The 288,358-nt window shown below is 39.9% G+C and overlaps 5 protein-coding genes across 17 annotated transcripts; 2 read left to right on the plus strand and 3 right to left on the minus strand.

Annotated features, from left to right (window-relative positions):
• The first annotated feature begins 1,343 nt into the window (after positions 1 to 1,343).
• Positions 1,344 to 29,232, plus strand: CCNJL (cyclin J like). The gene is made up of 5 exons (XM_075164151.1): positions 1,344 to 1,494; positions 12,538 to 12,748; positions 22,296 to 22,595; positions 23,426 to 23,585; positions 24,658 to 29,232. The coding sequence occupies exons 1-5, from the start codon at positions 1,417 to 1,419 to the stop codon at positions 25,103 to 25,105; spliced, it is 1,197 nt and encodes a 398-aa protein (XP_075020252.1). The 5' UTR covers positions 1,344 to 1,416; the 3' UTR covers positions 25,106 to 29,232.
• Positions 29,233 to 34,335: 5,103 nt separating this feature from the next.
• Positions 34,336 to 81,872, minus strand: FABP6 (fatty acid binding protein 6). 4 transcript variants are annotated; one of them, XM_075164161.1, is made up of 6 exons: positions 80,880 to 81,257; positions 79,367 to 79,454; positions 38,701 to 38,805; positions 37,649 to 37,824; positions 35,618 to 35,707; positions 34,336 to 34,477 (listed from the first exon to the last, which is right to left on the minus strand). In XM_075164161.1, the coding sequence occupies exons 1-6, from the start codon at positions 81,180 to 81,182 to the stop codon at positions 34,424 to 34,426; spliced, it is 816 nt and encodes a 271-aa protein (XP_075020262.1). In that variant the 5' UTR covers positions 81,183 to 81,257; the 3' UTR covers positions 34,336 to 34,423. The 4 variants fall into 4 exon arrangements, with proteins under 4 accessions (XP_075020262.1, XP_075020263.1, XP_075020265.1 ...); XM_075164162.1 differs by lacking the exon at positions 80,880 to 81,257 and adding an exon at positions 81,358 to 81,872 and having other exon boundaries at positions 34,350 to 34,477; XM_075164164.1 differs by having other exon boundaries at positions 34,350 to 34,477; positions 80,989 to 81,257.
• On the plus strand, positions 81,473 to 126,533 carry PWWP2A (PWWP domain containing 2A). Of its 9 annotated transcripts, XR_012675894.1 has the most exons (5): positions 81,473 to 82,158; positions 95,924 to 96,891; positions 121,256 to 121,365; positions 122,757 to 122,891; positions 124,117 to 126,533. XR_012675894.1 is itself a non-coding variant. In XM_075164153.1 (3 exons), the coding sequence occupies exons 1-2, from the start codon at positions 81,473 to 81,475 to the stop codon at positions 97,602 to 97,604; spliced, it is 2,367 nt and encodes a 788-aa protein (XP_075020254.1). In that variant the 3' UTR covers positions 97,605 to 97,618; positions 111,956 to 116,269. The 9 variants fall into 9 exon arrangements, 6 of the variants coding, with proteins under 6 accessions (XP_075020254.1, XP_075020259.1, XP_075020253.1 ...); XR_012675893.1 differs by lacking the exons at positions 121,256 to 121,365; positions 122,757 to 122,891; positions 124,117 to 126,533 and adding exons at positions 108,701 to 108,819; positions 111,956 to 116,272; XR_012675892.1 differs by lacking the exons at positions 121,256 to 121,365; positions 122,757 to 122,891; positions 124,117 to 126,533 and adding exons at positions 108,701 to 108,819; positions 111,956 to 116,271 and having other exon boundaries at positions 95,924 to 97,618.
• On the minus strand, positions 126,214 to 162,003 carry TTC1 (tetratricopeptide repeat domain 1). Of its 2 annotated transcripts, none has more exons than XM_075164160.1 (8): positions 161,981 to 162,003; positions 161,040 to 161,387; positions 149,443 to 149,503; positions 147,459 to 147,571; positions 144,262 to 144,298; positions 142,371 to 142,519; positions 136,208 to 136,262; positions 126,214 to 126,876 (listed from the first exon to the last, which is right to left on the minus strand). In XM_075164160.1, the coding sequence occupies exons 2-8, from the start codon at positions 161,361 to 161,363 to the stop codon at positions 126,743 to 126,745; spliced, it is 873 nt and encodes a 290-aa protein (XP_075020261.1). In that variant the 5' UTR covers positions 161,364 to 161,387; positions 161,981 to 162,003; the 3' UTR covers positions 126,214 to 126,742. The 2 variants fall into 2 exon arrangements, with proteins under 2 accessions (XP_075020261.1, XP_075020260.1); XM_075164159.1 differs by having other exon boundaries at positions 161,938 to 162,003.
• A 16,945-nt stretch (positions 162,004 to 178,948) lies between these two features.
• ADRA1B (adrenoceptor alpha 1B) lies at positions 178,949 to 198,364 on the minus strand. Its single transcript, XM_075164165.1, has 2 exons — positions 197,029 to 198,364; positions 178,949 to 180,069 (listed from the first exon to the last, which is right to left on the minus strand). The coding sequence occupies exons 1-2, from the start codon at positions 197,999 to 198,001 to the stop codon at positions 179,507 to 179,509; spliced, it is 1,536 nt and encodes a 511-aa protein (XP_075020266.1). The 5' UTR covers positions 198,002 to 198,364; the 3' UTR covers positions 178,949 to 179,506.
• Between the last annotated feature and the right edge of the window lie 89,994 nt (positions 198,365 to 288,358).

Raw genomic sequence — 288,358 nt, forward strand, 5'->3', positions numbered from 1 at the left:
AATGAGAAAGCAGTTGCTAGGCCTAGTAAACATTCTCATCCTTAATAGATCAACAGGGTATAAAACAGGTTGTGTGGTGACTTTTTGGCTCCTGGAATTGCTGAAGTGGAGTGCTAAGAAACACTTGTTGAAAGATTTCAGTTCAATCTGCTGAAATACCCACTGGGCTATAAACATGGCCCTCGGAGGCCTGGGAATGAAGCTATGTGGTGCCTGATCGTTTCCTGGGCTCTTTGGGTATAAAAATTGGAAAGGATGAGGGTCCTTGAGCTCCCAGGGCAAAGCAGTGGCTGACACCCAGTCTTGAAGCTTTAGCCAGGCTGAGCTCTGACGGCAACCCACGAATCTCCAAGTTCTGTGGCAGCACGCCAGGGTCCCGCTACAGCTGGTGCTGCGCGCTGCTGTGTGACAAGGATGGGACCTGTCCCAAAGACACAAGGTGTGGGTTATGTCTGAAGTACGGAGAATGGGGGGAAGTGCATCCTCTGGTGAGTCCCAGCTCCCTGGGACTCTGCACAGGACAGAGTTGCTTTCTGGCACTGTGAGAGGGGAAACCTTGACATGTGGCCCGAAAGGGAGCTGTGCTCCTGCCAAACCTCATGCTCAGACATAAGCAAGCACTTCTATCTACAGGCTTCTGGCAGCTTAAGATAAGGCATCTTGTATTGGGAATCATAAACCAAAGAAAAAGTCAATCCCTTCTGTTAATACTGAGGATATTTATTGAGTATTCAGAGCCTTCATTACCGGGAGAAGCTTTATATTTCATTTTCTCTGGCAAATTTGCTTGCGCTACCCTTTCCGGGGCTGCTAGGAAGACAACTAAACGCAGCAGCCCCGTCCTGGCTGTTTTGCCCTAATGCCCGCCTGTTCGGCAGCTGCTGGGAGGGGGCTCCCCCATCCCATCCCATCCCATCCCGCGGGGCTGGGGGCTGCGGGCTGCAGGGAGCGCCCACAGGTGCTACAGCTGATGGCCCGCGGGGAAGGAACTGCCCCTGCCTAGGGCAGCCAGCTGTTAATTAGCGCCAATTAACCTACGAGCCGCACCGGCGGAGAGGGCAGCAGCACCCCGCCGGGGCTCAGCCCGGGCCTCCCGCGGAGGTCTGCGGGCAGCGCTCCCGCCGGCCCCGGGCGCCGAGCCGCGGCTGCGGGGCTGCTCCCGGCGCGGGGGCTGCGGGGCGGGCAGGGGCGACCCGCGGAGGGGCGTTTTGCAGCGCCTCGCAGGTGGTGAATAAATCAGCGCGTTCAATGACGATTAGCGGCAGCAGCGGGGCGCGGGAGCCGGGCGGGGGCTGGGGCGGCCGCCGGTGCGGCGGGGAGGGCCGGCGGAAACAGCCGCGGGGCTTCGGGCGACTTGTGCGGTTTGTTCTCCCTCCCAGCAGAGCGGCCCCGACTCTCTTCCAGACCTGCGTCTGGATGGGAAGAAAAAGGATGGAGGAGCAGTGGTGGAAAGGGGAGCTGGCAGCAGACATCCACCAGACCCTGAGGACGAAGGTTGGGTCCCACTCTCTTCCTTTCCCTTCCTCCTCCTCGCTCCCCCCCCTGCGCCCTTTCCTTCCCTGCACAAGTGCCCGGGCACGGGCCCACGGAGGGAGGGCTGTTAAACTGCCCGGGCTGGGGCTTGGTGCTGGAAAACCCGCCTTCGGCAGGTCTCAAAGGAGCAGGTTTGCACAGAGCTCTTCCCTGTACTCCGCTTTTTGATCGAGACTTGTTCAAAACCAAACCTGTGAAAGCTGCTACCTAAAAATATCTGCCTGCAACTTTTCAGTAGCTTTAACTTAGCCGGAGTGTTGATGACTCCGTGCATTAAATGCTAAGAAGATGCTGATGTTGACCCGCAAAAAAATCAGCGTCTTGTAGGATCTGGAGAAATAGCGTTGCTTCTTTTCCAACAGATAAATGCTAAGATTCGAGTAAAAGATGGGATCCTGTTCCCTGGCAGACTGTTGAGGAGCTGAAAGATGTGCACACGTGGCTTGTAATGGCTTTTCTAGAAGTTAATGTATCGTTTACAAGCGGATTAGAAAACCAGTAAAAGGCCCTGCAATAAGGAAAACAGCCCGGTTGCAGTTTGATGAGCTGGTGTACGGAGAGCGGGTAGAGCTAAGGCTGTTCGTTTACTTTTCATGTTTCCTTAGGTAGCCTCCCAACTTTGGAGAAGCTCTAAGTACAGTTAGTGGGTAACGTGAGAGAGAGCCCTCGGCAAATATTGACTCCCTGCACGTGACACAGCTTTAACGTTACTGAAGTTATGGCTAGCAAAGTTAATGCTTTGGACGTTCTGTTCCCTTTGTTTCTTTACAGGCATTTAGCAACAAATTATGTCAGGTGAGTTAATTGTTATCGGGTCTCTGTGATTGTTCCAGCTGAGGCAGGTCTTCCTGGCCCTACAGCGAGGGGGGGATAATTGAGAGAATCCAACTGACAAGGCATTAAAAGGTGGGGGGAAGCTTTGATTTTTATTTACTGTATCCACTAGTTTTTAATCAACTATTTCATTCTTCAGCCTGCTTTCTGGGTGCATCTGACTACTCCAGATTGCTAAAACCTCTTTGTATATGGAGACTAACCTAGGCCAGCTGAAATTATAAGAATTATTTAAATTTAAAAAACCTGCAAAGAGGGAGAAGGGTCTCTGGGCTGCTCTGCTTCTTCTGCTCTGAGGAAGGTCTACAACTCTTCCTCCTTGAACAATTTCAATCCTAATTCTGCCCACCTTGTAAGGGTGACTTTTCTTTGTGAAGGAGGTACTACATGAGAATCTAGAGTGCAAGTATATCAAGCAAAATAATCACAGCCCCTAAAACTTTTTTGTTCACTGTGATTTTTTTCCTCAAGTAATATTCTGCAGAAATAACTCGTAAGTATTATTACCGAGGTTTGCTTTTTTGATGTCTAAAGTGTCAGAATTTACCAGAGAACATCCTGGAACTCCCCAAAAGGATCCTTCAGCAAAGTTTGGGAAGATAAATTGTTTTGAGGTACTGAAGTCGGTTTTGTGAGCATGGACCAGTTTTAGGGATGCCTATGGCAGTGGCATAGAACAAAATAAGCTTCAATAGTGGCATCCCCACGAGAGTATTAGTGTGTTAGTGCATTATTAGTGTATTAGCATGTTAATACTGGAATACAGAAAATTCAGGCCTTCAAAAATGGTACCCTCAAGCCTAAATGACCTCTCTGGTTTAAGATACTTGCAGAGGAGTCCCAGTCTGGAAGAGTGTGTGTCTCTGGTCTTGGGTGAGAAAAAACAGGTCTTAGTTTTAGCATGTGAACCTGACAGGAAAGTTACTTAAAGATGCTTGTCAAGGAGGTGGAAATGCATGTTGCAGGCTATCCCACTTTATTTTTAAAGAACACACTTAAAGTCTGGGTTTAAGGTGAGAAATAAAATGTCCCTTTTAAATAACAGAACTCTTTTCCTAAAGCAACTGAAAGATCATTAAAAACACTTTTTTTCCAAAATAATTTAGACACACAAATATAGGAGATGTATGCCTATGAAACAACCCAGGTTTTATGTTAACAACTGCAAAAGATGTTATGCCACCCCTCTCATCCCCCCAACTGGATTTGGGAGTTCTTCTTAACCTCATTGGAAGTTGATGTCCTTTGTGACAGAGGTTGTGTGCTGTATCTGATGGATATGTTCTGCATGAGAGCAGATACTGAATGCATGTGGTATACCTGGCTTCTAATTCAGAGGGCTGAGAGATGCTGTGAGGCTTTGTGACTTCCCAAAGGCTCTAGCTCAATGAGGAGGAAATTAATAGCCCCTGAACTGTCTGACTACTAAGATATCTGTGCTGTGATTACTGGGATGTAGTGTTCAGCTTAGCGGGACTGTATTATGTTAGTTATTGAGCGTGCTGACCTAGTGGAGCAAAACACTTGAATTCTGAAAGTGTTACACACATCCTTAGACTTTAAATGAGAGGTTGAAGTATTCCCCTGGATTAGGCCAGAACATTAAACCTGTTGCAAGACTGAGCCAGGAAGGAAAATAGAAATTGGAGCATATACTGTGTTTGTTTGTACTAAGAGAGCCTAACACACCAAGCCAAGAACGGTGCTGCACGTACTGATATTTTCTGGTGCTTCAGCTACTTCTACAATGGCCCTATGCTATTGATAATGGAAAGGTACTGGTTGTGCCAGGCAGCTGACCTTCATGTCAAAAATGGGACACCTCTCTCAATGGAAGTGGAACTACTGCAACATCTGTGCAAAACTTGTGCTCTTGCTTCAGTAGCCCTGAATACTCCACAAGTGTGGAAAGCTGAGTAACAAGTCAGTGTTGGGGTTTTTGTTTGTTTTTTTCAAGTTGTGGAAATACTTCGCTTTAGAAGGCTGAGCGTTCCAGAAATAAGTGATGTCTGTTTGCTATTCTTCCCCCATTCTTGTGTTTATGTTGGGCTGTTTCCTTCCAGGATATGTTCATTTCCTGCAATTAATGAGAATTACTAGATCTGCCTGCATTTCCCTTTTTATTTATCCCTTGCATAGCTTCTCAGAGCAGGGCCAAATTTTACAGGACTTGTTGTTTGTGAATTTAAAAGGTTAATAATTGTGACTTGATCTTTTTAAAGATAGTCCAAATTACTGTCTGCAATTACTTTCAGCCAGGTGAGGAGAGCTGATCCTCTTTCTGCTGAAAGCAAATAGTCCTTTGCTGTTAAAGTGGTAAAAATGTCTAAGTGATTTCCTCTAGGTGAAAGCTCCTCCACACCTGTCTCCCACCTCATCTTCGTTTAAAGATCTTAATGAGGAAATGCTGTTTACCACCATGATGTGTTTCATTCTACTTTGACATGCAACATTTCCCTTGGCTTTGTCCATGGTGTCAGCTTGGACCGCAGTCTCTGAAGCAGGACTGTAATCCACACAGGGCATGTTGTGAAGGGCCCTTTTCTTCACTGGTCTTTGAGTACTGTCATCATAAATGCACTTCTTGCAGTTTTAAATCAGCCTGTTAGAAGTAGTGCAGGTCCTGTTATTAATTTTGTTCAGTAAAAACACAACCTCTTCCTCTTCTCCCTGCACCCAGCACATGTCCCTTTATTTTCTGCAGTTGTGCCAAAGCATCTGGTTTACTTGACCTGTTGGTAGCATGAAGGTCTTGATGTAACAGGTACTGTTTTATCTTTTAGGCTGTTAGTCCACTCTTGTCCTTGTTATTTTAAAAACTGGGCATCTCTTTGCTGCTTAATTAAATGGTACATTTGATATGTTCAGATCTGCCTGGCACAGCCTGAAATTCAGATTGGTGCAGATTAGACAGTCACACACACCCTGAACAGAGGGAAGGTGTTAGGGCATTGCATAGGTGGTGCTTCTGGTTCTTGTTTTTAAAACAAAATCTAGATGAGAACTTCAGGGGTCCCAGATACCTGCGGACATGCAAAAGGTTTTGGGCTCTTTCCCATTTCATTTAATAGGAGGATAAAACATTAACCTTTCATTCTGATGCACCTTTCCAGTTTGAATCAGCTGTGAAAGAAAGTAGGTGTAACAGGCTTTGAGGTGTATTAATATCGGGGTTTTTATCCAAGACTGGAAGCCCAGCAACAAAAGCATAATCTGTTCACTTAACAAAAAAGCACACAAAAAACTCTAGCTTTTGAAAATCGGCAACAATAGCATTACTGGTTGCTAGCTGTAATTTGCTTATGTTAGAGATGGCAGCATGTGCATGGAGCTGAAAGGAACAGATGTCCTAATAAAGTACATGGTTATTCATGATCTCTCTTCTTTTTTCCTTAAAGTTGGAATTTCAATTTTCACACTCCTTTCTCTGATCCTTCTTAGATTAGCTGCTGAACTTCTGAATACTTTGAAGTGTGCAAGAAGGACTTAATGAAATGCTTGATAAAATACCAGAGTGGAATGTGTGAAGTAATGGTTTTTCAAGCACAATACTAGTTCAACTTTCCCGCAAATTTCGAATGCCTGGGACTGTTGTGAGGATGCTGAAGGGCAGAGTGGATTCAAGTAGAAAAAGCTTTTACATACAGTTGAAATACTGTCTTGGTCTGCCACAGGTTTTCTGTGGGACATCTCAGTAGTATGCTTGAACCTTAATTTAAGTGTTTGTACCAAGCTCTGATCTCAAGGAATGGAGTCTGTGCTTATCTGTATATATTTTGGAAAACAGAGGTGAGTGGTAGGGGAAATGCACGAAGAGCACACAATGTGGTCTGAGATGGCCTTTAATCTAGGTAAAGGGGGGGAAACTATTGAAGGTGCTACTGTCCTTTGAAAGAGTAAGTGAAACAACCCAGTGTAAGCTGAAGTCATCGAGTAGGTTGGAACTTGAGGTTCTGCTTTACGCGGCCAGAGTTCTGGTCCTTTGTGGGAGATGCACGTGAATTTGCTGCTCCTTTTGAGTGTGCAGGAACAGTGGTAACGGGAGAAAATCTTAATTTATGGTGTTTCATTCACACGTCAGTGGAATGCATCATAAATCAGTAAGGGTAGCTGCTGGCAGCACTGATCTAGGCAGTGTAACGAACGTGTTTAAGCTGTTGCTTTGTCCACCTGATTCGTCACTGTTGAATGAGGGGAAAAATAAAGGCTATATTGCCCGTGTACCTTTCCTTATTAGAAGGTATCTGGATCTTAAATTTTCACTGGAAATAATGAGAGGAACTGCCTGACATCCTTTTTTAAAACGTTGTTCTGTCAGGTTTGTCTCTTACTCCTACATACTGAATCCAGACGCTGTGCAAGACTGGCACTTCTCCTAGGGCCTGATTAAGACTTGTCTAAAAGAACTGAAGGTTGCTTAAATAATGGGAAACGCTGTAACTTTCAGGACTGAGAGATATGGTTATGGCAGGGCTAAAAAGAGGAGTAATAGATGATGCAGTGAATCCTAGACCGTCTCTTATTGCCGTATCCTCTAACAGTTATAATTACTGGTCTCTCTGTGTTACAGGACAGCATGGCTTGTGCTTGCACAGATGAAGTGAGTGCGACTGTTTCAGATTTTCACCATGTGTTTCTGCTCTGCGAGGACACCCATCCTGCTGCCGTACCCTAAGAGCACTGCCCTGTCACTATCTTTGCCCTTCCCTTTGAGTTTGCATGGCCAGCTTGAAGATTAGTAAAAGCCAAATGCATCAGCTGTACTCTGCTATCAGACTGGTCACAAGCACACTAACTCTAACCTTTCTGACCGATTAACTAAACTGCAGTCAGCTGCCTAAGCATAGAGACACTTACCAGCAAGATTTGTGTCAGTCATCGTGTTACTGGAAGGCATAGTGCTGCAGTCCGCGCAGGGGCAGGAGGATTGTTGCTGGGCGGGAGAGAGAATAGCATGACATTAGTAGCAGAATTAAATTGGCAGCATGCTACTTAGTCTACTGCAAATAAGCATGCAGAGAGCTTTGAATTTTCAAGCTCCTATAAAAAATAGTATAGTCTAAATTTTTCTTTGTATATCATCTTCTTGCCTGCATAAATAGAAGTTAGCTTTTAGTGGTTTCTCATGTGTGGTGCAATAATTAGATCTAGGAGATCAATTTGGCACTTTCCTTCCACAGCTGGAAGACCGGTTAGAACAGAAAACAGGAAGGAGTTTGTCTCTTTCAAAGAATAACTGTTAATAGCCTGCTAGATAAGCTTTCCCGTTATTTTTCATCTACAGGCATTTCTTGTTCTAACGGCAACAAGTTTGCAGTATCAGTTATTCTTAAAACAAGAATTCTTAAGAATCTGGTGGAGGTCATGTACATGTTATTTTTCCAGAACATACAGAGAGCTAAATGATTGCCAAAGTTACCATGGTTTTGACTAGTTTTCTAACTTAAATACTTAATAGTCTTTTTCTTTTTATCTTTTTTTTTTTAATTTTAAATTTGAATGCCTTATATAGACATCACATAAGTAGTGGTTTGGGTTTTGGGTTTATATACTGGATTAAGAAGAATCATGGAGATCTTGTTGAAACTTTAGTTATATACATTCACTGGGTAATTTTATTCATCAGCTGGAACCTTTTTTTCAAATTTTGGGTTAGGATCAGCAGTCAAGACCTGTCAGTTGTGGTAGCAGGGGCCATGCTCTCGATTCTGTTTACATATCCAGAAACAGAAGTAGATAGTAAGATTAAAGAAGGATAATAATGAGAGAAGTATGAAGTTCATAGTAGTAAATGGAACCTGTGTCTGTGTAGGCAGGTATTGTAACAGCTGTTTCTAGATGAATGGGCTTTACTGTCACTGAGTAGCTCTGGTTTCGGTGCTTCATTCTGCTCCAGAAATGAGAGGTAATTTACCTGGCTCTCCAGGTATCTCTCTCCCACCATCTCCCTCACAGAGGGTGCAGCTCTCCGGAGAGGCCTGTGGGCAGCAGCTGGGATGGCTGGTGCTGAGGGAGGGAGGAGGGCAGGAAGAAACACGGGAGCTGTTGCAGGGAGTCGGGAGATGTTGCATGTTTGACCTGTGGGACAGAACAGATCCCGACTGAAGTCCAAGTGCTCTGACATGGTAGAAAACCAGCTTCGGTTAACATCTCCCTGAATTTCAGAACCTGAGGCATATTTGCTACAGCATTTCATTTTCCTTGTCAAAAAGCATGTGAGTTGCTCTAAAATACCGTGATGAATTCCACTTTTGTTCTGAGAAGTGATCATTATTAATATGACTTATTAGCATAATGTCACATCACTTGCTAACTTTTCTACTGCTAACTTCTTTTCTCCTGACTGCTTGTCAGTTCATTACTGGCTTTATATCGGTGGGAGCACGGTTTTGCTGAAAAGAAATTGGGCAGAAAGAATGTGTGTGTGGAATTTCTTGCCACGTTGAACACCAAACCATCTGATGTGGTACTCTGGTGAAGGCAGATGCTGGGCAGACTGGCCTGCGCCAGCTGCTGCTTCACGGGAGCTGGAAGTTTTCTTCCTCTCCACTTCAGTCGCCGTTTGGTTTAGTTCAAATGGGCAGTGAAAGCCTAACCTTCACGTGGTTGCTCAAAAGCTTTAGTTTAAGTCTTGTTTGCCTGGTATCTCCTTTAGGGATGGATTCCGAAGTGCATGTGCTCAGCCCAGTTACAAAACTATCGGAAGCACAGACGAAATCCTGTCTCCTGAGCTCAGGCAAGGAATGGTGCCGGCTGAAGTGGTCAGGTTACTGGTGACGAGCTGTCTCTCCAGTGAATGAATGGCTCATGTCTGGAGCCTGGCTGCCTTTCAGATGTGATTGCTGAGGAAGATTTGTCTTCTTTAACACCACTTAAAAATGTTTACGTTGATTCCCTTCTTTTAGAAGGTCAGGTCTTGAAGCTGGTAGGAGGTGGCGGCTTAAAAGTTGTCTTCGCCCTTAAGACTCTCGGCTCAAGCCTTACTTTTCAGATTTTGAGATTAAGTGGGGATCCCTTTAAATGCTGTGCTCTGCCTTTCTGGAGGCTTTCTGTGGAGAGAGACGCTGATCAATATGTTGAGCAAATCTTGTTAAGTAATTTCCGAGGCACCTGTGAGCCTCTTATGTGCTGCCGCTTTTAGCATTTCAATGTGGCAATTGCTTAGTAGCCCAAAGCAAAGTTGTTGAAGTAGATACAAATGAACAGGTCAAAGATAAGCAGAAGCAGCATATGAAAGGGCAATTCCAGCAGACAGCAGGACTCCCAGTTTCTTCTCTGTTGTTTTACTGGAGATAGAGGAAACAATTAAGCAATGGAAACTATTTATTTTATTCTTGCTCCCCAAAAGTTCAGTTTTTTCCATAGAGTTGTATTTGCTGATTCTGTATCAGTATTCCCAAAGCAGCAAAGGCATTTTTTTAATTCAAAGGAGTAATTTTTTTTTTTTTCTTGATGAACTTATGCTAAAGAACCCTGTGGGGGGTTGATGGAAAGGGATGCATACCCACAGCCGTGTTGATAACTGTAAGCCTGCTCTTCAGCTCTTGCATTGTTAAACTATGTACTGCTCGCTTTCCTTTAAAAGAAAATCTCATCATTTAGGACTGATCTGTCAGTGTAAAAGCAGTCCTACTGAACTACTTATTAGCTGCTTCATGCTATGTGGTGCAGGGCAAGGCTGTTGCCTATACACAGATAATCACCCTGGATCAGTTAATACCTCGAACTTCATCTTGTAAGAAACCACAGCACGTGGCTCTGTTCCTCCTAACATTAATCCTGAAATTGAACCTTGTCTGGGCTGTTAAGTCTCGTTAGCTGGAAGCCCACATAGGTTTTTTGGTGCACAAAATGAGAATGCCTTTCACTTACACCCTTTACTAGTAACCGATTTTCAAAAAACAATAAAAAATAATAATAATTAAAAAAAAGCAGATGTCTTACGGGGGTAAATGCCTGTGTTAAACTAGTAGCAGAATAATCCTATTGGCTTAAATTCAGTGCTTTGACTGGTCTTTGAATTTTCTAGTGCAGTGGGCTGAGTAGGGGTTGTTCTGGCCTGAGCATCTGAGGTTCAGACACAAGTCTCTGGATCTCTGCTTTCGTTCTGAGCCTCTAATGCTCACCCACTGAACTGTAACATTTAGACATGTCAGATTTTTTTACTAGATGTGTAACTGGAGTTGCTGCTTATTTCTTGCATTTGTTATGGATTAAAAAGCAAATTTCCCATTAAATATATATGCTGACCTCAGAGTATATAGAGAGTATAATTTTGCTGGGAGGCTTAGCTGTTGAAACAGGAAGGACATTGCGAAAAATAAAACTTGAAGTTCCTATCAGTCACCTAGAAGAAAAAAATATTTCAGAGGTAGAATTGCCACCTGATCTTATGATAGCTTGGGCTTTGTATAGACATATTTTTAAAAAATGCAGTTATTTTAACTGATGTAAGCACGGAGCTTGAAACCATTTCTGCCAGAACGTTTATGTTATGGGTATGGTAGGAACTCCTGCTCTGAACCTGTGTATGTCAGTTGTACTGACGGATTGAAATCTCTGTACATAAGGCAATGGAAAAATCAAATTTATGGGGGTTTTCTGGGTATAAAACAATGGGGGGGGAACATGTCCCATTGTCTTCCTGCTTTATAAATTGTTACTGGTGGGCAATTTCTTTATAATCCCTCAGTGAAGGCTGTCCCAGGTTTCAAAGGGCTGTTTGCCTGTCCACAGCGTGTGTCTGTTCAGTGCAGAATGTGTTTTTTCAGTGACTTTCTTTAAAAAGGCCTGGGAAGCAATCATCCGTAACAGCGCTCGGCTTGCTGTCTTTGTGAGCTGCTTCTTGTTCTGGAGCCTCCCTGGTTTCCAGTTATGTGGGCCCCTCTGCGCCTGATTGTGTAGCTATTTTTTCCTGATAAGTTGAACCTCCTCGTGGAATGTCTCCTTCCAGGGGATGAAAGGAGCGTGGGCAGCCACCGCGCCGGCTGTGCAAGGTGGTGCTTCTTGCTTCTGTAAACGGGGTAGCCAGTGCAGATACTTCCTCTGAGCGCTTTTTTTAAGTCCTGATTTATTTAGTAGAATTAACTGTTCTATGTACTGCTTTGAAGTCAGCTATAAAACACATCTATCTTGCAGCACTGTACTACTAATTTATTTTCAAATATATGTAACACAAAAATGACACATAAGCAGAATCTGAATTACTGAAATACACCTTGCTGAAATGTTTTGGTTTGTGTTGTTTTTAAATCCGTGCCTACCAAATGTATTCAGCCCATTTTGTTTTAAGTCTGGCCATGTCAACGGCATTAGTATACGTCCATATCTAAAATGATCAAGTGTCAACTTTTAAGTGGCAGAAAGTTGGTCCCAAGGAACTTCACTCTTTCCCTTAACATACTTCTTGCATAGTGACTACAAACTTGTGTGTAAAATCCTTGCAGGTGAAGATCTGGCATGCCTTTTAAATGAAAATTTGTATATTACGTGTGAAATACAGTCTGTCAGTTCAATAATTAGCTTTTATAATGCTGAAGTAGGTTAGTACAGAAAATGCTGAAATTTACTATAATTAGAAAAGTTTAATCATTCTCCAATGTTGTTTTTCTTGTTAATGTCTACTTTTGTTTCTTGCTGTAGCCATGCACCATGTGAATTGTTTTTTAAATGTTAGATAGATGTTCTTTATTCTAAAGACCTACTTTTTTTTTTGGCACAGGATGTAGTAAGTTGGGCAACTGAGGAAGGGGAAAGAAGGGCAAGATACATTTCTCTGATATTGCCTATGAAACCCTGTTAAAACCTTACTGAACAGTCCAACTTGGGTGAACAAAATTAAAAAGGAGTCCTTCAGGAACAATTTTCATGGCCAAGAAGTTTGGTGTTCTGTAGAAAGCAACAGCAAGTTGTTCCGGGGTTAAACTGTAATTTACAGTGTTTGACCATGTGTTTAATGCTTGTGAGAAAGTGCATGGATGACCAAAGTATTAGAAGTTAACTGACTCTCAAAACATGCAGTAATCCAGCCCCGATTTCTGTGTCAATCATAATGCTGTAGCTGCTAAGCATTTGCCATAGCAGGTGGGGGGTGTTGCTTTGGGATTCCAGACACTGAAATGGTGTTTGTTTCAGTACCTCTTTTTCCTCCCTTTTGTTTTTTCCCCTTAGGAACTTAAGTTGCCTATGTATAAGGCTCATTCGCCGCAGATTGGGATGCGCCGATACTTCATTGACCTCTTGACTGTCCTCAGCAACCATTTCAATCTCTGCCCTACGGCGCGGCATCTCGCTATCTATTTATTGGACCTCTTTATGGATCGCTATGATATCACTATCAAGCAACTGCACATCATTTCGTTTGCCTGTCTTCTCCTAGCAAGTAAGTTGGCTGCTGTCTATTAGGCTTTTTTTTTTCCTGAGCAAATGGTTGTTTTCTTTACATATCATGTGCTGTTTTCTCTGCATTAACAGCTTCCACCTGCTTAAGGTAAGGCCTAATGAAGTCCAAGTCAAGGCCCAAAGCAGTCTGTTAATAAACTCTGCTCAACTGCACAGCTTGCACGACACATCTGTATGCTGGTGTAACGTGCAGAGGAAGTTTTGGCAGCTGAAGCTGGGTCAGTGGAAGGGGACAAGGAAGATTGGGGGTGATGGGGTGGGAAAAAAGCGGCAAGACTGGCAGAGGTTAGTTCCAAGGACGAGTTGGTAGTAGGGAATGACATCTGTGTAACTCGCAGCCTCTCCTGGAGATCCGTCCTTGGACAATCTGTGCCTCTGTTGTGATCACTGGGCATAAGCAGTTCCTTGCAAATCGGAGGTTTCTTATACAGGGGGCCAAAGGAAAATTTGCTTCTCGAGGCACTTAGTGGATGTGTGTGTTGGTGATGCTGGAATGCATATTGCTTGTTCTGGGCTCCTATCAAATAGCTAGGCATTGCTGTGTAATACTAAAGTTTCAGTATTGGCATCCATTTAGCAAATGACCTTGAACATTTGTCATTAGTGCTTTCTTGAAATCTTCTCTGCAGCCAGGGCTGTGCAAGCGGAGGAAAGCGAGACTGGTGCCTCGAGGAATTGCAGTCTACCCTTGCAGACTTGTGAGCTCTGTTTCCAGGTTACAGAGAAATTATCCTGCCATATGGCAGCCATGTAGAGCAATGCACTATTGTGGACAACAGAAGCTCTGCAAACTCTAGCATTAATGGCTGAAAAGCGCAAGTAGTCATATTGGTTAAGGTAAAAAACACTGTAGAAAGGCAGGAGCTATTGAGGAAGGAAGGCGAATACTGTATGTTTACCCCTCAGGACATGGGATTGCTACGGCTTTTCCTTGCTGGTTGTGTTCTGAAGAGCTTAATCTGCAGAGATAATGGTAAAACAATAAAAACCCCTATGTGCTTAGTGTATTTAAGCATTGCTGTCTATCGGACTCCAGAGAAGATGGTGAATTATGTGGAGCAGTTACTGGTTCATGTTGCAAAAAAGGCCAATATTAAAATCGGAACAAAGAAGGATGTAAATGGTTGCTGTAGGTGCAGTCTTAAGGCAGCCTACGTGACTCTCAGATATCACAGTTCTGCTGACCTGGGCCTTTGGCGAGCTCCTTCAGACTAGCAGATTGGCAGAAAACCATCCCAGCTGAGGAAGTGTTTTCTTTATTTACCAGAGACGTATTTTTCTGAGGGGTCAGACAAGCTTCAGGCTAGTGCAATGGAGGGGAGAGGGGCTAGGGTTGACTTGTACACTGTTATGAAACTGTACCCTTAATTTCAAACACATCAGACTGAAAGAAATACCAAGTTCAGGTAGCCTGGGGACTGATGCCTGCTCAGGAGTACTCCTTCAGCTTTCAAACCACCTCTCTCTCTTTTTTTGGGTAACCTCATAACTACAAGATGCCTTGCAGCATTGATAGTTTTTTGGGTTTGGTGGTGTTTTGCTTTTTTTTTTTTTTATTTCCCCAAGTGCATGGATGAATGTTACCTTCAGGAAAAGAGCAGAGGATTTTCTTTAGATAAATCTGACACTTTCAAGTATACTCCTCCTCCATTTTTCCCAAGCATAAGATTGATGCTTCAACAGTTCTTCTAATAACATTTCATTTGGATTTAGAGGAATAATTTATAGCTATAGTTTATGTTTCCAGAGCTACACAGATAGGATGAAAACGGTACCCTCAAACTTTGTACGAATTGTCGGAGTTGGTATGCTGGTAAGATCTTGGGCAGAGGTTCACCATATAAGATTGGGAGAGCTGGACTGCTGACTTGTGTAGCTTCTAGGATTTAAAAAAGAAGCAAAAAAGCTTTCAAGATTTTCCTTATGTAAATGACCGAAGTAAAATGCAACTTCAGGCCACCTCTATGCAACTGTGAAGCAAAAGGAAGTTCACAAACTGCCCTGTGATAACACTGGAGGGAAATGTTTTGCAACATTTGCAACATTGCCTATTTAAAAAAAAAAAAGTCAATTTGCTTAAAAGAGCAAGCCTAAGTCTAGTGAGCTAATGAGAATGAGAATCTTTCTAAAATTAAGATTAGAGCAATGCAGTAGCATGTATACATCCTGATCTGGAATTAAATCATCCCTTACAGGAAGGGGAAAAGGTCTGTTACCGTAAAGGCAGCTTTCCTACCAACATGTAGAAACAAAACGTTGAAAGTTGAACCAAAGCAGCTTTGCACAAAGTCAATGCCTAATTAACTTGTATAGATAAGGTTAAAAATACTAGGGCTCAGTTTGGAGACTTTTGGGAGCATAGTGAGCTCTGTTGTTTACTGTCTGGGCCATCTTACCGTGCAATAAGGATATTCTTTTTTGGTACGTGTAGTTCAAAGTGATGCAAGTCAAGTCAGGAAAAGCTACTTTACAGTAAGAGGGAATTCTTTTGTTTAGTTTGTTACTTTCAAAATTATATGAAACGGAAGAAAACTTGTACTATGATTTTTTTTTTTTAATGTTTTGTAGTAAAAGATTCTGATTAAGTCAGAAGTATCGACCTGAAGTCACCTCAAAAGTTCTCATTGTAGCAAAGAATAAAAAACCCTAGTCCCTTGCCTGTTACTGCAAATGCAGTACTTGGAACTTCCCGCAAAGCATTACTGTAGGAAGTTGCATAGTTTTTCAGCAGAGGATTGCAGTAAAAGTGCTCTTCAGGCTGTGTTGCAAGACACTTGTACTTCTAAAAAAATTATATACCTTTACTGTAGCGAGCAAAAAACTAATCTTTTTTAAAAATAGTTGTGGTGTTTACATCATATCAAGATGAATCTTTAATGCAGACTGTCTTTCAATAATTGCTATAAACGCATTTGGAGAAACTCTGGGTTTTCTTCCTGATTGCTTCCTTAGAAAAGAGCAAGAGATTAAGGGTGGTGTACAGACCACAAGCAAGATGAGGTGTAGTTAGAGGCAAGATTACTTATTCCCACTAATTACTGTAAGTGTGGGGTTTTTTGGGGGTGGGAGGGGCACAACAGAGAAGCTTTTAGGCACACAACTTTTGAAATGGAAGCAACAAACTTCTAAGCTAAATGCAAGTTGAGGACAATTTTTAAGCTCAGAGAAATTGTTGTAAACTTGTGTTTAGCTTTGAAGTTTGTTGCTTCTATCTCGGATCTAAAGGATCTCAAAAACTTGGTTTTTTGTCTCCCCCCCCCCCCCTTCACGTACAAACATTGCCATTGCCTATTTTCAATAGCATACAAAAGCAGTGCTCTCATGGTGGAGAACATAGCATTTTGCTAGATGTCCTTTAGTTAGCTGCAGCTAATTTCTCTTGTTGTATTCTAGAAATGCATTTTGACTGGCTCATCAGACAGGGAAACTGGATGATGATAGTGCTTCCCACTTCGGTAATAATTGTGAAAGAGTTGAGGGAGTGAGAAGATAATACTGTTCCAAACAAATTGCACTAGCAGCCAAGTAATGTTCAGCCTGGACTTGCTGCAGTTGAGAGGAATGTGGGTGCGTGTCCCTCGAATCATCCAGTCATTCACTATCCAGAAGATGTATATTTCTTTTGCAGTGTACGCACAGCGTGATAACTGGAGAAGGCCTCTGGAAATTCCTGCCACATAGTTTAGGTCCTCAGCTAAAAACAGCTATAAAAGCTTTGAAGTTTACTAATGTCATCAATGGTTATTATTTCCTCTGAATCAGTTCTGAAGAAGAAAAATTATTCACAGTAATCTAGAGGTGAACTGAAAGCCATTGGGATAGGGAAGGAAAAGTTGCTGGAAACTGATGTCACAGTTACTTTAGGAATGTATCTAGAATAGCCTGTCCCCCTCACTTGCATTAGAAACTTTATGATCTAAATCAGAATCATAAACTAAACATGTTTTTGTAATACAGAAAGACCTGGTCCATGTGGATGTTTTGGGTAGGTACATGGTTAGAAGAAGAGGACCTCCTGTTGAGCTGTGGTAATACAAGAGGTTGTAGGTTCCTGCTGCTGCAAGATCATTAGTGAAGTCCAGTGGTTTTAATTGCTTAAGACAATCCATCTGTCCCTTGCTTGAAGCAGACTGGTGATTGCTCAGGTTGACTGCTGTTAGCTCAGGGAGATGCTGGCTTTTGGTGAGAAGTAATGCTGGGCAGGTGGGCCTGGTGGTCTTCAGACAAGCCAGCTGGATCTAGAGCAGGGTGGTTACCAGTACAGCTGCACAGAAGCCAGGATTGCTGTGTCTGCACCAGGCTATGGATGGATGCTCACTTTGCAAACAGGTAAGTGACTGAAAATGCTACTACTTTCCTTTTCCCCCAAAGCACCCCAGTGCTTTGAGTAAGCTCTGATTTTCTCCAGACAAAATCAGCTGGCTGATGGTTTCAGTAAGTGGATTGACGTAGTCTAACTAACATTTTGCCTGAAGGGAATTGAAGAACTTTCACCCCACCTGGCAGCTGAGAAAGCAGCCCCTTGTAGAGGAGCACTGTTGAGCAGCAGCAGGTTGTAATGTTCTCATCTGCCTCTTCATCGGACAATTTATTATAGAAAATGATTGTGATATTTTAAGGCGCTCTAGCCCTAAGCGCTCTGTTAGAAAAAAGGATTGTGTAAAGATATCCCATCTGCTTTAGTGCTACTTGGCTCAAATTGCCTGCTGAAAGCTGTGCAAACCAGCTGCCCCAAAGAAGATGGCACTGACACCACCCATTCAGACGTCCAGCCGCAGGAGCAGTACGCTCTGGGGAAAGAGCAAGCACCTGGGCAGTAAGTCTTAAACCGCTGCAACTATTTCTTCTGTGAGTTTCTAACTGTGGTATATGGGGGCTGTACTGTTATGGTGTATCAGAATAGTTAAAGCAGTGCAGCTTTTGCCTGTAGCTGTAAAATCCTAGCTGGGTCTTAAAAGCTGCTCCTCTCTTCCCTGGAGAGCGAAGCCTCTTCAGTAGCAGGTGCTTCAGTACCTGATCAAAGCAACATCTCTCTCAGCCATTCAGTGGCATTGAATGTTCCAGCAATTCTAGTTCTTGTGGCCCCTCTTCCTCAAGAGGGTTCTGCTGCTATGGAGACATGATAACAGTGTTTAAATTTGAGTATTGTTTTAAGCAAAGCTAGCTTACTGTTCAGCATGTCCAGTGCTGCATTGTTTCACAGAGTACTTGGGTACTTCTGGCGGTTTTCCTGGCTTTATTTTGCCCAGCTCCTTAATCTGCCAGTGGATTCTCAGCAGCTGAGTTAACTCAGGACAATAAAAGAAATTAGAGCAAGAAAAGATGTCTGTGCTAAATGGGCTGAGGTAGGGCATGGATAATCCTTTATCACCTAATTCCCCATTGAATATGTGGAGCTGTTGTCAGATATCAGGCAGCTTTTCTATTGGACTGTGCTTTGTGATCCATTCTCCATTTATTGTCCCACTTTCATGAGCAGGTAACTGTTCAGACAAAGACAGCCGAGCTACTTATTTTCAATTAAAGATAATAGTGGTGTCAGTCTAGGATATGGATTAGAGTAAAATTTAGTCTGTAGTCTTAATTTTTTTTTTATTTCCCTGTTACTGTAACATGTACAGAATATTTTCTTTAGTGATTAAACTTTATTATAGTAAGGCGTTAAAAACTCAGGTGCCTTGTACAAAGTGGTTTGCATGTGTGCTAGGTATTGTACAGACCGATGAAAAATCCCTGACTGCTCACTTTGCAAGACACTGCAGAAAAAGGAATTAAGCAGGCTATTTCTCAAATAGCCTGTCTTCTTCTCACCTTGCTTAGAGGACAGTTAGAAGCTGTGTTTGTATCTGGGGTGGCATGGGACAGAGTCTTAGAAGTTTGTTGTACCACCTTCTGGAACAATGTAGGAATAAAGAAAAGTAGTCCTTCAGCTGTGTGAGCAGCTGTAGGTCTTTTCTTTATGGTGGGATAGATGGGCTTGACTGGTTTATCTTTCTTTTGGATTGATTTTAATTGTTCATGGGACAAAAAGTAGTCACACTTCAACGACTCTTTAAATTGGCAGTCCTTTTTGTTCCTTGGTCTTCTCAAGGACTCTGAAAATGTAATAAAACAAATTGCCTGCATGTCCTGCTTTTGTTTTGCTACCCATGCAAAAGCCCAGGAAGATCATCTACCCAACCACCAGTAATCAGTCTGAACCGCATGCTGTGTAGCTAGGTGTGCATAGGGACTCTTGCCTCCTGCAGCGGATGAATCGGTTCTTCAGGGTCCATTTGATAGCAGTGATGCTCCTCTGAGACCTTTATTTTTTCCTAGTGAAAAGCTGGCACGGATTGATAGGCTGTTTTGATAATGTGACAAATGTACTAATGAAATGTACTCTTTATAACTTAAGCCTGTTCCCCTTGACAACAGGACTTCTGGCTTTCATTCATCAAAACAAAAATGTGAATGTGTAACATAAAAAGCACTCACTTTTTTTTTCTAGGGGAGCATCTGATTGTAGTATTCAGAGCGGGACAGAAGTAACTTGGAAAATCTTTGCATCATTAATTACAGTAATACTACATACTCTTAAAAATGTGCCATGCTCCCCCCATTTATTTGGATTTTACAAAAAAGTTGGTCACAAATGTAAACCTACGTTACATATTCATCTTATTTTGTTCATCTATTGACCTCAGCAGGCCTCCTTGTATAAAAATTTGCAGCATCCAGATACTTCCTAAATTAAGCATTCCTTTAAAGGCTTCTGATTCTGTTACCTCAAAACAAAGCTATTTTTGAGGGCAATAGTGAGAACTAAATGGTTTTATCAGTAACTGGAGCTCAGAACACAACAGCAAACTTTTAATTTGAAGTGTCTACAGTGGCATTTCAAAAGCATGCAAATGACGCATACACAATTCTCATGAACTTCAAACTGCAGACTCCAGGTGATAATGTAGCTGAAACAGCTTTGTTTTTCTTCCCAAAGCGTGATGTTGATTAAACCAGTCAGTGTTATTTGTTTGGTCAATACTAGACTTGCAACTGTCTTGTCTGAGCCTTTAATATTCTTGCAGCAATTGTGTTGGAGGTCCTAGTTCCCTCAGCATAAATATGTTGTTCATAGAATCTGGTGTAATTGAAGGAACGAAAATAGGAATAGCATATTCCCATATCTTTAAATTAGGGAAATGGAAAAGGACACACTGCATTTTAAGAACATCTTAAACTTGTTCTTTCCCAGCTTGCCTCTGATCTCTGGTCTGATGGAATGAACTAACTTTTGCTGTCTTCTCGAGATTTCTATTTAAAAATAGTGGGAAGTGCTCAGTAAACTTGGAAGCAATGTGTTTAGGTCAAGGTGGAATTGGGAAAGAAAATGTGATCAAGTTGCTTGTATGTTGCTTTAGAAAGTAGCTCATATTCAAATTTTACAGTTTATTTGAAGCAAAACTTCTGAGTGATTTCTCTCCCCCCATTTCCAACTCAGTTTTCGAGCCTTTTTTCAACTTATCTAGCCACATTTATACTCAGTGTCTCCAATCTGCTGCAGTGGCCACTGTTATCTAACATTAAAGCTAGGAACTAGTGTTGGGAAGCAGAACGGGGGAAATAATAAATAACTAGTAATCTAAATCACTAAATTTAGCTTGTTGTCAATTATTTTTAACTTTAAAAGAAAAATGATCTTGATCAATTCGAATAGGTTTGCCCTATGTCCGTGTGACACCCTCCCAACACTACTGTGCTGATAGTCTGACCTTTTGAAATTTCCAAGGTTGAGTGGGAAGAAAGAAGGAACTAGAACTTACGGAAGCCAGAATGAGAGATCTCGTCCTTAGTTTCCTGGGCATGCAGTGGTTCCTCCTACTTCTGCTAGCATACTCCTTAAATTTCCATAACAGGCTGTGATACCACCTTGTGGGGAAAAAACAAAGGGTTAACTTTTCTCTCAGATTTCATTTTTCTTGAACAGTTCTAAATTCAGGTGACAAGGAGATTCATGAACGTGTACACAGACTCCAGAATTTTAAGGCTTTTTCACTGACAGCGTGCCCACAATCCTTTCCTGTTCTACTTTGTGTGATGGCTGAATTTTGTTTTTTATTGTTATGCTCTTTTACGGTGGGGTGGCTGCTGTATTACACTTCTAATGCTTTTCATATCCATGATACCTAAATGGACTCAAAGATGGGAAATCCATTTTTAAATGTGTTAAAAAGACACTTAAGCTGCTAATACTACAGAAAATTGTCAGGTTTTTAATACACTGGAGACATGGGATGAAATTGCTATCCTAAATGGATGGCAAGATCTTACTTCCTTTTAAAATAATTTTCTAGTGCAATACTCGCTTTAATTGTTTTTGAGAATATCTGAAGCTGTATGACACGCTAATATCTTGTCAGTTGGTCTGTGTTGGTAAAGGAGGACTCTTACAGAGGCAATGGAAGGACAACTGAAGCAAGAATCAATTGTGGCATATATGCCCTCAAGAACAAAGAGGAAAAATAACTACAGAGTATTTTTAAGTAGCTGTGGGTTTGGATTTTGCAGCAGGGATGTTCTTTAAGCTGTACTGGAAACTTATTACTGGTGATTGTTTGTTGAACAAGGAGTGGCTGGTAGATAGGTCATTTTTGGCGTGGTGAACCAGCAGTGTGAATTTAAGAATACTTAATTGCTTTCTTAAGTTTGCAGCAAAGTAGCACTGTTGCTTTATTATTGATAGATCTAATCCTGAGAATGAAATCTGATATTGGATGCTTTTTATGAAAGAAGGGTGAATAGAGTGAGATCCTGTTTTTCTGTAGAAAATGACAGCACTTTGTAGCTACGGGTGAAAACTGAGTCATTCTAGAGACTACTGCTGTTTCAGCAGGCTGGTAAATACAATTTAGAAAAAGGTGCAGCTTTGCTCAGCTATCTTGACTCTGAAAATGTATGCTCTCTCCTAACCCCATCGGAATTACTTATGTTAATCACTTGGTTACAGTGTACTTCTCCTAGTCTTTCAGTGACCTTAGCTAATGAGGCCCTCCAAGACAGTAAGGAACAAAGAAATTCTGAAGCAGCAAGGGCAAAGGTGGTGTTGCCCCAGGGTTTTTAATGTCTTCCTTTTTGTAGCATGGGCATTTAGCTTCCATACCCAAAGGAGCTTTTTTCCCTCAATATTAGATCTTCCTTTGCCATATTTGCCCCATACTGCTTGCTTTCTTCACACTTGACTGAATGCCCTTCAGCAAACCGCTTCCAGTTATTGTCAGAAAAACTATCTGTAATCCTAATGAGTTTATAATCTTGGTTTTGGCATCAATACTGCACAAAATGAAAAACAAACAAACAAAACCATAAAAAGGATATAGGAATATGTTGACCAGTCTGTTGGCCTCTTTTCTACTTGTGTCACTGTACTTTCCCGTCCTTTAGAAAGCTCCTTTTATCATTACACTTTCTGGTTTGGGGAGTGTTCTTTGTTGGGTTTTGGACACTCAATCATAACAATAAATCTTATCTGAAAACAACTCTTCTGGCAGGTAAATTTGAAGAAAAAGAAGATAAAGTTCCAAAGCTGGAGCACTTGAATAACCTGGCATACATGTGCAATGTGAATGTGGTATTGAACAAGAAAGATTTGCTTAGAATGGAAATGCTGCTTTTGGAAAACTTCAACTGGAACCTCTGTCTACCAACACCAGCACACTACATTGATTACTACCTCTATGTGTCCGTTGGCGAGAATGACCTTCACAATGGCTGGCCGATCACCTCACTGACCAAAATCAAAGCTTTTCTGGAGAAATATGCGTATTATTTCCTTGATTTCTCAGTGCAAGGTAAGAGGCTTAGTTCTATGCTAGAATGATTTTCCATTTGGCAAAAGGCAAAAATCTGAAAGAGATAAGGCCTTTAAAACTTGTCATAATATGGATTGCACAAAATTATCTGTGCAGAATTGTTTCTCTTTGCAGTTATTTCAGATGGCAAATGGTGCGGTGTCCTTTCCTTGTGCATAAGCCTCTGGTCTCTTTTCAAAAATCTCTAGATGAGATCCACTTTTTTCTTCAGCTTAGAACACTAATTGGAGAGACTGTCAGAAACGGGGTCTAATGTTTGATCTGCCACAGGGTATGAACTACTGTCAGCTGCAGACATGGTATTATGCAGGTCAACGTATACATTTTTTTAAATTGTATTTTTAGAGGGTCCTGTGCTGCAAGACATGACATATTTAGAATGATGGGACTTTTAGTGATGTGGTTCGCAGCATCGCTTCCAATATCTGCCCAAGTGAGAGGCAATGAACTGCAGCATCTTCATAAGCTGGTTTCAACACTAATGTAAATATGTGTGTGATTGTCAATACCTAATTTTGGTTCAGTTGAGACAGTCTGCAAATTTCAGCATAGTCTATTTTGTGGCTTTTTATGAAGTGAAAGAAACTGTCATGAAGCCTTGATAGTGGTTACAAACAAGTAGTATAGAGATCTTCAGGAAAGCTTCATGCAGTTTTTGAGAGACTTTTTCTGGTCGTGAGTTAATACTCTGAGATGCATGGAACAAAGCTGAGAATTTAATTTTGTCCTGTTTTGCCATGTATACGCCTAATAGGCTCACTGCAGTGATTAGCAAGAGTATAATCCTCACTTTTTTTTTTCTTTTGTAGATCACACTTTCCTCCATTTTCGTCCATCTCTGATTGCTGCAGCTTGTGTGTGCACCTCACGTATCTGTATGCAAATTTCTCCTGCCTGGACAACACAGCTTGAATTGCTAACATGTTATTCCTGGGAACATCTTGCTCAATGCATTGAAATGATGCTCATGTAAGATCAGAAAGAATGTAACCTGCTTGTGCTCTTAGGAAGATGTTAATACTCTGTTTTAATTTTTTTTTTTAATTATTATTACTATTTTTAAAGTAACTGTTTAGCTGTAATTAAAAGTACAATATTACATTGGTAACCTCCATCTTCAGTTTGGGGAGAGGAATAAAAGGGAAAAATCAGGTCACTTTACTAAATACTGTATTTTAACAATATTTGCAATGTGGAATGGAGTTCACAATTTAGTGTTCGTTATGTTTTTCTTGTACTGGTTGTCTATGTGATTGGATGGAAGCTTTTACAGATAGTTGATAAAAGGTTTTTTCCCCTTTGTTTTCTCGTTGTACCTGCAATATACTTGCTGCAGAGAGAGACCAGTGTATCTCTAACATCAAGAATACAGTAGGGAGACATTTCAGAACTATTCTTTTCTCCAGTAAAGGACATGACTGTGATGCATCAATACTGGTCTGGTATTTTGAGCACATAGAGTCTTAATAGAAAATAAAAAAAGTTTAATAGAATGATTTAGATTGGGAGTGATGGTGGACCTTGGAGGTAACTTCTGAATTCCTATTTAAAGTAGGGCCAACTGAATTTAAATCAGACTGCTTAGGGTGTTGTCTAGTCAAGTTTGGAGACTTCCGAATCTCTCTGGGCAACTTGTTCCAGTGCTTCATCGTTCCCATGATAATCAAAAGTGTGAAAATGTTTCTTCCTGACATCTAACAGGAATTTCCCTTGTTCCCTCATAGCTATGCACTTTAATACTCTGCAAATACACAGGCTATTGGCTATTTTAAAATGTCTTTGTGTTGTGGACTTAAGGTTCCAAGATAACAAGTCCATCAGTAAAAACATACTTGTGATGCAAAATTATCCATAAACCTGTTGTTAGTGTGTGAAGATCGCAGCAGGATAATTAGAAATTAACTGTGAAAGCAACTGAGGATTACCACATATAGCTAGGGCCAAAAAGCTGATGATGTAGCCTGGCTGGTGAAACCTTTGGGATATATGCAAGCTCTGAGAACTTCTCTCTTTGATAAATCTTACTTATAATTTGTTTCAGATATTATGAGAATGACATCAAAGAAGCCAGTAACATGAAAAAGCAAGTAACAACTCAACATCAAGAACAGGAAGCAGTGGGAAATCTGAGCCATCAAGCCACTACTCAAGTTCTCTTCCAGCAATCCAGTCGTCACCCTTTAGCCCAGCATTCAGCTACGCTCTCCCAGTTCCAGTCGCCAGCGCAAGATTTGTGCTCTGCTTATCGTGACTCCTTACAGGCCCAGAGGCCCAGCGGTCCGCTCGCCGGGAGCGCGGAGGGCTCGCTGCACTCCTGCGCAGCCCTTCGGGCCAGGCTTCGGCCATCTGCCCAGGCTCTGCCCATCCAAACGCCCGTTGCTGTGCAGGTGGCCTTAGGAACAGAGCCCAGACACTGCTTTTCCTCGGCTTATGGCAGTAGTTACTTCAGTGGTCGTCGCTCATATGCGGCTGGGTGTTTTGACGGATAAATATTGATGGGAGAAAAAGGTGATGTGAATAGAAGCTGAAGAAGAGACCCTGTGTGTGATGCAAGACGTGTATCTGAATGGAAACCACGGAGGAACGGAACCCTTATGGCTCGCTCGTTCAGAGGACGTTGATCTGGATCCACTGACCAATGGAACCTGGGTGCCTTTCTGCCAAGGGTTGTACCTTTGGCTCCTAATGAGAGAGAGAAATAGAAATTCACTAATATACCTCACTCGGTGTCATTTTGAGAGGCATCTGCGTAGAAACCCTGCGGAGATTACTTCCTTCTAGTCTTCAGTTAGTGACTCGTCAGAGCTGGATGAAAGCTTGTGTTGAAGAGCTATTTCAGGCTGGAGCGTTTGTTGAATTTCTGGCCAAGTAGCAATGTACCTAGAGGATGTTGTTGGAAAACAAGGAGTGCTCTCCTTCTCTCCCAGTGATGTGTTGCTTGAACAGTGGCAGCTTATACTACTGGACGCTTCTACTAAAATATACTGAAATCGGTATCAGTTAAATGTGAACTTTATTTATGCAGAAATCTACATGTAGAACACTTTCCATTTTCCTTGAGCAGGAGTAAGACTTTAGAATAAAAGGAAAAAAAGAAAAACAGGCCAGAAGACTATCAAATCATTTTTGACTTAAAATTCTCTTGGAATCTAACGTGGTGCTGAACTGAACATCACTCTGCCTTCAAGTATTTTAGAAACAAAAACAAAACCTTAACTCATCTCTTAGGTCTTTAACGTGCTGCTGCTTTTAAGACTGGAGATTATTGTTAGTAAAATTGTTCATGAGCTTTATCAGGGATTTAATGTTACTTGAAAAAATCCTCTTGGAAAAACTCTTGAAAGGTTCACGGCCTTCAGTTATTTCATCTTTTGGGCTCGATGACTTGCAGCAGTAGTTGAGGCTCAGGACAGAAGAACTGGTGTTAATGGGGGCAAAGATAGGGAACTGGTTAACTTCACTGTGAAATCAGAGTTTGATTGCAGTGCTAGACAATGCTGACTTAGTTTTTTTTAATACCATCTTGGCATTCTCTTCAAAAATGAGGCTGGTAAATTGAAGATCCTGTTGCTTCTTTGCAATGAGACACACACCTACTGCCCCGTATCCAAAGGTTTCTTTTTCAACTGAAACCAGAGATGATGGTTCAAAAAACTGTATAGGCTTTTTTTTATGTTAATGTAGATATTTACAAGAAATGGACGTCTGCAAATGTGAAACTTTAGTTTTGATATATGCAACCTCTATGGTAAATTTCTTTGAAGGCAGTACTCTTGGTTTGTCTTTTCTCTGAAGGTTCTCAGGACAGCAATACAAGTAATGTGCAATATGTTTTTACTGACTTGGGGCAATTTTTTCAAGTCACGTGTCACAGTGCTGTTTTAAATTATATTTTTTAGATAATTGTTTTTAAGGGTGTTTTAGGGTGAAAGGGAGAAATTAGCCTGCATGCTAATGCGTGTTTGTGTAACTGTCTTCCAAGAACACAACTTTTGGTATCAAGTTAATAATTTCTTCCATTCAGCAGGCTAGCGGAATCTTCTTGGTTTTTTTTTTTTTTTTTTAAAAATGCAAACTGTAAATGAAGAGGCAATACGCTTCAGAAATTAGTCTAGAAGTTTAGAGAACTTAGTTCATCTTTTATTCTGTTGGCTTTGTATTTATGTTAAGCTTTATTTTCAGAAGACTTTAGTGTATTTTTTATTATGTCATTCAACAGACGTAAAGAACAACATACATGTGGCAGTACTGTTGTGTGGCTTTTCTGTTTTTTATCACCGTTATAATTTGCGTCTTGTGCAGTGTGATACTTTGGACCGCCATCATGCTTAATGGTGAAAATACTTGCGAAGTTCCCAATTAAAGTTTCCAATAAACAAGCACACAGCTGGAGTGCTGTCTTTTTTTTTTTTTTTTTTTCCTAGTAGTTTCTCCTTGGCTCTTTAAGAGCTAAGAAAGAATATATGTCTATACTTCAAAAATGCTTGATCTGAACACTCATAATGTTTTACAGGACAGAAAAGAGGTAGGACAAATGTGATGGAAAGGCCTTGCCAAATAAATTGTGAAGGATTAGGCAGATCAGGAACTTGGTCACTGCACAAGAAATAAGGTCCTATTCCAATGAAGTGCTGGTGTATGTAAGGAAGTACAAACTGGGACGAGGAGATGGCTGAAGAAACAGGCAGAAAATGTGCAGAGACAAGGTAGGGCCATAAAATAATGTAAGAACAGATTGTTCTAGCTCACGTGGCCAGTCTGTCTTGGGGGTGCCATCTTACCTGAGGAGATTGAAAGGCTGAAGAGTAGAACATGGTTGTACGTTCAGTCCTTCTTCTGGTGACCGTATCTTCTAAGTAGGAATTGTCCATTGAGTTCTAGGTTCTGTTTGTGCCGTTGTATCATGGTGGAGTTGGGGCAGATTAAGTCCGACAGCAGACTCTGAAAGGGAAAAGATTTGTGAGAGTTTGAGTTGGCCTAATACTGCTTCGATTGACAGTTCTCTCCAGAATGCTTTAAATGTTGGTGGCAATCCCACACATCTAATTTCCACTTTTTCATGTGACTGGAATTTTTTTTTTTTCCTCTTTTGTGAAAACATACCTCCTCAGGAAGAGCGAATGTAGTCGAGTTCAGCCAACCTAAAGAAACTTTTCTGAAGTCTTTTTGCCACAATTACTTTTGGAGGGAGCTGCAGAGGTGCATGCAAAGCTGAGTTAATTTTTAAACAAATGGATGCAAAACTTCCCACCCTGTGCTTGTGCTGTTTGATGCTGTTGGTTGCAGCATAGTCATAGATCAGAATTTTTGCATGCTGATTAACTTGTACTGTGCTGGCAGACTTCAAAGTAAGAAAGGCTGCTGCAAAAGCAAATGCAGCGAAACATGGCTAGGAGTACAAAATGGGGTATGGCACCAGTTACCCCCTTACATGGGAGGATGTTGCAGATGTAACCAAACAAATGAGAAAGCCAACATTAAAATTAAAAAACTGTATTAGTGAGTCCTGACAAGAGCTGCAGCAGGGATACAGGTGGAAAAAAGTCTGCTGCTGTTGATCAGGCACCAAAGGTTAAAATGAACTTACTTAAAAAAATCTTAACAACTGCAGCTTGCTGCTTTTTTAAACAGGAAAGGGAAACTACTACCATCTCCCTATTTGTGAGAAAACCACAACTTGGTGTTTGCAAAGTTATCAAAGCTGCTGTTTGATCCTTTTGTTTTAGCAAGTTTTACACACTGTAGCAAACAATTTAAAGTTGATATAATACTCTGAGTATAATCAACTCATCAGTAAAGTGTACAGATGTTGCTTAATAAAATTTAGCTTAGTTCTATTTTTTACTGAGAAGTCTAGATACTAGCAAATGTGGGCCACACACTGATGGATTCTTAGTGATAATTTTGCACAAGCTTTTTCTTTTTTTTTTTTTAGGGGTGTTTATTTTGCTCTCTGTACTGCCATTTCAAGACAAGCCTAAAGAATGTCCTCCAGTTGAAAAGGCAGCAATGCTTTTTTTCCCTATGTGAGAACACACCTTACATGCTTTCTAGAAAGCCTAGATAAAAATCCCCACCCTTCCTTTCGAAGTGTTGTTGCCTGTATAATGGGCAGTTACTTGATCACATGTAGCATGTGAAAACAAAATGTGCCAGTTGCACAACACTAAATGTAGTTGCTTCTAGAACTGGAATTAGTGGTGACTGGTTCCATTTTGTTTTCAAAGCAGGGAATCACCAGGTATCAGCAGCATCTTGATACTACACATTTCAACAAAATTCTGCTAAATCAGTAGATCTGTTTGTTGCAAGTACCAAAAGAATGTCTCAAGATTGAACAGGTTTCAGATTTGACTTGTGTTTCTCTAATTAGCATTCAGCATTATGCCCTGCCTTGGAAACAGAGTAAGTAATATACTGAGCAACACCTGGTCATAAGACATCTGCAGCCTGTTTCGGGTAAAGTGATGGAGCCTGGATGAACTCTTGTTGCAGCTGGAAAGCTTAGTAATCTCTATTGAGGAAAAATATAAAAAGTAATTAAAAGCCTTTTTTTAATGCAAGATACCTGAAATGATTGGGATTATCAGCCATGTACGTAGGTCTATTAGAAAATGAACTTTTGCGTACACAAGACACATGCCCTGGCTAGTTACTGATTAGCTTGTGAGGGCAAGCAGCTAGGTGGATTCAGAAGGCAAGACAGCTGGAAAAAGGAGTCTGAAAAGAGAAAAGCTTTGTGGACTGGGTATTGGCCAGAAGTGATTTAGAACAGTGAATCCAAAACCTGTGTTTTATTTAATTCCTACTGTGTTCAAGAAAACAGGTTGTCACATGCACTTTATGTAAATAACAGGATTGCACTGAGAAAACAAGACATTCCAAGTTTTCCTGCAGGAATCTGTCTGTAAAACCTTAAATGTCCTCCAAGAATTTGGGTCGAGGAGACGCTGACAAGAATGAGAAAACCATGACAGCAGTACAAAAGCATATCTCTTCATGAGTGATAAACTGACTTTCTCTTGTTTTCAAGCTCCTAAATTTCCGCCCTCCAACCAGCAATAGGGCAAAAGACTTTCATCAGGTCTTGCATTTTGATGTATGCTTTGGGCAGAGTATTGTCCTATTCTCTAGTCAGAAGCTGAACAGAGCTTCTATTAAGTAGATGGTAGACAACATTTGAATATACCAAGTATGTATCATATCCTGAAATACTTAGACTGGAGCAGCATCATTAAGTGCTTTGTTGCATCTTCTGATATTTTGCGTTCTGATTTTCTGAGTATTTGTCAGATCTTTAGGAATGGGGTAAGCATTAATGTTGAGGATAACAGTTGAAAATAATGATGATAATGTTGAAAAACAATTCTTCATGTTTGTTGTCCTGGTTTCGGCTGGGATAGGGTTAAATTTCTTCCTAGTGCTGTGTTTTGGATTTAGTATGAGAAGAATGTTGATAACACACTGATGTTTTCAGTTGTTGCTAAGTGCCCTCCTAGTCCAAGGACAGCTCCCGTGCCTACTGACTGAGCTAGGTACACAAGATGGGAGGGAACATAATCAGGACAGCCAGCCCAGCTGGCTAATGGGGTATTCCATACCATGTGACGTCATGCTCAGTATATGAAGGGTAGGCGTGATCCAGGAAGTGCCGATCGCTACTTGGTTATCGGTCAGCGCGGGTGGTGAGCAACTGCATTGTGCATCACTCATTTTGTATATTCTATCATTATTTATTATCATTATTCTCCCTTTTCTGTTCTATTAAACTGTCTTTATCTCAACCCACGAGTTTTTTCTCACTCTTACCCTTCCGATTCTCTCCCCGTCCCACTGGGGGGCGGGGGGAGTGAGCGAGCGGCTGCGTGGTATTTGGCTGCCTGCCAGGTTAAACCACGACAGTCCTTTTTGGCGCCCAACGTGGGGCTCGAAGGGTTCGAGATAACGACAGGTTTGATTGGAATGTGCTAGATTGAATTTATAGCTGTTACTGCTGTTTAGCTATTAATTCGCAGGCTCTTGCACTTGCCATGGGGCTTGCTTGCCTTAATGTGTATTAGAGTCTTGTGCTCGTTAGTGGCTGCTTTTTTGCTCTCGCTGCTTGCTGTACTGCTGCACTGCTGATCGTCTTACTGTGCTGTGCCTGGGAACGTTCTGATAACAGCAATGGGGATGCGCCTGGGTTGGCAGAGGGCCAGGGCATCGCTGCTGCTTCTGTGCTGCTGTGCTGGACATGCTAGAACTTCAATACGAACTGGAGTCAAAGGCAGCCAAGTGGTATGCCACCATTGACATTGCTAATGCCTTCTTCTCCATCCCTTTGGCTGCAGAGTGCAGGCCACAGTTTGCTTTCACTTGGAGGGACGTCCAGTACACCTGGAACCGACTGCCCCAGGGGTGGAAACACAGCCCTACCATTTGCCATGGACTGATCCACACCGCACTGGAACAGGGTGAGGCTCCAGAACACTTGCAATACATTGATGACATCATCGTGTGGGGCAACACAGCAGAAGTTTTTGAGAAAGGGGAGAGAATAATTCAAATCCTTCTGAAAGCTGGTTTTGCCATAAAACAAAGTAAGGTCAAGGGACCTGCACAGGAGATCCAGTTTTTAGGAATAAAATGGCAAGATGGACGTCGTCAGATCCCAATGGATGTGATCAACAAAATAACAGCCATGTCCCCACCGACTAGCAAAAGGGAAACACAAGCTTTCTTAGGCGTTGTGGGCTTTTGGAGAATGCATATTCCAAATTACAGTCAGATCGTAAGCCCTCTCTATCACGTGACCAGGAAGAAGAACGACTTCAAATGGGGCCCTGAGCAACAACAAGCCTTTGAACAAATTAAACAGGAGATAGTTCATGCAGTAGCCCTTGGGCCAGTCCGGGCAGGACAAGATGTGAAGAATGTGCTCTACACCGCAGCCGGGGAGAATGGTCCTACCTGGAGCCTCTGGCAGAAAGCACCAGGGGAGACTCGAGGTCGACCCTTAGGGTTCTGGAGTCGGGGATACAGAGGATCGGAGGCCCGCTACACTCCAACTGAGAAGGAGATATTGGCAGCATATGAAGGGGTTCAAGCTGCTTCGGAAGTGGTTGGTACGGAAGCACAGCTCCTCCTGGCACCCCGACTGCCAGTGCTGGGCTGGATGTTCAAAGGGAGCGTCCCCTCTACACATCATGCAACCGATGCTACATGGAGTAAGTGGGTCGCACTGATCACACAACGGGCCCGAATAGGAAACCCCAGTCGCCCAGGAATCTTGGAGGTGATCACGAACTGGCCAGAAGGCAAAGATTTTGGAATATCCCCAGAGGAGGAGGTGATACGTGCTGAAGAAGCCCCACTGTATAATAAACTACCAGAAAATGAGAAGCAATATGCCCTGTTCACTGATGGGTCCTGTCGCCTTGTGGGAAAGCATCGGAGGTGGAAAGCTGCTGTATGGAGTCCTATACGCCAAGTTGCAGAAACTGCTGAAGGAGAAGGTGAATCGAGCCAGTTTGCAGAGGTAAAAGCCATCCAGCTGGCCTTGGACATTGCTGAACGAGAAAAATGGCCAGTACTCTATCTCTATACTGACTCATGGATGGTGGCAAATGCCCTGTGGGGGTGGTTGCAGCAGTGGAAGCAGAACAACTGGCAGCGCAGAGGTAAACCCATCTGGGCTGCCGCATTGTGGCAAGATATTGCTGCCCGAGTAGAGAACCTGGTTGTAAAAGTACGTCACGTAGATGCTCACGTACCCAAGAGTCGGGCCACTGAAGAACATCAAAACAACCAGCAGGTGGACCAGGCTGCTAAGATTGAAGTGGCTCAGGTGGATCTGGACTGGCAACATAAGGGTGAATTATTTATAGCTCGGTGGGCCCATGATGCCTCAGGCCATCAAGGAAGAGATGCAACATATAGATGGGCTCGTGATCGAGGGGTGGACTTAACCATGGACGCTATTGCACAGGTTATCCATGAATGTGAAACGTGCGCTGCAATCAAACAAGCCAAGCGAGTAAAGCCTCTTTGGTATGAGGGACGATGGTTGAAATACAAATATGGGGAGGCCTGGCAGATTGATTATATCACACTCCCACAAACCCGCCACGGCAAACGCTATGTGCTCACCATGGTGGAAGCAACCACCGGCTGGCTAGAAACATACCCTGTGCCTCATGCCACCGCCCGGAACACCATCCTGGGTCTTGAAAAGCAAGTCCTATGGCGACATGGCACCCCAGAAAGAATTGAGTCAGACAACGGGACTCATTTCCGAAACACCCTCATAGACACCTGGGCCAAAGAGCATGGCATTGAGTGGGTCTATCACATCCCCTACCACGCACCAGCCTCCGGGAAAATCGAACGATACAACGGGCTGTTAAAGACAACACTGAGGGCAATGGGTGGTGGGACATTCAAGCATTGGGATACACATTTAGCAAAAGCCACCTGGTTAGTCAACACTAGGGGGTCTGTTAATCGAGCTGGCCCTGCCCAATCAAGACTTTTACGTACTGTAGATGGAGATAAAGTCCCTGTCGTGCACATGAGAAATATGCTGGGGAAGACAGTCTGGGTTACTCCTGCCTCTGGCAAGGGAAAACCCATCCATGGGATTGCTTTTGCTCAAGGACCTGGGTGCACTTGGTGGGTGATGCGAAAGGATGGGCAAGTCCGGTGTGTACCTCAAGGGGATTTGATTTTGGGTGAAAATAGCCAATGAACTGAATTTTATGATGTCAATTGTTATATGATATTGTATATCATTATTTCTATGGTTGCTATCAATGGTATAGCAGTGAAAATCACCCAGATTAATGAAGAATGAACTAACTCCGATGAAACCGAGCAAAGTGCAACGATGATAGAACTGGACGAGTGCAGCAGTATCGAAATGAGAACTGGCTTCAGGATGCAACAGCCCAACACCACACACCATCCTTCTGGCCCTGAAAGACTGTTATGACAGATGGAGCCCAAAGTTGTGGACTAAAAGAACTCAATGGACATTTATATATATTTATGTGTATATATGTATGTATATGTATTATATGTATATATGTATGTATATGTATTATATATGTATATATATAAAAAAAGATAGTGGTGATTAATTGAAAGGTATCGAAAAATGTGAGACCTAAGCATAACGTAAATGGTATGGAATAAGGGGTGGATACTGTCCTGGTTTCGGCTGGGATAGGGTTAAATTTCTTCCTAGTGCTGTGTTTTGGATTTAGTATGAGGAGAATGTTGATAACACACTGATGTTTTCAGTTGTTGCTAAGTGCCCTCCTAGTCCAAGGACAGCTCCCATGCCTACTGACTGAGCTAGGTACACAAGATGGGAGGGAACATAATCAGGACAGCCAGCCCAGCTGGCCAATGGGGTATTCCATACCATGTGACGTCATGCTCAGTATATGAAGGGTAGGCGTGATCCAGGAAGTGCCGATCGCTACTTGGTTATCGGTCAGCGCGGGTGGTGAGCAACTGCATTGTGCATCACTCATTTTGTATATTCTATCATTATTTATTATCATTATTCTCCCTTTTCTGTTCTATTAAACTGTCTTTATCTCAACCCACGAGTTTTTTCTCACTCTTACCCTTCCGATTCTCTCCCCGTCCCACTGGGGGGCGGGGGGAGTGAGCGAGCGGCTGCGTGGTATTTGGCTGCCTGCCAGGTTAAACCACGACATTTGTAATACAAAGAAAGAGAGAGGGAAAGACAATCAGCACTCTATTTTATTTATTTGTATTGTTTGTTTTTCAGTGCACTGGAAGAGACCGACTTTACTGCCTTAAGCAATCCTTTTGCTAGTCCTTTTGTAGACTACACCAGAAGCAGCAGAAATCTGGAATAAAGAAGAAACAAAAAAATTTTGTTCAACAATGTAATTAGAGCTTCAGTGTCACAAATGAAAAGACCTGCTGACTGGCTCACAGAACCTGTCCTTTACTGAAGCAACATTTACCCTTTGATAGAAGACATATCTAGAAAATAAGCTGAATGTCCTTGTCAACTCTGAAATACACAGTGCAAAAATATTCTTACACAGGTAGCACAACTTCTAAACAGGTGTTTAGGGATAACCTAAATGTATCCTGCGTTAGACATGGCTTTATCAACTCCAAGTTATCAGGGTTTTAGACAAGTGAGAGAACTGTTCTCCAAAAGCAATAAATGATTGACACTATTACTTTTGGGGAGGGCAAGTGTCCTTTCTTGATTCACAGAGTAACTTACTTCTGGTTAGTCTCTGTTGAAGATGCACTCAGACATATGTAACTGGCACAGACATAAGTCAATTCAGGAAAATTTTTGAGACTCAGAAATCATGATGTTTGACAATCCTATTTGTTTTACAAGTTTTACTATAAGTATTCTAGTTTCAGTAATCTTCCAAAGGTATGTTGCCATTTTGTTGATAAAATAGGATACTACTTGAAATACCACCTCTTTTGTGTTGTGTTTTGTTTTTTTTTTTCCTTTGGTAAGACTAAAGAAATAGGGTTCTACAGAAATTCTGTGAGGACTTGCAGCTAGACAGTTTTCTAAGAATGAAACAAAGTTAGTAACTTTATAGAAACATATAAGTGGTGGGTAAAAAGTTTTACATGTATTATTTTCTATTCTTGAGGCATAGGCACAGTGAATACAGTCAAAGACAGGGCAAGCTGGGAATATTTCAGTCTGAACATTCCAGTCTTACAGCTACAAAACTGCATCTGTGCCTAAGATACAAGATCTGCATTTCAAATTTATCAAAAATATATGACGAAAAGTTTGTTCATTGAATTTTTGGATTAAACCTGCACAAAATTGTAGATGATTATCTACAATGAAGAAGAAATATTTATTTAATAGTTTTGCTTTATTTTATCTAAAGATTTTTTTCTAAACTCAAAATTTTAAGCCTGCTGCTCTGAAGGTTTGGTTTTGTTTGGTTGGTTGGTTTTTTTTAATAAAATAATCTGGATATTTGAGAACTCACCTCTACTAGCTTTCCTCCACAAATCTCTGCAGTATGACGATAGTTGGGAAAATCAGCTACTATTTTCCCATCTTCCATTTTAACAGTTGCCTGTAATAGAGTAAGGTTTAATGAGTAATAGAGAAAGGTTTAATGTTCCCTGGGGTTATTGGCATTTATATTATCAGATACACTGTAAACATCTGTACACCTGATGCTTAAAGTTTTTACTCTTAAAAAAGTAGTTGTGTATTACACATGCAGCTTTATGAACAAGACTAAAATCCTTGTGCTTTAGTTCTTAAATGTTCACAATTTAAATAGGAAAATGTTCATCTAGCAATACATGCAAATTCCATATCTACACAATAAATCAGACAATATTCCTTCATAGCTCTAAAAATGATCTGACTACAGACTATGCTTCTCATTCAGTCCTCAATGTTTTATGTGGTTCTCTCGTTTAAACAGTGAAGTAAAAGGTGTGACTGTATGAGTTAATTTTGAAGTAGCATTCTCAGATACTAATAACATGCCTGCAAGCAGCATGAAAGCCACTGTGGACAAATGATGTGAATCTTCACCCTAGATCCTGAGTTTCATACCTCTAACTACACTAGAATTCATCTCGCTTTTTTAAGTATAGGTGAACGTGACTGCACAGTCTGCAGTCACACCTTTATACCATAATATGTGCCAATTGATATAGGAGCTGCTTCTGTATGGAAGAAGTATGCCAGGATGCTACTATGAAGATCACAAATACTACAACAGCTCAGCTGACCGCCGAAACTAGATATGTATTTCCATCACAAAATCAGTCTTGTCTGTATAACTAGTCAGTCTTGCCTATGCTTTTAGTAATAAAAACAGATGAGCCAGTCATATTTAGAGGAGAAAAAAGTAATTTGGAAAATGAAGAGATGAGTGAACATTTTTTCCAGATACAAGGAAACCATCTTGCTAGTTTATGTATTGTTTAGTGACGCTATACTAAAAGGCAGCGTTTTCTCTGCTGGGAGTCATTTACTTTGCCTCCATCTTTGGCTACTTAGTAGGCTTTGGACTGCTGAAGTGCCCAGGGCCAAAAAGAAGAGAATGGAGTTCATTGTATTTCAAAATTGTTAAGTTTGCAATAAATTGACGAAGTAGAATTGTGTCTTATTCTATCTGTTAGGTTTCACAAAGATTTCTCAAAGCCAAACACATGTTTTTTTTCCCTCTCGTAATTCGAAAGGTGTGACTAAAAAAGCATTCTGGAAATCATGCAATGCTATTGCTATTCTCTTGCTATTTGTCACAGCTCCCTGATGCAATTGCTGGTTTTCCTGTCTCTTCAATATGTATAAAGCATTTATATAATAATCTATTGTAGGGTTCTGGACAGCTCACAAATGAAGAGTTTAGCTGTCCCAAACTGTCTTATGCCTTTAAATAGATAAGAAATGAATAAGGTAAGTAAAGCAACCATTTTACAGCAGGTTTTGTATCCAGATTTTGTCCATGACAGGAGCAGATCAATATTGTGTAATCTTCCATCTCGCTAGAGGCTGCTTAAGTTGCAAGTTGCTCTGTACTTCCAACAGCAAGGAGAATACGGAAATTTTTTTTTTCCCGTCACTTTACACAGTCTTTTATTTAAGGTACAGGTGACTTCAAAAGGTGAGCACTGCTGACAGGCATAGGCAGAGCTAGGGACCATAGCACTCCCCTCAGAGTGTGTTGCAGTTGCTGTATGGTGCTGGGCAATGACACAGCTGCCAACTAGCTCTTTAGAGTTTTAATGAGCATTATGTTTGCTTGAGCTGTGACACTAGTAGATGCTTGACACTCTACCTTCGTTCTTTATTAGTACATGCAGGTCTGAAGCTCTAGCTCTCTTTGAAATCAGATTTAGGTATTTTGCTAGGGGCATCAAGAAATGGGGGAGAAATTATATGTTTCTAAGCTATGACAGATGAGAAAAACAATTTAAGGAAGATGTTCCTGAGACAGATTTGATTTTTACCCTGAATTAACAACTGAGACAGTGTAGAACTTAAATTAATTTACCTTGAACTTTTTACCACCCATTGTCTCCATGTCTGCTTCCTTGCCAATTGTGAATGTGTTGGTTGTGGTGCGGCCTCCTGGGAAATGCTGTGTCCAGGTGAAGTCATTTCCATTCTGCACCACCTCAGTGACTATTTTGCAATTTCTTCCCATTTCAATCTTGTCACTGGAGAGACCTGTATCAATAGAAATATACAGTTTATCAAATTTAATAGCCTATCAGCTGTATTTGAATTGAAGCATACTAATGGTATGTTTGTTCTCGGACATTGATGTCCAAGCATCTGATTTGTTGGGGTTTTTTTTCTTTTTTTTTTTACAGCAGTATCAAAGCTCTGAGTTTAAATTACCGGTATAAAGGAAGATTATAGGTATATCAATGCATTTGCTAAAATAATAAGCTTTGGTCTTGCAGTCTTTTCCTTGAGAAACGATACACAGAATAAATGTATAGATACAAAGTATATATATGAATATTCCCTTCTACTTAATCTACACGTGCAGATGCATGGAATTTAATGTGTATGAAGTTGTGCCTTTGCTATATAGCTGCACATACCTATTTACTATTTGCTATTGCTTTTTAACTAAATAAACAGAAGCACTGAACTTATGAGCGCAGATCATAGTGTCCCTAAGAACTTTTACAGGGTAATCTCTGAAACAGGTTTGCATGGTCTTCTGAAAGCATTCACAGAAACCTGTTCCTGTGTAAGATTTTGACAAGCATTTTCATACTAAATTTATATTCCCACTGATGAATACTAAGAACAGAAAAAGTGACCCTCACAATCATCATACTGCAAACATCTTGGCTCTTCATTCTGCTGCCACTGAAAAGGAATACTGCTTCTGTAGAACAGGACTATTTCGTGCAGCTGACAGTGCTTCTTACAAGAATGAAAACTGAATCTCCTCGCTGAAGTGCAGAGCACTCCTACCAGTCTTAGCCCCTGTTGATCTCAGCACATTTCAGTAAAAAACCTTCTTTTTAAAAAAGTATTTTTAACTAATTTATAACCTTTAAGACTTACAGCCCAAGACATACTTACCGATCTTCGTCACAAAGTCATCATAGTTCTCATCGCCTTCGAATTCATATTTGCCTGCGAATGCCATGTTGCCGTGGTGATGTGGTTGGTAGAGCAGAATAGCAGCTGGAACAAAGAAGAATGGATAAGTGCAGATGGCTTGAGGCCCTCGTTTTTATAAACCAGCACAAGCTGTTCAGCCCACCTATACCCACACCCCTTGGAAATATACTTTTATGATCTGTGTGAGTCACTAGCATGGATGCCATTGACCTGTATGAAAATCAAGTTTATAATTCAATTATACATCCTTGATAATAATCTGGAGATCAGCAGAAATCAAGGACAAAAGCTCAGTTTTCATTTTAGTGCATATTTAAACAAAGTGATATATTTTTACTTTCAAGATTCTACTGATTTTGCATTCAGGATGGAATAATGGTAAAATATGTTATAATGAAACAGAGAGAAAAAGCAGTGTCCTGAGATCATAGCCTTGCTCTATTTGGAAGCATACCCTATATTAGTTAAAATATGAAAATAAGAAACGAGCTGCACAGATTCCTAAGTAATTCTCATAGGATATGGGCAATGACAAGATTCTGGGTAAATTACTGCACCTGCACGTCTTACCTTATCTCCAAACAGAAAAAAGAATTATGAAATATTTTACACTACTTGGATGTAAAGGACATTTGATTAGTCCGTGGCACGATGTTCCCATACCTTATTTAATATCAAGAGACAAATAGTGCTTTGTATTGCTTAGCAAGTGTTTGCACAAAGTACAAAAAATATACTTGTTTTGGAAAAGCAGAGCTCTGATTTATGTAAGATAACCATATGTTAAAAGTCAGGGAGTCTGCTGGGTAATTTAGAATGCATACAGGAGGTGTCCTATGCCTAATGAATCCATTGCCACACACAGATAGCAGGGTAGGAAATTCCCAGCTGCTGTGTATTGGCATAGCTCCACTGGCTGAGGATACAGACCAACAATTTTTAATCTGAACAAAAACATTCCTAGGATTTATATGAAAATGGTTATTTAATTAAATGAAATATGACACATATGAAATGTTTATTTAATTAAAGTAATAAATTTGGGAAGGAACAGAAAATCTATTTTTCCCCAGTTTTATGAAAGTCTGGAGAAATACATAACAGCATTCAACAAGTTTTGCTGTATGCAAAGTGGGTCTCATTTCTTAAATGTAATTCATTTAATCCCACATGCTAATGCAAGAACATGTCTATTTAAAGTCAAGAAACTGATCAGAAGAACAGGAACAGCGGGGGATTAAAGACATGGAAAATAAAGGTCCACTAAACTTCACCACTGCTCTCCTTGGTATACTTTCAAATTAATGTATTCTATGTAACCATTTCTGTATTTCTAATTCATAGACTTATCCATACTCCACTCTGTCACAGAATGAGACAACTTCAGTAATGGGATGAAACTTCAGTAAAATGTTAAATATCATAAATCATGGTGTGTCATTACTGTAAAGCTATACAAATTAGAAGCATTGCCACATCTAACAGTTTTTTTACCAATAACATTGTCTTTGAGTTCACACAGTCAGTTGTACACTCCCTCAGCCTGTGCTCTAAATCCTGCGCGTTGGAGAGCACAGTGTGGTTTGCAAGCTGTTCTTCTGAGTTGAGACAGAATGGTGCCTCTTAGCGAGTCCTGCCTCCTGCGGGTCCTCTCTCCTATGTCACATACCGGCTGTGTCTTGATGCAGCCTCACAGATTCGGGACTGGATGTAGATTATGTCATACCAGCATTAAATTCAAGAGGAGCTAGAAATAAGACAGCCTGTACCCAACTGTTTTGTCACAGCACACCAGTGTGCACAATAACTTCCTAAATTAGTATCTGTCAGGGGGATTTAAGGTTTTATTACACTTAAATATATTTGCTATATATACATATATATTTAATGGCATGTTACTTGTCAGGGTATGCTGCAGCTCAATGAAAAAAATACTCTCTAATTTGTATTAATTTTTTATTTTACTTACTAAGCTGCTTGCTTTTATTGCAAAGCCTCTGCTGTCCGTAAGTTATACAGCCTTTAAACCAATTACAGAATATGCAGGGTATATAAGGTTTGAATAGGAAAACATCTCCTGTCTTAGGAAAATTTTTGCAGTTTGAAAACTTTTCCTTACAGGGGAAAAATGAGAGGGATTCCAGAATAACACACTGACTGATGAGTGAAAAGTCTGAATCAGGCGAGAAGGGGACTTCTAATGGAAAAGAATTTTCTGACCAGAAAAAGCTTCAGAAAATTCCGAGTCACTTTTGTGAGAGATTATACCTGTGGACTGGAAAAAAGCTTACCTCATGTTTATTAGCTGGGAATTTATATTATTTCTGGGGATTTTTTTACCTACTTCCTCTTCTGAAGTCTGAGAGAATGTAACTTCAAAATCTTACATCTTCTTATGAAAGAAAACATAAATCTTTCAAATGGAAATGTGTTTTTTGAAGTTGACAACAACCCTTTTAAAACTATTTGTTTGTGTGTATGTTCCTGGCAGGAAAGCAGTTTTCCAGAACAGATGTAGAAAGTGAACAAGAGTGAAGCATAACAAAATCATGGTCAATTTGTAAATAAAAAAGGAACAAATGCCCCAGGAATTACTGCCTTCCCACCCCTAACCCTTCACTCTCCCCATATTTACTCAGCTTTAAATTGTACCATGCTGTGCAGTGGCTGACTATATTGTGCTGGAGTTCATGACGCCACAAAAGCTATACCATCTGCTGTCTGCATGCAATTAAAAGGATGTCTCCATATTTGAAATAGAAGAGAGCCATATACCTTCCCTCTGTGAACATTCTCCGTGTCCTGTGATTAGCATTCAAAATACAGGAGTATGGGAGAAAAGTACAAAACTGGGAGTTTCTATATCAATTACAAATACATAAGATTCAGGGAAGGAACAGAGAAACTTGTTTCACTGCCAGTGTTTCCTTTGCACTTTTGATTTTAAAGTGTCTGTACAATGATTCTGACTATCCCACAACCATATTTGACACTTAGTTCTTTAATTAAAACTCCTTTAGCTTAATCCCAAGATTGCTGAACTCAATCACCAATTGTGCAGGAGCAGACAATTGAAAAGGAAACTTTCTTTATCAGCTGGACCCAGATGCTTAGGCCCTATCTACATAAAGAAAAACAGCATTAGAATGGAAAACAATAAAGTGGTTGCACATACATTGAAGCCTCAGTTCTTATTGCTATGGTAAAGCTAAGTAGATACCAGTTAAGCTACAACAGTGTAAACTCTATGCCATTAATAGAGGCAAAACCCCTAGTAATTTCAGTCATACACAGACCATTTAGAGGAAAGTATCATCGAGCTTATTTCATACATGAGAAAGCTGAAACACTGAGACAAAGTGACTTATCAGAGCTTCTCATATAATGAATAGATGATGCAGCCAGTAAGAAATCCTAAGTCCAGGCATTAACACAGTGTCCACAGGATGGCACATTAATTTAAACATTCTTATAATAAACAAGCCCTTAGAAGCAAACAACGAGAGCTCTGAGCGACCATTTACTTACAGTCACCCAGGGAGTTTTACACTTGCTCCACTGATGGGCTGTGAGAATCTTTACAGCTGCTTAGCACAAATGGCTGAGCAAGTCCCTAGATAAGATTCTTGCCATCTCCATGTGGCTCTGTGTATACTGAAAGATAACCAATGTCCAGCCCCAACTGTGCTTTTGGAGAGTGGGTGACTGGTGAGACTGTCCTCAGGTTAGCTGAGCACTGAAGGCCCCTGTCTTGCACTAGGCTCTCAGTGTTCCAGAGACATGCACAACCCTGTGAAGCAGGTAAATGAACTCAAGCCATAAACTCTGCTGTTTACATAAAACTTATTGGGGGACAACGCCACTGGCATAGTAACACCACAGGGACCTTGGAAGATAGATCAAACTGGATAAGAAAAATGCCACAGTTCTGTGAAGCAGGAAAAAGATAATCAGATTGTATGAACAGTACTTCAGCTTTTATGTTCTCTCCCTCTAAAGATCAAATTCTATTGATAGCTTTCTTGTGATGTGATATAAAAATGCTGACATCTACACAACTATATGATACTTAAGAGTTTGCCTGCAGTGGGAAAGTGGTGGGCATAGAGCCAGCGTGTAGTACAGTAAATTAGCAATGAAAAACTATTTGACTGGGTGGGTCACTCTTGCCACACACTAAGTATGAGTTTACTCACGTCCAGGGAGTTGTATGCTACACTGTACGTAAGAGTTCCAGAGCAGGTTACAAACGTTCATCCAAACAATAAAGGTAAAGCTACGCAATGTTAATAAATGTGCTTGCTCTGCCTGGCTGTTCAGGATCAGAATCAGTTTAGAATGTTTTGAGCAAACGTGCCATCATCTGTACCTGTCTGTGCAGAGGAGTTTTTAATGTGCATTGTGAATTTGCACTCATGTTTCTGCTTACTTATTCTGAAATAAATCCTTATTTTCATTCCTGCCTTTTTTGTTATAAAATGTAATGAAATTCGATAGCGTATTGGAGAATGAAGAATTTCATTAAGTAGTCTTCCAAACACTGAGTCAGGACGTTTATTCCAAGAATAAAGGAATGGAGGCCCTCTGACTTCACTGAAGTTACGGTTACTTGCACAGTTGCTAAGGTTAGTCATCCAAGTCCCCATCTCTTCAGTTTCAGCTAAAACCAGTATCCATTTAATGACCTTACACTTTGCATTTACAATATTCCTGATTTTCCTGCCTCTTCAGAGCTGTGAGCAAGTGATGTTGCTTTTGCATACCTCTACTGCACTGCTTCATCGTTAGTGGGCTGGGCATTAAACTAAATGGTGCACAGAACTCCAGAATTATCTAGTAAAAAAAAGAATAAATTAAAACAAAATTATCTATGTCTATGAATACACATATTTAAATACATTATGTGTATTTAGTCTATTCCAACTACTACAATGTAGAGCCTGCACACTGCTGCAGACAACCTTGGTTATGTTATACTTCTGCTTAACAGAACTCAGTTCAAATCCAACTGAATTAACAGCTATAACCGAGACCAGTGGAAAAATAAAAGATATTTCCCTGGCACAAGGTGAGAACCGTAACAGAGAAAGGCAAAAGAATAAAAAGCTTCAGGTGTAGAAGCTGAAAACAGCTTTCAGAAAGTGGCCATTATCTTCAGTGTACTTGGCCCTATCTATAATTTTCAATGGAGAAAGATACAGCTGTTCTTTATGTAGGTCAAAGAAAATATCATTATTCTATAGGAGACTCTGTCTGCCATCTGGTGGCCAACTGTCAGGGCCCGTATGCCAGGCAGCACGTCCCACACTGAGCCTCCCCCACCTATGTGAACCCCTGACTCCAGTTAGAGCATGCCAGGGTTTGCAACCAGCCCCGTGCCACAGATGGATCTCCAAGGTGAACTGCGGATCCCCTCGTTCTCTAACTGTAAAAAAAAAAAAAATTCCCCCCTGAGCTGGTTATAATCAGCTCGGTAAGAGCCATGTTAAATGTATCAGTACTTACACAAGCAATTACCTTCATATGTTTCATTTTGGGACATAGTTCTAAATGAAGATGATTTCCTAAGCATTGGTTTATCAATCACTGAAATATCATACAGTATCAGACTTTACTTAAACACAAATACATTTGTTTTGCTATCTTGGCAATCAACAAGACACAGGACTGCTTCATACAGATTTAATTAAACACTATAGATCAGAGGCCAAATGCTGGCTCCCCTGAATTCAGTGGGAATCATCTACAGTTGAACTAATACTTCAACACAATTTATTGAATCTAACTTTATGTGCAAATGCTATTTGTGGCAGACTGGCATTTGTGAAACCCACTGAGTGGATTCAGCTGTCACAGAGAAACACAAATAAAGGAGCGCATGCTTAGATGGAGCAGCACTGTCTGCAGACAGAATGCAAGGAAATGGCATAACCTTATTCCGTGAGGTCTAAGGTACACAGGCTTTTTACACTGAATTTGTCTCACTGAGTGGGTTGTGCTTACCTAACTTTGAAACCTGAGTCAGTGATCTAACATCAACACATAGTAAATCTCATATTTGCATGTATATTGTCAGGACTATGGGTAGGAATCAAACTACTGGTTACAATGAGAAGTTATGTAGAAAGGCTCAACACTGCATTTGAATTTATCAGGAGGACGTGAGTTGCAACTGTGTAGCTGTTGTAGACAGTTAGCATGAATAAGTTGTCAAAGAAGTAAAGCTCTTGTGGAAGCTTATACCCAAAGGAAAAGTTCATCTAAAGCAAGCAGTTAATTCCCTCTGTCTCCCAAATCAGCTACCTCTCATATGCAAAACAGCCGAGTCTTCAAATGCTAGTAGGAACAGAGGGAATTTTCAGGAACCAAATCAAAGGCCTTGGATATCTTTACTTTCAGAATTTACTTGCCATAAAGTCATAAATATAACGCTTTTGCATTCTTTTTGTCATGTTGGACTCACCCTGTCCTTGAATGTCTCCCAGCATGCTTTAAAGTTTATTAACCTTTCAGATGTGTTGTATAAAGCCAACTGAGTGAGACACACTCGAAGACAAAATGGAGATAAGGAAAGTAATTCCATTAGTGAATGAACTAGTGACTATCTCTGAAGCACTTTTAGAACTGGAATGCAATTGAACAAGAAGTACAGATTCAGAATAAAAGTAGGAACTCTCCAGTGAAAAGAAAGTTACACTTAATGATTCTTTCAGAATGAAACTTAATCAGGAAAGCTTGTAAATTCTTAAAACAGCTGTATCTAGCAATTATTCAGCAACTCTCCATAGTAAATAGCTAATGATTATTAATTCCTTTGGTATTCGGACTAATCATTCATAATGAATTCAGAATGAACTCATTTGGTGTTAATGTAATGTGTAATTCCATGGGAGTCCTATTATAATGTTGCCTTATTAAGTATCCATTTAGTATAGTACTAGGTGTTACTATTCTAAACTCATAAGCAGTAGAAAGGTAATTACCAACAAGATGTGGCTGAATTATTGAAAAGCTAACACTTGTACAGAGTCCAAATATTTAACAGAAATGCACCAGCCAGCTCTACAGGACTTCTACAGGTGACACAGTACAGACTCTGTCCTTGTCCCAGATGTGACATTCTGATGGGTAGGATCTGCCTAACAAAAACAGGAAAGAAAGGATCCTAGCAGAAGCTGGGAGATAGAAACATTTGCAGGGGAGGAAGGCACAGATCTTCCAAAAATCCAGTATTTTTGGGACTCCTTAAAAGGAAATTTGATTATTTCCTGCCAAAACACTCTATCAGGAAAACTTTTAGTCTGTTTGGATCTACAGAAAAGTAGTTTCCAGAGAGCAAGATAATTAAGTGATTCATTCAAGCTGTACCAGCTGGCATAGCTTCTGTAAGAACTGTTTGGTTCTGCTGCCCCTGACTGGTGTTCCTGATCTCTGAGTGCTACCTCAATGGGACTGCTGAGGTCTGGCTTGGGCAACTAAAAAGAAAGAAAACAAGAAAACACACGAAAACACACGAAAACAGAAGTGTTTGGTTTTCAGGTGGGTTCATCACTTTTCAGCTGATTTGGTTCTCTGAACTGTCTCAATTGCATGGTTAGGTCCTGCCAGTAGAACAGGAGGTACAAGAGATAAGAGGGGAAGATGAATGGCACCGTCATCATCAACAACGCGTAACCCTTTCATTGGCCTAGCGGTGACTGCAAACCACAGAGCCATTGCCAGCAGCCTGAGGATATGACAGTGCTGCATAAACTGCTCAAGTGATTCCTAGCTGTTCTTGAGCCACCTCCTGCTTTGTGCTGGCAGTACGTTTATGCAGTAATGTAGCAACCAGAGCAAGGGCCTGATTTGATTTAAAAATACCGAAGATAAAATGAAAAGGTATTTTTCAGCTGGATCAGTGCTCTGAGCCAGTTCTTCACATGATCATACAAACAACTGTACTGCCATAATGCAAGCATTGGCATGGAGAAGGGAATAAGCAGCTGCTGGAATATTGACACAGAGTGGCTATGCCACTGAAAAAAGCTCACTGTAATCATGGTCTGAATTATACTTTATGTCCTATATTAAAAGAAAAAAGAAGTCCAAACTCATAATCATGAACAAAGTCCTGGAAAGGAAAAGCAGAATTATGCTCATGCTAACTGAGCTAGTGATGTGTGCCTAGTTCAGGTTCGCTGAATAAATTTTCTGCAAGCTGAAGGCTCAGTACAAAGCCTCAGAACTCATTATTTCCTATTGTCTCTTCAGAGTCCAACACCCAAGTAAATCAAATCAGCACTCCTGGACTCAGAAGCACCAAAACAAAGAACTGGGAGGGACATCTCTATTATCATTTCAGTCTCTTCTAGAATTGATAGCACTCTATACAATTTCTTGTCTTTGTTACTCTAGCAGGCAGTTTACTTCCTAGTATGTAAAAATCTTCTTTTAATTTCTAGTTTAAATTAATGCATGGTTATTCTAAGTGTGTTTGTACTTGTGCCAGCATTGTCCCTTCTCTTAAGTAGAACTTCTTTCTCTGAGTTTACCCCAAAGTGCTTTAAAGAGCAGTTACGTCCTCTTTTTTGCTAGAGTAAATAAATTGGGCTAAGCCATGCCAAACTCTGTTAGAACTTCTGAAATGAGAGACTTTTTCTTCCTCTTATCATCCAAGTATTCCTCTTCACTTACCCCAATTTCACATAACGTTTTTGGAGCGGAGGTGACTGGGACCTGTAACATTCTCCAGCTCAACAACAAGCTTCATTAGTATACTCCCCACCTTTTAAACCAAGATCATTAACAGACATACTAAAATGTTTTGGTTTTACAGTAAGATTGATACCAGCAACTTCTTGTGAATCTAATTGTTCTTTTCTTTCTTCAGGATTCTTCCCTTTAATTAGTTATCTTATACTAGTATTATCAATTGCATCCAATTCAATGGTAACGGGGACTGATAGCAGAAATAGGAAGCTATCTTGATTTTTAAGTTTTAGTAATGACTACAACAGAAGACTTGAGGATTTTTTGTTATGCCACTTTTGACTCATGTAATCTGAAAATGCACAGTAAAACTAATTTTGGCTACTATCAATCTGGCTTACACAAAACTATTAACATTTCTTTGAAATATCATCTTTAGATTAAGAGCCACTATGGAACATTTTGAAACCTCAATGGTTTTAGTCTAATACAGACAATTTTTTAAAAGTCGCTAAAATGAAAGATATCAACCTTATCTTCAGAGTCTTCTGGTAAATGCAAACTGAGTTAAAGATACTACCTCTATATACTCCTTTGTTCCATACTAGAGGTCCCTAACAGAAAGTAACTATAGTTCTAATAGTAACTGACATCCCTAAAGATAGGGAACTATTCTTTCGGACTTTTCTGACCAGAAACCAATAGTCATCTCCCCTTTATCTACATAAGTCATGTGATGTGTTGTAAAGATTTCATCACTTGATAGTGTCTATATGATTGTACTTGCTGACACATCAGGAAAACATAGCTCCAAATGGGAGCTTATCTTCAAGGTAATCTAGTCTAATTTGGAGACTTCTGTCACATGGCTGTGGTCGTCTACGCAATCCTCAGTCACCACCAAAAGTGGGGAAGAAAAGTATGTACCAATATAAAATGAATGTGCACTGTACCTGCATTTAAAACCAGTGGGAACTGATAGCAGGGAAGGTAACTGAATGCAACAGGCTGTCACCACCACACACCAGCACTACCACCAAGAAAAAAAAATCAAATTCTTTCTTAGCCACGATGTATTTGGAAGGTATCATGCTCTGGAAGCCTCCGCTCTATAGCTACAGTTACCCACAAAATTTGCATGGTAATTTATTCAAGTTAGGCTTAGAAGACAGCAGGATGAACATGGGATAAAACCAGGACTCGGGTGTTTCAGGAACTTACCCTGCTTCTGCAGTATAAACTGGAGTTCTGCATGACACTGTTGGCAGCAGGCCTCTCATGATAGCTGGACAACTTGCTGAAACCAGTCCTAGAGCTTTGCATTTTCATATGCACTGAACTGACTTGCATATTTTGCAGTGTTATCCCTACTTCTCACATACCTCTTCTGCAGCACCCCATGATTGCATTCTAGCAGGCAGCATTCACTCCACCGTAATAATCACAGAATGCTTTGCTCCATCTAAGAAACTAAGCAACTGATGGTTTAGTGTACATGATGTTGATTTAGGCTTTCTTGGAGAAATGCTGCACAGAGCTTGCCTTTAACTAAGTTTCCTGAAGTCAATAAAGAACAATATGTAACACCATGTTTTAACTTACTCTGTCTGTAGAAATTCTGCCAAGAGCTGCTCTGCTTCCTCCCAAACAAATCATGTTATAAAGCAATAAATCAGTTTTGAAGTGCTATCTGCCATACAGAAGAGAGAAGTTTTCAAAATCTACAGAGATATAATATAAGGAACATTGAAAATGGAAAGTTCTTTAAAAAAAGGAGACTATCCACAAATTATTTGCCTTTCTCAATTTTACTCACATTATTGGTTTATTAAGCATAGGCTACTGGTGTGTCGCCTATGGATAATAAGGAAGGAAATGATGGACTTTTAACAGCAAACATTATCTACTTAATAAAAGTCTACTATTTAGTCTTGCAAGATGATGTATTTTGTTGTCTTAATTGAGAATCTAACAGGAATTGGAGGTGTTCAGGATTTTGCAGAACTGTGTGTCATATTTATTTAACACAAAAGATTTCTTCATGTTGGTAATGAGTCGTTTAAAAAAATGACCACATTTTGAAGCACAGGGACGTATGATTTTTCCACTTGTCTCTGTTTCTGCCTTATACTATTTAAAGAAAAACTTGTTAGTTTTAATTACTGTTTCAAGAAGAACAAAGACATTAAAAGCTTCTGTCTTTTCCTTGTTTTTCCTTTATTTTAAGGAAATGTGCTGAAAGAGTGTGACAGCAGACCAGAGAGACATGTAAGGGTCTCAAATAACCCCAGCACTAGTCTTGCTCCCATATCCACGGCCAACATAGTTTTATCAAATGTATAACTAAACCTGCCTCCTTAGAAAATACTTCTAACTTGCAGTGTAGATGCTGAATTACATTATCTCTGTTCAACATGCTATTTTATATACAGTTTACATATAAAAAAGTTGCTTTTTTTTTTGGAATAATTTTTTTACATACCATGCTGCTTCTGGATTTTTTTTTTTTAATCACAGTTAGTACTGGAAAAAAACACAAATATTTATTTTTAATTTGCTATAAAACAAACACATTTTTAAAACATCTGAAATGTTTGTTTTCAAATCCATTAATGCATTATATACAAGTGCCTTTTAATAACTGTACCTTAATAGCAATTCTACTCCCTTCACCTTTTACCTCTAGTATTCAGAGCATTTTCTTTAATATATTGCAGAGTTTACTCCATGATACATATGATGAAAAATGCAGGCTAGCAATGGGTGCTGAGCAAGGGGTTAACTTTCAGCTTCAATAAGACAATTCCCCATTTAGAAATACAGATATGTGTTTTGTATGTCTCAAAAGAACACTTTCTAGGTCATTCCAATAAATTGAAATACATCTTTTGATTTTTGAAACACTGTTTCTACTGAAAATGCCAACCCGATGTTTTCTTATTTCCAACATGGAAGACATTAAAAAAACTTTTTTTTTTCCTTAAGATACTGAAATTTCACAACTTCCTTATTTTCATGCATCTTTACATTTGTAATGTCAACATCTCTGTATCTGTAGCATCAATGGTTACTGAAGCAAATACACAAAGCTGCAGAGCTAAAGAAAGGCCAAATTCCCCACTTGGCCTGCCAGGGGAACTCCTTCTACTGCAAGGGTTACTCAGAGTTCAGTATGCTTGGAATAAACACAGCATACTTTATTATGAATCCGGCTTTCCAGACTGCTGCTCCCCAGCCCTCCATCATTAAAGCAATAGTACTGTATTTTAAACACAGATTATGTAGTTTGCCCCAGGTCATATGAGATGGGATTAATAGCCAGAACTCCTGATTCACTGCTGTCTGTTAAAACAGTAGACACCCCGCCATCTTTTAGATATAATGGTTTCTCCACCACATTGCCTTGTATATCCACCGATTTTCCTGAAGTGTATTAACCTCCATCTATTGCACTTGTAAAGCCTGCCACTATAGTTGCGTACATAAACCCCACGCACAGTTAAATTCTGCTATTCCAAAGGATCCCTTCAGCTGTAGTTCCTGAATCTCTGTTAAGGGGACATCTGTTAAGGCACATCTGTTTTGCAGTTGACTTTTTCTTATATTTTAAAATCATGTTTACTAGTTCCCTCCCATCTCCTTCACTGTCTCAAGCTTTTCCTCTATTCTCTTCTCCTGCAGCTCACCTGAAGGGAGAGTTAGATGGAACAGACAGCTATCTGGTGACGGTGATAAGCTATTTGCTACCCCAGTAAGCCAAGCAAACAAGGATTTGGTCTCAAACAGTCTCAAAGGCAGACATGAGAAACCAGTATTTGAGTGAATTTTTCTTACACTAGTGCAGCATTTATAATGTGCCACACTGAAAATACTGATGCAGGTTAATTGTGCAAGAACAGATAGAGTTTGAAAATGTGCGATGCAGAGAAGGATGCATTTCTTCTCTTGAAATACAAGAAAAGCCAGTTTTCTTTGCAAATAAGTGCTTTTTTGGGCTTCAGCTATGTTTGATGTGTATGATACACAGTCACATCTCATTGCATATTTTACAACAATCTGAAATTGTTTATATTTCCTTAGATGCATTTAACAGGAGAAATAAATACACTTTCGTAGCAGAGAAAATACATATATGTCACATGCCATTTCTTCACCATCTCCAGAACAAGCAGATCTTTGCATCTATCTGCTTGTTCTATTAACTGCTTTTATTACATCTAGCCTGTAGTGTCCCTCTTCAATGGTTTTATTTATTCTTGAGTCAGTCAGCAATAAATTTGCTGTTATTAACCAAACAACACTGATGTAAAACTGGGAAAATGAGACTATGTGGTTAACAGCTGTGGTTTTATCTTAAACTCTGGAATAAGCCATATTTCTCTTAAAGCTTCCTTCTGGAATCAGAAGGAAAATCTGGAAAACACTTCAAAATCTGAACTTCCACTTGGAAGTTTCTTTACTTCATAGTACCAAACAGCAGCTGTTTTCCTCCTAAATGATGAGAAAGCAGTAGGGGGAAAAATACTAAACAGTGACAATTGTTTATTTTTTTAAACTTCACTCTTAACCTAAACTTACATTTTTGAATGGCTCTGTTTGGTAACATATACAGATCACTTATCATTCTCAGGATGCTTAAAAATTTGGATGTTTAGTTCAAGGACTGGGTAGGGTGCCACCTTCCCAATATTCTGGTTCCTCAGACAGAAAATGCTTTGACAAAATTTGCACAAAGTTTAAAAACCAGTTGCATCCACCATTAATGCAGGATTCTAGTGCCCAGGATTATCCTTGTGACTCCACTGGTGAGCACGCTGGGATGGTTCTAAAACCAGTCTGAATTTCTGTGAATGTTTCTCCAGAGTAGGCATGGACTTTCAGAGCAGCCTCTGAAAACCAGGTAGAGACATCTGTGTCATAAGCCCTACTGCCATCTAGTGATAAAGCTTTAGTTCTGCTTTTTCACTGAATAAGCCTTCAAACATGCCACAGATGGGCTTCTGTGCCAAAACCTGTGGCTTATAAGGCTAGTTGCAGCTTGTGTCCTAAAAGAGAGAAGATTTAAAGAAACCAAAATACTTAAGCTCCTCCTGCATGATACTAGTATTTGTCATATTTACAGAATTTGAGATACAGGCAGATTATTAAATATATTGATTGAAAATGCTACATTGCACTTGTTTAACAGCAAGTCTTCCACCCATCTTCAAAGCTCTTTTTTTGCTAGAAGCACCTGATGAGATTCTGTAAACAAGCCACTACCATCTTTGCTTCAGTTTACTCTCTGTTAACACAAAGGGGCTCTGTTTGGCTTCAGGTTGCTAAGGACTGCCTTGCAACACAATGTTGCCTTGGTTCAAGGTGGGCTGCCTTTTGCTTTCATTGTGCTTGGTTTTTTCATTTTGCGTCTTGGTAGAATGCAGAAGAAGCCATGATAATGATTCCTGCATGCAAAGACAGGCTGATGGCAAGATCAGGCTTTATCATAAAAATCCCTCTCAACTTGCTAATGCAGAGAGAAGTGTGATGAGGACATTCTGATATTGATTTGAACTGCAAGGTCTGTCTCCGAGGATTGAAATACAAACTTCTTCAGCCCTTTGTGATTATTAATTACTAATTCTTTACAGTTCTAGTACACTTTTCTCTTGAAGCTGTCAATATCCTTTAAAAATAATGTTACAAAGGCCAGAGGAATTGAGCTAGTACTTTGTCGTGGTTTAACCCCAGTCGGTAACTAAGCACCACACAGAGGCTCACTCACCCTCCACTCCCGGTGAGATGGGGGAGAGAATCAGAAGCGCAAAAGTAAGAAAACTTGTGGGTTGAGATTAGAACAGTTTAATACTTGAAATAAATAATAATAATTAAAAAATTGAAATGAAAAGTAAAACAACAAGAGAAAGAGAGGAACAAAACCCAGGGGAAGAAAAAAATAACACAAGCAGAAAAAAACAAGTGATGCAACTGCTCACCATTTGCCGACCGATGCCCAGTCAGTCCTCGAGCAGCAGTCGCTGCCCCCTGGCCAACTCCCCCCAGCTTATATACTGAGTATGACATCATATAGTATGGAATATCCCTTTGGCCAGTTTGGGTTAGCTGTCCTGACTATGCTCCTTCCCAGCTTCTTGTGCACCTCCTCGCTCGTAGAGTATGGGAAGCTGAAAAGTCCTTGACTTAGTATAAACACGGCTTACCAACAATTAAAACATCAGTGTGTTACCACGTTATTCTCATGCTAACTCCAAAACACAGCCCTATACCAGCTACTAGGAAGAAAATTAACTCTATCCCAGCCGAAACCAGGACATACTTTTCTCAAGGTCAGGGAGTGATGTCTTTGGGTCCACTGCTGCTTAGCACACCTGAAAATTAGCTCTCACCTTCTCTTATGATTGTTGAGTTTCTGTTGCGATCTGTTGTGATTATGGGATAGTCTTCAAGGGTATGCTCGGTAAACCACTATCCTGTTGTATTCTGGAGCTTGTAAAACAGGCAGGCTGAGACAATTGTTTGAAGAGAAATAAATATAATTTATCCTGCTCTATTCATCTCCTTTGAATGTTAGACTCATGCAAGTTTGTGATGCTTTACATACTGATATTAACTATCTCATCACTTTCATTTTGGCAGACGGGATAGGGGAGAAACAAAAATGCTGAAACAGAGAAAAGAAAATGAGAAAGAAGGCTAACATATGGAAAAAACAGAGCTAATACAAAACGGGAGCAGGTCTCCCACTGAGCAATACTGGAATTGGCAATAAACCACTTGATAATTAACAGCTATACTTAAAGGATTAAATCTCTGGTTTGCCTATGTTTTTATGCCTAGCTTTCCTCTTGCCACCTGTGAAAATGCTAATATTTAAGGGTACAATGTATGAGGAGAGGCTGAAAGAACTGGGTCTCTTCAGCTTGGAGAAATGAAGACAAAGGGGAGGCCTTATTGCATTCTACAACTACCTCACTGGAGGAAAGAAAGAAGATTGAGAAGTGTGTGACTCAGAGGCATGGTGATAAGACAAGAAGAACAGACAACTGGGAATATGAGAAATTCTATTAGCTATTATTAATATTCTTTTTTTTTTTTTTTTAAATCATGAGGCTGGTGAAATACTGGAACAGGTGGCCCAGAGAGGTTGTGGAATCTACATCCTAGGCACTGGTCAAGACTCAAGTAGAGATGGCCCCGACCATCTAAACTTTAAAGCATCATGCCTTTAACTAGACATGTTTTGAGAGTGGGGGGATCGGATTAGGTGACCTCTGGAGGTCCCTTCCAACCTAAATTATGAGTCTACGACAATATAATCAACCCTTTCTACTTTGCTGCTGATCCAAACGAAAAATGTCCTTTGTCCGCAAATGAAACTCACAATATAGTAGGAAAATACAAGCATGAAACAGATTCCGCTTCTTTGCCCCATCTCTCAAAAGTTATTCTTGGCACAAACCTGGAAAATAATTTTCAAGTATTTTAAACCACTTATAAAGTTAATTCCTTTTCCAAGGATTCAAAATAGTGTCAAGCACCTTGATTTTTTTTTACTGCTACGCAAATGAACTTTGACAAAGCTAGTTTACCAAAACTCTTAGCTTACTAGAAAATGTAGCAATTAAATAATGGCTTTGTAACCATAATTTGGTAAGATGATAAAATCAACTCAATCTTTTGAAAATATTACAGAAAATTCAAAAAAATATTAGCAATCTTAAAGTATCAAAAAGACCATTCTCATTCAAAATAAAATAATGGTTTTCTGCAGAGGAACATCCTCCTCTGAGAGCATATTTGTTTCAAACGTCCTAATCTTTGTGAAAAGATGATTCACTATAAAAATACACCACCACTGCTGCACAATGCCTTAAAGTTATTGCTATCTCCAGGGATTGGCATAGATAAAAAAATTAAATTTTGCTAATCACACGTGCATGGACTGTGATACAAAACCTGGGGGCATAATATGGATTTTAAAGCCAAGGGGAATCTATTGGTTTCCACTGTTAATTTCGAAAACATCAATCTGCATTTCTATACAGCTTTTCTACAGTGATTTGTACTCTCAGGCCCAGTTTATACCTTGGTTTTGTGGAGTTTTTTTATCTGCACTGTTGCCACACAGCATTACTATTTGTAACCCAAGTGTCACTAAGAGCTCTTTGGCCAGAGGCTTTTAGACCTTCTGTGCCCTGACTCTTCACAGCTGCATCACTGCCTCCAGCTTCCTCTCCTAGAAGAAATGCTTATTAGATTATTGTTACATGCTGCTATTCTTGTGCTTGCACAAAGGCCAACCAGAGGGCTAGACAGAAGATCTGCTTTCCCTCCCCTCTTCAGACTCCTCAAAGCTGAAAAGTAGTTTGCTCAGAAGAGATGTATGGACTATGTAGGTCCCTGCATAAAGGAGTAATTCTTGCAGAGACGCACAGAATCACTAGGGTGGCTATTGGCCACTGAGTGATGTTCACAGGGGTGGAAGCAGCAGGAGAGGTTTTTGTCCAGATCCTGTAATTAGGGACTAAGGGAAAGCAGAAATGTAGACCCGTATGGGGAGCTGCAGCGAGAGGTTTCACGTCTCTTCTTTATTTCTGAGGAAGGATGATCAAGCTAGAATTGATTTATATGGGGTCATCACAGCACAAAAAGTCAGGAAGAGAAATGGCTTGAACCAGCTTCATAGCATCTTGCCACTGTGCAAGATAAGCTTACAAGCAGGAGACAGGCAAGCTGAGAACACAACCACTGCAGGTCCCCCCTCGGCTCAGCCACTGGTAACTGGAATCACAACTAACTGAAATAGCAATGAACAGTGAAATCCCTTCAATACTAATTTTCAGTCTTCTGTTTGAGAAAGAATCCTTCTCCTACAATAATGGTATTTTTTTGAAAGGTTTGTTTTTGTCTAGTCTCTTTTAAGTCATTGTGACCTACATACAGACAGGATCCAAATAAAAAATTAAAGAGAAAGAGCTTTATGGGGCATTGCTTGGCTGAGCTAGCTCTGGAGTTGCTGTGGCCTCTGTATTATTTTTTCACATAGGGTCAGATACGAGTTCATGTAATTTTTGTTTGTTTCTTTGTTTTCTTCACTATCATAATGAATATTTAAATCGCTCTTCAAAAAAAAAAATCTAGAGTTTACCCACTGAAGGTGGCATTGATGGACACAACCTTGCTACTGTTGTTATCCTGATATTAAAAAAAAAAAAAAGCCAAAGCCTAGAGTTATGCCTCTGTCTGAATAAAACACAAGACTGAGGCACACAATGAAGTTACTGTGAGTTAACACGTTACCACTGAGCCACAATAACAGGTTCCCTTAGCTGCTTGCCAACATGCAGTACAACATGTTAGCTTAAATCATTTTCACCAAGACACTTTGATGAGGTTTAGACGGCACAAGAAATTACTCTAGGGATATGGAACCCAACCCCTGCTATAACTTACATTTAAATCAAGATTGGTAGGATCATTACTACCTGATGACTGTTCATTAAGCCTGGGTGAGATAAATTTGGTAGTCAGTTCAACTCCCGGTGGCTGGAGACTTGCTGCAAACTGATTTCGTCGCACAAAGGTCTATTCCATTCGGAATAACTCAGGCTATGAACTGATCTCTGTCTGGATCACTGGCTGGAAGCAGAGATGTACTGCTGTTCCAGAACATGCAATTCACTCCCACAGCTGGCACCATTTTGACAAACAAAAGAATAACAAGAACTGAACTGCCCTGGAGGACCCTATGCTTCGTGATTTGTCCCTCCAGGTCAGGGCTGCATCTCACCAGTATAGCAAGGGACACTGTCAGGGCTCGTGATATACCTGCACTCTGGGTATAAACAAAGAAGTGCAGATCCCACTGCTGTCAGTCTGGCACCTTTCACTAGCCCTGCATTACTCAGCAGTTAGCAGAGAGAAACAACAGGCATTTCAGCATAGTGAAGGAGAAGCAGCTGGCTAGAGGATGAAGGAATAGAAAGAAGCAATTATACTATTATGGCTATCAAACAAGCCCACATCACTCTTACTTGTGCTTGGGGGTGCAAGGCCAGCTTATATCCACCTTTGCTGCTGATTGTTTTTTTGACAGAAATTGCTCCCTAAACAGTCATGTTCAGTGATTATTTGTCTCCTTCCTTCTTCCTCTGATTACAGCCAGACTGGGATATCCCTGATCCGCATAGAAATGAATATTTTAAAAGTCAGTGCTGTCCTCAAAGGGGCTTGTGCACCATTAGGTCTCCAGATTTACTGCACTAGCAAAGAACGGTGTAGTAATGAGGTAACAGCAATGGCTACAAATGAGGAAAAAAGAGCTAAAAGAAAAGGACTGTCTTGGTACATACCTGACTGTAAATTAAAATTATCATAGAGGTCCTGCCTTCATATAAGGAATTTTCACCAAATTTTGTAACCACACTCATAGAGCCGACTCTATATTATAGTAACTCTTCTTGATTCTTGACTCAGTGCATGCACTGTATTTTGCCTATGATCATGAACAGCCAGAAAGCACTACTATCAAAAAATAAAGCATATTTAAAAATGACTTTTGATGGGTTACTGCGTTATATCAAGTTCTCCTGTTTTCTAGGTCTCTGCATGGGAAGTTTTCCCACAGCTAACAGCAGTTTGTGCAAAATAGTAACTATTCCCTGTGGTATATGGCAGTAGCACAGGTTTTCCCAGAACTATGGAGAAAGCACAGTTATTAATTGCAATATGTGTACCCAGGCCAATACAGCTGGCAACAAAAATGCTAATGAATGCAAGGAATTGTATTCTCATTGTGTAAGACGTGTCACAGCCTCATCACCTGCCTTCAGAGTTTTAAGTCCACTGCCTATTTCCATATTGTTAATTATCCTAGTATCCCCTCAAAAGAATGTTCAAGTCCAAGCCACAGCTCAAACCCATTCCCTTCTGGTGTATTGCTTTACATTAATCCAAAAATAATCACACAACATAAGTATCAGTCCATTTTTCCTCCCCATTTATAGCTCTCATACCTCTCTTCTCTGCTAACAGAAGAGCCCTGAAATCCAGTCATATTCAACCTTGACTCACTGGGTGGACCTTCTCTCCCATTGAGCCATATAAAGCTTTGTGGTTGCTTTATGCCTATAATGACTGTCTCTACTTGCTTAGCTCTCTCAGAATTGACTCATTTTTTCCATCATTTGGGAATGATTCAAGAGCTTATTTTGGCTTGACCAGATCTGACTCACCCTGAGTGACTTCAGAAATTAGAATCAAATTGAGATTGGTGTAGAAAAAGTAAAACTATAGTCAGATTGTAACTACGGTCTCTCTACTGATATGACAAAGAATTCCTGGCCTCCAATCTGAACGCAGAAGCAGTATTTATCTGGCCTATCACTGGTCCAAGCTTGCATCAATCAGCCAATTTGACTTTATTCTGAGGGAAAAACATAATGAGTATATGAATCCCTTTTACATTAAACTTATGGCATAGAGGAAAAAACACTTACAATTACAAAAATTTCACTGTACCACAGAGAAAAATTTAAGAAACCCATTCATACATATATACAAATCCATGATGAAAAACCAGATAAACAGTACCAAATTCCCAATTACAATGTATTAAAATAGGCATCGGTGTTTTGAACCATAAAATACTACTTTGTTTTAATAGAGTGGTTTACACAAGCATTTAAAACTTTCGTATTTCATACATGAGACAGTTGCAAAGTCTGTTCTATGCCTGCAAGTACAGGGTAGGCCAGGTTATGAAATATGCATAAAGGGACACAGCCAGGTGAAAAACTTTGGGCAAAATTCTGAGGGCTTTACTCCGTACTTGTTCAGTTCTTTGACAGGCAAACTGCTGCTGAAATCGATGGGAATTTTGCCTGAGCAGAGATCAAGGAATGTAATACTCAAAAACTAGCAAACCAACAAAAAATGTATTACAAAAAAGTTGGATTATTAAAAATACAAAAAATGCTACAATGTCTAATGTACTACTTATGATTATGCAGTTAGGGAGACTTATGCAATCTCGAGGCTTAGGTTGTGAAAATAAGTGTTCGGGTTTTTTCTGGTTAGTTCCATTCTGTTCAACATTTGATAAGATGCTATTATTGTGTGTGAGCTATCAACGTTTCTTTATTAAAAAATCAAAACAAAATTTCTATTGAAAAAGAAGTAATGGATTGGATTTAGGTTTGGAAAAACTTATATGCAAATCCTAAAGGAGCAGCATTTGACCTGTCTACAATTTGATTGCAGCAGCTCATCAGCTAAGGTGTCAATGCCAAATGATTGCTGTCTTTACCCATTTCAAGGGCCTTAAGAACTTCCTAACTTTTTGCATGCGGGCAACCCTTTGGGAAAAAAGAAATTACTCAGAGTAACACTAAAGTTTAGATAGGCAGTTTTTCTTCTGGAGCCATCAGTAGTTTAGACATCTCACCTAAAAAACTATATCCATCTTTTTTCAAGAGAGCCTCAGTGAAAGTAATTTGATAGCACAAGGCAACTGAATAACTATATCAATCATTTTATAACAAAAATGTATCAAATCAGAAGTTGCTCCTAAGTGCATCTTCCTCAAAGGTATGGAGGATGCTTTCTAATGATTGATTATATTCCAATTACTGAATTTTAAACAATACTGATTTTTACATCTTTGATTCTTCACATCAGAGAGGATAAGAGATTTTCTCCTTCCTTCTTCTATTCCTTCCCCTGCACTGCTAAGATATTTCACTGCTGTTGCTTTTATGCAGAATCCTAACTGCAACTTCTCCATTATCATTAAGACACAGCATGATTTAATTCTGTTAATTCTTTTGGGACACAGACCCTTACATTGCATTATATGATTCACCATACCTTATTTACTACAGAAATGTGTCACTTGACAGGATACATCATGAAATTCAAGCTGCATTTCAGAACATTTTTGTCATTCGAATGGATGCCAAAGCAGAACAAACTGACCACCCCCAGACATATACTAGATTGAAGTACAAGAACTGGCGATGGAACATTCAGTAAACATAACATCTAACGAACACAGTAATCAATGACAAGGGGGTGAAAGTAATACCAAATGCCAGTGGTACTCCAACATTAATTATCTAGACTGCAGACCTCAAAAACACAAAGAATGAACCTTGTATGAAGGGTAGATTGCTTGGAAGCAGTGTTGCAGTTTTAAATCATTTCAATCTTTCCCCCATAATAAACAGAATGATATGCTACAGTTCATTTGTTTTTCTAACAGTTTTCCCTCTCTTTTTATTCCATTAGTTAGGTTGAGCCTAAATAGAGGAATCCTATAATCTTGCAAAAAAAGCAGTCATTAATATGTCCTTCCTTTTCAGAATGAAGTATCTCTGTTGCGGTTTAATTTCTGTATTTTCCAAACTAGTATAAACTATGCTGGGAAAAAAATGCATTTTAAAATCAGTTCTCAATGTTTTTGCAGCCTAACTATGCCTACTAGAAGCATGAAGAAAAACAACCACACTTCTAACCAACCATTCCAGTGAATAGAAATAAATTTAGGCTGGCAAAGGTATCTTTTCCTAGTAGGGTATGTACTGTTCAGCATGGTGGTTTTAGCTTTAGTGGGGAAGGAACTCCATCTGTTAAAAAAACCCTGTGCTATACAGCCACATCAGCATATCCTTGGTACTGCAGATTTGGGCCTTATTCCGTGATAAGCCTCCACATGGGGAATTAGATTAGTACAACTATAGAGAAATGCAGCATAGTTACACCAACGTATTTCCTCACAAGGATGGTGAAACAGTTGTTGAAGGCTTGCATTTTTCTTTTTATTATTTGCTGGGGGTGGGAAGGGAGAGCTTTAGCTGGACACCTCTAGAAATAAAAGAATTTGTGTTATGAAAGATACTAATACTGCACCGTCCTTCATATGTAATTCAAGAGCAGACATTACTGCTATTATCCTAGTGAAACAGCATAGTGTGTTTAAACATTCCGCACTATTTTCATGCATTCTACTACCATTTAAGAATCTGCAGTACCTACTGAGCACCACCATTCAAGTTTCCTTCCCTAAGGCAGGCATATTTAATTCACAACTTATTCTCCAGTACTTAAATTAGCCAGCAACAAAACAAACAAAAAAAAAGAAGTATGGTAACATTGAATATTTGCCTAGAAAATACAGTGTTATATGCTTTAATTACAACGTTGAAACTCCTGGCCTACAGATACTGCAAGATACTTTGTAGAAAATACTATACAGCCTCAGTAGATTCCACTAAGTGTTGCTATTAACCAGACAGAAAAAGACAGGACTTCGGTACATGACAAAAATGCAAGCGTTCCTGATAACCTCAACAATATAAAAATTGGGCTTTTGCAGCTTTAGAAGTCACTTGACCAATGGAAGAATTGCAAAAATCTGAACAACCCCATTCCAGCTTTCTGATAGAGGCACATTCACAAAGTCCTGAATTCAGCCTTGCTGTCAGACTCCATGGGCTGCGCACAGCTCTGGAGAACTGCGTGACGTGGGTAAAAACATTCTGTGAGACAACACAGCCTTCCTGCTTAGGTCCTTGAAATGCCCACCCCTATAATGCAACAGTTCAAATTTCACCGAAATGCTCTGAAACCCTGTTCAATGTCCCAAAATTGCCTGTCAAAACCCTTCACGGATTCCTGCTAACAAAACAACCCTCTCTGAATATAAACAAGAATCCAGTTCTGCATATTATGCTTTGGCAAAACTTCCATTGACTTCAACTGTCAAGTAGAACACAGACAATAATCATGACAACAAATGCAGGAGCTCAAAGCAAGATCTAGCCACTTTTATCTTACAGAATGCATTTAAAAGGAACAAACAATGTTTTGCAAATTATCAAGATTAGTTCTAATTACATTCATCTCCTGCCTTTAGAGTTGCCAATAGATAGATATGGAGAAGTCACAGCTAAACACAGTGACAGAGATGTTATTATACCTTGGCATTTGTAATTTTATGGACTTGTCTGTGACAGGACCAAGGAAAAGGATTTCTTAGAGTTTTCCATTTTCCATTTTTGTGTTACTCCAACTACATTCCCAAAACTTTTGGACAAGCAACATTTACCATCTTGCAAATTTTTCCACTGATCACCATGTGTCCTTACCATTGACAGGATAATCAAGTCTCTTATGTTAATCATCTCTGACATGGTTTTGTAGACCAGCTGCCAATCACTTACCCTGACATAGCAAACCACAGTGGTTTATTGGTTACAGTATCAGAACCACAGCCTATTTTGTTTTGGAGATGATGGAATGTTTTTTCTATAGGTATAAGGCTTGAGTTAAAGGGAGTTTCTGAAGGAGGGCAACACAATTTCTCAACCATTGACAATCAAGCACACCCTTGAAAGATAACAGAGCAGGCTCTTAGCTTGAAGGATTCTTTCTCTTGATGTGCAAACCAATTGCAAATAGTGTTTTCTCAGGGTTAGAAGTTACAAGATAACCTGGTAAGAGCAATTAAAAAGTGACCTGACTTTATCAAAGGAAGTGAATTGACAAGGACCATGCTGGGTATTGCTGATGAGCTCTGACAGGAAGACAGGCTGAGCCCAAATACTCCACAAATTGATCCTACCTGGAATTAGATTAGGTAACGGTAAGAAAACGTGTATCAGATATGCATAAAATACAGGTGATACACTTTTCCTTGTTTTGAAATACACTTAGCACAACAGGTTCTACAACTTAAAAGTCCACAAGAAAACAGACCGTGAAACACTGACAAGAATAAATCTGTAAGAGAACACAACGTGATATATTGAAAAGAACAAAACAGTTTAAGATCTAGAAAGAATTAGAGTGGTCAGAAATGCAGATATCTTAGTAATCAGGACCTAACGTTCACGTTGTCATTTCACTATGTTAATGATTGAACTCTGCAGTCTTGTAGCCAGACTCTGTCTTTCAAGTGCTCTTACTTCAAGGAGCACTGAAAGTCAGTGCATGCCAAGCATATTTTGCTGTCAGTGTGCAGGGGAATGTTTATGTCCTGAAAGCAGTACAGCATTTTCTCCCTTGCATACTTAATGCTCATAGGGTTTTAGCAAAAAAAGGTCTCCACAACTTTAGGCTAACCAAGCCTGGTTAGACAGTGGCACAAACACAAAATTGCTGATGGAATTAAGGCATGCGACAACACAGAGTTATAGCATAGCTATCCTTAGGTGAAGGAAGGCATTTCCCACCTGAAACTCCAAGTACCACACATTTCTTGATCCAAATGAAAAACTGTTCAGCACATGGCAGAGAAATGAAGAGATTTTGCAAGATCAGCTTCACTGTTAAAGATGAGGTGGGATGACAGCACTCAGCTCCAGCTGCTGAATGCTATATGCATTATATAATGCATAGTCTTAGGCTACTGACAAGATGGCAACAACCAACGTCCTCAGCTAGTCCTCATTTTGGGGGAGGAGGTGAAAGGGGGAGAAGGACCTTAATTTAAATAGCTAAAAATTTGTACCGTCTTCCAAAGATAGTAAGGACATAAGGACACAACAACTGTCCCCTTCAACGCCCCCCTCCCCAAGAGGTTGGCTGAGAACAATCTCTGTAGTTTATTTCCCTATATTTCCCCCTCAATACCTGTGATATTTTAAAATTAATAATAAACTTGCCATTTTTATTAAACATTAGGGACTATTCATTATTTTTGTCAAGAATGCAAAAGTACACAGAGTAGACAGAGACACATACAGTCTGAGGTACATTTTCAAGATCAGAAGAGCTGAAAATACTTGTCTGTGATGATAGCATTTCTTGACTTGGTAAATGATGCACATCAGATGAGGCCTGAGGAAGTAAGAGGGTGGATAAAAGAGAACTCTGTGGAAAGAAAGAAAGAAAAGAGAAACAGATAGACAAAGAAGGAATGAGAACCAATCCTCCAGCAAAATGTTACAAAGAAAAAATTCCAGGAAAAAAAAAGGCCGGCATTGAAAATTGCTAACTGCAAGTTTTTATTCTAATTTAGTCAGAGAACAGAGCATCTGATAAAGAGATGAAATGTGCACATCAGGCACAGAGACATTAGCATACACAAATGGGCCATGACCTCTCCAACTGTTGTTAGTGGTTTTTTGTGTGTGTGTTTGCAGACACCATGAGGGACAAATTCATCCTCAGTGTAATTGGATTAAAAAGTCAGTGGAATTATATCAGAAATGAGTATTACCCTGAGTATCTTTATATTGATGGGATTACATGGTATGAGAAGATTCCAGCTCAGAGTGGCTTCCCTCCCACCTCACATGAGAACTGCAGACCTCAGTACCAGCTGGGGGTTATTTGTTAGTGTTTTTTTGTTGGTGGTTTTTTTTTTTTTAAACTGAGAGCTTAACTGGATGGCATGGCTAAGCAGTATGCTACAGCTCTCAATACTTTTGTTTAGCCTTTTTAAGCAAGGGGGAAAGGCTTGAAAACCTTGGATATATTGTCATTTATGCCACACCCCTCCCCTTGGAACTGTTTCAAAACTGTACCACAAGAGAGGCAGAAAGAACCAAGTTAGTGTGGAATCCTAGGCTCCGTAGTGTCTCCTTTTTATGACTTTCAAAACATCAGATAGATAGTAGATAGCAAACTCAAAGGAAGATCCAATTACAAAACATACTAGTTAGGAATGGCATGTGGACAATAAGACAAGGACGTGAGACAAAAGTTATTCTTATTCAGGTAAACTCTGAAGTCAAGGTGACTTCAAGAGGCACTACCAGTTATAAGCACGCTTCTGAAATCTACCTAGAAAATCCCAATACAAATTTCTTCTATTTTGTTGACCTCACTGCAGTGCTTAGCTCTGATTTGTAGACAATCCATATATAATTGTTGCATGTAAGGCAATGTCTAGCTGGAAAACACATTTGCCTTCACCAGCCATTTTACTAAAATACATCCAATTGGTCATGTAAACCAATTAGCAAGAAAGCTGAATGTGTCAATAACTCTTAATTTAAGGAGAGAAATTAATTTGTAATTTATGGAATAACTAGATGCATCTGAAAGACTAATTATCTGGTTAATGTGTCTTTGTCAAGGATAACATTCAGCACTTACACGGCACTTTTCATCCTCAAGTTGTTTTTAAACATTCACTATAATTAAACCACATTACACTTCTGTGAATGAAAAGTTATTGTCCATATTTCACAGCCAGCAAAGCTGAGGCTACAAATAACTGACAAAGAGAAGGACACAGTGTCAGAGATGTGTTGGCAGCTGCTTGCTTCAGCTCGGGAAGTATAATGGTTCCAAATGATTAATAGTGAATTCTATTTCCTCTATTGTCCCATCTTCTTAAGCTCTGTCAGCACAAAAACCTAAATGAAAATAGACTATGTAGGATTCCCATTTCTGTAAGCAATTAAGGCTAGTATTTGACCATTCCTGTTATTCCTATTTGACATGAGATTTATCTCCAGGGACTACAGGTGAGGAAAAGCCACACCTCCACTGCTGTAAGTTCTCTTGATCTTGGGGTCAACAGAGCTTGTCTACAGATGTAGAACCTCAGAAACACTACTGTGTTTCCACAACCAAAGAACAAAAGAGTTGCTTTGATATACAAAAGGCAAAAGAGACTTTTGTAATTTGCTCAGAAGACTTGAGAAATTCTAAATTAATTACCATGCTAACTTACCTATACTTGAGTTTAGGCCTCCCAATTTATCCTAGCTCCAATGATAACATCACCAATGCATTACAGGCATGTCAGTAGCACATGTGCTTCAACCCACAACCTATGCCAAACAACTAATTCTTTAACAATATAGCCATTCATTTGAGATGGGTATTTTTGCATGGAGGCAGGCAGGGATCAGGATGCAAACAACACTGCAGTTATAATATTGGCTGGAGGATAAAATGCAACACACTTATATGTGATACAAATAGTCTTTCTGGTACTGCAGGAAAAACTGCATAGTTATTTGTATTACAGTGGCAGGTAAAGGTTACGACCAGGGTTGGGCCCAATTGTTTTGTGCTCCATACAAACATATAAAGAGACCTCCATGTACCTTGCAATCTGCATTTTTGAAAGTACTTTAATTGGAAGGAAAATTTAAAAATAAAACAAACAAAACAAAAGAAACCCTTGGGCAATTTACTGCCCAAATAAATGTTTTCCTCACCGTATCCCTGTTTGGTAGCTTGTGTCAAATCAGAGTGAGATGCATTTGTGGAGCAGCACTTGAGCTCAAGGGATAGGTGCCATACATTACTGGGGAAGAGAGCAATGCTGCTGCCTGCTTGTGTTGTTCACTTCCACGGAAAAGAAGAGCTAATAAAGTTTATGTAATTCATACACAAGTACATAGAAAATACTGCAGAAAAGACAAGACTCAGGAACAATTTTACAGATAAAATAAAGACTGGTGCATAAGTTTCTTCTCATTCAAATAATGGTAATATTAACTAGCTAGCATGCTCCTAGAAATAAAGGGACACGGGAACAAGTCAGAAAAAACAAACAAACAAAAAAAACTGGGAAATACTCAGAAGCCCCAACACGCTCTTTTACTTCAAATGCCAGTCCTGGCATTTTTTTTGTCCTTTCAACTTTTGAAACACTACACACATAAGTTATTTCTTATAAAGATGCTGCAGTAACCAGGAAATTTCTTGACTTGAATCAAGCAATAAAGAATTTCCAAAATAATTTCCAGAACAGGGTTTAGGAGGTCATACTGTTGGGAACAACTTTACAGTACGAAAGCTTGGATATCTATTTATACTGAACTCATTGCCGTGGTAAGTCAACTCATAGTAACAAGTATCTGATCCTAAAGAGCACACATGTATCTATAATTTTATCTTTTCTGCATTTAACATCTGATAAAATACTGTAATTCCACAGTCCTGAAAAGCAAATCATCTGTACATCCACAGAATAAGTTTCTTTACAGCACTAGTATGTTCCATCCCTGCCAGAGGATTTATTGATCTCTGGACCTGTCCATATGTTGAGATGGATGCAGCTGCATGTTTGTCCTGCTTTCCTGAACTGGGCAACGGTTGGGCATAAACCAATGTCAATCCACAACCTTTCAGACATGTTAATATACAATTGCCTTTGCAGGAAAAGAGCTGTCCCCCAGCAAGGCCCTTAATTAACATAGCTTCATAGGCTAAGCTAATGTGACACCATCTGAGCATGTCTATATAGACATGCTCTGCCAACAGTCACCTACTGACTGGTTTTGTGTCCTGAAGAGGAGGCATCTTTTCAGATGCAGACGGTTATCTGAAACGAAATAGATGGTGATCTTCAACTCACTTTCTGTAATCATGCAATGTTCATGATCTTGGTATATGACAAACAATTCTAGGTTGAATTCAGATCCATCATGAGATGCACACTCCCATGTAAAATTTTCCTGCACTGATGTTACTGCAGCACTGATCGTTTGCTTTGATCTTAGCTCTTAACTGAAGGCTAGTGGACAAGTCTGTGGCAGACTGAATCAAATATTAATTTAAGACAATCATCCTACTCTTCCCTCCTTCTTTCTCTCTCTTTTAAAGAGTGTAGATTATGTAAGTCAGTGTTCTGTAAAGCACTTTAAGAGCCACTGATTGTAACAAGCAATTTAAGTGCCAGCTCAACACAATATTTAAAGGAGGAAAGATAATTACTAACAGCACTAAAAATTAAAAAGAATTGTACAAAAGGGACAGTGTGAATAAACAGCTCAAGAATTAAGCAAAAGAACTAAATATACTTGAGAGACCTTGGTCAAATTATTTTCATTTAGAAAAAGATTATCTTGTTCAATGATTTTCCTGTATATTATTCATAGATAGCGAAGAGAAATATTTATGACAAAAGGAACAATACAGAACAAAAGCCTAGATGAAATAAGAGCTATTAATGAGGAAGAGGTACAACTGCAGAAATAAAAGGATTCCATTTAATTGTCAGAAACTAACTGGGTCTTTGATGCTCAGCAGACATGAACCAAAGCCATCAATTTAAGAAGCTACTCTCACTTAGGCCTGCTGAGCAGCTGCCTCCAGCAGTTACAGGAACATGGTGGTGTTTACACCACTGTCAATGATGTCATGTGACTATGGAGGAAAAACAGTTCTAAATTTTCAAAATTACCATTTGCTTTGGACATTCAGGATTTTCACCAACTGATTTAAAGTCTGTTTTCAAAGGCCCTAAATGCCTATAAAGATATTCTAGAAAATGGGCTTAATTCCTACCCTGAAGGAAGGAGATGTTTGTCCGTCACACTTTGGAATATATTTTGTATTTTGATACCAGTGTTTTAACAGAGGGACATCAAAATGTTTCTTATCTGCTGTGTACCCAATGCACTAACATTTATGAAGGGGAAATAATTAGAGAATTTATTCATTTGCTTTTTCGTATAACAAAAAAACCCAACACTCATCTTGAAAGGAAGGTGTATCCTGTTTCACTCGGCAAACAACCACATTGCATATAATTTAAAGGTAAATGTTCATGTATTTTACACTAACTACATAATACTATACACAGCAATGCATGTGTTCAACACCAAAAATAATTTTGGGGAAAGGTTTAGGAATGGCACAGGAAATCCTGTGAAACTTTTCAACAGTACTTTCACTTCAACAGTACTTACTTCACTTGTCCCTTCCAAACAAAAATATTTAAAAACGGTTATGATGAAACACAAACAACTTCCAGCAGCTTAACAGATTGCAACCAGCCAGCTGTACCACTGCATGAGACATTGGATCTCAGTCCTTCTCTGTCATGAAATGAATAATAATAGCTTACATAGCAGTAAAATACACCCCCTTGTGAGGGCCTGTAGAAGGACTTTCTCTTGTAGAAGAGAAACAATGTTTAAAGTAACCATGTTATACCTCACCCTTGGAGTGGATTCACACAGGCTGCTACAGTAACTTGGGTTACACTGGGCAATGTGTTAAAGCAGTGTTACTTAATTATATACCCATATAATTTACAAGTTAGTTTACATTCCCAGATGAATTAAGTAAAAGAAAGAAATAGAAATCAAAAGGGGCAAGTAAAACACTCAATCTTCTTTTCTACTTGCTTATCAAGGTGGGTTTTTTCCCCACCTTAGTTCAGTCATAAGACAAAAGAAAACTTCCTCAATACTCAGTCTTACATCATCAGCCAGGAAAGAAAAACAAAGTGACAGTTATGTCCTTCTGAAAACATTTTCTTTCCACTTCCATATGAGTAATTTCCCTCCCTGACATGTATGCAACTATAAGTAATTGACTGATTGACTATTTTCTTACAAAATCAAACATAATCCAACTTGTAAGTAACGGTTCTGGCTACTCTGTCCAAATAGGACACTTTTTGTCCCTATCTTTCCCCTGTATTATTTCATTGAACAGAAATTTGACTATAGATGTACTCCACTTCAGATTGCAAAGGGACAGTGAACCTCCTAGATATTTCTTTACCTGGAGCAGCATAGACTTCTTCAGCAACAATGAAAAGAATTATTTAACATCTAATTGACATTCTGCAAACAACTAATATTAAACCAAAATACTCAGTGAAGAATCCTAAACAACAGATATTATGTCAGATATTTTAAAACAAGAGTAATATAATAATGTGCAGAATCCACTGTTAAATAATAAGATTTAGCACTTGTAATTGGAAGTCTAATGTTTCAGCTGAATACCAACTATTATTTGATTATTGCTTTTTCCAGGTACCCTGACATTCAATACAATTTCTTCTCCCAAAACACAGGTGACTATCACTAAATAGTAAATATGGTTTTCGGCGGTGCTGTCCAAATACTTCCAGCTCCCATGTTCTGGTGCAAAGAAACACAGTTGCTGTGCTCATCCCATAAGAAAATCAAGCTGGATGTGATCTGATAGACACAACCAAACCTACAAACTGTTAAACTATTGACGAGCTAATAGGAATTTGAAGGATTTGGTTTACTTGGAAATTTCCACAAAATATTTGTATACTATGTTTTCTTGCTGTTCTCTTATTTATATAAGACTTAAAAATACTCATCTTTCACAGTTCTAACATTTTTAATTCATATTAAACATACTCCTGCCACACAGAATCATAGAATGGTTTGGGTTGGAAGGGACCTTAAAGACCATCTAGTTCCAACCCCCCTGCCATGGGCAGGGACACCTTCCACTAGGCCAGGTTGCTCAAAGCCCCATCCAACCTGACCTTGAACACTGCCAGGGAGGGGGCATCCACAGCTTCTCCAGCAACCTGTTCCAGTGCCTCACCACCCTGATAAGAATTTCTTCCTTATATCTAATCTAAGTCTACCCTCTTTCAGCTTAAAGCCTTTACCCGTCATCCTATCACTACATGCCCTTGTAAAAAGTGCCTCTCCAACTTTCTTGTAGGCCCCCTTCAGGTACTGGAAACCTGCTATAAGGTCTCCCTGACATATTTGACTAATACTTATTGCCTTGTTTATTTGTCACAAACATTCCAAGGAGCTTTGCCACAAACAGCATTCTTAAATAACTAAAGGAGACTGAACAGAAATTAGTGGATCAAGATGATGTATTCATAGATAAAATAATTGTATTTGTACCTTAATTTAAAAATAAAAAACCAAGAAAAGATAGTAGTTGCATGGGTAAGAACAGACGAGTCAGGCAATGCCAAAAGTAAGTTTGCACACGCATCTTTTGTCCCTTAATATGTATTTGTTTAGATAGCATTTAAGTACCTGGTTGCATCAGTACCATATCACTCATTTTTTATACCTTTAGCCATACAAATTTCTCCATTTCCAGGGAGATATTCTGAGAAACTGACTTACGTACAAAATATTCATAAGATATATTGCATTACTTGAAATACAATTTGTGATCATTTAATCACACTGCAATTTTATTTTGCCAACTGGAATGATTGAGACTTAGAGCTACAGAGTGTTTGGCTTTTGATAAATTAACCATGCTTTCATTTCAATTTATTCCCTTCATATTTTTCAGACAGAAATCTAGAAATCTCTCGCATGGGTGTCCCAAAGTAATGAGAGAGAACTGGAGCTTGGAATGTAAATTCTTACACAATCTTAGTTATAAATAGCCCCTTTCATCCTAAAGAATACCTAAATGTCCATGCATAACACACAGAATTCATTAAATCAGACATTCTTGACTGGAACTCGGGAGCTAAGGAAGGAGGACATAGATCCCAAGAAGCTGGTTGATATGGCTTGAGGTATAAGCAACATCAAATCTTGCAGAACCTGCCATTTTTACAAATGAATCTCTGGTGATTCAGAAGTATCCTAGTGAGTCTAAAAACCATCATTATTGTGGTTTGATGCAGTACCTGTCACAAGATAAAAGAGGACATGATGGCAGGGAATTAAGGCCAAAAAGAAGCTTCTAAACCTGTCTCAGATGGGAAAGTCGCTAAAACCCAACCCTGTTCCAAAGCAGAACTTAACACATTTCAACTGCAACTTAATACCTAGGGTTACTGCATTCAATTTAACTGGAGAAAAAAAAAAAAAAAGAAAAAAAACCCAACACATAAACCACACCACACCATCAGAGAAAAGAAAATATCCAAGTCATCAAAACTAATATCCTAACTCTTAGGAAAAGTACCAGCAGAGCTTCAGTTGCTTGTTTCAAGTCAAAGACAGTACCTCCAGGAACACTCCAAGGGCTACTTCCCAATCCTTATTCTAGCACATTTTCCTTGAAGGAATTATTTTCTTCATTTTTGCACAATTACTTTAAAAATACAGAGAGACAAAAGTGAATTTAGTCCTAGAGCAGATCTTCAAAGAGAGCCATTCAAAGGATAAAACCTCAAGCTAAGGCTACATAACATACCGGTATTAGCAATGAGTGGCCCTTACAACAAATCCTAGAATTGTTTGTTCTGCTGTGCAAAGTAGAAGAAATAACTCAGTTAGCAATTAGAACTGGCACAACTGCAGGGCTCTCCACACTGACAGCCGTGGCAACAATAAGCATCAAAGGCATTTCTACTGGTGCTAGGGCAGCTTGAAGAGATTATGCCACAGCAGCAAGAGTATCTGCGAACGACAGTCACAGTTAAAAACTGCACTATGAAAATTACAAGTTGCATGGCAAGGCCTCACTTTGGAAAGCCTTATTCGATCAGAACAGAGTATCCATAAAGGGAATTGTTCTGTAATAGTTTCTGTGAGCAAACTCTTCTGCTACATGAGCCATTACTCGGTGTAGGATGCTGATTTAGCACTGATTCAGGGAAAGACTGTTACTGACTCAATTAGTAAGTCACTTGAGTATTCTGTAGGGATCTCCTGCTCAAATTCAGGTAAGGCCCAGTCCTGCTTGCCATGTTAGGACCATATTTCAATGAGTAACTGACACATACTGTGTCGTAAACTTCACTGCAAAACATAAAAATAAGGAATGAAAAAACTTAGAAAGTTTTCTCTTCAATCTACAATTGAAGGGGTAAAGATTTAGAGAATACACAACAGGTATCTACTAACTAATTACTGGTAGAATGTCAAAGGAGGTGGTATCATCACCGATTATTAAGGAGGAAAGGAGCTGGAATCTAACAACCACAGGGGAGATCTTTAGAAGATTGACAGTGTAAATTCTTAAATTAACATGGGAGACAAAACTAAACCACCTCTCTGCTAAATTAAGCTTTCAGCAACCCTATGGATTCTGGAAGCCATTACTGTGTTTTAGAGCAGTAAGTTCTTACTTATCTTACCTGAAGATAAAGGAATCTGAAGAACTACAGCAGAATTTCACAACTAAATGTCTACATAAGACAGAACTAAATGTCTGGCAAGACACAGTTGCTTTTCCATCCCCTATCAAACCTAGGGAGCTTGATTAGAAATATTTAGATACTTTGAGAACATGCATTACTTTCCTATAAATTCATCATCTTGAAACTGAAATATAAGGTTTTACTTGCAAAAATCCACAATTGTGAATGAAAGTGTGATCAAGGTGCAAAAGCAGCAGCCAGATATGGTAGAAAGGAGCATATACAAATATTCATGACAAGTCAGAAAAATTAAAATGTGTACATTACAGTTAAGTCACAAAATTAGAAATAACTGATCATATCCAAATATAGAAAGACTTGCTTTCCCACAGGAAAGACTACTTGAAGCAAATGGTTCCCTTTACATTAAATTTTTTATACAACCTTATATTTATGCTAAAACACCGTGAGACTCTGGCTAAAAGATCACCTAAAACTTGACTAATAATATATTCTATTCTGTTCACTACAAACCATAGGCAGGGAGACCTTTAAACAGGCAAAAAGAAAAAAATTCAACATCTGAAGGAAACCAGTTTTCAGTTTCCCTAGATCTTAAATTCAGTAACACAGTCCCCAAATGTGCTGCTCTTGGCACTAACAGAGTCATCCAAAGAGAATACACTAGCTACAGTTCTGCTTTTTGCAAAACATGGAAAATGCAAAACACATTCTTTTAGAACAGGAAAATTAAACTTTCCGAAAACCATCAAGGAAAATTAATCAAAAATTGTTGAGGAAGAACATTTCTATAAGTAATATTCAAGTCTGTTTAAAGAATGTATGTAAGTAATTTGATTCCTGAATAGTGTCAGAAATTGCATTATGTTCCATGTAAGCCTTGAAAACATAAATATTGTTCTAGCTACAAAATTATTCAGACAGCCTAAGGCCTTTATGCTTTCAAAAAGACTTAGTCTTAGCACTCAAAATTAAGACAAAATAAAGCTAGATGCCTCAACAGATTGGTCACTTACTGCCCAAACAAACACTTGTTAACATTTGTAGAACCTTCCTTACCTCTTGAGAATATGGCAGTACAGGTGACAATCACAATTTCAATGTTTAAACTGTGAAACTAGAGTACCCGTACAGTCAAAAGGACAGAGGGTCTTCTGAAATCGCTTCAGAGCTAGCTTAGCATCCCTTTCTGAACCACTGTCCTGAGAATGATCCCGTTCTTTACTAACAGAGCTCCTAAAATGGCCATTTAATCTAGGCACTTAAATTAGGTCATGTAAATACCTTCCTCTATACCTAAATCACTATTGAAAATTAACTTTCTTAGTCATTTAGGCCCACGTTAACCAATTAGCATCTTCCAGACTGAATCCACCTGGTCTATCAGAGCAGAGGAATGGAAGAAGTACTTCCCTGCCTGCCATGCTTGATGAAGAGGTAGTCAGATGGGCTGCCAGCCCATCATGAGGTTGTAGCTCCAGCAAGAAGGAACTGGAGTATTTCATACCTGACTCAGACACAAGGCAGCTCGTGTGCTGAAGAGTGGTGTCCTAGCCCAACAGCCTTTTGAAGGTACACTGATACATCTCTGGCCCACAGCACTATGAAGGCTGAACTGTCCTGGCAATACTTTTGAAAAGGATACCCTGCAAACTCTGGTCTTTGATGTCTTGGTCACATTTTAGAGTAATTTTGATTTACTGAGTCTCCAAGACTCAATAAAATTGATTGATCTAGCTGGGCACTACGAAATTGTATCATATAAGTGAATGAATTCATTCCACACCCACAAATTTTAATACTGATAAGTAACTCCGGAAGCGGACTAGCGTATATGTGTGGGAAAAGGACTGGCACTTGATCTACTAAGAATTAGTTAGAATCGATAAGTTAATCATTTAATAACAATGATGACTATTTGAGAGACACTATAGATCTAGCTTTTCGTGCATGATGAATTTATTTTTTTTATTTATACTAAAATAATGAAAGACCTTTTATTAAGACAGTTATAATGTCTTTTGCATGCAGTATGCATGCAAAACTAGATATATGGTTTTAGGTGCCAAAATATGAAACAATAATAGTATTAGCAATTTTGCATCTTCAAAGTTGTTTTATTTTATCTGAATAGAAAAAATATGTGGAGATACAATGTGGATACCACCAGTACCTACAGATGCACGAAGTTCAGAAGATAGCAGAAATCAGTCAGATTACAAGATAAATAGAAACAGGAAATAGTTTCAGACTCACATTTCTTTAAAATTGTAAAATAAGTGTGACACCTGTCAGCAGTGAGCTAATGTCAGTGCTTTGCCCCAAGGGCTCACTTATAGCTGCAATTTTTTTTTTAAGCAACCCCAACTATGGTAATTGATTTAAATCAATTCTCCATATGGACCTTAGGTAAAGTCCCAGTCCTTGACTTCATCTTTTGTTCACAAGAAATTCAGCATATAATTAACTTTTCAAATTGCCGGGTAGACTTCTGGGGCATGTGTGCATGCAGTGAGATTTTACAAATCCTTTAATGATCATTCATAAACCGAACAAAATGAGCTCTACATTCATATGGCTACAAAAATCAGTTACCAAACATTACAGTAATGACTGATTATTTTCTCCTCCCATACCAATTTTTTGTAATAAATCAATAATGAAGTTTCAAAACAGCTTAAATGTAATTAACAATTATTTTAAGAGCATTACTTTCCTAAGAAAGTTATAGAAGCAGTAAGTCTGCAGCATACAATCAAGACCCAATCTTTACTTTGTTTGCTTATATACCTCTGCATTGCTTACATACCTTGGCTTTCATTGGTTACACTTTTTCTTTTTAAATAGGAAAGCCTTGAAAATTTCACAACAATAGCAGATCATGCCTTGCAAACACTAAATAATGTTAAAATGGATTTATTAACACAGCATAAAACTGTGGTCCCTGAACCCTGACCTGTGGAGGTTTTTGCGAGACCCTCAGACATCCTCAGGGTCACAGGAAATTGTTGTCACTATAGCAGTCAGAGGAAGCTATTACCACTATGATTCAGACTGACGCAGGGACAAAAGTATGATGTTTCCTGTAGTACACTATTTCTCTACATTTTTGCTGAAGAGCCAGCAAAAACTAGAGCTATTGGATGTATATAAACCACAATCCCTTTAATGCGTGGAGTCACAAAGTCTCAGCAAGGTTTTTAGGACTTCAAATTGTAAGCCTCTAATCTAAAATTCTTACGCCCCAATCTAGATACTAGGAAAAATATCTGCTATCCTACCAAGACACTATAAACACTCCCTATAAATCCACACACTTGTTTAGAGCTTTCATATGCCTACACCAAGACAGATCAGTTGCAGCATGAACAGGCATAGTGAACTTACACATATCCAGCTAGCTTGGATACCAATAACACCACAAATTCCAGCTACTAGGCAATTACCAGGGTGCAGCCCATTCTGGAGACTGCTATCACAGTTCCACTGTTATTGGTAGCTCAATTAGCTTAAAGGAAGCCAAGTATTCATAGATATACTGCAATCAAGCACTTTGGCTTTGCTGCAACCCTGATTATACTCTATTTATGTATATTGTTCCATTACAACCGTGCATTTTGTGTTGGATCTTTCATGGTAGTGCACTTTTACAGAACTTGATGCCCAGAGAATGACGTTGCCACTATACATCATCTTAAACTCTATACACCCTAACCAACGCACTTATTAATTGAAACACACATACATGCTGTGACCATTCACAGACTTCAAGATTTTCTATTCATAGTTAGGTCAGTGCAATAAGACGTTTTGGTCATGACAGAACAAATCAGTATCACTAATACTGAGCAGCACAGGCCTTTAAACAGTCAAGTCTGCCAGACCTGATCCTTACCGCATCCCAGCTTACACACACAGACACAATTCTTTCACCCATGTATACAGATACAATCGTATCTACTTCTTATAGGCATCATGCAACCACATCACATCCATTCACTCACTTAACCCAAACTTACAACAACTTCTTCAGCTACCCAGCCTGCCAATATGCTGTTAACACATCTGCACAGAGCTTTGCATTTTTCCTGCCTTCAAATTCATAATTTTATTCCCTCCAATTGTATCAGTTCCTCTCTCGAATTCATAGTTTCTTCTTTCTACTTGCTGGGCGCACGGAGACTCGTTTTAATCTACACAAAGTGTGTTAGTGCAATTTGTTTCATTAACTTCATTTATTTTATTTTGGCAGTTTCTAAAGTTTCCAGGATAGAAACAAGGCCCCAACTATGCCAATCACTATGCAAAACAGCCACAGAAAGACAAACCCTATCGTGAAGAGATTACAGGCTAGATTTAAAATAAACAGAAATTAAATGGTGATCAAAGGAATTTGGGATGGAAAAAAAATATATAGCGGGTGCTTTTTTGTTAAACTTACAAATTTCATCCTGCATCTACATGCCTACTGTTAGTATACTTTCATTTAAGGGTTACCTATGGTATCATATTTCTGTGGGCCATTATAGTGGTATATAAATGTCCTTTTTTACCTCTTCTTAAAAGCACTTATAGCACCTTTCAACATGCAAATGATACTGCAAAAGAGCTGTTACATTCTATTTTAAGACCCTCTAGTAGTTTAAACTGCTTGGGTCAAGGACATAATCTCCTCTGTTATTGCAATGAAACAATTCAGTGTTAACAAGCCATACCAGATTTGTTTCCTATGCTTAGCATAAGGATTGCTGGGAACTCCAGTAGATGTAAAAGATGACAGTTAGCATTTTAATGGTAACTGTCTGCCATAAGCAACACCTGCTGAAAAGCAAGGTGGATTTCAGTAAGCATTAACCTCGCTGAAGTTTTGCAAGAGGAAATCTTCCATTTTACACCCATCCTCTACATAAGTCTGAGCTTAACATAACAAAAAGCCTGCTGGGCTGATCTATTGGATCTTAATGTCCCATCAGCTCAAGGGCTGAGTAGTCTCTTTGTATTAGTTGGTAATTTCTTGTAGGCTCAGAATTTACTGCTATCCTTCTATGTCACGGCACAACAGCACCAGAGAAATGAACTGTGGCTAACTAAACTGACCGGCTAGCACAATTAAAATCACCACCTGTACAAAGTATCTACACACGCCATGCTGTTTTATAGTGAGGATCATGACGGTTCTGGCCTCCCCTGGCAACTTTGCTTTTGCAAACTTCTGAGTGCAAGTGTTAGTAAGCTTTTGAAATATAGTACTATGTCTCCTGAGTAAAAAATAAAAAATAATTTAAAAAAGAACAGAATAGAATATATGACAATACATATCCCTGTACCCTGCCAGCCGTTCTAGCTAATGTGATGCCTTTTCCTCACAACATTAGTGTTCGGATGAACAAATAGATTACTATTAGTGTAAGACAGTAATAAGGAAAACAGCATTTGAACAGATGATCATACCTCTAACGTGCAGAACAGTCCTGTGCATGCAGAGTATGGTTTGGTCTACTGTTGAAATACAATTGGAGTGCCTCCAAGCACAGTGAAATTCTTTGCGTAGGAGAGCAATGTAAAAACAGTTCTGGTGTTACGTATGAGCTATCTTCACTAATATGTTTCTTTAATCTGTCCTAGGACTCATCTGAATAAGGTAAAAAGTTTCTGGGAAACAAATCTTCATTTTCTATATGACAAATGTTGTCACAATTACACAGAGCAAAAATAATGAGAGGAAAGAACAGCAGAGTCCTCCTTCCACTCCTACGACCATTTCTTTTATACCAGGCTTCTTCAAGATGAGAACAACTCTTTACGAACCATTTGCAACTTCTGTGAACCTTCCAGAGCCACTATTGCATTCTCCCTAGCAGAACATACAGAAAAACCTGAAATCTCAGATCTGAATTAAAACTGAAATCCTTGCACAGGGATAGCTTTGAAATGAAGGTAACTCAGTAGCAACACAAATCTTCCCATTATTCTCCAGAATTCTGGCAAAGAACACATTCAGCCTTAGGGGCGCCTAGGCAGCTGCCATCTTTAAAAGCATTATGGCCTCAGGATATGGAATACAGATCTTTTACAAATATGGTCTAACAAAATTGTTTCAAAATGATTTAGGAAGTAATATTAACGGTAGATAGTTTTGGAAAAGCTTACCAAATCTGATTTCTTTTAAGCCACAGATCATACGCTGAATCCATCTGCTGTTTCTCTGTGGTGCAGACTGACAAAGCTGCAAGCATGGCTGGAACAAAATTAATTTGTAATTCAGTATCTACTACTCCTTCCCCCAATGAACACATCCTATTCTACCCACCCACACTACCAAACCATTGATTTAACAGATATGGTGGTAAAACACACAAAAATTTTTTAAGCAGTTTTATCTTTAGCATGCAGTTTTATCTTTAGCAAATTCTTTTAACTATATTTCTAATGTATTTGTCTCCAGAAATGTGCCTAGCTGTTCTTCCTGATGTTCCCACATGTTCCTTACACACTTTACACCACCAATAATGCAAACATTATGTTCACCATGCAAAGTAAACCACTATCAGAAACAAAAGGAAGAGTCTTTTTGTCTGTTACATAAGTCAAACCACTATGATCAGGACAACAGACTATGTTAATCATGCCTTTATTACTGACTAAAATCCTATAGCTAGCAGCTTGCAAGATCATGTTTTACTTGCATAGTTATACGTAGCTTTTTTGCTGTTACAGAAGACTATTTATTCCATATCCTCATTTATTATTACTAAAAAAAAAAATTCTTTGCATTATCGTAGTCCTTTAACTACATATAGCTCACTTTTCCTACAATGAAGAGAAAAAAGGTGAGTGTAGCACCAGGCCTGAAATCTGACCAAGGATTTTTTTCTCATACTTCTTGCAAAAATTTCATTAGTTCTTCATGCCCCTTATTTATAAGTTTTTTACCTGACAACCCGGGGTGTAGCACTATTTCTATTGTAAGCATCTGGTTAGTAGCAACTTTGAAGTCTGCCAATTAAAGTCATTAACATGAAAGAAAAGGAATACTTTATTTTTAAAGAAAATCTTATGGATTTGACTTGTTACTTTTCAGAAAATTTCATTTGTTGCTGAACAATATATCTCTCATAATAGCACTAGGAAGAATAAAACCATTCACGCTTTAAGATCACTTTTGTCTTTCTGTCTCCAGTTGCTCCTACTTTTCTTTCTCATCCATCTTTCCTTCTAACAAACCCCTCCTTTCTACAAAGGACTCGGCTTCCCAAAATGTAAAATCATACATATAACAGACTAAAACCTTTTCTTTTTCATTAATTTTTGTTTAGGAAATACAAGATTTCCTACCTGGGGGAAAAAAATGCCCACACGGTAGCAACTATTGATCCCACAGGAAGAAAAACCACTGATTCAGAACATCTTAAGGGAAAACGTTAACTCTTTTTCTCCCCTTTTCAACACTGCGCCTTTCACCTTTACCCCATGTACCTAACTCATGCTACTTAATCTTTTAAAGTGTTGATTTACTTCACGAAAGACACCAGGCCCTCTGCCTTCCTCCCATTTTCCCTCTCCCCAACGACCCGCCCGCTCACCACACTTCTTCACTCGCCCCCCTCCCCTCAGTAAGGGCCCCGCTCGCCCCCACAGCACGAGGGCAGTTAGCGCCACAGACCAGTAGCAGCCCCCGCCTGCACCCGCGCGGCGGCGGGCGCGGCGCTGTACAAGCTGGGAGGCAGAGACGGCCTCTCCCCCGCGGGGGTGCCGCTCGAGGCAGAACGAACCCCGCTGAGGGCCGCCCGCCTGCCCTCGCCATCTTCCCTCGCGCCCTCTCCCGGCCGGCCGGCCACCCCCCAGCGCGCATGCCGCGCACCGCGCGGATCCTGCCTCGCGCCCCCCTGACCGACGTATGGCGCCGCCAATTATCAGCCTCCCGCGGGAGCGGCTCCTCCTTCCACCAATGAGATGGCGAAGCCATGCTAGAGGCCCAACCCCTCTAATCTGTAACGGCCTGTAAAGCACTAAGCCACACCCCTTCTTCCTCTTCCCGACTCTTAATTGAATGAAGTCCTCGCTGGCCAACGAGAAGTTCCCGCTGGACTTGACGGACTACTCCACTCTCCACTAGAAGTAGAAAATTGCACGGCGCCCACCAATAGGCTGCCGGATGCGAGCGTAGGGGGCGGGCTCTCCCTCCCAGGCGGGCGGGGAAGGCCGTGGTTATCGATCCCGCTGCTGGAGGGAGGCGGCGGTGAAGCAGCAGAGAAAATGGCGGCCATGGCTGCGGAGGCGGCAGCGACTGCAGCGGTGCCGGGCGATGGGGGGGCTGGCGAAGCTGAGCCCGAGATGGAGCCTATCCCGGGCAGCGAGGCCGGCGCGGACCCTCTCCCTGCCGTCACCGAGGCCGTGGAGTCGGTGGTGCCTGATGGGGAGGAGGCCGATGGGGGGAAGATTGCTCCCGGCGAGGCCGAGGAGCCGCCGCCTGTGCAGCTCGCCCGGAGCCCGGCCGGCACTCGGGATCCGGAAGCTGAGAGGACGGAGAAGCTGCTGCCCTCCACCCCGGAGGTGGGCTCGCCGCAGGCCGAGCGCCGGGGAGCGCCTAGCCCGGAGTCCGAGGAGGAGCCGCAGCCCTGCCCGCCGCCTGCTGGGCACCCTGAACTTCCCGAGGAGGAGCCGCAGCCCTGCCCGCCGGCTACTGGGGGCTCCGCGGAGCCGGAGCCCGGGGAGGAGCCGTCCCGGCCGGAGGAGGAGGAGCCGGATGCTGCTGATGCCGCCGCTGTCGAGCCCAAGTCCCCGGTGCCCGTGGCTCCGGCCGGAGGGGAGACGGAGGCTCCGCTGCTGCCTGGCTCCGAGGTGCGGGTCACCCTGGATCACATCATCGAGGACGCCCTGGTGGTCTCGTTCCGGCTGGGAGAGAAGCTTTTTTCTGGGGTCCTCATGGACCTCTCTAAAAGGTGAGATCTTACGGGGGAGCCGTCCCGAGCCCCCACCCAGCGACGGGGTGGCGAGCTCGCCCAGAGCTGCCTGCCCGCGCCGCCCTGCGCCTCTCCTGCCCTCGGGGGCGGGCTGGCCCCCGCCGAGGCCCTCGTGGCTCGCCCTGCGGCGGGGAGCGGCCTGGACAGGGCCCGGGGGCGCGACGGCAGCAGCCTCCCCTCCCCGCTTTCGCCCTGGGAGGCCGGAGCCGTGGGTCCGCCTGGGGGCGAGGGGCTCCTGCCCCCGCGTCCTCCCCGGGGAACGGAGGCAGCAGCTCACGGGCATCCTCCTTCTCGACCTTTCTAGCAGGGGGTGGAGGGAGCGCGTCGGGGCGGGCAGGGCCCCCCTCCCGCCCGGGGCCGAGCCCCGCGCTCCCCGCCCGCCCCCGGCCTCAACGCGCGGACGGGGGAGCGGGGCCTTCCCGGGGCGCGGGGGGTGAGCGGCGGCCAGCGGCTGTCCGGCCGCCCGTTTTACAGTGCCTTAACAAAAGTAGTGCCGAGTGGGAATGAGAAAATGGGGGAGCCGGGAGGTGGGCGAGCACATGGGCGCATCCTTTTGACTCGGTTGGGATTCACGTCGGGCCTCCAGCATCCCTGTCTGCCGGGGAAAAAGGACCTGAGCTACAGATGGTGGCATTTATTCCAATCTTTGTGTAAACGTACAGACCCAGAGATCTGTTTTTCCCGTTGGTTTGTGTCTTACATTGCCTAGGTAACCTTATTTTTCAGTACATACTATTTTTCAGAATAATGGCTTTCAAGCCAGGCTATTACAGTCCTGAAGTACAGTTATTAGTACTGATTGCTCCTTGTATGCAATGAATGGGGTGAAGTTTAATGGTTCTTAAATAGCCTATTTTTTGCGGGGGGGAACTGCTATGTATCATAAAATAACTTAAAGCCTTATCAGACTGTGAGGTTTGGGGTTTGCTTTTTTCATTGCCTTCCTATAGCAAGGGGCTCTTTGGAGGCCAGAAGTCATAAGTGGTACTGTATATCTTATAAACAATCTAACTACTATTTACAAGTGAAAATACCTCTTCGTCTTAGTGTTTGTTTTCTAGATATATAAGGACTATGCAAGTACATGAGAGAAAAGTTAAATTTGACCAGGGTTATTATTTAAAATAATTGGTATGGAAAAAACGCAGCACTCTTCCCCCCAAATTTAAGCTGCATGTGTGGTCATATGTCTTTTATCACTCCCTTTTACATTACTAGTAGCTGTTTAATAACTTCCTGTAACATCAATATTATCAATGCTTTCTAAAAGGAAAGGTATTGGGGACCAGCACTTTTGTCCTGGGTCTACCTTCTTGGTTGGTTTTTGAAACAGAAGGCCTTTTCTGAAACCCAAGTTCTGGATAATGTCATGGAAGTAAGTTTTAAATTTGTCAGTTGTTGTGGTTTGAAATGCTAAGTTATCAATTTGTCTTTTGAAGCCAAGTACTAAAATGTGATCTGCAAACTGTACTCACTTTTAGTGTGAAATATTAAATGTCTCAAGGCAGGCCAGAAGGTGTTACAACTTAAGTTGTAATGCTAGTTAACATCGATTCTGTCGTAGGTCTAAAGTTATACTAGCAAAATTACATTGTTGCCCTGGTTAGCAGGGTGACAAAGCACGTGCTTCTGTAGTTCTAGGGGTCTGTATGCGTGAAGAAGGAAAATACCAGCTTCTCCCTTACTCCTGAAAAAGATTATACCTTACTAAACACACACTGACCACAAACATCTCCTCATTTGCCTGAGGTGTTCTTGTGCACTGAAGATCCTTCTGTGATGCAGCAGATCTACTGCAGCCCTTTGCTGTAAAGGTCATCTGTAGCAGGCAAACTGCTTCTTTTGCATTGTGGCTTCAGTGGAAGCATGCATCTCAATTTCCCCTGTTTTTAAGCACAGGCCCTGGGGCAAGTCTTGACAGTAAGAACTGTGGCAAAGTGATACATGAAGGCTTGTGCTATTACTCCCAGATTCCCTTACGCACTTATTCCTTTCTCTCCGTTCATATGATCTTGGACTTCCGTCAGAGGTGCTTGTTACATAGGAATCCAGAAGGTGAAATTTAAATTCTAAAAGCCAAGCTCTTCGGAGTGCCTGGACAAGAAGAATTGACTTTCTAGACATAAGGTCTGTAATATTTGGCTGGTGACAAGTAAATATTTATAGATTAATAGGAATCTCTGTTCAAATGTCTCAGAGTAGGAAATGCAGTGGTAAGCAAACTCTAGAAATAGTCCAAGAACTGGCTACCTGTAAGAAATTGAAGCATTATCAGAAAACAGATGTTACATGAATGCCCAAGATTTAAATTTTATTCTAGACTTTGACTTCGGTGGTAAGTGACTGAATGATAGTACTGTTTAGGTATCAGCTTTTCTTTATATCTGTTTATTTTTGTTTTGTGTAGCAGCACGTGGACTTGTAGAACATTAACATTTTTCATGAACTTCCTTCTCTATCTGTGGCAGGCCCTGGAATTCTTATAACAAGTTTTTCCACTGGACCAAAAAAAAAAAGGAAAAAAAAAAAAGAAAAAGGAAGAGTAGGGTTACATCAAAACCACCTAAATTCCAGTGTGCATTTAAATGAAAACACTGGGATTTCTAGTATGGAAGATGAGTGGTTACTGAAAACTATCTCCACTAACTCATTCAAGTGCATGGGAATAATCTTATAAACTTTCCTAATGCAAAGGTGATCAATATCTTAAGACTGCCAGTTCTTATTAAATAAAAGTGAAATTTTGTATTAGAACTTACTCATTCAATAACTTCAAAAAGTGGCTGATGCGTTTCCTGCATGTGCTAATACTGTTTTCATTGTATACTCAGAAGAAAATAATTCCTAGTCATTTTTGGATCTTAATTTCTGCTTCCCCCTCCAGGGCAATGAAGGTGCTACTTCCATACAGTACTAAGAAGAGTAAGTTTTAACAATTGTTTTAAAAACCTGTCCACTTAGCCTTCTCAAGTCATGTTCTGAATTACTTGAACTTCAAGGTGAAAGAAAAGCAAAAATGACCCCATGTATTTCTGGTTTTGAAGGTTTTTTTGGTTGGTGTGGGTTTTTTTTTTCCTTTTTTTGCTAATTCTGTTTCCATTGTTGAAACGATGCACTGACTTTGCATTTTATTCTTGTGGACTTTAATATGAAGTCAGTGGTGTTTGTATTAAAGGTCTGATTTCCTCTTCCTCTCCTACCCCCTGTAAATAGGATGCCCATTTAGGAGTTTATAACACGAGAACACAAGCACCTCAGTGTTCAGTGGACTTTATTCCTACGTTTATTTGAGGTAAGGAAGTATTTTCTCTGCCTGTACTAATGGCAGTCTTGTGTACCTGTCAGCAGCTGCACAGGAAGTTGAAAATCAGCAGAAAATAGGAACCTGCATCTACTGAGTCCCAAATCAATTTCTTATGCAGTAAATCATCATTTAAAGAGAGACATGTCTCCACTTTTGTTACTCTAAAGGCTTATTGCACAAATTAAAAATGTGATCCTACTGTTACACTTTATTACTACTGTTGCCATTACCTTTTAAGTGCCTTATTGCATGCCAGGATAAGGTTCTGATGTGAGTTCCTCAGTGTACACCTGACGGAGTCATGCTGATAGGAGACAGGAAATGCAGCCAACCATCAGGCAGGCAGGAGAAGGCAATCCTGTATTATTTTGTCAGAGTGGATAGTGGAGTGCTTCATGCACGACTGTAGTTAATTTTCCATGCCATTGTACAAATTGAGCCCCTACCCGTTAGGTGTGGGGCTTAAATAGGGCTTGTAAGCTTGCCTGTATCCAGCATTTGACTAACCCTGTGTTTGCTTAGGGTATATGAGATGTTAATGCCACCTGCTGGCTCAGAATTAGTGGAAATCTTGCTCTGCACCTGGAGGAAGTAGACAGTAAGGAAATACCTGATGAGTGTAGCATTTGTAAATCTTAAAATGTAGGATTAAGAAGTCCTGGTTTTAGTTTGCTTTTCTGGAGAGAGGATAATTATTTCTGCAGTTTTTTTTCCCCTTCCCAAAGACTAAGGGGGAGGAGGCAGATTAAATTTATGTTCTGTTGTTTTGCCAACAGTCAGGACTTGGACTTTCTGTTGCTTTATCGTTTGACTAAAATTTTCCTTCTAATCCTACAGATGTGATGGACACATGTGTCTTCCTATTGTCTTTTTCTCTAAGCTATTTCCCTTCTGACACCTGTGTGATCATAATAGTTCTTGAGGGGGAAAGGGAGATTGAGAGCAAAAAATTGTTTTGTGACCTAAAAGCCTTAGATATCCAAAAGATGCCCAGTGTATTGCTAGTAGGCAGGTGTTTGAAATAATATCTTAATTGGGGTTTGGTTGTGGAAGATAAGGAAAGACTATCTGCAGCAAGGTATGCATGAATTATATGATGAAAATAAACTTTTATAGATGGTTTCAAATTCTTATAGTCCTAGTAGCAGTTTTCAGTCACAGCATTCTTTCTTGGCGACTCTTGAATCCTATGCTTTTCCCAATTTATTCATTGAGCTTTCTACTGCAAAAGAATAAGGATAAATAATGAACTGTTGCATCCATTCCCTAGTTTGTGTTGTTTTAATCTACAGAACATCTGTTAGATTTTTAAATCATTTCCATTTAGCACTTCTCGAAATTTGTGGTCTATGTATGCTCGCATTTTGTTGGTATAAACTCCACAGGGTGAATCTAGTGTGTTGTAACCATATAAGCCAAGAAAGGTGGGAGGGGAAAAAAAGTTACTCCCAAATTGAGAAATTCAAGATCTGCTGATGTGAGAAGGAAACAGCAGAAGTCTCACTTGAAAAAATGTGGCATGTTTCTCCCTGCTCTTAAGTTCTCTTTTACTAATAACTTCATTTAATAAAAAGGGACAACATTTGGTTGTCCTTGTCTGAGGAAGGTTTAAGTTCTATAGGAGTACTGATGGTCTATGATAAACATTCTCAGCAGTAAAGAAATGTCTGTTACTCAGTGTTGTGTGTGGGTTGTGTTTTGGCTTTTTTTTTTTTGTAAACTTACAGTCAGTTTGCAAGGTGTTCCTATGATTCATCACCTGTTTTCTTTTGTTGTTTCTCAGATGTGTAAAGGAGCTTGGTGAAATTCTAGCATTTAAGGAACAGCAGCCATAACACTATTTTGATATTTGCTTTTATCCCCAGAACACTGGAAGCATAGGTGTGATGTGAGTGTGTGTGTGGTTAAGAGAGTAAATTGCATATACTTTGCTTGTGACTGACAGAGGTATGGAATGGTATAGTGTCAAATTTAGCCTCACTTAGAGGACAGGGTTGGATCAGAAGACCTTGTGATATTGCTTTCAACCTAAATTTTTCTGTGACTTTGTAATGTTTCAGCTTCTGTAGGAAAATAGTTTCTCTTGTGTCTCTATCTACATCCAAAACTTTATTGAGTATTATTTGTGGTCACTTATCAAATGCTTTTTGAAAGGCTTACTCATTTCCAAGTTTCCACTTGGAAAGTGAAAATGGCTAACAAAACTGGACTAGCTTTTAGGATTTTGTTAGTATAGGTATAAAGCATGTTAAAGTTGCTGCTTATACTGAAAACACTTGCCAATCTGATTATGATTTTGAACCAGTACAAGGAGTGTGACTTTTCCCTTTATCAAACCAGTAAGCCCTAATCTTGCTGGTAAATAGGGCTTCTGTGGATTGTGCCTCAAATTTTCCTTTCCTACAGTAACTCTAGTCTACTACTGTTCTTTGTCGGACTGTGATGCAACAGATGATGGTTAAACTGTCCTTTCTTCTTATGGTACGCTTTTCTGTATTCCAACAGCATGGGTTGCCATTGCTTTCTAAGAGTAGCTTGGCTTGAAGTCTTGAGAGACAGGGTGGAGGTGAAATTTTCAGTATGCTTTAAATAATTTTTTTTTTTTTACACTGCTATGGGACTGATGAATCTTGTCCATCTTAACACCGAATTGGCTTAAAGTTCATTCATTAGTAAATTATATCGTTCTCTTCCATGTGTCTTGGGTCTGACTGGTATGTGGATGATCTTGAAGTGTATATTCAAAGTGTTTTATCTTAATCATAAAGTTTTGCAATTGTGTAACACTTCCAAATACATCAGCAAAGCATCAACTTTAAAATGCAACTGATGCTTCAAACTAATGCCAACAGATGTAAAAATGAAAAGATAATTTCAGTTTAAACAGACCTTCAGCTTTATAAGCTTGCCAGTAAAATTGTGGTAGTTAGCGGGAAGCCTAAAGTTAAAGCATTCTATCTTTTAAAGTTTACTTTTATATCCTTGATAGAACTCCAAGTTACAGAAAACTGAAGGAAATTCTGCGAATTCACTTGTAAATCCTTTCCAATGAAAAGGTGAGGGGTACCTTCCTACTTCTGTGGGGGGAAAGTAGTGATTAGGGGACCATCTGCGTGCTCTTCAGGCTTATCAACTTAGAGATTCTTCTGTCGCTACAGGGGATAATTCTTCAAAGTCTGCATCAGCATCCTGACTACATGGACTTCTGTGATTCAGTTTCCTGGAAGCTGAAGTCTTTCAAAGGGCTTCTGACTTCATGGAGAGATGTACTGTAAGCTCATACAGCCTTTGGTATATTTGCATATTGTTTGGTATCCATTAGTTGGTTTCCACTTGGGTAGTGATTGCAGTAGCAGACCCAGGTGACAGTGGTTAGGAATGATTAAAATCAAGTGCTGCCTTGGATACTTCTAACCAGCTTTCTGGAGATACTCTTTCAAACTCCGTTCTACACATTACCTTGCTCTTGTCTTTCCTCTGCCTTCAAAGTGTGCCAGAAACAAGAGCTTGGATTTCAAGCAAGTGTACCTGCTTGAAAAGCACTCAGTTTAACATTAATTAGTAAAAGTCTTTGAGCGTGTAAGCTTCCTACTAGTTTGCTTAGATGTGGATTGTCACATGTTACTTAATTTGAACTACCATATTTTTAACCAAATTTTTATTGGTGCTGAGAGTTTGTGATGGTGAGGCAACATCTATTCTTGATGATGTGTTATTTCCAAGGAATCACTTACACTGCAGTCCTTTGCCATGATTTTAGAGCTCTAAGTGGAATATGCATTTTCTAGTCTATTTAGCCTAGTGTTACATTGCTTATGAGGTGAGTCAGCCATTGAGTTGACATTTTGGCTTCTGTGTATGCTTTTTTCAGTAAGGTGCTGGCCACTTAAAGCAATGTGTTCCATATCACACTTTATCACACAGTAAATCGTATATTAAAAATAGGTTATTGCATAATCTGTGTTTTGAATACATGTTATTTTGAGGAGTTCTGAAATACTTTGTGTTCAAATAGCTATGATCTAATTGTATATTACATTGAATATTATAATTTGAACGCTCAGTTTAGATACATGCATGAAATATATATACTTAGCTCTACATTATTTCAGCATATTATTATACTCCCAGCATTCAGAGTCTCTGAACTTTTAATCATGCAATAAAAATTGCTTCAGTTGTTGCTTGTCTTGGCTTTTGCAAAACACTAAGGATGATCTTGAGTACAAGAGCAATGCATAAAAAGGTAATTGGAGATTACTGTAGTCTGACTTAGCGGTGAAGATGAGCTTTGATCATAGTCATTCACAACAGACTTGATTTAACGCTTATCACAATGCTGGAAGTTATTGTGCTTTGTTGATGTTAATTCAGTGTGTTTGTGGACAAATGTGAAATACTTCTGAACCAGTTCAGTGGGTTCTGTCCTTTGGCTCTTCTTGGCAGAACAAGGTGCTTTTTCATTTTTGTTTCTTTTAATAGAGAAGTAAAAGTTAGACATTGGGAGGTTAAAGATGAGAGCTTAAGACTTTACATAGTAATGTAAAAACACTTTGCCCCAGGATGTATTGTTTAGATGTTTATATATGTACAGTTATGAATTTAAATGGGATTTGTTCCTTATCTCATGTTTATTTTAAAAAAAATACTCTTTAACTGTGCTGTATTTTGCATACACATTGAATAGTAATATGTATTCATTGTAGTAATTCTGCTATAGAATTCAGATTTGAAAAAAGTGTTTTTACTTTGCTTGAAGTACTTAAGTTTACATATCTGTAATACAAATCTATATGGCTTTAAGTGACAGGCTTCTAGGTTTGATACCCAAACTAGCTTTTACATAATTACAAAAGATGCCATGGCTACCTATTGATTAACTTGCAATTGACAATAAAAATAGTGAAAATAAAACCTGACTGTTTTTATCATATTTCTGTCTCTGCATACCGTAATCAATTGAAAGTTCTTCTCAGTGTAAAGATCACTGGACTGCCAGAATTGATCTCGTCTACCCCATCTGTCTCTTATTTAAATATATTTCCTGATATTCCTGTTGCTATTTATGTCTTTAATGCCTATGTATATTGGAAGTGATATGTATAGCAGAAATATGATTCGATCCTACTGATTGCTCTGGTTACTTGTAAAACTTCTTGGAGAGAAGTTTCTTAGGATGGGTCTCAAACGTCTTCTCTTTTAGAGGTGTTTTTCAAAACAAAAAAGAGCCAGGACACCTTTACAGGAGAGGAAGCTGGCACATGGAAAACTGGTTCTAATTATATAGGTGTGAAGCAGCAGTGCATTGCTTTCCAGAACTGTCTTAAATTAGGTTGAAATACCTATTTCTTACTTTGGTTTTCCTAACACTTCAATTTTAGATCCCCCATCAACGAATCCTTCTATTCCTTCAAGTGATAGTCTGAGGTAGAACTGTATTATGTTATGCATGAGTAGCCTGTACAATGAACAGCTGGAACTTATGCACAAATGGATATTTTTTTTTTTGTAAGCAAACAGTAATTGGAGTATGTCTTTCCAAGAATAGCCTTTTCTGGAGGAAAATAACCTTATAGTAGGGACAGGTGATACTTGCGATCAATATATTTAAAAAAATGTAGTTTGTTGTTTAGAATAAAGACAAGGCAATTCCTTATAGTACTTAAATATGCAACACGTGACAAACAAAATATGTAGGTAGTCTCACTGATGTAGCATAACTGAAATGGTTTCTTTTAAGAGGTGATCTTCTACTGCCCAGTCATTGATGGATGTGTGGATCAGTTAATGTCATGATACACCTGAGTTATGTTGCTTGGATTTTTTTAACCTTTTTTTATATGGTAGCTTTTTAGTCTGTCTTCATCTCTGTAGTAGATGAACCAAATGCTAGCTTTCGCAACTTTTATATCTAACCTACATACACGTGGCACTCCTAACTATTTAAAACATGTAGTTGGGGTAACAAAAAATATTCTTGTGATTGTATGAGAAGCACTTGTCTTCAGGGTCCACAAACTAGACGTATGAAAATAGGGCTTAAAATTCTAGTATATGCAATAAATACTTGTGTTCACTGTTGAACTAATTAAGTGCTGTGTCATACCTTGTCTTGAATAGGTTTGTTAAGATCACATTTTCATTCTGCTTCTTCTCTTAAGAAAAATAGGCCATTCTTTGTTTCGCCTTCACTCTCTTCTTACCTTGTTCTTTGTCTTCATTCTCTTCTGTGTCATTTACTGTTTCATTCCTAAGATTTTCTGACATTGTTCTCTCTTCTTAATTTTGATATCATTCTTCCAAGTTGCATAGCTGGAGAACTTCATTCACTAAGGAGGAAACGCAGATATCTAAAAACTGAATGTTTATGGATGCAACCTGCTATTGGATGAGGCCAAAGAGCAGGCACCATACACTCAGCTGTTGGAAGTAATATTCAGTGTCTGGGCTTACCAAATTTATCTTGTAGTTTAGGTACAGGACTATGTCTTGACTAGTTGTGTCTTTATGTATTGACATTTACAGGAATAGTGTCTTCATTTGTTTTTTCATAACTGGCACTAGATAATATCCGTGAATGTCCTCTAATTCTACAATTCATTAATTTTTAGGTAGACAGGGCGGGAGATTCTAGTTCATTTGTTAAAACAGTACCTTTTGTGAGACAGACTCCGGTTTCAGAGATTCAGTCTGGATTGGTTTTGTGTCTCAGTAAAGCAGGTTTGCATCTTAGATAAAAATTCCACTTCGGCTGTCCTGTTCTTCAGCTGTTCGGCCTGTGTGTTATGCAGGTGCTTGAAGGAAAAGGTAGTCTAAGGTGCAGTATTAATCTTCAATGCCTTCAGGGTATCAGGCATATGCTGAGCTTTCCATTAGGCTTTTTTATGCATTTGGAGTGCTAATCGTGCTGACTTTGCTTGTGAGGCAGTAGAATGAAATCTAGGAAAAGAGAGATGAAGTACTTAAATGGGATTCTTCTGGAGATCCTCTTTGCAACCCTCTTCATCCACTTCTTTCCTGGTCACTGCTAATAATGCTTAATTTCCTAACACAGAGTCAGCATAAATGTTATGCATTTCTCATAGAAAGGATTGCATGTTGAACTATGGAAATGTCTTGTGAGGGGCTAGGAAATGCAGTTCCTGAGACGGTGAAGAGAGTTGTAAGTGATGTTCTTCTGTATGGGTTTTGCCCATTTGATATCACACTCCTGTCTGGTTGTCCTTTTGTGGTGTTTGTCTGGGATTGAAATTTGCACAGTAGAGATCTTGCCCTGTCTTGTTCTCAACTCTTATAGTAAATTCACTTTTTCCCAAATCCTGTTATCTTTATCAGGTGGTGAAAGATGGGATCTGGATCTTATTGCTTTTAAAGAAGCTGAAGTTCTTGATGCAAGTAACACTGAAAATATTGCTAATTTAATTATTATCAGCTGATAGTTTCTTTTGAAGCCCTACTTGGAATTGAATAACTTACTCATAATCCTTACTGGAAGGAAAAGTATTTGTGGAAAAGCAACTTCTTTACACTTGGTGGTCTTCTGGGACTTAGGGAACTTAAAACTTAGTTATGAGTGAGTCTCTTGTGATTTAATGCCAGACTGTAGGCTGGAGAAATGCCTGTATTGGCTGCTAAATGTTTATAATTCACTGTAGCCTTCACTAGTGCAGTAGATGCATTTAGTTATGCTGCTCATTTCTGGAGAGACATGTGGAATTCAACTGGAGTGGGTCCAAACCTCAGAAACAACTTTTGTGGGGTGGTGGGATATTTTCTGTGGTCAAGAGCACTCATCAGCCCATGGATATGGACAGAACTGCTCTAGCTGCCCACCTGAGCTCCTGCCTCTGTCTCCAGAGTTCAAAGGTATGAATGTAACAATACCTTGGTGTAGGGAAACAACAGTTGATGTTGATACTAAACTGTAAATTGTCACGTGTTCAACTTCCCTTCTTTTTTATGATGACAAAATTGTTTGGTTGCCCTTGCTTAGGTTGTCTGCTGTTTCTGTTCTCCTTTTGTAATGAAGTGCAAACTGGATGGATAATTTAATCTTGGGTGGGTTGTTTGCTTCAACTGCAACTTTTAAGTGTAAAAAGAGGCTTAACAGATAAGCAAAAGGACAAACAAGTGATGGCTTTTGTTGGTGACAGTGTAAAGAATCTTTTAACACATACGATGATGTTTTTTCAAAACCGATTTTGAAGAAATAAAGCCAACATGTAGGCACTTGCAGGAGTGTGAATGGAAAATAGGCCGGTATTCAGCATTTGTCTTCAGTTGAGAGGTAACCATAGATTGTAAATAAACTTCAGCTGGGTCAGTTAAGAGGATGTTGCAGTTGAGCAGCTGCAGTGCAACATGAACTAGCGTTAACCTGAGGACAAATCTTGGGTAATTACTTCATTCTCCTGTCAGGCGGGGTGTGCGGTGGGATAAACATAATGGTGTTTGTTTAGTGATTCGAAATGGATGATTTGGCATTTGAATTGCAACCTTGTCTATTGTGTTGTTACTGCATTAAGGTCAAACTATTAAAATACCAACTAATATAAGCCAAACACTAGTGTGTGTCTGGGAGCTGGAGTCAGGCAGAGCTCAAGAGCAGTGAACAGCCCAGTGACAGCTCTGTGTAAGGCTGGTACCTCAGCTAGTAGATTGTGGAGCAGAACAGAAGGAAGGTTAAACAAGTTTTTATAATCCCTCCTGCCCTGTTCTGGGGGTTGAAAGATATATTGTTGTAAAATGAATGTATTTATCATTTGATTTCCTCTCAGGAGAAGGCAAGCATAATGCCTTGCAAACTGATAAAATGTTTCTCTTAGCACAACGCTTTGCAGAAAGTATTGGCTACCTGTTAAGCAACATGCTACTTCTGTTACTGTAGGAAAGTTGAGCTAATGCCCAGGTCATACTGGGATTTTTCATTCTCTTCTCTCAGAGCTGATCAGGGTGGTGAGAAGTCCTGTGTGTGTCAAATGGGGCAGCAGAGATCTAGAGCTGCCTGGAGAAAAACAGGAAAAGGTTTAAAATATTGTTTGCTCACAAAACAGGGAGGAATGGCTAGTACTGTGTTGAAATAAGGGTAGTTTTGCTGGAAGAAACTCAAACTAATAGGCTAGCAAGTTTTGGGCTGTAATGCATCAGGTCATAGAATCATAGAATGGTTTGGGTTGGAAGGGACCTTAAAGACCATCTAGTTCCAACCCCCCTGCCATGGGCAGGGACACCTTCCCCTAGACCAGGTTGCTCAAAGCCCCATCCAGCCCAGCCTTGAACACTGCCAGGGAGGGGGCATCCACAGCTTCTCTGGGCAACCTGTTCCAGTGCCTCACCACCTTCATAGTGAAGAATTTCTTCCTTATATCTAATCTAAATCTACCGTCTTTCAGTTTAAAGCCTTTACCCCGTGTCCAATCACTACATGCCCTTGTAAAAAGTGCCTCTCCAACTTTTCTTGTAGGCCCCCTTCAGGTACTGGAAGCCTGCTATAAGGTCTCCCTGGAGCCTTCTCTTCTCCAGGCTGAACAACCCCAACTCTCTCAGCCTGTCTTCATAGGAGAGGTGCTCCAGCCCTCTGATCATCTTTGCGGCCCTCCTCTGGACTCACTCTAACAGGTCCATGCCCTTCTTACGTTGGGGGCCCCAGAGCTGAACACAGTACTCCAGGTGGGGTCTCAGGAGAGTGGAGCAGAGGGGAAAAATCACCTCCCTCAACCTGCTGGTCACACTTCTTTTGATGCAGCTCAAACTGGCTTTCTGGGCTGCGAGCGCACATTGCTGGGTCATGTTGAGCTTCTCAACCAACACCCCCAAGTCCTTCTCCTCAGGGCTGCTCTCAATCCATTCTCTGTCCAGCCTGTAGTTGTGCTTGATGATCAACTGCTAATCTTTTGTGGATGAAGAATGATGGCACATTCTGTTCAATGCAAGTATTTATACAGTCCATATTTGCCTCGATTAAATCTGAAACATATTCAGCGTTTTGTGCTATCCTAAAAATGGAAAAATTTTCTAAAAGTTCCTGAAAATGCCTTCTTCATATAAGTTGACTTAGTATGGAAATAAATATTGGGTACATTTGGAGTTGGTGGGATGAGTGTGTAGTTTGTATGTTTTATAAGCATTTTCTAAAAGTACAAAGTTAATTCGTTTACTGCTGTCTCTCAGTGATATTTTTTGTTACATTTTCAGGGCATCTCATTGATGCAAGAGAAACTGATAATAAGTGAAGTTGTGTATTTCATGTTCTCTACTGACTTGGTTTTTGTGTCCTGCTTTTTCAAAGCTTACCGTAAGGCTAGATATGAAGCTTTAATTTTCCCAGGACTCCTGTCTTTCAAATGGTGGCTACATAATGCAGACAGGTTTTCAAATGCTTTTTAATAAATGCAGCAAAAGATCCCTCAAAACCTTTAATGTGTTTTTTTTCTCTTTAAGGTTTGGACCCCATGGAATCCCTGTGACCATATTTCCTAAAAGGGAATACAAGGATAAACCGGAAGCCATGCAGCTCCAAAGTAAACCATTCCAAGATGAGGCACAGGTGAAGTGTGAATCTAATGCTGCAGTCCCAGATGACTCTTCTCTCACGCAGCCATCAGAACCTAGCATAGCTAAAAGCCTATGGACTTCTAAACCACCTCCTCTCTTTCATGAGGGAGCGCCATATCCTCCTCCTTTGTTTATCAGGGACACGTATAACCAGTCAATACCTCAGCCTCCGCCCCGGAAAATTAAGCGGCCCAAGCGTAAAATGTACAGGGAGGAACCCACTTCTATCATGAATGCTATCAAACTACGACCCCGGCAGGTCTTATGTGACAAGTGCAAAAACAGTGTTGTTGCAGAGAAAAAGGAAATAAAAAAAGGTGGCAATGCAAGTGACTCTTCAAAATATGAGGATAATAAAAAACGAAGAAATGAGAGTGTGACTACTGTGAATAAAAAACTTAAGACTGACCATAAAGTGGATGGAAAAAGCCAAAATGAAAGCCAGAAAAGGAATGCTGTGGTCAAGGTTTCAAATATTGCCCACAGCAGAAGCAGAGTAGTTAAAGTTTCCGCACAAGCAAATACTTCAAAAGCGCAGTTAAATACAAAAAAAGTTCTCCAGAGCAAAAACATGGATCATGCAAAAGCTCGGGAAGTCTTGAAAATGGCCAAAGAAAAGGCACAAAAGAAGCAGAGTGCAACCTCCTCTTCCAAAAATGCACATTCAAAGGTCCACTTCACGCGGCGTCTTCAGAACACCAGCTCAGGTTCCCTCCCACCCCGATTGCGTTTAAAGCCACAAAGGTATCGGAATGAAGAAAATGACTCTTCTCTCAAGACAGGACTTGAGAAAATACGGAGTGGCAAGATGGCAACTAAGCCCCAGTCTCGCTGCTCCTCCACCCGCTCAGCAGGTGAGGCCCCTTCAGAAAATCAGAGCCCCTCAGAAGGCCCTGAAGAGGCCAGCAGTGAGGTTCAGGACACAAGTGAAGTGCATGTAACTGTTGATCAGGATGAACACCAGACATTGGGCAAGAGAGGCAGCAAAAGCAATATAACGGTTTACATGACCCTTAATCAAAAGAAATCTGACTCTTCCAGTGCATCAGTTTGTAGTAGTGATAGCACAGATGATTTGAAATCTACCAACTCTGAGTGTAGCTCTACTGAAAGCTTTGATTTTCCTCCAGGCAGCATGCATGCACCTTCCTCCTCCTCCTCCTCTTCAAAGGAAGAGAAAAAGCTCAGTAATTCCTTGAAAACGGAAGTCTTTTCCAAAAACGTCTCTAAATGTGTCACACCAGATGGCAGGACCGTATGTGTAGGGGACATTGTTTGGGCCAAGATTTATGGCTTCCCTTGGTGGCCAGCCCGTATTCTTACCATAACTGTGAGCCGGAAAGATAATGGCCTTTTAGTTCGACAGGAGGCTCGTATCTCGTGGTTTGGCTCCACAACAACATCTTTTCTTGCTCTTGCACAACTATCCCCCTTTTTAGAAAGCTTCCAGTTGCGCTTTAATAAGAAGAGAAAGGGTCTTTACCGCAAGGCCGTCACAGAGGCAGCTAAGGCTGCTAAGCAGCTGACTCCCGAAGTTCGGGCCCTGCTGACACAGTTTGAAACGTGAACATGGAAAGTAAGGTAGGCAAGAAATCTGGAGGCTCCACAAAATTCATAGCCTAGTTAGAGCACTACCATGAAGGACTTGTCAAGTCAGAAGTTGCACTCGGTTGACTGCTCTTTTTATACTAAAGTTGTTCCATTTGTAGCGGTTTCTTGACAGTTAAACAAATTGAACATGCAATCAAAATTAGCCTAAAGTGAGAACTTCAGTATTTTTCAAGTGAGAATTTTTTTTAAAGAAAAAAACTCCTCAAACACCCAATGCATAGGAGCCATAGCCTCAGCTGAAAGGCAGCTTATTTGCAGGGAATTTTTTAGTAGTTTCTACCCAGTATATAACTAGTTGCTGTGTGGCAAAGGGTTAACACAAGGGATGAAAGTAGTAGCTGTGACTTTTTTTTTTTTAGGTGGCCCATCAGGGAAGTGTAGAAATGTGAGCCTTGTCTAAATGGTCTTTAAAGATTATTTTAAATAGTCTCTAACGTATTTAGTCTGGCCAGTGCAAATTGGTTCAAAGCATGCTTAAACATCTTAAGGAGGCATGCCCCAATCCACATAGGCCAGTTTAAATGGCGTTAGAAGACTTGCTGAAATTTTTAAGGAAGAAGAATTCATGTAACTTAAAGACCAGATTAAATGGGGTTTTATCGTAGTGACCACTTAAACACTCAGCCTTTCTATGCACATGGGGGCACAAATGTAACACTTCAGGGTCTGAGAAGCTGAGAGGGATGCCTGTAGCTCTAAGACAAAGCTGAGAAGTCACTCAGTATTTGGGATCAAGGGCTGTTAATGCTGCATAGGTGTGAATCATAACTTCTGGTCTTTCTTCCTGAAGAAATCTTTCAGGCCATTTGCCTGGAGGTTTAGATTAAGAGAGGCTTTGTTTTGAATGTGTAAATAATTGATTGCTGAAATTGGTCAGATTTTCTCCTGACTGGTTGTTCCTAAATTCTTAGGATACGTCCTAGTAAATTACACTTTGTGAATTGTCAGATGTGTAATTGTTGCATTTTGGATGTATCTAACTTCATTTTTTTAATATTTCCGTTTAAGGTATCTGTTTGCAGGTCAGAAAATGAGAATATGTAATTGTGTAATGCTCTGAAATGTAAAAAAAACAAACTGTAAATAAAATTGACTAAATCTGAATTATTTGTGTGTGTTTCTCAAAAAGCTTTGAAAAAAATCCAGGATGTTAGAGTACTTCATATGTATGCCGTATTTAGAGGACACCCTTTTAAAAAGTAAATTGTCCTTTTTCACGCATTCTTAAAGATAACTGCTTGATGTAAAGTACTGTTGGTATACTTCAGTCTTAATTTTGAGATTAAGCAATTATCTGTCCCTTTTGTTTCAAAACTAGCTCTGTAGAGGGCTTTCTGTAAAGTTTATTAAATTTCTCCCTTAATTAGATTTTGTTCCATATATTTGAATAAAGACTGTGGATAATGTCACTTAATACAGTGGGGAAATGTTTTCAGTTTTCTCCATCTATCAAAACCTGATCAGACCCATTCTCCACTGCTACTTCAGCTTTTCTTGCATGTCTTTTGCTCAATGTTGGGGCATTTTCATGCAACTGACTTCACATTTTTTTTTTTCCTTCTAGTTTTGGTCCTTATCTGACCATGTGAATTACTGTCTCTTCTCCAACCCACTCCTGTTTCAGCCTTGCAATGCCTTGTGAAGAATCTCTCAGCGTTCATCCCAAAGCAGTTTTCGTCCTGTTTTTTCCATAATTGCCCATGTAGGCAACCATGACAGATGTAAAAATTTAAGCTTAGACTGAAATGAGATTTTAAACAGACATGAAAATGGGGGTAAGGATTTAATCATCAAACCCTTAAAATCTTTTTAACTTAAGATTAAATTTCATGTGTTCATGATACTGCCTGGTCTTTCCAAAGCATTTCGTTTCTTTTTACCTTTTAAAATTATTCTGTTGTGCCCACAGAACTATTGGAAGTATAAAGTGTCAAATACATGGCCGTTCAAATTTTCCTCGAGTTTACGGTCATTTCTGTTAGGTGCTAATTAAGCTTCTAAATATACCAGCTTTACCTTGGCATTCTAACAGTTACCAAAAAAACCCACTGGTCAATGCTTTTTGAATGTGATAAACACACAATAAATTCGTAATGTGGAGAAAAAAAATTGAAAAAAAAAAAAATCCTGTTTCACATCTCTGTATTCTTTCCTGCAAACAGAAACAGTTACTCTATTTAAGTAAATAAGCCGTACTTTGTTATTAAAGCAGACTGCTTTTTGAAGTCAAGAACCCATACAACGTGATTTAGATGTCTACACTAGTTCCTTGAAGTTTAGAAGCTCAAGCGAACTGGTTATAAGTTAGGTGTTCTGAACCAAGTAGTGGTGAAATCAATATTGACATTGTTAATTTTTCTTTAAAAGACCTGGAAGCTTTGTACTCTTATCTCTTAATTTATATAAAGTTAGAATAGCACGAAAGCATACATAGTCGAGGTTTGCTCAGGTGTTCACTGGTAAGATGGGAGAGCAACAAGTATGAGAGGGGTTTCTTTAGATTGTTTTATGTTCAAAAGAACTGTTTATGAAAGGCATTTAAAGAGTCTTAGTTTTGATTTCTGGCTGATCAGTCTTTTAAGAAGTCTTTCCTAAGTTGTATAGTGAATGTGCATTATCGCTTCAGACTTAACATGTTTCAAAACAAATAGATTTTTTTTTTTAATTATTCTAAAAACACCATGTTACATTAGGTTGACAATATTCATGATACTCGTCCATGATTTTCCTTTCACTCTGAAGTAGCTAACACTCTAGATATAACAGAGTTTACAGTGGAGAGAATGTTGGGCTTAATGTAAAGTCAGGTTACAGTAAGTAACCTTGGTTATGGTAGTATGTATGCTGCACGTAGATTGAAGACTTGGGCAAAGCTTAGTGCTGTTTTAGCTATAAACTGCAAAAAAAACCCCACTTTTATGTGCCTATCTGCTCCCAGCAATGCCTACACTTTGAGTGTGGACTCCTGTTCTGGCAGTCGAGTACACATCCGGTATCTCTGAGTTAGCTTGACAGTTTAAATGACTTATCAAATAAGTCATGACAGGAGCACGCCTGTACAGTGCCAGGATAGTGCATCCGCGTAATTAAGCTGTGCAACTGTCGCAAGCTGCCTGTGTCTTGAGAAGACAAACAGCAGCAGGAAGAGTGACTGTTAGTTTTCTATCAGCTTAATATAATAAATTGCAAATGATGACTTTTTGAATTAATGAAATTCCTTGGTGTAGTTGTTGAATATGTATGGTCTTTCAATTTAGGGGGGAAAATGTGACAGGTGGTGATGAGTTTCTAATACAAGCCTACTTTTCCTTTGAAGATCTTTAGCTTCAGTTAAAATGTTTTTGGAGAGAGTAGTTATTCCAAAACTTACAAAGATTTCCTTTAACAGGAGTGAAGGTGAGATCGCTTCATGAGTGAAGCTAGAAGCAAATGTGAAATGCTTGTGTGTCTCTGAAGTAGAGTTCTACAGGAGATTGAACAAATACTTGTTATTTTTCTAATGAGAGTTGTAATTTTATGTCAACACTTAAATGAGATAATCATCTCTGATTATATGGTATTTTCTTTTAGACAGTGCTATCTTTAGTTTGAAACCTACATAACTAACAGCTACCTCACCAGGAGGGGTGTGTTTAGTGGGGGTGATGTAGGTCAACTCTGCAAGGCTGAGAAGACTTTTTTTCAGCATGTTGTAAAATACTTTTTTGTTTTTTTTTAAAGTAGTTTCTGAATGTGATTAGGTTTAAGCACATCAGTGGAAGTGAAGAAGGGGTAAGAGTTGCTTTTTGCATTGCTAGCCTTAGGTTTGTTTCTAGTTAACTCTCTTAAGTCCGGAAACTGATTTCCGTTCATGTCTTCTATAAGCTCTTGCTAAAGTTGTCAGAGTAGAATAGGAGCATGAGTTTTGGAAAATAAACCTTAGTAGCTAGTCCTCAGTAGCATTATCATCTGTCCTCATGCGTGTTCTGCAAAGTACAGTGTAAAAATAGAGCTGCCTTCTTGGCTGAAGAATTCTGGAAAGAAGGAGGCTGACAATCAGTGAAAGGCTATTTCAGTTCATCTCTCTCTTTGTAATTGTATTCTAATAAATGCCTACAGGAATAAGCAAATTCAGTCAACGCAACGGGATCACTACACTAACTTGTAGATAAACACTGTGAACTGGAAGTTGAGTAGAGTGCGCTTATGATTAAAAGGGCAGTAAGATGGCAGTGTTTTGTGTCATAAGCTATTCGGTAAAAGTGTAGGTATACTATTTAAAAACAAACTTCAAAGTGATCTTACAGAACAGAGTTCATAGTGGTTGAAGGCTGAGGTGCTTTCCATTCTTATTTTCAGTTTACTTTTTAAGGGTATAAATAGAAAGCTCATAGGGAACCTGAAGGAAAAGAGAGGAACTTGGTGTATTGAGCTAGATGTGATACTGGAAGGAGAACTGTGAGTTGGCTGTTGGAAAATAATACGTTACTCTGCAAGTTCAGTAGAAGGGAGTAGTGCTCTCCTGTTTTAGAGAGCTTGTAGGAGACTTTTGGTGAAATGTATGTCCTTGTCTCACAGTCAACTGTTTTAATTTCATCTAGGATCTACTTCACCCTTGGGGAAATGGAGTGACTTGCTACAGGATTTTGTCAGTTTAAGCTGTGCTTACATTAAGTGTGTGTGTCGTTTTGGTTTTTTAGGATAGGATATAGTAGCATACCTTTTAGGGATATAGACAGGCTATGCTCGCAATAATATAGTTAAATTATCCCTTTAAATAAAATAAAGTATCAATAACAACAGAGGTTTTGCATAACTAACTTCCTTAAAGCTTCTTCTTACATGACTGTAGTGATCAGAGATCATCCACGTTTAACATCAGGACAGGTAGAGGCCCGTAGCATTAAAAACTTTTGTAGTAGCTGTCAAGCTATTTGAAGATCCATTAGATCCAAGCTTGTGAGATGTGGATGTAAGTATTCAGCTTCAAATTATTTGTAATTGTAATGGGAAGAACATCCGTTTTGATACATGTCCTTAACAATTACGATGGCATGTTCCTGTTCAACATTTAAAATACCTCAACTATTTTGTTCTTTGTGATAACTTCGTATTTTAGTTTAAATAGTTCCCTCCTATGGTGTCATCCTGTTAGTGTATTTATAGACTGTGGCCATTTAACTAGATAAAATAAGATCCCCTTGTAAGATGGCTTTTCTATTCCCTGCTCATCCTGCTGGCATTTTTATGCACCTGTTCTAGTTTGAACTCGTCTTTCTCTGACATCGGTGGCAAGAACTGTTTATGATAATTTAGATAGGGTTTTATAAAACTCTTATAACAGCAGTGATTCTTCCTAAGTCAGAAATATCTCCGATTATTGGTTTTTAATTGTTAAGTCCTAATAGCAGCTTATAGTTTCCTATGATTTACTCATACATTTCAGTCTTTCTTCTGTAATACCTGGGATGTGTATACCAATCCAGACTGTAATTTAGGTTAATTTATACATTTTTTTCTTAAATTAAACTGACACAACTGCCCTTCTGTGAACACAAGGCAAAATAGCAGTTTCCAGGCATGGCTGTGGAGACAGTGATTTGGTGACTGGCTTGCTATCACGCTTTTTCCTACACAGTTTTCCTGTTGCTACCAGATTCAGCAGTTGGGGATAACCCTCCCTGGGGCAGCGCTGGCAAGCTCAGTGCCAGGTACCGATTGTTGAAGGGAACTCATCCATGGCTCCATTTTTTTCCCCAAGAAAAAGCAATCAACGTTCTTGGTGTGAAGTAGGATAAGCAGCAGCATGGAAAATGATTGTCATTGATAAGACCAGGGCTTTTATACCTTAGAAGACCTGAGCCACCTTGCGCATCCAATAAGGAGACAAATGGGAGTAAGAGATGGTCTTGCGTGCCTGCATAACCTTCCCAGATAGCTTCTGTACGCACAGGGCTGAACACTGATCTCCTGTGCTTGTGCCGATGGAGATGTGTAGTCTTTGTTCTTCTCTACCTACCTACCCGTGGTCCGAGGAGATAATGTTAACGACACAGGCCGCAGGTATAAGTTGGCGCAGGGAACAAATCAGGATCCCCCGTTGCGAGTTTAAATTAGGGCTTTGCTTGTTCAGTGTGTGAAGACAAATGGATCTGTGGGATTTATTTGGGCTACATGTTTGAGAAGTTATTTTCAAAACCAGGACCATGCGTATTTTGAACAACTGTAATGCCAATGATTTTATTCCTCAGTCCAGAGAAGGAAGAAAGGACTGTTGGAACTGAGGATATTAGAGGTCTGCAAATACCTGCAGGATCGGTGCAGAGGCAAAGAGGAAACACACTTCTGTGTAGTTGCAACTAGGACAAAAAATAATATTTAAAATTATAAGACAGAGAGGTAAGATTAGGCACTAGAGTATTTATTCCAGTTGTTATAGTGAAACCCTGGGTGTTGTTTGGAGAGTTGCATAGTTTTCGTAATTACAGGTTTTTAAAAACAATAGATTAGGCTAACCTCTGTCAGGAATGGGATAAATTCATCCTGCTTTTGGGCATGGGATAGAATAGATGATCTATCCTGATCCTGTCTCGGCTCTGTTTTCTGTAATTTTGTTATTAACAATTCCGATTTTGGAAAAACAGAATCTTTATGGAAATATCTATATAATAAAGGATTCTGCCTCACGCATCCTGTTCACCGTCATGCAGGAATCACGCTTGGTATAATGGAGGTATGGCCTTCTAACAATAGAGTTTTAGCTTCCATGTCTAGTAAAACTGCACTGCATCTCCTGCCAGGGGCCTCTTCTATGCAAAATCATGTTTGGATGACATCATTTATATAACATGTCAACTTTAAATTAGTTGGGTTTTTGTTTGTTTGTTTGTTTGTTTTAAATAGATCTAGGTCAGTTTTCATGTTTGCTTAGTAATGGTTTTGATGTCAAATATGCAATATGAAAAAAAAATATTCCTATACGTGCCAGCCATGTGCTATAAATCTGTGATTTGGAAGGCAAGCTGTGTTCTCACTAGCTTGTTACCATCACTAAAAGATTCTATAACAGAAATGCAGCATAATTCTGGTGACAGAATTGTCCTTGCCTGTTTTTAACAAGTGCATAAAGGGGACGAGGGTACTTGCTTTGTCAGTAAGCAGATACAATTCCAAGCAAATGTTTACTTAAATGCTAATTTTGCATCATTTTTTATTTAGTAACATTTAGGATTTTTGTTTGGCTTTAGGAAACACGAGTGTTTAATTTTGCTTCTGCAGTGGTTCAGAATTTTAAAGCATATGATGCCAGTTTTGGTAATTAGTAGCTCTGGTGAAAAGGAACTGAATCCATAAAACCTGGATTTTTCACAGAAGTTTAGTTAGGGTTAGAACCTCAAGCTGCTCTGTATGACCTGATTAAATGCTTTAGTTGACACATAGGTATCTGTATGAATGGCATTTCATAAATAATTGTGGACTGTTTCAGGTAATCTGGTTCTTTAGTCATCTAAAACTGAAGTCATCTTGATACTGATTTTAGTAAGGGGCGTATCGTGGCAGCTTTTCTAAGACGTCACCACTAATATCAGCCCTAAAATCAGTTAGTACTTCATACAGGAACACAGAGGAATGTGGTAAGGAACACATCCTTACGTTTGCTAGTACTAGGAATGGTCTAGTTATTTTTGCTCTCCTGTTGGTGACACGTGTGGAACCTCAATTGGAAGGTGACTGATGACAAAGTTGTGTTCTTTTGACCATCTGTAGTGTTTGTTTAGTAGGCAGAGATTTTGATTCTGACACACAAACTTTTTTTGTTTTGGTAAAAATACCAAGAAATGTGTTTGCTAGGGTCTGTAATAACAAGTTGCTGAAGTCTGAGCAATAGGAGAAGGAAATTATTATCAGGTTACTCTTACTGGTTTCATGATGCTCATTTGACTTGGACGTCATGAAAGACATTGGGAATGTCTTTGTGAAAGCTCCCAAATCACTCCTGATTCCTGAGTCCTTCAAGAAAAACAAGAGAGAGAAGGCTTAGTACTAAAAATAGCCCCGCCCCAACCTTTGCTCCCAACAAAAGAAAAAAAGCAAACCTGTTTTCCTACGTTTTTGCTAGGGAAAATAACAAACGAAACTAAACAAAAAAAACCCAAACCAAACCAAAACCAGATTTTTTTTCTCTCTACAAGTTGCTGTTAAAAATTGCAGCTGAAGGTTTTGAGCATTGAACTTTTTTTGGTTGGAATATCACATTAGCAATATTTGATTATTTTCAGGAAAAAAACAATCTTTCATTGTGATTTTTCAAGTGTTGAGGGATTTAGGGACCTAATCTCTTCTGATACATTTATATGAAATAGCTGGTTTTGGCAGGGTTTTAGAAATTCTTGATACTGTGTTATATATTTCAGGGAATTAGGCATGTAAACTGAAGAATGTGTTACTGCTCTTGGTTTTCCTTGTAGTTGAGGCCCTGCTGTTGAAGATTGTCTTGGGCTGTAGCGGAATGCAACAGTTCTGCTTGCTTTTTAGTAATTCATTATCTGGAAGAGAAGCCTATTTTAACTCTTCCTAACTAGTTAAAGTTTGAATCTGTAGCAGCAAAATAACATATGCTGGTTCTTCTGTTACATAGTTTTGCATATAGACAAAGTATTAGTCTCTTAAAGAAGTTGCATATATGTTACTGTAACTATTTTTAAATTTGGGCTCTCTACTTTAAGACCTATGTATCTTCTCCTTCACAGTATGTGATGGGAGATACTGCTGGTTTTACTTTCCTTGTCCTTCTGGGCTGCCTTTTCTTCCTCCTGATGGCTGCCTGTTGTCTTTCTGCTTTTCCTTTGAAGGGAAAAACAAATACTTTCAAAGGCAGTGCTTCTTTTTGGACATAAGTGAATACACAGGATCGTGAAAATTTTCACATTGAAAAAGTCAGAATCCACATTACAGTGATGACTCCTAGGAAAGCGGCTGTGTAAAATGCAGTTGCGTGGGGCAGATGTTCATGACATTAGTGGTCAAAGGCCGTAAGCCATGTCAGTGCTTGTCCTAACACACGTGCTTACATTTATGGCTGGTGGTAATTTTTATGATAACTCCATAGTCTCCAGCAGTTGAATGAGACTGCTTCAAAACAGAGTCCAGACTGCTGTGAGGCTACTGTACATCACTGGAGAGCCGTACCCTCAGAATTAGGCTTTGCTGTCACTGACCTACAAATCGTGAATTACACGATGAAGTGAATGAACTCGCTGAATGATTGATAAAACAGACGACTTGCTGCATTCACAAGGGCTGGGGAGTTTAATGACGCGGATATTGAGCTGACGCAGGTGGCTTGCAAGTGTAGAAGCGCTGTCTGTGAGGACCCAGGGACACTCCATCCTTTGTGGAAACTCCGCTCTTTGTCCCTTTTGTTCTCTGGGTCGCTGGTCCCTGCTCCGCATGGTTCACACCAGGGAAATCCGCAGGGTAAGAAACATTCCTCCACAATACAAGGAGACTAAGATATGTGACTGCACGTGTGTGGCTCTATTTTTCAGTCACTATATCTGAGGAGCCTAATCTTGTATACTCCTGCCTTAAACCTTTTCTATACAAAACACTGCTATTGATCCAAATAAAACAATATGTAAAACAAATTATATTGTAACTGGGCAGATCAGACATCCCCTAATCAGTTTTCATACCTTATAGCAGTCCAGCCCAAGGTTATTCCTCACTGGTCTGGGCTAAATCCGTATGCAACACTCTGAAGTCAACTTCACTGTGACAATACAAAGGTTCCCATAGAAAATATTTCATATTCATTAATTTTGCCAAACACACAGGTAACAAGTGTATGGTTAGTCTGTATTGGAATAGTGACATTCTGGAATAGTTAGAAACACTCTTGAAATAAATAAACCTCTACTTTTTTAATCTACTTTTTACCCTGGATTTTTGCCTCCAAATCATAACATCCATGAGAGCGACTGGTCTGTTTGCTCTTTCACCTTCTCTAGTCTCAGTTTTCGTCCATCTTATAATCACTTCAACAAAGATTATAATGCCACTGGCAAGAAGGCTTTGAATTTCAGTTTAAAGACTGTGTGAGCGACCAAATGGGAACAGTTTTTATACTACTTGTAATGAGAAGAGAAAGAATGAGAAGCAAAATACAAAGAAACTCCAACATACTCTGCAACTGCGAGTCATCTGCTTCTCTTTTAAGCAAATTTAATTACTATAATAAAGAAATTCTTAGTAGTTTGACCATAACAAACGCAGTGTACACACAGTTTTGTGTGAAGATACAAAGCCAGAAGAAGGCACAATCTCATCTTTATGGTTTTTACCTAGAGGGGAAAACTGGTGTCTCATCTGAATCATGCCCTAAAAAGGGGAGGAATAGCTGGTGGTTTTCACATTTTAGAAAGCAAGAAAAAAAATCTAAGATGTGGAAGAAAGTAATGATTAACTGGATTTGGCTACCCGTTGTATTGCTGCAATGGCAAGTCGTCCGCCTTGCTGTCACACTTGTTTGCATTTTTCAGTACACGAAAAAATCTGGTTTATCACAGGCTGCATTGCACGATGACTGTAAAATGCTATCAATATGGAATAGATAGTGCCCTACGTTTGCTTTTTTTACTCTAAAATACAGTAAGGTCATAGTCACCATGAATTATAATCCATTGCTTCAGTTTCCACTTATTCTAGGTAGTTACTTTGTCCAGTAAAATTTCATAGTATCACTCTGGCTTTGAGCACCAAGTTCTTCGGTGGGCAGTAAGTGTTTGCGTAGGTGTTTCTATAGGTAGATACTTTGTTTTGCTGTCTGCTAGTTTGTTTGCTAAATGATGTGTAATTCCCCTTTAACTCTGCTGGTAAAGTCCAGTATAAGCTCAAAAAAGTTAGTACCTGATTTTTCTGTGAGTTTTTAGCATCTTTTCATGGTATGCTGTTTTCTGAAAAGCAGAAGTAGTATACCCGGTAAGAATTCAGGCAGGCAGGGAGGTTAATTGCTTTCTTTTTTAAACCATCGTCAATTCTTCACTCCTGTTAACTGGATTTTTTCTACCATAGGTCTCAACAAATGGCAGCATTTTACATCAGACTGACGAGTCCTGCTGCTCCCTTGCAGTGTCTGACAGACCACTGTGGATTCAGACTGGGGGCACTGAAGTTATCAGTGAAATTGGCAGGTCTGTCTGGTTTAAGCCCTGCCTTAAGTGAAGGGTGCACTATGCTATCAACTAATAATATGCAAAGCAGGTTAGGACAGAGGTAATGAGCTACCTGTTATTTTGTTTCCCTCTTCTATTTGAACACTTCAGATACAGCTCTTCTCCCTGAGCTAACCTGATGTCAGGATTGATACATACTTTATTGAAAAGATCCACACTAAGTTTCTCTTTAGGCTTGCTTCTTGAAGTTTGCTTTACATGATCAGATTAAATAACTTGACAGGTATAATGTAAAGGTAGGAAGAAAAAAAAAAAAGATTTTGTCTCCTAAACCAGCAACCCTCAAACATTTTTGCTATGTGGATCACATCTTAGTAGGGTCTACCTTGTGGGCAGGTCATCTGCAGCTTGTGATTGTAGGCACGGCTTCCTGCCTTTGCTGATGTGTAAAAGTAAAATTAGGAAAGAATTTAGTAACATTTTAGTCTTTTTAAAGAAGTTCAGTACCTATAACAAGGAAAAGAATTGAAAATGCGAGCAGGAAGATCTCAGTGAGAAACTCACAGATGACATATGGACCAGAGTTAGGGAGCCACTCTTCTAGGAAAATGAAATTTGTTTTCTTCGTTCTTTTTTTGTTGTTGTTTTTTGTGTTTTTTTTTCCTTTCCAAAGCCCTGATCTGAGGGAGGAACACTTAACAAGCATGCTTAACTTTCAGTGTGTGCCTAAGTCTGTAAGGAAATTTAAAGTGCATGTTTAAAGCCAAGCAGATACTGAACATTATTGGGAATTCTAGCCCAAATATGTATTTACTACTTAAATCTGTCATGGATGTATGCATCTCTCTTGTATCTCTTTTTGACACGGAGAGGAAATAGGGCAGTGAGGAGAACCTACAGTTGCTGTAAAGGGAGTTTGATTTACATGAAGAAGGCATGATTCTTACTTTATTAACATTTAAAAGTTTGAACCAGTACTATATCGTTGCATTAGGTCTGGAATTAAGTATTCGATATGCATTGGTTTCAGTTTTTATAAACTGAGATTTGCTGCTGATAAAACAGAAGACTGGACTATAGTAGAGGATAAAGACTAGTTATGTTTCTGAAGTCACTAGGGATGGCGTGTAAACGTCAGTGGGAGAAGTGAAGCTCCTGGTGCTCGCTAAGGATATTCTGGAATCTCTCAATGGTAAGAATCGAAGAGTAAAAGAGAGCTGTAGGAACTGACTTGGGCAGGAACACGAGTGCCAGGTTTGTAACGAACAGACTTTGCCAGGTATTGATTCTGAAAATCACTGCAACTGCATGGATTGCTAAGTTGGTAGATGGGGTGTGAAAAGTAAAACTGCCTGCCATCGGAATGAGGGAACACCCGTGCTGAAGTGAACTGGTCGTTTCCTTAGACCTAGTAGTAGTTGTATGCACGCTCACATAACTGAACCAAACTATTGTCCTCTTTTATGCCTAGATCACAGAAGTTTGCTGGCTAGTAATAGTGTCACTGAGGCTTGAATTTGGAAGTGCAGGTGTTTGAACATACTGGCTGAACTGTCATCCAGCTTTTTATGGGCGCTTTGATATTTCTGAGTAGCGTCTTGTTCTCTGACATGCTATAAAAGCTGCTCTTTGCAAGACTTCATGGATACGTGATGCTAATTTAATATTAATCTTATTCTGGAGAATTTCTTATTGGTTGTATGCTTTAATACCCAATATTGGTTGTTTTGCAGCCTGGAATACTGTGGTGTTTAGTTACCTGCACCAACAGTAAGTACTATTGAATACAGTGGAACTTCGTCTAGCATCGTTCTCTTTGTAGAGGCTCTGCAGCTTTATCTCATGCATCTTGGAGTGGACCATAGCTAAAATAGGTTTAATTATATACCAGTTCTGAGTATCATACCCAAATGAGGACCTATTGGGTATTGCTAGTCTACTGTCAGCATATAGCAGCCCAGTGCATCTTTGCCTGGATCTGTTAAATTTCATGGTTAGTCCTCATTGCTTCTGTTCCAACTTTCCCAAAATTTCATTCCTATTTTAGTTCCACTGCATTGTATAGGATATAAAATGAATTATTTTGGGGGGTTTTATGTTGTCCTTTTGCGGCACAGTGAGCAACTGAGCAATTGAGAAACTCCATAGCTATCCCCTTTGTCTTCCCTGCCTCCTCTAACGGTAGGACCGTTTTCACAAATTCCTCTCTCCGACTTCTGATTTTTTTATATTGCTTTTGAATATTATTCAGAAGAGTTGTGTGTCTAGAAAGAACTTTAGCATTTTCCTGCCCATGCTATGAGTCTCTTTTTTAAAATTCAGTTGTGTTATTCACAATGCTGTGGTCAGTACTGGAAAATATATACGTACCTCTCAAATAATCCTAGCAGTCAAAAGCTCAACAGAATGGTAAAAGGAATCAACAAGACTGGCCTGGTCCTGTTGGAACCTTTTTTGTTCTCCTGTGTGTTTTTTGAGCAAGGGGGTTGGAGCAGATGATCTCCAGAGGTCTCCTTAGGTTATTCTAGAGCAATGTTTTCTCCACACTATGCCAGAGGCAGGTCAGCGCAGACTGCGCTGATTCTGCGCTACCCTCAATGGTTACTGACTGGTGGTGGTCTCATGCCGTAGTTATTACTTGGACTGCTTCGATCTGCTTTATCATCACTTTATTCCGGTTCTGTGGAGCAAATGGGAAAACGTAAGCAATAATGGAAAAGAAACACGATTAGCAGGTTTATACTTCAGCGCTCCCGTGCACACTTAGGTCTTGCATTTGGAATGGCATTACAGTGTCAGATTTAGCTTGCATTGTGAACTACACATCATCATATAGACTTTGTATATTAGTCTCCCTCCTTCATTAGCTTTCTTTAAACATCTTTAAAAATTGAAATTCTCTCTGGATGCTGAAACGGGGTGAGATATAACATAGATTGGTATGGTAGCTTCTCTTAAAACTCCAGTCAATTGAGGAGTTTGTTCACTTGTGTATGTCTTGTGATAATGTAAATACTTTTTTTTTGTCTTCTGCACACAATGCACAAAGCAGGTGAACTGGTAACCTTTCTGGCCACCTCAGATTTTGCTTACCTACTTTTGCCATGTATACTGGAAGACGTTTAACCATTTTCCCTTTCTCTCCCCTTTTCAGCTCAGAGACACTAGTCAACTGCTGTTTTTATGGAACCTCACTACACTGCCACGAAGAGCACCAGCTCATCAGGACTGAAAGAAATCTGAGACTGAATTGTCCTATTTTTCCTCTGATATCTTCACCAAGTAGTAAACATTTTTTGAAGGGGAAAGGGGGTAAATATGTTAAAGCTCCCGCTCGCACCCTGTTAGGGCATCTGTACCTAATGTACATTTTCTTTGAAATTTAAAAAGATGTTAGGAAATATTTTATAAAACTTTTTTGCAATAAATGACGCATGAAATTATTAAAGACTATATGACACTTACATGCAAGGAACCACTTGAATTATTAGTATGAAGAATCACTGCAAATAACTGGGTTTTTTTGTAATGTGACAGTCACGTTTGTATGTTTTGATAGGTGCCAGTGATGGAGCCAATTGCCTGGGAAGTTGACTGTAACTTTTGAACTTTTATTTTAATTCTTAACTTTAGCATTGCAATTTTCCATTCTATGAGGCTTAGTTAGTATTTAGTGCAGGTGTTAGCAGAGCTGTGATCTGTGATCAAAAGCATGTCCAAAACCAATTGTATTGTAAAATATGAACAGTCCTGCTATATGAGACCAATATTTCCCATAGAGGTGATGGAAAGGACAGTGACCACAAGTCCATGTATCTCTGTATTATGGGAAAGCTCCTTCTGTGTGAGTATGGTTGCATTTTATTTATGCTATTGTAACACTTAGGGAATTGAGGATTGTGGAATAACGTTAAGAAGGGCTACAACACAGAGCGCAGCATTTTGCTTATAATACTATAACAAGATGGAAATCATGAATGGAGAGTGATTAAATGGAATGGCATTTCTATTTCAAATCATGGGTTAATTTTTCCTTTTGACATAAATATTTTTCAGATAGGTAACTAGTAGAGCAAAGGTTTTATTAGTGTTTCTGATGGTTGCTGACCTGAGTTGCATTGACTTCTTTGAATAGCTGTAAATCAAAAAGAGAAACCCAGTGGGTTTTATCCATTTTATTCCCCTCCCCCAAAGGTGTTTGGTAAGACTTATTTCAGTGGAGCTTGTGAATGCTGGACACGCTGCTGAAATATTGAGTTATTAATTATTAATTTATTTGTCACTTAATTATTTGACATTGTGTGCACACTTTCTCCGCAGTATCATTTCTTACAAAGTTCTTAGCAGGGGATTTATTCTATAACCTGGGAAAATAAATATTTCTTTTTAAGAAATGAAAATGTGCACATGATCTACTAAAAGTCAAATTTTTGTTTCTATAGAAGTGAAAAGACTTGTAGTAAACTCTTTTTCTCTTTACTAGTATCCTGATTCGATTGGAGAAAATAGTGTCTTTGCCTAGATCATTTAAAACCAGAGATACCTTTCTGAGAGGCATCTGTATCAGCACAAAGGCAGTTTCACAGCCTTCGTCTATGGAGCCTGAATTAATCACATAGAATTTGAAGTTGGGACAACTCTATTGTTTGGCTTTGATATTGGCACCAGGTTTGTACTTGTTAAACGATCGGAGAGGGGGGGAAGTGAGAGGCTGGGACAGGCATCCAGGATAGGCATGAGGCAGTTCATGCTTCATGTTGGTTCAGTTTCTATTTTTCAGAGGTAAATTCTAAGTATAAAGCCAGAAATTGAATACTTACTGCCTACTTCTTAAAAAATAGCTGTATAATTCTGTACAGTAGGTTCAAATTCTACCAGTTTTCATAATAAACTACAAATTTTTTTTTTTAATTTGAGATTAATGTTTCTTCTGCAGTGCTTTTCCTTTTCACCAGTCGAAGAGGATCAGCAGTCTGGTCCTGTTGAGGTTTGACTACAAATTAGAAAAATTAAGACATCTGATTTGAGGAAAGGGGAAGCGGTTTGATGTCGTGTATGTGCTAGCCTTTCACCTCCGGAGACCAAACCCCGATTGTATTGACAATGAATGAGGGTCTTGGCCTAATAAATTACATTTTTATCCACACACAAAAAAAGCCCAAACAAAAAAGAAGCCACCAAACAACATGGCACAAAACAGTTTCTGCTCAGGAAAAAGGCCCAGGACTGTAATAGCAGGGTTATTGCACATTGGATTGAAAACTGATTGATGTTGTAAGTAGAAGCCAGTAGTGCCTGCCTGTGCGACATCTGACTCTTAACCAGTGCTCTTATTTCCTCACCTTTGTGAGCACTTGTGCACAGCAGCTGAAATGTAAAAAATACACTTAAGAGAGATGCAGGTCTCTGCATTGGAGAATATGGGTATATAAGCAAATAGCATAAAAATAGACAAGGTAGCTAACTGTATTTTCGTTTGTTTTCACAGAAAGTATTGCAGCCATTTTGTTTGAAACCAGATTTTAATTTTGAAATTAAATTGTCAGGGATATTCTAATGATAGAGAATTACAGTAATGTATTGCTTTTCACTTTTTCGCTTTAGTTGCTTAATATTTAAGCTTTGCTCCGTGCTACCTTCTTGTCTGTATATTGAATGGTCACTATGCCTCTTTCATTTTGTAGACTTGAATGAGGAAAATATGATTCACCCTTTAAGGTTTGCTGAGAAGTAAATGATAAAGAATGTTGTGTAACATTTATTCAAATAAAGCCTTGATTTTTTTCAGTGCTCTTTTAAAGGGAAATAATGTTGAATAATGTTTTGATGTCATAACTTCTTTGTTTTATCAGTCCTTGACCCAAAAGCCTTTGATTTATGTTAACTTTTTTTTTTCTGAATTAAACAAAAGATTAAACTGAGGTTACTAGTCCACCGCTGGAAGTCTGTCACCTGAACAAGCCTCTATCCAACCTTACCTTTCACCACAGTGGCTGAAAGGTACCAAGTCATGCTCAACCAGCCCAATACTTCCCACAATCAACAGGAAAAAAACCTTTTCTTTTTCTTGTGTAATTAGCAAGAAGGGCTTATGTATACGTTGTAGAGACAGACACAAAGAAGCCCTGATGGCTCTGTTCCGTGGCTGCGACCCAGACACACTAAGTCCCGGTTAAAGGAGGAAGGTGGATGTCGTGGGACGAGGTTGCTGCCCCTCGCAGACGCGACTCCAGCGCAGTCGGTGAGTGGGAGCGAGCTCAGGGCTCCCCCAGCTCTGCCGGGCAGAGCGAATCTCACTGCGAGCAGACGAGGTCCGGGCTGTCGCAGCAGCAGCAAGGCACAAAGCAGCTGAAACGCAGGAAAAGTGCTGGGCCTTTGAATACCTGCATGCTGCCTGCTGATCTTTTCTTTGGCTGGTTTTTACTTGCGATACTAACAGTTTCAGACAAGTCTGTCCATTGCAGGTAAGTGTAATTGGGTGTTTCTCCATTTGGGGAAGAAATGCCTTGCACTGAGTTGCGTTATCTTGCCATGGTGCCCTATAGGAGGGGGAACAAGTTGTGCCGTAACAGCTAACTCCTGTACCGGAGCTCTCCGTCCCCGGCACTGCGGTCAAAGGAGGGCCACGGTGGCAAATATTTCTTCAAATGGCAGAATCTGTAGAGTTGCACTCTCCCATTAAATAGAAGGTAGCATTTATATAGATTTTTTTCCACTTGCATTTTTATTACTGTAAAGATGCGATGCCCTAATTTTAGTTGAGCTCCTAGGTTAAACAAAAAATAACTTGGGTAACCTTGATTTCTAGGAAGTTCTTATTTCAAGCAAGAATTAATTTTTTTATGGTACACAATATGCTGGGAACTAGTGGGTGATACAGAGGTAGTAACCCTTTTGTAAGTAAGGTGTTTTGTTGCAGGGCCCTGTTGTCGATAGTTAGAAGCCTTTCCCAAAAGTTGAATTAACTTCTGGAGTGCAGTGGTTGTGTGCATGTACGCTATCTGCAGCCACTGTTGGCTTGGCCCTGGGCCTCTGTGATGCTTTTGAAACCAGTTGGTGCCTCCTGTAACTGTGAGTGAACGTCCACATCTGTCTGTTGCTTGGAGCAAAGCTCCAACATATGTGTTTTTCTTTTCCTTCACGGGTTGTTTCTTATTCTGTCCGGATTACAGGAACTCCCATCCTCTTTCTCTCGTTATTCATTCACCCTTGCAGCAGTTCCTCTTGAATTGGTTATCCTCATTAGGCTGTGGCGGAGAGGGGAAATCCTGCTGAAATGTAATTGCTCGCTAATGGCTTTTCCTTTGTGACATTGTGTTGGTAGCGTCTCGCTGTGGGAGTCTGCTGGATTTGCTGCGTGACTGTGAAGCCCACAAGAGAGGTTAGCCAGACAGATTTCAGAGTTCTGCAATTACTCCATTGATTAATCTTCACTCCAGTAGTTCGGTGACAAAAGTATAAAAGTAGCCCAACCTTCGGCGATGAAGCCAGTCCTACACAATGCCGCTCAGTAATAGTGTTTACTGCTGCCCCGAAGCATCAAAAGGGTGATACTTAATGAGGGCAAAAGTGCACGGAGCAGCTGCTCAGTGCAGCTCCTGGCGCAGGAGGGTTTTGTGATAGCTTGCCAGCTAAAATGTGAGGGATCGGTCCAGAGAAATAAGATTTCTTTTAGGGTGAGACCAATGGGCAGATTTCTTAAGGAAATAAGGTAGATCAGTAACAGAGAGAAGATGCAGTAAATTCAGACACTGTCACAGACTCGTTATTTTTAAGCAGCACGTGGTGGGAGCGCGGTGTGAGGGTGCAAGCAGTCACCTGCCTGAAGCTTCCCCTGCGGTTGAGGAAATCGCGCAAGGGATGCTCTGGCATTACGAGTGTGCTCCCTGGGCCAATCTCCCCGACCGACAGCATCCTCCACGGCTGCTAAGAGTGTGAGGGGCTGCTGGGATTTGCACGGGGAGGTCCTTCTCGTGCTTTTGCACTTTCTGGAAAGTTGGGAATGCCACCAGGTTGGAACAATTCTCCAATGCTGAGGTGGTTGTGCCTTGCGAGGAGCACCCGTAGCAGGGAATCTGAGCCGTTTTGAAAAGCAGCTCATCCCTCTGCTCAATCAGAGGTAAAGCAATGCTCAAATTGCCAAACGCTAACGAGTGCACAAAGAGACGGTGAGCAGCACGACGCAGCCGTACCGCAGGCCTCCGAGCAACCGCTGGGGCAGAAACAAGCCAATGTGCATGTGGCCTTGGTATCAACTGCTGCTCGCTGTTGTTCTTTTTCTCTTGCTCACTTGGCCTTGCTCGGGTCTTCGTAGGTGGGTTTGTCGTTCTCCCTCTTCGTGTAGGGAGGGCGCGTGGAGTCAGGGCTTTCCGAAGGCGGTGCGCGGTCAGCTTCAGCATGTGCTGGGTAGGAAAAGGATCACGTTGTTTGCTGTTTGTACAGTGCTGGCAGCTGGTTTTTATTCACATTCTGTAGCCTGTTTTTATGATTCTGCTCCTGCTTTTCCCTTGAGTGTTTCTGTGGTCTTTGTTTTTGCTCCCTTGCTGGGTTTGGAGCACAAGCCATGGGTGCTCTGCGCTGGGCAGGCTGGACACCCCTGTGGAAGTTTTTGGGGTGTTCTGAATTTGGGGTAAATATTCAAAGCCCAGGAGGGGTAGTTCTAATTTTGAAATCCAGATTTTCAGCTAAGAGCTCCACATCTTAAGAGCTTAGGGACCGGAATTTCCAAATGTGGTTGCCTTGGTCATTAAATATTAAACGGAGGCTGTGCCTGCTGGAGGGCTCATTGAAACACTCTGAGCCATCAGAGGAAGGGGCTGGGGGCTCCAGAATATAAAAGGATGAATGCTGGACTATGCTAAATATAAGATCCCAGAAATACTAATACCGCACAGACAGATACGCGTAATCCTCTCGTGATTCACTCGGTTTGCTCTGTTTGCCTTTAGAAAGACAACATTGTGAATGAACTGTGAGAACAGGGGCTGGGGTAGCCGTACGTCATGCACCTTTTCATTAATACTGCAAAATCATCTCAGAAGCCATCGGTTGCATCTTGGCTTAGTAAGCTTGCTGCTGGCTGCAAGTACCACGGCCTCAGCTGTATTTGAGCTTGGAGCAGGGACACACAAGTACATCGGGGCACAGAGAGAGCTGTCGCTTCAAGGGCAGGTCAGGGGCTGTAGCCGTAGGCAGTAAATCCGTCAGCTTCCAGCCTCCTCCCTTCCCAAAGTTTCCAAATACTGCAATTCTTCCTTCTGCAGGTAGAAAAGTGCCCCATGATGGAGGGCACAGCCAAATGAGCTAATGGAAATGTGCCAGTCTTCACTGAGATAAAGAAAGATGCCCTTGTCAAAAGCTGTGCTCAAATGCAATTAGGCAAGCAGAGCCACAGCCCCGCTGCCTCTCCAGGGGCCCGTTTTACCGCTTGGCACTCGCCGGCACCACTCCAGGAACACATTTAGGAAGCTATTCCAGCAGCCAGGCACAAAGCTACCACCTAGACTAGGTAATACCATTTCCCCCCGTCTTCCCCGATGCGTCAGTCTGCAGGGAGGGTGTTGCTCAGGAGCACCTCCCGCACCGCTGCGCTGGGGGCTGTGCGGGGGACGGGCTGCATTTCACACGCCAGAGTTAGAAACGGAACAGAAAAAACCTGCCCGACAGTGCGCGTTTATCCCAGATGAATGGGCACGACTACTGCCTGGGCACTGGAAGTCTCGTTTACTGTGGCTGGGGGAGGGTCAGGTTCTTGGTCAGCAGCCGCGGGGGACCCACGCTTGTGCTCCCGGAGACCAGCGCCCACCCAGTCACTGCAGGGTGCTGATGGGTGCGGTGCAGGCAGTACCGGGAGCCAGGACCGGAGTGTCAGTCTCAGTCGGGCTAGGAAAGGCAAACCTCTGTCTGCTGTGTCCGCTTAGGGAAATCTGTAAATCACCTTCTGGAGAACCGGCGGATGAGAAACGGGCAGGTATGGGGACTCCAGGCTGGAGTCGTAGCTGCAGGTGGTGAAGTTTCCAACTGGGGGGATTAGCACTGAAGGTGCAGAATCAGAAAAATGTGTTTAATAGTTTTCAGTTGTTTTAGGACCTTTAATCTGTAAAGGTTTGTCAGGGTAGGCTGTAATGACTCTGGCTTGCTGCCACAGCAGCCAAGAACCGGACTATTTGCTGTGCCTCAGCAGACAAACGGGCTGACCAGAGCCTCTGCCGATAAAAGATACTCCCCAGCAATTACATCCTCTCGAGGAGGAGGCTGTACAGGTTTAAAAAAAGTTAAGCTGCTGAACAAGAAAATGCTGGGATTCTTCCAAACAGGGAAAGCTTGTGAATGAGCAATGTATTAATGCTGCACATTAAACGTGCCCCTATACATCTTTACCTACTGTTAAAAAGAGGTGGCACATTGATATAATTGGTTCTTGGCTGCAGCAGCTGGCAACTGAGCTTGGCTGCTGCAATAATCCCTTGGGAATACACAGCTAATTAAAGCCTAGGAACTGGTGACCAGCAGCTCTCCCTTCTCTCCGGCTATGTCTGTGCTAATCAGAGGTAGGTTGATCTCAAGGAAGTTTTGTGCTGAAATGTGTTACTCGGGGAAGGAAGGATTCGGCTTCAAAGCTTGGTGCTTTATTAAATGCTAAATATCCCAACGCGATAAGCTGAGAGAGATTCCAGATCCCTGCTTAATAGCTGGGTGGGAGGGAGCGGCAGCACTGTGCTTAGGGTAAGCCACGGGCACGGCGTGTGTCAGTCCCACGGCCTCTTTGCCGAGTGTTGCCTCCTGCTGCCTCGCTTAGGGCTGGTGTTTTGGGAGACAGTTCTTATGATGTGAATGGAGAGCTTTATTTTTTTTCTTTTAAGAGATGTTAAATCTGCCAAATCTTTGGTGAGGTTGAAGGAACTACAGGTGTTCAGCTCCTCTGAAGGCCAGGTCTTGGGACTCTCGCAGTCAGAATCCAGAATTAGCTGGAAAAACCTGCTTTCGCCCAAGCAGCCTTCCCCAGAAGCACCGCGCTCCCGGGCAAAGCCCGTGCGGGTCATAAAACCGATGTTTTATGCCCCTTGAGGGTGCCCTGCAAGCTGAGCTCATCTTGTAGACCTGGTTTTATTCTTTTCCTAGGGGAAATTGATGGGACTTGGCTTTGCTGGTTACTCCCGATTTGCAATGGGTTGGGCTGTGCTGTGTTTTATAGCGCCTGCCCCAGAGCCGGGCACTCCGGTAATCCCAGTAAAGGGCAGGCAGTGCCGGACGCGGTGCAGCCGAGCTGCCAGTCTGCCGCTGAGGGCAGCGGCCGCCGTCTGACGGTCACAAGTGGGCTAACGTGGTCGTTCCTTGCTTGGTGGAGCCGGGTTAATTTGCTAGCGGAGAACCCGCTTCTCCCCTGGGAGAAGGGGGAGGGGAGGCGAGAGGCGAGCCAGGACCTGCTGCCCGGGGTGCTCGGCGGTGGCAGCGGGGCGGGGGGGCCTGCAGCCGGCCCGGCCCTCGCGGGTTGGCAGCCGCAGGTGCGGGAGCCCACCCGAGTTTGTGGTTTAATGCCGGGGGCCGAGCAGCCGTGGGCAGCAGCACGGCTGCGCCCTGTGTGCAGGGGAAAGGGGCAGATCCGGCGCGTCTCCTCCCGAGGAGCCAAAAGGCAGGAGCAGGTGGGAGGAGCAAGGTGGTGGTGGAAGGAGGGGACGGGGCCTTGCACGCTGCCAAGGGCAGGACGAGCCGAAAGCAAAAGGGCGTCCACTGCACGGTAACGGAAACAACCCTGGTTTCGTTCCTCTGCCGACTCGGTCGTGATGCGGTGTTGGGTTTGCTCACGAGGGTACGTGGCAAAATGTGGCAGGGTGAGTGTTTGGGGGAGAGACCTTCCCGGGGCATCCCACCTCCCGCTGCAGCAAAGTGACATCAAATGCAAACAAACAGCAGTTTGAGAAGGTTTGTGGAGCCCTTCTCCGTGGCTGGGCGGATAGCTGCACTTGCTGGGAGGAGCGTAAGACAAGGCCTTCTCTGGGGATAAGTGAGCGTTTGTTTTCTCAGGAACCCACGTATGCACCTGAGAGCTTTGTGAAATGTCCATTTCGGAAGCCCTGCGGGTTGGCCACACCGAGCACAGCGGTGCAAGGCTGGGTGGGTTACAGAGACCCGGCGAGGGTCTGCTGCCGGGGATAACCACAGCAAGGAGAAGAGATTGAATTACTGAGTATGGGACACAGGGGCCCTGTAAAGGTATTTATAAAACCTCAGTGATTCTTCTGATCCCTTGAATAAATGAAGAGAGACGCTGGAAACGGCTGTACTTCACTGCACATCGTGGGTTTATGGCGCGGAGAGCTCCATCGTGGGGAAGGTCATCTTGACTGGGCTGAGTCCAGTGCCAGCCCTGCTGGGGCAGCTCACCTGCTGGATTCTTAGTAATGTAGGTTTTGTGCTAACTCAAACACCCACTCTGAGCTTTCTCTGTGTCCAGGTCTGACTCAGGAGGTGGAGCTGGCTTGAGTGGCAGCAGAGAAGTGGAGGGTGAAGATGGCTCTCTTGGGTATCCCCGCTCCCATCACATGTGAAGAGAAAGAGGTAGAGGTAACAAAAGTGATATAATCCAAAATTTAGCATTGTAAATAACCGGTACTGGATTATCAGAGAGCACATTATTCCTAATATTCCTGTACAGTAAGAATGTTTGCAGAGTCTCACAATTGGGAAGAAATAATGATACAAGCTTTAGGATATGGTAATGCAATGGAATGACTTAAATGACGGGACTGGCAATTACTGGTTATTACCTATTCAGGAAGGGTAAAGTAAGTGGAGGAAGAAGCAGCAGCGATTTTAAATACTGTAGCCTAAAACGGCTACCGAGCACGTATCGATGAGCGTGATGATAAAGCTCAGGAAACAGGACTAATGGGCTACTTTTCAACCGCCCTTGTAATGAAAAGATGAACTGCTGGAGCCATACTGGGCACTCTGCATTTCCTAAAATTTTTTCTAGAAGGGCTTTCTAATAGAAGATCCTGGATATGCTACTTTGAGCTATATTATTATCTCTAGAGACAAAAATCAGTGTCCTGAAGTTGGTGATTACAGAGGGTCTGGAGTTACCCACAGATCTATGCACATCTACCCACATATAAACGTGCATTTTTTTCCCATTTCTACCCCTGCTTTAAAAATCCTAGAACTAGAAGGAAAAATTGGGTAAACTTGACTAGAAATAAGAAAATGAAAAACAAAATGTAAATTTCCAAGATGCTAGACAAAAGAAATATGATTTTAAAAAAAAAACTACAAAATGAGGTAATCTTTGGCTATACGGCCAGGAGGTTCAACAGTGATATGAAAGCAGCAATTAAAAAATAAAGACAATGCATATGGGAAAACAAAATAGATAGCTGCTATAAACTTGATGTAAAAGAATACAATCTTGATAAGGAAAGCTTAAAAAAGACATGACTAACAAAGATAAGGACGATACAAGAGAAATTTTAATCTACTAGGGACAAAAGCGGCGCTCAAAATGCGACGGGGGCCTGTTCCAGACCATCGAAGTACTGGTGTTGGGTATTTCTCGGTTTAAAGCAAGTGGGATGATGTATTTGCGTTCTGTTAGCGCCCAGGCAGGACGGTGACAGGACTGCAGGTAAGCCCAGAGACGGGCTTAATGTGTGCTGGATACAGGGACAGGTCAGTGGAGCCACAGAGGGCAAAGAGGAAGACTGGTAAATATAGGCTGGTTAATCTGACATCAAGGATGGGGATTGGAAAACAGGGTCAGAAATCCATTAATAAAGAATTAAAGGCAAACATGCAATTAAAATCCATCACAAACAGACCCTGTCATTCAACCAGGCTTAGTAAGTCTAATTATAAAGACCTGGCATGGCGCTCTACGGTATACGCAGTATTTACAGATAACTATTTACAAGATAAAATAAACGATGCGCGTGTGGATTAAGATTGTCTCCCTACAGATCTCAGTTTGCCACCGGCCTTCAGACAGGGATGTTTCCTGTGAGATTCTGCTCAAATCACTGCTAGACCTCGTACTATTTGACACTTTCATCACTGACCGAGAAGCAAAGCTAAAGTCACTCCTGAAAACGCTGGTAAGCAAGAGCGCGGTAGGAAAACAGAGACCACCACACATTGCTCAGTAAGCCTGTGCCGAACAGTGTGACTTAATGTAGCATTCAGCTGCGTTAGCACAAGGGAGACAACATCGTCCACAGCTGCAGGAAAGGGGGGTCTGTATCTCAGCTCTCCCAAAAAAGGCTGAGGGGAGGTCTAAAACTTAGCACGTGTGTTGCCGAAAGGGTTAAGACAGTCTTTGAGGGTAGAAACAAGGAAGAAGTAGGAATGTCGTGCCTCCTGGATACAGCAGGAGGGAGACAAATCTCAGTGTCAGTTCTGATGTCCCTTCTTGATGTCAAAAAAAGGAAGGTCCGAGACACAAACATTATGGTAAATCCTGGAGAAAGTTCTTTGTAGGGAGAGACTTAAAGCAGCTCTGTCTCTTCAGCTTATGGAGAAGACGAACAGGCCCCTTCGTTACTATGCAAACATGTTCAGGGAGAAAAGGCCAGAAAAGGCAGAGCGAGAAGGAACAAAGGCTGGGAGCTGAGGACAGACAACTCAAAGTGGAAAAAAGGCACATGCTTGTTACAATAAGGGCAAGTAACGATTGGAACAAATTAGCAAGGAACTTGTTAGTTTAAGAGCACTTATATTCAAAAGATGTGTTTCATAAAACATTTTTTTCCTATTAGATGATGTAAGTCCAACACGTGTGACTCAAAACACCCTGGCACTGCCGTGGAATTGTGGCCAATTACACCAGGAGGAAGCGCCAATTACCTTGGTGGCAGCTGTGATGAATACTTTAGACATAAAAAAAAATCCCTTAAAAATAAAAAGCAAAATAAATGCAATTATTCAGGATTTGGACAATGCAACAGGACTTCTTTCAGGCAATTAATTGGAATTTTACCTAGAGGAGAATTTGCTGTAATGGCAGGTAACGCATTTCAGAGGTTTCTGTTTTAGCTGGAGAGCGGCACTTTGAGTAGGTATGACCTGTAGATTTGAGTCCTCGGTAATGGCGTGCCCAACTTCCAGAGACACTAACCCTCCTTTCACACAGTGCAATTAAATTACAAACACAAATGTGGAAAGCAAAGCAGCTGCAATCCTTCAGCTTCATTTGTTCTTCTCTTCATTTTAAAACTATAGGTACCGATCAGGCATCCAGCACGGAAGCTGCGCACTTATTTGGTGTTGTGTTTGCACAGCAGGTAGTAAGTTCAAAATTTTTGTTGTGCTTTTATTTTCCAGAATAAGTTAACCAGCCTCCACCCAAGAAGGCATTCTTGCAGCCCTCCAGCCCTTTAAAGATGTGAAGCAGGAACAGAATGGAAGGAAGAAAATTTGTCACTGAACTCATTTGTAAGACGAGTGGCAGGTTGATGAAAGCCACTGCTTGTAACTGCACAACAGCCATACACTGGTAAGTAACAGGTATGCACACACAGTGTGTGTAAAGACAGCAATTAATTGGTAGTAACAAAGATATACAGAAAACTTAAAGTATCCATAGTAGCTTCAAAGTGGTTCCACTTATATATGTTTAAGGGTGTATATATGTTGCAGTTGAGTGAAACCCAGGGCGCAGACTGAAGCTGCTTCACACAGTGATGCAGGACTCGTGCTGATGTTGGTAAGTGAGACAAAAGCCTGGACGAGCTCCTTTCGCACCCGTCAGCCCACGTGGAAAGTTAGCTGCTGTGACTCAAGAGCCAGTGGCCTGCCTGGCTCCAGGTGCTTTTCCCACTCTCGGGCAGCAGGGAGCCTGCAGCAGCACGGACGGACACCTCCACCCGTCCCGTGCTGAACCAGCAGCGCTAGGGAAGCATGGTTCAGACATCCCGGAGTGCCTCAGTCTGGGCACAAGCCAAGCTTACGAGCTTCAGCCCAGCACTGCCTCTGCCCAGGGCTCCTCTGAAGCAGCTTGGACACCTTTGCCCCATAGTGTTCCGGGTTCCAGGAAAGATTATTAACATTTATACTAGTCCCAACACCCTGCCCAACCCAGTAAGCCTTCCCTGCATCTGAAGAGCTCAGCTGAGAAAGCAGAGTGGTTTTACAGCTAATTAGCCTATCTGGACACGCTCAGCCTCTTGGGTGAGAGCACTTCTCTCCCAGCAGATCCCCTCGTACCCACATTGCCCAGTAAGCTCACCCCCGGCTGGATACTGGAGTCTGACACACCCGCGCCAGCCACTGCTGCCCTGCGGCTGCTCTGAGGAGCAAAACCTTTCTTAAACACCTCCCATCCACACACCCAAGCTTTATTAGTAAGGGAAATTCAGACTTGCACATTAGAAACTTTACTCCAGTAAGGCATGGCATAGTTACAGTTTCAGCACATGGAAAGCGTAGAGGCTGGTTATTTACTTAAGTGACATTTTAATTATGCAGAAGATGTTAAAGGCTGCACAGGCCTCACTGGGAATTAGGGCTTTTCTCTTCTTTTGACAATGACATTTTAATTCCTGTAGACTTAATGCACACTCACTGCAGACTTGAGATAGCTTACAATCAAACAGGTAGCCACAAAGTCAAAACTAAAAACGCAGCAGGACAGAGTTAAACAACAATCAAAAAAACCTCCACAGCTGCAGAGAAAAAATGAAAATAAAGCACCAAGAACGCCTTAGCTTTAGAGACTATTCCTTTCAGGCATACCAGTGTAAAGACTGGAGCTCTATAATTTCAGTCCTTAAGTACACACACAGAGACTTCCTGAAATAAATTTAAGATGACAACTAATAGCCAACAGACAGCCACCACTAATTATTTAATTAATCATGTATTGAATCTGCATGGAGACAACTGAAAAATCTGCCTCCAATGCAAACATTTCAGCATCGATATACAAAACAGTAAGTAGTAATTCCAAAGATGTCCCTTCTCCAAAATCTGAATGAACTACTTCAACAGCACCTATGTATATATAGATACTTCAAAGACTTTAAGGTCTTTTGCAATCAACTTTAACATCACTTATTTGTTTGCCATTATGGATATCTGTAATATGAATGAATCTCAGACAAGCAAGTTTAACTGATTTTATGGTACCATTACAAAGTGTGTATATATATATATATATATATATATACACACATATATACACACACACACAGAGGCACAAAATTTCCTTGTTACCTTCAGAAAAATTAATAAAAAGTAAACAAACGGTGGTGTAAGTGCCTGAGGTTAATTTACTGATATTGCTATAAGCAAGACAAAAAAAAATCAAATGCTTTAAATTAATGTCTTGCAAGTATGTTATTTGTGGGTGGCTATATGCACTTTTAAAAACAATACCATCATGGGAAGGACTCAAATAAGGCAAGAACATCACAAACCAAACCGACAGAAATACCAAGCCTTTATTACAAAGAAAAATTATTCCACAGAAGAGGTTGGCTTGTTTCCATGCATGCTGTCAGTCATATCCACCTGCTGAGTGTGGAGAAGTGCTTCTGCTAGATTCATTAATTCCCCAAGACACCATTAGGCTTAGTCATTAGGCTTAGTTCTTGGCTACAGGTGCGTGGGCATTTTGATTCAACTGAATTGCTTGCTAGAATTTTGTTGCCAGCATCGAATGGGCCAAAATAATGAAACTGACTGTTGGACAAGCCAAACACCACAAGGGAAGAAAAATAAAATAAAATAAAAAAAAAAAATCACACACTGGACACTGTTATCACTAAGAGAAGTCAAATGCCTTGCTTTACATCCACATTGTAAATAATTTCACAAGCAGGGAAATGAATATGCTTGAGTCTTATCTTCACTTGGGGAACGTGAAGAATGTTTGCTAAATCCTTTTGTTGGTACGTGCAAGCACACGGTCACAAAGCCTGAAAGCCAGCAGAACTAGATTGAATTAATGTTATCTATTGTTGTTTGGATTTTGAACAAAATTGATGGAGTATGAACCAGTTGATGAATCCTGTTTTATCTGGAAATTTTCTGTTGACAGGCCAAAGGGGCGGAGAACCAAATTCCCAAGATCCTTCAGTTTGCCTACAATGAAAAGGAGAGATAACACATTAAGTATTAAGCAGAGGGAAAACTCCCATTGAATTATGCCCAACTACACTGTCCAGCTCTAATTTATCTACTAATTTAAGGTAAATGCTGTGGAAATCTCTGCAGTTTGTTGAATATTTAGGCATGAATTAAAAAAATCCCAATTGTGATGTAGTTACTGTCAACTTTGGGGTTGAAAACAGATCACCATGCTGGTTCTGAGCGGTTTGTCAGGCAGCCCTGACGGAGAGCTGTGTGGTTATAGCTATCCGGAAGCACCTTATTTCCTCAGTTGTAAGCTCTTGAGGCACGAGAGTTTAACAGCTCACAACAAAGCACTGGTCTCCCCTATACTTACGCTTGGATATAACTCTGATAGCTGCCAACGTTCCATTTTCTAACACAAGGTTTTCAGTTCTGGTCATTTTTGATGCAGCTACAGCTGATAAACAATCACAAACTAGCCAGTTTCCTAGACTACCGAAAGAAACAATGAAAGCCAAAGTTCAAACTGCTCATTTGTAATTATTAAAAATCCCTTTCTAAATATGTATATTGATATAAAGAAAAATAAAACAAATTCATCCTTCCCACTGTGTATGCACCTGCAAACTAAGCAGTTCCATCTGAAGCATACAACTTTACAGCCATTTGGCCTGCAAAAAACCTCAGCGTGATGTCATATGACATGACATCATTAACTCACTTTCAAAACTACAGTTCTCCAGGACTAACTTACCACTGCTAAGAGCTCTAAGCAACTATTATTTAACAAGCAATGTTAAAGATACATAGGGTATGACAGTTAATAAAATCTAAAGGCTTCTATCAATATATGTATGTATCCTACATGCTTTCTGACTCTAGAAAATGAATCTTGCTACCACCTATAAAAGGGGAAGGGGAACAAAAGGACATCCTTTTTAAAAAAATCATATCTATATAGAGATGTGTCCTGGTTTCGGCTGGGATAGGGTTAAATTTCTTCCTAGTGCTGTGTTTTGGATTTAGTATGAGGAGAATGTTGATAACGCACTGATGTTTTCAGTTGTTGCTAAGTGCCCTCCTAGTCCAAGGACAGCTCCCGTGCCTACTGACTGAGCTAGGTACACAAGGTGGGAGGGAACATAATCAGGACAGCCAGCCCAGCTGGCTAATGAGGTATTCCATACCATGTGACGTCAGGCTCAGTATATGAACAGTAGGCGTGATCCAGGAAGTACCGATTGCTACTTGGTTATTGGTCAGCGCGGGTGGTGAGCAATTGCATTGTGCATCACTCATTTTGTGTATTTTATCATTATCATTATTATTTTCCCTTTTTCTGTTCTATTAAACTGTCTTTATCTCAACCCACAAGTTTTTCTCACTCTCACCCTTCCAATTCTCTCCCCGTCCCGCTGGGGGTGGGGGGGAGTGAGTGAGCGGCTGCGTGGTATTTGGCTGCCTGCCAGGTTAAACCATGACAAGATGATAGAATAGCTAAAATGCATAAAATTAAACAAGAAGCAGAGGTAACAACTTCCATGTTGGCTAAACACAAGTTGAGTCCCTGGCATGACAAGACAAAGGAGGAAGATGGTCAGTTTTCCAAGAAAAACATTATTTTCCTCCTGGCTTCAATGCAGAATTGTAGACTGATTTCCCAAAGAACAAACAGGAGAAGTTTTGACAAGTTGAAGCCTACCCTAGGTCTGCATCCAAGGCTACACACCACCTTTCAAAAAGCCTTCTACCTTTACTAGATCTTCAAGGCAATGGATTTTGTTTTGCTGGGAGTTTTGTGTGTGCATATGGTGGGGAAAACGTGACCATCACAACATGACAACAACAACAATAGCTGGCACACAGGAAATCCAGTTAAGCAACTGAAGTAGTTACAATCACGGAACTACAATGTGTAAACGCCACACCTATTCTTACTTGCATGTGTGTGCTTTCCGCAAGCCATCTTAAGTAATAAGAAACATCTCTGTTATTCTAGTCATCTTCACCTTTATTTCTATTTCTAAACTAACATATTACAATCTAACTGCAAAGTCGTATGAATACTTATCATTTAGTTTCTTTGCTTTTCCCAAGTTGTTCTGTTTGTTTGAAAACCCTGTTTCTGCCCAGCAGTGCCATCATCACTACTGCTAGTAAGTAAGTTCCCTCACTACAGTGCACCAGCCAGAATTTAGCTCAGGCTTTGTTGCTAAGCCATACTGAAACAGTAACTTCACAGAAGTGATAAAGAAGTATAGAAACATGAGGAGCAAAGCCATATGTAAGTTCTCTGCAGAAAGAGACAGGCAGTATTTATGATGCACAAACAGAGGACAACCAGAACAAGAGATTTGCCTTGCAAGACGCTGCAGGCCTGTGACTGTGCTTAAAACAGAGATCATATCCCAGTCTGAACTGGCCCCATGGAAGTACGCCCCTTCTCTCTTACAATCTGGCAACAGTTCAAGTCAGGTTGGACACCACCACCATAAACCAAAAGATGCTATTTTTTCAACCACATTTCCAAAATTGAATTGGGGGCAGGGGGGAGCTTTTTTGAACACATTCACAGAAAATACAAAAAGAAACAACAGCTGGGGAAAGATGTAAACATTTCATTGTAAGGAACAACTAAGTCCTGCATAAAGAAAATAACAGCATTACTACGGTACTCCTCAATATGCCAAAGTAATTAAGATCTTGCATCAAAGTGCTGGTTCACAACTGGGTATCTTTCAGAGATTTGTGTAATTATTTTAAAGCAAGACTGGTCTTTGAAAGTCAACATGGAAATTCTGTGGCCTTACACAGGAAAAAAGACAACCTTAGCCTACGAAAGCAGCTAGTTGGTGAGACAGAATTTTTCTTCAATTTGATTTTTTTTTTCCTATGTGGATTAACAGATGAGGTGGTTGAGTGATCTGGCCAAAGTCATTCCAGTGAGTGGCTCAGCTAGGATTAGCTTCCTTGCACTGGTGGTGGTTTTTTTTAAAGCTACACCCCATTTAAGTGAAGTTAACTATTATCAAGTTCATAATTTTATACTGCATCCTAAAAGCATTTTGGTTATAAAACTATAAAGTTGTTCATAGCATCTCTATGACTGGGATGAATAGTTGCTATTGTACTTCTAGACAAACATTTGGCCATTGTTTAGCTTCAGGTTTGGGGTGAGAAGTGTCTTTGTCTACTGGTGAAGAATCCTGGCATAGTCTGGCATTGCTAGAGCCAGTTGTAAACAGTTCACAAGTTATCCAGGCACTGCAGCTGGCGCAGGAGCAGGCAGAGGAGTTTGCCTGTTTCAGGAAGCTGTGAAAGGTCTTTTCTAATTGGAGTTAGCGCTATGGCTCTTTTCCGGTCATAGAGCCAATAAACACAGAACAACTGCCTTGGTATTCTTGCTTGTAGCTAGGCCAGCTCTTTGAGAGAAGCTGAAGACTATATGAGATATTTAATACTTTATTCTTCATCTCACTGGGATTGAATAATTAAAACAATACAGTCATAGGTCACCTTCCTTAAATCCACATACAGCAATGCCTTTTGGTGCACCCACATTTAATGAATTGTTAATGAAGCAGAAGAAAGCCTTGCCTTTTCCGGGAACTCAAGCCTAAAGCACTGCTCCTGCTGTCTTGGCGCACATAAACCCATCATTGTAGGAAAGCACTATTTCCTCCTCCCCCACTCTCCTTTCATCCCTAAATTAAGATCTGTAGTTAAGTCCAACCTCCCCCTCCCCCCAAAGAAAAGCTCTCTTAAAACAGAGACTGTGCGTGAAGGAAGGAAAACGGCATGTGGAGTGTGACTCAGCTGCAAAGAGCTATCAGCAGTCAAACACTCATTTGTCCCTGAGCAGGGTCACATTCTCCTCTCCGAGACCGTATTTTCGTAGATCTTGTTCTTTATCTTTTAGAGAGCCTACGTCTACTTTTCACCTGGAACTCCAGCACGTTAAGTTTCTTCAGCAAAGCAATATTCAGAGGTTAACAAGAAAACTAACTGGTAAAAATCAATCTAGGGCTCAGAAGTCTGTGGTTCATTACTCACCTAAACTGCAATGTAACATGCTGTTGCAAAAGGCAGATGCACAAAAAGATTTCTCACGATTGACATTAAGATGGAACAGCCAAAATTAATTACTATTCAATCTTTCTGGCAATAATTCTACTATAGTTGCTAGTGTTAATGTGGTGTTTGGAAGTGAAAAGCTATATATTGTTTGTGTTAAGAATTTTTTTTGGATAAAAGACAAATTTCCTGATGAGGTCTCATCTTTGTATTACTTTCTGTATTACCAACAACATTTCTTAAGCAATTAAAAGAGCGAGGGCAAATCCTTTTCCCTTCCCTACATGAAGGGAAGTCCTCCCTAAGTGAGGACTCAACTAAAAGTAACTGTGTATTAGATCTGGTTTGAACTATTTAAAGTGACCTCCCTATATACATTTTGGGGGTTTAGCAGCTTAGGTACAAATACAACATACCCTTCAGTATGAAAAAAAAGAAGAAACTAATTCTTTAGTTTCTAAGCCTAATAAATATCTTTGCTGATCTCACGTAGCTGGAAAAATCTCTTATTGGCAGAAAGGCCCAGGTGACACGCTCTGATAGGCCTTCCCATTAATCACATTGATAATCAAGTACATTACACTGTTTTCTAGAATGCGCTCATTAAATAACTTAAGCTGCAAGACACAATAGTTTTTAATTAGATTTGATGAACTCTGTATGACTAAGATGGGTTACACAGATTGGCATATGTTCCATCCCGTTTTTTTTATATCCAATATACGTGGCTCCCCTGTAGCCATGCAGAAAACTGTATTGTTGTCACAGCCCCCAAGCTGCTAAACCTCGCTAAAACTATTCCAAACTTCCCCTCTTTTCACACCCTCTCCCCAAAGGAGCTGGTCCTAGTTATCACAGTAATTATAGTTTCTATAAACAAGACTAGCTTGTTGCACAACAGCTGGAAATACTTGGCTTTAAAGTCAGAAGAGAAATAAAAAATAACACAACAAATGGTCAGTATATGTTCAAGTCGTGGGCAACTACTAAGGCAGAGGACACTCATGTTATGAAAACATAAAGGGAAAGAGCCACATGGATTTAAAAGCTACTTTCAAAGTATGCTATAAGTTAAGCTTTCATTAACGTAAAACTCAGAGGTTATTTCGTCCTGAGCAAACTTCAGTGGCAAGTGGCAGCACTAACCTGCAAAGGTTGAATGCAAAATATGAAAGTAATTTAGGTACAAATGTCAGCTTTGGAAAAGTTAGACCCTTGCAGAACACATAGCAGAAATGGACTTGGTTTGGCAACAAAACATATTTCTTCTAGTGACATCAACTTCATCAATCACATGCACTACCACTTGCACGCAAGAATTCATAGTTAGGTAGTCTGGAAGAAAAATCCAGCCAAGAATGCGTACTCTGATTTATTTACACACAGTCACTTAAGAAGTGGTTTCAGCTTCTGACAAACTATGTGGTAATGAGCTGTAGCACTGGAAAACAGGAAACACACTTGGGGAAGGAGGAAGATGCACTCCTTTTATTTTGATTTGTTTGTACACAACTCCAGTTTCCATGACAGTGTTACTTAGTTGGGTATACCAGGACTTAGTTTTAGTTGAAAGAATAAAAGCCTAGAAAAACAATGTTACTGGCTGATTCATTGACTAAAAATAAGAATTCAATTCAATATCCAAACTTCAAAGGAGCCAAAGCATGAAGTGAGACATTCTTTCTAAAGATTTTGTTGGTGATTAATTTAAGTTTAGTGTCAGTGCTTCTGGACAGGCCTAGCCTGGAACTATTAGGATGCATCCGACTTGCTCTCCTGGAACCAAAAAATCTGGGGTACAACCCAGCACCTGAGTTCACTCCCCTGTGAGAAGGCGGGGGAATGAATCCTTGCACACCTGGCAGTGTTTAATCAGTAGTCAGATAATCTCCTAAGATTACCACAAGCAATTGTCTATTCTGACACAGTACGCAGCTGGTAAAAGCATTAACAACGTTTTTGAAAAAGAAAAGTTGAAACAGCTTAAAACAGATACATTGTACAACAAAAACAATCCAAAGAAAGCTCTTTACCACCACACTGTAACAAGTTTGTCTTCTTTCATTCCTTCCGGAACTCCCATCTAATCCCCCTTCTTCAATTGTAAGGGTTTTTCCTTGACCCCAGACAGAACAGCAGCATTTTGTAAACCTTGGCACGTATTTCCTTCCCCGGCCTTCATCGTTAGATCCATGACATCACTGCTATCTCTCTTACTGACAAGATACAGGAAATTTTATAACACTTACAAAAATTAGTCTGGTTGCTGTCCATATTCCTAACTTAATTTCAAGTGTTCTATTAAAAGAACGTATTATAGAAAAAACCCTCAATTTGTGTTACACTGGTGTGTTACACAAGCAGTGCTAAGAATAAAATACCACCTGCCCAATTGACACCATATAATTTTAACAATAAATGTGACAATTTATAGGAATCCTGTCACACGCAAAGGTTGTGGATGAACATAGGGTTATACGCTGTACTACGCCACTCTTAGTCTGGTTTTCCTGGCTGTTTACCACAGTAAACGTCAGTGTATCTCCTTGCATGTATGTAACGTCATTGAGAAGGGATTCCTTTCTCGAGAATCCCGATATAAACAGCCTGAATTGGTTCCCAACTGAGCTGGAGAAGTTGTTCAGGTCAGTTCAGTTCTGAAATCCTAACTGCCACTGGATTAAAGATCTTTTTTAGAGAGATCACATCTAGTCTGAAATCTAGGCAAAAATTAGCAGCACAGAACTAGGTTTGTAATGGCAGTTTATAAAGCTCGATTTATTGTTTCAGTATAGTCCCTTGTGATTAGTGAGGCCCTTTAGACATTGGTATCAATGGTACAAAGGGAGACTTCAAAAAAGATCAGGAATTGTTTTCATATTACTTTGTGTTGAAATCCATCCCATGTCCTACAAATGGGCACGATCCTTCTGGAGATTTTCTGCATTTGTCATTTATTTATAGCACTATCGCACTTAGCCTTCTTTATTCATGTCTTGTTCTAAGTACAATGGTGGAAACAGAATCTGATGAGGTTCTAGAAAGCCTCACTGCAACTTTACTAGGTCAAAACAGGTACAAAGCAAGAGCTAATTACACTCCCTGCACAGCAAGAAAAAAAAAATTAAAAGTATAAGCTTCAGCATAAGTCCTTGAAACAGTCTCTTCTTCCCAAATATTTTAAGAATTAGTGTTACAGTATGCAAGACAGACTGAGTTTATTTAACCTGATCTCTGCAGAATAGCAAAAACTGTCTTCCCCTTTCCCATCCCAAACCTTCAAAGCCTACTCATCTTAAAACAGCATTTCATCTACTACTTGTGACACCTAGAATGAGTAAACAGATAACTACTGAAAGCTATTTCTGAAACAGGTTAGGTAGGTAGTTTATCTTACACTGTCACTTGTCTTTGCTCTTTCGTGTGGATTTTCTAAACAGTGCAAATGAAAAGATTATATAAAAATAAAAATTCATTTTAAAAAGCACCAGAATGTCAGATTGGCTTATGTAGTGTCTGAACCTCTAAGAATTAAACCCTGTTAACTGGGAGACAGTAGGCAATGTTGACAGCAGTCTTCTTTTGGGCAGAAGGTTCCCCCCAAAGCTGTTAGTTTAACCATAACACTGTGCAAGGAAGTGCTTTATACTTAAGATTACACATGAAAACCACTCTTGCTTGGGCAATCTTATTTAAGTAGTTATCCTTTTGAAATACATCAATCCAATTAAGATATTACCCAAGCAATACCATACAACATGATGATGGGGGCATATACATCACAGAATCATAGAATCGTTTAGGTTGGAAAAGACCTTGAAGGTCATCGAGCCCAACCATTAACCTAGCACTGCCAAGTCCACCATGAAACCATGTCCCTGAAGCACCACATCTACAGGTCTTTTAAATACCTCCAGGGATGGTGACTCCACCACTTCCCTGGGCAGCCTGTTCCAATGCTTGACAACCCTTTCGGTAAAGAAATCTTTCCTAATGTCCAATCTAAACCTCCCCTGGTGCAACTTGAGGCCGTTTCCTCTCATCCTATCACTTGTTACTTGGGAGAAGAGACCAACCCCCACCTCGCTACAACCTCCTTTCAGGTAGTTGTAGAGCACGATGAGGTCTCCCCTCAGCCTCCTCTTCTCCAGGCTAAACAACCCCAGTTCCCTCAGCCGCTCCTCATAAGACTTGTGCTCCAGGCCCTTCACCAGCTTCGTTGCCCTTCTCTGGACACGCTCCAGCACCTCCATGTCCTTCTTGTAGTGAGGGGCCCAGAACTGAACACAGTATTCGAGGTGCGGCCTCACCAGTGCCGAGTACAGGGGCACGATCACCTCCCTACTCCTGCTGGCCACACTATTTCTGATACAGGCCAGGATGCCGTTGGCCTTCTTGGCCACCTGGGCACACTGCCGGCTCATGTTCAGCCGGCTGTCAACCAGCACCCCCAGGTCCTTTTCCTCTGGGCAGCTTTCCAGCCACTCTTCCCCAAGCCTGTAGCGTTGCCTGGGGTTGTTGTGACTCATTCAAACAAGTTATATTAATTAAATTCTCTTTTCTACAAACAAGTAGAGTCAATAAGTACCCTTTGGTATAGAATTGTAAAAAGTCAAAAGACAATGAGCTACGCATTTAGGAAATCTAATTCCACTCCTAGCAAGGCCAGATGCCTGTTTGTAACACTAGGTAGGTCTAACTCAGCCTCCACACAAACAGAACTGAAATACTATATAAGTCAAGGTAAACTTGAAGACTTGGAGGTCTATAGGTTGGAAGTACTACAAAAAGAACCAAATTTATTTCTTCAGACACAAGATCAAACATGCTCAGTTATTACAGCTGGTTGACTTCTTTTACATAAAGGTTTAGTGAAAACCCTGTTTTATCCCTTTCATGGGAATGTTTCCTTTGAAGGTTTAATTGCAGAGAGAAAGGGCAGAGCAGTTGGTCTGTTTCAAACCATTTTTCCCTGCTTTTACATGCATCAATATTAAATTGTTTTAGAAGGTCTTGAGTATTTCTTTCTTTAAATTTAGCTAATAGCCTTTTCTGTATGGGAGAATTATTTGGCTAGAACTTACTGTACGTGAAACCAAGCAATAGAGAACTACAAAGAAATCAGGAGTTTTGTTTAACACAGAACGAGTATTTCCTTTAAGATTTACCTTCTTTAAATTTTGTACAAGAGATTCTACTCATGCATTTTTATTTTTCTAGTAGACTATGAAGATTATTATGCAAGTTATATGTACACGCTACTTACCTAACATTTCTTTCTTTAATTTTTCATTCCGCTCTTCAATTTGTCTAGGTAATCGCTGTGGAGAGAGATAAAAATTGGAATCAGACCCATGCTTTCAATAATACTGTACGTTATGGAATTTGCATACACATACCGAGGATACACTGTTTATGGCTTAAAAGGAATCCTTATGACAAACCACACTTTCATCTTATTTTGGAAACCTGTAATTCATCTTATGACATCAGTTCACATAAACAGTAAGTCCTAACTTGTAAGTGCAGGTTTCATACAGGCATACATTTTTACTGCTGAAAAACAGATCTGATCTGTTTGCTCGGGATTTTAACTGAAAAGCTTATGGAATTTAAGACACTTACAATTAAAGTATATTTTAGCACTATCTCCTCTGCTGCATGCATTAAATTTGGTAAGAGGCTAGAGGAACTAAGCAAGCACATGACTTCAGAACATAAGCACAGGTGTAATGAGGAAAACAGCCATGAAGTCAGCTCTCAGTGGCATCACACTTCAGGGAAATCCGCACCGTGAAAACACTAATGTCTTCTAAATACATATATTTTATCAGAAGATCACTGAATTAACTGTTTATGAACTTCAGGACACAGTTTAACAAGCAGCATCTTATTACGCAATATATGGCATAGTTCTAAGGAGGACAGGGCATTACAAATGAGGTCCTTGATTTGACAATTGATCTTGGGGAGGTAACTCCAACAGTTCATCCTGAGCAAGGTACTAGTCCAAGTAACAGTTCATTAACATGCTTTTTCCCTCCGCAGAAATGGCACCAGTGTTAAAATCTGCACCATCACAAACAAACTCATCACATGTTTATAATGAGCATTATGTAACTGCATGGTCTACACATTCCTAATGATTTGAGATTCCCATTTATGCCTAGAACAGCTGTGATTCATCTTCCATCCAGTACTGGTGTTTTGCTGTATCACTGTAATGATAACTTTTAATTAGAATTTTATATTCACTACAACTAAATTTACCATTGTATCATTTAAATTTTGCATTTTCTGTACATCAGTTAAATAATATTAAAATATATTACAAATGACAGTCACTTTTTATACATCTTTTTCATATTTTTCAGAAGTATTATTTCAAGCTTTTATACTAGTCTTATTACTGTATAATTCTGGCAGTTCTGCATGAAATTATATGCATAACTATGCTGTCTCTTCTTGTGGAGGTCATAGCAAATAAGACAGATCTACTGTAATGGTGCTATCAGTAAACTAATTACAGTTGCAGACTATGGTAACAGGTGTGGGATTCACTCCTGATACACTTTCCTTGTGGTAATTGGCTTCTCATCATAGTTAAAGAATTCATTTCCTAATCTTGTTCTTCCTGTCATTTACAGCGCCAATCGTCATGGATAGATTTGTCATCCTGATATCATTGCTACAGTGAAATAAGACGTTCACCTCAAGAAAAAGCCCATTGACAAGGCTGCCTGACTATTCCTCTCCTCTTCAATGCAGGATACACTGGTGAACACAGGCAAATACAGTTCATTTTCTATAGTGATGGGGAAGAGAGGTGGTATATTCCAGAAAAAGACCCAGAAAAACAAGTACTAAGGAATACAATGCAGATATGTATGGATAGCTAAGATTGAAACCAGCCCAGGCCCAGCATCACCACCAGTGAGCCAGATCTAATTAGCCCAGCCAGACCTCATCTGACTCCTGCTGACCCAGAGGGGCTTATTAAGTTGGGTGGAGATCTGGACCTAAGCTGCCTGCATGATGACACGTGTGGATATCCCCAGGCTCTAAATTCAGTCTGCGTTGTGGCTGTGAGATTTGCTGAATCTTGGATGAGTTCGGCATATATGCCAATACGAGGGGCGTGTGTGTCTCACATTTGGACATCAGGCTTTAGCAGGAAACAAAGACACAAATCCTTGATCTGAAATACATACTCCATGTTTTGTCTGTCTGAATGCTACTATTCCAAAGGCTCAGCATTTCTCACTCCCGAAATGTATTTGCGAGGTTAGTTATCTATAGAAAGGTGTCCGTAAGGACAGCTATTTATCTGGTGTCTATGATACTTATGTCAAAGTACAGCTTCTTTTGGTAAATAAATATATCTGGCCTGCCAATCCCTCAAAAACTGTATTGAAGCTAAAATTTACACAACACTGTTACACACCTGCTAAAAACAAAACCTAAAGATTGATACCATATAATTAAACACTTTCTGGGAAACCATTAATTACAAAAACATTATAATTTCAAACTGTTTAATTTGGCATTGAAGATGTCAAAAGTAACTAAAGTGTGCAACACTAGGATTTAAATCAAAACACTAGCACTTACACCTGAAATACAAACAGTACTGAAATTTTAGAGCAGCTACCAGATCAGGAATCAAAGCAAAGAACTACTGTGTATTTAATATTTTTAAACTGTCATTTAACAAGATCATGACATTCCCTAAAGCAGCATGTGAAATATTTTCTATGTACAGGAAGAAGAATGATTTGCTCTAACAGTGAATGAAACTAATTGGTAGATTCTCTCATTTTCATTACCAGTGAGGGGGAAAAAATGCTGCGACATTTCTGCAAAGAGCAATGCACTTCACCTTACAATAAAGCAAAGCTTCTTGGTCTCCTACACATTAGATGTGTTAACCACATATGTGGAGTCAACATTACTGCTGGAATTGGTTTTTTATTATGAAATTTAGAGATTTATTATGAATATTTTAAAAAGTGTAAAACTAGCTGTCAGTATTTCCTTAACAATTTTTCAAGAGGGGAGTTTTAAGCTTCAGTCTCAAAAGATTGCTTCTACCCTGAAACTTGACAAAGAACAGGATGAACTCAGGGCAGAATGTCCTAAATCCCACTGCTCTATAAATTGAGGGCATTTTGTACAAAGTGTTCTGCACCGCATGTGAGCCTAAAGCCTCTGCCTAGTAAAATGAGGTCAAGGAGCAGAAGGTATACGAAACAGTCAACCTCTGTACTTCCCAGCTACAAAAATTAAGAATAAGTTACTGATAGTTCTAAAACATTCCTGAAAGATGTCCAGGAAGAACATCAGCACTGTTTATGATTCTCTTCTAGCCCAAATCTCCACTGGTTACTGAGCAAGGGCTCTTTTGTGAGACTATTAGAGGCATACTTACTGAAAGAAAATTGTGGTTTTGCAAGAAGTATAAAGGACAGTATCTATACTTTCAGGGGGTACCAATCAGCCAAAATATATGTATTTTAAAACTCCTTACATTTTGTACCAACTACTGACAGTGTTCCCAAATCTTAATCTGTGGAGTCCTGACTGGTGGTTCATAACAATGTGTCTAATCTTCACAGTTGTTCTTTGTATGATGAGCTGCTAAAACACACTCCTTATACACTAATACTATTTTACCAAGTAACTGGCTAGATTACACTAGGCCTCACTCTGGAGCTAGTCTAATGCTAAAAGACTACAAGCTATAGAAACTAAAAACCCCGTTGCCTTTAAAAATGTCAGCAGACTCCTTGGCTGAATTCCTGGGTCAAATAAGCCATAGTCTCAGCTAGGAGACTATAAACAAGGCCAACACAAATACTCTTTTCTAGACTGTGATGGACCCATCACATTCACTACCCGTGCAGTAATGATGTTTGACAAGCTTGTCATTTATTAAGCCATTGCCAAGAGCTAGGTGATAAAGTGCTCTCCTGCTCTCAACCAGATGCATGCAACAAGCATCAGGGGGTTGTTTCACAGTACAGTAAACTGACCTTGTCAGTGGGTGCTGCCAAAAGGGGTGGCCCCAATTCCTGCACTGCCTTGACCACGTCTTCTTTCCTTCTCACTAGCATTTACAGTAGGACTTGTCTGACTGCAAAAAGCCAAGGCAATATAAAAGTATTTACTTTGAGGCTTTTTGGTTGCTGGCTTTTTTTGCTCGCTTGTTGCTGTTTTTCCCTTTAGCAGAGTCCATTGTCTGCCAGGCTCACATATAGAACCAGCCACCCCCTAGGGTCGGACATGAGCTAGTACCAGCCTAGCACAAGGAAAGCAACTGGACAGCTTTGCAAGGAGCAGGCAATTAGTAGATCAGTTTAGCTGTTTTGTGAAACCATACCCTTACAGGAGTTACACAGTTAAGCAGAATATTTTTCTGCCATCAGTGCAACTGATCCAGTCCCAAAGGAAGTGATTTCAGGCAAGGCTTCTTGTCTAATACGCTATAAAAGCAGTTTCTAATCTGTCACTCACAACACCATAGTATGGCGGGGGGGGAGGGGGGCAGAAATCACTACTAATGATTTATTTTCCCAAATGGAGAATTAAAACAGTTAAACCTAAGCCTTTCAAGAATATTTCTGCAGTGACATATTCAAAGTGGTTTTAGAGATAATTTTGTGGGTGAAGCAAATGATTTTTTTTTCTTTATGGGGCAGAATATGTTGCAGGTTCACTGATGTGAAGCTGAACTAAAATAATAATGCCCTTTGAAAATTTAACCAGATAGAAAGTCAAGTATTGGCATATGGATTTGGGTGCCCAACTAAGAATTACATTTTAAAACTGCATCCATTTACCTTAAAATGGAAGTAAAGAATAGTTTGGCTGTTGTTTTCCCTGCAGAAGATGGTCAGCTCTTTCCAGGCTCCCTGGTGCTTGCAAACCATTCACGTACCATGACCTGAAGCTCCCACTTTGATAAAAAGTGACCACCACTGTACTTTTTATAGTGGCTACCTTTCATTAGCACATGTTCCTTCAAAACTACAGGCTGCCTGGCCACATCTCTACCACATTTGTCCTTTCAACACAGCCTTCATAACCTCTTTTCAAAAATAAGAACAGCAAGCAGCCTGTAAGAGGAGCTTTCTGCACAAAATAAATTTCCATTGCTACTACCCTTGTGAAAAGACCTCTGAACTTGTCAAATCCACAGCTATTTTCCACACTGAGCATTACATAGTAAATATCACTAGAAAAATCACTTCCTGCTGGTATTTTACGCAAAGAGTTACTTAAAACCTTAAATCAGCAGGCTGTAGCAGTGACTTTAAATCCCCACTGTGTAGGGATTATTTACATGTTAGACTGGGGTTTCAGGAAGTGCTAAGGGTTTACGTTTTTTCACCCAAGCTGACACATCCTAAAGGCCAAGGAAACTTTTAAAGCATTTCCTTACACTTACGAAGATACGGCGAAGATTCTGCAAGAAAAGTTTAATCCTGAAGTATTTGTAATTTGATTGAAAGTGGACCCTGGAACCCAGTACTAAGCTGCAGATTTTTTTTCTTTTTTTCTTTTTGAGAACAAAGAAAGTAACTGAGTGCTGTTTGCAACCACAAGGTGCCTTTTTCTTCAAATGAAAGGCTAAATTTTTGAAGATTAATAGGAGACTTCAGTCACTATTAGTAAAATAACTCAAAGTGGCCAATACACACACAAGGCATAGCAAAGAACAAGAACAGAAAACAGCTAAATCAAGAAACAAAAACATCAACATTTTAAAGTAGACACAAACGTAGATACAGACTGATAGAATCCTGTCTCTTTGCCATTCTCAAAGTTATATAATCAAGTCATCAAAAAAAGTAATTATTTTATAATTATGCCATAAAGGCATTCGACTGCAAATTTACCAATCAGAAAAATAATTCTACTGAAAGAAAACCAGACTCCCACTAATTAAGCAAGCACTGTATTATAGGATGCTTGTATTCTGATCTCCAAATTGCAGATCCGTATTGAAATGATGGCTACTAAAATGCAGCAGTGATTCAGGCAACCTTTTCTAGCACATGCATAAATACAATTCACAACCTCAATCAGAAAAAACTAGAATGAAGTGTGTGTGTGCGTGCGCGCTATTCAGCAGCTAAACGTGTAATTACGTGCTTACAGCTCAGAACACATGTTTACTTTCACTCATTTTACAAAGGTAAAAAGAGGACTATGCCTTACGGACTTCAGACTTGTCATGGAAGTTGTGGCAGTCCATGTAATCTTCCTTACATAAAACCAGATGAGAAAACCACTACACTTTCAGACTCAAAAAAAAAAGTTATAACCACTGCATATGAAGCTGCATGCATAAACAGCATTAAATATTTAGAATAGGAAAGAAAAGACCTTGGTTTAAAGTTAGGCCAAAGTATACTAAAAAGGCTTACCATGCAAGCTTCTCTGGCTTGATGAACTGATGGGTCTTTTTCTAGGACTGCCTTATAGTCTTCCAGAGCTTCATCTAGTTTTTCTGTTTTTTCATACAATTCTGCTCTCCTCAGCAAAGCTCTAATATAGTTAGGATCTAATTCCACTGCTAGAAAACAAAAACAAAGCACAGTATTTTACTTGAAACATTTCTACACTCCTCAAATGAATTCTTAAGTGTGTATTAAATTCTTAATAGTTATCTTTATAATGTAGCTTAGAATCAAGCTGAGTCACAGTTTAAAAGCTAGGTCATAATTCAGAAAGGCATACATCTGCCTATGAAAATCTAATGCAAATGATCATATTTCATTTAATGACTACACTCTATCGCAGATAGAAGTGATTTATAATGCACAAGCATTTAATTATGCAATACTATATATGCAGAGATTCTAAGTGACGCTTCAGAAATTTTAAGGACCTGTAAGATATTTTTCAGCTTTTGTATATTTAATAAGTGTATATTATTAGATTACAGCTAAAGTTAAATATACCTAAAGATACACATAGCAGGGAAAATAAGCATTTCCCTGCTTATCTCAGTTCAAGTTGAGACAAACTCCAGAACTACTGGTGTTCTTCTGAATTTAATATCAAACAGTCAAAATTGGGTTGGGAATCCACAAGCAGTTATATTAGCTCTGCAAGTTAGCAGAGAGGCATACTGACTGAATTTAAGCTTTTCCTCTCCTTATTCCCTTGGCAGCCACGACCGTGTTTACGGATGCAGTTAAGATTGAATGCTAAACTTAACAGTAACCTGCAAATGGTAATTTCTCAAGAATTTCTTCATCCATTTTTCATCACAGAAAGGAGGAGTATGAAAGACTGCCCATTCTATAATTACTCACCCATTAAAATGGTTCTCAGGGCAATTAAATCTAGGATCATCTAGCTAAATATTCTAGCTTATTTCTTCTGGAAGGACAAAGACAATGCTACAGTCAGCAAGTTGCAGGTTAGTGTGAATTGCTCTGCTGTGCTCTAAGTGAGGCATTGCAGTTTGTAAGCCAGTCCCTGGGGAATGTCAAGCAATGGTAGGTTTAAGTCTCACTGCTGCAAAGCAGACCGATTCCCTTTCAGCCACTACAAAATTAGCAGAAGTGTTTTTCAAAATGCATCACCAAAACAAGGCAAACCCCCACAGTGACAGAGGCCAGCTAGAATTTGTTACCTTCAAGAATACTTTTAGCATGTACAAACTCGTATTTACTGTACAAGCAGTACTGGCACACAGCCATTGGATTAGTTTTCTGATTGGCAATTTGGACTTTTTTCCCCAGCTATCATGGGGAGTTTAACAAATATTCGAGCATGGGTGAGTGGGTGGAAGCAATAAAGCCATGCACAGCTGAAATGATTTCACCAGAAGTTGCAGAGAGAAAACTATGCAGGACAAGAACGGGAGAGCATAAGCTCTTGTGACAAAGCAAAAGCCTTGCATAAAAGGGACTTGATAACGCTTTTAACGCTATAAAGCCTCACAGTTCTTTGGAATCTGGGATTAAACCAAGATTTGGAGGGGGAATGGCAGGTGGAAGTGGGTTTAAAATAGTAGGTGTAAGGAAACAGCACAGACTTTCCTGTTAAAAAAGTACAAACAGCAGCCTTATTGGCACAAGAGAATAGAAAGTGAATTATTACAGACAGGAGAAGTTTGATAGACATTTTACAAAATAAATACTATAAATAATTCTAGATTCAGGTGTCTTCCACCACAGCTTTTCTATAAATTCCTTAAAAGACCCTTATGCCCAAAATTACAGCTCTGCAGTAAGGCGCCAACGGGCATAATTTTTGTATGAAAGATCTGGCACAAGAGCAGCACACAGAAAAAAAAAGTCATACCTTTGCTGCAGTCACCTAGGGCAGCTTCCACCTTGTCCTAGAACACAAAATAGTTTTGTTGTATTTAAGTCATATTTCTTGGGAAACAGACTATTTACAATTGCAAGCAAAAAGATTTGTCCGGCATTCCAAGGAACTGGGATGTTCATGTAATCAAGGCTTTTCATACCGTTGCTTCTGATGTAAAGCTCTTTACCAGTGATTAGCTTCCTCTCTGTGAAGGCTGCCAGTGTTCAAACTGCACGGCTGCCCCACTAATCGGTCTGCGCTGAACAGCCGGCAGCAAGCTACAGTCAAAAGGCTGAGTCACATCTGTAGGCCTTGGCTTAATGGAGCTACAGCTCTTCCACCTTTGTCAAATAATTAGAGTTGGAACAGACAGTTCCCAAGATAAATTCTTGTCTGTACGAGCTAAGACATTTGGAAAGCAGATACTGCCTTTAGCACTAATACAGCTTTCTCTATAAGGGACAATGCATGAGAGTTACAGAAGTGGTAGGGACAAGATTTTAGTGCACCCAGACAACCATAGGTAGAAGATGAGAGCCAGGCAATCTGCTTATAATGAAACAAGAAAAAAAACAGAAAAGCTGAGACAGACATCCTATTTTCACTCAAACTAAAAGGGCTTAAAAAAAAAAAATCAGGCTGTTCTGTGCTTGTATTGTTGATCTAAGTAGCAGTAATCTTTCTACACCCAAGGAACTATTTCTCCTCCATAAAACAGAAGCTGTCTCACAGAAGAATGCCTCACAAGCTTTTGTTGTAGTGCAAAGCAAATGGATGCAGCAGGTATGGAAGAAAAACTTAATGGGGAAGTTATTAATAGTATGAATCTATTTTCAGAGTAACGTATTGGTCTGTCAGGTTCCGCTGATCTATATTAGTGAGATACACTAGTTTGTGCACAGTTCTTCTTTCATCTTGGGCTCCTTTGGGGACTATTGGATTAGTTTCCCAGTGATATGAATAGTTAACATCTGTATTATGAGGAAGTTTTTCAGTTTACAGCTTTCATATTTGGAAGGTTCCAGCATCTGTTATTACAGATTTTATTCAATTTTTTTCCTTGTCTGATCAAACAATTCAGTATTCCAACAGCGAATTAGATCATTCTAGCTGAACAAGAATTTATTTATTTATGCCTAAATATGGCTGCAAGGTACATTTCTAAACAGAGCTGCATCTGTCTCAATACTGGAGGAAAACTGCAAGAAAGTTCCCTTTGCAGGAAGGTAAACTGAAGATAGGAGTTACTGTGCTCTTTTTCTATAATAATTTAATCTTAAAAACAAAGGCAAAAATAGGGAGTAATTTCCCCTGAATTCTTAGTAACTCCTCTTTCTAAAGAAGTGAAAGTTTCTGTTCAGACAGATTGTGTTCTATGCCTCCCATGCTACCTAACTGTATTGCTCATTCTGGTAACATCTGCGCACCTGTCCCTGGTCAAGGAATAGAAAACAAATGAAGAAAGCTGTAGCCATTCTGTCCAGACCATTCCTACTATACAGGTCTGTCCTACTACATATAGCAACTATGGACATGGGAAGAGCTACAGATGTCACCTATCTGGACCTCTGCAAGGCCTTGGACACGGTCCCCCACAACATCCTTCTCTCTAAACTGGAGAGGTATGGATTTGATGAGGAATTGGTTGGATGGTCGCATTCAGAGAGTAGTGGTCAACAGCTCAATGACCAGATGGAGATCGATGATGAGTGGTGTCCCGCAGGGCTCCGTATTGGGACCGGTACTGTTTAATATCTTCATCAGTGACATAGACAGTGGGATCGAGCACACGCTCAGCAAGTTTGCAGATGACTCCAAGCTGAGTGGTGCGGTTGACACGCCTGAGGAACGGGATGCCATCCAGAGGGACCTGGACAAGCTCAAGAAGTGGGCCCGTGTGAACCTCATGGGTTCAACAAGGCCAAGTGCAAGAGTCCTGCACCTGGGTCGGGGCAACCCCTGGTATCAATACAGGTTGGGGGATGAAGGGATTGAGAGCAGCCCTGCCAAGAAGGACTTGGGGATACTGGTGGATGGAAAGCTGGACATGAGCCGGCAATGTGCACTTGCAGCCCAGAAAGCCAACCGTACCCTGGGCTGCATCAAAAGCAGCGTGGCGAGCAGGTCAAGGGAGGTGATTCTGCCCCTCTACTCTGCCCTGGTGAGACCCCCCCTGCAGTACTGCATCCAGCTCTGGAGCCCCCAGCGCAGGAAAGACATGGACCTGTTGGAGTGGGTCAAGAGGAGGGCCACAAAAATGATCGGGGGGTGGAACACCTCTCCTGTGAGGACAGGCTGAGAGAGTTGGGGTTATTCAGCCCGGAGAAGAGAAGGCTCCGGGGAGATCTTATAGCAGCCTTTCAGTATGTAAAGGGGTCTTATAAGAAAGACAAGGACAAACTTTTTAGCAGGGCCTGTTGCGACAGGACAAGGGGTAATGGTTTTAAACTAAAAGAGGATAGATTTAGACTAGATATAAGGAAGAAATTTTTTACAATAAGGGTGGTGAAACACTGGAACAGGTTGCCCAGAGAGGTGGTAGATGCCCCATCCCTGGAAACATTCAAGATCAGGTTGGATGGGGCTCTGAGCAACCTCATCTAGTTGAAGATGTCCCTGCCCACGGCAGGGGGGTTGGACTAGATGACCTTTAAAGGTCCCTTCCAATCCAAACTATTCTATGATTCTATGAACTGTGAAGGAAGCAGACTAACTGAATTAATAAAGCCATAGTTAGGAAGTCCTGCTTATGCCTCAAAGCAGTTGAGCCAATTAAATGAAGACAAGTATATGACAATCCAGGCTTTTAGAAAAAATACGAACTAGCTACAATACTAAACAATCTAATACATGGTCTGCATATACTAAACATGCTTAAAGACATCTGTTCCACATGAACTTTAATTTAATTTAAAATAGAGAGAATGAAAGAAAAATCAGTGTTTTAAACATAATGCAGCAGAGCAACTTTGAACAGCTCTTCCAATTGCAACTTTCAGGTTTGTATTCATCCTCAGTAAAACCAAATGTACCAGCATTTCTACTGGGAGTATGAGAGACTGAGCAAGCAGCAAAACCTGCAAACAGCTTTATTCCTTTGCCCTTCTTTGGGCACCCCTAATGACTTCATTACTGCATTTGTCATATAATCAATACATGGTGTTTCATAAAGTAAAAAGAATATTCACCTGTTTCATTTTTGCAGCAGCTCTGTTTGAAAACAAAACAGCCCTATCTTTCTGGAAGCAGGCTGGACAGATCTGCAGAGCCTTCGTGTAAGAGTCTTCCGCCTCTCCATAGTCTGCAGATGCAATAGGAAAAAAAACAAAACAGACCATTTATTTCAAATGCCAGTACAGTCAGTGAACCACATGGCTAAGATTTCTTTGGAAACATTTCTCAATATACGATGCAGTATTAAATCAGAATCAGTAGCTGCTCTCAGACAAAGTGCATTACTAAGTAGTACATAGATCAATGACACTTAATTATTTTAAAATCAACACCTTTGTAAAAGCAGAAATATAGTCCTGAGCTTAATGTAACAAGTGCAGCATGATGTGCATATAATTCTCATCCCTGAAATTCCTTCACTCTCTTTGAGTACCAGCCTTAGAGGTAGAATCTCTTTAGATTAAGTGTATCCTTGATCTGAAAGGAAGCATGTGCTGAAACACGTCACTGCACTGATACCTGTTCAAAGCAGCTACACAGATATTTTATTTGCCACATCATCTTCAATGAGTGACTTAAAGGTCAGTCACCACAAACCCATTATCACCTGAAGGTCATCCATCATCAAGTCTGGTCTAAAGCAAAGACCGGTGGTAAACCACATGGGATTATCAAGCTATTCATTTTCTAATAAAGGCAGAGTCAAGAGTGAAAAGGTCCTATATTGACTCTGAACAACGCCCTGCCAGCTGACAAGTGCATTGTCCTCAAAATAGAGCAATTCTTTCTGTGCTCATTAGCTGGTGACCATCCAGGTGCTTAAAAGGTTGTGTATTTCTCATTAGTAAGCATTTTGGCAGGCACAGGCACACTGAAAAGATCTGCCAAAGAATCTGTCAAGAAGAAGCTATGGATGAGACTTCACAAAATGATTCAGCCAACATTACTGGTTTGCTGCTTTCATGGTCCGAGCAGTTCCCTTCTGCCTGCTCAGATGCTTGCCTGAATTGGTAAATCATTCCCCAGGAGTCTTGCTCTCTTAGCACACAGTAAGAGACCTCCAACAGGAAGGTCTGGTTATCTGGGTATACTTCTGGGAAGGGGAAGTTACTTGTTTGTGTCTGAGGAAAGTATGAATCTACATTTCCTGGTTTCTTTGTGAATCCTTTAGCCACCAGAACATTAAATGAAAGGTAGGTGTCAACATCACTTCCCCCTTTATGTTTTTTAATTAAAAGCACTGGTACAGTTATTTATTACTGACCTCAATCCTGTTGTTATGTATTAATTATGTTCAGAACATGTCCAGTTCTGGCATAAGCTAGAAATTTACATACCTCTAGATTTTTTTTTAATATTCGTGTGTGTGTGTACGTGTACATCTCTATATATACACACAAATACATGTGTGTCCTCTCTATATACACATACATACATATGTATATATGTATATAGATGTACATCTAAGTATATATAGATGTACATATATGTGTGTGTATATGTATATATAGATGTCTGTATATATATGTACACACACATACATAAATAAAATGTATAACAGAGAGTCAGTGGATAAAAAGAAACATGCAAATGTACAAAGGTACATGAGAGCTACTGAGCCACCGAGTCCTGCATCAATTCTAAGCACACTCACTAGCAAAACTCAGACCCTAGTGGAAGCCTTTTTTGATTAGTAAAAGAAACCCTGGCATTTGGAAGGCAGTCAATTCTGTATCATGTTCTTGGATTTAAACACTTAGCTTTCATGAGAATCCTGCTTTAGTAATCCAAGTCTTAGTGATTTAAACTTAACTCTTAAGGAGGTCTGCTATCTCTTTCTGTTCTCTAGAGCTGGATAAAAAACGATATACATGATAAATTTGAACAACGATAGGTGTGAGAGTCTTCCTATGGGTTTTCTGCAACATCATCATGATGGCTAAGTATTGATTTAAGATTCTCTAACATCCATATGGTGTTAAAAGATTATCAACCCACCTCCTTTCTTGAAGTGCTCATTTCCTTTCTCCTTCAGCATTGTGCTCTCCTTTCTTCTTTTCTACAAAAGAAAAGACAATGTCTCAAAGTATTTAATTGAAATGAACAAGTAGGTCAGTTGCAGTTCCAAATAAAGTATGAACGGAAATCAGAATAAAATATAATCTGAAGAATTTTAACCAGTACCAAGATAGCTTGCTTGTAGTCATTGTGACATAATATAATTTATATATCCATGAAACACTGGAGTATAACAACAAGGCAATTAAAAAGCCCCAGTTCATGGACAACAGTATGCAGAAAGAGCATTCATAGTGAATTACATGGTTTAAACTAATATGTTAGCTTTTTAGCTGGCTGTTTGCTTCTCCTTTCCAACTCAGTTTAATTCAATCAGCGCAGGTCAACTATGTAGAATACATTTCAGATGTCAAGTCTCTAAAGTTTTGCTTGAAATTATTCCACCTCAGAAATTCATAGTTACTTTCAGAGATGTACAAAGCATGTTAAGCTGACTGCATTAGAAACAGGTCCACGGATAACACTGCCCTGAAAGATTTCTTATGCAGAGAGTGACTAAACCATCAGACCCAGAGATAGGAAGATTGTTCTGTTATACAGTGAAAATTGCACATGCTGAGCAGAGTTGTGTTTTCAACCATGAATATCTTAACAGTACTCTTGGCACAAGCGAAGTTGACATGAATGCTCTTAGCCTCTGACACAGAAAACACAGGATGTCATCAAGCCATCTCTTCAACCTATTTACAATGGAAGTCTCTCACATGCAGACATACCACACACAAGTAAAAACAAAGCAGTGTAAGTAACACAGTAACATCAAGAAGCAATGTTCATGTTCATGAATCATTTCTATGGTAGAAAAAATGATCATTTGACCACCGATTTTGCCCCCAATACACATGCATACACAAAGGATTTAAATCAAGGTGTCTATAAATTACAGATCATTGAGCAATTAAAAAGCCAACACTAGGAAAAGGAGCAGTTTCCTTTCCTGCAGATTGTGTAAATCAAGGATTAATGCAATTATCAATATCGCACAGAACATCTCCTTGGAAACAGCTAAATATAGTACTCTTTGTGGAGCGCTGCACCATCTCAAAGCTCTGCCAAGAAGCTGACAAACAATACAAAATCAGAGGTTCTCTCCTCTTGCTTTTATTGGTTTTGGAAAGTAATTCGCCTGACCACAGTCACCATCTTAGTAATAACAGATCACAGTGCTCTGAAAACTAGGTTCAGGGGAATGGCATTCAGTTGTGACACACAAAATTACACAGTAAAATATCATCTGACCCTTTCGATACATGCCTAGATCACTAAATTTTTTCCTATCACCTATTAAATGTTTTCTAATACTCATTGCTCCTCGCATTTAAAAAAAAAACCCAAACGTACGTCAGACAAAACATGCACCACTATTTAGAAATTGGCTTTCCTCCAGGGTGGACTGACAAACTGACACAAGTCCTTCCACAATGCACCAATGTACACAAGCCAGTCGGTGCTTTCTAAATACAAGCATACAAATAAATTTAAGCGCTTAAGGCACAAGCTGCATTAAAAGCACAATTTCTTTGTAATATGCAGGATTCTGCTGTTGAAAGCTGTACGCAAACTTTCGAAGTGCTAGACAGAACAGCTCCAGCAAGGTCACTGCCACACGCACAGTTGTCCCTCCACAGAGAGAAATTTTTAAAACATCTTGAATGCATATAGAGTGAAAGTTAGCACAACAGAAGTAATTTTCATACCAGTGAACAAAGCAGCCAGATTTCAGCACAGAACAGGTTTGGAGATGATGATCCTACTGGAAAACATGAAAGATCTACATTGACAACCCTCATTCAAGAAAAGAAATGCTTGAAACACTAGCCCTACTGACTTCACTGCTCATGACCTATTTAGAACTGGCCTTTAAGTGCCATTAACCGATTCACTGTTGCATAAGGTAGAGTTACAACTCTACAATAATGAAAGATTGAAATGAAAAATAAGAATAATGAAATAATGAAAAATGAGAACTACAGCATGGTCACAGTAAACCTGATGCAGAAACCCTAAAATCCAGGAATACTGGATGAAAAGCTTTACATGTATTACCATTATTTTGTTTCATTTTACTAAAATTATTACAAAATATTACATGTTTACCCCATTTAAGTATTAAATACTAATATAAAAAGTGATTTGCGGCAAGAAGGCTTAAGGAGAATAAGCTTTACATTTAAAGAAAAAAAAAAAGAGTAAAAGGAACAAAAAAATTCTTCAATTGTGGGATTCTTTCTCAGGTAGCCAAGGGGACTGTGACCTAGAGTCTCAACAGCACACAAGAAAGACCAAGGTGGCTGTATGGCCATGTTCGCTGGGGAAACATGGGCATATGGAATCCCTGAGCAACTGAAGAGTTTAAGGACTGTCATACTGGGAAGCTGAGGATTCACACAACTCTCCTCCTCCGAAAGCCTGTTCCTTGGTACGTCCTCTTGCCTGCGAATCAAACTGCACAAAATTGAAGGATAGAGGACTATTAGTCACGTAACTGTTACAGACATACAAATGTCAGTGACAGTCTTGCAGTTACTTCTGACTATTTGACCAGAAAAGGTGTTGTCTAAGCATGTTTCAGAAGCCAGCAGCATTGTTAAGAACACCGTATATGGTTTTGCAACTTAGCCAGCCCCCTGGAAAGCAGCAATGCAAGCAATGCAGTCCTGGTTCAAAACCAGTATTTCTGTAATAGCTTGACCAACATTTTCAAGATATCCCTGTATTACGGGTTTCAGGCTGTCCCTTAAGTTCCAAACTGTACAAGTTTACCTTTTTGAAAAATACTGTGAAAAGTCTATAGTCTATCTCATGCATCATTCTGGATTTGCATTTGAAGTATGACCCATAAGCAATATATAGTAGCAGCCTATCCCTAAAAGCAAATTTCTCTGGCTTTTCCACATAATGTAAAAGCATATGTATTAGCACATCACATCTTAAATGCACTGCCCTCTAAAGCACACTATGTATTTGTGAAATAAATACATCTTTTATTCCTCCATATATACATTTCTTTAATAGAAAATCCTAACACAAAAACAGTGGAAAGTCAACTATTTTGGATGAATTTACATTTAACCTGAAAGGACTGCTCCAATGCATGCTGTTAGAATCTGTCTTCTATTCAAATTCAGGGTGTAAAAAAAACCAAACCAACCAAAAACTAAAGTGCTGTTGGAAGACATAACCTCTTCGCTCAGTATGCTGCATTTCCAGCTTCGATGGACAATTGCAAATTGACTGGTCATCAGTTTACTGTGATCATATCAGCCCAGAGTGAAAAAATTGCAAGTGACTTGTCCTTGGGACAAATTTTGCACAATGTCATTTCAGTGTCCCGACCCACTCATTTTTCAGAAAAAGATTTAAGTAGCTGCAGGGCGGGCTACCCTTTCCTCAGCAAGGGAAGTAGGTCAGACTGAACTCCTAGAATGCTCTGCCTAAGGAAAACATATCTTGACCCACTATGTTCCCTGAGGCTGCTCATATACGACATTGGGGTCAGGCACAACTTCCCCAACTTACACTCCATTATGATTTTCTGCTATTCAAAGTCAGCCAAATCTTAAGGTTTGTTTTTTGCAAATTTTATTAAGACAAAGATGGCAAATTCCAAGTGGCAGGCATTAGTTTTTGATGTACAAAGTCAAAAAATTGTTTTTTAAAGTCCAGAAGAAATAACTACATTTAACTAGTAATATGATTCTTAAAGAATCTGATTAGAAATGTTTACAGGTTTGGATATTGAATTACAATTGTCCATATTCTGAAGAAATTAGGATCTTAACATAAACCTGCCTGGCAAGCAAGAGGTGCTGAAGATTAAGGCCTGATCTGAAGTAATGAGAAAAGACAGCTTGGCCTTCTGACAATTAAGTACAACAATTCAAAAGAAAGGCCATCACATACAGTCCCTGGACCTCAACTACTCTGCCAAAAAACTCAGGGTTAAAAATAAAAGCATCGAAGCATTATTCTACTATTAGAGAAGAAAGCAACCTACACATTTTCACTATTTGTTTCGGAAGTAACCAATATAATAAAAGTGCTGGAAGTGAAATCCTTAAATACAGCTGGTGAGAGCTGAAGGACGAACACCCTCAGTTTGTAATGCTTCCAACTGTGCTTCCTCTGGCTGTTCCTATGCATTTTATTTGATCAATTGATTTAACTTTGCTAGGGAACTGTTCTTGGCTCCAGTTTTGTCAAGAGCAGCAAATCGTAGTCTCTTCTCTGTAAGGCTATTTATACAGTGTGACAATGCACATCTGCATCTCATATACCTTTTGTAAGGTCACCAAGTAGCAGTCAATTCAAAATTACTGGGGTTCAAAGGTGCACATAAGCAAGGAATTTAAACAGATAAGGAATATATTTTTCAGCTTCAAATACCAATTCTATTTCTAAATCATCCATTAGTAGTTATCTGCTTCCCCCTGCAGTTTTGTGAAGCTATTGCTGTATCATACATTCAATATTTGAATTTCAATTTAAGGTTGTAGCCACTCAGAAAATCCTTTTTCAAATCTTGCTAGAGTTGTCACGTGAAAATTGTGCCAAAGCTGCCTTCTACACTCAAGAGGTAGAGTAATAAGCATTGCTAGACTCTGGCCGATCTCCGCTCCTTGTAACTCCATGGTAAAGATGCACTAGTCTTTCTACTGCCAAATCACTACCTTTTCCTGAAATTGTAAGCAGCACTTCCAGAGACATATCCATCCTGGACAACCAGTTTAAGTTCACGTGCCAGACTAACTGTGACTATTCCCGAGTGACAATACACGCCTGTTCCAGACACAACAGCCACAGGCAGAAAAGTGGAGCTGACCACTTAATCCATCACCACCACAAGGTCTCAATTTGACAGTATCAGCACCTTTCAGAGAAATGCAAAAATGAATATAAGACTAAAATCACACAGCAGCACTGAAAGAAAGATGAAAGTATACTTTTTCACTCTTTCTATTAAATTGCCATCCAGCAAAAGACTTTTTTCACTTTAAAAATGTAACTCAAAGAACTATAAATCACATAGGGAGATTATAACTCCAGATTTTATCCAGGTTCTTCTCACCAGCGCTTGGAATTAATTACTCTAGCAGATACAGATATACTTCTCAAATGTACTGCTCCAAGCTTTGGCTAACTCAGAAAATATAAGAGGATGTTTTGTTCTATTTTGCAAGCCATAAGACAGGGCAGCTTTAGTCTAGCAATCCATCTTTTCCTCCAATTTGACCAAAACAATAGCACATTTAGAATTGGTGCTGTACTGTATACAGGATTCAGGTTATTAAAATAGGTAATTTGAATAAGGGGATCACCTTTTATTATATTTCACAAGACATTGTGATGCCTTCAAAACCCAATTGTCTTGCAAGTTTTATTGCTATACAAAATAATTTTAAATGCTGATGAGAATTGTTAACGAAAGATATATTCCTTATTTATTTGTCAGTAATTTATGTAATAAGTTTTACTGCTGTGCAGTCAGTTGGATTGTCTCATGTATTAACAATCTGGGTTTTTTGGTCCAACCACATAATTCTTTCCGGAAAGAGTTCCGAGACCATCTCCATGTGATCAACACCTGAGGACTGCTCCAAAATATGACTCGCTTTGTTGTACCCTATCTTCCAGTTTGTACCTTAGCTTTTATTTTGTAAATACTATAGAAGAAAGCAGCAACTTTGACAGAGTCAAGGTTACTATACTATATTGGACAGATGGAACTAGGAAAACACCAAATGCTGAAATGATTGCCTACACCTGAGAAGCCACCTCAGAAGAAATCCCAAATCAGTTCTTCAACCCCTGGAAAAGCAAATTCTATACAGAAGCTATAGTTTATGGAAGAACGATGGGATCAACCTGAAGCATGGGGAAGAAAGGGTGAGGAGGGGAGCAGCTTAAAGGAAAATTTCTTGATTAAGACAATGTTCTCTAACACATCCTAGAACTTCTGGAGGTAAAAAAAAAAAAAAAAAAAAAAAAAGACGTAAGTTTTACTGTTTAGCTCAGAACTGAAAAAATCTCAGGTATAACTCAAAAAATACTATTTCTCAAAGATCAATTTCACTTAATTCTTACAGAGTTGCTAACAAGATACCAATCAAGAATCTCCTCTACTAGAGCTGTGTTCCTTGTCTTTCTGACACATTTCCTAGTGTTAAAATGGAAGTTGAGCATGATTACAGCCAGCTGTAACTCTAATGCACATGCAGCAGCCCAAAGAACGGAACTGCTTTTGAGGAATATTAGATATTTATTCCAGGGTCTTACAGCAGTTAGAAAGGAGTGTTCTATATCCAAAATAAGAGCTTACTAGGCCAGGTGCTTAAGTCTTTGCCAGACAAGGCCCGAAGAACCAGACAATATCTGTCATGATGGAGGAGCATGAGAGATTCAGAATCTTGCTGCTGGATAAACTCATAATTAATGGGTGTCCCTCCAGAAGAGGACCCAGTCAGACTGAAACAATTACCATGTAACAGCTGTTGGGTGTCTTCTGATTAATTCTGCGGACTAGACCAACGTCAAAGCCATCACTGTCAATGACAACTAACCAGAAAAATCTGTTTGTAATGCATCAAAAGCAATTTACTGCTCAGTGCCTCTGCTGAGGCAGCAAATCAGCATGCTTTTGAAACAACAACAACAAAAATCTTATAAAAGTGAATTTTGTTTCAGGCTGCTTAATTCTTAAACAGCTCAGAGCTGCAAGTCCAAGCAAGTAACCAGGCTCTATGCTACATGTGTTTTTAAGAATACTTCTTGAAGGTCTGTGTCTCAATATCCCTTTAGTTCTTATTTTGCTTCATTGTGCAGAGACGACTTCTTATGGTATCAGTACTGGAAGTAATTCCTGTTGCTTAAAATTAGAAATCTCACTGTATGGGGCTCTTGAAATATAATTGAAAGAAAATACACAACCACTTGCTCCTTCACTTTGATCTCTGCAGCTGCTTCTGCATGGGTGAGAATTTCTGCTCAGACCTGCTACCATGAAAGCTTGCACATAGGATACGCATAAATACACAGAGCAAGGACTGGAATTTGTCTTTGCATCTCCAGAATAAATTAGAGACTTTCTTTTCTACAGCCTAGTTATTGGATAACATCACTCAAAAGAACTGATTTATTAAAGCTGCTAAAACATAACAATGGGCTTAATTTAAAAAACAAAACAAAACAAAAAACAACCAAAACTATTAAGGTGTAAATCTGATTTGAGCAGGGCTAACATCCAGCTCTCCTTATGACTTGAGTACGTAGTTTATCGTTGGTGCTGCAACCACAGTTCATAGGAAGTTTTTCTTATTTAGGCAAGTAGTCTAATTGAAGAAAATCCATCTACCCGTGTAGGCCACCACGAGGCTGCCATTTGATGTCTACTTTTACCAGCACTGCCCTTGATCTAAAAATACAGCATTATTTTTCATCTGAATTGTTCCCCGTAACTGGTTGACTGCACATTCACATAGAGAGGTGTGCTAGCACAATGAAAGAGGCAGCAGGGGGCTGAGAATAACTGATCAAGGACTGCCTGGGCACCGCTGCTGAGTGTCTGATCACAACCTAAACAATCAAATAAACAAGCTCTGAATATTTCTGCCTCATTTTCTCCAGCTGCAAAAAAATCATGTTGCCCTTCTTCTCAAAAACGACCTTTTGAGTAATTGGAAGGAGGTTTAAAATGTTTGAAAAACTCTGAATAAATGGATGTACAGCAGCTGTTTCCAGACTGTAACTGCAGTATTTTTTTCTTAAAAGCTGCATCATCTAACACATTCTTTTCAGAGTCAAAATGTATAGAACGTTTCACTTTTAAAAATAAAAATAAAAAAAAATTTGTAGCCATCAATTCCAGATACTATGAGGAAAGTTGCAGTGGCAATTCAGGAATGACCCATCCCCATAGTTTTACTACACAGAGAATGTAAGATGATACAGGGTAAGATTATGCAAGTGGGCTACTTCAATAGTTATAGCACCTGCTGTAAGCTAATTCATCTCTAGTTTCTGGATTTCTCAAGCTCTGCTTATAAGAGATACCAACAATATTTTGTTAGAGAAAATAACAGCTATATTTTAAAGACTGCCTATATAATCCATTCAGAAAGCTCTCTATGGAACATAAACAAAGTTCACAATATAAGTATTGCCAATCTATTAGATATGGTGATACTAAGAGATGTAATCCCTCCATTTCATTAGGTGTAATCATAAACCAAGCTGAAAGGCACAATTACTCAATACCACTGGAAATAAACCTACAGAAAGATGAGAACTGCAGCTGTCTTCCTACTTTCTCTAAGGAAATCTTTCCAGCTTTAAACAGTTATTATTTTGTACTCCCATAGCACCTTTCAGTGGAGCTCCACAAAGCTGAATACAAGTATTCAACATTCACGATTCTTTTGCTCACTTCACAGAAGGCAAAAATTGATGTGCAAAATTAAATGATTACCTAACAATACCACAGAAACAAGAGTAGCATGAAAACTAAGACACCCAATTTCCAGGCCTGCTGCTCTTTCCAGAGTTTAATTCTACAACATAATTTCCCCCCAGCTTTTAGCATTTTGTCTATGAAACTCTCAAACTGTCTTCTAGTTATAGGCTACTCATTGTGACTCATGATGACAGTGATGTTCCTTGTTGTACAAGCAATAAATACAAGCAGAAAAAAGGGACTGTTTAGCCTAAACTGGAAAAGACATAAGGGCAATGTGATAATGTTTTTTCTGTGTAGTGAGTAGGTCAAGGAAAGTGATTATTGCCCTCTGTTCAGCACCTGAGAGAATGCATTTGGAGAGTGCCCACTTTTGGTGCCCCCTCCATACAGAAAAAGCCAAAACAGACATCGACTTCCCAGAGGGAGTCCAGCGGAGGGTCCCCAAGATGGTCAGGACACTGGAGACAGTGACCTAAGCAGACAGCCTAGGAGAACTGAGTTTGCTCAGCCTTAGCAAAAGGTAGCTCAGGGGAGACCTCATTGCTAGAGAAAATGGAGATGGACTCTTCCTGGAGGCATGCAGAAAAACAAGGGCCAGTGGTCACAAGTTGCAACAAAGGAGATTCTAATTAAATAGGAGGAAAAAAGTTTTCACCATGAGGGTAGTTAAACACTAGAACAGAGGCCCGGAGAGGCTGTGCAATCTCCAGGCTCTGAGATGTTTGCATGGCTCTGGGCAGGCTGACCTATTTTATCTAACTTTGAGCAAGGGGTTGGACTAGATGACCTCTCCACAGGCTCTTTTGGGGCAAAGGATGCACCAGATAACCTCCTGAGATTTCCCCCCACCCCCATTATTCCTCATTAGATCTCAAAGTATTACAACTGGCAAGCATCATTATGCCTATTTTACAGATGTCAAAATTGAGAGACAGAGAGAGAGAGATGAAGCGATTTCCTCAAGGTGAAGCAGCAGACAAGTATTACATTTAGTCTCATTCCTACTTCAAGGAGATTACATTCCATGTTCCACTTCCCCACTAGTCCCGTATTGCTTTTCCACCTCAAGGAACTTCTACGTTAACATGACAATCTGTACTACAGATGAAAAACTACCTTTTGTCTTCACTGATGTATTTTGGTCAGAAATCCCACCCTACCAGCAAGGGAAGTATTTGAGCCACAACATGATTAAATTTTTCTATACTGGTTTGTAACCAGTACAAACCAGTACTGACATCTTAGCTCTGCATATTTCTGTCCCTCATTCTCTATTTACAGTAGCTGGCGTAAGACCATGGCATAGTCAAGTTACTGCCAAGCCCCTCCCTCTTTCCAACTTTTTTGGGCAATGTATAGCCAGCATTTATTTACTTTTACAACACAGACAGCGCTAGACAACAGTTAAGAAAGCGCGGTCCAGCTTTACCAAGTCAGTTGAATTAGAAAAGATCAGCCTGCCTGTACAAAAGAATAATAAGCCCCTATAAATTCACTGAAACATTCATAGTATTTTAAGCACTTTTAAAAAAATTAATTTGATATGACCCTTCATTTCTTCTTTTTCATCAAATGCCTCGGTTTAGTAGTACTTGTCCATTACAGTAGTAATTTCTTCTATGGCTCCTGGTGATTTGGGAGTTTCCATTCTAAAAACTATACAGCTATACAATACACTATCTTCCCCTATGAAGTAATGCTTTCCTAAGATGCTGCCTACCTTTTCTTGTCAGCTGCCTTTCCTTGCTCCACTCTCTCCCTCCCTCACCATAATCAGTTATTCAATGTTACCTATGATCCAAATTATCCAGCTAGATTTTCAGTAAGGATTCTATTTCCTTGATTCAAATAAGATCTAATTCACGCCTACAGGACTATAAAATAAAGTTTACTGACGTCTTCCCTTCACATAAGTTACAATACATCAGAATTCCACCTTTTCCCCAACTGCCAAAGAATATAGTAGTACTTTTCATCACTATTTCAATTTTCAGTACAAGTAACTGCTTGTTTGGATAATTCAATCAGATTTTAAAGGGCTGGATCAGGTCTTTGAAACATGATCTGTTCAAGAGGCCGAGCTATATAACTTGTCAAAAACAGTGTGTTCAAAAAAAAAAAAAAAAAAATCACAAGAGTTGTATGTTGGGACACAGATTTTAGTTTAGTATCTTTACTCCCCCATCATTTGCAAACTAAAGTTGAAAAAAATTAGGGGAAAAAAAAAAATCCATAAATCAGTAGAAAGCCTTCCACCATCTGCTATGAGAACATAATTACCAGCAAAAATCACCACATTACTCAAGTGAACAGAGTCTAATCCTGAAAGTGATTTAAAAAGTTTTCTCAAAGTTTGAAAAAAAAAAAAAGTTCTATCTTTTTTTCTAACTACTGGATGACCATAATATCTTAGAACCCTGAAAACTAAGTGCTATCAAGTGACACCACCGAGGGTCAAAAAAACTGGTTCACACAGACTTACAGGGAGTAAACACCATTACAGAGGCTGCTGGACTTCCACCAAGACCTATTTCATTACTCCCCACAACATTATCCAGTTTGTTACCCAAACATTTTGTCCACTGTAACCACACTGAAAGTAAACAAAACCACAGATCTAATGTGTTTTGTTTGTTTAAAGCTTAAGTAGTCTATTTAATCCCAATTAGTTGTATTACATAAACTAGGCTTTCAGATATGAAAACTATCCTGAAACCTGCTCTGAGTTTTGCAAAAGCACCTTGCAGCTAATCAGGCAAAAACAATGAATGCACACAACTACATAACACAAAACAGGGAAATTTTTGTTTCTTATAATCTCTCTGAGTCACAGTAACCTTGTGTAGTGGTGAAAGTAGACAAAAATCTGCAAGAGAATGTTGATGATTAAGAACAGCAAGGAAAGCTAACAAAAATATTTGTCACCTAAAAGAAGAAATTAAGAACAGCAAAACTAGACACATAAAAGAGTTTTAAAGGTCCATTTTCATGCTGGTCATAGACCATCAGAGACGTGACACTGAAAATATATCTTTTTATAGTCAACATTGGTACTTTGGATTACCTGTTTTTCTTCCTCTGGCATATCTTTTTCTAGTTCTAGTAAGTATTCTTCATCTAATTCTGTCTGCTTCCTTGAGCTATTCTCATCATTTTGTAAATTCCCTTCATCATCCAGCACAGGCTCTTTTGCCTCAAAGGAGTCGTGACAGTCATGGAAACACTCATCTGCTGTTGTGGGATCTTTGGCTGAAGATGGTGTATATCCACTTCCCATGTTTTTGGGACTCTGTGCATCTTTGGGGCCAGTCTCTCTAGACTTCTGATCAGAAAGCTTTAAGTGATCAAGTAATTCTTCAGGTGGACTTGCATCTTTAAACTCTTCCATGTTGGACTCCTTAGTGGGGTTAAGCTTTTATAAATGAGAAAGAAATAACCCTCAATAAGCATAATATAAATGCCTTGTCAGCAAACGAATCTCTGAAGTACTTAAAAGTACTCCTGACATCACCTGAGGGAAACTATCACCCCCCAGGGGAGGGAGCAGCTCATACGTGCTTCTTCTGTGCACTGTACAGCGACAAGGGGCCAGTACACTGCTCCACAAATAACTTAGTTGACAACCTCAGATTGCCAGGACCGGCACGGCACGGCACTCTGCCAAGGTTTTCCCTTGCAGTGGGACTGAACTCGCACACACTTGCCTACCCACAGGCCTCAGCACCCCTCGCTCACCCCGGCCCCCTGCGGACTGCGTGCAGCGCGGCCCCCGCCGCCGCCCCCGGCCCCGCCCGCACCGCGCTCCCCTTCAGCCCCGCCACGACCCCCCAGAGCCGGGCCGCAGGCAGCCGTTCCCGGCTCTGTCATCTCAGCCCTATCCCGCCCCTGAGATAAGGGCCGGGCTGCAGCCAGCGCCCCCCACGACACCTCCGCCTCCCCCCGGGCCGGCCCCGGGCAGAGACCTGCGCCTTCGCTTCCGGCCGCCGCTCGCCGCCCGCTCCTCACCCTTCACCCCGCAGATCGCTTCCTGCCGGCGCCAGCCAATAGGAGGAGGCCGCGCGCAGGCTGCTGGGATTTGCAGTCTTGCCAGGGCGCGTGAGGCGGAGCGCGCGCGGGGATGGGGTGTCTCGCGCCGGTGGGGCGCGGACCCTCCTCAGGCAGAGGGCGGGAGCTGAGGAGAGGAGAGGAGAGGAGAGGAGAGGTGCCTCGCCCTCGGCCTTTCTCTCTCCCCGAGGCCGCACTCGCGTGTGCGTGGGGCGCTGAGCTTGAGTTTTCCTAACGCGGGCCGCTTGCACAGCCCTTTTGCGCTCCTGGAAGGGAGTCTCCTGCGGTTATTTGGGCTCACTGCAAGGTCGGAAGTTACACCTTGAAACTGCCCCTGTGGTAGCGTTGGGGCAGGCCCCTGTTAGGCTGGGTGCAGGGTGGCTCTGAGGACACGGGGAGGCTGGGGGCTGTCGCCCCAGAGGCTGCTCAAGGGATCAGGCGCAGTTAAAGCCACGGGAGGTCCCTGGGACGGCAGAGCCCTGCTCCAGTTCTCCCCATCCACGGTAAGGGCACGGCTCAGGCCCACCAGGAAGCGGTTAAGGGATGGGGGGTGTGCAGTAAATGAAGCACAGGGCACAGTTAGGGATGATGCAGGTGGACAGTGTCGGAGGTCTTGGGCATGTACCACCTGGCTTGAAAGGATTAAATCAGGCTGAAAACATGATCAGCTGAAAAAAAAAGTGAGAAGGTAATAGAGAGGAAAGTCTTAGTAGGTGGACAAAAAGAGGGATCATATCTACATATGGTTCTGTTGCCTGCACTACTTTAGCCAGCGGTTCATTTGTCTAGTGAGTGACTATTTAGCATGCATGTGATAGCTGTATCACTTCTAAGGCACCACGAATTGGTTATTTCTAGTATAGACTTCAGTTTCTGTTTTTCTATTCCAGTGACATGTGAAAACTGAGTTCTACGTAATCAAGCACTGGAATAAAACTCCCTTTCATCTTGTTTTATATGCATTCCTTGTATATCCCGCAAATGTTAATCCCCAAATTTTGAAACAAAACTGAATTTTCACAAGTTTTGAAGTCAGAGGCATGTGAAGCAATGCCTTTTTATTGAAAATCACTATGCCAAGCCATGAGGCAGTTATGGCATATTCTTATGAGGTTTTCCTTGCTCTAAGCAGCTTTTCAGTAAGCAAGTTCTGATGAAAGATAAGGTTCAAAATGTTCCTCTAAATAAGTTCTTAAATGCTCTAATTTAAGAAAAAAACCCCAATATCAAAACCCGGCAACAACCCAAAAGCACCTGCACTATATTAGGCTGTTCCAGATTTGAGTTAGGTAGAATCTGTTCTGATCAGTAGGACGTGGTCAAGGATTATCCTCAGAGAACATGGGTTCTTAAAAACAGAAGGTAATCAATCTTTTATTGAGAGGGTCATTCTCCTTCTTCTTTCCCCTCATACTGTGGGGAAATACACTGTTAAAGCCATATCAGCTCTTTTGGAGTTACCAGCCACCATTGTTAAAATACCAAGAAAGTGTTAAATCTGGCAGAACTCCATTAGTGGACTGAAGTGTATCTATCCCATATGAGGGTGCTGAGGAGGAGGTGTGTCTTTAGAAATATTCTGAGATGTGTCCTGACTTCTGAACTTCTAACTGACATCAACAGGCTTTGATTCAAGCCTGAAGGGCCTGTGGGATGTTTGGCATTTCAAAGTTGGGGTAGAAATTAAGATTCAGATGCCAGATTAATTTTTGGTTTTAATTTGTTTGATCACTGCTTCTAAATGAACGTTTCTGATTACTGAGTCTGTTGGTGCCAGCAATGGATGTGGGTATTAATGAGAGATTGGAACACTTTGCAGTAAGTTGGCAAGAGCATGGCTAGTTACAATGAAAGCAAACAGGAGCTCTAAGGCTGATTTTTCTCCCTCTCTCTCTGGATAAAAAAATAGATTCAGCATTCTGCAACATCCCAGCTGCAATGCTTTGGCCCAGAAAAATGTGCCTTTTTGCTGTTCTGTTAGCACTGTGTAATTTATTCTGACTTACAGAAAATATTTCTGAACCTTGACACTGTCCTGTTAAATATCATGTCATTTGAAAAGGGAGAAGGAAATTACAGCTGTGGTGCAAAATCAATCCATGCAGTTTTGAGTTTGCTGAAATGCTATTTAAATCTCCTCTGGCTGTACAAAGAGCACAGGGGTTTGATCCCCAGAAGGATTTGAACTGGTAAGAATAATACTGGACATCAGGGGTCAGCAACCCCTCCAGGGTGGTATGCTAGCCTTTATTTTAACTTTTCCAAAAGAGAGTTTATTTGCCAGCAAAAACTCTACGGGAATTGGACCTGCTTAGACGTTTTGAGCTGCTGCTGATGAGTGGCAAGATACTACTTTGCTTCCACGTGAGGCAAGGGTTTCTAGCTTCCACACAGCTCTGAACTTAGTGGGAGCTAGGACTAGGGATGTTTGCTTTTCAGGAATGCCGTTGTTCCCAATTCCAGTCCCTGGCCAGCCCTGTTGCGCACCATCCAAAATCTATCTGCCGCCTTTGACTCCTATCCCATGGGGTTACTATTCCAAAATGACTGAAAATTTTTCGTTATCATCACATTTTTAAATTGAGTTCCTCAACTTTGATGAAACATACCATCTTATTGACTTCGTAGAAAGAAGTGTGAGAAAAATTAGCAAATTTTACCATATAAATTTTCTGCCTGCATCTCTGATCTGGAGAGACTTTGGGGCTCCCTGAACTTTATAACTGAAGTCTATTCAGCATTTTGTTTCTCCCAACACAACATAGGGGAAAAGATGCAACTCCCCAGAACCCCAGTTCCCTGCTCTCATTTAGGGGTGATTATTCCTTTATGAATCTTTACCCTAGATCTAGCAAGAAGGGCAAGCTTTCCCATGGTCCTACTTTATTAAAGATGGGGATGCCCCCGGAGGTCTTTTTTAGCAGAGTGACCTTTGAGCCGCATGGCTGCTGTTTAGATTGTTGGTTCCTCCTGAGGTTAGCCCCAGTGAAAGTTTCTGAATCTGTCTCCTGTGGAACTGCTCCTCAGTGTCACTATGAAACAAAATCCCAAAGGCTTCACTGGTATTCAGGGAATAGACACCCTCCAGGAGAACTGGAGGCTCTCTGCCCACCATCAGGGGACCAGTCCTCCAGCCAGCAAATGAAGAGACAGAGACTTTCTAACCCCTCATATCAGCATAGTTAATGTGTATAACTTATGTCTTTAAGGTTCACAAGTGCTGCCTTACTTTCTGTATGTCTCACTTTCTCTTCTTTACACTTTAACTTTGCTTACAGGAGTGTTGTGTTCATAGGTTACTTTATGTTTGGAAAATACAAGAACAAGTTGTCTTGTAGTATTTTCAAACATACACATCTTAGTAAGAAATACTTACCCTGGAGGTTATAGGGCAGTTGCCAGTTTTTACCACTAAATCTTACTTGTTCAAAAGCAGAACATGTTACTGCTTTAATCAGTCTTTTAGAACCTCTAATTCATTGCTGTAAGTGGAAGTGTATGAATAACAAAAAATGGAAACTCGGTATTATTTGTTTAATCTTCTGGGTGCTAAGGGATTTTTCAGAGCATTAATGTTTGAGTGAACACCTGTTGAAAAAATCAAGAACATATAATCCTGAATAACTAGATATGTTTGGATAAGAGTTCAGCGATGGAAGCCTTAGCTTGTATTGTGGAGATTCACTCCCTGTTTCGAATGGGCTTACCTCTCCAAATAGGCACGCAGCAGTATCCAGGGTCACTGAGTACTTCAAGTGGAACACTTTAATACTACAACACTTTTATTGAGCCAGGCATAAGTTGAAGAGATAAAGTCAGAGAAAGAGTCTGTATCTCAGTACTTTCCTCCAGCAGGAACTTCTTTACCCTTCCAAATTTTTTCCTGTTTCTTCCCAAACCCACAGCTTGATGATGGTGGTGTTATCTGGCATGATCAACTGACTGAAGTACAATGTAGTGTGCCAAAAGAAAAGCTGGAGGAAGTGAAGAATGTTGTGTTGACTCTAGCTTTCTCAGAAGTGCTGAAAGAAATAGAGAGGACCAATGTGAAAGAAGATTTATATTCTTTTGTTTCTGACATGAAAGTTTTCTACTAGATTGTATATAAATACTTTTTTCTTAGTGCTTTCGAGGTAAACTTAGATTTTACCTACCTTTTATTATAGAAGACAAGAGGGCAACTGGGAGGAGTAGAGCATTTTATTCAGATTGTTAAAAACACATTTTTAAAATTCGTAATAGTTACTCCCTATTTTGCAGCAATGCCTAATAGGCAGTTGGTGAAATGACTCTGCTCTTTTAATAGTGTTACGGAAATTCATAGCCCAGTATCCTTGATTTCACTAAAACATCTTCTAACAAGACCAAAGACAATGAGAATACAATAGACATACAATAGTTTAAATATTACAGGCCAGCTGATTTTATGCTGAACAAACTCCTGAGAACAGTACCTGGCAACTAAATCTCACACTGGGAGTTTGTAGCTCCAGTATTTATGGCCACATTTTCAAGATGGCTCTGCACACAATTAGGCATCTAATCTGTGTGCATAATTACAGTGATTTCAGGGACACATTGGGTGACACTTTACTGCTGAATTTCATGTGTTTGCTCATTTGCTTGATTTACATGGAAAAGCAAGAAAGCTGAGCATAAGAAAAAAGATGCACCTGCATTTTGAAAAAATCATCCTTAAAACATTCTGGGTCTTGTGATAAATAAAAGCAGCTCTTTGCTTGTTAAAGCTTGCACTCCCTCCTGCAGACTTGTGATACCCACATATTTCATTTGTCTTTGTGGATAACAATTTTCTAATATTTCATTCCAGAAAGTTACATTGTTTTTCTAAATGTTTCCATGAACTGTGAGTTACTCCAATTCTGAGCTCCCCTGATGAACATTTCATGTTTATATGTCCCAGGAATATGTGGGTTTTCCCATGTAATTTTGAGATGATCCTAAACTTGTTTAGTCTCACATACCATTCTGGTTTCATACAATATTAAAGGTGTTAAGGTATTTCAAATCTGAGCCTGAAGGGAGGTTTAAATTTTGCCAGTAGGTGGAACCAACACTCTGGATTCAAACAGCCAGAGACTATGAGGAAATGCATTTGAATTTTGCGGTCGTTAGACATTCTTAAATACTAATATTTACAGCAGAAGATTCACAAGGTAGAGCCAATGTGAAGCCCACAAACTGAGCAATGTATATCCATATTTCTTGTTTTTCACAAAACGTCTAAGCTTTGCAGGAGGAGTACAGCAGGACTAGAGCAAATTGGGGTTATGAATTCTGCATATTAAAAGAATCTTTTCTCTGTAGCCTGTTTCGGGCTTGCTCTGTTGCCCACTTGAGTGCAGCTCCTTTCAATTAAGTGTTGCACTAAGATCCCTAGGCTGAAGTCTCTATTTTTACCCAGTCATGAAAGCAGGAACCTCTGTTGTTGGGTGAAAATGGCTAATTTACACTCAAGCTTATAAAGTATCTGCTGCTGTTAACTCCTGATGTATTTTAAAAGTATGCATTCCTTGAGAAGAAAATCAGGCTTATGCTGCTTAAGACAGGAATAATGTAAATGAACGGGTATACAACAAGAGTTTGTTAATGTGGATGTGAAAGTGCTTCAAGCCACATTGGGTGCAATACTGGTACAATACCGGCACTGCAAAGATGCATACAAATTATTGCACTCACAGCTAGGGTGCAGATAGGCTGACTGGAGTGTACAGCAGCTGAGTACAATTTGTGCTGCTAAAACTCAGCATTCTGGAAAATAGCTTCTCTTTTTTAATTATTATTATTATAGTAAACTCATGTGTGTTGCACAAGAGGTGAATTATTTTAGAAATGAAGACCGAATTAAAGAGTTTCTACTGAAAGAATGCATGTTATATCTGGATGCTTTCAGTCAAAGGAAGCGGTGCTTTTCACAGCTTTCTTTTTTTTTAATAGGTTCTAGTCCCGAGTTGCCTGAACAGCACTCTCCCTTTTTTAAAATAAAACAGAATAAAACTTCAAGATGCATGAATTTCTATGGAAACCAAATGGCCACTTTATGTACTTTAAGGAGAGGATTTTTAAAGGCATCTGCAGAATTTAGTTCGTTGACTTCTTTTTCTGTAAGCTTGCCAATCAGCTTTACTTCATGGATTTTATTGTAAAAATGAAACGTTTCGACAAAACAAACTGAGCTTTGGGAACTCATCACTTCTGGAAGAGACTTAATTGAAATTGAAGATAGGGTATCTAAGTTCTCTTGATGCCTTAAGAAAAAAATCTTCCTGATTTACGGTTAAAGAGGCTGAATTGGTAGTGTGTAAAATCCAGGGAACTCTTAGCTGGATTAAAGTGTTTGTGAATTTCACCCGGAATAGAAATCCAACAGATGGCGATGTTGGATTTTCAAAGCCAGGTCCCCATTCCTTTCCTGGTAAAACTGATCCAGTTCTTGTTGAAATCAGGGCTGAAGCTCCCCTGTCTTACAATAGTGCAGGACTGGACTCTAAGCTAACTAGAAGAAGAGGGATGAACTGTTCCATAATTACCTCAGGCTCCAGAGCATATGCTAAATTTACTTTTTGGGACAGCCTTTTTGATCTTCACAGTGAAGAAACCAAAGCTCAACAAATCAAGCAAAGAAAAAATAATTACCATTTTCCAGAGGTCATATAAAGTTCAGGTTCTTTGCTAGAATTAAACATTTGCACACAAGTCTCAGTGGAATCAAATTATTGTGCTTCCCAAAGAACATTTTAAAGGAAATTGTGAAATAGGCAATTAAAGGCTTTTTAATCACAGCTATAAATTAACATGTTACTACATCCGCTTTTTAGGTTGACTTATTAAAGAAATTGTGAAGGATTCTTATTAATTTTGAACATCCATTCTCTTTTTCTTCATGTCTTGGCTGGAGACCTATAAAGATTATGGGAATTACTAGATAGGGAGCATGATCTTCATTGGTCAAGCTAATATATTTTGACATAAGAAATTTCCAGTAACAACACCAGATTTCCTTTCCCTGTCACCTTCCCCTTATCTGAACGACCCTATCCCAGTATTTTTTCAAGCCTTCCATTGTTTTCATCAGTTTGACTCAAGTTCACAAGGTATAAAATATGGGTCCAACCTGTTAATTAAGACTATTCTTTGCCTTTATCACTGTTTACATGTTTTGTAGAGGTAGGATGCTCATTGTTTAGTCAGTGTAAATGAATTTGTCTCATTTGAGCTCAAAACTATGCCAATTCACATCATTAGAGTATCTAAAGCAGGATTTGCCATAGTGAAGCCACTAATTACCCGATGGGATTGCGTGCCCTACCAGTGACTTTCATTTGGTGCATGCTGCTTCTTACACTGGTTTCAGACTCACACCCTCAATGATGCTAATGGAAAAGTGCAGTGACTGAGACATGTTTGTAATCTCTATGGAGTTCACTGGTTACAGGAATAAATAAAAAATGCAACTTCAATATTAAGGCAGTGCTTGATTAAAATCAGCAATAAGCGTATCATTGTGAATGACTAAAAGCAGAAAAAATAGTTTCAGATTAGTCTTATTAGAACTGTGCACTCAAATTTGAATGTGGTATTCCTAAAATTATGGATATTCTAGGAAAAAGCCAAAGCATAGATTACAACTGAGTATAAATTGAGCCTAATCTTATGCTTTTACAACCAAGGCAAGAGAATAGAAGAATGCAGATGCATCTGTGAATGTTGTAGTGACATAAATTGACATAATAGCCTTGCTTTTCTCTACAGGGAGGCTTTGCTTATCTCCTCATTTTAGTTATAAACCAATCAGATAAACATGGTATATGTCGCCTTCGTGAGGCGTGGCGACCTGGTTCAGGAACGGCACGGCGACCCCCCTCCCCGGGGCGCTCGGGCCATCGACTCGCAGACACCAATGTGGTGGACGGCAAATGGCGTTTATTGGTAGATAACACGGTGTTATATACCTTGGGTTTACGACGTCACTTCCGCCTGCTTACTTCACACCTAAATGCTACTGGCTATTAGGGGAGGGGGTCCTATCTTTCCGTACAGCGCGATATCTTCCGGCCGCCTGATCCTAACTACCCACAGGTATAACAAGTTGTCCCATGATCATTAAGATGAATAAAGGCTGATTTATGGATTTGCAACCTTTATCTCTTAACACTTCTCCCTTTCACTTGGTATTTTCAGGACCCTCATTTGTCTTCCATGTTGTCCTCCCACATGCCCTGTTCCTGCCTTATTTGCCTGTCTTATTGGGCAAATGGGAGCATGTGGCTTAGCTGCTGCTGGGCTATGTATGTGCTGACTAGCTAGTCAGCATATACAAGCTTAGTAGCCAGCAGGCTTTGAAATTGGTCAAAGGGCAGACTTATAAAGGTCTTCTCCTGAGAAGAGGCACTAATTTGGGTGCCTTCCCTCTATTCAGGCACAAATTTTTATAATACAGAATTGATTATCTTTCTTAATTTAACTTCTTGTTCAATTTGGTAGAAATCAATGAAGAGGTTCAAAGACTAATAAGAAGAGGATGGGAAAGGAAGCTCACAGATGGATGGACAGACAGAATGATTGTGTGAGCCTCATTTCTTTAAAATACCAGGGTAAAGATTCATGCAAGTTAATGAGCAATATGTTATTTGCAAACTTTTATATATATTCGTATATTCATCTACAATTAAAGGTGAAAGCAGCTTTGCATAATATATTGGAATAAGGTCTCTGTTCCTGAATCCAGAATTTTCTATGAAAACCACATCTATTTTTATATCTAGATTTCATTTTCTATTTCCCAGAAAATATTACACACTGTCCAATATATATGAACTTTGTTGATGCCTTTCAAATGTCATGCTTGTTCTCAGCTGGCTGGCACAAATATATCTACACAGGCAGGAGAATGGAGTAAAAAATTTCTGTACACTTTACCACAGAAAGCATGGTTAATGATGCTTTGATTACTATGTGTTCAGAGAGAAATTTCTCTTCCATTTCATAGACAAACCAATAATTACACATCCCAAGAGAATAATGAGGGAGTTTAGATCTGTTTGCATGTATAAGTATACAAACCTAAAATAGTAAGTAATGGATAGAGGGAGCTTAAGAAGGTATATCGTTTCTGTCTGCTTGTAATGTCAGCTGAGCAGATGGCTCCAGTGAGCCACTTATATGTAAAATAGCTGTTCCTTTTCTTCTGTGAGCCTTGGAGATTTTCTTTCATACTTAACATATTTGATGAATGCTATACATGGGTCTGCTAGAAAGTATTAAACTCTTGTAAGACAAGTATATGGAAAAATATTTGATAAAAGAAAAAATAAGAAAAAATAACCCTCATAAATAAGGGTTATCTAGGATGATAACAAAAGACAACAAAATATTGTTGTCTGTGGATTGTGTGCAATGCATGGAGAGAGTTAGGTGTTTGACAATGGGATCTAATACAGACTACCTGGGAGAACCTAAGCTGAAAGCCGCCTGCTGGCATGTACTAGGACATTGCTGGGAGGACAGAAGGCATCCTGAAAGCCTGCCTTGTCCAAGGACCTTGCTGTATGCTTCAGGAAGTTATCTCCAAACACTTGGGATCCACAGTCTAGATGTATCTGTTGAGAGTAGGCACTTTCAACTATTCTTTGGAGGGAAGAGTAAAGCTCACTTTTTTAAAAAAAACGGTTAGAGGAGGCCCAACAGTTACAGAATGGCAACTGGCATAGCAGTCATTCTGTAAGAGGGACTCATGGGTTCAATTTTGTCTTTACTCTAGGGACTGCCTTAAACCCTGGAGAAAAAGTTTTGCTGGATGTTTCCTGTAGAAGCCGTGCCACTGTATAGTTGGGACCTCAAGATGCATGGTGCAAAGGGGAGGGAACGACGTACCACAGTGCTGTGCACAGCAGTCTGAAAGGGAGGAGTACTGTTATCTGCTCCTTGCACTGTCTGTGCAGATTATTATACAGCCTGGAGATGAAACGTAAAAACTATCGTTAAGGCAGAGGCTGGAATTTTCCTAGGTTAGTGCCCTGACCACTATGTTACTGCTTCAGGTGTTTTTACTGATCTTGGGAATCATGACTTACCTTTTGCACAAATAACATGCTTCATGAGGAAGGTAACTAGTACCCCTTCCAGTCCTGAAAAAAGTCATAGTGGGTGGAAACATTTTTTGGTTCCATTAAAGTGACTTAAAATACCATGTGTCTTCATATTCTGAAGTATTTCCTTTTGACCACTTCAGGATGAAAGTGGTGTTTCTAGTCTGATGCATCATTCCTGCGATACTATGTTCTGCCCTATGAAGTGTGTGAGCCATAGCATTGCCAGCATGGTTTGGAAAAAAGGTAAGCATATCTGTTATTCAGTCTATCAAAACAGAATCCAGTTTATTCTCGTGGGAATGAGCTGGTTAGTTTGTGGCCACTAACAGGAGTAAGCAGTTGTTAGTATACTAATACTTTCATACCATAGCTGCTGTGGATTATCATCTCTTGTGTTGTGCGCTTTTATGCTCATTTGTATCAGGTGAAAGTCAAGCACAGAAACTGAAAGCAGAGAGCACATCTATTGAATAGAAAGTTGCTATTTTTACATTTTCCAAACTAGAACTGCACTTTATAATATTAATGTCCCCTCTTCTCTCCCTGTCACATTTGGAAAGATAATAGAAAACTGCATTTCCAAAGAGTAAAGAATGTAGAATGCTCTAGAGTTTCAGTCTCATTCAGTTGGATTGATTTTACAATAACTCTTTTCAAAAATAAGAAGCACTTGTGATAGCTGAGTGCGTTGAAGCCTAATGGGTTTAATTTATGTGCAGCTGGGCTGTAACAGTACTCTGTGAGCCATTACAGCTGTGCCTCTCAACTGAACGGCTTTGTACAAGCCCCTAGTTAGTGATTAAGCTCCACACAGTAGCTTAACCTGGAGAAATTCACGGTGTTTTATGAACACCTTCTGTGCTGAATGGCAGCAACTCCTCTTTGGAGGCATATCTATTTGCCCACAAAATGGGTTCATCAGAAGGTCTGTTAATGTGCATTAAAAATATGCATGATGGAGTATAGTTGCATCTGATAGTCCACCACCGTGTACCAATTGCCATTTCACTACATTGTGGATGTTCTGCTTGTCAAATTAATTTTGGTTGCCCTAAAGAAATGGGCTAATATGGGCTTGTCCATGTTTGATGGTGATGCCCTAACCCAAATAGTTTTTCCTTTAAAGGAAAACATCGCTACAAATTAAGGTCTAACAAAGGGAAGAGGGTGATTTGTATGGCCTCATTTGGGCTGTCTTTGCCTGGTGGAGGTCGTAGAAATTCCAGTGGTAAAAATAAAGACATTTAGAATAGATTTGTTCTAGAGAAATCAGGTGGCCTTGCAAGCGTTTCATATTTTAAGGTGGCATATCAGACTTTCTCCTCTGTAATCTTTGTGGTCCCTCCTTCAGATCTGTGTATTTTTTTTTCAATTTTTACAATCAGTTTTATTGCCTGTACCTTCATTGAAGCTCTGGCTGGAGATGAAGTAGGTGGTGTTGGCAGCTTATGGAAAGGTGTGACATGACTCTTTTGAGGTCTTACATAGTTTATCATATTTGCATGGATGGGTCCCCACTGGTACAGTGTTGCTTAGTATAAACAGGCTGTATGGGACCCTACAAAAATGGGAATTCATGAGACGAAAAGTAAAAAGCTTAGAAGAAGAGCAGTCATCTCTCTTTTTGGGAAGTCATGTAATACCATGCACGGCTGTGGAGAGCCTGGCATGGCAAGATAAGTACATGACTTGGAAAAAAGCTTGGAGAAGAGAAATGTATTTTGGAGAAATTTTAGGAATCCTTCCGTCTTATATTTGTTACAGTTACAAGTTGTAGGCTCTCCAGTCTTAAAATGTAATTGGGTAGTGATTAAGAATGAGACACAGTTTGTTAAAATGATATCTGAAGTATATATCAGGTATTGCCTGAACTTGTTCTCACTTCTTTCTATTATCCCTGGTTGCTGTGCTGGAGCCTGCAGTTTGTCATTCCTTCATCTGTCTAGTGCTGAGGATTGTATGAGGTGATCCCTTAGGATATGGCCTAATGAATATGCTAAGAAAAATGGGCCTGATTTAAATGTCTGTCTTAGAAATGGCAGAGTATAGTTGTTTTGATTGCCTGTGATTATTTCCAACTTCTTGTTTTCCAACTTCAACACGATGAATAAACTTTTTTTCCCTTCTTGTTTTCCCTAGTATCATAAATCCCGAACCAGAGCTTCTCTTAGTTTCCTGTTTTCTTGGCGAGGCAGCATAACCTGGTCATGTCCCCAGGGAGGTTGCCCTTAACATACTTGCAGGACTTGGGCTTGAGGAAGGGAAGGATAGGGTAGAGATCCTGTGGCTCTTGAGCCACATTTGTTTTGCATGCAGTTCAAATGTGCCTCCCATGCTAGGTAGGACACGGGAAGAGCAGCAGTGCTGTGGCTGGCTGTGAGAGAAAGCAAGCTAGCAGGGGTGGATGAGTCCGTGTTTCTGTCCCTGCAGAGTCCAGCAGCCTTCCCAGCTCAAACTTACAGAAGAGCACCAGGGGAGGTGCCTCGCTTGACCTGCTGTTTACAAACAGAGAAGGACTGGTGGGAGATGTGGTGGTCGGAGGCCATCTTGGGCTTAGCGACCATGAAATGATAGAATTCTCAATCCTTGGTGAAGTAAGGAGGGGGGGTCAGCAAAACCGCTACCATTGACTTCCGGAGGGCGGACTTTGGCCTATTCAGGACACTGGTTGAGAAAGTCCCTTGGGAGGCAGTCCTGAAGGGCAAAGGCATCCAGGAAGGCTGGACATTCTTCAAGAAGGAAGTCTTAAAGGCGCAGGAGCAGGCTGTCCCCATGTGCCGTAAGAAGAACTGGTGGGGAAGGCAACCGGCTTGGCTGAGCAGGGAGCTTTTGCTGGGACTCAGGAAAAAAAGGAGAGTTTACCACTTGTGGAAGAAGGGGCAGGCAACTCAAGAAGAGTACAGGGATCGCGTTAGGTCATGCAGAGAGAAAATTAGAAAGGCAAAAGCCCAGCTAGAACTCAATCTGGCCACTGTCATAAGAGATAACAAAAAATGTTTTTACAACTATATTAACGACAAAAAGAGACCCAAGGAGAATCTCCATCCTTTATTGGATGTGGGGGGGCAACATTGCCACCAAGGATGAGGAAAAGGCTGAGGTTCTTAATGCCTTCTTTGCCTCAGTCTTTAATAGTCAGACCAGTTATCCTCAGGGTATTCAGCCCCCTGAGCTGGAAGACAGGGACGGAGAGCAGGATAAACTGCCCATAATCCAAGAGGAAGCAGTTAACGACCTGCCACGCCACCTGGACGCTCACAAGTCTCTGGGGCCAGATGGGATCCACCCAAGGGTACTGAGGGAGCTGGCGGAGGAGCTTACCAACCTACTTTCCATCATTTATCAGCAGTCCTGGTTAACTGGGGAGGTCCCAGACGACTGGAGGCTTGCCAATGTGATGCCCATCTACGAGAAGGACCGGAAGGAGGATCCGGGGAACTACAGGCCTGTCAGCCTGACCTCGGTGCCAGGGAAGATTATGGAGTGGTTCATCTTGAGGGCGCTCACAAGACGTGTGCAGGACAACCAGGGGATCAGGCCCAGCCAGCATGGGTTCATAAAAGGCAGGTCCTGCTTGACCAACCTGATCTCCTCTATGACCAGGTGACCCACCTAGTGGATGAGGGAAAGGCTGTGGATGTGGTCTACCTGGACTTCAGTAAAGCCTTTGAGTGCTGTCTCCCACAGCATTCTTCTAGAGAAGCTGGCAGCTCATGGCTTAGACAGGTACACCCTTCGCTGGGTAAAAAAACTGGCTGGACGGCCGAGCCCAGAGAGTTGTGGTGAACGGAGTTAAATCCAGTTGGCGGCCGGTCACGAGCGGTGTCCCCAGGGCTCAGTTTTTGGGCCGGTCTTGTTCAATGTCTTTATCAATGATCTGGATGAGGGGATTGAGTGCTCCCTCAGTAAGTGTGCAGACGAGACCAAGTTGGGCGGGAGTGTTGATCTGCTCGAGGGTAGGAAGGCTCTGCAGAGGGACTGGGACAGGCTGGATCGATGGGCTGAGGCCAACTGTATGAGGTTTAACAAAGCCAAGTGCTGGGTCCTGCACTTGGATCACAACAACCCCATGCAACACTACAGGTTTGGGGAAGAGTGGCTGGAAAGCTGCCCACAGGAAAAGGACCTGGGGGTGCTGGTTGACAGCCGGCTGAACATGAGCCAGCAGTGTGCCCAGGTGGCCAAGAAGGCCAATGGCATCCTGGCCTGTATCAGAAATAGTGTGGCCAGCAGGAGCAGGGAGGTGATCGTGCCCCTGTACTCGGCACTGGTGAGGCCGCACCTCGAATCCTGTGTTCAGTTTTGGGCCCCTCACTACAAGAAAGACATTGAGGTGCTGGAGCGTGTCCAGAGAAGGGCAATGAAGCTGGTGAAGGGCCTGGAGCACAAGTCTTATGAGGAGCGGCTGAGGGAACTGGGACTGTTTAGTCTGGAGAAGAGGAGACTGAGAGGAGACCTCATCGCACTCTACAACTACCTGAAAGGAGGTTGTAGCAAGGTGGGTGTTGGTCTCTTCTCCCAAATAACTAGCGATAGGACGAGAGGAAACAGCTTCAAGTTGCACCAGGGGAGGTTTAGACTGGACATTAGGAGAAATTTCTTTACTGAAAGAGTGGTCAGGCCTTGGAACAGGCTGCCCAGGGAAGGGGTTGAGTCACCATCCCTGGAAGTATTTAAAAGACGTGTGGATGAGGCCCTTAGGGACATGGTTTAGTGGGCATGGTGGTGTTGGGTTGATGGTTGGACTCAATGATCTTAGAGGTCTTTTCCAACCTTAATGATTCTATGATTCTATGATTCTGTAACTCTTGGGGAAGAATATTACTGTCTGCCTGTGGAATGCCTTCTCTTCTCCACTCTTTAAGGCTTATGGGACTTGTGTCTTGGGGTTTTTGGCTCTCTGAGGATTTTGGTTTATGATTCATAAGGTTAGAGGCATTGGATATTCTAAATGGCATGGACTAACATAATGTTAATGCATATCTTCTCCTCCTGATCAATGTGTTTAGAGAAAGCTGTTTTTTCAGTACTAAAATGGCTGAAATTCTCTTCTGATAGATTTTTAAAAAGCAGTAAGGGAACTTTCCTTGCAGTTTTTGTAACATTACATGTAAAAATGTACAAAGATGATAAGTACTTATTGGTCACTTCAGTATGGATTAAAAGCCTATCTGATTTCATAGGTAATTAGAGAATTATGTCGCTGCTTAAAGAGCTTAAATGATAATCAGAGATGACACAGCTTTTGTTAGGACTAACAACTAATTAAAAGAATGATCAGTCTCTGAGAGCTACATAGTTAAAGGCTTTAGAGTAATGGAATACTATTTATTCTGAAAGTTTGCAGTATCACTTAGAAATTCTGAAATATGGATAACATTACTTGGATTTACTTTACACTGTACAAGTCATGTGTGACTCAAAATTTAGATGAAGTGTGCTGTCAGGTGGTTAGATTAAACAAATTTATTTCCCATTAAGTGTCATTTTGAAGAAGCTTTACAATACCCAAAAGTGTTTGACGGACACTTTTTGGTAGGTTCACTCCAAAAATTATAACAATAGCTTAGAGATATAGTTCTCTGCCATTTAGAGGCCCAAAGAGGGCTTCATACTAGTATACTACAGCTAGATAGAATATTCTTTGTGGCAACCTCGATATATGAGCAGCAAGAGTTTGCTTTAAATTTTATAAGCATTGTTCTTTTAAGAGGAAATTACAGCCTTCCCCACAATCAAAATGGAATTACTAAAATAGGAGATTGGCCATAACTTCAATCAGGATAAGTCTCAAAATATACTTATGTGGTTCTTACTATAACATATGACCATGGGAAGACCTTGGAACACGACTTTCCTATCGTTGCTCACTGAGCTGGGGGATATTTCATCTAACCACAAGCCATATCCATTCCTGTCAACTTAATACACATTTAAGAGAGAATACACATTTAAGGAAGCAAAAGGAAATGGCTCTCTCTTGGGACCTAGCATTGTTAAATTGTCTCTAAGTGTTTTTAGTACATCTGTTTATGGTTCATTCTCTGTTTCAAGCTTTAAAAAAAAGTCACTGAAATTCCTAATAAGGAAAGTCTTGGTAGGAGGAAGGAGTAAGTACCGATTTTCACGGTTTGTGCCACTTCATGTAAAAAAATCAGTCTTTAGTTTCATGTTTCACACTTAATTGCAAGAGATGAAAATAACTTCCAAACATGACCTAAAATGTCCTAGAAGATATTCTTAGGAATTCTGTTACAGTACTGTATTACTGAGCTGAAAAATATTAATGGCAGTGAAACTTAGACAACTCCATTGTTTTGACTCTTTCTCTTCTTATCTGAGTGGCAAAGTAAAAGCCTCTAAATGTGCAATACTATTTTCAAAGTGTACTGAAAGAACCAGAAGCTCAGTGTATTTGTTGTGAGGCTGGGTTTTGGGCCTCCAGCAGTGCTCTTTTGTGCTGTGTCCACGACACTGTTTATGAGGTATTTGGAGTGATTTATGAGTGTTGCTTTTAGAAATTAGATCTCTGGTAGCCTGCATGTTTACAGGACACTTTCTAATGTGCTGAAATGTAGATTGTGAGCTCTCATCATTGCCGGTATTTTCAAACTTTCAAAAAAGAACATGGTGAAGGATAGAGATCACATATGTTGGTGATAAGGGAATCATGTAAGGGAAGCAACTGCAGAGAGATTCAAGAGCATCCTAGGAGTTACAATGGCAAACTTAACCGCTATGAGTGTTTTATTTTGAAGTGAAAATCGTGATGAGGGAACTTGGCTGAATTCCAGTCCTATAGTAATAGGTGCAAGTGTTTAAATTGTTGTGAAATTACTTTAATCTTTGACATTATTTTCCACTTCTAAAGTGCTAATGTACAGTGAAGTACAACAACAATAATAAGAATTTACAGGCAAAATCAGCGGCAGCTAGTACCCTGGAGAGGTACAAAAAACACTGCATTGCTCACTTCCACTCTCAGGCATCCATACACGCGGCTAGCACACATGTACACACACACATTCATACACATTTCCCCTGCCCACCCCCATATTTATACATTCATTCTATATACATATGTGTTTGGCTGTTCCACAGCACTTCCACGACAGCTAAATAATTGGATGTGCACTTCCCTGGGTTTATGCGGCACCTTCCCTGCATTCTGTTCTTGCTTCAGTAGCCTCTCTGGCCATTGACTGGGAATACGGTTAGCCCCTACACTTTGCCACTCTTGTGACATAAATTTGCCTGTTCCTCACTGGCTTCCTTCTAGTGCTACACTGAGAAACTGTGCAAAGTTCCATTTCTTCACCTGGGCTAAACATCAAACAGATTAGTGTACAAAGAGAACAGACTGTTTAGAATCTGTTCATTCCAGCGTCATGTTTGCTCCACAGTCAGTTTTGCCATTCAGTGTGTCACAGATGGCCTCATGGTCCCCATTGCTGGAAGCTTGGCTGCCAGCAGGAACGTGTCCATTGCGCTCTGTTAAGAGATTGAAGGTAAAGAACTGGCATGGGTCCTTTTGTCTGCTGCCTTCCTGTAAGGGGCTCAGGAAAGAGCTGGAGTTTTTCCATTCCTGGAATGTGCACATCTCCATATGTGGGTGAGTGATTTTGCTCAGGTAGCCGGGGCTGGGAGATGCTGAAGATAATGTCCTCTGACTGCCACTTAGGACACTCCCGCAGTCTTCCAGAGAGTCCTTCCTAGGGTGTTCAAAGGAACACCGATTCCAGTTTCTGTAGCTGTAGGCCCACCACCCCAACTGTTTTCGACGGTGGCACTGGCATTTTAGGATCTGTATAAAAGCCCTCTTGAACTCTTTGCTCGAGCAAGGGTAGATGATCGGATTCAAGCAGCTGTTAAAGTAGCCAAGCCAAAAAATCACCTTGAAGATCGTTTCAGGGGGCTTCAGAGCCGAAAACAGAGATCCTGTCCAGAAGAAACAAGCAGAGACAATATCTGAGATAATTGGTTTGCCTGCCTTTAGGAAGGGTAAATGTCCCATCAGATCACTGTTAGAATCTGTTTATTAAAAATCCTTAATCATGTTGCTTTCATTTTTGGTCTTTTGGTAATAAAATGTTATTTTTGTTATTTTTAAAGCTAATAAGGAAATGCTTTCCACCATCTGAAAGCTAAAGGAGCACATAATTAATGTAGAATTAAAAATTAAAAAGCAGTGCTTTTTGTGGTTGTGTGTACACATCTGTTGTACTAACATCTATTGATCCCAACGAAAGATCAAACCTCCATCGTCCAAGTTGTTGCACAGTGCACACATGGAATAAGGTTGTGCCTTCTTCAAAGAGCTTTCGAATGTCATTTTTGAAGAAAAAGATCTAACTGTTCCCAGGCTTCCTGGAACATACCTTATAACTTCTAATACATTCTCTGGCACCTCCTAAACATCACCCCATTTATCTAGATTATTATGATAGTACAAACCTCTTGAAACCTGAAGTTAATTGTGGTACTTCCCATATCCCAGGCATTCATAAAAATGGTGTAACCCAAACAAAGAGGTTATTTTATGAATACTTCCTCTTCCGTTCACAATCAAATAATTTCCCTAAAGAGGCTCCCAAATGAAAAACTCATACTGGGAAATCCATTTCATGTACTTTTAGTATTAAAAACATGCAATTGATCAGCTATATTTAGCAAATGGGGCTTTATAAAAGAATGTATGACATTTTTTAAGCAAAACAGGCATTCAACAGTTATCCAGCTGGGAAAACACCTTTGTGTCTGGCTAAAGTAATCAAAGAGCAGGGATTCAGGAGAGAATTCTTATTTCAAGAACTGGAGTAGATTTGAAGAGTTTTTCAAATAGACGGTGACACTCAAGCCTGAACGTCACATCTCTGAGAAGAGCAACTTTTTACACCGGAGTGGTTTCAGATTCCCTGGGCTGTGAAAGCAGCTGAGTCAGTTGTAACTGTCAGGATGCCTTAGAGGGGAGGGATATGATTCTAGGCATATTTCCAATCTTATAGCAATGAAGAGGCCATGGCTTGGGCCTCAAAACTATGCAAAAGCACTTCCTAGCTTCTTGGGTAAATAGCTCATATGTGCCACAGCAGATACTGCTGTCTATCTAGATGACAATGCTGGCCTAGTGCTCACTATAGGCGTCTGAGTCTCCTTAACTCACACGAAAGCCAAGGGGAGGTAAGTATGTATCATTCCTCAGACATCCACTGCCCTCCTCAGTGTGTCAACTAGTCCCTGAGCTGGCTCAGAAGAGAAAATAAGTTGCTGAGATGGCATCAGCTATCTGGAGAGACTCTTCCTCCCCCTCACTTGGGCAATAGGAGTCAGGAAAGAGCCTGTGAATCCAGAGTAATAGATTTTTTCCCTGGCAGTGTTTTGGGATGGTGCCAGCTAGCACTAGCTCTACCTATTGCCTCAGAGCTAAGCAACATGCTAGCCCTTAAGGTTAAAATGGAGGTTTTAAATTACAAGGTTCATAGTATTTCTTTCATGACTCCTGCACTTTACTGATGACTTCTGCATGTGCAAGACTCTTGTAAGTTGAACCCATGTCCCTTGTTGCTTTGTTGCTGCTAATGATTTGCAGGGTTTGACAAATGCCTTTTCTGTCCACCTGATGGAGATCCTACATCTGTCCTGATTGATGCTGTAGAAAGTACAGAGTACAACATGTCTAACGTCAGAGAAACTACGAATTGTATTATTTGATGAATTTCCAACAGATAAATCAAATCAATGCAAGCACTTAAACTGTGTCTTGTGAGTGATACATACTCTTTGATGAAAGACTCGGCAACAATTTATGTGATTCTACGGAATAAGCAGTTAAATGGGTGTCAAATTTTTATAAAGCTTCAGGAAAAGTTGATCTAAGTTTATAACTGCAGCCAAGATGAGGAAGATGCTCCAAACTTTCCACAAGTTGCAAACCTTTTCAGGATTCAATTTGTAAATAATTATTGCTAATATTTTCCCTTCAGTTTAGGGAAAAGAGAAGCTTTGTGACTTTACAAAACAAGTGCAAAGCATGATTATGTACAACAAGGAACTTTTTGGAGCTCATACTGATAAATGTCTTAAATTGTTTTCTGGAACTCTTTTAACAAATAAATTATTTTTAGCTCTTGAAGCCCAGTAAACCTCGTGAAGTGCCTAAAGAGCTCCCATTTTTTCTTATGTGTGAATGTTGAAAGAGCAGTGGTGAGTTTTTCCAGATCAGTTGGTTTGCCTTTCTCTCATATTGTAACAATTGAAAATCTACAGGACATTCCTTTACCAGATTTAAATATTTTTAGGCAGGTTAAATACGGACAGAGTAAATGCTATAGTATAGTTTTCAATAAAATAAAAAAAAAAAATTAAGGAAGTTTACTGACAAATTTTGTGAAATTCCCTAAGGGCAAATAAAATGAGCTAAGCCATAGGGAAGAAAACTGGGAACCAATGCAGATAAATGAGTTGTGCTTCTGTAATCTATATTGCACATGAACTGCATATAACTACATACAGTAAAGACTAAGAGACGAAGCAGGGAAACAGGTAAAAAGCTGAGTGCTGAAAAATGGCTAATCTTTGTAAACTGCTTCAAGAAATATGTGTTCCTTAAGAAAAAAAGGTAAGGAGCTTATGCCTGTCTTTCATGATAATCTATTTTTCAAATGCCATTTGAAAAAAAACGACAGCGGGCCATTTTCAGCAGCTGCAGCAAGCATTTTCAAAGCTCTTTTATATTAAAGGGCAGCAACACAAAAGAGCAGAGAATTTCCTCATAGCAACCCTGACTGATGGAGGCACCTTGTGTTCAGGCCTGATTCTAGAAAAATCACTGAACCCTGATCAATCATTTAAAAGCTATTATGACCCTAGCTGAGTCATTAACAGAAAATCTGGAAAAAGATCAGTTTGGAAAGCTATGTGGTGGTGTGATTTAAACATAAAGATCACCATTTAACTACAATAGTAGAAAAGTTTTGAAACTAAGAAATTCAGGAATAAGTCTCAAGGAGTTAATGAAAACAGTGATCATTAAACAGTACTTCATTCTCTACTTTTTCCTGGTTCTGCAAACACCACAGTGCAAGTGTTGCTTGACTCTTAAATTATACACAAACTAGTAGATTAAGTTTTCACAAGAAGGTGAGGAAGTATGCTTTTCTGAACAAGGAGTATTAATTTGATAAATAAGCCATCGATTTATAGACTGGTGTGTTAATTGGTTTTACCTCAGACTGATGTATTAAAACTGGATGGAATTCTTCTTAACTCCTCTACCCTTCCTAATAGATATATATATGTACATATGCCACTGCTCTGATCGGAGATGGATTTCATCTATGAATTTTGTCTATGTATAATGCGCTATTACTTCCTATTTTTTTCAAAAATCAGGTGGTAGATGATTAGTCCAAGAAGGCCCTAGCAATAAAAAAGGTCACTGCAGTCCCAGTGAGAATACATTCATGTATAGGAGCACGACTCATTTGCTCTCAGATAGCACTTTTCATCTGTCAGTCATCCTGATTTTGTGCCATCCTCCTGATTTTACCAGTGGGCAATCTGAACTGGGGAAAGGTAAAAGCAATCAGCTGAAGATCATGCGCTAAATAATTTTCACCAGTAAAAAAGTTTTTTTTTTACCAGGAAGAGAACCATGAGACCTGACATGATTCTCTTAACCACTAGAATTCACAATGGATAGTCCAGCGCATTCAGGTAGTGTGTTTTGGCAGCCTAGCAGAGTTTTACATTTACAGTACTGGAATCCCACTGACACTGTAGTCTTAGATCGCCTTGGGATATATATATCCATTATTTAGGTTGAGGATTAACTGTTAGAAAAGCGGAATGTCTGAGGCAGATACTTGTCTGGGCACTTATTCTCTTCAGGGCTTTGGAAAGTTTCTGAGTTTTTGTATTCAGTCCCTCCTCACTGGGTGGAATCCCAGCCTGAGTTTTCTACAGAGAGAGAAGAAAAGCTGTTCTTTATGATCCAGATGGTGGTTTAGATGGATGTTGCTATACATGCCATGTACTTCTAAATATGGTTTAATTTGGTGACTATTAGGCAAAGCTCCACTGCCTCCCACCATATAAAGATATGAAAAATATTTTTATTAGCTTGTATATTTTTAGCATTACCCTTTTCCCTACCTTATTCTTGGAATTAACAACAATACCTTTTATTTAGCTGCACACATACTTTACCTCATAACTAACCTGTCAGGAGCAAACAACTGCGAGCTATTTTGGTACCTTGATAAAATGATAAAGTTAAGCCTACTAGACACACTCTTTAAACATCAGACTAATATTTCCTCCCCTAGTCTCCAACTACTTTCCTACTTTCCCATCACAGTCTGATAAACAGATTAAATATTTCCCTGTACTGATTTAGACTGCTCTTCAAAATGGCTGGAAAATTTTGCATATGATTATCTCCTCAGTGATTTATTTGTGATGGGGGTAGCCAGAATGACTTCCCTGCTCAAACTTATCACTCTCCTGATGCTTCATGTTTAACAGCTTCATTCTAAGGAAACGTATATTTTCTATTCTCTTTTATTTTTCTGCACTAAACTGTGTGATTTATTAAACATAGCACCACAATCTTACCTCTGGTTGCACCTTTGACACCAATGAAGTTTTTGCAAAGCCTGTGTCCAGCACAAATGGAGAACAGGAAATATTTCAGAAATCCATCAACTTAATCAGTTTTGATTGCTTTTTTGACCATTAGTTTAGCCAGCTGTGCTCCCCAGACTCGATAGAGCCATTCAGTTTGGAAATACACTGAGCAACAGCAAATATAATAAAAAAGAATTTAGAAGTATTTTATTTAGTAAAAGCTAATTTCATTTAGGGTCTGACTGGTTCTTTATAGTGAATGCTTTATTACACAGAAGTAAGTAAAGCACCCTCAATGAAATTAGAAAACATTGTGGGAAACAATTTGTATTAATTGTCTTCACATATTCTGCAGAATATCTGGCCAGAACATCACTGAGCCATTAAAATTCAGAGTCCACTGGAGTCAGTGGGAGTCTTTGAAAGACTTTGTAAAGGCTCGTAGGACTTCAGTGGACTTTGGAAGAATCCTTAAATTAGCAGGGTGAGCAGCAGGAAAATCTTCTGGACCGGCTTAATCCCAATACTCTTAATTAAGGAAAACTCTTCACTGAAGGAGGTTCTGATGTAGCCCTCTGCAGAGGAGAAACACACACGCACGCACGCATATACACACACACTACTCTCTCATATTCTTTCCTGCTCTGCTATTTTTCTTTCATCTAAATATCCACTCCTTTGATATCTCTCACAACTGACCGCTGTATTCATACAGAAAGGAGGGTGGGAAAGTTAAGGCCTTCAATTTAAGGATCCTTAGTATAATCGTTGGTGAGCTTCTTCACAAAAGTGTAATATACAGGACATGTTTGAGTTTCCACTTCCACTTCATGGAAGAAAGAACTTAGCATCAAAATTAGACCTGCCAATGCAACCAATCAACCAGACAAAACCCCCCAAACTACTTCCAAGAGAAGGGAGAAAACTTGCTACTCCAGTTGTGTGCATATGCAAGGTGATCAGATACTATAGTGATTAGCTAGAGTTTAAATCTGAAAAATAACATGTGAGATAATGTTTATGAGCTAAAACTTTTTAAATTGCCTTTGATATCTCTGTGCCATTCTGCTCTGTGTGCTACTTCCAGCCACACAGAGGAAATAAACAACTATGTATAAGTGACCAACAGTTGTTAGTGATGACAGTCATTTGTGAAATATCACTGGGTTCCATTGTGTGATTGTATTTCCTCCCTTCACCCTTCATGCAAGGAATATATATATATTTATACGTGATGGGACTGAAAGCCAAGAACTTATTAGAATTACAGAATTATTGCAGTGGGAAGGGATGTTACGGGGTCTCTTGTCCAGCCCCCTGCCCAGAGCAGGGTCAACACTGCATTAGGTTCCCTGACGCCTTCCCTTCTCCAGGCTGAAGAAGCCCTGTTCCTTCACTCTCCTCACACAATGTGCTCCAGCCTCGTGATCGTTTTGGTTGCCTCCACTCCAGTTTATCGTTGTCTTCCCCTGCACAGATGCATTACTCCAGACACAGTCTAATGAGTGTTGAGTAAAAGGGCACACTCACTTCGCTCCATCTACTGGCTTCATTCCTGGTATACAGCCCAATATGCCGCAGCTTGCATCCGATAGGAACATTTGAATAGTTTTACATCCTCTGTTAATGTTTGTGTGAGTCATCTTCATGGGAGAGGGTATTCTGTGTGTGTGTATTTTCAAGAATGCCATATATTTATTATTTGTACCCGTAGGGAGGAAAAAGTTAAACTATTAATGATTTTTTAATCTAAAATTAACCACATTCTCATTACTGTCTGCCTTCTCTTTAATATCTCTGCTTTTTCTTTTTCCGTCCAGGCATGTTCACTTTCCAGTTACTTAATTCCTTTCTTCCTCTTAATTTTTAAATATTTATTTATACTCTCCTTATGTCGTATTTAGTTTTTAACTCCAACTGCTAATCTCTTTTCTAATCACTTTATGTTGTGATAATTGACTTTCTATTAATTAAACATCCATTTTTAATAAGTTGTATATCAATTAAATACCTAAATTACTCATAGAATCATCAGTTCTGTTCAGAATCAAGTATTTGATACTTAGATTAGATAATTGTTGGGCAGGAGTACTGTGAAGTTCCTGGATTGAAGGAGAAGAAGTCTCTATGGACGAGTTTTGGGTTGTCAGGTGCTATGTTTTCTGCCTGTTACAAAAAATCACGTTTCAAAATCTTCTAAATCCAGTTTTGCTTAGATGAGAGCCAAGCTAGGGTGAGTGTATGTTCCTGTTTACTGGAACAAATATAAAGTTGTTTTTATTGAAACAAAATGGTCTGGAGTTGTTTAAGTGCTTTGCTGTGTGTCAGTTGATATTCCAGTAATAGCAAACTAGCTACAATAAAATATGTCGTGAAACAATAATGGGGTAGAAGGAGAGCTTCACTGCACAAGTTTTTGCCATTGTCTTAAGATTAAAGAAAAGCCATAATATTTGAAACTACTTGTCTCTATTCAAGTAGAAAATGTAGAAAAAGTAACAAGTAGAAAATGAAGCATTTCAAAACTTGAAACGCTGAGTAGGGGTATTCTGGAGAGAAAACCACCTTCTTGTTTGAATACCATAAAATAGAAATAGTTAGGGAATTGGTAGTAAGTATTTGGAATTTTATAGACTCTGGTCAAATTTAAATAGTTAAGGTAACCTTGGAAGGCAAACATATCCTCCTTCATTCAGAGGAGAGAATTATTCCATTTTGGTGTAGATTGGAGTCATTCTGACTGGAGTTAAATGTGAACTTTTCAACGTTCTCCACAAGAGAAAATTCCAATGTTTTAAAAATCGCTGTAGTGATGAAAAGCATTGCAAAATACAAAATGATAACAAATGAGTTCTGAAACATGAAAAACAGGAAGCTTCAACAATATCAAACCCCATGTCTTAATCTGTTCTCGAGAAGACAACTTCTGCAAAAATGAGTATTGTTTTGCAAGAAATTTGTTTTATGATGGAACTCAGCCTTCCTATGAAAAGAAACTTTATCAATTTTGTAATGTGATCAGTGAGAGACTTTCCCAGTGCTAGGCAGTAGATAGCTGCTGATGGCCTGGCTGGGAACCTCCGCTTCTCCCCTGCAGTTCACACTGTGATTGCTGCTGGAGCTGTAACTGCTGGTAGCTGCTAATGGCTGAGTTACAGCCACTTCTTAATGAACAGGGAAAGCTGAAATGCTATGTGTGTATAGCTAGTAAAATTCTCCTTGTAAAAGTAATAAGCTGCCTCTGACCAGAGTTGTTATGTGTATGAGTTTAGAGAATGCGGAAAGGATGTGTTTGTCTTTATTTAAGCTTTCTGCGGTCCTTTTTACCACATGCTTAGCCAAGTCAGCATGCCAAGGTTTTAAAGCTAATTGGATTTCTAAAGCTCCTGATTTCTTTCCTTCCAGCGTTCAGTGTTTGTTTACATTCCCCCAAACTTATTTAATATAGGAAAAAAACCCACAGTTTACAAACAGTAGAGGATGAAATAGAGACTATGGTTATAAAATTAAGAGTTGATCAAGCTGGGAGGTACTGCAGGCCTTCTAGAGAAGAGGGTTAGGATAACAGTGAAAAAAGATCTTGAGAAATAGGAAGAGTATCCAAAATCAACAGAATAAAATTCAATAAAGAATGGTTAAATCATAGCTACTACAAAGCAGTAATGATTGCTAGCATTTGGTTATGGCTTTCAGGCATCTTGGTGTCTCTGTGGGATGCCTTGGGGTGCATATCCCCGCAGTGCCTGGGCTGCCAGGCTGGGGGACATCATGGGAATCACAGTAACCCACAGTCACCAACATGCTGCAGAGCTGCACTCCCGTGTTTGTGGGTAACTTTTCTGTGTGTATTGGGGGGGAGCACTTCACTGTTGAGGAAGGAGAAATATCTGCTTGAGGGTAGGAAGGCTTTGCAGAGGGACCTCGACAGGCTGGATCGATGGGCTGAGGCCAACTGTATGAGGTTCAACAAGGCCAAGTGCCGGGTCCTGCACTTCGGCCACAACAACCCCAGGCAACGCTACAGGCTTGGGGAAGAGTGGCTGGAAAGCTGCCCAGAGGAAAAGGACCTGGGGGTGCTGATTGACAGCCGGCTGAACATGAGCCGGCAGTGTGCCCAGGTGGCCAAGAAGGCCAACGGCACCCTGGCCTGTATCAGAAATAGTGTGCCCAGCAGGAGCAGGGAGGTGATTGTGCCCCTGTACTTGGCCCTGGTGAGGCCGCACCTCGAATACTGGGTTCAGTTTTGGGCCCCTCACCACAAGAAGGACATGGAGGTGCTGGAGCATGTCCAGAGGAGGGCAACGAAGCTAGTGAAGGGCCTGGAGCACAAGTCTTATGAGGAGCAGCTGAGGGAACTGGGACTGTTTAGCCTGGAGAAGAGTAGGTTGAGGGGAGACCTCATCGCACTCTACAACTACCTGAAAGGAGGTTGTAGCGAGGTGGATGTTGGTCTCTTCTCCCAAATAACTAGCGATAGGACGAGAGGAAACAGCTTCAAGTTGCACCAGGGGAGGTTTAGACTGGACATTAGGAGAAATTTCTTTACTGAAAGAGTGGTCAGGCCTTGGAACAGGCTGCCCAGGGAAGTGGTTGAGTCACCATCCCTGGAAGTATTTAAAAGACGTGTAGATGAGGCGCTTAGGGACGTGGTTTAGTGGGCATGGTGGTGTTGGGTTGACGGTTGGACTCGATGATCTTAGAGGTCTTTTCCAACCTTAATGATTCTATGATTCTATGATTCTATGAATAGGTACATTACGTATATGTGCAAGGAGCTAGGTCAGCTATTAAGAAAAGCGTCCTGGTTGTGAGGAATTTATGTCCCAGAACTGACTGCCTGTAGCAGTTGCAGGATTCTCTTTGCTGGAGCCTTCTGGCCCTACAGTGAGCAAACACTTGTGAGGGGTGATGAAGGTATCATTCAACTGGTCCTCAGCCCTTGAGTCTTTCATTTCCCTGTTTTCCAGTTGAGTCAAGGAATTCACACAGAGAAGTCTCCCCTAACTGTCCTGACAGGATACGAGAGGTTTATACTCATTTCTCCATCCCATTCAAACAGGGAAATAAAAGTCTGCAAACCAATACATTATTGGTATTAACTAAAGTCAGTAACTCCTACCAATCTAAAGCCCGATCCTGTGTAGACAAGTTCTTAAGCAGGCAAATGAAAGTAGCAGACATACACAAATGTAGAATCTGACCATAAAGAGTACTTCCCCCTATGGATATGTTCATGAGTAAGAGCAAAGCCTAAGGATAACATTTTCCTTGCTGTCTTGTAGGCTGAGAAAGGTTATTGTTTTTATTTTCTTATCCTAATTAAAATCCACAATTTCTTATCATCCACACTATCTCTCTCTGATAAAGGGTGCCTCATATTTCAGATGAACAAATCACTTCTATGAGACCTGCATGAACTTCATTCACAATGGCTCAAATTTGAAAGCCTTTTAAAGGCTCCAAAAATAGAGGCTTATCTAGAATGGCCAAAATAAAACCAGGACTTCATCTCCCTTGAAGCTTTGCTGATGGAAGTTGTAGTAGCAGATAGGGATCAGATCTTTTTACTAAAACCCAGAGTTGCTACTCCTTCTTATATTACAAGCAGTTGCAAGGCAGAGTAGCTATATTTGCATTTGTAAAGGGACAGTGCCTATGTATTTAACCACAGAGCTACTAACATTGGCATTCCTGGTGTGGTAAGATTGTCTCCGATAGGCTGAAGTTAAGAGATAACCTATCGGTTCCAGAGATCCTGCTCTGGTCCACAGTCCATGGCCTTCTTACAGCGTCACACAAAAGATGATGTTGATGCTTAAAGCATTGAGAGTTGAAAATTATTTTTAGAAACTTGCAGTACAACAGATCATTTGCAAGTTGGTATTTAGAAAAGCAATAGAAAAGACGAATAGGAGCTTTATTTGCCCTACCCAGAAAGAAAAAGAGAGGAAATCTGTAGTTTAAAAAAGAACAATTAAAAAAAAGCAACAGGATTAAGGTTTTTCATGCCCCATCCATAGTTGTCATATTAGCAAAAACTCCCAAGTATGTTTTGAATAACAAAATATGGAGATACAAGATACGGAAAATACATGAGATATGGAAAAATTCTATCAAGCACTTAAATTTTTGACACAAACCCTATAAATCCTTATATATACTAGTCTACCACCTCTCAGTCCAAAATATCTATGATGACTTACACCATGGAGAGAATTCACTTGTGTTTAAATTGTGTTGCCCTCACATAAGTATGATAAAATCAAGATCAATTTTAGTAAGAATCTTGTTTGGTACTCTAAAACTGAGAGTAGATAGGGACAGAAACATGATATCACTGTTATTATTATTTTGTCCAAAAGAGTTACACACTTTTGCAGCTTGCTAACTAGAAAAAATACAAGCCAAGCTTATTTTGCAAAGGATTAGCTGATTCAAGAAGTCTAGAAAAGCTAATCTAAGTCTGCTGACATTTCATTTATTATACTTAAATATCTTCAATTACTGGGCATGCTTTGGTGTCCTTTTCTCCCCTTCTCACTTCTGACTTACAACTGAGGCAATCTGTCTTGAACATCGTTGGTAAATAATAGGACTCTAGCATGGAATTGAATAACACAGCTACAAAGATATTGTATGAACTTCCATTGTATTTTTTCTCTTTTGTTTCTTAGAGACTTAGATGGTTTCTTAGATGGTTATTGCTTTTCAGTTTCTAGGTGTCTCTTGAAAGCCCATCAAAATAGCTCTAAATCTTGCAATGGGCTATGGAGCATGACTTTAGTGAAGATACTAAAAAGCTCATCACTTTTTGTGCATGTCTGTATTTCACAGGTAGGTACACTAAAGAACATGCAGCTGAGATCCTGAGGTATGGCCTCAATGCTTTAGGACCATATGCACATTTATAACTTTACTCAGTGCTTTCATTATGACTGCCAACCCGAGCAATAGCACACGTGTTTTCAAGTACCTTTGGCATAAGGACCTTGTGTCTACTGCCTTGCTGGATGCTGGATGCTGAAAGCAGTGTTTCCTCTGAAATTACCACTTCTCTTCTGTCTTTGATTTCAAAAGTTTTGAGATTTCCTATCGCTGCCCAGTGGCTTAGTCCGGAATTTTTTTTTTCCTCGGAGCTTTCTGATCACCTGAGATAGGAGTTGCTGCCATCCCTGAGGTTGAATAGTCACCATGAGTCAATTTCTTGTATTCACATTTTTCTGTATTGCTTTGCATATTTGCTTTTGTAAAACTGTACACTTCAAGATTTCCCTTTGTTCCTCTGACCTGCAAATCAAAAGCCTATATAGGAAGTACCCAGTCCTTCAGAATTTGTGCAGTTTCATCTGCTTTGATAACAAACAACTTTGTTCTAAAAATAGAAGTCTGTAAGGAACTGGTAATTGGCATTCTTTGCAAACCAAAGGGTTTAAACTAGAGGTTAAGGGAGGCTATTTTGGTAGTAAAATGAATCATCTTGAAATAATCTAGTCCTCCGCATGTGACAAAACATGCTGTACTGGTCAAGAAATGCCCTGTGATGTTTAGTTTTACAGCAATTGGCTAGAAAATAGGAGGAGCAGTTCCTGCTATAACCTGTGCAATTGAACATTGTACCAAAGATTGACCTGCAAGTGGGCAGAGGGTCAGATTGCCACATATATCATTAATTTGTCCAAATTCTGTATAACTATTAACTTGAGGGCATCAAATCTGGAGAGCTAGGGTAGTTAGAGAGGGGAAGAGGGGGCAAGACCAAAATGAGAAAGACAAACCAGGCCTAAAGCCTTGCAGAAAGCAGAACCCAGTAGCATTGACAGCACTGGACCAATGCCTTGAAGTGTTTCCCATGGGAAACTAAGTGGCCTAATTTGGGATTCTTGGTGCAGAGATGCAGAGGTTGGGCTGATGTAACATAAATCTACATACTGTACTTGAATAACATTTTATTTTAAGAATAATTTCGTATTGGCTGACCTGTAGCGTGCAGAGTATTTATTTTTTTTTTTTTATTTCATAGAGAGGTTTCAAAAGCTTAAGATATAAGGATAGTCAAAACAGTTGTATCTTCATTATAAGGCTCTTGGGACCTTATCCCACTGCTAGTTAAGGTACAAGAATTTTGTTTCTGACTTTAGTGGATAAGATCACAGGTTTTGTGGGAGCAGGAGGAGGTAGGCTCTGAACTGGGAAGCGAATAATGCTCTGTTGATCTCCACTGGAGTTAAGCAATAGGCTGGGAAAGTTAATATGCTTTGGTTAAAGTAGTGGAGGTGGTGAGTTTTCTTTTTGCTCTGAGAGTGTGTGTTGTGTGTGTTGTGTGAGGTCTGAGTCTGGGAGAAGATTGGCAAGCCCAGTCTGATATCTCATTTAACAGGAATGAGACTAAATTTTTACCTAGTAGCCAGGGGGAAACATGATCCTTCATTTTGGATTCTTCTTTTTTAATAAAGATACTGGCATAAAATTGGATATTCCTTTGTTTAAAGGAGGGAGTTTTAATGAGTGTTACCTTATTTTTGCAGGGCTCTAGTCTTTAGATAAAAATAATCTGTTTTACTCAGCATTTTTCAGCAATGCATATTTAATATAGTCCTGATGCCTAAAAAAGGATTTGCATGAGGGGGAAGAAAAGAAACATTTATTTTAAAGAAGCAAGATATTTACTCTTCAAAGCTGAGTCACTGAATTTATGGCATAAGAAGTTGTCTCAAAGACACATATGTCTTCATTTTATTTTTTATGCTGTACCACAAATAATTTTGAGTGGCAAAACAACTGTTTACAAAGCATTTCTGAATGTCTGCAACAAGGATATTCCATAGCTCTGTTGCTATCTGGAAAGAATATCTGGTAGCTACTGGAATAAAAACAAATTTCTCACATGATTCTCTTGGATACCAGTTTTGCTGCATCATTAGGTGCTTAACACTAAAGGCAGCATGGTTCAGTCCTACAAAAAGAGATTGTGGGTCATTCTTCGTGCTGATCATTTCACGGTGCTCAGTACATCATAGTGTCAGTGCTGTGATTCCTCTCTGTAGCTGTATACAGAGCTCTGTCAGTGAGCTTTTCTTGCAAAGCCTTTTGATTCTTGCTTGAAAAACACTCTGTAAGTGTTAATATTATTTCTTTTCCTTTGTCGTGGAATATTGATTCAAGCAATATCCCTGCTTTCAGCACCGCATCAGTTCCCAGTATATATGTTCCACCTGATGCAATAATCCTTTGTCTGGGATATCAAAATGGGTAGCTGCGGAATATATTGAAATTCTAGAGTGGATGAATTATAATTTTGTCTGGGAAACTAGTAGAGGAGCTGAGGACACTTTTAACATGAAGGAAACTCCCCGATGTATAAGCAGATTTGTTAAGACATGGTTTTGGGGTGTTGCAGAAATAATAACATTTACCAACTTGTCAAATGTTTTGTGGTTGGATCTTCAGAAATCCAGAGCTGCTCGGCTAATGCCATGCTGCAGAGTCATGGCATTACTGAGTGAAACAGGGAGAATAAAAAATAGTAAAGATGCAGATATGCAGGTATGATTTGGGTTAATGGTGCAAATATAAGGTGTGAAAAATACAGGGTAAGGAAGAAGCCTATCCTTCCAGTATAGTGAAGGTAAGTATCTAGTCTGGACTCAGTAGCAGAAAAGGTATTGTAGTTTGCAGTCCTGCACTGATGAGCAAGTGGATTGTGATTAAAGCAGCCCAGGGCACCTATGGAGAGTTTTGTAAATCATCAGTAGCTTTTGGATTCTACAGTTTGCCTATCACTGAAATTGATTTCATACCATTGCGTGCTTTTTGTAAGGGTTCTTAATAGCATTTCATTTAATTTTGTGACTTCAAGACACAAAGCAAAAGATTTCTGGTATGAAGAATGCAGCAGACAGCAAACTCCTTAAGAAGTCTTTCTCCACTGCTCTAGCCTCTTCTCCAGTTAAGAATGGCTGCATTATGCATGTCAGGAAGAAGTCTTTTCCCGACTTTTTTGTTTTAGTGAACAATGCATTAGTGATGCCTAACATCATTCATTAATTAACTTTGCACTGATACACAGATATGAAAAGTACAAGGTTCTGGAGTGTGCCGAATAAATTAAAAAAAGAGATCAGGGACAAGGAACAAAACCAGCCCTATTCCTAGTCAGCAAAACAAAGGGAAAGTACCCACTAATTAAATGCATTTAGATACAATATTGGATACTACGTATACCTCTTTTTCCCTTTTCTTAGACTAAAGGCTGTCAGTTAAGAGTTGGGCCCCTGAAAGTATTTTTAGGCAGAGGGCAGGAGAGCCAGCAGTCTATATTGCAATGCCAAGACGCTGATTTTTTCACTCTTCTTACTGGCACAATGGCAACTCTTTCTGAACCTCAGCTCTGTGGGGCACCAAGTGCTCACAGCGCTGAAGTGAGCGTGTTCGGGGTTACAGGCACCCAGTCTGTCTTGGGTCAGAGCTCACAGCAGTGGGTTTAGCCCTTCAGCCCACCCAGCACCTCTGCCAGCACACAGTATGCTGTGGTGGAGGCTCTCTGCCTGTCACCTCACTGATGCCTAGGGCACAATTTATATGAGAGATAAAATCATATTGTGACAAACAATAAATTCTACACTCAAGTGTCTTAAGCAACGACTCATTACACCTCCCAGGAAAGAGGACTGGTCTGCATCTGTGTTCGTTGAACAGCGTCAGTAGCTATACTGGCTTCTGCTAGCTAAGGATATGCTCTACTGCATTCACATTTGCTTTTTTTCTCCAAAGTTCCTTCAATATTCAAAATCAAGGAGGGAATCTACTTTATCAGGGGATCATGACCTACTAGCTACATATCTAGTACTACTACTGGTACCACATGGTGAAAATATATTTCTATCTACAGGTATGTATTTTTGCAATAGTTGGAAACTGGCTCTATGTTATAAACTTTCCTTAAGAGCCAGCACAAGGACTTAAACTTCAGTAGCCAAAGAGAACTTTGCTCACAATTTTCCTTCTGTTTGGAATTTTTCACATACTCAACATTAGCTTTATGCAGATCTTGAATCGTAAAGGTTTTTAAGTTTATGATGCAATAAGCTAGAGATTATAAAGTTGCTCTGCAATAGCTTAAGTAGTTGTCTTGCAGTAAAGATTCTTGTCTAAATAATATTATACATTCACTGAAATTATAATTTTATAACACTTCACCAGGACCAGGTTGCTGAACTCAGTTTAGTTTTCTACAACAGCGTCTAAAAATATTCACTTACTGCTGAATTAGAAATGTTTTGGTAGGGTAACTAAGTAAACAAGAGTACAGAACATTAATAAAGGCTTTTTCTCCCTTTTTTTTCCCCACCTCTTTCCATATTTAGACTGCCAGATTGTCTGTGTCTCAGAGAAATGAATTTTGCACAGATATTTTTGACAGCTTAGTAATTCAGTATCTCGAGATATTCCACTTCAGAGGTAGTGCTAGTATTAAAAACAAAACAAGCAAATTTCACAAGGACTTGGGAACACAGAGCAATGCGTTAAGGCTACATCAAATGCTTTAATAATATTTTAAAGTTGAAAATGAACAAAGTGGCTGCCAAAAGCTCACATGGCAATCTCCTGAAATGCCTGAACTAAGACCTATTGAAACCAATAAGAACCTTGCTGTGGGGATCAGTGGGCTTCGTGTTTTTGCTTTTAGGATTTAATCAGTGACGTTTGAACTGATAACTAGAACTTTTTCAGCTTCCCAAAGCTCAGGGGAGTTTTGCACCTCAACATTAGATCAGGTTCATTTCCATTTAAGACACCTAATGATGCCAGAAGACCTACTGTATTATAGTCCAAACATCTAACAAAACTAAAATAAGAACATTTCAGTACTGAAACTCTTTTTGTGTTCTTATCTAGGATTTTTGTTAAAGCATCCTATAAAAATGTTTCTGAAACCTAATTCAATTCAAACAAAGACCATAAAGGGGGATTTAATATATAAACTCTGAAGATATTGCCCCTCATTTGACATCTGCCACATCACTGAGAAGGACTACCAGATGAGCAGACTTTCTGCAGGCTGCACACTTTACAAAGTTTCAGCATGACTCTTTGAAAAAGCCAATGTCCGAAGTAAATCACTTTCACTTCCCTTCCTTTCATCTGTTCACTGCAGTTCTCAAAATGATATCTACTTATTATTTCATCTGATTTTTTTCTATGATATTTTTGTAGTAAACAACTAACCCTCTTCCTCCCCCTCCCCTTGCAATCCCTTGATTACCAACTTACCTAGTGGCAGAACAATGAAGAAGGGTAGCCAGCACAAGATAAACATGCCAACCACAATTCCCAATGTCTTGGCTGCCTTCTTTTCTCTAGAGAATTTTAAAAGTTTGAAAGCTAAGGAGTTCCTGTGATTGTGACCCTTGGATTTGGTGCTGTTTAACGTGTCCTCATGAATGTTCCTGTAATGAATCCGTAAAGTCAGCTCCTTGGAGTTGGACATTTCTTTCATAACCCCAGCTTCCAGGTTTTTAGTAGTTGTTTTTGCCACTATGTAGACCCGACAGTACATCACAAGGATGACGATTAAAGGAATGTAAAATGACCCCAAGGAAGAAAACAAAGCATAGAATGGTTCTTCAGTGATACGGCACTCTTTATCGTCCTTGGGTGCTGGTTCTTTCCAGCCCAAAAGAGGCCCAATAGAAATCACCATGGAAAGGACCCAGACACCTAAGAGAGCTAAAATTGCCCTTCTTCTTGTTACCAAAGTTGGATACTGGAGAGAATAACGTACCCCTATATATCTATCTATAGAAATTGCGCATAGACTTAAAATAGAAGCTGTACAGCATAGCACATCAACTGCTGCCCATATATCACAAAATATCCTCCCCAAAACCCAGTAGCCAAGGATTTCCAGTGTAGCAGAGAATGGAAGGACAGTAAAACTCAGCAACAAATCTGCTATTGCGAGGTTAATTATGAAATAGTTTGTAGGAATTCTTAAATGTCTATTGCAAGCAACAGAGAGAATTACCAAGATATTACCTATAATAGCGAAGAGTATAAAGGCACCTAGGATAAGCCCCACAATTATCGCCCTACTGATATCCAAGGCAGGTGAATCCAGATTGCTTGCTGTCTCATTGGAGTTGTTTGCAGAAAAACTGCCATTATTTAGTGCAGACACTTTCAAATATCCAGGTATTGATGAATTGGATTTATCGTCAAGGTAGGTATTCATCTTAAAAATCATCCTCCATAGCAAATTATGATTGGATCCCTTGCACGACACGCAGATGGTTTGAGTTCAGTTGAAAGTTATCTTTCTACCCAAGAAGTTGCTGCAAAGCCCCGGCCAGCTTTAGATTGAGAACTCATCTCCCCGGCAAGCTGTCAGCTATAAGCACGTAAAACTTGCACAGCGTGAAGTCCTCTGAAGCCTGTCAGAAATAATAGGCTGTTCAAACTTGCTTAATTTCTCATACGAACTCGTTTAAACAGAAATTAGCAGGCAGAAGTCTTGGCTGGAGCTCGAAAGTAGCTGTTTCGATCATGATGTCCCTGAAATAAAAGACAGGTTTACTGTTTTCCCTTGTGCATTTGTGGTTCTGTTGGAAGGATGCCCCTGTCTAGCTGCTGTGACATGCGTCTCCAAGAAGGGTTTGTCAGCATTTAGGCAGCTCTGCATGAACTGGCTGCCTGTGCTCACACTGCCTGTGCTAGTGACATCACTGCGGCCGGCCCCGTCACAGCGCTAGAGGGCAATGCAGCTCAAGTTAAAACTTCCATATCGAAGTCTGAAAGCTAAACAAATGGAATATATCAATCTTAATTAAAGCATTTGCCACATAAATCTGGATTGGAAGCCTTAAAAAAACCAGTTTCATTATCTGAGAAAAATATACTCAGTGGGATGTGGTGAAAAAAGCAATTTCAGAACAAAATGATCTAGCGCGCTTTGCCTTTCGCTCACCAAGAAAATGTATTTGAGTTTATTTTGTAATCGAAGTGAATCACATACCATTTTAGAGAACTAATAATGTCCCACCTTTTAAGGACAAATAGGTAGATTCCAAAAATCGCTAGTTAATTCGTAGATTCAGTATTTAATGATGGCATAAAAACATACATGGAATAGTTTGTTTCTAATTTTAAACTTCCTGTTAATAAAGAAAAAGTAACAGATGATCAAAATCAAAATCTCTATTAAAATCTTCACGTTTGTTCTATACTCCTGTGTACGAGGCACATCTGTGGCTTCATCTCTTTTCTGCCTAGATAACTTTTCTAAGCAGAGGTGCATTGTGAATCCCAGCCTTGAACAGAGCTGAGCACCCTTACCCACATCCAAAGTGAAGGCAGTGAAAAGTATTTAGTAGTCTTTTCAAAGTACTCTTTATGCTTAAGTATCTTCCTATATCTTTGCTAAGGGCTGTGAGATCCCTGAGACTGTTAATTCACTGTAGCTCTGGGAAGACCTACCAGTATCCTATAAAGGAAAAAATAAGTTACAACTGATTTATTTTTTATTTAATAGCCTTTAATGTTGAAAACAGTCGTTCCTTGGTTTCTTCATTTGTGTAGCTTTGGGTCACCAGGTGGGGAGAAATCTCAGATCTTTATAGCTCGGTGCCATTAAAAACAAAAAGTGAAAGATTAGCTGAACATATAACTGCCAAAATACTGTTCTCAACTTTCTGTCATCAGATTATGTCCTACAGCTGTTGTCTGCAGTACTCTGGGTTACTGTATATTGATTTTCCTGTTACAAAATGTACTGTGTTTAAAATAAAAGGTTCATTTTTAATAAGGCAGCTATGGCTGAAAATTGCAGCTGAGTGCTGGTTTTAAGGACAAACCATGTAAACAAAAGCTCTGGCTGAATTTTATTTGAGGAGTGTATGGCAGATGTTTGTATAGCCCTTCCCAACAGCAGGGACTATAGCAAAGCACTATCGTTCAAAAACTTTTCTTTGAAACATTTACAAGAATGACAACATGTCATAGAGTCACTGAAGGGAAGAGGAACAAACACTCAATTTATGAGCTTAGCCTCAGCTTTTCTGTCTCTGCTCTCTCCAAGGCAGAGCTTTCATTGCTAGTAAAAGCAGTTAGCAGCCTTTGATTTTGGACATATATCCTTCACACTTACCATTCTTGCTGGACTCCACTTACCACTCTCAGTTTTGTTTGTGATTTCTGATTTTGTTTCTCCGCCTTGTCTGTTTAAACTGTGAATTCCTCAGGCTAGAGGCTCTCTCCCGTTGTGAAGGTGCAGACACAGCTGTCGGGAGGTGTGATTACAGCTGTGTGTGGCCAGGGCATCTGACTCGGTACCACTCTCAGTGGAGTTGTGGTAGCGCAGAGGGCAGCAGGCATAGCTGCTTGCCTGGGCATCCTGGTGGGGTTGCATAGCCTACAGTGAAGCTTGCATCTTCCCACTCGTGGTGCTTGAGCTAAATTGATTAAAGTTAGTTCGATTAGATCATTAGGTCCAGACATAATGATGTTTCAGCCTTTGGCATGTAAGAAAATATGATCACTGCAAAATGTGGAGAGGCTGAATAAGAAAAGATCAGTGAGGGAATAAATTGGTCTACTTCAGTTTTTTAGCTGGCAACATGTGGGATGTGCCCAGCCTGCAAAGAATAACAGGGCCTGTAACTCCTCCCTGGCTTCAGCCACACCACATTAGGATTTTGTAGCCCCGAGGAACTAGATCTTTCAATAGCCTTTCAACAGGAGTCAGCTGGACTCTGGTCCAGGTCCAGGACCCCTTGCCAACAGCGGTGGCAAGAAAGGGCAGAAGGGAAGGGAACAAGGATTCTAACTGGCAGTGGTTGGACTAAAACACGTTTCTTTGCTCAGTATCTTTTGCTGGCAGGAGTACTGGGACCAGTATGCTTCCCTTAGTGCTTTCTGTGCCCCTCTAGATGAAACAACAGACAGAAAAGTCCTATTCTAGGGGACAAAGAGGAAGACAAAGCTACTGCTCATCTCTTACAGCCCTGCTGAGAAGTCTGATGTGTTTTCACATCTCTGTTTACCAGTCTGTGTAATAACAGACTGGCTGAATAGTCTTGAGGCTCAGCTGATTAATGTTCACAAATTGCTTTGAGATCTTCAGTGGCAGGTGCTATAATAAAGCAGAATGTATTGAAACCCAGACGTGAACGCTAACTATTTACCTACCTTTGGATGAATGATAGAATAGGTACCATGAAAACTAGGCTACTTTTTCTGCCAAGTTCAAGGTAGCACTTCAAGCTAGTGCAATCGAAAACATCTGATCGTATTTATTGCAGAGTTACTTTCATTCAAATGAATGATAGTTTTCAATGAAAAAGTAAATTTAATAGCCTGGAGATTCTACTCAATATTATTTCAATAATGATGTACAGCAAGACAGGATGCCCTTTAGCTATGCAAAGTACTTCTGCTGAGAGCTTGCTGAAGCAGCAAAAGACTGGATACAGAACATACATTTCAGGAAACATGGAGAACATCTTCATATGTTCTTAGACTAGTTCAAAATTTGAAATATGCTGAACTTTTAAAATTAATTTTGTTGGATTAGATAAATGATGCAAAAGGAGTTCTATTGTCACGGCTCAGTTTTGTAAAGAGCTATGTTCCTTTTATTCTTTTTTTACAAAGTGATGTTAAAAATATGTATTGGCATTTTGATCTGATTTCAGAAACACAGCAGAAGCACTTCCAGAGCACTTTTGCAACACTGGTGAATAACAATACAGCCTACTCCCTAACTGGGCATGGGAGTATGAGCTGACATAGAATTTAAATGAGTGTATCTACATATAGTTTTATGTAATTCCTCTTAATTCTTTGATTTAATTAGAAACCCCGATAACTCAAAGAAATAAACAAACAGATATGACTGAAGAAAAACAAGGCTATAGTGTCAGAAATAGTTTAGCTTATTCACTCTGACTCGAACAGTATCATGAACATGCTATCACATTTGATACAAGTGTTCTTGTCATACCAGCACAAACCAGAAAGCCTTCCTCCCATGAAAGAAGTATGAAAAGCAAGAAGCAATGAGGAGGGCATTGGATGCAGCTGTAGAAATATCTCACTTCTCTGCCACTGTCTCTGATACTAAAACATTCCCAACAAGTGGAGTGAGGAGGTGGGCTTGAGGAAGGCTTTTTATATGGTTGTGGGTGGGTATGTAGACTTATGTGATGCATAAAATGTATCTGCAGCTCAGAGAAAATGTGAAAGACTGAATATTTGACACTAGATTATTTTCTTTATAATGCAGCTTCTTTGTAGATGGTGTCAGTCATTAAAAATATACTGTTAAAAAGATGAAACTCTTGTCTCTTTTCATTAGAAATGTCAGTGTTAGTTACCTAGCTACACTTATTTTACTCTTGTTTTATTAATTACAGATGGTGCAAAATGTTACTACTGTTTTGGTACAAGTGTTCTTTCTGAACTCTTCTTTCTTCTCTAAGGACCACTGGACAACACTTAAAATCCACAGACAGTGTGATCCACAAAATTCTTTCTTTCATTTCCATTACTGCTCATTAGCACATCTTTGTCCTTCATAGAAAACCTCTCTGGCTTAGCCAGAATTGTGAAAAATTTCCGCGGACGTTGGAAATACACAGGATTATTGTTTCCTTACCTTTCATGGTTAAGCAGAATCTAGTTTCCTTTGAATGTGTGCATACACACCCTGAACCTCAGGAAAGGGTCAATTTCCATGATGAGAAGAGAAAAAATGCATTTAAAATGCTAATTTTTGGTTGTCCAGTAATGATATGTAAAAACCTGTGGTTTTATTTTCAGGGTAAAAAGAATTTATCATAGGATTGTATTAAAAGCTAAGGTTATTAGCTTGAACTTGCCAAAAGACGATTGCAAACATTTGCAATTTTGAATAATCTTTTCTTCTGCTGTGATTCAGTGCTTGTCATTTTTATGTAAATAGAATTTAAAGAATATTTTCTAAGTAAAGTGTAGTCAATTAACTAAAATACTATGCTTTTTATATTGTCACTGGCTCTTAAATCCTCTTCCAGATTTAGGTTTTGCAGGCCCATTTCCCACACTAAAACATGTTCTTTCTCACACTCCTTTAGCTGCGTATTTCTGCTAGAGATGTGCTAAAGACCCCCAAAATTACCAACTATTGATATAGGCCCCATCTCAGAGTTCATGAGGATGATGTCATCTGAACTTTTTTGGGCAGAGGGTAATAGATTACGTATTTAGGTCTGGTAAAAAATCAGTATTTGGAAGTCTGGAAAAGTATGTCCCTGCCTTAAAGATAGAGAAAATAACACAGCCTCTCTCTCCAGTAGCGGGAGGAATGAGTGCATGTCTGTGTGTGTAGTTTTCAGCTTTAAAATGCTTGGGAAGCCAATGGACCCACTTAATGCCATCAGTCTTTACAAAAATGTCACTGAGCAATTGAATTAAAAAAAAAAAAGACATGCCAATGTGGAATTCACAGTACTACAAATTACATCTTCTCTAAAGACAATACAGGTCTCTGAGACAGTTTTGGGGGATGCTGCTCTTTTGATGCAAACTGCACTTTATCAGAAACCATGGGGCCAGTTTGGTGCACAGGTTCCCCTTAGGCTGCCATCCTGTCCCATGGCACGCGTTAGGCAAGTGCGCTGAAGGGAGGAGCTTTAAACAGACAGATAGTGTTTTGTGTCTTCTGCTCTGAGACTTTTACCTGTCTTTCACAAAGTACACAGTTTGCAACCAAGCACTGCACTAAACAGACCCACAAAGAGCAAAGACAGGGGGAGGACCTGCTAATCTCAGCAGGCTCCAGGATCTCTTTTTCTTTCTCCGTCTATCACAACATAGTATCACCATAGCATCCAGGAAGCATGGATGACTGCAAGCTGTTTCATCCTTCCCAAAAGAAGAGAAAACAAGAGTAACAAGGTGCTACATCTGAGTGCCTCTGCCTTTTCTCTATGCTTTATCTAAATTATGCAATTTTTCAGTTTATCTACCTCCATGTTTTGATCACGTGGTCCATGACCATCTGCTCTCTTTTGCTACCTGCCCTCTGCTCCCTGGAGTTGGGGAGAAAGGAGAGGGCAGAGCACTACTACTCAGAAGACGGTCTCTTATCTTCTTCCTGAAGTTCCAGTAGCAACTCTAGCCTGCACACTCTCCTGCTACAAAAACAAATCATCACTTAGCCAGTAGCACCAATGAACAGCTGTAAACAGGCTCCTTCAGGCTGCTTGAACTAGGTCATTGGGTTGCTGATCTTCAAAAAAAACCCTCAAGATTTCTCCCTGCTCCAAGGTAATATTATTGGCATCTTCCCAGGAACAGACTAAAACTGCTGGAGAAGTAACTGTCACAGAGTTAGATAAATATCAGAAAAATATCACCAGAGAATGAGGAAAAAAGTGAGAACTCGTGAAGTCCTGACTTTTCTTTGTGGTCTGTTGGCAGTCTGGTGTACAGGATATAATTTTCTTATTGTTTATGACCCTCTTATCAATTCATGCAGACAACTTATTTTCTGCTTGTGGTTGCACTGGGACTATCAGTGAAACAAAACACATGGTTCTGTCCTGTAACATCCCCTACTGCAAAAAAAAAAAAAAATCAAAATATTTCTACAGGAACAATCACTCATGTTGTTCTTTTATAAATTGCAGGTCTCTTCTTGGCATTGAACAATAGCACATTTCTGGGAGCATAAAAAGAAATTCTTGTGGTGGGAGAAAATTTTGTTTTATTGAGCCTCGTATGACTCTTTCCAGGAAGTCACGCTGGCTTGGAGCTGGTTGCAAACTATGGGGAGATCACAGAGCTATTGGAAGATAATATTAACTGACAAGATGTTCTGACAAACCATAATGCAGTAAAAAAAAAAATCTTACTAAGTTACTCATATAAAGCGTGGGATATCTTTACTAAAGATAAGAAAAAGCCATGAAGCTGTGTTTGACACATGTGCAGGATTATAGTGTTGTCCTCATGCAAAATAGTGAAAATCTGTCATAGAATATCAATGTAAAGGTGCTTGCAAAAAAGCCCTGTGCTTGGTGAGCTGGTGTGATAGACCTGCCCCTGCACTGGATGTGCTACTGCTCTGCTTGCACAATGTGCAGTTTTGATTAGTTTCCTCTTTTCTTCTCTATCTAGAAATTTGGTCACTTAGTTGCTATTATACTGCAGCATGGCTAACCAGAACAACATGGATTAAAGCCATAAATGCAGGAGGAGAAAGGGAAACTTTTCAAAGGGTTTTATTGTGCCCTTTCAATTGTTGCTTGAAATATATATGCCTTGAGAAAAACCAGTCTCCACCCCATAGTCCTCATTAGCTGTGCCTTGAAATTAAAAGGGATGAAAGGAAAATGTGTGTTAGATTCAGGAATCTTTCTCTAATTCCATGAGATTGTATTAGTTAGTTAGGAGCTTATTCGCCTTCTCAAACCATTGAGGTAATCTAAGAATTCTCAACTGGGCAGTGGGAGGTGAAAATGAGTTATCTTAGTCTTCAGAAGCCATTTTCACATTTATGTACTTTGACATAAACTAAATAGCTTTATTTAAGGCCATGGACTTGCCATGGCGAATACTGGCTAATTGACAGTGCAGGGTACACAGTGCTCCCTGTAATGAATTTCTAATAATGGTTGATGCTTTGGCTGATCAGAAGTCTTATTTTATTTCCTTCTCTTCTCATCTTTCATCCTTTCTTAATAGTCAGATTTCCCCCCATCGTAGCTGTGATCTTTTAAAGTATGTTTAGATTCTTTCATAAACCTATTGATTTGTAAGCTAAGAATGAATCTAAGCTCCAGCAGTCTTGACATTATATACTGCAAAGTTTGGCATGGCTCAGGTGCCTGAAAGAAACCCTGGCTGTAAGTCAGTTGCCAGCTTATGACAGGTATCACTTGGCATGCTAGTGACTGACAAGCTTGGGCCATTTGAAGGACTCACACTTTAAATAAAGTGATAAATAAAACATAGCAGAACACAGAATAAGTATTCTATGAGAAGGTTATTACAAAAAGAATGATTTTGTCTTTGGTGAATGTAATAAAATAGACCTGTAGCAAAAGTGTGCTGGTTGGTCATGGCTGGCCTGTATCCCATCTGCAATGAAAGAGAAGCAGCTATCTAAAAGAAAGTGTAAATCCCTTACAATGCTGTGCTAAACTGCACTGAGGAAACAAGATTTCTTCCTGATCCCAGCCGGAGATGAGTCCTAAACCTTGGTGAAATCTCTGACATGTGCAGCCTTTCAGAATTTTAATCCAGTAAGGGGACATTTATGGGAACCAGATGAGTTTCAATGCTTGTGTTTTGCATGGGCTGACTGTTAGCCAGCTCAGCCCAGCAGTGGAACTGCCGTGATAGCTGAACTAGGCCACTGATTCTCCCAGAAGGGCATTTTAGCCTGAACACTGACCTCTGGGAGATGGCTATGTGGCTTCTCAGCCAGAGGTGGCTAAAGCCTGGCCAAGGTTAAGTATGAGTGGAGTGAGGCAGATCCGTCCATGCCTGTCCAGAAGTCACCATGTTAAATGCTATCATGATTTATTTAGAAAGTTGCCACACTTTATTTGAACTGTTCTGCAAGGCTCTGAGCACCGTCACCTCTCATTAAGTCCTACTGGTGAAAAGAGGGCTTGTCGGATGCTGGCCTGGGCTTCCTAGGTAAAGCAGTTTAATTGTGGTGGTGAGGCAGGAGGGAGATACCAAGCTCTCCTGAAAGAATCCTTTCCTTTCCTATGCATTTAAGCTATCTCATAACTTGACTCTTTTAGAATAGAATTACAATGGAATGAACTTGAGGTTTTAATCTCCATATTATAGTCTGTCTAAATCATAAAAATTAAGATTAATACAGACTGCACAGTCTTTTTAAAAGAAGGCACATGACTGAATATATTTATTTACATTAAATAAACTAGTCTTCATTTGAAATATTTAACATGACATTAAGAGGACAGTAATAAAATGTTGAAAAAAGAAAAACATTTTAAACGCAACACATAACTCATGTTACTCACTGTCATAAAATAACATTGTGCCAAGAGCTGTGCAAGATTAGAAGTAGATTAGACATTTATGTGGCTAACGAAACAATCACCGATAAACTAGCTAAGATGACTGCAGTGTTATAAATCTCCATGCCTCAAGAAATAAACTTGAAGGTAAATTCAGGCTGGATAGAAGCTTCTCATACTGGCAGATTATGTCATAAGTAATTAGTCTCATTTCTGTGCCTTCTTCTGAAGGCCATTTCTTCATTCTAATAATTAGGTGCTGAGCCTAGAGTAATATTTTTAACAGAATAGAAATGTGGCTGGGAAAGATTTTTCAAAGATATCTAGGCTGGCTCAATGCTGTAGTTGCAATGAGTGGGGATTGTGCTGTCTTGATATTTTTGACCTTCATCTTTAAGTACCAAAATACCTTATCGGCCCTTAGAACCTTCTGAAAACCTCCCCTGTGATCTTTGCGCGAGAGCCAGGATTACTTCTGAGCCTGATGATAGCTCCCTTTGTTTTTAAATATCCAGATGGTTTATTCTGCCTCTAGCAGGTCATAGCAATTTGGTTCCCAAAGGACTGAGGCATTGAAATCTAAACTTGAATTTTACAGGTTGGGACATTTTTGTGAAAGACCAATATTTCCTTTAAAAAAAAACCCATAAACTTATTTTTTGTCTCTCTTCATTTCATTAAGTTCTGATCATGGTGTGCACAGTACTTCATTACATCTTTGTGACATTCAGAATTCGCAATTGCACCATAAATATCTTATTGCCAGCAAGTGGATGGGGACTGACTGCTGATAAACACTGAAATTCATCTTGCTGTGGTGATATACCAACCCATTCTGATGTTTTGCCTTGATGAAAATGCCTGGGAGAGTCAGTGACTGAGTTTTATGTGTGCAATAATACAGGCCTTAAAATAATGGACCCTAGATCTTCATTCAAAGAAATGAATGTCAATTTATCATCTAATTTGATCTGTTCCTTTTCATAAATCAGTATTTAGATATATTCCAGGATATCTTTATTGGAATCAAGCCATTTTTTTATTCTTGATGTATTTTTGACTTCTAGTTTTGTTAAAATATGTATATCTCTGAGAAAAGGAAGCAAATCTAGGCTTCCTGTCTTACTGGTTCCCTGCTCCAGCTAAAAATCCTAGAGAAGCTGGAAAAACTTGTATTTCTCTTCCCTATCTCAATAATTATCCAGTCTTTCCTTTGCTGAACTCATTGCAGTAAAAATTTTAATGTTAAATGGCAGAATTGCTTGGAGAAGGATTGCAAATGGATAGAAAGCTTCTTTAGTCCAGTGTTGAAAACATTAAGATAATAAAGAAGTAAAGGACAAAAAGGACCTCTTTACTATACAAGGAGGGAATGAAAGAAAGAACTTTTTAGCAAACAGCAAAAAGAACTGGAACAGTGACTTCTTTCATGTCTTCAAATGTGCCACTCCTAACAGTCTGCTGATCTAAGCAGGAGGAAGAAAATTTTGTACCATTCAGTAGTCTGGAACTTGCTGAGAGAAACTGTCTCTTTTGTGTCTTTTCTTATAAGGACAATTAGAGACTCCTGTTTAAGTAGTGAATCAAGATATTCCCTCTTCCATAGTACTTTATTAAGACTCAGCTTGTGAGCCAGGTATTTAAGTGTTACAGATTCTCCTCCTTCACAACAGTGTTTTAAATGCATATAAACATCTCATAATACTTTAAAATATGCACTGGTGGTTTCACACCACTCAGAGTAAATAAAAGAAGTGCATGCTACTCCATCTTTTAGAGATGAGTGTAAGAGGAGAAATAAATGAATTCTTCAGTATTACCCAATGCATCAGTGACAGTTGAGCATTCAGTAGCTAGAACACATACTTACAGGTGGAACTGTGAGAACTTCAAAGAAAAGAATTAGTTTGGCTTGTATTTTCTGTTAAAATGAACACTGAACTCTTCTTTGAATTAATGTTAAATATTCATGAATCTGCTAGTTTTTCCATAATTTGTTCTTGTGAGAAGCCATAAAAATCCATAACCACTCTTTATTTCTCCAGAGAAAAATTAGGTGAAAAGAAACATCCGTTTCTTGTATTTTTCCTGTCAAGACTTGGAATAATTATATCTACTATTAAAGCAACTGGGAAAGACCTAATTCTATTTAATTCTGATTAAGTGTGCATTAGATATAAAAGTGAACTGCATTGTGTAGTGTCTAATAGTTGATGGTAGTGTAAGAGAACAATGAGAACAGCTTTATTTTGTAGAACTAAAATAATCTCTGCTGCTTTCATATTCCTCTGGTTTAACAGAGGGACATGTGAGAACTGGCTGCTGCTTATCCGCACGTGTCCTGTGGCAGTGCAAATCAGGAGAGTGCAAATGGTTTTAGATTCATTGCATAAATGGGTTCAAGCCAGGGAAATCACCTGATCCCCCCATATTGCAAAGGAGAGAAAGAAGAAAACCCACACAAACCATCTTTGCAGGTCTCACTTTGATTATTTAACTACTTCAACAGGTGCCTAAGCTGTCTAAATGTTTATTATTGATTGCATAGGTATGTTGTGCCTACCAGTGCAGTGCCTAGATTTGTTATACATAATTTGGAGTCAGAAGCATTCACCATTACATGGAGTTTATGCTCTATAATCCTTTTTAGCATCAGCAATTAAAACCAGGCAGCAACAAGAAATACTTTCCAACAGGAGAAAAATGATCTGATCATTATCAAGAAGCATGAACAATGCGCCAGTTGCCAACTCTGGCTAATGCCACCAGGCAGGAGGGCTGGCTCCTGTGAGCAGCCTGACCCTATGTCCCAAACCCTCTGAAGTCTCATCACTGGGACAGTTGCCTGAAGCATTCTAGTGCTAAATGCAGATTGTACAGCAGGACAGGGAAGGAAAGCTGATGGAATTCAAGCTATTAAGAACTTTATAGTCTGTGACCAGCACCTTGACTATAACCTGGAGGTTTACTGGCAGCAGTGTAGAGCTTAATGTAGAGCAGAGATCGCGTAGTTCAGTAGCACTCTACTTTAGATTCCTCACAGAACTATCAATAATTTATTAAAGGTAAACACCGTTATCGATTTGTCATTTTCTTACATAAACAATGTAGCTGTAACACCAGACATACAGATAAGGGCCTTTTCCTGAAAAGGCCTATAACCATGGGAGTATCTACTCTTGGATTCATTTACCAAAAGCAAAGCAGTGTGGTGCTGCAGAATGCAGCTGCTTCAAGCAATTGCTTAATGAGGTAATAAGTAGGAATTCACATTTTTACACGCTCATTGCAAGAGATATTCTTGAAAGTGTCAGAAGTCACTGTGAGTCGGAAATAAAAATAAGCTAAAGGCAGCAGTTTTGACCCATCAGGAATAGTTTCACTTTCAGAGAGTTTTCACAAGATCATTCTACAAGCTGTCCCCCACCAGCATTGGGCAATGCATGATCCACAGCCAGTCATTACCACCTGTCCTGGAGAACATCTCATTATCTTGCTAGTGTTTGGTGTAAAGAACTAAATGATGAAGGAGGACTGTGAGTAACTGTGTCCAGGGAAAGATCAAAGAAATACCTAAGAGCTATATGAGTGAAACTGTCTGCATGAATCTGTCAGAAATATGTGGAGGGAGATACAATGGGAGCCTTTTGGAAAAGCTGAGTACACCAATGGGTACGGTACATTGCAATGTATGAAAAAGGACTAGGCACTTGATAGCATCCTCAGAAATTCGTGTTTTGAGCTACTGCCAATGATTTCTGGTCCCTGAGTTTTTTAATTATACTTAATACATGTTTCAAACAAATTGGAAATTATCCTTTAGAAATAATTTGTTGATGAGCTGATATATGGGGTGTCTTTTGGATGATTTGTGTCCCCACTAGGCAGTGCTTCTGCAGACTTTATCCATTCCAAGTCTATTACTCAGGTTAACATTTGTTGTAATTAAGAATGACATTCTTGACTCCAGCACTGTACATATCCATTAGAAAAAACAATTCAATAAGGCGTCGACTAGCTTACAAGTTAGTGATGCCAAATGAAGTCATTAGACTTGTCAGTCAGTCTGGCACCACTGTTCTGATTAGCAACTTTCCTTTTTTGGGTAGGAATCACCCAACATCTCTGTGGCTTCAGGAGATGTAGTTGTAACCAGAAACTACTCCAATAGCCTCTGGTTAAAAAATAACTCACCTTTGTTTAAGGACATCTAAGGAAAGAAGATTCTGACCTACTTCTGACAGGAAGCTAGTCACAGCTTTTTTCCTTCTGACCTTTTGGAATGAGCATGAACATTTGCCTGTGATGAAGATAATGGAAGAAAATATGTATGAGAATGAGTCACTGAAATTTTTGTTCAGAAGGCAAGATCCAGGATCCCAAGAGATCTTTATTTATAGCCTAAGCAAACTCAATGGAGAGTTGCAGGAGGACAAATGAAACTGTAGAAGAAGCTAAAGTAATGAATAATGATAACTCAAACATGTTATTTCCATCATAAATTAAATGAGCACATTATGGTAGTAAAACTGCAAAAGAGCTAAGACAGTTTTAATTCTGTGGAACCCTGCAAGACTTTTTGGAATATATGTTGGAGAAAAGGTTTCATTTCACTCATTGCCTTTATCTCCATCTAAGCAGTGCAGTAGATGTCTAGAATAGAAACAGCTACAAATCTGGAGAATATTCAGAATAATACTGTGGCCTGAATATCGTCTTCGTGTCTGTCTGTCTTCAGTCCTACCACCTCAGAGTGTGATATTACCATAAATGTATTGAAATATATTCAGGGACAAAAAGTATTTCCAATTGCAAGGATAAAATCAGACTGCCTCAATGTCTGTCACTCTCATCTTGACTATGATCATAAAGTAACTGCAGCCAGAAAATAGATCCCGGACTTCTCCAGAGCTGATGGAGGAGAGAAAAGTTCTGTCATGCATGTTATTTAATGAAAACAAAGACTCGCACAATTTTATGTGAATGATTTGCCTGTGTGTATATGTAACAGTAAGGCACTATCAGGTTAATAGCAGTACAATGTACATTAAGAATGTCACAAATGTCACAACACCATACCTCAGCCTTTGAGCTGCGATCTCTTCTGATCAGACTAATTCTCTGATATACCCCACCTCTGGGGTCTGGTGTGGAGAAGCAGTGTTGCTACTAGATAGGGCACTGGCCTGAGCATGAGGAGACGGTAATTGTAGTCTGAGCTCTTCTAATGGGTTGCTGAGTGAATTTGGACAAGTTATGCACTCTCCCAGTGCCTGAGTTTCTCTAGCTTTCACAAGGAAATGATGATGCCTGTCTTTTAAGTAAAATACCTTCAGACATTTAGCTGAAAAGCGATATATCAGGAAGATACTATTACTAGCTGGGAGGAAAATATAATTCTGTGAACATCCACGCTTTCCCCCTTCCCACATGCATATATATATATAAAAATATAAATATATATATACACACACCCACTTTAATACAAGTGTGATTTTCTTCTCTTTATACTTACAATCATGATTCCTGTGTCTCTGCTTCTGCTAGAGTGAATTTTTCACAGAGCCTCTGTAGCCTTTTACGCATACTAACAGGGTGAGTGCCTGTTCATCTGTTGTGTGACTCTGAGGATATTACAGAGAGAAATAACATCAATGTTTAAAAATAAATGAGCAATGGAGAACTTTAGTGATGTACCTGTCTCTGTGATGTCCTTCAGTCTTGGAAAAATGGAGCAGCTGGAAATACAACTTGGGTCTTTTTGGTGGTGGACAGATCGGCTGCAGCGTGTGCTCTTGCTGGCTGTAACAGGAGTATTTTTGGAATGGATGAAGGGGTGATTCTCTTGCCTTGCTTTGCACGTCACTGTGATCTCAGTGCTGCCGAATATATGATGCGTCTCAAACTGCAAGTCTCACTTGCAGCAGCTGCATGATCACTGTAAACTGCTACTAGAAGAATTGAAGGTAACTCCCAAGTAGGGGGTAAGCTGTTTTTTTTACTGTTTATTGCTGGATTGTACCACAAGACGTTTCCATATGTCTGAAACTTAAACTGTGCCCCTGGTAAGCAAACATTTTAGAGATGCTGATCAGAATTTTCCAGTGAAACAGATTTTCATCACAAATTCTTTGAAATCTTTACAAATTCTTTAAAATTCTTTGTAATCCAAACCTTCCATAGGAACATGGAGATTTTGCTAAACTTTCACTTACTGTTATGTGGCAGGGTGGAAGTTCTGATCAGTATCAGAGAGATAAAGGCCCAACATGAGATAGCTCCGTGACAAAGTTACTCATCTGCATTCCTCCTCTACCTGTCTCAAAGTGGGACATGCAACAGCTCACCCATACGGCTCTCATATTTCACTTCTTTCCCATGGTTGTCACGAGATTTTCCTTCCATCAGTTTTCTCCTTTTTGCCTGCCTGTACCTGGCTCGCACTGTTCTTTGAACATTTTCAGTTGGGTACCTGGCTAGTAGATGCACTCTCCAGCATGCTTGCAGAAGGATTGGATAAATGTTGAAGTGGCAAGTAGGTAAAGGGTAGCTCAGCATTTAGCTGTACCTGGAGCAGGGTGAAAGCTAGGGCTTTTTTCTTCCTTTTAGACTGAAGAAATCGTAGAGCTTGGTTAATAGCTCCAAGCTATTAACCCAGGAATATGGGAAGGTGTGTACTGGAAGGGAGCTGTTGGGGACTTCCAGAGATGGTGGAGGCTGCTGATCTGTGATCATGGCAAGGGTTGGAGTGGAGGTCACTGCTAGTGCTCAGATATGTTCGCCATAAGGTTGCCAGGATTGTCCTGATTTTGAGAAGGAGCTGCTCCCTACAAGTGAGGCAAAGCTATGGGCTGTGGAGGGCACAGAGGGGAAGCAACGGGGTGGGGGGGACTGTAATGGGCGAAGCCTACTGGGAGGGAGGCTTAGAAACTCCCACTCCGGTGTAGCACTTGACAGCAATGCTTACTGCTCTGGTGAGAAACTACAGATGGACAGGTAAAATGTGTTTTGCTGTTGCTGAAAGTCTAACAACTATGCTTCTAATATCTCCAGTGTGATCTTCCATCATCCATTAAATGATGGCCCAGACACCATTCCTGCAGTAGGAAGGGGAGCCCCAGAGGAAGCAACTGTGATCATGTGTTCAGCAAATTAAGAGCAGGGGGTATTTGTCTAAAAACTTCCTTATTATAAATGGAGAAGTAGAAAGCAGAAACACTCTGTAATTTGCAGATCCATGTCTGAACTTACATTAAAAAACAGTAACATAAAAGATCATTAAATATTGTACAATGAACCTGATTGATTTTGGGATTTTTGGTAAGTGGTAATAAGGAACCTCATTAAATTTTCATGACTTAAGGCATATTCCAATTTTCTGAAGATTTGCATCTCCCAAGTTCTTATTTGCCATTATTAGTCAAGAGTCTGAAAGTGTTTTGCAAACATTAATAAGAATATATTCACAAAACATACATCTTCAATAAATATCTTTGAGAGTGGGGTTTTTTATTCATACAAGTGAAAAAAGCCAAATTAAACATATTCTGATTACATAGGACTGCATTAGCCTGAAGTTATTACAGGTTTAGAAATGAAGTAATATGCAGGGACACAGACAGGAACAGAGGCTCATAGGATAGCATTATGGACTTATTTTGATTGGCTTGTTATTTATTCTATTCAGGTGAAATTAACAGTAACAATACTTTGCTAAAATTCTCCTTGTTGGCATTTATTCAGAATTGGACTGATTAAACTGCTAAGATGAGTGCTGGAGTTCTCAGTCTGGTTACAATTTACTGCTCTTCCCTGTTTGGTGAGTGAGTGAAAGTTTAGCTGACAGACTGCAGCTGTTTGCTTAGCTGCTGTCCACGTGGACATGGAGATCCAGAGCTGTGGCAGTGATGATTTAGAGCAGTCTGACCAAAATGATTGTCCGAAAATGACGAGATGTGGCTTCAGTTCCTGGCATTCTCACAAATAGCAGTACAGTTCCACAGTGTTAACTTTGCTTTGAGATGTAGAGTTGTATTTAGAGAACTTATACCAGAGCCTGTGTATTCCTTAATCTTGGGGTTATGGACACTCATCATAAAATACATTCTTTGTCTTTCTTAGGACTTTTCTAACTGCGTAATCTAACTCCAGTTTACCAGGTAAAATGTTGGCTCTGTAAGTAAATGGAAATTTAATGGAATTAGTGTTTTAATTTATTGAACAAAAAGAACTAAAGGGGTCAGAAATAAAATGTTTCACTGCAGAACTTTTTTTATCAGCTATTTCATTTTTGCTGTGATGCTGTCATTACACTCATTTCAGTGTTGCTTTTCCTTTTATATATAGCCACACTTTTCATAAATCAGATTCAACCTTCATTTCAGAAGACACAAAGCTTTCTTATGCATCTTTGATCTTTTGTATGTTAGTGAAAACACTTTCATAGGAAAAATGGATCTTATTAGTGTATTTGCATGTCTTAGAAAGAAAGTAGTTTTCTATAGTAAATGGATTTTGCCTATTTATTGAAAATAATGGGTTTAGTCCTGTATATGTGGAATTAGTTAATTGAACACACTGTCTTCAACTAAATAATTGGCCTGCATTTGTTACTGTTCTATTTATAAATGTTATCTCTTCATACCCTAAAAATACTTTAGTATAACTGTTACATGTAAAATGCATTTTAAGGAGAAAGGTGTGATTGTTACTTGTTAACTGCTTTTCTTGTTGCCTTGTCTAGAAAAACAAGTTTAATTAGTAGAATGAGGGTAAGCTCCATGAAATTAATAATCACAAATGACAGAGTCTTTTAACAACTGGTAGTAAATAATAAAGCTATTTTCTTATGACTATCATTCATGTCATACCCAAGTCTGCTTTATTCCTTTATTCCTTATTGCCACATTTGTGAGTGCAATTGGCTAGCTGGAATAGCGTTTATTAAATATAGCAGGTACAGGTCCTACCAATAAATTTTTTTAAAAAACTCTATTAGACAAATTAAAGAACATGATGGTATAATTTTTATTGTATGCAAACCTCACATTCTGACTAGAGTCATCTTCTCTACAGCTTCCTAAATAAGAAGCATCCTTAATCAAAGAACGGGTTTGGAACTTGGGTTGTTCATCTCTGAGTGCCCATCAATAAGCAGATGCAGTGTTTTATTTCTATGTGATGATTTCAATATTGCTTCTGAATACCGCATAGATAGGTTACAAGCAAAAAAGAATCTGTATGAATGAATGAACCATTGCTCCTCAGTGCTCCTGTTCTTATAGATGTCAAGGAAATGAGATTACTCTGTGTGAAAGTAGATATGATAATAAGTGTAAAGAATTGCAAGCAACATTTGGATGTAACATTATACTACACCATATATATGGTAGCTTCTTTTCTGTATCTCAGTATGCTTTCAGTTTAATTTTGCAGTGCAGCATTTAATGAATACTGAAAGTCTGTTCCCTATCCTGTCACTCTGTTCCATCATCCCTGCTAAGTTTTTGTTACTGAGTTTATCCTTTCATCCTCTAACAGATATACATATATATTTCCTGCCTCCTAGATTTGGATGAATATATGCAAAGCATTATTAATGTTCTTAGATAAGGAGCAACATTAGCATTTCATGTCATAATGTTTATTTTTGTTAAGCATTATGCCAGCTGTCCCATGTTTTATGGAGGATAACGTGCTGTGTCATCTGTAGACATGCTGTTGACCTACTTGGTTTGTCAGAAACAGAAATTATACTAGACTGGATATCTCCAAAATGGTCTGCTTCATTTGTGTTCATCCAAAGGATATGATGCAGACTGCTTTTTGCTTGTTTAGTTTATGAGCCGTCCCACATTTCAGAGGGTTTTGCTAAGCGTGCTACTTGATCTAGCTGGGGATTTCAGCTGATTGACCCATAGAGCTGCTGAGAAAAGCCAGCCAAAAATGAGAAGTATTTTCAAGAGCTTTGCCAGTGCTGCTGGGAGAGGTGCCCTGCAAAGGCATTCGGATTTCTGATTCACAGGCTTGTAAGATATAAATGTAGCACTTCTGATACAGAACATCTGGATGGAGAAGAGCTTGGCACCTACATAGGTCAGTGCCCTGAAGGACACGATCCTCTGAAAATGTCACCTATGTCTCATCTTGAGTAGTACCCATTCCCATGACCTGCCTGTATATGTCTAGGCCAGATCAGGGTGTGCCAAACTCTGTAGCTTCTGAGGAAAAAATATGAGCCCTGGCCTCCCAGTCTGAGTCTGTGAGCACACTGATGTCATGGCAGCCAACAAAATCAGATGCACTTTGAATGAAATCATCAAAGAGAGTCAACATATCCTAGAACTAGGAGAGCTAGAAGTGCTGGTATTGGAGTATGGAGTCGTGAGGCCGTGACAGCTTTCTGAGCTCATGTGGAAAGGCTGGCAGAAACTGAGGTTATTTAAGAACTGGTGCCAGAAAAAAACCTGACAGTGTCATTTCAACGCTCTGTTCTTGTAACTTATAAACTGTCTCTTGCTTCCTTTCCTAAAGCTTCAAACTCTATTTAATGAAATTAGTTCAAGTTTATTACCCCCCTGAGGTTGAACTTCTCCAGACATTGTTTCATTCATGTGTTTTACCCATTCTGTGCTGTAATGACTACTGTTTTCTTTCCTATTACTTCAGTCAAGTCATGGCTACATCAAGCTGGTTTAACACAGCAGTGATTTATGTTTAATGAGGAGGCTGCTGGTGCAACTCACAGCTTGAGCACTGCTATTTCTACAGACTTCTGTTTCTGATTCATCATTCTCCTCCACTTTGTATTCAGACATTTATGGATTGAATAACGAGTATGATGGGTTTTTACTTAGATGAGTTTTCAGAAGACTTATGGCAGATACTTTGACAGAGGTATGGATGTTCTGGGTTATATCTAATAGCAATTTAATGAACATTTTATTAAAATAAACTTAGTTAATGTTTTGTGGTTGCTTGGAGCAGTAACTGTCTGCAAATTTGCAGTCAGGATAGCTTAAAGTTCATTGGAAATTTCCTCTTCCTAGAATAGGATCTTCTTAGCACCATGACATAAGGTCAGAAGGATACAAATGCAGTTAAATGTTTGTTTTACAAGTGAGAATGTAGTGCAGAATTTTAGCCAATTGTGAGGAATAACATTTGGTATCTACTGTTGATCAGTTAAGAATGATAAATGAAATTTCAGCACATTGAAATCTTGTGCTGATGCCAAGACAGTATCTGGGAAAAGTGAAAAAGTTTCCAAGATTTTGGGACTTTCAGAAAGTGACACAAGTAAGAGTCAGTGTTACAGGCAGATAGTATATTGGTGATGCAAGACTACAGTTTGGGGGAGAGGGTATATTTTTCTCTCTCTAAGCAGAGGTGCCCAGGTTATACTCAGACTCTGTCCAGTGTCTGGGCTGGGTCTCCCAGAGCAATTGAGCCAAGTGACAGCGATGCTGCTGGCTGCCCTTCATCTTGAGGACTCTCCAGAGCAGGCCTGCAATGAAGGCATGGGAAAGAGTAACCCACGGAAATTCCTTTGGTGTCCTACAACTTTTTCAGTGCTGGCTTCTTTGCTGAGGGCCCAAGGCGCTGCCTCTAGCACATAACTAGATCTGTATCTGTCAGCAGAGTGGATTACACTGTTGCATGTGTTCATGTGCATCCCCAGGTACCTTCAGGATAGGCTTGGTGACCAATCTTTGTTGTACAGTTATTCACCAGTGCTCTCCAGCCATCTTCCTGAGGCAGTGTTACAGCATGCTTTCCGCATCTAAGTGTTGGACAGTTGATTATAGAAGTATTCTTGCAAACCGATTTGTTTTTAAAAGGTTTTCTAACATCTCCATTGTTTGTAGATGAGGCTTGACATTCAGCAGGGTGAAAAGTCCTTGCATCTTTCCACCTTCTAGGCAGTTCTGGTTTGGCTGTGTTACTAACAGTAAAAAAAGACTCAAATTCCCTTCTCTCACTTAAGATTTCCAGGACAATATTGTCAGGCTGATAACTACAAACACTGAAACTAGACACAGACTTGGGTCCCCCTCCCCTGAGCTCAGCAGCAGTACAAATTGCAGTGAGAGGTATAAGGACAGAGAAAGCCCAGACCTGATTTAGATAGTCTTACCAGCAGTGTATACTCATTATATCCCCAGCTTCCCACTTTTGCACTTTGGCACAACACCTGAAGTAGGGGTTCGTAGGAAGAAGGAATTAAGGAAGGTGAGGTGGGATTAATTTTCTCTTTAATGTATCTGTATCACATATGCAGTTCCAGCAGTCATAGTAGGAGTTATCAGTCTATCATAATTGTGTGACAGCATTTACTTTTAGTGTATACCCTTGTCTCCTTCGATTTTCAAAATGAATGAACAAAGAAAGAAAAAGTTAGCTCCAGCTTCAATATACCTGGCATTTCTAACCTTTAGGAGTTTGACTTTGCAATTGAAATTAATTTAATTTAAATTTGATTTTCAGTGTATACATGATAAGCTGAGGAAAAGTAGACTACTAATTATCATGAAGGACTTGGAGTCAGGTGGTCTGGGATCAAACCTGTAGCCTAAACTGTGAAGCTGTTTGCAGCTGTGAGGAAAGTCACCATATTTCTCTGAACTTCAGTTTAGTAGATGTTAAGCTTTTCATAGTGGTACAATAGCATCCGTGTCAAAGGATGTGAAGTGAAGCTCTCAGAGTGTGAGAACATCCTCATGTTTTGTGCTGACACTGGTGGTAACCAAAATAAAGAGGTTGAGGGTGACAGCAAGAAGTGGCATTCTCTTCTACATGTAACAAGAAACTGAGGACAGGAATGGAAACAGGCATTCACTATTGTTCCCACATGCAGTTTTCACATCTTCAAAATGCATAAAAGCAGCATGGATGAGACTTTAGCCAATGTTTGCAAATGGACTATAGTGAAAATAGGAAATGAGAAAGTGATAGTGAACACTAGAAGGAAAAAGCAGAGATTTGGAAGGCTACAAACCCTCCTGGCTCACACCACAGCCCAACTATCAGGGATTAGGAAAGATTTTCCTCACATTCACTCCACCTGAGGAGTCAATTAACAGTCTGGCACCTGAGGTGGTGTCAGGCTGAATTTGGGGCTGGGTGGATGTGCTCTCTCATGGCGAAGGGTAAATCTTGTCTCCTTTGATAGTCTGATTTGAGAGCACTGCGTGTATTCAAAGTATTTTACATGTTACAGATGTAGGTCTTACAAAGCTAATATCACTTTATGTAGGTGCTGTGTTCAGAAGGACTCTTCCCTGGGATAATGGATGCTGGAGATGATAATTAGGGGCTACTGTAATGCTTACTGCAGGCAGCGGAGAGACTGACTGGCTTTGGTGGGCCTGAGCTAGCGTGGATAGGACAAGTTTGCTGCAGGAAGCTTGCTAGTTTTCAAAGCTATCAAGGAATATGTTTTCAAAGTTATCAAGGAATGTAACCAGTGGGGGTTTTTTTGACTAATTTGCTGCTACTTTGCTAGAACCTTTTACGTAGTGTCTGCCTTTCCTCTGTGTGTTGCCATGAGTCTCAAAAACTATGCCTAAAATGACAAAATCCCAGGGACCAGTAGCACCTAGGTTTTTAAAAGAAATCCAAGTAGAAGAAAGTAAAACTCCTAACTCTGTTCCTGTTTGTGGCTAAGAGTTACTGGATGCTCCTTCCTTATCCAGCAGAGCTGTCTCCCCTCAGGCTGGCTTTATTTGAATGAATGAAATCCTTAGAGATTAAAATACTATAAAAATTCTGTATAAAACTGGGAGGCTATGTGGGAGAAAGGATACAACTAGAGGTGGATTAATAGTACAAGTAAATAGCTCCAGGCAACGCATGTCGGTCATTTCCTTTGGGATCTGCTCGACCCTTGTTGAATAGGAAGAGAAGCTGGCTTTGGCCTGTAAACCCACAGATATCTCATGACCTTTCTGGAAGTTCATTGCCTAAATGCTATTTCTTGGACCCAGTGGCATCAAGGGACCTACAGAAGCTTTGCTGATGATGTGTTTCTATGGACTGCTGCTTCCAAACCTTCACCCCCTGGCAGAGAGAGGGCACTGCTTATGATAGGGAACATAATTTCATTTTATTTTTCACATCATTGTGTTTTTGACAGAGCTGAACAGGAAAATCATCTGTTAACTTGGTAAAACAATCAGATTCAATGCAAACGTCGCTAAGAGAGAAACTTTGCAGTTTTACCACATGCAAAGTATATTGTGTCTAACAAATAAGCCAAAGAGTAAAATACCTGCTTTTAAAACTTAGCTGTATTTGAAACACTTCTGGTCATTACAAGGAAATAGTGAGCAATTGTAGCCTTTTCTTTACCCAAACTTGAATAAGATATCAGAGGGTTAGCTGCCAGAAATAATTCTGGGAACATGAGGAAGTCACCTGAAGAGTCAAAAGCTTTTTTTAAACCATCATTTCACTAGCTGTTTCCCTATTGCTATATCTGCTGCTACAGTTAACCTAAGGTATGAGTTTGCATTTGTTCTTCCAACAGCTGAGAGTAGCTAGAGTGTCTTTGCTTTGTTTTAGTGATCAGTGGAAACTTCTGTTGGAGCACGTCTCTAAAGTGAGGTATAGTCATTGAAATGGTTTCAACTTGCGTCTGTGGAAACATATTTATTTTTGTATCCCCTGACCTGTGGGAAAATATTATTTTGAATATCAGAATGAGGTCATGGGACTGGATGGGGGAAAATATCGCAGAAAGAATTAGTTCGGTTTTCAAACTAATCAAGATATATTATTCAATATTCTGAGTCAGATGTATTATGACTATGCTAGGTTTTCTAAACAAGCTACTTACATAAATACAAAATCTAGTAGAAAATATTTATTGGCAAAGTACCTCGTGTACACTTATTTGCTTTTGTCTTCATAGACACTAATTTATCTTCTCCAAAGAATGAAACAGTTTAAGCCAATAGGAACAAGGTAAGTTAATAGGCTCAAAACATGAGAGTTTATTATGACATATTACTAGCAAGACTGCTTTTTTACGCCATTGTTATATCAGCTTCAGGGTCCTTAGTCTGTGGTAAGAGTATATTATCACTCAGACGTCTTATTTCAAGCAAGGATGCTTCTATAGCTATAGGAGCCACTGAGTTTCACTGAAGATCTTTTCCATAAACTAATTCAGTTACACATAATTTTTCGAAAGGAAAGAATATAAGGTAATCAACAACATAGCTGATAGAATATCTCTTCTGCCAGGAGAGCAAGGATCCTACCGAAATGTTTGTAATAGCACTAGAAATCATTTGGTTCCTATAGCTAGGCTATTTTCAATACCAGACAATAGGAGATCCATCTTTAACGATGATGAAACAGTTTTCCATAATATTTTAGTGTTAAGGATGGCACTGTCATCTGCCACTGAAACTATTAAACATGTTTTACTGACTTTAAAGCAACACCAATGAAGTTGCAACATATGCCAGTCACAGTAAAAGCTTTTCTGAAGTCTGCTGTGTGCATTTAGCTGTCAAAGCAATCAGTTGTTCTTCACAGCCTAACATTTAGCAGAGAGTACACTACAAAGTGGTCAGAATCCAGTTTCAGTAAGGGAGTATGAGAGCAATCTATCCTTCTTCCAAAACAATAAGATGACAGCTGAGCTTCCAAAGGACTTGGATTAGCACCCAGAAGCCAAGAAAACTTCTCACCATGTTTTGTTCTTTGAGCTGATATTCCAGGGAAAGGTAACCAACAACTACCTATAGTGTTTGAATGCCTTTTCATTGGCCACAGGTAATAGTTGTTACTGTGAAGAGGAGACATACTTTCAGACGTGTAATTTCAGGCTTATGTCAGGCTGATTTGCTGGTGAAGAACTGTAAACATGGACATGTAAACTCAGTAAGTGTAGCAGTCTTGCCTGGAAAAGTGGTAGGGATTTTTGGTTTCAAAAGGAGCAATTTCTGCCTCCTTCCACATAAAATTTCATGTATAATCTATCCAACACAAGGGCTGGTTTTCCTTCCTGATATTTTTTCTGAAATTATAGCATTGCTAAGAAGAGAGAGTCAGTCTTGGGAATATACTCAAATCTAGCTGAAGTAAGAAAGTTTAAAAGACAGCTAGACCTATTGAAGAAATCCCAACAAAACAAGCATAATTTGGTCAGCACTGGGCATCTTTTAGAGGCCTTTGTGGACATAAACCCTACTGAAATTAATTCCTTCTGAACAGGGTTAGCCTTAGCATTTTTTTCCAGGCTTTCGGGAGCCATTGGTTAGCTGGTAAGTGTGACAGCAGGAATAATGGTTGTGTGGTCACAAAATCATTCCCGGGACAGCTATATAATGCTGTTATGGTTTGACTTGGGCTTCTCCTTGGGACCACTCTATGCACAGGTTGATTGTGCCTGATTTCTCCAAGGCAGCAGAGCTCTGCTTTGCTTCCACTTTGCTCCAAGTGAGGGCATGCTGGACAGACGGACAACATTGCTTTATTGGGGGAAGCAAGGGATGAGGAAGGAGAAAGCCTTGGGACACAAGGAGTGGTGGGAAGATCTGAGTGCAAAATCTAAAGTGAGGGGACAAGTCGGAGATAAGGAACAGATAAGGATGTGAGCACAGAATAGATAAAGCTGTTCTGCAAACTTCTCAATAGCTGTCCAAACCTGCTGGTTGGTCCTCATCAGCCCAGCCTCCATTTTACTGCTTTGTCCTGCGCATTTACCAATCATACTGAGAAACAAAAACTGAGATACTGCGCTCTTACTTAAGTAAGAAGTCCAGCCACTCATGGAGGGCTCTCATGAACATCTTTGGCTCTTTGATGAGTTAGGTCCTGCCTTAGCTGTGTGCACTTCTGGGTCAGTAAAACAGCAACACATATAGTACCAAAGTGGGGCAATACTTTCCACCCATTCCCAGTGGCTTTTGGACCATGTAGCACTCCTGATGTTCTTCTCATTGGTGAAGAAATTAAAGGTGCTGACATGCAATGTTGCCTTTAAAACATTTCTTGACTCAACGAGGACTTCAGACAACTTTATTCTGAAAGTTGTATTACTCAAAAGAGTCTTACTCCTCAAGAAATTGCAACAAAATTCTTCAAAACAGACCTCCCCTAATTCCTCTATCAATGCCTATTTGTTTCTTGTCTCTTTGATTGGTGTGTTTGCTAGCTTCTGAATTATCCATAGCACAGACCAGATCTTCTAGTGTATTGACACAGGAGCTAAACACAAATCCTAAGCTTTGTTGTGCAGCATGGTTAACTAAGGGTTGTATTATTTATTATAATTTTCTTTTATTCATGGCTGAGAAAGAGATTGGGGGGAAGTTTTTTCTCCCCTGAACATGAATGTTTTTTTCCAATATTATTTTAACAACGGACAGTGAATCAATATTTCCATCAGCAGTCACAAGAATAACATTACAATGATTTTGTTACTCATAAAGATACACTTTAGTCTTTTGTGGCCCTGCAGCATAATTAGTTTCACATGTTTGTGTTTATGTTACAGGTAGTTAACATCAATGTAGAAAGTCTTAGAAGACAGTTAATTCCTGGTTTTATATGAAATTTACCATTTTTAGTCTCTGCAACTATGGGATGACTTTTCTTGAAAAATGACAGACTGACTTTGTTATAACCAGGAAAATAAAATGTTTACTTAGCTTCTATATATACACCTCTTTCTTCTCAGAGGTTCAGATTGGAGCACTGAGTTTTCTGATAGCTAGGATTAACTTGTCAGTTGGAAACACAAACAAGGATGTAGTCATGTTTGTAAAAGTAGTGATCTAAAATTCTTTCATATATATGGGACTGAATCTTCCATTGAGCAGATTCAATTGGAAAATGCAACTGTTTCCTGGAAAAACATTCAGGAGAGCAAATGGTGCCTGACGTGGTGGAGAACATGAGAGATCTACCTCAGTGGACTGAAGTTATTCACTAAGAGCCAGCAAATCTTAGCTTGCTTTCTCAGCAAAGCAGAGAAATCTAGCTCTAGCTGATCTCACGCCTGGGAGCTGCCCCTGGATTTCCTCCCATCAGAATTGCCTGCCCTTCCCTGCCTTTAGCATGGAAAGGCTCTCAGTCCACTCCTGCAGCCTGAGATTTTGTATGCTACAAGAAAATTTATTTACTGAACCAGAGGGAGACTGGCAAAGATAGCCTATTAGTGTGAGTGTTTACTGGGGATGTTTACTGGGGAAATGAAAACAGATCTTTGCTGCAGTAAATCTGACGAGATGAAGATAAGGAAAAGTATTAGTCGTTACCACTTACGTTTGGAAAAAGGAATAGTTCACTGAGAAATTGCTTTACTTTAGGCATTAACTCTACCACCATGTTGTTATTTTTGCAGCCAGTGGTAAGACCATGGAGTTTTACCAGGCCTGTTAATGCAGTGGTCTGTCTTGTAAAGGAAAGACTTGAACAATATGAGTTTCGCAGAAGAAATAGCAGGATAATAATCTTAGAAAAACTTTGTTGGTAAAGAATTTTATTCAAGGAAAAAAATCTTACCATAAAAATTAGCTTAAATTTTGGATAACTACAAGGAAAGAAATGTTACCAACATTCCCCTTTCTGGAGGAGCCATCCGTATTATTTAATTTCAGAGCAGTTTTACATTCCAGTAACTGGGATTTAATTACTATCTTCTTTTCTAATTCATTTTAATAACTTTAATTATAATTCCTTCAATGGTCAATGCTTTGGACATTTCATATAGTTATAAGGAATTGCTATGTGATTTTGCATTAATGAATATTCACTGATTATAGGAACTTCAATATCTTTTATTATTAAAATGTTCCAACCAGAATAAAACTCAATGATAGCTTAAAGTCAGAGTGCAGGGCCATCATTTTTTGAGTGATTGAATAAATGAGAAGATCATATTGTTTTTCAGCTTCATGTCTGTTTCAGGAAGATGGACAGATCAGTGGTCTGTTTTGCTCAGTGAAATGGAAAACATGAAAACAGTAAAACAGATATTAATTAGAAATGGGCTGAGACACAAGAATGAGACTTGAATTTTAAATGTATCAAATTTTAGGGAAATGAATATTTTTTATTCATCTTCTGGATTCAGATAAAAAGGGGAAGGAAAAAGGAGAGTGAGGAATTCAAGTTTGAGTATGGATCAGCAGTACTTGGCAATGAGAGCTTGGCTCAGACCCCCTGTGTTTATTTCTGAATGGAAGCAATAATTGATGTTTCTCTAGTTGCACAACTGTTCTGCATCACTATGCCGTGCGAATCAGGGTAGCATAACACAGCTATATGTACTTACGTGTACATAAGTACACTTAAGATAATTCTCGAGGTACCTTCATTGCTGCTTTTTCTTTTGGTGCTATGAAGTGACCTAAAACTATATTTAGAAAGAACTCTGAAATGGCAAAGTAATCCTCTGTTAAAGTCTCTGGAAGTTGCTGGGGTTTGTTATGGTTTGTGGTTGGTTTGGGTTTTGTTTTTTTTTTTAATGTATGGGAGGTCAGGAATGATATATTGGTTAGATTTGCATATCTTAATCACTAGCCTCAATTATATCTCATGCGTATTGCATATTGTGTGGGTGAAGTTTTGTTTGTTTAAAACCCGTAAATAAGTATAAAGTCTAAATTCGTCAAACTGGAAAGAGAAGAACCAAAAACACTGGGAAGAGTAGTGAAAACGGAGGTTCTCAGAGATCCCTTCTTAGCGTTTGGCCTTGGGAGTGTTGAAAATGGTGCTCTTCATACTAACTTACAGAATTCAGGGTTTGCTAAGCAGAGCTGAAGTTTTCTTTCTGGAAATCATCAGCTAGGTTTCAACCCCTTCTCTCCCAAAGCACGTCTTCTTTTTAGTGGTGGTTCCATGAAAGAACATGAGTTTACCTGGTTATTGCATTTTTTAAAAATGGAAGGTCTGCACTGAGAGAAAATGCTTATAAATCTGAGGTTGTTTCTCTGTCTAAATATTGAAGATTTCCTGATAATAGTAAATGTGTGCTGTGTGTGTTAGAGTTTCATCAGTGGTTGTTTTTCAAATGGTCAGAAGCTCAGCTGACTTTGTAACAGATCCTACAGATAACTTGTTGGCATTGCAATCATCTTGTGCTAACGTTTATGGCTCCCTCATGTCATTCAGTAACTACTTTTTCCAAGTTGTAGTGGAATACCAACAAAACTAAATATGTCAGAAACAAAGTTTGGCATGTACTGTGAAAGGGTGTGAGAACAAAGTTATGTTTTCATGAGAACAAGTGTTCCGTTATGAAATGAAGATAAATAATGAGAACAAACATTGCATTAAAAAAAAATATGAGGATTTAATGAGCTGGAATTGTGGTCAGTCCCAGGGAAGGCTTCCCCTCCACCCCCTCCAGTTTCTTATATTCTATTCATTGCTAGTAAATGACTACTTGAAAGCATTGCCCAAATTTATATCTGACTTCTTGCAAGCATGTACCAAATTGACATTTGTTAGATCACATACTTGCTTAAAATAGATTTCAGGTTTGTGTGGAAACTTACAGTTAATATCCAGCCAGAATGGTTGTTCTTTTTTATAAAGCATTATGATTATAATTACAGACATATATTTATAAAGTCATGATCCACATTCTTTCTGATGAGCAAGGAGGTTAACATTCCATTAATGGAAACTCAATCAACTTTTCCCATTCCATTCTTAAGTGCATACCAGTTTGCTCACAAGAGTTTTCAGGGAGGAGACCACCATTCCTGGTTGGACCCTACATTCTGAGACAGGGAGTATTGGACTTTCATGAGGAAGGCTCATTTTTTAATGCTTCTGTGTCCGTGCTAACCTGGGAGAGTCCACCATTCAGGATGAATTACTGCAATGAACTGCTGAACCTTGTTGCAATTTGGTTTTTATTAACAGCAAACACTATTCTTATGCTCTGGTTTAAAACAAAACCAGAGAAAATTAGGGTCCAGTTCTGGTATCCCTGAAATGCGGAGGAGATTAGCTTCAGAGGTGTCAGCTCTGGACTCTTCTTCACCTAGGGAGATGTTTGGGATGCAGGATAAAAGGTGGTCTCTTGTCCCTTTTGTTTGATCTCTGCAGAGTGATGGGAGGAGAGCCCTTTACAGCTGTTCTCAAACAGCAGCTTTTTACCTCTCTTTCTTTGAAAAACATCTTGTGTTTCATAGAATCATAGTTTTAACAGGCAGATGGACAATTAGATCATTGAGTCCAACCTCCAGCCTAACACTGGCTGTAGAAATTAATCTGGTTTCAGATCATCAGTCCCCTAAGCAATAAAATGCTTATTTTACAACTTGGAGAAGGAAACAAAACATACTTTGCTTTAATGAAAGCATCTGTGTGACTGGTTTATTTGTGAGACTGGTTTATAGAGCCTGTTCACACTTACTGTTGTCTCCCAGACACCAGCCTTCTTCTAGCTCATGATACTATAGAGAAGCATAAATTTGGCATAAATCATCCACTGAAAAACCACCACTTTGGGCAGGAAGCTTTCTTTTATCTCAGCTGGTGAGAGTGTAGTTGACTGTTACGTGAAAACCTATCAGTAAGAAGTTTCAGCCTTGAGTGCCTCAGCTGGGACTGCAGCAAGTGAGCTAGAAGCACAGCTCTACAAGCAGAGCGCGCTGCTTTTCCCGGCTCGGACACCGATGCACAGAAGCTGCGGGACAGGCTGGCAATCATGGTGCTACTAGCACCCAGCTCTCCCTGCAGGAGGATATTAACAGTTGTTCACAAGTTGAAGCAACAGAAAGCATGCGCACAAAGCCTGGAAATTTAACACTAGAAGAAAAATTTGAAGCTGTCAAGGAAAAAAATCTGCTTTAGCCAAACTGAAATCCTTTACTGAACTAACAAACGCGGTCTGCTACAAATTAGAGCCCTAGCATAGGGAGAGAGCATGGTATAATTGCATACCACTAGTCACTGAAAGACTATCTCAGCATTGAAGCGAGCTGATAATTTTCTTTTTCAGCTAAATATAAATATTTCTGCCAAAGTAAGACTTTTGCTCATCATTCATGAATTTACAGTATCTTAGCAAAGGGACGGAATGTACTGCTGTGGCTGACAAGCAAACAGTTTCATAAATAATCCTCTTGACACATGTAAGATGTTAACATTTTTTGAAGTTTAGGCAGGGTTTGGGGCAGCAGAGAATTTATTTGCTTGTTTCAGTTTTAAGGCAACTGGGTCCTTCATTTTACCTCTCACCAATGGGTAGAATATTTCTGTTGGCTTCTCTGGTCTTTCCCCCTTCCAAGCAAGCATTCCACAATGACTGACATTTGGCTATAGGTGAGAGTTTCCAAAAACATGTATTATTTAATTTCAGTGAGACAGATATTATTTGATTGATAATGTAATGTGATTATGAAACAGGGAATATACCATGAGTTGGAATTAAGATTTGCAGTTGTTTGGTATCCTTATGCCACAAATCTATATATACAATATACGCATAGAAATCTACAATGGATGAAGTAGAGTAAGAGTGTTCTTTAACAGAAAAAAATAAGTCAGTCCCTGCGCTAAAAAACTTGTGATCTAAAAGGCATGGAGACAAAACAAATATTTGAAGTAGAAGACCTGGAGTGAACTGTCAAGAAAATGCCTGTAGCAAAAGATTAATAAAACAAAGTATATGGGACTGAAGCAGCATCCTCGGTTAAACAAGAAATTGAAGGTTAGTCCAAGGGCTCTATTTTTTTAAAAAATAGACAAGAGGAAAGAGCTGAAAGGGTAGGACGACAAAGTGGCAAGGAATTTGCACAATACATATACATATGATGCAAAACGAAGATATTAGTCTTTGGTGAGCCCTTAGGATTACAAAACTACTTACATTTGGATGCTTATCTGACCCGCAGGCAGCAAGGTAGGGTAGAAGCTAGAAGTGCTATCCGAATTATCTGGGAGAGATGCAGTCCGGGTATCTCCCCGTGGCAGCGTGCTGCCCAGGCTGGGTCCCTGGGTGAGAAGAGGCAGTGTGTGGTGGGACTTACTGCTCCCAAGACGTCCAGGAGGAAAGCCTGCATCCGCGAGAAGGAGGGGTGAATACTATGCAACTTAAGCCTCCTTGTGGTGCTGGTGATGAACCTGAGTGAAAATTACTGACTTTTGTTTGACAAAATTAGCTTTCAGGAGAAAATTACTTGCATGTCAGGCAGTTTTTCAATGGCAATGAAAGCCGCTTTTTTCAGCTACAGAGTAGATGCTTTTGGAGAAGAATTCTTTGGTTTATGAATATCCAAGAATATAATTTCCCTCGAGAACCAATTTTTAAATTGTCTCTGCTAAAGCTTCAACAGACTTTCAAAGGCTTACCTTTCTCCTTTTTTATTTAACAATCAGATGAGACTTAGATCCCCTTCTAAACATTAGTTATTACATAGAAGTGCCTATCAATGATCTCTGTCTTTTTCTTCAAGCCAGTGACTATTTCTTTCCTTGAAGAAATGTAAAATGAATATAGTTCATTGTGATAGTAGTGATATGTCCAGCAATGCCGGGGAAAATCCCACCTGTTTGATATATTAAAAAGAAATATCTAAACATCCATTGCACATCTGGTGCCCACAAGGTACACAAATTACAAGGGGGGCGTTGACTTTAAATGGTGCCTCTGTACCCACAATGGATACACATAGAAATATTGTCTCCCCAGCCAGATTTCCCTTTCCCCACTAGCTACCCTGCAGACATCTGAAGATATTATTCTGTTCGTGTTGTTGTGCACTTCTGACTTCACCATCCTTTGTGCCTGTCTCCAGTGACACTTCACAACTCTTTTTTTCCAGTCTTTGCTTGGTTTTTTTGATTGTTTGGGGGGTTTATTTGAATATTTTTTTGGCGTGTGTTGTTTTTGGTTCTCGGCTAGGTTTATCTATTGTTTACTTTACTTTTTTGGCTTTTAAGACACTGTTGTTTTCTCCTCAGCTATTTTTAGAATGTCTGTTGTAGTCTGATTCAAAAGAAATAATCCATGTCTCTGTATTAGGAGCTTTCTCAGCTCCTTTTAATGACAGAATAGTGCATATCAACAATTTTTGAATGACCATGTGATCATCCCAGGAGAACTGGAATAGAACAAAATGTCTTAGTGAAATGAATTTTTTGGAATTTAATCACCAGCTGCATACTGTAGATCAGTGAGGGTGCATGTTCTTTTAAGCTACAAAAGTTAATTACACTAATAAGAATGGCTCTGCTTCCAACTGCAGGAATCAGTTCAGCTGACAGTGGCTGCTTGGCTTGTTGTACTGCTGTTTTTACGAGAGGGAATGTTCATCAAAAGGCAAAGCATAGTTCAGGGACTGTGTACTAAACAACAGAAATAAGAAACGGGAAATGAAATTACAAGTTCAAAAATATAAGACCACAATCCGGGAACCAAAGAGGCAAAACAATTAAAAAAAAAAAAGACAAAAAGTGTGTGCCTGTGTACATATTGTCTATAAGTAGCGATTTTTTTAAGGGAGGATGTTACACTTACTAAACAACTGCAACCTTGCAGAGTGAAAAGAGAGAGAATAGTCCAGTTAGGAAACACAAGAAGCTATTAGCTATTTAAAGCTAAAATCATACAGTGGTTACTAGAAGGAGCAGGAAAACCTTTATCCTGATGTGTGATGTGTACGGTATGGTACGTGTGGGCACAGTGATAAGAGGTATTTATTCCATCCAGTGTTGATGAGACAAGAAAACCTCCCCCAGCTCAATTCAAATAAAGGGTAAAGTGAAATCTGTTCCTCCTCCTATCAATGTATGCTGATGCAAGTAGTAACAGTCTTCCTTGGGGCTACAGTCAGGCACGAGATGCAGTCAAATTGGGAACAAATGGAGCTTTTACACTAATCTCTGCCATTCCCTTTGCACACAGTGCTGTCCGTGCAGTCATCTGTAATGAAGGTGATTTTGCATATTGCTTGCCCTGTTTGCAGGCTGCTGGGGAAGTCTCTGCAAGAGGAGGCCTTGTTCAGCACCCACCCTCTTGCTTCTTTTCCTTCAGTGAGTGTGTGCACAGAGCCCCTCTGCTGTGCGGGTCCCTGCAGGGACAGCAACAGCAGCTCCTCTTCCAAAGGGCTCGAGCAGAAGAAAAGTGACAGACTGGTCCTGTCCCATCTCATATTCTCCCAAAACACACATAATGGCTTCAGTCATTGGAACATGTCTCTTGTTTGTGTCTCTGTAAACATCCTGAGATTTGCTCTGTGCAATCTATAAGTAAATGGGGCTTTGAAAATGGTAGCTGTATTTATGAGGCAATTTTTACTAGACCACAATGTTCATGATGTAATAGAAAGCCACCCTGTCACAATTTGTTTCTGATCCAAATTGTACTAAGAATATATGGAAATAAGGACATGTGTAGCTGCACATGTGCTAAAGACGTGCTGATAGTGCTCCTGGGACTGGGAAGAGTCTTCCTCTGCCCATCCTGCTGCTAATATTCCTTTCCTAAGCATCTGCTATGGGCTGTTGTTGGGAGATGCTGAATGTGGTGGACTTTTGGTCTCACTCATTATGGTAGTCCTTCTGGAGGAGTCATCTGTGTCCCTGTTACAGGTCTATTTTGTGGTCCTGGATAGCATCCCAATAGCAGAGTGAATGGCAAGGCCTAAAAAGGACAGACGGAAGAGGAGAGGGATGGAGTTAGGAGCTGCGAGTGGAAATTGAAGCATATTGGCAGAGCTGCTCTGCGGTAGGGCTGGATAGCACAGCGGTCTGGGACAGAGCCTCAGCAGAGAAGCATGTGGGCACTTGCCCACTACCTTCAACAATGGCCAGTGCTGTCAAGTACTGAGAAGCAAATTCTAAGAAAAAAGGAACAAAACAAGAAACCTCCTCAAGTCACTCTAAATGAGCATGATTAACAAAATGCGCATGAAATCTTACTATTTCTTCAGATAAATTCTTAGGTTTCGGAGTTTATATTTAAAGTCATGAGGTCACCAATTATATGCAGTTCCAAGAACACATAACATATTTTCCAAACCCAATACCTTTTTTAGTATTGCCCTTCTAAAACCTTGACAACTAGAATAACAACAATGTCATTTGAACTGAGTGACAGCTGGACATAGGGAAGAAGGGAGGGTGCGTTAGAGTGGAGGACTCTTAGAAATGAGTGGAATATTTTACTGTCATTGGCATACAGCAGAGAGATGATGTACTTCTGCAAATGAAAAAACTTTAGAGAAACTGTCTTGAGCCTGTCTGATTGTATGTCCCACCTCCTGTAATGCAGGAAAAAGCTCTGTTTACAACAACATAAATCAGCTTCAAGTGATGCAAATTGCTTTGAAACTGCTAAGTGCACTGCCACACTGTGCAGAAGACCTTCACCAACCCTTCCTGACAGCTTATTGTTTTACATTTCAGCAAACACATCTTGTCTTGGAATTACCTAATGCCTTGTAAATACTGTTAATATACAGAGGGTCACATTTTGCTTTTGGGTGACTGTCAGAGTCACAATTTCATTAAGAAGCAGACTATAGCAAGTAGTGTGCTTTTGTACATTTAGATGGGTGCACGTTTTCCTTTCTATAAATTCTAGGGAGCCAGGCAAGAAATTGCCAGTGATAAAGGTCAAGAACTGAAGCCCTAGTGTTCATATATCCATACCATAAATAATAATAGATTTCTTCCATAAGTTCCTATATTAATCATAATAGCTTCCGTAAGTGCCTTGTGATGATAGAATAAAAGATACTCCTCTTGGCACACTGACTACCCACATCTGAGTTCAGTTTGCCTAGGTAAACTTACTTCTCTGTGTATTCCTGCATTCTGCAATGAACATAACTCTTAACTTTATCACCATGCCTGGATCTGTACTAGCATGTTGAAATGTCCCAGAAGAGGTTCTAGTGCCCTCATTTGAGACAGTTTGTCCTGCCTTTTCGTCATCCTGCCCAGGTCTCCATCTGGACTGTGCCAACTGGCATGTCTTAGTGAAAGACACCTGAAGGAGGGGAATAGCTGGTGAACATGTAATAGGAGGTAAGTGGATTAAATGTAATCATTCCTGTGAATGCAAAGGAATCTTTTTATCAACTTTCAGTTGCAGCTCATAATTTAACTTGATATTTGTGGAAGCACAGTGATTTCAATTTCAGTACGAAGTGCTGTACTGAACCCAAATTACTGTCTCAGCTGCAGTGGATGGGATTTATACTTCTCATTTAAAATCCCTTTACATTTTTTTGTGTGCAAGAAATTGACATTACCACAAAATTAATATTTCTATTTTTTTTTTTAAGTGAACACAGTTAAACTGAAGTCACAGTGACTTCAGTCAATGTCACTAAAGTCAACCACGTGCAATCCATAGCATTTGCCTTGGGAGCAGTCCTACCAAAGAGCCCTACTCGGACACCAGCCACTGGGGTAAGGGTCAGCCCATCCTGACCTGCAGGAGTAGAAATGTCCTTTACAGTGTGTCTCCTCATTGCTTGTAGAGAGTGCCCAGACAATGAACTAATTGTATAATTTGAGATAACCAACATTAAATGGATAAATCTGACTTCCAAAGTTTAAAGCTGTAGGCTTGCTTTTAACCATGCCTGTTTTTTGTTGCTGGTCAGTCATGTTGCAGGAGCCACCCTTAAATTTCAACATAAAAATAGATTTTATAAGAAGGCCTGTATATCTTATATGGCTATAAGATACAGCCATAATTAGCTGTATCTTAGGGGAGAAATAGTAAACAAATCAATAATTAGTTAAGACAGTCTAATTAAGGTGGTAGTTGCTAAAATCTGTTAATGTTATGTGCAACTTGATGAACATCTTCTGGGCATGACCAGGATGTGCTGTACGTAGCAAGGTGATGTACGTCTTGGGTGCTATGTGGAAATTCCTAGGGACAAATGAATTTAGCCAGTGTCTTCACTGTGCTCCTATGTGTCACATTAGACTGTTTTGATGTGGTAACTCGCAAGCTGTGTTTAACCTCCTTGGTCTTCTATGATTTCAGAAAAATGTAATTAACATTCAGTCAGGCCAGAGCATTAATTTTTCATGTCACTCAGATGCGTGTTAGTGGGATCTCACTTGCCATTATAGTTTATGGTTCAGAGTCCCTGGTTAGAAAGGCTCCATGTACTGACAGTGCTCAATGTACTTCCATCTCTAGCTACGCTTAAGCACAAAATTCAGTGGTACAGGAATGGTGGCTATGTACAAAGGAACTGATATGATCAAATGTAATAAAACAGATTCAGTTTTGGAAACTGCTAGATTCCCAGTCAGTGCAGTGTCCACCATCTGAAGGGAAACTTCTAGACACAAATATGCACAGAGAGTTGAATTTTTTGCTCAAATACATATACAAAATTATGTGCCCAGCACCAAAAGCCAGCCTCGAAGTTTTGATATGAATTATTATGCATTTTTCAGGATAATTCCAGAAAGGATAGTGTTGGTAGATGTAAGATAATGTGAAGTATAAATTGTGAGGAGAAATTACTCTCCAAGGCTTCACTTGGATGATATCAGCTAGTAGGCAGAAGAGGAGGGAATGATTAAAAAGCTGTGTTTTGCTAGATAACTGCAGAAGTATTCGTCCTACCGTGCAGAGGAGAGAAAGTAGAAAAACACCTTTTTCAGCTTGAAAAAGACCAGCCTAAGTGGAATCAGTTCAATTATTTCAGCTCAGTGTACAATAGAAAGCAGTTCATATCTTAGAATTACAATTACATGGTAATGTGAATTGCAATTTCTCTCCTTATTAATGCAATATAACGAACAAAATGTGAAAAACAACAATGCATCAGTGTTTGAGACTAGTTTCTAGGAATTTGAAAAAACACTTAGCCACAATGGATCTTTAAGCATTATCTGGCTTGACTTCGTTATTATAATATAGTGCCTTGAACTGAAAATTTATAAGATTGATTTTGTTATTTGAGAGTCTGCAATAGTGATATAGCATCTAGTGCTATAATACATGAAGACTTTTTCACATTGGGAAATACTTCTCATAACTAAGTGACTTACTGGATCCCAAAATAAAGGGACACTTTGTGCTAATTACTGAGTGTTTACATTAGCAATGCCAAACCCATGCGCTGAAAAGTGAGTTCAGAGCCCAGAAAATTCACGAAATGAACTTCTAAATCGTGAAGAAAAAAGAAAACAACGTAGGATCTTTTTTTGCCTTGCCTTTTTAGGAGCCTTGGGGTATAAGGCTCCTTGTGTTTTCAAATCTTTCGCCACAAACATGTAGCCTAGAAACTTTCTTTTCAACTGCTGCTGGCTTTCTTGCATAATTACACAACTGGGGCCTTGAGGAGGTACTGTGCAACTTGCAAGAAAATAACTAGATTTGGCACCATAGTCAAGGCAGACACATACATCATTAATCCAAGGAAGCCGAGAACTGGTTGTGTCAATAACATCCAGAGCCCAACTATATTATTTTTAGTTGCCTTTTAAACATCATGGGGCCAGAGCAGAAAGGAGGTGGGATAAGGAGACAAGACAGCTGCGAAATCAGCCTTCTAAGTGATAGCCTGCTGCCAAGCTGGGAGACAGCCCAGTCCACAGCATTAGCTAACCAGGCGTAGTCAGGGTCTGAGTACAGGCTGCAGGGTGCCAGGACGTGGCAGAGGGGAAGGCTGGAGAGAGCGTGACTATGGACATATGGATGATGAAAAATGACCCATGAAGTACTTGGAAAGGTGCTTAGAATGTCGGTTTGGCCTAGAAGGATTGTGAAGAATAGTTGTATGTGCCATCAGTCAGCACACCCTTCTGATCAAATGGTAATGCATTCCCGACCAGTTAAAGCAGTCTTGCCTGACAGCCACCCCAAAATTTCATTTTCATTCCTCAAACTTATGGCAAGGAAGATAAGTGATAGTATACAGACAATAATTATTGATAAGTAAGTGGATTTTTTGAAAACGTGGATTTTTTGAAAACGTGGATTAATTTCTTCCCTTCCCTTACTGTGTTTTCCTGTTTGTGCTTCTAAGGTACTGGCTTTTCTCAGGACATAAAATAAATTATGGGGAAAAAAAATTCTTGTAGTACTGTGACCCTGCCTGGAAGCAGGAATAGAAACCTACCAAAACATTATGACTGCAGATTCAGGGGCCAGAATAGCAAAGAGACACCTAAACTACAAGGCACTTGAGAAAAACCTGGCAAGTATCAAATTTAATAACACATGAATTTGAGGCTGAACACAGATACAAAAATGGTAGAAGATTTTCTGTCTTTTCTTTCCCATTCTTTCAGGAGAAAACAAATAGTCCCAAAACCTAAGAGAAAATGCACATTTTCCAGCAGATTATAGTATGTAAACAGACATGTCATTAAAATTTCATATAGAGCAAGTGTTAGATATGGGGTGTATAAAGTCATCCAAGATATCAGAAGTTTATCAGAAAATATAACTATTAAAATTTCCATAGTTGTATAATTATCCAGTTTTCTTCACTAGTATTGGGTCATGGATAAACAATTAATTTAATATGGTCTGTAATTTTTTTTTTGTACTGTGTACATGTGCACAAATTTTTAACATAACTAAAAAGAAAGCACCTTTAAGCATAAATTGTACAGTCAGTAAAATGCAATTTGTAACCACTTCTCAACCACCAGCACATTTTGTCAAAAAGCAGCATGCTTTTGTTAAGTATTTTATTAAACAGTCCATTGCTTTAGAGGTAAAAACTAAAAAAAATCCCCAGAAGAAAACAATTGGATTCTGTTCACAGTTGCTTTTCCTGCTGACCACAACTGCCTTAGAAGTTTATCTCAATTAGATAGGTGTTAGGCTGATTTCTTTTTTTCTTTCCTATCCTTTGAATACATTTTGAGAAGTGTGCTGGTCGTTTGTTGCTGACTTGCTTGTCCTCAGGCCTGATATGCATAGCTCGGGAGCAAGGGGCCAGCCCCTCGCAAGGTTGACAGGACTTTTGGAACCAGTGTCAATACACAGAACTGCATATTCAAAATGAGCTTTCAATAGCACTTCTGCAGTTCATTTAAACACTATTTTGGAAAATGTTCCTTTCACTAAGTTAATTGGTCTCAGCTATGATGGACGAAGATGCATTTTGAAAGGATAAATCAGATATATTCAATCTACTTCATTTAAAAATTAAGGTTACACAAAGAGGTTTGTGCACATCCACAGCAGGATGTACAGAATGGGGACACTGATCAAATTAACTCATTCCAAAAAATGAAATTTTACAAACTGGAATTTTGAAAACCTGCAAACAGAAGGGTAGGGAAATAACTAAATTATATTTAATAATGAAAATAGTTTGATGGCCTAGTTAGAACAGAAAATCCTACTTTAATTGCATGCTATTGCATACTCGGGTTCCACTCAACTTACATATACAAGACTCTTGTAGGAAGTTTGACATTATGTATTTTTGGCACATGGTTGGGAGAGTTGTCCTTGAGCACCAGGCATTTTTCAAGAGCAGAATTTTAAGTACATTGGCCTTTTCCAGACAAGAGTTAGTGTCTTCTGGTCATTACAGTTCAGCAGCTTATTTGAAGCACATAAACTACCAAATATTTTCAGGGAATCCAGAAAATGCAGTTTTATCATCAATATTAAACACATGTATTTGTACATCAAGGCACAATATTTTTAGGTCAGATATGTAAGATGCTCATAATGGCAAATTCAGTCTACATTGAAAAGAAAATTGTGTATGTAAGTGACGGAACAACAGCAACAAAAAGCAGTAAAGCCTAACCTTGTCATGCAAATTTCTTTCAAGACAGTGCCATAATTGGTAATAATTATTACATTTATTGTCTGGGAATCTGTGTCAGTTTTAGAAATCCTGGACAAATTGAGTTCTGTGACTTGTGAAGTGGAAGCTATGCGCTGGAAATGCGATGACTCAAATACTCTTAGATATTGTAATTTCTTTCATGTTTTATAATAAATCTGCCTAACACCTGGAAAATTTCATTGTTGCAGAAGTACTTTGATGTGTGATGCTGGCAGTGTGAAACTTGTTCCTGCTGAATCAATAGCAAGATGAGGCTTCTGTTGTATTTTTACAATGGACTAGTTAAATCAAGGCCAAGCTAAACCCGCTCTGTTTCTGTGGCAGCTTTCCCTAAGTTAAGGGAATTTGGAAAGGGGAACTCATCAGTTTGATGCACCGATGCTCTCCTGGGTGATATTTAAAGGCGGCTCTTCAATATGAGATAGCATGATGCGAGTTTCCTGAAGTGGCTTTTACAGTACACTTTAATTATTGAATCTCTTACCTATTAAATATCCAGTGCAAGCAAACAGGAATGCTGCTTAGTCACAAAACATCTTGAAAAGGAATGGTGTCTGCTCATTTCCCCTTTTGTGACTGCTGGCTAAAAAAAATCCCAATAGCACAACTTCTTCTTTCAAGTAGATTAGTTTATGTACCAAGCCACTGAACTGTGTAAAAGGAGTTAATAGTAATGTACATATGTACATACTCATATGGATCATATGGACAGTAGCCTGATTTTGGTTTGGGTTTTTTTCAGTTCAAGTGGCACAACATCCCTTTGCAGCTATATTGGCTACAAGTTTTTTCCAGGAACTCCTTGGTTAGGCAGTGTTTTGGAAAACAGTACTGCTTCTCATCTGATGAAAGGAAAAAGGTTGCAACATTGAATGGCAGATAGCTCATGACCTGTGGTAACAGTCAACACAAAGAAATAATGTCAGAAAACCTACTTCTGCCATTTTCAATCTTTACTGCTTAGTGAGCAGCAAGAAACTGGCTGGAAGTAGTACTTTATGGTCACAAAAGAAAGAATGCTCTTAAAATGTTTTAAGAATGTTCTTAAAATGCTTTACTAGGAATTATGCAGCGATTGTATCCTGCTGGATCCCTTGTGTCTCAGCCTGCTCGTGCCACTGCCTGCTCAGAGAAACGTTTGCCAGGCTGGCTGCACTGAGGAGCTCAAACTGGCCTCAACTTCAGTCCAGTGGCTCAGAAAAAAAATGTGTCCTTCGTAAGTGCCCCAGATGTTATTTCAAATATGGAGAAGCTTCCTCACTTGCTACTGTTTTTATCTTGTACCACTATCACTAATACTAAATGAAATACCATTGCTGCAGAGGCATGCATGTAGAACTTAAATTACACAAGGATGTTTCTGGCTCATGCCCCAATCAGGCAGTAGTCAACTATGCTTGTGCATTTTTAAGTGAGGACATTTATTAGTGAGCTTTCCTCATTGCCTACCCACCACAGATTTTGTTCAATCTACATTTCACAGTCCTTCAGAAAATCTCCCTGATGAGAGTGATGATGACAATTTTTAAACCTTGGCAGTGTTTCCTTTTACAACTGCAAATATTGGCAAGTGCCTTGACCCTTCAGTCTGGACCTGATGGTACTGTGGAAGCTACAGACTAGGCATGAAAAAGAACTTTCTTGCCTCAGAAAGGCATCAGTTAGGTTATCGAGGTCAGCAGCTATTAGAAAGAAATGAAATCAAGGGCTGAAAGGAATCAGAAAGAAATGAAATTGCAGTTCATCTTCTAAAGATGTTTGATAATGAACCACATTTTCTTAGGTTTACAAAGGTCATCAAGTAAATCCATAGCTATTATTCGCTACATGTGGTTCCTATAATGCAAGTGAAATACAATTTCCTGATAATGTATGAACTCTGCTTTCTTGCTCGTTGGGTTTTGATTCCATCCCCACTTACAATTCCTGATTTTTGACTTGTTTAAACACATCTCCTCTGCCTGCCAAATCTGCCTGTGCCTCTTCCTCTGGGGGAGCAGTCCAGTACTTCAAAGCTATTTCTCTGTAGCCAGTGTTTCTTCTCGTGGGTTCTTGTGGCAGTCCTTTCTGCTCTGTCTGTCTGAGCAAACGTGGGGTAGGATTTTGTCCAGAGTAGGGTTAGTTTGGATTCTCGGAAGAAACTTGCTTTCCTTAATCCTAGATTTTCTAAAGAGAAAGGGTGGGTCCAATTCCCTGTGCAGTTCTGCAGCAGCATGTCTGGGTTTAGTTGTGAAATGAGAAAAGTAACAGACATTGCATTCACAGCTGATGTGAGTCTTTAATAGATTTTCTCCCAGGAGTTTTTCAATTACATTTCAACCTATGCAAACTTCCGGCACCTGCAGCATCCCATGGCAAGGAATTCAAGCTCATAATGTGAAGCAGCATAGTTATTTTGAATCTGCTATCTGCTAGTTTTGCTAGATGCTCCCTCATTCATCTTTTGGAAGATCCAGTGTGTAATCATTCCTGCTTTGCTCCCTCCATGCCACTCATGGCAACCAGCTCTTTGTAGCACGTTCCTTGAGCTTTTCCAGGCTGAGGGCTCCAAGTCTGTATATATGTTCCTTCTACAGAAGATCCATAACTCTCAGCAGCAACTGTCTTGCCAAAGGGGCAAGAGGGGGATTGCTCAAGAAGATTTATTCCATAAGAAAATCCCAGCCAAGGGACGGGTTTTGAGTTTCTACGCACAAATCTTTACACCTGATTTTTCAATACACACACTCACCAAACCTTCAGTTCAAAATTGCCCCAGTTCAGGACAATTATTCTTATTTTATTTTCCTGGTTGAGAAATAACTGGCAAAAGTGATGTTGTCAGAAAATGCAAGTCTGTTAAAATGCACAGTCCTCAAAATGATTTAAAAAATTAATTTTGGTGGGAAATTTGCAGGCAAAAATCAATCCAAATGTAATGTCTTCATAAAGTTAAACACCCCGAGGACTTCATATGCTAGTGCCAATTAAGCCTTAGCTACAGCTATGCACTGGTACTGTTAACAAAAAATATTGAGGATAAAAATATTGCTGCAACTTATTATCATTTCCATAAAGCTACAGCTTAATTTAACAATATGTTTAAACTCACAATCTAATTTTGCAAAGTAAAGCTGTATTTTGTAAGGCTGGAAATTTTTTTTCCATTAAAATTAGTGTCACTAGGCATCTCATATATTGAGGTGGCTTTGGAAATTTTAGATGGCTTTTTCTAATACTAAATTATTAATAAAATTTAGCTGAAAAATATTTACAGCCTCAAAACTGACTACACTAATACAAATGAACTATATTTTAAAAAATGCAAAAGATAAACTATAAAAATGAAGTAAGACCACTGCTAAACATTACATCTCTTGATTTCATGGCAAATTAATAGCTCTTTTAATTCCCAATTTTTTTTATGTTAATGAGTGCATTTTCCACTCTGATTCCAGTGTACCGGGTATTTAAATTTATAGCATTAATAATGTATTTTTTAAATAGCTATCCCTTTGCTTTATTTTCATCCTGCCATGGCCCAATCCCAGCATGTTGTCTAGTGCTAAAATACTGATGAGTGAGTTCTTTGCTTTCAAACAAGGTCATTTGCAAGTAAATGCTAAGGCAAAAGAGGGTTAAATATTTCTGGATCATGTGTTTTTCTCACTGATGTTTTCAGACAAATCTGTGCTGGAGCAGTAAGACCAGGAACTTGAGAGACCGCGTACTGCAGAACAGCTGGGACCATATGCTGTCCTCCGTCTTGGGTAAGCCTTTCTTGTGCTGATACAGCAGCTCACTGACAACTTGTGAACATGCAGTACCAAACATTACTTTTTGCTTCTTAAGCGGTTTCTTTCAACACCTCTTCAGTCAGTCTTGTATCTCTAGAGAGCATAGACTGCCTGGCAAATCACGTGGTTCAACGCTTTACCAACATGCTTCAAGCATAATTCAGTGATTTATGAAACAATCCTCTATTTAAAGTTGAGTGAGTGACCAAAATATAAAACAGGAAGCATCTCAGTGATACGAGCAGTTGACATGGAAACTTGCTCAGGCCAACAACTATTATTTTCCACCAAATCTTTCAAAAATGATAAATATTTAGTATCATGGACAGCAAATACTCAAGTGCTGCTCTTGAGGAAGCATCCAGCATTTTTCTGTCCTATGAAGAAGTTTTTGAGTATTTGGAGCTCAGTCCTCTGCTGGTGACAGGGAAGGGATTTTCTGCCATTAAAATCAACTTGATCTTTATGAAGCTCTAACACTGCTTTGTTGAATGCATCTTCTGCTATAGTCACAGAAATACATAAAACTTGCAAATTGCAGTCTACAGTATGTTTTCTAAGGAAAATTAGAAGTACCAATTTTTGTGGCATTTATGGCAAGCTAAACACTGTATATGTGGACTTCAAATTAAAAAACAACAAGAGAAAACAAGTATTGTGAAGACTCAGACTGTATCCATGCATCAGTTTTTACTGTGAAGCTAAACATTACAGGGAGTCAGAAATAAGGTCCATAATCTGATAGTTAGGAACTGCTTGTGCTGAACATGCCTCTGTGTGCAGGTAAGGACCCTGTTATTTACTGGCTATTTACAAGGGTGCTGATAAATATAGTTTTCCCAGTTCTGTGCTCAAAGCACACCAGTGAACTTTCCCACATAATGGAAGCGGTGACCTCCAGCACATGTTTTACCACATTTCTAAGCTATTTCAGAGTGCAATTTCCTAATGTCAGCTGTAGCACAGAAGATCCCATGACCTTGAATGGGACGCATGATGCACTGAGCTACACCTTCTGTTCATTGGCAGTGTGAAGGGGCAGTAGGATGGATTCCTGCACCCTCTGTTTTCGAAGCTGTCTCCCTCCATCCTGCCTGCAGTCACAAACCTGTTTCTGTTAGGCCCCATGCGGACACTAGACAAGAGTAAGTTTGTCTTGTGAAATACCAGCCTCACCTGAGCTCTATCTAATAGACATATTCTGTATTTAAATATTGGATGCTGGCACTAATTAAATCCTAGTCTAATTCTTCCCATTTTCAGTTCTTTTATCTCCCAACCACCCGGACAATATTGACCAAAACACCCTTTGAATATGCTGCTTTGCTCAGTGTGATTCCAGTGTGCAGGGTCTGCACTGGCCTAGCTTCATTGTTCCACTGTGCACTAGATACAAACAAGTAATTTTCCATCAGGAGCACAGAACAAACATAGAAAAATGACCTACAGAAGTAGATCAAAGGTGGAAGAATAAATCAACTTTTAGTAGACTTGTGCTTCCTGGTGAAGAAAGACTCTGAGAATATTCCAGATTGCTGCCCTAAAACAATCAATGAGAGAGAAAGAACACACATTTTGAAGGAAAAAAAGTTGCTGTGCAAGCACAAACTGAATTACACACATCCTATCAAGTTAATCTGATTGTACCTTGAACTGTTTACAAACTTGCAGTGGGAGATACTCAAATATGACCACTTTCCATGAAAATGCCTTTGTAAATTAAGCATTATGAAATATTTTTTGTGATTCTTATCAATTTTTAAAGATACTAAGTGATAACAGCAGATGTCATGGAAACCTCTGTCACCTCATCATGGCCATTTCTAATAAAAAATATTTCAAAGAGAGGCTCCACCTCTTCTAACTCCCCCAATCCCTCAGGACTGAGGAGTTCTTTTTGTGCTGCACTGTGCTGCATTGTTTTTCTTGAGTGTCACACAGAAAACATGCCAGGCACGGGTTAAGAGAAATAGGTGTATCTCATTGCTGAAGGGTACAGATCCCAAGCACATTTCTGACATATCTTACATACATAGCTGCATAGGTTGCTCATTCAAAAGTTGTTTTCAGGATAAATCTAAAAACAGGGAATGCTAACTCTTCTTAATTTAAACTGAAACTCATTGAATCTTAATTAGGACGGCCTGTTGGGGTTACTGCTATTTTTTACAAGCTAGTAAAAACAAAATAAGCTACTATCCAGTAAATAACTGCATTCTGGGAATTTCAGGATGTCTGATGATGTTTGTATCTTCGTTACCCCTGGGATGGCATCACTCAATTAGGTACAAAGCTGAGCTCATAAAAGGGAACATAAAGAGTTTTCCATATAATCCTTTATTGTGTGCTCACATCTGGGTCAGCACAGAATTAAAAACAAGATCATCATGCCATCGTTTTTGACAAAGGAAGCATGTTGTGCACATATTATTCTGGTTATCTAATGGAAAAGGTTTGGAGTTGATGGGTTGTTTTATTCCCCACAGCCCATACAGCTGTCTCAGAATTTTAGCACTATCAGATACAACACCCAAAGCTTTGACTTATTAATATATTTTATATGAATAATGATATCATCATACTAAAACAAATCAATATAAGTTTGAAAAAGCAGTTAACCCTCATGCTTCATGGTATAAATTGTGTCTTGGGAAGAAGATAATTGTCCATTTTAAGATTTCTTGCACCTTTCTCTGTAGTAACATGAGAGTTTTATCACCTCATATACTATTAAAAAAATATTTTTAGAACTAAGCATTCTTCCTCACCACTTCTTGGATTGCTCCGTCAGATAGTATTATCTTGAAAGTAAAAGCTAACTGACAGCTTACAGTCCATGATTCACTCTCTACAAGCGTGACAGAAAGTTGAGATATAACTTTGCCAGTGATTCCAGAACGACTTGTGTAACCTTTGGCTCAAATAAAATGTTGTTTTTCCCCTCTTCAATTGTGTAATAAATAAAGGATCAAGAACTGAAGAAATGCAAATAATGTTATCAGTGAGAGTAATGAGACCCTGAAACAACTTCTGAGAGATCTGGTAGTTTCTTCATCTTAAAAGGCTATTAATTACAAATTGATGTCTGCCTATAGTCTTAAAATCAGCTCCAGTCTGTTGAGGTCTGTTCAGGAATTACTGGATAAAATACAATGCACTTGACCGGGCTGGAGTATGAGTGTATGATCTGAATAGTATTTAAAATTTCTGAGGCAATATGTACCCAAGGGGGGTTTACATATTAATAAAATTACCACTGGAGGTGTTTCACAACCGGTGAGAGGTAACCCTCAAAGGGCGGAATAAAAGGTAATTAGCATTGGAAGAAGGAGTCACCATAAATTGTGTTTCACTCTAAAGCAGAAAAAATCTCACCCTCCTTCATCCTCCCACCATCTGTCTCGAGGTTAACTATTTTCTGTTAACATCTAAAGTCAAGCACAAAAATAAATGCCGCAGCTTTATCATTTTTATCAGTTGCACATGAGCTTATTCTTTCTTTTATAGTAAATATTCGGGAATAGGGTCACCAGAAAACTTGACTTTGAAAAAGTTCAGTTACCAGAAGAGATACACAAATATTGCCTCAGAGGAAAGACCCCAAGAAAATAACTGGGACAGAAGCCAAAATCTCTACATTCTTCCTGGCGTATTTGTTCACAGTCTTAATTTAATTAAATCTAATGGGATACATGAATGATCCCAGTGCTTTTGTCTCCACTCTCAATCAGATAAGCCTTCACATACCTATAGTCCTATTTGATAGTGATTTTTGTAATTAATTTTCTAAAATAAGTGTACTTAATTTACACACTATTTACTCCGCTTCCCTGTTGTCTAATGAAGTAAAAAATATAACTTGAGTTGAAATGATCTTGCCAGTCATTGTAACTATTTTTTTACCTGCTCTTCTGATAAAAGTATTTATTTGGCTTGTCTTCATAAATCTTCCCATTTGTTCTTTGGATTAACCTGGCTGGTTTTCAGCCCGGGGGGAGCATAAAATAACAACTAGTCTGTGTTACCTGGAACTGGAAGCACCTGTCCTTTTAGAGATACTGCAGAGAGCTCTCCCTTTGTTTAACATTAGCCTTCAAGGACTGAGTAGACCGTATAATATGAAATTATTTATATGCACAAGCTGATTAAGCTTTATTTGGATTTTCTTCTGTTAAGCAGTTTGCTAATTTGCATATTAATATTACATTAATTAAAAGAAGGTTGCTGCCCACCAAACCCCTCCTTAAATGCTGAGTTTGCTCATCTGATAGATGTCTATTTTTCCCAGGTCTCCTAACACAGATATATCTGGAACATGCAGTGCTCTTGGGAAAGGCAAGAGACTGAATAAAGCTAGAGGCTTTCATCGCCAAGGTAAGCCACAGCTGGCAATTCAGCTTCCTACAGATGCCTGCCAAGACATCCCAGCACTTGAGCTTCTCCCTGTTTATAGTTATAACTACGGTACTGCTCCACTCTTCCAGAAGCATCGTATTTTTTCTTTTACTGAGATGTGCACACACATACAACTCCACATAATTGACATTTAAATTAGAACTGTTTGCCCAGAGAGGAAGGAGAGTCTCCATCCTCGGTGACATTCACACCTGAAACAGGCATGGCCCTGAGAAACATGTTCTGACTTTGAAGCCAGATCTAACAGTAAGGCTGCTCCTGCTTTCAGTGGGGGGGTTGGACCACAGACATCCAGAGCTTCTTTCCAACCAAAATTATGCAGTGATTCTCTAACAGTGGTGCTTCTGTATTTGTTCTGGGCAGAGGGATTTCACTTCTATGATATGAACCACTGTTGCTTTAAACAATGTATTTTCTTCTGGGTAGTCTCATGTCTCTTTGAAATACCTTATTTGTCTTCTGGAAGAAGGGCCTTTTACAGTTTTGAGGAGCCTGGATTCACTGCAAGCAATGCCATGTGCTACATTTTAGAAAATATATCGCTGGCACAAAATTCACAGTTGATTGTATTTGCCAAATATCAGATGAACTCTGTATCTGAATACTGAAGAGTTTTTTCCACGCTTTCCAACTTTGCAATTTCTCTGTTTTTAGTTATTAGTAGACATAGCTTGTTTATAGAAGCTGTCTTCTAGGAAATGTTCAACAACAAACAGCCCCCTGGTCTCCCCTGCCCTTGTCCTCAGATGCCTTAGTTCATATTAGAACTATTTCCTTCTCCCTGAAGCACACACGTTTTTCATCCACCATTACAGCCAGTGAAAGAATTTCCCCCTCCCACTCTCAGAGTGATTTTGAGTATTCACAAATGACAGTTATAAAATGTTTTGGATAAAAGCAAAGTACGTCCTGCTATTCTTTAGATGCTTCAAATGTTTCTGCAGAAATTATGTATTAATCTGCATACAGAGAAAGGCTGAAAATAATTTTTATGTTGGAATTAGTTGTGTGTGTGCATGTGCATTTAACATAAAATAATCTACTATGACAGAAGCACCCTACTTTAAAGTTGATGAAGGCGATCTACGATAATTAAGGCAGCAATTTTTTTTTTAATTGCCAAAATTATTTCCAGAACTTCTTCTTTGACATATTGCATTTGTCTTAATTTATGTTGTTAAAACTGAAATACTCTGCAATAATTTAGTTTCTTCATTTAACATAAACAATCAGAAGCATTATTAATGATGACTTTTAAATATAAACATAATTACATTGTCAAAATATGCAAACATATTTTCTAGCTATTTTCAGAGACCTTTACTGGTTAAGTAGTTAGAGGTTGTTTTAAAGGACTAAGAAATAAAATAATTCCATTAATATTATAGGGATCTAACTCTACTTCTCTGATGTTACTGTCTCTGAGGCAATAGGAGTTGCTATGAAAAATGCTTTGGCCACAGTCCCATCACAATGGGATGAATGCTAGAAATATATACAATATTTCAGAAAGTATCACTTTTTTTTCCATTTTATTTTTGCTGCTGAAATCTGACTAATATTCTGAATTGAATTTTACATCTCAAAACTTTCCTATTCTGTAATTTCGTGATAGGCAGTGCTGCTCCAGACTTCATTGGGTAAAAAAGTCACCACTCAAAGATTTGCTATCAGAAAACTTACTTGCATCTTCCAAGCAGTGAGATGAAATAAAATGTAAATAGAGCATATCCTTTGTTGTACAACAGTGGAGCATCCTGTCTTCTTGGTTGTGGTATTTAGCTCCACATTTGCACAGTCCTTTGAAGCACGATTTGTGCAGCCACTGGAGGGAAAACTGACTGCTGCGCACTCATGGAGGAAAGCCCCTCCGCTCCTCGTGAACATGCTACCTCTACTTTGTGGAGATCGTGGTCAGCACAGAGAAATTAGAGTCACGGCTTCTGGCTTTTCTTCTGTCATCTATCACGAGTTCCTGGGTGGTCCAGCTCATTAAGTGCATTCATCTGTAAAATAACCATTCTGGTAGAAACAAACTGCAAAACATGAGAAAAAGTGTCCTTTTCCATACAGATTGTTTCAAAATCAACAGCTTTTGTATTTTTCTACTGCCTTCCTATATTGCTTTTTTTCTGCTGGAGGAGTGTGTTGCAAAGATAAAGACTATATCAGAGGGCTTGTACCATACTCATCCCTTGTGCTTTAGATGAGGTTTATGAAGATCCTAGGTCTTCAGCTGTGTTTACAAAGCAGGGCTTTACTGGGGAGAAGCTAAGGGAACATCCATTATTTTATTAGCACTTTCTACAGCAGTACAAGCTCTCTCCTCACAGTGCAGGAAACTGGCCACATGGCTGCAGGGATCCTTTATATTCAGATTAGTGCTGCCTATATCCCATATTTACACACAAGAAAAGCACTGGCTGATGCCTGCTTTCTGAAACTATGTGAGGCAAAGTTGAAGCTGAGATGTGGGACCTCCCTTTGCTCCAGCCTGATTTGACTGTCACCCTTATTCTAAATTTAAGATATGGGTTTACAGAATGCAAAAGGAAGAATCAGAAATGCTGGCAGTTAAATTAAGCAGCAGAACATCTTGTGTTTATTTTTAGTTTAAAAAAGTAGATTTTCTTTTCCATATGCTGAAGTTCTGCTGTCAGAGCCCGGCTGGTAATGTGCATGTTTTCAAAAACTTTGTGAACAAGTAAATGTTAGCCATGCTTAGATGGATCTTTGGCTCACCTTCTGACCCTTTCGTGGTTATTTTTGGCAAGAAAGTTCCATCGAATAATAAGCAGTGGGACTGAAATGTAGAGAAGCGCCATGCTCTGTGTTGATGAAAGCTCTCTCAGAAGGCTTTTCCCAAAGGAGGCCTTTCTCTTCGTGGGCTACACTCCAATGTCTGTCACCTCCTATAAGCTGAACCCGAGAGGCAGCTCTGCTGCACCTGTGAACCTCTGCCTGTCAAAGCCAGGAGGCTCTCAGCATTTCTTTTAGCTTCCTTCATGAGTGACACCTGCCAGATTCAGAAGGCAATGACATGCTGCTTTTCAGCATCCCAGAACTCTGGTGCCTCTGAGCCAAAGTATATATTTGCTCAGAATTGCAGATGCCTCCTATCTTTATTGAACAGCTATTTCAGCCCAAAATGAAGACTGTAGTCCCAGAAGACCTTGAAAGAAGTTTTGTGAAATGTTAGATAGGAATAGCACAGTACAGCGAAATGTGTAATGCGCATAGCTGATCTTTGGCCTGCTTACTTTTCTCTCTCTGGGAGAATAATATCTGTACATAAACACTGTGTGTTGGACTCCTTGCCAGCTGCAAATGTTCCCCTTAAGAAGAATTAATCATGAGCTTCCTGTACTAAGGAGATGTTGGACAAAGAGGTTTATGGTGGAATTCATTTCCTCTAACTTGAGATATCTGTTGTGTATACATCAGCTCTGAGCTCTTTGTCCAGGTTATCCTCACTGGCAAAGCAGCACCTTTATGGGATGATTCTTCTACTCCTAAAGTAGAAGTCTAAAATATTGAATGAATTGCCCTTTAGGAGTTCCAGTTTCTCCCCTCTGATACTGAAGTAGTCTAGATAACTAACTCAGATGTTGACATCTGTTTGTTAGCTTCTAAATATGGACCAGATGAATGGGCTTTCAGTGTAGAGATACACCAGCTGTTACTGGCAGAACTAAAGACACCCAAGAATTTAACCTTCCTTTAAATTTAGAGGTCTGTTATAGCCCTGTAGGCTGTATGTTTAAAAAATCATGTCAGAAAAAGCATTATCACATGTGGACATGAAATGTTCATTACCCAAGTGTCTGAAAAAAAAATTCCAGTATATGTTTTTGTGATATATACCCAGCATGATCAAAAGTATTTAGTCTCTGTTACATCTCATTTTTAGCGGTTAAGTGATAAGCTAGACATACTACATTTCAATGAGAAATAGATGCCAATCTAGTGATTAGTGATTAGTTATACTGTATTCTTCTTTTACCTGAAAACCCCTGAAATACAGGGGGTTTTTAAATTTTAAAAAAAGCAACTCTTCTATTACTGCCCCTGTTTAATACTGTATGTTCAAAATTTATCTGCTGATCCACAATCCTGTAAAGGTCTTTAAAAATTGCATTAGTGAAGGTACTTTTTAATACAATGACAGTGTATTTTGGTTCTTCTGTTTCCATAATTGTAATTTTTATTCAGCCCAACTTTTGATGTTAGCCTGGTAACACCTCTGACAATATAAAGCCTGATCTACATTTTTTTCAGTTCTTTACTATGTTATTAGTATGGAAAGCTGCCCATTTTCACTCTTTCAATACAAGAGACATTTGTAGATTGGCTAACAAAACCTCTCAACTGTAGAGAAATAGCCATGTAGTTGCTGAGAATGTGATTAGAGGAAATTAATTCTGGATAAAATGCAGGTTTAAGTTCTGAGACCTTAAGTTCTCCCCATCTTATCTGGTCCACCACTGTGCAGATATGACTTATTAATGACATAGCTTTGAATTTCTGCACTGTTTCCATCATTTTATATCTTGGGACTTAATCACATTTATATTGTAATTTTAATAGAAAAGGCTGATGTCCACATCTTGTTAAAGGAATGAAGGTGATAAATATTCCTCCTTGTTTATTATATCTGCTTCTGATGCATTCATAGGAGAGGTGAAACGAAAGTAGAATAAAGCCATCCAGATAAATTTTTAGTATATAGTTCTGTGATTCTGCAATAGCAACTATATAATGAGGCTTGTGAAATAGTCTCTGTTACGTTCCCAGCCCGTGACTCCCCAACGCTACAGGTTTGTGCCCAAGAAAAACATTTTTGCCACTTTGAAAGTTATCTAACTTCAGGTCATGCTATTTATTAAGCTGTAGCCAGATCCAGAAACAGTTTTGTGGATTTCAGCAGAGTAACTTCTGTTGTGAGGTGCTATTGATTAAGGAAGGTTTTATACAACCAACTACTCGCAGTAATTTCATTAGAAAAAAGAAAGGAAAAAAGCAGTGAACTTTTCTGTGTAATTTCCACTTGTTAGCCATACTATGGTACAAACATTTCCATTAATAGCAGTTTTACAGATTTTGAAATTAAAATGTTGAATCTGAACTTCGGTCCATACTAAAAGGAAATCCCCAGCCCCATTGCAGGTTTTTCTGCATCTGCCTGCGTGAAGGACAGATATTTTGGGACTGATGCAGTGAAGCAGCACAGAATCATGTGCTCTTCACTTTGACACTGAATAGGAGAGCTTTCCATTTTTTTTGCCCTACCCATCCCACACATCCGGCACCCGTGATCACCAACACGTAACCCATAGCACACCACAGATTTCTCTTTCTGTCAACCTCAGTTTCAATACATTATTTCCCATGGCATGAGCAAGCCTGGAGGGTCTCCCAGGATGCTCTCTGCAAACTATATGCTAGTAATTACTGCCTTAAGTGGTTTGAAGGCAACCCAGCCTGCTGAGGAATGGGCTGCATGCAGCGGATCTCCAGCCAGAAACGTTCATCTGTCTCAAGGGTAATGCTTGTGATAAGGGACGTGGTTTTATCATATGGCTTGCAACTGTTGATTTATTCTATCTAACTAGGGATTTAGAGTGAATAATCCTCTCTATTTGCCTAATGTCAAATCATACTGGTGTGACAGCTGGGGAAGGGGGAAGGGAACAAGAAAAATGCTGGACCCTTGTTTAATTATATTCCTGCTCTTATCTGCTTTTCATCCATTGGTCTCCAAGCAATTCACGATAGGCCAGTAATACTACCTCAAATTTCATGTGTCCCAGTGGCAAAACAGTGATATGAGTAGATGCAAAACACAAAATCTCTGAGGCAACTACCCTGTCTCTGACAGTATTTTGAGAAGGTCTTATTAGTCAGCATTTTTTCTATTTTCTCAGTGTTTTGTAGTACATACAGATTCTTTTTTGCTTGTTTGTTTTAAATACAGATGTCACTTTAAATTAGAGTAAGAGTAAATAAGAGCAAGGCAGTAGAATTCCCATATAAAAGAAAAAATAAACAAAAGGGCATTGTTTTATCTTTAAAACTGTTTGCTTCTCCCCTCCTTCCTCTCTCCTGAACTTAAAATATCCAGCTATAATTAAATATCCTCCTTTTAAAGTAGGGAACTATATTCACAGGATTGGAGAGGCCAAGAGGCAAAGCCAGGATGGGAGAGCATAGCTTTCTCCGAGCCCTGTGGTGGGAACCATGATATTGCCTTTGCTCCAATCTCTTCAGACAGTTTCCCAGCAGGATACTGAGCTATTTGTACACACCCTGATGCACAACTAGAGTCTATATGCTAAATTAATTTTAGTGTATTCTATAAACTTATTTTAAAAGCACATATATGCAATTACAGAAGTCTTCACCATCTTGGACCTTCTTTTATGACCCATATCCACCTCCCACCTCCTTCTTGGTTTTCCCTAAATCCCCTGCTCTTTTCTCTTGCTGCTATTTTATAAAGAGGAAGGGTTAAATGAGTATCTCCTGTGACTCTTCTACATCAAGGATTTTGACAGGGCTGGTGCCTTTTTCCCTGTGCAAGAAGGGGATGGTTTCTGCAGAGATCTCTGCTCCCTCATGCTTTGCAGTGGGCACCCCAGAATTCCTCCTTTGGCCACCGCCCTGCAAAGGGGGATTTCCCTGCTGGTGGTCACTGCTGCTCTCTGACAGGGGAGGCAGAGTACAGCCCTCACGCAGCAGATCTTCACCATTTGATTTGTTGAAGGATGAAGCTCTTGCAATGGGACCTTGAGCCAGGCTGATGCTTCAGGTCTGTTATGTGTATGTCAGTCTCTCTCTTAAGAACGTGACAAGCATCCTGGTGAGAAGCAGATTTCCTGTTAGAAATTTATAGTTTAGATACCACTCTGTTTTCTCTCCTTGGAATGTACAGGTCTTACTGTTCTCGTGACTTTAGATCCTATAGTTGCACCCAAATTAGGTGTGAGTCATAAGAGGTCTAACTACAGCTTATAACCTCTTCCCCCTCCTAGCTAGAGGCTGTCAGATTGGAAGAGAGGCTGTCAAATTCTGGAAAAGATTAGGAAAGGCCTGGGTAAATCCATGATGATAGCATCCCAGCAAAACCTTTTCCTGCTTGGCACCAGATGCCAAGCAGACCAAAGGCAGAGTGGGCACCTGTGTACATTGCAGACTGTTTGGGGCAGGAATGTCGGCTTGCCACCCAGGGCAAGAATTCCTCCAGAGTGATCAGTGGTGAGAGAAGGCAGGTCAACCTGCTGGGCTCATCCTGCCGGGTCCCAGCCTTACCTTCTGGCTTCCTCAAGACCGAGGAACTAAGCAGGACCAACAGCATATGATGGTAGGATTCAGAAATCTCTCTGGTATGTTGAAAGAAGCAGCAGCTGCCTCTCCTTGCTCCCCTCCCAAATACATATAAAGGAGGGTCTGCATAGTGGCACTGCAACAGTGGAACTTCTGGACTGCCAGGTCTGTACTTCGTAGCTGCCTCACAGCATAATAACACTCAGGCTTCAGTGCCTTTTGGCTGTGGCTGTATTTCTGTAAGACATGAAAAAACAGCCTGTGAAATATTTGCAAATGTGCAACTACAACTGCATACACACATTCCTATGCATACAACCAGCAAATAAACAAGATGGGTGAAAATAAACCTGATAAACTGGAACAGAAAATTTATTTTTACTTGCTTACAAATTAGTACCGTGATGCTGCACAAGACAAGTGATAGCTTTTTTTTTTTTCTTGCGAGAGGTTTTTTTATAGGAAGAGGTTGAGAAACATTCCTTTTTGGCAGGCTTTAAGGAATTCTAGCTTCAGGTTCTGAGGCAGACCCAGGAGTCCTGTTAATAGTTGGTTGTACGGCCTTTGTTTGAGAAAGTATTCTAATTTCAGAGCACACAAAGACAATGTAATCATTAATAAAATAAAAAGTGCATATATTCTTCGGGCACTGAGCCAGTATAGTATACTTGTCCTAAAAGGATACAAATACCAGTCTGAAAATTAAAACTTGCTGCTATTTTTTATTAATTCTGGATCTTCTGTGTTTTTCCTTTTTATTTGTATCTACACAAAGCTGGCAATTTGAAGGCAGTAACATCAATTAACAGTTTAGTTGGAGTTGCAAAGATTGTCTAATTGGAAAGGCTATAGTCCAATGATATGCAAATAGATAAGTTCCATTTCAAATTAATTCCAACCAGCAGGAAGTTGTGTGAAAGGTTTATTTTTCAGCATGACAAAATCTCTAAATGTAAAATGTATACATATCTCTCTGATGGAAGAGGAAAATGAAGAGCCAGATAGTTATGCTGGTGGAGAAATCAGAGTAATTGCAATGAAATCAAAAGAGTTACTGCTTATTTACAAAGTGTAGCTCGGAACAGACGTTGCCCTGAAGTGCTTTCCTCCTTGGCCATTTATCATCTCCTTTGAAGCCATTTGATGGAGTTTGGAGTGGGCTGAAGTGGTAGTTCAAAAGACATATGGTATGGCAACAAGATAAAATTGAAGCAGCATGTTGTGGAGACCTGCATGAATCAGTCATGGTTATGTGAACTATATATATATATATAAATCTCCTTCCAAGGAGATTTCTGTGGGGACCATACAAAGTACTTAACAGACTGTCTGAAAATAAATCCTGACACTATAACCTGCAGAAAGAAAGAGGCTTCGGTTCAGGTTCCTTGAGACAAAATAATTCTGCAGATTCCAACAGAGAGTGAGCTGGATGGTTTTCCTCTGGTCGACGTACTTCATGTGTCCAGGTGCTGGTTGATATTCCAGATTCATATGTTTATTATTTAATTGTGATGGTGCTTATTTTCTAGGCATCCAGATTTTGTAATATAAAATACTATGGAATGCTGAAGAGAGAATCATTGTTATTACATGTTTCAGTTTATAAGACACAATACTACCAAGTCACAAAGGCCAAACTGAAGACATAATTCACATGTCTTAACGTTGTAAGCTAAAGGGCATTGAATACAGCAGAGTGATAAGAGAAACAAGATCCAAATGAGGCTACCCCTCTGGAAAACAGTCCTCCATCCATACTGGAAAACTGAACTGCAGTTGCAGAAGGGAGATGGTTTCAGGTGGTGTCCTGCAGTGATTAGATCCTCAGCAGTGCTATATATACTAGAGATTTTGTTAACACGTTAAACCCTACCTGGAAAAAGCACTGAGTAAAAGTTCAGTTTTGTGTTTCCCAGCTATGTTGTGATGGGGCTGACTACACAAAGATGGTGAGATCAGTTCTTCAGTCAACTGGGAAATTTTAGGAGATAACTGAATGAATACAAAAGCTTCTCAAACACCAGCAAATGTCTTAATTTCATCACATGAAAATTCTTTTAAAGACATGATATTTTATCATGAAAGCATGTTATTTTGGTTACCTTTGGGCATGTGTATTGCATTTATATATGAAATCATAGTCCAATAATGATAATACTTAAGTTGATCTCCAGGAAGGATATGTGATTTTAGAGCATTAACGAAGAGTGATCAAAACCCTCAATATGCCCCGCTAAGAGATAAGAGAGACAGAAGCAAAGACTGTGAAAAATGTGTCCATTGTCACCCTGTATGATGGAGCCAGGGACAGGCTGGCTCTTCCAGCTGTGTTTAAACCAGAGATCTATATCTGAACATTAGGGCTGGGAGGCAGCAGAGCACCCCCTGAGGCACAGACATGATAAAAGTGCCTGAAGTTGCCCTAAGTATTGCTTTGGTCTGCATGGGTTGGAAAAGTGAACCACCAACCACCTGGGGAAAATCTGAACAGAAACAGAGGGGGCATTGCAACTCTGCACTTTCCACTTTGTGGGGATTATTTTGGTCTCCTCGAGCTTGCATCAGTTGTCTGCTCTTGGCTGAACACCCATTCATCATTTTATTACTCTGTGAAATCAATGAATCTCAATATAAAGCCTTATGAGCTTTAAATGGTCCAAAATTATTATGTGTAGTGGACAGAGGCCAATCAATCAATCGACAAAAATTAATCTGCCTTGTAAAGAGTGGCCTGCAGATCAATTTCTTGTGTGAGCTGAGCCATGGTATTGACTGAGGTGTGGGAACAGATGATGGACCTAAAAGTTCTGCAAATTAAATTATTTAAATTAGTACTTCAAGTATTAAATCAATGCTAGGCAGAACAAGAGGTGATGTGTTCTGCTGTTTCTCCTAAAATTAGATCTGGACAGCTGTTGAACAGTGCTGTTTTTCATAGATTTGTAGTTTTGTGGGCCAGCATTCTGTCCTCTTCCAGTCCTTGTATTGTTTATATTCACTAATTTGGAACCGAATTATAATCAGTGTGATTAGGAATAGATGGCTTCAATGATTTTTCTATAGGTGACAGAGAAGGAAGAGGTGATTTGAGTTGTGTGATTCAGTCCATGAAAAATGACCAAAATTAGTACCTCTTTTGGCAATATCAGCAAAGCAGCACTCAAGGGTCTTGAAGAGGTCTTCATTTGCATGAGACCAGGATAAAGCATTTTATTCACTCAGGGTGCATATGTGCCCTTGAGTACTGTTGCTACATGTGTAGCTTTTGGGGGACACACAAGGATTTGTTTTCCACTGTGTTTGATCTACATCCTTAAGTCTGTTCTAAAAATGAGGGGAAAAAAGGTAGTATGGTAATCGAGGTGTCTTCCAGCTTTGGTTATTTTCCATGTGCAGCAGTTTTCAATATCTGGAAGCAATAATTGGAACAACAATTGAAAAAATGTTATGTTACATGACTCCCCTTCACAGCTGTAAGGCTGTCACCAAATACATCTGTTTCCCCACCTGATGTCATATTTGCATTCCTGTTTCCTATGACGTAATTCAGCTCATGAAAAATACTGTTTTCTGGGCTGAGAAACAGGGTCATACTCCAACAGAGGTTTGATCGGGGCTTGTGGTTGGTGATGCTGGGTGTTCGGATTGCTCTTAACAGAATTACTGTTTCATAATAGTAATTCTGACTTTCCTACTCTTTCCTTTTTCAACAATAACTGTTGCTTTTGTATTTGAAGTTACAGAACAAGAAAGTGTCAGAACAGCTGGAAAACAATGGCTGGAGAGCCGTGGTCAGGCAGTGAGCAGGGGAGCTGGTTCAGGGAGGCACCGTGCAGGGGAGTGTGTTCAGCCAGCCTCCGAGTCCATGGCGAGGGCTTGGGGTCCTTCAGTTCATGATGGGCACTATGATTTCTGTTGCAGATGGTATTCACAGCCCTCAATAAAACAGGAAGCGAGAAAAACAACCTGGTTGAATACCAAAGTACTGCAAGGAATATTGGCCCATGGAGACTCTCAGTCTCCTCTTTCATCTTTTTCTCTGAGGCACTGTGTTCTGGGCTGGGTGGGCTCCTGATTTCACCCTGTGCCCTGTTTCCTAATAGTTCACTAGGATCTCATGAAAACACATGAAAAGATGAGTGAAAAAGGCCCTGGGTAATACAATAAACATATTTTCACCCATTCTTTCCTCTCCTAAATAAATGTTCCTTTTCTCCAGCAGCTGGAAGTCGACTGTCTCCTTGAAAGAGCCACACTTAATTTAGCAGATAACACTGCATTTTTTTCAGTTGCAAAGATATTTTCTAAATGCGTCCTGGAGATAAGATACTGTTTCATCTCTCCTATCTGTTTTCTTAAGAGGGTACAAAGTAGCTCAGCTGAAGAGCAGCAATTTAAAAATATGAAAGCTGTTATATGTGTGCATTTATATGTATGTATATTTATATGTGCACTATGGTTCACCTTGATCTAGGTAACCTTATATACTGTGGTCATTTTCTGGCACTAGCTGTAGATGCTGACGTGATTTTGGGTGAAATTCTTTCCTGAATCTTGCTATTGCTATCATAACACTAACTTTAAACCACATGGAAACTTTTAAGATCCATAAAAAATTCCAGACTCTCTCTTCAGGGCAACGTATCATGTTTACAGCTGCACCATTGCAGCCATTGCTGTAATTCAGGTACTACATTTTCAAGTGTTACTGAAAAACACATCTAATTTTATGATATTTAATCTCAAGCCTTAATGGAAAGGCTCGTATAATACAAATAGATTTGCAAGCAAGGACAATTAGCCTACCAGTAGCAGCTAGGTGAGAAAAGCTGTGGACTGAGAGCAGAAAGAGCTGTTACGATTATTACAATGCCCAACAAATAATTTACAGCAAGAACCAATTACCTGATTATTTCCAGTGTCTGCTCTTCAATTAACAGCATGAATATGCACCTTTAAAGAAAAAAAGATATAGTTTCTCCTGATACATTAGATTTTTGTTTCAGCCTAGAGATGAGATAATCTGTACAGATTTTATTCTTAGTCATTAGTCTGAAAGCCCAGCTAGCTCTGAGGTCTTTCACCCTGCTTTGCTGGGGGGCTGGGATTACCTGTACTCTGCTACCAGTGACATTTTGTAACACATTTAATATAGCATTAACACTTTAAAGCTTTCAAGCATGAGATGGAAGGGACCATGGGAGCAGACTGGGGTAATACTCCCTCTGTGGAGCTCCACACTGCAAGTGTAGCAAGAAAATTGCTGGTAGTGTGACAATAAACTGAGTCTGTGTAAAGCAAGCTTGGGCACTCAATCCAATACGCTGGGTCAATACAACAAAAATAATCCGATTCAGCTCCTTTTATTGGTTGTTCTGATCTCTTCTTTTCATTGCCAGTGAGCTTCTTATATGTATGAATGCTCACAAAAAGCAAACCTGACACTAATATTATTCAAGTTATGAATTATGAGAGCATAAGCACCCAGATGAGCTCTTTTTATTTCATGTGCAGTATGTTTATGTATAAATTACACAGGGAAAGTAAAAAAGATTCACATTCATAAAACTTGGGGCAGTCAGTCAGGCAACACAGACAGTGTTGGGGGACTTAGCTGCCCAGTGCGAGGTCCTGTCTCGGAGCACTGAGGAGCTGACGAGGGGTGTGCTGGGAATGCCGATCTCAGGGGCTCGCCTCCTGATGCCGACACAGGAACTGCCCAGCACCGGGAGGCGTGCTCTGAGGGAAGCCTCTGAACCAGGTAGCTTGGGTTGTGACCGCAGTGAATGTTGAGGAAGCTTCTCCATGAAGCAATGAATCATGAGACTTGGATGGAGAAAATTGACAGAGACCAGTTGTTAGTCTCTGTGGTGATCTGCAGATGCTATGCAATTGCTAAGAATAGCTGTACGAACTATAAAAGCTGCTTGCCTTGCAATCAAAGCAAGATTTCTTCTGGAGAATTTCTAGGTAACATATTGCAACATATTCATTTCCTAAAGTGGTGCAATGAAAAAGATAGATGAACTATTGTGGAACTACCAAGTTAGGAGTTCTCATCCTGAGCTCCAAGGTCAAATATATAAAAATTGAGAAACCCCAGGGAGTGTATGTTCCTGACAGAAATTTGCAAAATAAATGAGAACTGTTTTGCATTTATTTGAACAAGTATATTATTCAGGCATCTTTTTTTATGTTATTCCTGTTATGCATATAGGATGCATATGCTTCAACAGGTTCTATTTTCCACTAACCTATACTAAAGATAATGTGCAACAACTTTTAACTAGTTTTAAACTATTTACTGTGCTTAATTTATTTTAACTTTTATTTGGTGTGATATTAGTGATAAAACTATAAAAATGACAAAAAAGCAAGAGTGATGTAACAGTTAGATATTCAGTTTTATAGATCTTTTTATGCCTGGAGCACTACAGAAATGAATATACAAAATACAAAATGTGAATTTCAAAAGTTGCTCTCTAATATCAGTACTGAATCCAGGATTAAATCAACTTGACTGTGCAACAGTTCATCAGACACTTGATGCCAATCAATGTTAGCTGTGCTTTAATAGTCAAGATTATAACTGATCAATTTTTAAATTTTGATTCTTTTTTTAGATGAAAAGAAAAGGTGTTATCTACTTTGAAAAATCAGCAAATAAATGAGTTTTTACTAACTAGAGGCATGGTTTAAATTTCCTAGCTTTGAAATAATCCTGTGCTTATGAGAACTAATAATGACTAATCTCACTTAGTACAAAAGAGGACAAGTGCTTATTAGAATTTTTGCCCTATTTTTGCTATTTTTACATGCATAAATATTCCGAGATTTAACACTTGGGAACACCCAAGTACCCAACCTGAGTACAGACTATAAGTATATTTAATTTCATATTGAGGAAAACGTGCAAATATATTAATCCTCAGAAAAATAAGATTAACAGAAGAGGTTATGTTAACAAACTGCATTTCAGAGCGTTGCCTGGAGCTATTGCCACGAAACATCGTTATTCAATAGCACAGTGCGGGTGGAAAGCAACAAGCTGAAAGGACCTGTTGATTATTGATTATGCATTTCACTCAAACATAGAAATTTGCTTTCTTCCAGAGTGGTGTAATTACACGTTATACGTTATGATGAGCCTTTTCCTTTGGAGTTACGTTTTCATGGAGTTACATTTCTATTCAGTGCTCCGGCCATGTTGCCAGGACAGCAGGGAGAAGATCTTTGTCTCAGAGGTTGTTTCCTGCTTCAGTGAGATGAAACTGAACTGTACTGAAAGCTGTAAACAATATCCATCAGAAAGTCCCTTTTCAAGCCCCAGCTTTCCACCGGTCCCTACCCTCCGTCTGATAGCTCTCTTTTGCTACTTCAGTATAAAAGAGATAAAACTTGAGGTTTTAGCAGCTTAGCAAAGAGTAAAGCTAGGCCAAACGTGTAAAGTTTGGGTGCACATGTGACTGGGAGCCTCCTCTGTTCAATGGGGGTTAGGATTAACATTGTTTTGACCCAACAGAAATGTAGGGGATAGCTGTGTAGTTCAGGTTGAATAGGATCTTCTGAAGTTACTGTAGGTCTTCTGATAAAGATTCGTTCTTATTCCTCAGGCCACGAGTCTGCTGAGGATCTGACAGAAAAAGCTCAGAGCAGTAGCAATTTTGGCCAGGCTGTGTTTTCACTGTGAAGGAAAGCCCTGAAGATCATTCATGTTTTGAAACAGCAGTAGTAAGATTTTACCATTCTGAGTAAGTGCAATTGTGATCATAGCACAGGGATGACAGTACAGTAAAAGGCATGAAAAAGGAATAATCCGTGTGGCTTTGTCAGTACAATTCAGATGGTGAACAAAATACAACAGCACGCTTGAATTTTTCTATAAAAAAAAAATTTGGCTTTCTGTGGAATCATCTTCATCCACCTTTCTGCTAAAGAATTTACTTTTCCAGTTTTTATTAGTAAAAAGCAAAGATTTTAAATGGAACAGTAAGAAATAAACTTCACTGGAATTTTCACAAACCAGTCTTCTGCCATTTTCTAACTTTAATTTTCTGCTAAATATTTCTCCCTCAGTTTTTTTTTCCCCTCTATTTTAGGCTGGATTAGTAAGGAGTTCTTGCACACTGAAATTTTCAATGGGGTGTTCAGATGTTAGGATCATAAACAGAAATCAAATGGTCTTTTAAAATCCCAGGCATGTTTGTTTTCAGCATGCAATAAGGAAATCTAATATATTTACTGCTGATGTGGATAGCGAGAAGCTAGCGGCAAGTGGGAAGGATGATTATCAGACTGAGAATTTATCAACAAGAAAAGACTAAACACATGCAGTGAAAGCCAGGGGATCTACAGAAATAGCTGCACAGGCTAATAGGAAACAACCAAGTGCAAGATTAACTAATAAGAGTCAAGGGCCATTCTACCTTTGAAAGAGTTTCGATATGGCAATCTCTCACTCAAATAATTTGCTAGGATTTGCATCTGGATCTGCTTTCTCAGCTACTAAAGAAGTTTTTTTTTTCTTTTTTACTCTGCTATGTTTACAGTGCTAGTGTGCCTAAGAGAGGATAAACTCAATTTTTTATCTTTCTTGCGTTTCTCAAACAGAATTGCTTATGAGAATCTACAAAGCATACCCATGTGTGCACAACCTAAGCGAAGAATAGAACAGGAGAAATAACTAAAGGGAATAGGATAAATTAAAATGTAAAGGGGATGAGTGAGAAGAGAGCGAGAAGGCTGAAATCCTGGGCAGGTGATATCCTGATCCCATGGGAGCTGGTAGCCAAAATCCCACTGATGCCTTTCGGTCTAAAATTTTCTGTCTGCATTCTCTTCCAAGCTATGCTGTTACTGCTTTGCAATCGCAGGTAGCCCTCGCGGAGGTACCTCGGAGGCCAAGTTGCCATGCACATGTGCAGATCTGCCTGGTCACATGCTCTGAGCATGACAGTCAGTTTTCTGACTGCCACCTCATATTTGTCATCTGTCCTCCTCCAGGACCCCGTAGTTGGCACCTGGTCCACTGAGTCCTGTACCCTGCAGAGTGTGGTGTTGTAAGCACTGTGGCTCCTACCCGTCTTACGTACTGACATGCTGAGGCACGCACACCATTCAATCCCAAATGCTGGTGCCTGTCCATCACATCACCCTGCTCCATCCTATACATCGGGATGCCGATGCTGCAAATGCTCTGTAGGTTTATCCATAACATGAAGATGATAATGAATCTCAGCAAAGCATAAAAAGTCCTGGCAACCTGAAAAGCCAGCTGTCCTGTGACTATGTAAGCCCTTTACTAAGAGAGCCAGCTTTCATATGTATCTTAGAGCTATTGACTAGGAGCACTGTGATCCATAACAACCCACAAGTGATTATGGAAGAATCATTGTCAGTAAAATAGCTTGATCTCGACTCATTGGCAGTATGAACAGAGATAGCAAAAGAAGGGAAAAAGCTTGTTTGGTATGTTTCTATTTCTAGTATTTGCTATTCTGATTAATGATTAATAACACAGACATTTCGGCTAAGTATCTGTGAAAAGCTTCCCGACAATAGGCGACTTCGGAAATTATTCGCCAGACTAAGTGCTAGAACTTTGTAATTTATGGTGTCTTTATCTCATTTTGGATAAAATAGTAGTAAATATAATGTAGAAAGAATCTTTCAAGGGCAAGAGTCTAAATTAATTGACGTAAAAGAGAGAAGCTCGTTGGCTTGAAAGTTCTTTCCAACTCTAATTTCTATGCACTTCATGAAAACTGCATTTTTATTGTCTTTAGTGATTAAATGTTTCTGTTGTTCAAAGTGATTCTTATATTCAGTGGATATGCTCAGCTGTATAGTAGCAAACCATCTACAAGCAATAGAAAATGTATAACTACTCTGACTCCTGTGCTGAATGAAAAACAGAGGGCAAATTCTTCAAGTCATGAGCGTTTATCTTGTAAAACATAGGATATGTATGGATGAGCCAACAGGCGTAATACATTAAACATTCTGCCTTTGGCAGAACTTAGTGCATTTATGTGATATATTCTGTTCAATAACTTTAATCAATCCCTTTCAGTGTTGATCAGAAGATCAGAATGAAGATCAAAAATGCAGTAATTTAGAAAACTAGCTTGCTTTTTTTTTTTTTTTTGACAAACAATTGTGGAATTTTCCTTATATTTAGGATATGTCTACACTGATAGATGGGCAGCCATATATTGCTAAGGCTTGACATGTGAACTAAGTCATGTGCTTCACCTATCCAAATGGCTTTTCTGTGAGAGGTCCCAGACCCTGAGTACCTGCATCCACCTCATACCTCTAAAAATTTGTGTGATGCTCATCTTTCAGAGCTTATGCCATTGAAAGTAGACTTTTATTAATTGCTTTCTGATGCATTTTGGAGCAGCCTGCCTGTCCTCATGTAATTTTTTCAGCCCAAAATACTGACAGCTGTTAGCAGCAGCATCATGAGAAAGTTGTGAGGTAGCCAAGAAGAGATGGAGACAGAAAGGTCTGCTAGAGGTAGTCAATCTGAGGGTCAGCGCTGATTCAGATTTGGAGACACTCTTGACTCATGACGGAACGGAAGAGATGTGTCATATGCTGCTGGCAACTCTAGAGTAAGAAAATGGTCCTACGTGATCCAATTGTAGCCTTCTCCAGCCACAGCATGAGCGATACTGACTCCAGAGTGTCTTCACAAGTTAGCTGGCCTGCATGGACCTGTGCCAGAAGCTTGTTCCCACCGTTTGCTACCAGGGACTACAATTCCTGCATAGAAGTAGCTTTCTTTTTCATGACCATGTCCCAGGTGTGGTAGTGATCAGGAAAGCTATTGATGAGTGATCACAATTTGAATAGAAATTATAAACTCAGCACACCCAGACTGGTGCTGAACCTCTCTGCAGAGAAGGAATAAGAAAGATACTGGGCTTTTCTAGAGAGAACTTTGCAGCTTTACTGCTGTTGAAATTGCAATCTGTCACTGACCTGACAATTCTGCCAAAAGAGCCTCTCGTAACACAGGTCCTGTAGCAGGGATCAGCACAGACAGCACAGGATTTTGATGACCTTCCAGTTCAGCAAATGTTGCTCAACCAAAAGGTCCGAGTAACTCATAACTAATTAATCATCACATTCAGAAGAACTTATTTATTAAGCTTTAATCCATTAACACAATGTTTATATGGAAAACAAAAGACTATTAGGAAGCAAAACATTTTAAATCTTAATCTGCTGGGAACTGTGTTACTGTATAATGTTAGTAAGAATCGCTAAGGCAATAAGCAAAACAGATGCTTACTCTTTGGCCAAGGCTAATTTTTTCCCTTCTTCCTGCCTTTCATTAACACATGAGTGAGCGGGTTCCTGAGGTTAGAGAGGTAGGAATGAGGGGGAACAACTGGATGTACGAGCCTCTGATATGGTGTCTGCCTAAAAGCAAAGCTGCTCATTCTGTTCTAGAAGGTCTCTGTCTGCTTTTTCATTGAACCAGAGCTGAAATTGGCTTTTAAATCCATACTTAGACATGCAAGTACAGATTTGTCAGCCTAACTTTACAAAAGTTTTTAGGTTTTACTAACAAAATATATAGTCAAAATTTTGAATGGTAGCAGCCTACATATAAATTGTTTTAAAAAATTAAATAAATTCAAAGTCATTCTTTGGTCCAATAGACAGAGCCAAATATTTTGGCTTTTAGCTAGATCAGTGTTTTCGAAAGATTTTGCCAAATTCATCCAGATGGGTCTGGAATTACCCCTCCCACTACCAAAATCTGAGGCAAAACATCTGTCATTTGTGAAAAAAATCAGCAACATTATACCAAAGTTGGTTAGGAACCTGGAAAATTAGATTTGGCTGTGCTAATTTGTTCAATTTTTGTAGTGTTAACAGTGACTAGGATTGGGTGGGACAGTACGGACATGAAGGGTACTGTAATTTTGATAATGCACTAGCATTAATATCACTTCCTCATTGCAAAAAAGTCTCAGGTCTGTTTCTACTGTAGTTCACAGCAAAAGTGATACTGAGGTTTGTCCTTTGGCTGGAACAGACGTTTTCGTTTTAACTCCAGATTCTGAGTCATCAAGGGTCTGCCTTGAATTAGACAAACTCAGATTGGAGCAGTTCTGCATAACTTCACACACAGTGTTGTGTTCCTGGTAGTTTTTCCACCCTCTAATTAGCTATAATCAATGGGTCCAATTCTACTTCTGGTTTTCTGTGTATCACAATTGAATGCAAAAGTCAGTTTGTGCAGTGCGGCCAAGAGAGGGAACTGGAGTGCTGTAGTCAGCTGTCCCCCTTCATGCTATTCTGCAGTGCTCAAGTTTTGCAGAGGTTAAAGCCGTGTTTCTGTGCCAGCACCGGTTTCATGGCAATGCCATTGCTTGTTTTCTGTGTTGAAATGCAGTAAACAGTTTGGATCAGATATAGCAGGACTGCAAAAGCTGTACACAATTTGACAATCGCACCTTGGCAGGTTGGTCATTTTGGGCAAGTAGTTTTGCAATTTCATTGGTATAATGTAGCCCAGGCATGTTATTATTGCTGGAGAGCATACTAATAACATTCTCTAGAAGGGCAGAGGGAAAAGCAAAGAGTGTGATGAGGTTTTCAGTCAGTTTTAGTAGTTTTTAAAGGAGGCAGGATCAGAGAGTATAACCAATTCACCCTAGGGAAGTAGCCTTCAATTTTTTACTTCAGTCATTAAGATTATTTTATTTGTATCTGTTAAAGGTAGCTTGAAAGAATGAAGTGAAATAAAAGATGAGATGCACCATACCTGGCATTGACATGTACCACAACCAGAACTCAGCATGGAAAAGTTCTGCTGTTTCTTTCCTATTGTAACTGCCCTTACCCCACAGGCTGTACGTAGAAACACGTGTATACAGAACCACATGCTGGAGCAGTTTCTGTGCATTACAGTTCTTGTGATGCTTTTGAAACACATTAGTAATGATGGTAGAACTTAATTTGTAATATAGGGTCATATCTACATTTCATAGGTAGAACATTTCTCAGACAGGATTTCCTAGTGCATTTGTAGTTCGTGTTTTGTTTGTGGATTTTTTGTTTTAGTTTTCTGGCTCTAGAAAAAAAGAAAAGAATATTGGGGAATCAGTACTGTTCAAATGTTGTCAAAACTCAAAGTATCAATGAAGATGATCGGAACTGCCAAATAACATCTATAAAAATATTGTTCCCCCTCCCTAGACCTCATTAGGTCTTACCTAGGGATACGTTGTAGTGGCAAAGTACTTTACAGGCATTAATAAGTTTGTCCTCACAACATCCTCTGAACAGACATCCTTACATCACCCATCTTTAAAAGAAATGATCATAGAGAGCTTAAGCAAGCTGATGGTTTATATATTGCATACCATTACATACCTAGGATTAGCATTCAGGAATTTCTTGTTCCTAATCCCAGACAATTAGGACACATAAAGTGAAAAACAAATAGTTGCAAAATATTAACCAAGTTTTAATTGAAACACAATAGGTTTTGTTCCTATTTTCTAGTGCTTCACGCCTTGGGTAATATTTAACAGTGGTTTTGACTTCCTGAGAGTGGAGTTCCATCCCTCATTCTTCATATCTGTTCCACGTTGCCTCCTTCTATCAAAACGCTTGGGTATGTTTTTGTAATGGTGAGGAGAGATGACTACATGTCAGAGTATGCTGCAAACTGCTTAGCCATGTGGGGCTGGAGCTCAGTCCAGGTTTTTCTGAGTCAGTCACTGACTATGGTTTGTTTCTTTGGGAGTTATGGCTGAGGGGAATCCTAGTGATATAAATGAACTCTTACCAGCTGACAGTAGGTTTTGCATTGAGCCCTATGTTTCCAAATGTTTGTGTTTCTGTTGGTTGTCATTGTAGCATTCAGGTTCACTGAGAAGCCGGATGAGTAATTTGGCAGAACTGGCAGGAATTTATTCTCCTCTGTGGTCTATGAACTCGATACAAGTTTGTGTTGAGTATCCGACCAACTCCAGTGGGCTTGCCTTGAGAAATGTATGGAGTTTGGGTGTCATTGCTGATACGCATCCGTCATCTTACTGGTATAATGTTGACTTTTTCCATTCCAATAAACGAAACTTGCGCTGAGCCATCAATTATTGTATCTTGTAAAATTTCATCAGATAATATGTTCTGGTCAAGGATCAAATCAGATCTTGCAAAAGCAGGATGTCAAGTATATCCTTTCCAACCACATGTTAAGGTCATAGGTTGTATTAGAAAAGAAGGAAAATATATTTTACGTGAATAGCACAAAGGAACATCAGCTTTAGTTTTTTTGGAAATTCCACAAACAATTACACTCTAAATACTGTACAAAACTATGACTAGCTTTTTGAACCCCAAAAGGTGGAGAGGCTGCCAGCTTACTGAAGAGAAATAACATCTGTATAGCACTTTCATAAAGCAACAACAGGTTGACGCAGTGGTCCCCAGTGGCACAGGCCTCAACCATGGCCTTTCTATGTCCAAAGTTCTTCCTGAAAGAGGAATTTTTCCTGCATTAGCAGCCCTCTTAATCCCCGAAGTGAGCAGAGAGTCGTTATGTGGCAAAAGCACGGCATGTAATAAGTAGCCCTTTCTAGAAGAGCCTTATCTTCTACAGAAAAATGCTTTGGAATTCTCCAGAATGATTAAAACAAAAACCTGACAAGCTATACAATAGATTTACTTCTGTATTAAATAAGAGAATTGTCTGAAATATTTTCTAAGGAACACTCTCAGAGCTCCATAGAACCATATAAAAAAGGGGTAGTAAATCAGAGAAAACCACCTGGAGATGTCACCTGCTCCCCTAGGAGTTACTCTTCCCTCAACCCTAGTGCAGTGTAGTAACGAAGTCAAATTTGAAGCCATCTGGGTCAAAGTTGTCCCAGGAACTGGAAGAATGACACCTACAGAATATTGACTGTAATAGATTCTGTGGATTGAAATGAGTTACTTAGAATAATACTGCTGCCTGTGTCTGTCTCTCTAAGACGTTGCAGGAGGGGTAAACAGAAATGAGCACTTTCGTAACCCACTGCTAACGTCAAGAGCAAGATATAGCATTACCTTTTCCAAGACTACCAAGCAACTAATGTAATTGCTTCTGCTTCCCATATCTAGCTGGGTTTTGGGGTAAGTGCAGCAATGACAGCGGGTGCAAAAGGCTTTGATGACTGTTTTAGCACAGATAAGACATGACTGATACTTTTACGTTGCAAATGCTGTAGATGAGCAGTAGTAACAACATTAAATAGAGTATTTAGTAAGGAGGTTGTAAGGATGATGAGAGAACATAGGGATGTTACAAATGGATAATCTGCTTTGAAGCCAGAGAAGATGACAGTGAAGAGCCAGCCCTGAATGCTGCATAGTAGAAAGGACACAATATTTGGGTGAAAGAGCTGGTATCAAGGGCTGTCAGGGGAACTCTAATCTCAGCTACCGTGGTATAAATCATAGAATCATAGAATGGTTTGGGTCGGAAGGGACTTTTACAGGTCACCTAGTCCAACCCCCCTGCAATGCTCAGGGAATCAGAAGCAGTTCTATCCAGATCTATTCCAGACCTAACTAGCACTGTAACCAAGATCAGGTCATGCTTAAAATTGATATCAATGAATACAAAGTACGGGATGAGAATGGAGTCAGGTTTCCTGGTGGTGTGAGCAATATAGGATCAGCTGAGATTAATGCCAACTGAGAATCCCTCCAACGGGGTACAAACCAGCTCCCCCCAAAGTCAGTCTTTGTATTGCTAGCCATGGAGCTGCACTGGCCCAAAAGAGAGGATCCTGGATCTGCAATAAACCCATTGCAGTTGATGATAAAACCATGATTGACGTCAAGGCAGATGTGGTCATACTCTTAATTTAGTGGGCATGTGACAAGGAACATATCTTCGCTGCGTTATTCTCAGCTCTTTCCTTTTATACAAACTGTATTTTTTTTAAACACACAGGAAAAAAGAAGCTAGTTGTAGGAAGTTATTACAAATAAGAGATTTAAAAGAACTGACATTAAAGTTAAAAGTCTTCTGCCTTCAAACATCTTTTCTTGAAAGCGTGAGGACAAATGGCCTTCCTCAGTAATCCTGTACTGAACAAGTCAACAAATTCACAGTGCTTGAGTTCTTGTCTGTGTTCATCTTGCACAGACATGAAAAGTGCAGACAAAGGGCATCTAAGCTCTTGCTAAGTCAAACTGTACTTTCATTTGTATAAATGTAAGCAGTATAAAGCAGTGGACAGTCCATGATGAATTCCAAAGCTCTTTAACATTTCTTCTTTCTGCCAGGTGGTAGATCACCTTACGGGCTACGCATTGGCAGAGACATTTGACTCAAGGCATAATAAATTGTTTATGCAGCAGGCAAGTTCATAAACATATGTTCTAAGGCGAATTGCAAAACAGCCCTACTGTAATATCTGACATTTCCCTTCAATTGCGAAAAGATAGGTCTGGCAGTGAAGCCAGCAATTGGGATTTTCTAAGCATTAGCCTAAAAAACCGTAGAAAAAATTATACTGTAATATCTGACATTTCCCTTCAATTGCGAAAAGACAGGTCTACCAACGGTGTCCTTACTGTGCTGTTTGTGAACCACACATTGTCCACAGTAACTGACAGAGACATTAACAATAAGCTATAAAGGTATTATAGGGGTGGAGTGCTAAGGGCTCACAGAATTGAAAAAGCACTTCACTGTACAGCATTAGGTTTCAAAGAGAAAAAGAGAGCAGGCATTGTTGCCAGAAATGTCTTTAAATGTGCCTGATTAGGATCTTCAACTTAATTAAGCTGTTATGCATTATAATTTCTGATAAAATTGGTCTGATTTGTTCTGAGGACAGATGCTGCTAACTGACTAAAACACATTAGCTCTTTACTGTACAGCAGACCTTCAGTGGTCTTGAAGCTTTTCTTGGTATGCAGTCTTCAAATAAATGAAATGCCTAGGGCAAATTTCGTTTCTGCTGTTGATATAAGTTCTATTTGGCATTTAGAAGATCAATTGGGCAGCAGAACTGGCTTCAAACTGCTTTAACATCACCTGCATCCCTTAGCCAGTAATATTCAGGTTTATTTTCCCAGGGTAGAAGAGAGCAGACTCAGGTCTACTCTGCACCCTGTTCTTTCCTGACAGTTCCTGAAGGAGTTTCTAGCAACCAAAGAGTTGTATAAACTCATACTCAATATTGTAACTGCTCCCTGAGTGGACCCATGAAAAGTTTGTGTGAGCCAAAAATTGTATCTTATGAGCAGTTCCTGGGGAAACTGGATTACAGCATCTTAGCACTTGTGAGGCTGGTGCAGTCCCTCCATAAATCTGTGAATGGAGAGTATTCTCTCTTCTTCATTTCCCGACACTGAGTCCTTATAGTTGCTGCTGTAGAAGGAACTGTACCTTGTCTTCTTGCACAGAGAAGGTTGAAAGATGCTAGAGGGAGAAAAGTTATTGAGGACCTAAGGGAGCTTGGTCAGCATAATATTCTGCTTTCTCCTTTTGGTCCTTATGGTGAGTTGACCCTGGCTGGATGCCAACCGCTCTTATCACTGCCCTCCTCAGCTGGACAGGGGAGAGAAAATATAACGAAAGGCTCTGCTTACTCCTTCTTTCCCCCTTCCTCAAGTTAGTCCACAAGAAATTTGAAAATCAAATTTAGATGAGTTATAAAGGTGGAAACACAGTTGTGACTGCCTTTGAAAAATCAGTCAAACAATTCTTGCAAACTCTAAGATTTTTATGACTGGAGAAAATTCTTCCACAGCTCTCGGATCAACTCTGATAATATGTGAGATTTCATTACTAGTATGGTCACAGCAGGAACTAGAGATGAATTCATGTGACAACTTCCATCTTCCAGCTGCTGTGGGGTGAGAAATAAAATCTCAAGCAACTTCAGCAGTTAATAAATGGTACAAAGTTCAGGTTGGGAGCCCAAATTCCTGTTCTGATTGCCTGGCATTACCTTTCACTGCTGTGGAAAGGAATATGATAATCGTCTTCTGTATCTGCTTTTGCATTTATTGATATTAAGGAACTGGAATCGACCAAAGCTTCATAACTGCCTTCAAAATCAAGTTACAATGGAACGATCTTCCAGGAATGTTACTTTGGAGAAAAACAATCCAACCTCTGACAATGAAGAGAATAGTGGCTGCTCTGGGGCATATTGCTATTGACCTAGAAACACGAGTCAAGAAAAGCAAAGATCTATTACTTTGACAGTGTGGCAGGGTGGTTGCCAGTTTACTGACCAATAAAACCAAAGGGTTAGGTGAATATCCTCCTGAGTGATGCTGTATTTCAATAGCACTTTCTATTTATGCTTTTGCAGCACTTTACAAACATTAATGAATTTATAGGCTCACTAGGCTCTATATTTTGCTTATATAACAAGGTATCATAAAGCAGGCATACTGCACACACTTACTTAAAGCTTCCAGATCTACAAGGAGCCTTTCTTGGAGGTAGCCTTTATAGTGCAACATCTATATCCTCCGCATGACGAAGAGGGAAAAAGTAGCACAAAGGGTCAAGTCCTAATATTGTTTTAATCATGGATGGAGATACCCTTTTCTTTTCAGAGAAACAAAGTCAATTGCTTAGATTGGAAATCTACCTCTCTAATGGTTAAGACAAGCAAGATGGTTCCCACCCCTAGAAAGTTATTTGCATTGCTACTTGTTGATTTTACTCTACATTTATGAAACAAAGGGAAAAGGTAGCTCAGCACAGCTATTTTTGAAATTTTTTTCCTAAGAAACTAACCCTAGAGAGTCTGGCTCTTCTGACAGTGGTCTGTTCCCTGGCATTTAATAGCAGGTCATCCCGTTTCCCATCTTTGTATGAGCTTCACAGCAGTTGGAAGGAAAGGATAGAACAAATTTCTTTAGGAGAAGGAATTAGAAATCATAGAAGTGTATATTTTTACAGAAAGCAGTAACATAAGAATGGCCAGACAGTCACAGGACAGTCAATGGAATTAAATGTTAACTGAATTTAAAACAGAAACATAAAAATAAATGCTTGTTGCGCAACATGTGATTAACTCTGGGAACTCACTGCCACAAATATTTATTGGAGCACACTGCAAAGTACAGTTCTCTAAAAAAACCCATGCTGCATTAATAAGACAAATATGCTATATATGATAACATAAACTGTAGAATTCATGCCAGAATAACATAAAATATTAAAAAGTAAGGAAATGTCTGCCTATCCAAGCTGTTGTTGGTTTTAAAAGACAGAGGCATTTTTATCCCACTTCAAGCTGCCCGTTGGGACTTATCATCGAATTATAGAATCATAGAATCATTAAGGTTGGAAAAGACCTCTAAGACCATCGAGTCCAACCGTCAACCCAACACTTACCATGCCCACTAAACCATGTCCCTAAGCGCCTCATCTACACGTCTTTTAAATACTTCCAGGGTTGGTGACTCAACCACTTCCCTGGGCAGCCTGTTCCAAGGCCTGACCACTCTTTCAGTGAAGAAATTTCTCCTAATGTCCAATCTAAACCTCCCCTGGTGCAACTTGAAGCCGTTTCCTCTCATCCTATTGCTTGTTACTTGGGAGAAGAGACCAACACCCACCTCGCTACAACGACCTTTCAGGTAGTTGTAGAGCGTGATGAGGTCTCCCCTCAGCCTCCTCTTCTCCAGGCTAAACAACCCCAGTTCCCTCAGCCGCTCCTCATAAGACTTGTGCTCCAGGCCCTTCACCAGCTTCGTTGCCCTTCTCTGGACACGCTCCAGCACCTCCATGTCCTTCTTGTGGTGAGGGGCCCAAAACTGAACACAGTATTCGAGGATCTAAGATCCTCTCCCATGAAGCAAGCTGTTGAAGTTGGTGAGCTTATAGTTACTGGAGGAGCCAGAACAAAGATGGTCCTAGTCCACTTGCAGCCAGTACTGCTAGTCCACACATGCATGCAGGTCTTGTGGGTTCCTTCTCACTAAAGCAGAAGTTCTCCCTGTTGAGGAATAATGTATGAAATTAAAGTGCCACAACAGCCTGTGCTGTTTGGGGCTTTTCCTTATTACTCGAAGTATGTCTTAGCACAAGTGTATCAAATGCCAGTGGGAATGATTCTTCAGGGAGCAGAGGAGAACACAGGGAAGGCACACACTAGAAAATGTATGCCATCTTCCTCTTTTCAGTATGTTAGGTGGATATGTTCCTGGATGGGGAATTGTTGTCTTGAAGGAAAACAAAAAAAGCAAAACCCAAATAAGGTAAAACTGCAACAAAAAAGCACACAAATTCTCAGAGGTGAAACACTGAGTCAGAGTGAGAGAGTGAAATTATAGCTTTTAACATTTCCCAGAAGATATTGTAGATTGTACTTTCACTTACCTTGTGTTTTGTATCAGCTCCACCATGAAGGACGTGGAAAGGAAAGAGAGTATGTATTTTGAGGGTCTATAATTATAATGTAAATACTATTTAACATTCACAAGACTATATATGTGTGGGAAAGAATATTTGCCCTTTAAATGTATGATGTTGAATTAATGGCATCAAGCTTTATAAGCTGGCTTAACATGCCTGTACTCTTTCTGGATATCATTGCTGCTTTCATACTGCAAGTATCACAGACACACACAGAGGCAGATGTCTGTGCCTTGCCTTGACTGCAGAGAGTATCAGTGTGAGAAAGACGCTGCCAAGATGTGCGATAAAACCACAGTATGCAGTTTCTCACACATCAACACTATTGTTAATTAAGACAACTTGCAAACCTGGATGGGAACTGTTGGGGTTTTTTTTTTTGGCTATGGTCTTTATAAAGTAAAAAAAAAGGCATGTGGGGATTTCTGTTTTCCTAGAAGAACAGAGTTTGTCGGACTGCTGAAACACAACTTTCAAGATGAGAATAGTAGTGGTGGAGCAGGAGAATCTGTCAGTTTGAATGATCAACTACTGGGAGTTTTTTCTCTTTTCTTGAATTAGTAATATTTCTCATATTCTCCAATTCTGAGGCTTGCTGCTATCTTTCCAGATTGATTGGTGTGTGCTGTTAAATCCAAGTACATGCTGCTTGAATACTGTCCAAGTTCACTTCCAAGAAACAGACTTTTCAATCTTGATCAAATTATGACTCAGTGAACTTTCAAGCTGTAGCAAATCCGTTTCCTAGCTAAGGACAACAGAAGGACAGCTTGTATTCAGCTGTTCTCCTTATTTGCACCCCATGCAACACTAACAACCTTCAGGGTGATATTTGCTCTGGATATAGACTGTGGAGTATAATAAGATGGTCTTTCTCATTTTGTTCTTTAGTGCCAAGAGAGCAGCAGCCTGGGGTGCTTGCGATCTGCTTGCTCCCCTTTGCTCACTGACTGATGAACATGATTGCCAAATTAGTACCACGTGTAGGAAAGAGAAAAGGAACAAACAAGGCAGATAATGTAATTTCTTTCATTCAGGAAGCAAAATAAAATGGAACTGCATCCACAGCATTGGTGTGAAGAAATGCTGGAAGGAGTACTGGAAGTGTTAGTTGAACAATGTTATGCTTTGCAGAGAGCTTTATTAGATGGAGAAAAATTTATTATTAGTGAAACCTTTCAAAGAAAGAATTTAAAACAGAATACAGTAGGTTTGGAAAAGACAAAATTTTAAAGGTTTAAAAACAGAGCATCAATTTCTAAACCTAATTGAAGACCTAACAGGACACATGTTGTTGAACACTGTAGAATAAAATTGCACTGTATAATCAGAGAAGAAGAAAGCCAGAAGCACTGTTCCTCAGGAACAACCACAGAGAAAGATAGCACTCCAGGTTAACTGGAGTAGTTCAGGGAAGATCAAAGCCTGGACTGAGGGAGAGGGAAGACATTTGCACAAAAGGCTACTCTGAGATACTCTGTGCGCAGGGACACTGATCAATACTCGCAAAACCGCTTACGTTTTATATTGGTCTAATAGCTTCATATTTATGTTAATTGATTATTTCATTGCAGTTCTTTTCTTTGTCCTGTTTACCGTTCCTTCCTCTTTCATTCTGCTTTTCCTGTGAAAGCCTGACAGTTTATGAGGAAGAAGAAGCTATTTACTTGTGGAAGATAATTCCTGCAAAAACATCAATATTCTTTGCAGTTAAAGAATGTTTCAAATGCCAACTTGTGAGTCTTCAGTCTTCTGAGGTGGTATGACGCCTGGATAGATGAAAGGTAATAAGAAATTTAACTGACTTATGCAAAGACACCCTGCTCACTCCCCCAAGGATTTCTGGCTTCTGCCTGAAGTGTCTCAGAGTTGTAGGTCAGCAACTTGTGTGCAAAATCCCGAATTAATACAAAATAAGGCTTACAAATATCCTTTTCTTCCAACTTCTCTTCCATTTTTTTGTCTCTAGTATAAATGAAGCTGAGATAATAGCACTGTATACAAGATACACAGTTTGTGAAACAATTGCTAAATACAGGTAATATCAATATCAATACTTTCACAGATGAAAGCCAAAAGTGTGAAGGGAAAGGTGGTTTGAATACAGGCAGCTGGATGAAAATTTCCAGTCCCCATATCCGCAGTTAAAATTCACATCAGTACTGAATTTTCTCTGCTTTCTTTTTGTTTTATGCAAATAAATGGTGACTTGTTTTGTATTTGGCACAGTAATGAATATAAAACCAGAGAGAAGTGACCTAAATTCAAGAAACATGGGAGTTTGCAAAACATTTGAAATAGTAGAAAATGATGAAGAAATGTCAAAGGCAAAAGAACAAGACAGCTTCCTCCATGGAGCCAATGCCTGGTTCAAACCCTGCTGAAGTCTTGGAGTGTGGAAATACTCATGATTTCTTTAATATTTATTTTTAATTTATTGCTCTTTTGTGGGCATCCAGTGGGATGAGAAACAGAAACATAAAAAAAATTCTGAGGGACACTGGGAGAAAACTTGGCTCAGGAAAATCCATTTTCAAAAAATGTTTATCTCAGGATTGTTGTCATAGAAGGCTCATGGACGTGTCTGTCTGTCTGAATACTGCTGTAAACTGAGACCTTGAGCGCATGCTTTACGAAGACATGTCCTCAAAGGGAAACTTTTGAAATTAAAATCAATTTAGCACTTCTTGACATTTTTTCTTAATAGCGCTACAAGGAAATATAAATTCCAAATTATGGAACAATTTAAATTATTTCCGTATTGTCTGCTGGGCTGCTTAGAAGAAATGCTTTCCCCTTAAAATTGTTTCTTATTTTCCCTCTTTCTATCCTTCCTGCAGTAGTACTGCTGCAAAACCATCAATCTGAATAACTGGCTAACCATCTCATTCACTGACAAGTGAACTGATGGATATTTCAAGCTAATATGTTCTAATTTCAATCTAACATATTCTATACTTTAATTGTGATCAGGGAAAAAAAACCTCAATCAATCAAATTAAAACAAGGAAATTTCTTCTGGCTAGAATAAACAGATATTTATGTCTATATTGTCTCTAGAATTCCTTGTCTCTGACTTGTTTCATTAACCTGTATTTAATTTTCATCTGTTGAGACATTTTTACTGAGTTAGAACTAAAGAAAATAAGTGCATTTTAAGTACGTCTTGAAATTATTTTTAGTCTGTTTTCATAGTGGTCCAAAACAGCTCTAAGAGTTTTACATGCTTTTTAATGTTTATACCAAACATTTCTTGTTATTAGAATTAATGCATTCTGCAGTATTCTGCCTCACACAGGGCACTAAGGGTGCTGGTTTTCTACTGTCATGTTATATTTCGGCTAGGAGAATTATAGTTCAGCACGGCCTAGGACAGACCCTTAGGTGTTTATGAGATGCAAAGATGGCCTAAGGAAGACTTAGGAAATGTGTTATTTCACATCAGTACCTTCACATTCGGTTTCACCTGGTATCAGTCAGTGGTGAAATCAAGGCGATACATATACAGCTTCTTACAATGCCAGGAGTGACTTTGTCCCGCGAGGGTGCTCTGTTCGCAGGCGGGACAGAGCTGCAGGTGCACCGCAGCCTACCCTCACCTGCCTGTGGGACACGAGCCTTCCTCTGTCGCTCAAGCTGCAAATCCTTATTGGTGCATTTTAACAGATAACTAGACGATTCTAGTCCTTTATAATGAGCAAACCCTGGATCCAAATATTCCAATTTCAATTTGCAGTCTTCCTTCAACCCGCCTACATTCACATCCAGATTTTGGGCACAAACCTCTATTTCTTTGATGAACAGACGCTGAACCACCGAGCTGAGTAAACCTATGATTTCCAGGCCATTCGGTGGTTCCTATTGGGATTTTACAGCTCAGAGCCCTGTCTCTTTTCCACACATCAAAGCACAGAGAGCAAAATTTATGATGTTGACATTTAATTTGCTTTTACTAAAATACTCCTTTCTGCTTAAAACTTTGAAAAAATAATCTACTGCAACATTTTAAAAAAATTGGGAAATAAATATGATTTTTCAATCTGTTTTCTGTTAGAAAGTATTCTCAACTGGAATGGAACAGCTTGTGCTAAAATACTGAATTATAGCAGAATCTCTCCATGAGGCCATTTGACATTGTTTCTTCCTTTTTTGCAAACAATATGATAGAAACTAAAAGCTTGACAAAATTTACATAAATGTATTTTATTCTTTTCTTGTACAGCAGGTAAATATGAGACACCGTTGTCAAGAAGATTTACTATATCTATTCAAGTGTAGAGGTAGCATGGATTGTAGCCCAAATTGTTTTAAAGAGCAAGGAGGTTACTGAACTGTCATAACATGTATGTGCGTGCATTTACCCTACCAGACTGCTCACTTAGCAATAATGAATAAGTGCTCACTGGGGAAACTCTTCTCCTGACCCCAGTATACTCATTTTTGATTGTTAAATCTTCATGATATCTCACTGATCCTGCACTTTTGTTCATGTTAGTACAGAAACATCTTTGCTAACCACGGGATACCTGAGCTATTAGTGAATGACGGTGTAGTGGAATTGTAATGGGGCTTTGTTTTGGGCTAACTGGTTTTGTCTCTGTTGACCTCAGTGACTTTGGGTTTAGCATTCATTGTCAGGGCAGACCCCTAGTTTTTAAGAGGCTTACTGTGAAAAGGCAACCAAGAGTTAAAAAGTAAGGTGGAGGTAGCAGTTACTGAGATATGTATAGAAATGCTAAAAACCTGAGGATGTTCTGGGGTACCTCCCATGTGGCCAGGGACCATCCTGGCTTGGAGAGCACTGCAGGTGGTGCAGCACGTTGTAGGCTGGAGTCCCCAGCTGCAAGTGTGGGTATGGTGTTAAAAAGCACAAGCAACAGGGAAGAAGGGAGAGGTGAAAAATGAATTAGACATCCTGTTTTCCATTCTGGTCTAAGTGGGCTTCAAAAAGGCATTTTGTACCTAATCAGTCTTTCCATATCCTCCATTAGCTTGTTCAAAACCAGATGATGATTATAAAAATCGGCAGTGGCATTAACGACTACTTGTGATCATCTTGCTCTCTGATTCCTAGGCTGGCCACAGAGGGGACTCCTGCAGATGTCTGCTTTAAAACGAGATTTTGGGCAGGGCTGTGGCTTGAGGTAAGGAACAAGCTTTACTGCCTTTGGCTTCTGCTGAGCATTACCGTCATCTTGGCAACTTGACTGCAACTTCACTGCAGAAAGCAGTGACTTACAGCCTGCTTTTATAGGATGGAAAAATAGCTATTGTGTCTGAGGTTTCGTTTTCTCTGTATTATGCCTTACATTTTTAAAGCACTCTTTCTCAACTAATTTATAGGACAGAAAATTTAATCTGAGAGTTGAGTAAATGTGCTGAAATACAGCAGTTATGGTATTTATAAGTGATGGGAGTATAAAGTGGATGGTATTCACTTGAATATACTTACAGTGTAGCTCAAATATTTAATGTTTGGATACTTATAGCACCCCTCTGAGGTAGGGAAGTGCTGTTGTGTTCTCCTTACAAATGGGAACAAAGAAATTAAAAGTTGCTTGCTGAAGGTCAGAGAAGGAGTCTTTTATAGCAAAAAGTTATGTCTCTAATTAGAGATAAGGCTCACTTTGTAACCACTAGCCTTCTCTTACTGGATTGTTTCAGTGTGGTAATAATTGTCTGTTTAAAAGGATCTTGAACGATACCTGAGTGGAACAAATTATCTGGAAATTATATTAATTATTTAGTAATTAAAAACTGTAACAATCCAGTCAGTTGGCCCCATCCCTAAAGGGCAGACATCGCAGTGAGTAATCTTTCAAAAGTTCTCCATGGTATTTTCATACCCATGTGTATGAACTGAAAACAATCTCACCTTTTTCATTAGTAGGATATGTAGTAGGGTAGGCAGAGATAAGAGGGACTGTAAAGATTTCATAATGTTACCTGATTTAATAATCTCCTACAACTAAAAAAAGGCAGAGGAGAAATGGGGGAAAAAACTACATCTGATTCATTTCTCAGTCATTACTTAGCCACTTCTGAATCAGGGTGGTATTTATCAAGTGCTGCTGGCACTCCCTTTCCTCAGTCATCTTTTCTGGTGCTGGCTGCTATTGCATACAAAAAGTATTTCATGGTTTTCCTCCTTTCTCTCACTCATATCCTGGCTTCTGGTGCCAAAAAAGACTCCTGGATCTGATGCTCAGTTCTTCTCTATCTCCCAACATCCGACACTCATGTTTCTTTCTTCTCTTTTTTTTTTCTTTTTTTTTTTCTTTCACTAATGTTTCCATGTGTCAGTAAAGCCCAGTGCAGCTAGCGGAAGAAGCAGACTCCTTCCTTTGGTCAAACATAATGTGGATATAAGCCCTCATGGCTGGGTTATCTCACAGTTTACAATAACAAGCCACCCCATTTGATGAAGAAGCAATGTATGTATTCTGTCTGGAACATGTATAATTGCAGCAACTGACTTCAGTAGATCGGTGCCATAGGTGGACAGAAGTAAACATCTTCCAGCAATACAGGGGGAAATACTTGCTTTCCTGAGGAAAGCAGCATTAGAAAATGGATTCTGTTGAGAAAATTTTTAAAGTGTAAATGAATTAGCCATTTCACTGAGAACTTGGTTCCTTCTCAAACTCTGTCAGAAGTTTTTGTCTTTTAATTGCTTTCTGCATCTGCAGCCCGATGTCCCACATGCTTTAGCTGGAAACCTAGCAGAGTTATATCCATGACCAATGGACTAAGCAGAGACTCTGGCCACTGCGGTTTAGCTGCTCTGTGGACAGTGTCAAAGATGGGATGTGATGTCACCACCCTCTGGTCATAAGAACCAGCTGCCACAGACTTTGGGCCAAAAAAAGATGGGAGGGTAGCAAAAGCAGGTAAAAAAGGTTGAAATGAAAGTCAGATGGGGATAATTAATGCAGATCTACTGTCCTAGAAGAGATCAGCTTATAGGCAGCTTCACTATTGTGCCTTAAGCTGTCACTAATCCTGGAAGAATCCTAAATGTTTGGAGCTAAATGGTTAGTATTTATTAGGCTTTAAAGATCTGTTATAATTGTCATCCAACAAGAGCTTGTTGGAAGTGTGGGGCTGAATACAATTCTCTGCTGATATGTCTGTGGTTTGTGAGTATGATTTTCCTGCAGATGGTTTCATTCATACAAATAGCTTAAAATGAATTAAAATGATTTAATAACTTCCTAACTGAGCTATGCAATTTTTCTACTCCTGTGCTGTGACCTAAGGCATCCTAGCCTTACAGTGATGCTAACTTTGAGCAGCTCACCCAGGGGACAAAACTTAGCCCCTTCTGAACAAAATATGTCTCATGTAGCTACCTTATGACAGCCATGGAGGGGGCATGGAGGAATGCATGCTATTTGTAAGCATACGGCCACACATATATATATTTTTTAAATTTGTGTTACTTGTGATAAACACAGCATGAAAGAGAGTTCCACTGGATAAAGTAAGAACTGACTATTTGTGAGAATTAGCAGCACAGTATCAGTAGAGAAGGCAGGTAAATGAAGAATAGGGATGAAGACAGAGCCAAGGGCACTGCTCAGCTCCCCGTGCTGCCTTAGCATGACTGCACTTTAATTCTGCTTTGCAGTGACCTCTAGGGACAAAAGAGCAGATCAGTCTCCGATGAGAGCATTAACAGGGAGAATGATAGCATGTTTTGAATGGAAACTATTCACTGAGCTGAGGTTGCCATTTCTCACCAGGTTCCCCTAGCCTACGTGCTGGAAAAGGCAGGGGTTTATTTGTGAAAGTGGATCAAGATTTATAGTCTGGGTGGGCACTTCAGACAAATGTTTCTTCTTCTATTAGCAGCCACTGTGAACTGATATAGCATGAAAGAAGGCAGTAACTGATGAGTCTCAGGACAGAGATTGTTCATCTGACTAAGAACAAACTTGATAGTTTTTCTAAAAAAGTTATTTGTTGGTCTGAAACCGCCCAGAGCTCCGAATGGATTGGATTGCCAAAGGTCATGGGGCTGTTTTGCTCCTAGGGCTTTTAGCTAGGGTTAGGAGCAAGGCAGACTAGCCAAGTTATAAATACACTCTTTGGCCCAGAGTTTGTGACAGCTGCCATGTCATTCTTAGACTTTCATTTCTTACCCAGGCAGGAGGAACCAAAGCCTCTGCTCACTCTGGAGAATCATGAAAGACCCATGGCATCTTTCAAGATCTGCATAGCTAGAATTGTGGTCATTCTGAGTGGTTCACACTTAGCTTGTGATCAAACACTCTAGCATGTTCTTAGTGAGAGGTTGCATATGGAGAGGCAAATCACAGCTGCAATTTTTCATCTGGCTTTTTTTTATAAGTCACAATGTGTAAAATTCCTGATATCAATATATGTCATAGCAAGGGTCATAAGAAATCAGAGAACTCGGTAGCTGTAAGATAGTTCACAAATTTATTCAGCAACATTCACTGTGTAAAAAGTTTCATCACATTCATAGCTAAGCTGTTCTCAGGATACCTCCGTATGTGACAGGTGTGTTTATATGAATAAATTACTTTGGCAAAAAAAGACCCAACCTAATAAAATAAGAGTCAGCCATACAGAAAAAAAATGTCCTTTATAATATTAGTTCCATATCTTTTAGGCTAGATGCCTGTTACAGACATACATAGACAGACCCCAGGAAGAAATTACAGGTAGCAATTGCAGAACCTCATAAAAAAAGCAAAGGCTGGTTGAGTAGTTCTACTTTTGGGGGGAACTTTTGGAGAAAGGAGCCAGCTCACAGGGAAGATTCAGTTTTCCACCAGTACCATTGAACTAAGGAAGCATGAATGAAGCCCAGGGATGTAGCAGACAGAAAGCCATGCAAAAAAGGACCATAAAGATGCAAGTGACAAAAAACAGGAGGATATGCTGGGATAAGTTTGAAGGGAACAGTTTCTCAAGGCCAAAAATTCAGTCTGTGTTTTTGTTATTATCCTGAGTAGTTCCAATCTGCTGCATTTACTGAATATCACTGTCTTCTTCAAAAACTCGTTTTGACATCAGCAGTGGGGAAATTCAATATTTCCTGTTGCAGTAGCATTTAAAAATTCAAGTGTGTGAATAACTCCAAAGCAAATAATTACTGAGGTCCCTTATTCTGAGCTACTTGTGCAACTTTTAAGATAACTGTTACTCTCTTTGACAGCCAGACTGGAGGGTTATGGACACAACTCACTATCAGTATTGTTTTTTCCCAGTAGTGGGATCAGAGGATAAAGCAACTGATGGCCTGATATCCTTCTCTCTCACTTCCAGCTATCTGGAGGAGGTCACAGGGCCAGCCTTGATCCACTGCCAATAAGGCCATAAATCTCTTTAAGGCTCGTCCTCCTTTGTGATTTCTGATGCAGCCTGAATTAGTCTTGGTAAAAATATGATGAAAACAAAAATTTTTTATAGGATTCTGGTAAGTTCCTCTTCCAGATCCAGCTGAAACCAAGAAATTTCAGTTTTGCTTTGAGAAAACTACAATAAAGCCAAGCCTTAGCAGATTTGAGGTTTAGGCAAAAAGGTTTTATCTCTTCTCGCATTATGCAAACCAGCTTGGCATAATGCATGTGCATGAGGATGTTTCACAGAGGATATCCATGGCCCTTTCCAGCAAAACAGCAATATCCATCGGAGCAGGGGCCTTTGACCTAAAAGATCTTGCCTCCCAAGGATTAAGGATATCATCTGCTGCAGTTGTTAGTGCCTACCACAGATCCTGGCATTTTTTCCTCTAAAATTGCCATCATTGAAACGTTTTGCTACCGCCGGAGGCTGAGTTTCCTAGGAGCTTTCCCAAATCTCCACTTCAGGCAGTCAAGCGTCTGTGCTTCTGTTGCTCTTGGAGTCTCATCAGTTGAAGGTTTGCAGTAATGCAGCTGGAAGGCTGTGTACCTGTTCTCCTGTCACCTGCACTGCACGATGTTTTTTGATTAAATTCAGACCCAAAAATTTGTCCTCCTTTATTTTCCTTAAGAGTATCTCAGAGATTCTTCTGTGACAGTGAAACAATGGAGTCAATATTTAAGAACAGTTGCTTCCTTTGGTTAATATTAACTTTCTGAGAGATAGAAACCAGAATGTGATTATCCACCCAGAGTTTTCAAACCTATCTCTGAGCCAGGTGAAACAGGAACAGGGCATGAAAAGGTGCTTCCTTCCACCTTCCACTGCTGGGGCTCAGTGCTTGCTGGAGGAAGAGGCATTCAGCAGAAGATCACAGACAGAAAGTGAGATTTTTCCATTGTGGGTTTTCTGCAGGATTTCCTCGTGGAAGCTAGTGCTCTGTCTTGCATTGCTGCTCCCTGCTTTCCCCTCAAGGCTACAGGCCTGGAGTAATGCGCAGACAGTGAGACAAGAAAGGGTAATGATGTAGCTATGCTGGCATGGGAAACCCCTTCCCTTATGTTTCCTGAAGGTACCAGACACCGAATAGAACCGCATTATAAGACAGGAAAAAACCAGACTGCTGCGGAGCACAAAGATGGCTTCGGCAAAGGTTCTGACAGAGCAAGACGCATCGTCACGGGGCTTAGAGAGGCCGACAGTTGCCACCGGCATCCGTCATTTGGGCTGCCCATTTGGTAGGAAGCGTCACTGGAATGCCTGATGTGCATTTGCACTTTCTTTGTGCAAAGGTTGTGCGAGAACCTTCAGTGAGGTTGTTCAAACTAAAACTATTCTTATGCTTGAAGTGTGTAAACCAGAAACGTTTTTCATTTGCAGTGGTTTTGCCGTTTTAGGATTACAGTTCAATGATAATTTTTGTCCAACTCTTCTGGTGCAAGGGTAAAGGATGATGTCTGCAGGTCTGTTAAAAAATGGCATTTCTATAATCCTGATCATTTCTGGTTATTTGCTAACCTATAATCATTTTCTTGTCTGGCTGCCAGTTTAGAACTTCCCTTTGAATCTGTTACATTTCTTGCTCTATTTTCTGTCCCAAAATTTCAGAATGTCTTAATTTTCTTCTCCTCTGGTCCTGTGAAGATTTATGATTTAACTATGAAGCTGGACTCAGTCCAGAGATTTGTAACTGGTTTAAATATCCCCAAAAGTTTGGATGTGATCAGATGATTTTGCTCCCTCTCTTAAGTTCCCTGTTATTTGTATTTAATTGTTTTTTTCCTATTTTAGACGTATTCAGATAAAACTTTTCTGACTCACACAGGCTGCTGTCTCCATCTGAATTATCACTGCTTAGGGATAATATATATTGCTGTCAGCCACATGGTGACATTTTTTTCCATCTTTCTGTAACTTGTTTTTCATGCATGGCATTTTCTTTTTGCTGTAGAGATGGGAGAGGGCTGTTTTAATTTTGCATAGAATCAGTTTAGTCTACTGCTTTTTTCCAAGGCGACTTTTTGTTTGAATCGTACATGTTCTTTCAGTTCACAGATGTGTTTGCTTTAACATGACTATTCTAAAATCGCACCCTTCAGAGGCATCTAACACTGGAGGTAGAATGAAAGCAGGGGACTATAAAATGCCACTGAACTGTTGATTATTATTTGGTTCCTATAAAGGAAAGGAAAAAAGCTTGGTGAAAACGAACATAGGAAATGAAATTCTGGCTTTCCACACTGAACAGTCAGATCACACTTTATTCCGCACTATCAATGCCAGTTAATTCAATAGTAATTGTTTCCACTCTGGTAACAGAAAAACTATTTGAGACAAGGGATGTTTCTTTGCAAATACAGGGGATATTTTGGCTGTGGTTTATGACTGAACTCTTAGGCGAGACTCGGACACAGTTATAACAAATACCTAATGATGAAAATTATAATTACTGCTTCTATAGAGGTGTTACTCAGCTGTGCCTAGCTTGACTCTTGGCAACAGAATCAGCATATAAACTAACCTGAAGGCAGGCAGATAATTTCTTATAGAAGAAATGGCTTAATCTTGTAACACCAAGGCTAAGGTAGAGTTCATATGAGAATATCAAAACACATCTGGAAAATTCATAAATTGTCATTCTGATAAAGTTGCGGTTCAAGTCGCATTATTACAGGCTGTTTTATGAGACATCAAGTAAATGCAGTTATTCTGGAGAAAAAAAGACTGTTCCAGATGTGTTTGCATCTTTTCTTAATGACATGGGCGTCGCTACAAAACAGCAGGGCACCCGAAGAGGCCAAGTAAAAGGAAGATTTCAAGAACACCATAGGTTTTTGGACCACAAGGCCAATGGGCTTTATGTTTCTCTTTTTTCAGGAAGGTTGTTTAAACCACCTAAGCCACCAGAAAGTACTTGAAATGGCTTATTTCAGTCGTCCCCTGTTTCTGATGCAGGAGAAAAAACAGACACTGGGGCTTTGCTTGTGGTGTTTTTCTCTTTCACATCTTCTTTTCTGATCACAGGGTCTCGTTCAGGTGGCTTTTTGATTAGAGTCGCCTACGTCTGTCTTGTTAAATCCCTTTCAGAAGCAGCAGTGCTATTTATGGGGTGGGAGCCTGAGGCCTGGCCCAGGCAGGACTGGATGCACGCTGCGGAGGACGTATCCTGCCACGGCCCCTCCAGGCATGACCGCTGCTTCTGGGGCGCAACAAAAAAACATTGAGCTGTTCCCTCTGCTCATCCTGCAAGTGGCCAGGGTGTTGGAGAATCCTGGTGTAAAGAGCATCGGGGGCCTGGATCGAGCAGTTCTCTGAGTCTGGAGGTGACCTGGTGGTTTAAATGTCCCTGCTTTCTCCCCCATCCTCTCATCCCTGCATGTGTCCTTTTATTGCTTTTGGAAATATAGTTGTTATTTTCTCCTAGTTGTACTTATGTCAAATATTTAACAGGGTTGTCTAGCACTCAACAAAGAGTGCTATAAAGAGGAAAAGAAAAACCAAGCAAAGGACCTGTAGTAGGTTTCCTGGGGAGCGGTGAGAAAAGACGGGCTGTGTGCAATGGCAGAGATCCAGCAGCAGCATAAGGTGTCCGGCTGTCCCTAACTAACTACAGCTGGAGGTCACTAATACCTCTGACACGTACAATGTGTGGCAAGTGATGTGAAGCTTTTCCTTTTGGAAGCGCCTGAGAGAAATAAATCTCCATTCAGCATTCATTTGTCTCTATTAGGTCCGTGCAGATTTCCTATCCTGTCAGGCTATCCGTCCGCCAACGCAGATACCGGCTGTACCTTGTTGCTGAAAACAGCCTTTCTTTCGTTTGGACTCAGTTCAGCTCCTTCTCCTCATGTTCAAATGATTTTGATTTGAAAGCAGCTTTCTTGACAGTAATAGCCATAATAACCATTATTAGCTCTAGGCAAAAAGTCCTTGAGAATTTTATATAAACCTTCTTTCTGAAAGATTTTTCTGCACAAATACATGGGCTTTTGCCAAAATATCTCTTGGCTTTGCATTAGCAAACTCAGGGTTACACAAAACATGAAACTGTATCTCCTCATTTTCCCTGTACGTAACTACTTCATTTCATCAGCTATATAAATGCTTGCCACTACAAAAAATTGCTGTATGGATCATTGTATGCTGTATGGATCCTGTATGTACATTTTTGTTCAACGCTAAATTTATTATTTGTTCATTGCCATTACTGTAAAGTATTTACAATCAACATTATTCACAGCCTTTTTGAAACCCTACAGAGTTTTACTGAAAATGCTTGAAACCTCATTTACTGATCATACCTGTTCAAACAGGATCTGCATAGCTTGCAAGTTGTTAATGAATATTGAAGTTGATACAATTTTACAAGTGATCTGGGCTTTTGAAGCAATGTTTTTTCAGTTTCCAAAAACTAAGCCACACTCCGAAGAGTGAAATTAATCTGAGTTTCAAATGAAGTCTTATATTTCTGTACTAGCCTGTTGT

This window comes from Calonectris borealis, chromosome 15 (genome assembly GCF_964195595.1).
Source record: "Calonectris borealis chromosome 15, bCalBor7.hap1.2, whole genome shotgun sequence".
Lineage (NCBI taxonomy): Eukaryota > Metazoa > Chordata > Aves > Procellariiformes > Procellariidae > Calonectris > Calonectris borealis.

What these genes read in the sequence shown, in the direction of transcription:
- CCNJL (XM_075164151.1), top strand. Translation starts at nt 1,417, where the DNA reads ATGGGAAGAAAAAGGATGGAGGAGCAGTGGTGGAAAGGGGAGCTGGCA. An exon ending in ACCAGACCCTGAGGACGAAG is followed by an intron (nt 1,495 to 12,537) that starts GTTGGGTCCCAC and finishes TTTTCCCCTTAG; the next exon opens with GAACTTAAGTTGCCTATGTA. An exon ending in TGCATTGAAATGATGCTCAT is followed by an intron (nt 23,586 to 24,657) that starts GTAAGATCAGAA and finishes AATTTGTTTCAG; the next exon opens with ATATTATGAGAATGACATCA.
- FABP6 (XM_075164161.1), bottom strand. Translation starts at nt 81,182, where the DNA reads ATGGCTTCGCCATCTCATTGGTGGAAGGAGGAGCCGCTCCCGCGGGAG. An exon ending in TGGGTGGTAAAAAGTTCAAG is followed by an intron (nt 35,708 to 37,648) that starts GTAAATTAATTT and finishes ACTCTATTACAG; the next exon opens with GCAACTGTTAAAATGGAAGA. An exon ending in GTGGAGGAAAGCTAGTAGAG is followed by an intron (nt 34,478 to 35,617) that starts GTGAGTTCTCAA and finishes TCTTTATTCCAG; the next exon opens with ATTTCTGCTGCTTCTGGTGT.
- PWWP2A (XM_075164153.1), top strand. Translation starts at nt 81,473, where the DNA reads ATGGCGGCCATGGCTGCGGAGGCGGCAGCGACTGCAGCGGTGCCGGGC. An exon ending in CTCATGGACCTCTCTAAAAG is followed by an intron (nt 82,159 to 95,923) that starts GTGAGATCTTAC and finishes TTTCTCTTTAAG; the next exon opens with GTTTGGACCCCATGGAATCC.
- TTC1 (XM_075164160.1), bottom strand. Translation starts at nt 161,363, where the DNA reads ATGGAAGAGTTTAAAGATGCAAGTCCACCTGAAGAATTACTTGATCAC. An exon ending in CTGCTGCAAAAATGAAACAG is followed by an intron (nt 144,299 to 147,458) that starts GTGAATATTCTT and finishes TTTGTGTTCTAG; the next exon opens with GACAAGGTGGAAGCTGCCCT. An exon ending in AAGCCAGAGAAGCTTGCATG is followed by an intron (nt 136,263 to 142,370) that starts GTAAGCCTTTTT and finishes CTCTCTCCACAG; the next exon opens with CGATTACCTAGACAAATTGA.
- ADRA1B (XM_075164165.1), bottom strand. Translation starts at nt 198,001, where the DNA reads ATGATTTTTAAGATGAATACCTACCTTGACGATAAATCCAATTCATCA. An exon ending in CTTCATTGTTCTGCCACTAG is followed by an intron (nt 180,070 to 197,028) that starts GTAAGTTGGTAA and finishes TCTTCTGGACAG; the next exon opens with GATCTCTGTTTTCGGCTCTG.